Source organism: Drosophila mauritiana, chromosome 3R, assembly GCF_004382145.1.
Source record: "Drosophila mauritiana strain mau12 chromosome 3R, ASM438214v1, whole genome shotgun sequence".
Classification (NCBI taxonomy): Eukaryota; Metazoa; Arthropoda; class Insecta; order Diptera; family Drosophilidae; genus Drosophila; species Drosophila mauritiana.
In genome coordinates this window covers 12777467-13056243 of record NC_046670.1, presented here as the reverse complement: position 1 = coordinate 13056243, position 278777 = coordinate 12777467, and the positions used below count along the sequence as shown (strand labels likewise).

At 42.0% G+C, this 278777-nt stretch overlaps 34 protein-coding genes and 1 non-coding gene across 50 annotated transcripts; 13 read left to right on the top strand and 22 right to left on the bottom strand.

The window, feature by feature from the left end:
• Positions 1 to 8838: 8838 nt before the first annotated feature.
• Positions 8839 to 11561, top strand: LOC117144695 (homeotic protein empty spiracles). Its single transcript, XM_033310020.1, has 2 exons — positions 8839 to 10291; positions 10535 to 11561. Exons 1-2 carry the CDS (start codon positions 9154 to 9156, stop codon positions 10882 to 10884), a joined length of 1488 nt encoding a protein of 495 aa, XP_033165911.1. The 5' UTR covers positions 8839 to 9153; the 3' UTR covers positions 10885 to 11561.
• A 17457-nt stretch (positions 11562 to 29018) lies between these two features.
• On the top strand, positions 29019 to 30252 carry LOC117145401. The gene is made up of 2 exons (XM_033311039.1): positions 29019 to 29216; positions 29995 to 30252. Exons 1-2 carry the CDS (start codon positions 29025 to 29027, stop codon positions 30250 to 30252), a joined length of 450 nt encoding a protein of 149 aa, XP_033166930.1. The 5' UTR covers positions 29019 to 29024.
• An 18658-nt stretch (positions 30253 to 48910) lies between these two features.
• Positions 48911 to 50055, bottom strand: LOC117144334 (probable protein arginine N-methyltransferase 1.2). Its single transcript, XM_033309446.1, has 3 exons — positions 49923 to 50055; positions 49639 to 49868; positions 48911 to 49579 (listed from the first exon to the last, which is right to left on the bottom strand). Exons 1-3 carry the CDS (start codon positions 50037 to 50039, stop codon positions 48985 to 48987), a joined length of 942 nt encoding a protein of 313 aa, XP_033165337.1. The 5' UTR covers positions 50040 to 50055; the 3' UTR covers positions 48911 to 48984.
• A 1173-nt stretch (positions 50056 to 51228) lies between these two features.
• On the bottom strand, positions 51229 to 52442 carry LOC117144177 (protein arginine N-methyltransferase 1). Its single transcript, XM_033309222.1, has 2 exons — positions 51991 to 52442; positions 51229 to 51932 (listed from the first exon to the last, which is right to left on the bottom strand). The coding sequence occupies exons 1-2, from the start codon at positions 52386 to 52388 to the stop codon at positions 51305 to 51307; spliced, it is 1026 nt and encodes a 341-aa protein (XP_033165113.1). The 5' UTR covers positions 52389 to 52442; the 3' UTR covers positions 51229 to 51304.
• Positions 52443 to 55394: 2952 nt separating this feature from the next.
• On the top strand, positions 55395 to 55669 carry LOC117145963. The gene is made up of 2 exons (XM_033311864.1): positions 55395 to 55558; positions 55636 to 55669. Exons 1-2 carry the CDS (start codon positions 55395 to 55397, stop codon positions 55661 to 55663), a joined length of 192 nt encoding a protein of 63 aa, XP_033167755.1. The 3' UTR covers positions 55664 to 55669.
• A 1026-nt stretch (positions 55670 to 56695) lies between these two features.
• Positions 56696 to 57655, bottom strand: LOC117143484 (hepatoma-derived growth factor). The gene has a single exon (XM_033308197.1). It carries the CDS (start codon positions 57563 to 57565, stop codon positions 56879 to 56881), a length of 687 nt encoding a protein of 228 aa, XP_033164088.1. The 5' UTR covers positions 57566 to 57655; the 3' UTR covers positions 56696 to 56878.
• A 7506-nt stretch (positions 57656 to 65161) lies between these two features.
• LOC117144231 (inositol polyphosphate 1-phosphatase) lies at positions 65162 to 66823 on the top strand. Its single transcript, XM_033309299.1, has 2 exons — positions 65162 to 65777; positions 66067 to 66823. The coding sequence occupies exons 1-2, from the start codon at positions 65285 to 65287 to the stop codon at positions 66699 to 66701; spliced, it is 1128 nt and encodes a 375-aa protein (XP_033165190.1). The 5' UTR covers positions 65162 to 65284; the 3' UTR covers positions 66702 to 66823.
• Positions 66824 to 66844: 21 nt separating this feature from the next.
• On the bottom strand, positions 66845 to 70400 carry LOC117144230. Of its 3 annotated transcripts, none has more exons than XM_033309297.1 (6): positions 70319 to 70400; positions 69971 to 70133; positions 68474 to 69905; positions 67685 to 68412; positions 67427 to 67623; positions 66845 to 67359 (listed from the first exon to the last, which is right to left on the bottom strand). In XM_033309297.1, the coding sequence occupies exons 2-6, from the start codon at positions 70111 to 70113 to the stop codon at positions 67208 to 67210; spliced, it is 2652 nt and encodes an 883-aa protein (XP_033165188.1). In that variant the 5' UTR covers positions 70114 to 70133; positions 70319 to 70400; the 3' UTR covers positions 66845 to 67207. The 3 variants fall into 3 exon arrangements, with proteins under 3 accessions (XP_033165188.1, XP_033165189.1, XP_033165187.1); XM_033309298.1 differs by having other exon boundaries at positions 69971 to 70130; XM_033309296.1 differs by having other exon boundaries at positions 69971 to 70400.
• Positions 70401 to 71140: 740 nt separating this feature from the next.
• Positions 71141 to 73283, top strand: LOC117143258 (origin recognition complex subunit 2). Its single transcript, XM_033307829.1, has 3 exons — positions 71141 to 71816; positions 71885 to 72730; positions 72801 to 73283. The coding sequence occupies exons 1-3, from the start codon at positions 71243 to 71245 to the stop codon at positions 73235 to 73237; spliced, it is 1857 nt and encodes a 618-aa protein (XP_033163720.1). The 5' UTR covers positions 71141 to 71242; the 3' UTR covers positions 73238 to 73283.
• A 1532-nt stretch (positions 73284 to 74815) lies between these two features.
• Positions 74816 to 133925, bottom strand: LOC117143257 (protein roadkill). 3 transcript variants are annotated; one of them, XM_033307828.1, is made up of 9 exons: positions 133465 to 133925; positions 128654 to 128720; positions 77042 to 77192; positions 76630 to 76751; positions 76401 to 76562; positions 76038 to 76333; positions 75739 to 75917; positions 75526 to 75668; positions 74816 to 75451 (listed from the first exon to the last, which is right to left on the bottom strand). In XM_033307828.1, exons 3-9 carry the CDS (start codon positions 77117 to 77119, stop codon positions 75307 to 75309), a joined length of 1125 nt encoding a protein of 374 aa, XP_033163719.1. In that variant the 5' UTR covers positions 77120 to 77192; positions 128654 to 128720; positions 133465 to 133925; the 3' UTR covers positions 74816 to 75306. The 3 variants fall into 3 exon arrangements, with proteins under 3 accessions (XP_033163719.1, XP_033163717.1, XP_033163718.1); XM_033307826.1 differs by lacking the exons at positions 128654 to 128720; positions 133465 to 133925 and adding an exon at positions 85402 to 87091; XM_033307827.1 differs by lacking the exons at positions 128654 to 128720; positions 133465 to 133925 and adding an exon at positions 77330 to 77693.
• On the top strand, positions 131107 to 133395 carry LOC117143259 (probable cytochrome P450 6d5). The gene is made up of 5 exons (XM_033307830.1): positions 131107 to 131703; positions 132021 to 132173; positions 132233 to 132663; positions 132775 to 133023; positions 133158 to 133395. The coding sequence occupies exons 1-5, from the start codon at positions 131174 to 131176 to the stop codon at positions 133319 to 133321; spliced, it is 1527 nt and encodes a 508-aa protein (XP_033163721.1). The 5' UTR covers positions 131107 to 131173; the 3' UTR covers positions 133322 to 133395.
• A 528-nt stretch (positions 133926 to 134453) lies between the features above and the next one.
• Positions 134454 to 136981, top strand: LOC117144238 (dnaJ homolog subfamily B member 12). 2 transcript variants are annotated; one of them, XM_033309307.1, is made up of 7 exons: positions 134454 to 134896; positions 135286 to 135460; positions 135517 to 135931; positions 135997 to 136109; positions 136177 to 136340; positions 136395 to 136491; positions 136706 to 136981. In XM_033309307.1, the coding sequence occupies exons 1-7, from the start codon at positions 134764 to 134766 to the stop codon at positions 136746 to 136748; spliced, it is 1140 nt and encodes a 379-aa protein (XP_033165198.1). In that variant the 5' UTR covers positions 134454 to 134763; the 3' UTR covers positions 136749 to 136981. The 2 variants fall into 2 exon arrangements, with proteins under 2 accessions (XP_033165198.1, XP_033165199.1); XM_033309308.1 differs by having other exon boundaries at positions 134764 to 134896; positions 136395 to 136981.
• A 4-nt stretch (positions 136982 to 136985) lies between these two features.
• LOC117144239 (huntingtin-interacting protein K) lies at positions 136986 to 138008 on the bottom strand. The gene is made up of 4 exons (XM_033309309.1): positions 137801 to 138008; positions 137540 to 137601; positions 137368 to 137475; positions 136986 to 137222 (listed from the first exon to the last, which is right to left on the bottom strand). Exons 1-4 carry the CDS (start codon positions 137904 to 137906, stop codon positions 137124 to 137126), a joined length of 375 nt encoding a protein of 124 aa, XP_033165200.1. The 5' UTR covers positions 137907 to 138008; the 3' UTR covers positions 136986 to 137123.
• An 8355-nt stretch (positions 138009 to 146363) lies between these two features.
• Trnas-gcu lies at positions 146364 to 146445 on the bottom strand. Its single transcript has one exon. It is a non-coding gene; the product is annotated as a tRNA-Ser (tRNA).
• Positions 146446 to 158556: 12111 nt separating this feature from the next.
• On the top strand, positions 158557 to 189109 carry LOC117143338 (forkhead box protein O). 2 transcript variants are annotated; one of them, XM_033308001.1, is made up of 11 exons: positions 158557 to 158646; positions 159348 to 159710; positions 168150 to 168478; positions 168553 to 168767; positions 180575 to 180867; positions 181459 to 181683; positions 181928 to 182126; positions 182215 to 182398; positions 182545 to 182642; positions 182708 to 183398; positions 188118 to 189109. In XM_033308001.1, the coding sequence occupies exons 3-10, from the start codon at positions 168259 to 168261 to the stop codon at positions 183107 to 183109; spliced, it is 1836 nt and encodes a 611-aa protein (XP_033163892.1). In that variant the 5' UTR covers positions 158557 to 158646; positions 159348 to 159710; positions 168150 to 168258; the 3' UTR covers positions 183110 to 183398; positions 188118 to 189109. The 2 variants fall into 2 exon arrangements, with proteins under 2 accessions (XP_033163892.1, XP_033163891.1); XM_033308000.1 differs by having other exon boundaries at positions 182518 to 182642.
• Positions 189110 to 190629: 1520 nt separating this feature from the next.
• Positions 190630 to 193643, top strand: LOC117145035 (ecdysteroid-regulated 16 kDa protein). Of its 2 annotated transcripts, none has more exons than XM_033310541.1 (3): positions 190630 to 190720; positions 192405 to 192511; positions 193018 to 193643. In XM_033310541.1, exons 2-3 carry the CDS (start codon positions 192427 to 192429, stop codon positions 193410 to 193412), a joined length of 480 nt encoding a protein of 159 aa, XP_033166432.1. In that variant the 5' UTR covers positions 190630 to 190720; positions 192405 to 192426; the 3' UTR covers positions 193413 to 193643. The 2 variants fall into 2 exon arrangements, with proteins under 2 accessions (XP_033166432.1, XP_033166431.1); XM_033310540.1 differs by lacking the exon at positions 190630 to 190720 and adding an exon at positions 191871 to 191978.
• Positions 193644 to 193833: 190 nt separating this feature from the next.
• Positions 193834 to 198250, bottom strand: LOC117145034 (neuropeptide CCHamide-1). The gene is made up of 4 exons (XM_033310539.1): positions 197998 to 198250; positions 194449 to 194484; positions 194316 to 194362; positions 193834 to 194205 (listed from the first exon to the last, which is right to left on the bottom strand). Exons 1-4 carry the CDS (start codon positions 198059 to 198061, stop codon positions 193834 to 193836), a joined length of 519 nt encoding a protein of 172 aa, XP_033166430.1. The 5' UTR covers positions 198062 to 198250.
• Positions 198251 to 198754: 504 nt separating this feature from the next.
• Positions 198755 to 199513, bottom strand: LOC117143888 (10 kDa heat shock protein, mitochondrial). The gene is made up of 2 exons (XM_033308789.1): positions 199405 to 199513; positions 198755 to 199330 (listed from the first exon to the last, which is right to left on the bottom strand). Exon 2 carries the CDS (start codon positions 199323 to 199325, stop codon positions 199017 to 199019), a length of 309 nt encoding a protein of 102 aa, XP_033164680.1. The 5' UTR covers positions 199326 to 199330; positions 199405 to 199513; the 3' UTR covers positions 198755 to 199016.
• Positions 199514 to 201444: 1931 nt separating this feature from the next.
• Positions 201445 to 204438, bottom strand: LOC117144830 (pyrokinin-1 receptor). Of its 3 annotated transcripts, none has more exons than XR_004459670.1 (4): positions 203421 to 204438; positions 202647 to 202864; positions 202013 to 202446; positions 201445 to 201956 (listed from the first exon to the last, which is right to left on the bottom strand). XR_004459670.1 is itself a non-coding variant. In XM_033310215.1 (4 exons), exons 1-4 carry the CDS (start codon positions 204277 to 204279, stop codon positions 202155 to 202157), a joined length of 1293 nt encoding a protein of 430 aa, XP_033166106.1. In that variant the 5' UTR covers positions 204280 to 204438; the 3' UTR covers positions 201445 to 202154. The 3 variants fall into 3 exon arrangements, 2 of the variants coding, with proteins under 2 accessions (XP_033166106.1, XP_033166105.1); XM_033310215.1 differs by having other exon boundaries at positions 201445 to 202217; positions 202294 to 202446; XM_033310214.1 differs by having other exon boundaries at positions 201445 to 202446.
• Positions 204439 to 206076: 1638 nt separating this feature from the next.
• On the bottom strand, positions 206077 to 209868 carry LOC117144829. The gene is made up of 3 exons (XM_033310213.1): positions 209281 to 209868; positions 207670 to 208961; positions 206077 to 207591 (listed from the first exon to the last, which is right to left on the bottom strand). The coding sequence occupies exons 1-3, from the start codon at positions 209365 to 209367 to the stop codon at positions 207072 to 207074; spliced, it is 1899 nt and encodes a 632-aa protein (XP_033166104.1). The 5' UTR covers positions 209368 to 209868; the 3' UTR covers positions 206077 to 207071.
• Positions 209869 to 210985: 1117 nt separating this feature from the next.
• LOC117144831 (odorant receptor 88a) lies at positions 210986 to 212371 on the top strand. Its single transcript, XM_033310216.1, has 4 exons — positions 210986 to 211797; positions 211860 to 212049; positions 212112 to 212267; positions 212324 to 212371. The coding sequence occupies exons 1-4, from the start codon at positions 210986 to 210988 to the stop codon at positions 212369 to 212371; spliced, it is 1206 nt and encodes a 401-aa protein (XP_033166107.1).
• Positions 212372 to 212621: 250 nt separating this feature from the next.
• LOC117144482 lies at positions 212622 to 213657 on the bottom strand. Its single transcript, XM_033309662.1, has 2 exons — positions 213307 to 213657; positions 212622 to 213250 (listed from the first exon to the last, which is right to left on the bottom strand). Exons 1-2 carry the CDS (start codon positions 213623 to 213625, stop codon positions 212622 to 212624), a joined length of 948 nt encoding a protein of 315 aa, XP_033165553.1. The 5' UTR covers positions 213626 to 213657.
• A 250-nt stretch (positions 213658 to 213907) lies between these two features.
• On the bottom strand, positions 213908 to 220105 carry LOC117145606 (kinesin-like protein KIF19). Of its 2 annotated transcripts, XM_033311320.1 has the most exons (6): positions 219765 to 220105; positions 216549 to 216756; positions 214964 to 216395; positions 214755 to 214903; positions 214350 to 214693; positions 214075 to 214291 (listed from the first exon to the last, which is right to left on the bottom strand). In XM_033311320.1, the coding sequence occupies exons 2-6, from the start codon at positions 216657 to 216659 to the stop codon at positions 214075 to 214077; spliced, it is 2253 nt and encodes a 750-aa protein (XP_033167211.1). In that variant the 5' UTR covers positions 216660 to 216756; positions 219765 to 220105. The 2 variants fall into 2 exon arrangements, with proteins under 2 accessions (XP_033167212.1, XP_033167211.1); XM_033311321.1 differs by lacking the exon at positions 219765 to 220105 and having other exon boundaries at positions 213908 to 214291; positions 216549 to 216659.
• A 1211-nt stretch (positions 220106 to 221316) lies between these two features.
• On the bottom strand, positions 221317 to 223883 carry LOC117144380 (abl interactor 2). Of its 4 annotated transcripts, none has more exons than XM_033309510.1 (7): positions 223740 to 223883; positions 223208 to 223574; positions 222301 to 222923; positions 222149 to 222239; positions 222065 to 222076; positions 221738 to 221925; positions 221317 to 221681 (listed from the first exon to the last, which is right to left on the bottom strand). In XM_033309510.1, the coding sequence occupies exons 2-7, from the start codon at positions 223561 to 223563 to the stop codon at positions 221518 to 221520; spliced, it is 1434 nt and encodes a 477-aa protein (XP_033165401.1). In that variant the 5' UTR covers positions 223564 to 223574; positions 223740 to 223883; the 3' UTR covers positions 221317 to 221517. The 4 variants fall into 4 exon arrangements, with proteins under 4 accessions (XP_033165401.1, XP_033165402.1, XP_033165403.1 ...); XM_033309511.1 differs by having other exon boundaries at positions 222149 to 222236; XM_033309512.1 differs by lacking the exon at positions 222065 to 222076.
• Positions 223884 to 224164: 281 nt separating this feature from the next.
• Positions 224165 to 225916, top strand: LOC117144619 (twinfilin). Its single transcript, XM_033309914.1, has 4 exons — positions 224165 to 224189; positions 224249 to 224326; positions 224428 to 225203; positions 225470 to 225916. The coding sequence occupies exons 1-4, from the start codon at positions 224165 to 224167 to the stop codon at positions 225620 to 225622; spliced, it is 1032 nt and encodes a 343-aa protein (XP_033165805.1). The 3' UTR covers positions 225623 to 225916.
• Positions 225861 to 226972, bottom strand: LOC117144621 (RPII140-upstream gene protein). Its single transcript, XM_033309915.1, has 4 exons — positions 226743 to 226972; positions 226516 to 226681; positions 226366 to 226454; positions 225861 to 226303 (listed from the first exon to the last, which is right to left on the bottom strand). The coding sequence occupies exons 1-4, from the start codon at positions 226913 to 226915 to the stop codon at positions 225946 to 225948; spliced, it is 786 nt and encodes a 261-aa protein (XP_033165806.1). The 5' UTR covers positions 226916 to 226972; the 3' UTR covers positions 225861 to 225945.
• Positions 226973 to 227234: 262 nt separating this feature from the next.
• On the top strand, positions 227235 to 231260 carry LOC117142950 (DNA-directed RNA polymerase II subunit RPB2). The gene is made up of 4 exons (XM_033307274.1): positions 227235 to 227403; positions 227530 to 229698; positions 229772 to 230706; positions 230766 to 231260. The coding sequence occupies exons 1-4, from the start codon at positions 227382 to 227384 to the stop codon at positions 231168 to 231170; spliced, it is 3531 nt and encodes a 1176-aa protein (XP_033163165.1). The 5' UTR covers positions 227235 to 227381; the 3' UTR covers positions 231171 to 231260.
• An 874-nt stretch (positions 231261 to 232134) lies between these two features.
• Positions 232135 to 233588, bottom strand: LOC117142951. Its single transcript, XM_033307275.1, has 2 exons — positions 233371 to 233588; positions 232135 to 232661 (listed from the first exon to the last, which is right to left on the bottom strand). The coding sequence occupies exons 1-2, from the start codon at positions 233377 to 233379 to the stop codon at positions 232215 to 232217; spliced, it is 456 nt and encodes a 151-aa protein (XP_033163166.1). The 5' UTR covers positions 233380 to 233588; the 3' UTR covers positions 232135 to 232214.
• Positions 233589 to 249767: 16179 nt separating this feature from the next.
• On the bottom strand, positions 249768 to 253279 carry LOC117145275. Of its 2 annotated transcripts, XM_033310863.1 has the most exons (4): positions 253198 to 253263; positions 252564 to 253125; positions 252228 to 252477; positions 249768 to 252174 (listed from the first exon to the last, which is right to left on the bottom strand). In XM_033310863.1, exons 2-4 carry the CDS (start codon positions 253067 to 253069, stop codon positions 249862 to 249864), a joined length of 3069 nt encoding a protein of 1022 aa, XP_033166754.1. In that variant the 5' UTR covers positions 253070 to 253125; positions 253198 to 253263; the 3' UTR covers positions 249768 to 249861. The 2 variants fall into 2 exon arrangements, with proteins under 2 accessions (XP_033166754.1, XP_033166753.1); XM_033310862.1 differs by having other exon boundaries at positions 252564 to 253279.
• Positions 253280 to 253497: 218 nt separating this feature from the next.
• On the bottom strand, positions 253498 to 253887 carry LOC117143896 (collagen alpha-2(I) chain). 2 transcript variants are annotated; one of them, XM_033308801.1, is made up of 2 exons: positions 253656 to 253887; positions 253498 to 253619 (listed from the first exon to the last, which is right to left on the bottom strand). In XM_033308801.1, the coding sequence occupies exons 1-2, from the start codon at positions 253885 to 253887 to the stop codon at positions 253594 to 253596; spliced, it is 258 nt and encodes an 85-aa protein (XP_033164692.1). In that variant the 3' UTR covers positions 253498 to 253593. The 2 variants fall into 2 exon arrangements, with proteins under 2 accessions (XP_033164692.1, XP_033164691.1); XM_033308800.1 differs by having other exon boundaries at positions 253498 to 253673; positions 253710 to 253887.
• Positions 253888 to 254177: 290 nt separating this feature from the next.
• On the bottom strand, positions 254178 to 255174 carry LOC117145293 (protein lifeguard 1). The gene has a single exon (XM_033310884.1). It carries the CDS (start codon positions 255089 to 255091, stop codon positions 254297 to 254299), a length of 795 nt encoding a protein of 264 aa, XP_033166775.1. The 5' UTR covers positions 255092 to 255174; the 3' UTR covers positions 254178 to 254296.
• Positions 255175 to 255612: 438 nt separating this feature from the next.
• LOC117145294 lies at positions 255613 to 255871 on the bottom strand. Its single transcript, XM_033310885.1, has one exon. It carries the CDS (start codon positions 255788 to 255790, stop codon positions 255674 to 255676), a length of 117 nt encoding a protein of 38 aa, XP_033166776.1. The 5' UTR covers positions 255791 to 255871; the 3' UTR covers positions 255613 to 255673.
• A 234-nt stretch (positions 255872 to 256105) lies between these two features.
• On the bottom strand, positions 256106 to 258831 carry LOC117145292. Its single transcript, XM_033310883.1, has one exon. The coding sequence runs from the start codon at positions 258669 to 258671 to the stop codon at positions 256137 to 256139; it is 2535 nt and encodes an 844-aa protein (XP_033166774.1). The 5' UTR covers positions 258672 to 258831; the 3' UTR covers positions 256106 to 256136.
• Positions 258832 to 258946: 115 nt separating this feature from the next.
• Positions 258947 to 261652, bottom strand: LOC117145568. The gene has a single exon (XM_033311274.1). It carries the CDS (start codon positions 261558 to 261560, stop codon positions 258975 to 258977), a length of 2586 nt encoding a protein of 861 aa, XP_033167165.1. The 5' UTR covers positions 261561 to 261652; the 3' UTR covers positions 258947 to 258974.
• A 2559-nt stretch (positions 261653 to 264211) lies between these two features.
• LOC117144037 lies at positions 264212 to 265193 on the top strand. Its single transcript, XM_033309004.1, has 2 exons — positions 264212 to 264855; positions 264914 to 265193. Exons 1-2 carry the CDS (start codon positions 264332 to 264334, stop codon positions 265086 to 265088), a joined length of 699 nt encoding a protein of 232 aa, XP_033164895.1. The 5' UTR covers positions 264212 to 264331; the 3' UTR covers positions 265089 to 265193.
• The last annotated feature ends 13584 nt before the right edge of the window (positions 265194 to 278777 follow it).

The following is a 278777-nucleotide window of genomic DNA, read 5'->3' as shown; positions in this document are numbered from 1 at the left end:
TATACTTATAAGATAGTTTCATAGGCTTCTGCTGAGATTCCAACTATGTTCAAACTTATTTGCAGAGTGCATAGAAATACCCAAACGTGCAATGACACCCATTGCATGCAATCGAGTGACATCGAATTGATTCGAATTGCTCCGAACTGAATGCCCCGGAATTGTTTGATTTTATGCGGAGGCATTTTGATTGTTTTCCGAGGCCGAAGACAGCGGCACGGGCCGCGTCTTTTGTCGGCCAATTAGCTTTAATAAAAAGTATTTCAATAAATAATGCTGACAGTGGCGAAGACATCATAATAATCGCAGAGGGCGTTTGCATTGATAAGGCCGGCGCGATCGCTCGGATCTGAGGGGCCGCCGTGGAAAGTAGCACAAATCTAATTACACGGCCAAGTGGCACAACAAAATGTTGAAAAGAAACCAGCATAAAGAAGCCGCTCCCAGAAGAAAGCAAGCCGCCGCCTGCACATGCTGGGCAAATTAGATAATGGCATGCGCAAAACGCCCGTAACGAAGCTACTGTTCACATTCGGAACAAATCGGAGGCCATCGAAAAACAGGAGCACTCCGGATTACGCAGTGCATGGGCTCAAGTGGTTGAGGAGTCCTCGCAGGATCGGATCCCTGAAAAGTCAGCGACTTGCGGGTGTTCCAATTTTCCCACAGCTAAGACCCGGATAATGCCACATGTGAGTGTGTGCGTGTGTGTGCAATGATTTTTCTCAAAACAATTACGGATCAGGAATACTGGACTCACTTGTGTGTGATCCTCGCCCGGTCAATGGGCATTAAATTGGCTTAAATTAAGTCAAGTATGTGAGGCCATCGGGCCGAAACTTCCCTACATAAATGCATTCCATTTGCCTTGGTTGTTCGTCTTTCACTCAACTAATAATGGACGCATATGAGTTGTATTATCCTTATTTTCCCTGCCTGTTTGGGGTTATTCTTTCGACGAAACAATGCCCCAGTTGCTCCGGGTACTTCAGGGGTGCTCAAGTCGTTCACTTCGATTCTTGTCATCTTGTTGACTTTTTGTTTCGTAATCCTAATAAATTTAAATGACGCGCTATGTGCACACGAAGGTCTCCTCACACGAATCCCTTGAAAAGGGTACAAGAACAGGGGCGTCAATTGAACAGGGGTCTGATGGGTACATATATCATTATGAATATGGTGTGTACTCAATGATTTTAATTGGTTTTCAAATAATATTTACTAGTATGAAAGAATTTCACAAGTGACTTTATAGTTTCCTAAATAAACATACATATATTTGAGTTACTTTATATTTTATATGGTGCAAGTTCAAAGATTAGGCTTTAGACATCAAATTCCGCTTGAACCAGAACTCTATACTCCACCCATGAAATAATTCCAAACAACTAATTGAAGAGTTTTTAGGCTCAAATGCAACCCCTTTTCCAAGCGTTCTCGTCAAGCAGGCAGAGCGAAGAGAATAGTGTGAACCCATTAAAATTTAAATACAAAAACAATTATCAGGGAATTTTTATAATTAAATTCATAGAAACATAAGGCAGGCGGGAAACTGGAATCCGCCCAAGATCAACGCATGCAGGCCGACATATTTTAATTATAACTTTAATAAGCCAACTCCACACGCACTCGTGATGAGCAGAAGAGGATTCGGAATCGGAGCCACCCTGGTTTTTGGGAAATCTTGCACCTTTGCAGCACTCCCAGTCCCTGTGCGTACACTTCATTATTTGCCACTTTGTATTTAAATCCGTTTTGATCCTCTTGTATGTTTGTGGCTTAACTTTTGCCTCTTTCCGCTTCTGCAGCGGCGCAAAGAATAGAAAACTGGAAAATCTCTGGAGGAACACCCGCACCCGTAGCGGGGTTCCGGGACTCGGACCTCTTCTGACTTTTGTAACAAGATCAACATGTGAGATCGGCGGCAATCTGGCCAACCAGTGCCTGAAATCAGCTGGCATTGTCTTTTGAGCCCTGGGCTCCTTGGGATTGATTCCTCTGCTGATCCAGTTACCGTTTGTCGGCTTGTTTGGGCCCGAAGTTCATATATGTTCCATTATCGCATTGTTGGATCAGTTAAGATTCGCTGATCTGATAGACGGCTACCGTATGGGACAGGCCACTGAAGTCATGTAGGTAGTTCTGGTTTCCATTTGCACTCCATTATGTTGCAATGTTTGCAGTTGTTTGGGATTAGCTTTGCGCAAGGGATCTGATTAAAGACATTGTGATTTGGCCATTTCTTGGTATTTTGGAAATGTTATAGATATAGGTAAACCAGATATAGGGAGCTCACCCAACTTGATCAAGTATTCTCCATAGCATTTTTCCATTTTAAATATTTAATTACTTTTATCGTATAATTCAGCACATTCCAGCTTTGTTTGCCATCTAGTTTTTTTATTAATTGGCAACCCCTTACCCAAGTCCATTAAAAACTAACCCCGTTTTCAGTAGAATTTCCCACCCTTTTATTCTTTTTTTTCGCGATGCACTTGAATGCTGTGCCTGCACTTAATCAAAACACAAATCCTTTTAATTTAACACGCGCGCGTTTGCATTCGCGCCTGTCATAATCCTTCCAGTCAGTCAGTCGGCCATTTTCGCGTTTTCAGGAGCTACCGCGCGGGGTGTGGGGTGCGGAAAACGGGAGGCTGGGGGTTGAAGCACCACCCCTTAAGTGCTGGCAGACGCTTGCGGGACAAACACAAAGTGGCGGCATTATTTGTCGCAATCAAATGCTGATGATGTGCCTTGATTATGCGCAGCAAATGTCTGTGAAAAATGGCACAGACGACAAACAATGAGGCCCGAATTCGGGGTGGGTTTACCCAGTTGGGCAAGGGGAAGTTCTGGAAGTTCCAAGGGCTAGTGGTGGTGGTGGCAACAAGCTCTCGAAAACGTGCCAGGCGACATTGTCGCAGCATGAAGGCGAATATTATTTAAATGGCACATAATAATGGCAGACTCCGGCTGCAGAACGGAGTTCCGTCTCCGTTGCGTTTGGCAAGCTCCGTAATGTACGTATAATAATCGCAGTTGCCCCTCCGACAGCTGGCAGTCAGTTGAATCCAATCAGGATGCGCCACCCAGCCGCAGCTTATTATGGCAGCCCATCTAGGACGACATCGCAATCAGCCGGCTCTTATGGCAATTCATTTGTTTAACGACCAACGCTCATGGTCCAGACTCTTGGTAACTGGGTTCCCAGTGGGAAAAGGGGCTGGGAAAACGGCGACACAACCTCATCACAATTATGGGACGTTGGGAGGGGAATGGCCTCAAAACAAGCGCACAAACATTACAAAGTTATAAGAACCGCTTTCGTTAGAAAATAGATCAGTTGGAATAAGAGTATGATGTTCCAAATCTCTAACAACCATAGGTAATATAACAAAATCATAAGCATTCATATACCTATCTACTTTATCTATCTACTTAACTCCATTTTCTATACTTCAATAAATTGAAGATATAAGTTCATATTTAAGATACGCATTTTGTTAAGTTGAAGCAAAAATGTAGAACACTCTGATAGCTAGACAACTCTATCCGCTCAGAGTCATGGCCAATTAATTTATTTTAATTTATAGTGCACATCCGCAAAATGAACTTACCCCCTCGGCATCCACTTGGCTAAAGCACAACTCACAAATCAACCCTCGTTATCGCTCCTTTCTTCAGCTAATTTCGCTTTTATTAGGTTTGGCAATTTGTAGCTGGATTTTCGGAGGGCAGGCAGTCGGGGATGCTGAATGAATGGGATGCTTTTTGGAGGAAGGAAATCTGGGATATACATTTCATTTTCCTCCTTACATTTGACATTCGCCCAACTGCCGGAGGAAGAATCGCGAACAAAATGAGGCGCAATTTACAGAGCTCGTTGCGTGTAAATTGAGTCATCTGCCAGGACACCCCGCCAAGTTCTCCATGTAGGTACATCCAACCCCTCCTCAGGCCAACCCCTGCCATTTGCCAATTGCCATCTACCATTTCCCATTTCCCACTCCCCAGATCCATAACCATTTCCTATTTTTTTGGCTTTCGCTTGGCAGCGACATTTTCGAGTAACATGCACAAATTTATTTCATTTGTTGTTCCCAAACCCCTTTCCCTGCACTTCCCTCTCGTTTCCTACTTCGCCAGTCGGTCGACCATGTCCGCATATCCTATCCCTACCGTATATGCCATTGCTCCCTTTCCGCTTTCCACTCCGCTCTTTTGGGAAATTTACATTTTTATGAAATTTTCGTTTTTTGGCTTTCATGCTTTTCTACAAATTTACACATTTGTTGGAATTTTTTATTGGCTGTCATCATTAGTTTCGATGTGGACAGGGGTTGGGGAGTGGGCTATTCAACTGCTGGTGGAGTCGACAAGTGTGGGCGTGTAATTTATAAAGTGTTTGCAAGGGGGAAAATTTCGGGGGAGTATATTTATGTTTTCACTGTGTGTTGGAGGGGGGCAAAGATCTGCGATAAGGACGAGAAGAGTAATTGGTTTGGCCATCATTCTGATGGGTGGGGAGGCATATGTGTGATGTGGATGGCGAGGTGTTGAATGCCAAGAGGGCGGTACTTGCCGAAGGCCGCTCAAATGGTCTCTGGGGGTTACTCAAGCGGTTATAAGATGATCCGGGGGATTTCGAATTCGTTTAGCTGGTGCCACGGAATTCGAGCTCGGAATCTACTTAGCTCGGGAGAAATTAACGATAAAAATGATAATGTGTCTTGGTTGAATTTGATGGATATTTAGACCATAGAAAATGTATATTAATCAGCTTAGATATTTAGTTCTAGTTGTGTATACTATCTTGAGAACATACATGTTGGGATATAGTTTGTTGCATTTTCTCCACTATCTATAACAACTGAATCTCAAGACCTCACTGTACAAAGGTCCTTGTATCGTTTCGATCTAATCGTTCCATGTCGCCTGCTCATAAATCCCGCTCGACCATCCGGATCTGGGCAAAACGATAATGATACACGAACAAAAGTGCCTGTCAGCCAAAATATTACCAAAACGAAAGTGTCAACCAGCCAGGTCAAAGGAGGAGTGCCATCACGAGCAGGGGAGTGCGGGGTACTTGGGCCAGCGCCGGTGAAAAGTCATAAACATTACGTTGATTTTATTTCGGCAACTACCAACTATTTTTTATGCCCGCAAAAGGATTGTCTGGCTGTCCTTCTGCTGGCCATGCTCGAATGCCCGTTACGGAAAGTGTCATAAAAATGCCTCGAATTTGGAATGGTTCTCCACTATTTTCCACTGTTTTGCACACACGTACTAAGCGGAGGCGATACAGTGTGAGAAATAAGAGTAAGTAAAACCACAGTACATATGTAGGAAAAATGAATTCAATTCAATGATACACGATATAAGCCCGTAAATCAAAAAAGTTTATTATTCATTTTAGTAGAAAACATACGGACATATTGTCCGAATCTCTATTGAATTTTTTCCAGTGCATAATTTTGGGGCTGCGGGGTTTTCAAGGAGAAATCAGACATTTTTATGACATTTCCCTGACTACTGTTTATTCGCTTTCTACACACCGCCCGCCCTTTCTTTTTTTTCTCGAGCACTTTTCCGACATTTTAAACATTTCTTTTTCGCCGCTGGCACTTGGCCCTTGTCAGATTTTCCCTGCACTGCATCGTGTCGTTTGTGTAATTTTTATGATTGTCAAGGATTAGATATAAATGTTTTATGATCTTGGCCCGCTACCGCGGCGCTGGACCAGAAATTGTGTTTTAATATGATTTTACGGCTTTGTGGTAACTCGAAATACATCCAGCTTGATTGGCTCCGATGTGTCGTGCCTGAAATTCCAAATGATCCGATCCTTCGGTCTGATGCACCCTTTTCTGGGCTATTCTCTTCAAATGGGATTTGGGCTCCTCTGGAATTCGTTTTCCTGGAAAAAGGCAGGCTCATCACTGTACAGTTGTTTGATGTTCTTAGGGCTGACACGCCCCCCTGCCCCCGAAAACGTCTGTCAGTTGCTACCAAGTCCAATTTTCCCATTCCCTCCAAGAAAACCGCGTGAAAATGTGGCCACAAAAGTCGATGCCGATCCATCATAATTTCTGGGGTCGCGTGGATTTACAAGCGTCCAAATTATCGGCAGATCGTTTTGGGTAAAATATGAAAATAACACAGAGCTGTGAAATCTATCGATGGTATTCTTGGAAAAGCAGTTAGCGATGGCGCTTGTCCCTCAATCGAGTTGCCAGAAATTAATTACATTTAAACGCTTCGCTCCCCCATCGAGTTTTCCCCGAGTTTGTGCCAAAAACACAAAGTATATATATTGGAAAAACCGAGAAAATGGGTCTGAAAACACACTCGATTCAAATGAATCCAAAACGCACACTCTAAACGCCAACTCATCATCATTAAAGTCAATTTTTCTCGTCTTCTGTTGCCTTGTTTTGTTGCTACTCAACAATTTCTGGCCATCGAATCGAACAAAGGAAAATTTGCCACGTTTTCCATTGTTTTCCCAGCGAGATAAACAGAAGAAAAAACAAAATCGACGAAAAGACAAAAAGTGAAACTGCTGTTTTTTTCTCCGTCCAATTTTCAGCTGAACTGGCATCGGGAATTGGACTGGCATACTGTAGATTTATTTTCTGGATGGAGGGAGGTTCGAATAGGTGAAATTGCATCACGCTGTGCCTCGGTTTCTGTGGAATTGTTTGCAGGCTGAAAATTGTTGATTTTGACACCTTTCGGGCTGCTGCATTGTGTTCCTCTTTATTTCCATCTAATAAATGCATTTGTGCCCTTTGTTGGCTGCATTTTTTACGGTTTTCATTCCTTTTTGCGAACTCTGGCGGGGGGTCATCACTGACGAGTCCGCCAGTTGGCCACTTGACTGCCGCTGGTCCAGTGGTCAGAGGATATCTTTATTCGCTCATTAGCAGCACGATTGTGCTGGCTGCAGGTCCTTCGAGTCCTGGAGCTCCTGCGGCGAGGTACTCAGCTCGGTGGGCGTGTGAAATTACCGAAAATACAAGGTAAATTGCGTTTTCTTCCAACTCAATTATGCTTAATTCGTCGAAATAATGGGTGTCTGATTGCAAGGAATCTTCTAACCACAATTGATTAAATAGAAATTAGAGAAGTATTTCTAAATATTTATTTATTTATTTAATTTAATATTTCAAATATTAAATTGCACTTTTATCATTTCGACCAATACTTTTAGTTCTTATACTGAGTAAAATCAAAATGGTTTTGCTTATGAAATTATAGACTTAAAAACTTATTTATTTATTATTATTATTATTACTCGAATGATTTACCTTTCACAGCTATTTACTAAAAGCTTTCACAAAATCAAAATTAAAGATCAGATGCCGAGTTTCAAATCGAATTAGCTACACACACGTTTTGCAGATTAGACCGCAAATGAAACCGACTCAGCTAAAAATCGCTGAACTTTCGACAGCATTTCGCCTTGTAATCAAAATCCATTAGTCAACATAATTACGCTTTAATGGACTCGAAAGTTGTTTATGCCTTGCGTCGATTCGAACCGAAAGCGATGGGTAAATATGCGTGGCTTAATTAGCGGCCATAAAAATTTGATAGATTTTAATCTACCTCACAAGCTGTTGTTGTGCTCTCGCGATTCCTAGCCCATAAATCTCAGAAATCCGGCGACGAATTTGACGGCTCCGGCTGATAACAGAGTGTGAAAATAGCACTACCGAATATTATTCCATTGTTTTTGAAAAACTCTAGGGGTTTGACAGAAAATCATAGTGTTGACTGAGGAAACGAAGTGAGACTTTTGGCACGTCCCGACAATTGATGAACCTGCTCTGATTTTGATTTGGAACTGCGATTCGCGGACACTACATAAATTATGCAAACTTTGTCGTGTGCCAAAAAAAAGTGTAATGTCCGAAAATTAACATTTAAATCGTAGCGAAATATAAACCCGGTAGCACATTTCATAAAACTGTCCCGATCGAAATTCGTAGATGATTTATGGAAACAGCAAGTTTGAAGTGCATCCGTGGTGTGGAATTGCTAATGTGGACTGGATTGTCAGCTGTACGAAGACCGGGACGTTTTAAAATAGGGAAAGTTAATATATAAGATCATAAATTAAATAAGTATTTTAAATTATACATTTTACACCTTGTTGTTGTATGTGCTTCACGAACTTTAAAAACACCAATTACTAAATACTTATATTTCTAACTCTTTACTTTTATGCATAAATATATAAAGATCGTCCAACAAATCCTTGCTAAACTATAAATTTGCACAACCAAAATCCCCCAGTAAATCCCCCTGAGCAAGGGAAATATTTAAAACGCACATCCTCTGTAAGCCTCGAAAACCCTTTTCGAACTTCCTGCAAATTTGGCCAGAGTCCGCAAACAGAGACATTTTGCCCACCTGGCATTAGATTTCCATTTAGCGCTCGTTCCGGCCCAGAAATGCAACCGCAAAAACAAGAACTATGAATGGCAGTTTAAGCCAAATTACACAAAGGCCAAGAGCAACAACAAAGCAGAATAGTGGTGGCTGTTTGAACGGAAGCCATATGCAGAAAATTCGGTAAATGCAGCGCACCGAACTAGACCCGCCCCTCGAAAAGCAGCCATTTCACTCGCTCCTTCGCAGCTAGGCCATATCTGCAGGGTAGATAAAATCCACAAGGCGCGCGCGAAGAAGACGGCCATACTACACCAAGCACAGTGCCTCCCGTTCTGGCTCGATAAACTGGTTTGGCCTGTACTGGCGAAGAGAGAAGACTCGCCGCAGCGCAGCTCTCTTCGAGTAGCGCACACTTGGTGGTGTTGCCGGGCTTACCGGATTTATTCAGACATCGAACGTCGTCGTGAGCACACGTCTATATTCTCCGTCTTCCGACACAAAAAAAATAAGAAAAACGAACGCGTCGATCGCAGTAGCGCACAAGTCTTGACAACCCGAGTGTGTGTGTGATTAATATAGTAACTATACGTATATATGAAAGCGTTTCCAATGCGTCGCTTAGTGTGAGAAAAACAACGAAACATAGAGAGTTACAGTTATAAGGACTTCCCAGAGGATTAGAAAACAGAATACCGTGTTTAAACCCCCGAAAAAAAAGCCGCCAACATAGCCGAACTAACCGCCGTATTTATGACTAAAATGATTCCGCCGGTTCCCACCGCCGCTGCAGCCGTCATGATGCCCACACCAAAGCAGAAGATCGGTTTCAGCATCGAGTCCATTGTGGGCAATGATGTCAGCACCGCCGGCGGCAATTCGACGCCCGAGCTATCCGGTCCCCAGAGTCCGCCGCCCGGCGAGCGCAATGTGCCCGGTTCGCCGCCCCAAACGCCACCAGCCACACTCACCTTGATCCCAGGCTCTCCCCCGCACCATCTGATGGCTCCTCCTGCCCACGGACTGCCCTATCCGCATCCGCATGCTCAGCAGCAGCAACAGCAGCATTTGCAGGCACCACATCCGCATCCGCATCTATCTCCTGCGCAGCAACATGTGCTCCACCAGCACCTACTCATGCAGCAGCAGCAACATCAGGGCACACCCAAGAGCCACCAGGACATTCAGGAGCTGCTGCAGAGACTGCACCACAATGCCGCCATGGCCAGCGGCCTGAGTCCGCTGCAGACACGCCTCTCCCCCGAAACGGAGCAGCCCCAGATGGCCGTCTCCCTCAAGCGGGAACGCTCACCTGCACCACCTGCCATGGAGCAGGCCGAGAATCCCGCCCAGCGCATCCAGCCACCGCACACGCCTCCCAAGTCCGTGAGCCCCCAGTCCTCGCAGCCCTCGTCTTCGCCCACTCTGCTGATCAGCAGTCCACATGCCACACCGCCACAGCATCAGCAGCCGCCCCCGAATTATCCAAAGCCCGCCATGATGCATCCCGGAGGAGCTGGACCCATGATGATGCCGGGCATGCCGCCCGCTGGACTCGTTCGCCCCTTTCCCATGGGACCCGGAGGACCACCGATGCCGCAGGGTCAGCCCGGCTTGCCGGACATCAAGGCGCTGCCGCCGTACATCAACGCTCCGCCAGAGCTGCCGCCCCAGCACAATCCGCATCTCATTGCTGCCGCCCAGTTCCAGATGGCCGCCGCCCTGCAGGCGGGTCATGTCCTTGGTCCAGCGGCCGCCGCCGCTGCTGCCGCCGGCCTGCCGCCCCACGCCCAGTTCATGCCCAATCCAGGCATGGCCAGGGATAGCTATCAGCTGTACCCGTGGCTGCTCAGCCGTCATGGAAGGATCTTCCCACACCGATTCCCTGGAAGTAAGTATCTTTTGGAATGATTCTGTATATGCGAAACAAAAAAAGATTTAGGGAAAAAAGAAAAAACTTAAAACTAAAAACTTTAAATATTCATATAATTAATCAGAAATGACAGATGCTAATATGTTTCAAATTTGAGTCTCATATAATTGCAATATATTGTCACTGCTAATTTATCGCTGTAAATTATAATCTTAAATACCGATGACTAACCGAAACCCTTTCTTCTCTGCTTCTTTCAAGGTTTCCTGGTGCCCCCGTTCCGCAAACCGAAACGCATTCGCACCGCCTTCTCGCCGTCGCAGCTGCTGAAGCTGGAGCACGCCTTCGAGAGCAACCAGTACGTGGTGGGGGCGGAGAGGAAGGCCCTGGCCCAGAACCTCAATCTGTCCGAGACGCAGGTGAAGGTGTGGTTCCAGAACCGACGCACCAAGCACAAGCGGATGCAGCAGGAGGACGAGAAGGGCGGCGAGGGAGGATCGCAGCGGAATATGCACAACGGCAGCGGCGACGAGGACGACGACGAACTGATCGACATGGAGATGGACGAGTGCCCCAGCGATGAGGAGCACGAGCTGGACGCCAGCCACTGAGAGAAGCGGCCAGGAGATAGTCCTGCGGCGGTCCGTGAGTTCCTTATCCTGGCGAATGCAGTCCAGTTCCAGTTATCGAGGGTTCCCAGTCGAATCTCGGCGAGAGTAACATAGTTTGTTTTGTTGTGATATATTCTTAGAGCGATCCCAAGGCGTTAGGCTAAGTGTATATAGGAAAGTATTAAGAGACCCTTCCTCTACATCCACAATTCTCTCTCAAGATCCGTGCCAAATCCTTGCGAAGTTTCGAGGTTGAGTAGAGCTCAAAGAATGCAAGTTGTTTCCTCTCTTTCCCAAATATCAAATGCAAAAAAGAAACCCTTAAAAATTAATCTAGGCTAGACACCACCAACTATAACTGTACAAATATTATGACTTAAGCCTGTAAATATTCATGACATTACTTTTAATTAGTGAATTCTTCAGAACAAATCGTACTCGATGCACTAGCTATTGTATAATTCTTGTATATTGTATGACGATCTAGCATTTATTTATGTTTAGTCTTAAGCACGAACCTCTAGAGTCGCTCAACTGCAGCTGGATATTATTTAAAGCCGTCTAATATAAAGCCCTAGTTGCTAGAAACTACTTCCTAAGCCAACATGATTGTAAGAAACACACACGAATATTATCATATAAAATATAAAATATTCATTATGAAAAGAAATTGAAAGAGAAATGTTTTTTTGATTTACTTTATTAATACTTTAAACAATTTTGTTTTGAGCTATGAATGTGAACTTTAACTTTTCTTCCAGCTTTACTTCCCTTCAACAATATTTTACTTTAGGTTATTTTTTCTTGTTTAAGCCTTGGCATCTCCGCCCCCTTTTAATTGAGTTCGTCCCACTGTGTGACAGAGTGAAAAATTATGCGCCGTCAATTAATTAGCGTGTGACATTTAACATTGTTGTTGCTGTTTCTGTCCACTGGAAATGGTGACAGGTGCGCAGGGAAAGGGGATTGAGGGGGAGCGGCCGCGACTGAAAAGAGCGGGTTAGCTGAAGGAGGTGGCTATAAAATGCATTTAGCGATCGTTATTTCTTATAGATTTCATAAGCATTTTAATTGCACAATTTAAAATGCAAATCGTGTTTTATTGTAGAATTTAATTGAGCGCAGTTCGTGCGAGATCAAAGGGGCGGGGGTGGATGCTGAACGGGGGCTTTTGGGGGTTGGGATGGCTTTGGAAACTGGTTAACAAGCCACTCGAGGTGTGCTAATGATCTAAAAGCCAAATTTATGATTATTGAACCACAAATTTATGCGAAAACCGTGGCGGTATATAAGCGCAGCTTTCATTATCGGCAAATCGGCATCAGCTAACAGAAATCGGCTATCGAATGTGGCCTAATGAATATGCAGTGGCTAATTGCAATGGGCAAACTGCAAACTAGATTGGTCCGGCTGATATGGCTAATTAACGGACATAACGAGTCTAATTACTAGCTGTTAACAGCACTAAATTGTGGCACTCTGTCAAAGGTCCCCCGCCAGTATTGAAATCGGGGGGGTTTTTAGGGGGAACCTATCTATTGCAATCACAAAGCTTACAATTGCAATAGTCGTAAATCAAAGCGGGCAAATTATATGTTTCATCGGTGATCGAAATCGCGGCTTTAGCCATAAACCTTTCAGCTAATGGCGAGTCTTGTTTGCTTAGCAAACACGCACCTTTGATGGAAACTTCGAGATTCCAACTCCAGATTCAAGATACACGGCCCATCGCGAGCGGGAACTGTAATTAATAATGGGGCTGGGGCACGCCCCCTGCATATTGCATTGGGGGCTTATCTGCTGGCCTCCTTTATCCAATATCACTCTTCAAATGTTTCTGTAGAACAAAAACACACACTGGCGCAAAGGGACGGAGAGAAAACGAAAGCCGAAATCGGAATGAAATCCCTTGCTGATAATTCTTGGAAATTAAAACACAATTTGGTAAGTTGTTGGCTGTTGATGATGTTATACATATATCGGGCATACATATGTTTGTACAACTTGTTTTGCCTCGTGGCTTCGCTTTTGTTGTTGTTGATTTTCGAATGCCTCAAAAGGTTTGTTATGCGGCGCGCCCCAAAAAAAGAGATATAGTAATAATAATGCCAACAACAACGCTGCATACACTTTATGGCCAGCACCACGCACCACAACTGGCTGCCCGTTGTTGTTGTTATTGTTACTTATCCCATAAAGTTTATTAAGTAATCCAATTTGGCTAAATTAGCTGTGTCTCGTCTCGAAGTTATTTCGGATTTTAATTGAGTTTCGGCTTGAGTTTGAGTTTCTCTCTGCCTGCCCTCCCATCTCCATCCATTGCTCATTATTGTCCGTTGGATTTCACCGATCGCTGATCGATCGCCGGCATAATGCAAATTGTCAAGCCAAGATCGAGACCCCAACCCCAACCCCAACCCGACCCCGACCCCGACCAGAACCCCTTGGCCCCTTAATGGCCATCCTTTGGAGCGCAGGGCTCGAGATCGGGACGTGCCATATCTCGGTGTTCTGTTTAATGTGTGTTTCCTGGAAGATTAATACGGCGAAATTAAGGAAAATAAATAAATGTCAGCGCTGTACAAGATCGTTATCGCATTTAACAATAATTACCCTGATATGGGATATGCTAACTAATCTGTTAAGCCCGCTCATTCCGGCCAAGGATCGTTCCGAGATGCGTTGCGATGTGCTGGCCAGGCCAACAGGTTTTCGGCCCGAAACGAAACGACTGTTTAGTGCTTTCCGTTGTCGCCCGAAACACCAGACATCATCGAAGGTGTCGCCGGCCGCTTGTTGTGTTAAATTAAGTAATTAATTTTAAAGTCCATGTTCGGTCCGTTTGTCTAACGAAAGACTTAGGCGACGAACTTTTGGGGCCGCCACGCTTGTTAACCCCACTTCCGTCATTCACTTTTGCCTCGGAGTCTTGGGACTCGATCTTGATCTCGATCGGCCGACTTCAATTGCTTGTAATTTACGGAACGATTGTTCTCATTCCTCGGCGGGCACTTCCTGCGGTTCGGCTAGATTGGCATCACTTTTCCAGGCCCTCGACATTTTGTTTGTCGTAATAATTCGTAAGCGTTTTAATTGAATGATCCGACGGTGGGCGTCTCCCGCTCCTTAACCACACAAGATATATAAGATATACACTCCAGATCCGCTGTGTCATTGCCAACTGCTCAACATGTCCCGGGGTAAACAGAATAAACATTTGACTCGAATTTGGGCCCTCAAGTGCTTAATTAAGGGCCGCAACAACGTCTCGTTTTGGCTCTTGTTTATTTAACAATTTTCTGCGGCCAGGGTCCAATATTTTGATGTTTTCTAATTGCCTCAATTATGCTTGGCTCTCCGGGTGTTTTTGGACTGTTAGATCGGCGGCCTCATCACGGATTTCTGGCGCCAGACGCCGTCTCTTTCATATGCAAAGTGCCTTGCCGATCAAATATCGAATGCTTTAATTTGGTATATCAAAGAGAGACATTATGCTGCTGCTGCCAGTCTCAGACTCCCTGCCCCCTCCCCCCGATCGTAAAAGCGTCAAATTTCTCAATTCTCAATTCTCGGTTGCCCATTACCAATTCCCGATTTCGTGGCCAACTCCATGGGGCGTCCTAATTGTTGATATGCATCTCGGTTTCTCTGCCACTCAGTTATTGGGTTCGTCGAGAGTCGCTTAATATTATTTGGTGAGTTTTATGTTTTATTTCGAATTAGCCGCATAAATATGCACTCTTTATGACAACCTGATGTCTGTTGTTACTGTTTTATGCTCGATGAGCTAGAGCGCCCACGCTGCGTATGATTGTTGGCATTTCAATGCCCAGGCACAGTGGTTCGAAGGGTTCAAAAGGGAACTGTGAAATATAGAAAATAAACTCATTTTTGTAATATTTATTGATTGATTATTAATTATTAATTGAATATTTTTCGAGTTCAAGCGTTTTGTATTTGTTATACATTATATTTAGTTTAGTCTCGACCCACTGTTCCGCGATTGACCATCGAAATAAATGCCATTCCACGCTGCCCGCAGTGCAATGCATTATTCAAGCACTGGAGAAAATCCCGCCTTGGACATTTAGCTGGTTAAACAATCAATTAGTGACGACCGCAACTGAATCGCTGATGCCGTTATTGAATTATACTCGAAGCTATCAGGGGGCCACATACAAATGTATGTTCGTAGGACCCATGGCACCGCTCCTCCCCAAAAGGTATAACCCCGCCCTGACAGGCCAACAAATGCTCGGATTGCGTGCCAGCCTCAAGTCGGTCTGGCTAATTATGGGTTTGCCATTTGGGGCCTGCATATGGGTTCTAGTTCTACACCATGTGGCTCAATGTAAGCTGAACATGGCTTTGTAGTATAGTGTAGCTTATCGGAGGGCTCGGTGGTCCGGGCCAATGAGGCGTCATCTAATATATTGCAATTACAAGCGGCAATTAGTCAATTTACCGGACTCGAACACGAAACGCTTTTCGTATAATTAAAAGCCAATTAGAATATTTATTATGAAAATTGCCCAACAAATGTGCATAATTGAAGCGATGTGAATTCGTTTAAATTACAGACCGCTCCAGCGATTTCCATCTAGTTGGCAGCCATGAGAACCTCCCAATGGGGAATCTACTGTCCGATATGCCCCCATCCAGTTAGTGGTTTTCTATAATTGAATCAGGTACTTCCTGCGAAGCAATTACTGCCACGGGAAGCTTATTACAGGTTTAGTTTCGATGATTAAGTGCACTGATCTTATTAGCAGCTTTTTAGGTAAACAAAAATATTAACACGCCCTGTAATTGTTGGTTTCATTATTTTCAGACCTATTTTTATAAGCAACTGTGACATAAGACTTAAGCACATTTATCAATTCAAAACAAAACCTATTGCGTTTCCATTAAACTTGTATTATTATTCTGATATCTGATTATTCTGATAATTAACCTTCTACTTCATAATACACACATTGCCTTCTGCAGTCAATAACACACCTGTGCTAAAGAGACTTTAATGCATAAACAGGTAATTCGTCACTCAGTTGGCTACTGGCAGTGAATCGAAACACCCACACTCGGAGCTTCATCTATTCACACTTTAGGGGTTAGGTCAGGTCTGTCGTATGCCCAAATATTAATGAATTAACATTTGTCACACACACGCAAACAGACGATGAAAATATTGAAAAATTATGCAGCCAAGGCAATCAAACAATTAAATATAAATTTGTGGTATTCACGCCCCGAACCGAGGAAAGAAGCAGAACGAACCCACAAAAAGTATCGAACAAAACAAATGAGTGCGTCCCTGATGTTGATGACGATGTTGATGTCCGTCGTCCAATGTTTGATGGCATTCCAGTCGAGCTGCTGTTGCGGCTGAAAATTCAAATTCGTTGGAAAATAATATTGTCAGCATAATGCCCGTAGATTATTGGATAGTGAGCTGAGAGCACACCCAAAACGATTCCCAATACAATTTTGACAGCGTATTTCGTAATAAAGTGGAAAATTCATTGAAATCGAAGTCAGGCAGCAACGGCAAGTGCATTTCAATTAGATGTACCTCTCGGGGACCAGGTTCTATTACCATTTCTAATTAATCAGACGCAGAGGGTGAGGGAGTGCTGCTTTATTTTGACATTTTCCACAGATATTAGATTAACATCGTTTTAAAATCAAATTAAAACATTAGACAGGGCCCACCCCTGGCAAACAGGATTGTCTAGGGTTCGTTTCGGGTTCCCTCTTTTTCTTGGCCACTTGGCTTCTATTTATCACCGTAACGGCAACTGCTGTTTTTGTTTTGCCTAGCGTAATTTAGATAACAGATATGGCCAGCATAGGGTCCTTATTGACAAGTGGCATTTTCCGGGAAACGCTCTAAACGCCAAATGCAGCGTGGAAGGAAAACCTCATTCGATTGCCCTGGAAATTTCAACAGGGGTCGCACAATACCCAGTCCAACTGGTCAGCCAAGTGTTGGCCGATCCTTTTTGCCTCTCTTTTTTGTGGACTGGCCAGCCTAAAACAGTTGTCAGGAATCCCTTGTCGTGATGTCAATGAAGATAATGCCAGGCGATTTAACCTGCTGTGCGTGGGCGTAAGTATAGATGCATCTCGACTTCTTTTGGTGTTTGCTCTTTTTAATTGGAAATTAAACAAATGCCCGGGGTCGAGACTCATTGTTTGTCCTACGATTTTGCGTGATTTTGGCCCGGACGGGGGGCACTTGAGCCCAGCAATTGTTGTGGTCCTTGGACCGATTGTTCCGTTGATTTCTTTACGAGCAGAAGAACCGTTAGCACAGATAGTTGTTGCCATTGTTGTGGGCTAGTGACTCTATGATCCTTTGGTCCTTTTTATGGTGGGAACATTGAGAATCAGCCAAGAAATCAATCTAATTACCGAGAAATGTAAGGGATAATGATCCAGAAAAGATAGAAATATTTACTGAGTGAAGAACATAATTATTTCTTTGGGGAGGATACAAAAAGTCATAAAATTAACAAGCATATTAACTGTACAACCAAGAGCTTCATAAAGAACGAGGCAAAAAGATTAAATGATTACACATAAATGGATACTGGATTTAATCAAATCAATTTATTAAACAAGATATGTTATGCAGGCAATTTTTAAAGTCTATATGCCATTTAAACTATAATACACCTTTTAAGGTATGTAGCTCTTTTATTTCCAAATTCACCTGAACAAACAGCTGAAAATACCCATCTTTGGCATAATATTCCAAGATAGTACATCTTTTTACACCCCCCGCTGCATAATAGGGCCATAAAGATTTCATATTCGTTTGTTTCACTCTGCAAGCAGCAAGTTCGTTGCCTAAGTCTTTTGTTTTAGTCCCCCTGCATTCCCTTTTCAGAGTCGATTGTTATAAACAGTTGCCTGCCAAAACACGGCATTTATGCCAGCCCGGGGCTTCCGTTGAAATGTTAGTCGGAATCTGAATCGGAATAAGCCCCCCGACCCCGCTGAGAGAAGGGCCCTAAAGGATTGCCGGACTAAACGAAGCTTTGCAGGCATCGCTCAAAATATGGAACAATGCAGAGGGAACCGCAAATGACATACAGCATCGTTGGCTGGAATTTTGGAAGAAAATCTAATCATCTGCTGGCACGCCCACCAACCGACCACCGATCTTCTGCGCCCAAAGGCGAGCTGGAAAACAAGCAAACGTATTAATTAAATGTGCGCAACGCCTCCCAGTTTTCAAGCTAGTTCCTCCCATTCCCGACTCATTGTGTCAGTTGGGATGGGTTCCTTTGCGAAAACGAAACCCTTTACTGGCATCCCGCTGCTCCGGAGATGCAATGGTCCAAGTTCGCTGTAAAATCATGATTATTGCCATTATGGGCTTATTAAATATGAATTGTGAGGCCCCGAAATCCAGTCTTCCCTCTTTCTGACTTGTGACAAAAGGCATAAGTCAATGCGGAGTATGCAGATTTCAGGAGGCGTGTCAGCGAACCGAGCCCAAGGAGTCGAGCCGAGTCGAGTCGAGGATTAAGTTGCACTGACATTCATTCAGGCCAGGACCCAGATGAAAACCGGAGGATCGTTGATCTCTAACAGGATTTGACAAAAGTTAAGCCACAAGTGCCTGCAGCTCGGATCTAATCCAGCCGAAGGGGAAAGGTGAGGGCCGGGAAAAGGGAGCTGGGAAAATCCCAGTGACTCTCTCGGCTCAGGTAAATCGCTGGCAGCAATTTCCAAAATAAATAAACAACATTTTGACCGGAGATAAATGTGAGCCAATTATGCCAGTCTATACTCTACTGACATTTGAAACGCTTGTCAACGGTTAAATTTAAACAAAATATTTATTTTGTTTATGCACCCAAAAAACAGCGATTCATTGGAAACTTCTTTCTTCTTGCTTTCTTCGTAGATGGAAACTGGCCTTATCGGCCGGATGATCGAAGACCCGTGCTCACACAGGCCAGCCTGGCTTTTATGGCCAATTTACCAACTAAATAAAAGTAAAACGTAACAAAATCTCTGGGCCCAAAGATGCGCCATTAATTCCAAATATATTACCGAAAGTAATATGATATTTTCACTCGCGCGCCAACTACACAAAAACTCGAATGTAATAAAATTAATTTAAATTCTTCATCTCCCCACCAGCAATCCAACAAAGCCCACAGCGAATGAGTAAGCGCCTCCATCTTCAGCTCGAGATCCCATAAAGCTGGTCGGCGAGAGCCACAAATATCTGTCGTTTATTTAAATTTAGCTATCAAAAATGTTTACGATCCACATAACTGACTAAATCACCATAAACACCCTGTTCCGTGTTTGGAGTCGCATCGAGATTCGGCCCTCACCTCTCACCTGGAAATATCTGACCCCCAAGCCCCGGTCCCTCTTTGCCTCTCTGCCTCATGTGGCAACATGCGGCGCTTGGATAGACAAACTCTTTGGGGCATCTTTGCAGCCTCGACATCGGCCTCATCATGATCATGATTGTGGCTGGGTTTGCCTTACCCTAGGTGGTAAGTTGTGGCAACAAGTGTCTGCCTGCCACACCAGCCTCCCCCTGGCAGCTTCCCCTTCCCCTGACCCAGACTCCTGCACCATCTTTGCCACTTTAGCGTGTTGAATGCGCTCATTTATGTGAAATATGATACGCGCCATAATATGCAAAAAAAGGAAATCAAAGAGGAGAAAAAGGAAAACATTTTAATCAATTAATTATCCAAAGGAGCCGGTCAGAAGGTGTTCGTGTCCGTGTGGTGCATGTAAATAATTTTAAAAGTTGCTTATGTGAAATGTGGCACTTAAATAACGCAGCGGGTGCGATTTGGCATGGGCATTCCGAGGATGTGGGGAATTTGGCGGGAAAAGTTAAGGAAAAGGAAGAGAAATGGGGATATCATTTTGGAGATGTGAATCAAATATTTCTTCTGCCATTAAACATGTGTACTACTAACTACCTTAAAACGTGATATTATCGAAGACCTACTTTTTTCGATCTTTAGCAGTTGAGGAAATCCCTACTTAGATCTATCGCTCCATCAAAATGTTTTCAGCTGAAAATATTTTACGTGTATGTTTTTATAGCCCCCAACACATTGTCCTTCTAACGTATATACATTTTTTATCTCTCGCTTAGAAATTTTTGATAAATGCTATTCAATTAGGCTCCCTTGTCGAAAGAACGCTAATCGCATTTTATTGATTTTAAAACGCTTGCCAATCTCATTCAGATTTACCTTAAATTCCTGAACCCTTTTTTTATGACTGCCTTTTTCCGCGATCAGCGATCTCTCTGCATAATTCCCTCATCCGCAGACTTTTTTATGTGTGCTCTTCTTAATTTATTAATGAGCCCCTTGAGCTTAAGACTACGAAGTTTTTTGTATTTCGCTTTTGGGAATCTTTTGTCTCGGCTCGGATAGCTAATTAAGTTTTAACAAAATCTTATAATTTTCACCGTGCATAACTTAACCCGTTGAAGGGGGCATTTGATTGCTTTCATAAAATGTATTATTTATTTACTTTTAATTGGCATCATTTGATGATTTTAATGATGCGCAAATATCGGCAGCAACAATTTTTATTCACGCTTATAATATTCATTGTCCGGAGCCAGGTAGAAACCAGTTTTTTTGTTCAAATTGCGGGGAGCTAATGGTATCACACCCAAAATATCAAGGGGGATACACTCGTTGTTCGCATGAGATGGAAAGTGAAACCCATCTCGACTTCTCTCACCTTCACCTGATGCACTGCGTCCCGTGGTCAGAAAAAACACGCAACAGGGGATCCCATCCCAGGCCACTCCCCCTTCTAACCGCCCCCTGCGGCGCGAGATGATGCCTCAATCGCTGGACGGTCTTTACAATCTCATCGGAAATCACTTAGATCCCCATAAATAAACCTCGCATATACATACGTGGCATGACTTGCCTACAGGAAAATTGGAATGAAAAAAATCCTCGCCCCGCCAGACAGCATTAATTACGCCTTACTTAAATTCTAATACCCTGCGACTACAAAAATTAAGTTGTTGCCTCTAACAGTGACGCGAATTATCGTGCTGGGCCGAGGAATCTGGTTAGGAATCAGAATCTCCGACTCAGACTCGGACGCGGACTCAATCCCAACCAGTTGGTCACAGCGGGCTCCCTAGTCGACCGAAAAATGCCAATTCATCTGGGGGACCGGGAGACCGGGACTGCAGACGCCCCCGCACTCCAATCGAAGTATTAACGGGCATTACAATAAGTATGAAATTAATATTAATTTCAATTAATGTCAAATATTAATGTCCACAAAAGCGTCGAACATCATTTGTTGGCTGTCATTTCTTCGAGTTGTTCGTTGTTCGTTGTTGGTTTTGATTTTTTCCATTTGTGTTGGATTTTCTGTGGGTCCCTTCTTTGTGGCTTATATCTGGCGATTTGATTAGCTCGATAGTGTCACAAGAGGCCATATGATTTATGGGCTCGCTGCTCTGAACAAATGTGGTGAATCAGTCGCCGTGCTGAATGAATTTTAAATTTCTTTCCCAATCTTTGAACTTTTTAAACTTTTTGCCTGGATCACATCAGATAAGTGGGCACTCATTAGGGCTTATAACGGACAACCGACTGGTGGAAGACACACACATTTTTCGACTTTCCCACCAGCTCTTTGTCTGTTTGCAAATTAGCAACATTTTCGATCTTGGCCAGTTCGGCAGTTCGCGGGGAGAAGATCGATTGCTTAATTAAGCCACGATTTGACAATGTCAAGTGTCCGGCCACAGCAAGGGGGCGATCTCTCAAGAGCACACTGCGAAAAAATAGGGACCTCATACATAATATTTTGTGCAAAATCAAATGGTAAACTTCTTGCACTTATACTGCAGCATTTCAAACATCCATGGTGGTTTTGTATCTTTATCTCTGATGCTAAATGATTTGTAAATGGTTTTTTGAATATATGTCTTCTTAATGAGTTTCTCTCAGTGCACCCACAAAGACAAGTTCACCCAATACCCAAAACCAATCCCCCAAATCCCCATCTCTAACATGCAAATGAGGCGTTGGCGTTATCGATCGCAACATGTGTAGAAACGTATTTTGTATTTTGTTTTTATTACTGTCGATAAGTCGTTATAAATTGGGTTAGAGGTGCGTTCCGATCACAAACTCTTATCCGACCGTCCATCTCTTTTGCACTGCCCACAGCGCACTCGCTCCGTCCCCCTCTTGCCATACTTAATACGCTTTAAAGGCCTTAAATGATTGTCAAGAGATTTGCATAATTTGGTGGGGTTTGTTTGGCTTGTATATTATATGGCCAAATCAAGATATATACCCGCAGAGTTCAGTTCCTATGTTGGAACATTTTAGAAACATGCGTCAACATAATTTTAACGCCAAGCAACTTAGCATAATCGATCTTATCGTCGTCTGATATATATTACGCCGTGTAATTTATGTTGGCCTGGCCCTGCTTTTGGCCCTAAATCAGCCATTAGAGCAGCTCGTAACACCGAACGCTCCCCCGTTCTCTTCCACAAGGCTTAGAAGGAAGTCATAAACCAATTTGGAGCAGCGCCTGGGCCACTCTTTTGGCCACATCCCCTTGTTCTGGCCCTGAATGGCGCTGCTCTCGTGCCTGCTTAATATGTTGGGCATGTGGCTATATTTAAACAGAATCTCGTGCGTACGTGATGTGCTGTGCTCTTAAATGAAAACGACGTGCTTATCGCCTTACTAAAGTCAGTGGCGTAGGCAAAAGGGGTTCAATCAGCAAAACTTTCAAATAAGTTTGATACTTAACAAAGAACTTAAATTCCTATGAAGGTTAACACTATCTACATTCCTAGGACCTTAAGGCCCCCCTTTTTCCCCGCACCTGGCCAATGGCTAGCATCTTCCAATGAAAGTATTTTTCCCAACAACCTGTAATTGTCTTAATTCACACTTTTCTTTACACGGATTTTCGTTGCTAGTTTTTACAGAGAAATGTCGATTACAATCAATTCCTGGCCTCTCATTTTAGTGGGCAGTGCAGAACGATTCTTAATGAACTTGTTTTTCAGTTGACATTCCCGTTCCCCAGCTCCTAAGCCATTTGGATTCATTCATGGCGAGGTGGATACTTCGAGAGCAACTGCAGCATCCCCTGATTGATATAGATAAGCAGCATCCTGTTTCCTCGGGATCGCTGAGCACTGATCACCGATCATTGTGCCTGGCATATTAATGAGGTCGGAAAAAGAAAGCAATTAGCAGGGCGGAAATACCATCCGAACCCGTAGCCAAGTGACAATTGGTACTCGGATTGAGGCGCCCACATCTTACTCGTCGGTTTTTGCCGGACTCAAGATCTGTCAAGCTGAAAGCGCGAATTAGTGTTGATTAAATTATGTTAATTTCTACCCATCACCTCTTCTTGTGGTGCTTATTGGATTGGGTTTTTGTGCGTTTTGTTATTTTTAACTCGCCAACTGTCAGATTTCATTTGTAAGACACTAAAAACGTTTTGCTCTTGCAGCCTCAAACAGACAAGAGATCACACATGTATATGGGTAGATGTGAGGCGGTACTCTTCTTGTAGTGGGTATGTTAAAGAGGACTTTCACTATAATAAATTATAAATTAAGATAACAAATAACTTTAAGGAATAGAAAAGGTTCTGATTAAAGTTTAAGCTACTTCTATGAATGAAGTAGTTTTGACAGTTGATAGTTTATTTTCAAGACAAGAACTATGTCTGTTTACTTTTACCATAATTTTGTTTTGCAATTTTATAGGATTATTAAGCCCGTAGAGCATCCCACCTTCGTTCTTAGTGCCACCGAGATGGTCTGCATTTTTTATGATCTTTCGCTAGGCCCGCATCGTGTTGCAAACAGCTTGTCCTTGTCCGAACTGTCCACACAAAGCGCGACAACAGCCGCGAGACAAAGAGCAAAAAATGTTGTACGCAAGTCCATTTAAAATGCATTTACATTAACATTATGATGAGGACGGGCCTTGAGAGTGCCGGATCGGATCGGATCGGATGAGTTGGGTTGGGATGGGATGGCGATCGGCTTATATCGCTGGACTACCTCTGTGTGGCCAGAATGAGGTCCAGAGCTGGGCCAAACAATTACAATTGTATCCCTTCGATTCCGATCGATCGCTGCGATAGCTTTGATGTCGTATTTGGTGTGTTTTTAGTGCAAGATTTGGCGCTTTTTTGTTCGTTTTTCGCTGGCCGCTTTTCGCGTTTTTTCTCATTGTTTTATTTGTTCTTTTTTTTTGTTGGCTCAAACCGAGCGGCCAAAGGTACGGGCGATACTTTGTAGAAATTATTGTTAACAACAGAAACGACAGCCACGGCATCAGGCAGAACCAAAGCCAAAGAGTTGTGACCAGAGTGAAAATATTTACGAGCCAATCAGGCATTTAAGTATCACATTACAACGTGTTCAATGTTCGATGAGTTGTCAACTCGTGTTTGTATCTGTATCTGTATCCCTATCCCCACAATCCCCATTCCGCCCTAGGGCGTATGTGATATGTAGTTTTGTAGCTTTTAAATGCATTTTGTTTGTCTGACTGGCCCAATAAAGCACCCAAGGTTCTCTCTTTTATTTAGATCGGTTTACATGGACACGGACATGTCGTTTGGCTGGGGATCCTCCATCCCCATCCCCATCTCCGTCCCCATTGGAATTTAATAAGCGTGTTTCGCTAATTTCCCGCTTGTCGTGTTAGACGACATTGAACTTGAAATGTCAGCAAAAGCGGCATTCCCAGTCTCCGATTTTTTCCTCTTATTATTGTTTGACCATCTAATTTAGCATCGTGTTGGCTGTCAATTTGTGCGCAACATTTTGTGTTAATTTCAGCGAAATCCATTTCAAAGTAAGCCGCCTGGTCAGCAAGTGTCGGCGTCCCAAATCGTCGCTCGTAAATATTGCGCCAAGTGAGCAGCCATAACTCATACGCCGTGTTGGCTGCCCACGATTGCGAATCGCCGAGCTCAACTCAGGGCATCGAGCGCATTTTGATTGTCAGCCAGAATTGAGGTTCTGCTTGGCAGACCAAACAAATGACAAATAAATTTCAACAAAACGCATTCAACTGGGAAGCAAAGATCTGCAGTGGGCATAATGGATACAAGGTAAATAAATATATAAACATATATGTTTGCTTTATATTTGTGGGCTTAAAAGGTTACAATAATCATCATTATATTTGGGATTTTTTTTATATTTTAAATAAGAATCGTAAGTATTTGCCCCACTGTCCACCTAATTTAGGCGAGAAGCTACAAAATCCAAGGCAAACACTTTCACGAAATTGCCCAATTAAATTAACAATAAACTCGGCTTCCCCGCCTCATCCCTGGCCAACACCCACGCTGCAGAGCCCCCATCCTCCATCCACCATCCTTCTGATCCCCATCACATGTGGTTGGTTCCACAATTTATATTTAGCCAGCCCACGTTGGATCAGAACAGGAAGCCTGGCCAAGAAACTGGGAACTGGGAACTGGGAACCATGGAGACGATGAGAGCGCTGCGATAAGAAGCCAACTCGAGGGCGTCGCTAGCGTCGCTTTGCGACTCTGGCTATAAAGCCATCATATTGAGCCAGACGATCCGAGTCCGAGAACCCCTCAGCCTGCCGAGCACGAGATCCGTACTTAGTCAAAACAATAAACGTGGAAGGTGGGACCTATTGCGAACGTAAATTAAGTCATTAAAAAATGCTAAGTTACGGAGGAGGGGGGACTAAGTTACCTCGACTTCGACTGGGTCGTGGCGAAAACGAGGCGGAGACTTTGTCGCGCAAGTGGTGGTATTGGAGCTACAAAGTCTTGGCTTTCCCTTTCCCTTGCCCCCAAAATGGGGGGCTGAGTAAGTCATTAAATTTGTCGCTAGACACGACCATGTTGGCCACAATGGCGACAATCCGCGCCAGCTGATGGCGGAACTGGATAATAAAATTAAGCAGACAAAGAGGCAGCCCAGTAGTAGTAGTAGTAGTCGTAGTGCCAGCTCCTCCATTGAGGAAGGAAGTGACAATTGGCCAGGCCAATGAAGACATTTGAGCCACAGTCTCAGTCTGAGTAGTATCCACTTACCAGTGTGGGTGCTGATATATGGCCCATGGAATCTGTCTATAGTCTGCGATGTTTATGGCCAAAAGGCATAAAATTAAGACCTTCTCGCCAAAGTTGGGCAAAACGCATAAAAGCGCTAATTGAATAAGCAACCCAATGGATCGTGAATCACTATAAGACATTTATGCACGGCTAATGTTCGAGAGCAGGAAGTCGGACGAGAACGTAATCCAATATGGTGCAGTGCCAGTGGAGTAGCTTGCAATAAATCCCACTTATCATGATATATACATATCTCTGAACGAGCTTTCGAGTTCCCACAGATCCCTTTGATAAGCGCTGCTCATTAATCGATCAGCAAATTAATTATGCTAAAACCGAAGCTTAATTGCGAGCATTTTTGGCTTTTTCAGCACCTTATCATCAAAGCAGCATCTGTGGCAAAACTTAACTAATGTTCAATTTAATAAAATTAGTTAAACTCCCTGCAGGTCGTTTGGTCATTTGAATTTCTAAACTGGTGTGCTTTTCTGTATCTCAGTTTCAATATCTGAAAGCCATAATTTTGAGCGCACCAAGAGATTTATCTCTAGAAACTTAGCTAAGCAAAACGCTTGATTATACGAGATGGTTTTTTAAGGGGGGACAAGAAACGCCCGCGCCGAGATATCCGAGTATCGCATTCAGATTGGGTCCGAGATTCGAGTTTTATGTACGACATGACGATTGTTTATGAAACATTTGGCTTAATAAAGTAATCATGGCATGTTTTACGATCGCCTTGCCATCGCAGCAGACCCCTCCCACAAAAAACCGCGGGCCACTTTCTATGCAAAACGAGTTGGCAATATGTTCGGCAAAGTGCGAAGCCCATTAATGCCCCGCTGTTTCTCGAAAATATCTTCTCGGCGATTAATGAGCTTTAATTTGCATTTAGCTCGCAGACTCAGACTCAGACTCAGACTCTGTTTCAGTCTGAACGGCTGAGAACAAAAAGTATCTAGAGACTATAGCCACTCGCAGATTATGGCCAAGCGTGCACAAATTGACATTTATTTATATTTGAATGGCGTTTAGCATTCGAGCGGCTCTATAAGTCGCTACTTTATGGCTCTGCGTGGGCTTTCAGTGTCCCAGCTTTGAGCAGGCAATTCACAAAACTTTAATCATATTTAATATTTAATTATTTCAGTCGATCGAACAATGGACACTTCCGGCTAAAGGTCAAATTATGAATAATATGATGGATAAATTTATGCCAAAAAACTCCGCTGTTTGACATGCAAATGTTGTGTTTTATGGCCAATTTGGCATTAATTACAATAACTCAACAGGCCGCGATCGAAAGTCCAGCAGTCAGATGCAAATCGACTCGACCTTTTAAGCCCTTCAAAAGACCCTTCAAAAAGACCGTTTGGGTAAAGCCGTTAAAAGATTCAATTCATCCTCACTTTCAAATTTAATACTTCGAAAAAGATCGGTTTGCTGATGGTTAAAAAACGATAGTATCGGTTAAGATGATTTAAGTGTATATTAACTAAAATTTTAGCATGAGTTTGAGTCTTTAAACAAGCTATACAACTTTTGCCTTAAGTATTATATCCTTTAAAATGTATCATTAATAAATATAAATATATCATTAATAATTAGGTATTCAAAGAATATAACTTTGCATTACATTAATTCCCCTAATTACATGTATTATTTTACCAATAGTAATGCTCCCTTTTATAAGCCTATCATTTGGTATCGATGGCTTGCCACCTCTGCATTGTATCTGATGCCCAATTTATGCACATCTTCGCACCTTTCCTCCTCCCAGCGGATTATCTGCAAAGTGTTTGTGCCGGGCCAAATAACAAATTCGCCCATCAAATGCCACAAAGACTCTATCAGTGGCACACGGTCCGCAACAAAAAAGGCAGCAGATTGAACCAAATTTCATGGTCCAGTCAGCCACTCAGCCACCGGCTTATTGTCACCTCCAGCCTTAACTCGATTCCAAACTCTACAGCAACTCCGATTGCGATGCCAATTCCGATGCTGCCATTTCCATCTCCATCGCCATTGTCGCCCAATGGATGTGGATGTGGATGCGGACCTGGACCCGTGGGCCGTCTTGGCCCGAAAGGTGCTAAATAAGTTGCTCGAGGAACCACTTTCGTCTCCCTCGTGTCGTCGTGGGCCAATCTAAATATCTTAATCTGGGGGACTGCCTGAAAATTGGCTGCCCGATTCGGTGCGGTTCGGATTGGATCGCTTTGGGTTTGGGTATGGGTATGGGGACTCCAGTTTTTGGGACACGTTTGTTAGTGCGTAAGCTTTTTGATAGAATTGAACGATTAGAAGTCCATAAAGCGACAAAAACATGACAACTTACGCGGCGGCTTTGCAATACAAGGCGTTGCCAATGCAAGGGATTAATGATGCCACAGATTCCCGATACCAATCCCCATCCCCAACTTCGTTGTTGTGCTTGTTGTATATATCTCGATGTCGTTGTCGCTGAATATCAAGTCTGGCAGTCGCTCAGCGGCAGCTCCAAAAACCCAGCTCCCGCCACGAAGCTGGAGAACTCCCCTGATCACCCAACTTCGCACTCGGATACAGCTCCAGCTCCCAGCTCGTTAGTCGCTTTTGGTCAGACGAGATTGCTGCGACAAAAACGGAAAAAGGGTGGAGAGCGCACAGAAAGCAATCTTTGTATAAGTCTCGTATCTGAGGACGCAGCACTTCCCCATGGAGATGACAGTGGTGGGGTGACTAAACAGGTAAATCGTTGAAATGTAGGAAACTAATTTATGTTTAATAATTCCCCCGTTATTGCATAGTTTTAAATACAATAAAAAATTACAATTACATCAAAAAAAAAAAAAATTACAATACTAATAGCACCATACTTGGCTAAATAACCACTAAAATAATCAATAGAATATCTTCGTAATGCTTCCTGCAATTTGATGCACCAAGTAAACTATCTGTTAGATCATTTTCGTGAGTCACGCTGTCATCGCTAGCTGCAAAGCCCACAAGTGGAGGTACAAATAATCGCCATGATCGTCATCTCAGTGGCTGTTGTTGTTGCCGCATTTCTTGGCGGATTAAGGCGGTCGTCTTGCCAGACCCAGCGACGACTCTCGATCGTCCACATGGAGTGTCACCAGATCGCACTCCGCACCCCGCAACCCGCACCACACGCCCGGCGCAGCGCATCCACTATCCATTCCTTTAACTGGATCTCCAAGGTGCATTGTCCCTGCAGCCCGGCGACCATTGTGCGCAAGACGGCCCATTTAAAATGTGCGCAAATAGTTGCGCATGCGCGCAGTTAATCTGAGCCAGATACTCGGGGCCAAGACAGAGCCACGTTGTGTGAGCCTCCGGGGCTGCGTCAGGCTGTCTGGGCCGGCTGAAGTCGAGGCGAGGCTGGGATTCTGGCTAAGACGCAGCTTGTTAGGCCAACGAGTCGGCCTGGCACTTTGGAGTGATAGTGATGGAAAGTGACGCGTTCATGTTTTGTGTCATTTCGCAGCCATTTGATGTATTGTGACAAACATTCTTCGCCCGGCCTCTTGAATTGTCCGTCCGCTGCTAGGAAGTTGATTTCTCATTCGGTACTGGGCACAAATCCGCAGCGGTCAAGTTGTAAAGACTTCTCTGTGGAGGTTTACGAGCGTACTAAGTTGGTAGTTGCAATTTGTTTGTGATTAGCTCTAATACAGTTGGAAAACTGTGCTAGGGAATATACAGAATATAAAGAAAGAAAAATGATTATACTCAGGAAAACATTAAACTATTAAATTCATATAATAGTATTTAATATGTACAACGTTATATATCAATTATTCTGAACAAATCCTCGCATCTCTATCGCACAGTCATCGCACTTTCAAATCAGAAAACAAATTGATTTCCGTTTAATAAATTTACATACATAACACTTGAACTGAGTTTCCAATTAATTTATTTCATGTCAACCTCACATCCGACCCAAACCAATCGCAAAATGTCCAAACTATGAAGGACAATCGAGAAAGGACCGACAAATGGCACCCAAAATATTGGCAAAGCAGCATTGAGGAGCCGATAAAACCCCAAAAACCAATAACAATATCAGTAACAATATACACAACAATAAACGAACGAAAACCAATTTACAATTTTATTATATTTTCGCACACGTATAAAGGCGGAGAAAGGGCAGGAGCCAGGATCCTACTGACAAAATGGCCGAGTGCGAGTGGGAGGGATGCAATCAGAGTGAGAAAGGATGATGAGTGAGCAAGAAAACCAATAAAAATCGAAATTGTCGGATGCGAAACGGCGCGGAATTGAATGGGAATCAATTTGCTTGCGAATCATTGAACAAATTGAAAAGGACATTCCAGCATGCATGTGTACGTCCACAGGATAATGCACACACACACACACACTGGTTCTGCCAGAGATAGAAGATAAGAGAGAGATGGGAAAAATGCTGAAATTGCTTGCCAAACAAATAAACAAACAAGAATGGGGCATGTGAGCGCATCCCGGCTGCCGGAATTGAGGCAAAAGTGTTATTGATCCTTAACCAGGAAGCTGGCGGGGGCTTCCATGCAAAAAAGGCACGTTATGTGGCCGGGATAAAGGTCCTGTCTCTGTTTCCCCCACTGCTCGCCCTCTCTTTCTCCACACAGCTACCCGTCTCTTTCGGTGTCGCCCCACTGCGATTATGTTTGCGCAGCCATCTTGATTGGCAATGTTATAAAATAAATACACTACGAGGGCGGCGAGGGCGGCATTGACGGCATGGGGGCGGGGCACTTTCCGGAAACTCGTGTAACTCGGCGTATTCGGGGTGGTGCGGTGTCCCAATGGATGGCTTAGAGTGGGTGAGAGTGCTCTCGGATTAGTGCGCATTGCCAGGAGCAATTGCTGCGGGATTTAGCCGACCGACCACAGTGGTCGTCTTAAAGTGTAAATGTAAGAAAATAAGAATATAATATTATATCCTTGATAAAAATGTTTAATGTTTATAAAATGTTTAAAATGATCCAAAGTTTGTTATTCTTGTATAGTTAATCTTGTAATAATTAATAATAATTTAATTAGATCAATTTCACTTCCTAATGCGAAGTCTAATGTAAGTCTATATGGCTCTAGCTTTTGTCCCACTGTGCCGGGGCTGGCTGAGGGTTTTCTCTGGCTGCTGGTGGCTTATTGGTTTTCAGTGCCATGCCGGCGGAAGGATAATGTCAACGGCTGACTGTTTGCCAAATTGAGCAGCGCAAAGTGCGAGGTGGAGGCTGGCTAACAGGATTCGGATTCGGAATCGGATTGGGAGTTGGGAGTGGTTAGGCCACGAGGATGTTGACGATGCTGGGGATGCTGAGGAAGGACGAATTTCTGGGGTGAGTGGGTCTGCTGACTGTCGAGCGATGATGACAAAGGCAATAATAATTTCACAAAATCGTTTGTCATTTACGCATGGCAAACGGTTTTGAAAGTAAACAGCCGGGTCGTCATGGGTCTCTGGTATTCCACGAGATGGGGTAGATCCCGGCCCGGGCGGTCTAAGCTTTATGGCGGGAAAATGGCTGTGGCACCCCAAGGATATTTATGGCATATAGATATTGTTCATTTCGCTGTTGGCAGGCAATTTTGTGACTAATGTTTGTTTAGCTGTCGTTGAGCATTTGCGGCACTTTTCGGGGAGTTGGGCGGCGGGATAATTGAAGGGTTGGTACGGTAAACTTTATGGGGGTTAAGTTCGCGAATGGGTGTTGCATCAGGAGCACAGGGAGAAATACTCAATTATTTCTAAAATATTTAGGTATATGAAAGGCAAATTACCGATATAATTTCCACTATATCAACTAAACAAATAAAACTTCAAAAAATGTAAAACTTTGATAGTTAGTGACATTCTAAGGAACGTATTTTTTTCTGACCCAATTTAAAATATTTGAAAATAAAACCCCTTCTCAGTAAGAGCATTTCTTTTACCCCAAACAAATGCTGGTGCCTTGTGCTAATTTTAGCGCGATTTCGACAGCGGAGCCCCACCCATTCCGGTAATATTATACGGTCTACCGAAGCCGTTGAAGCATAATTATGATGATTTATGGAAACCACACCAGTGCCGCGGATCGAAACAATGCCAACCGAATGGCAGCGCCCACGCCCAAAAGCGTTTAGCTAAATGCTATATGAAAATATTATTATATTGATTTATGTGGCTGATCTGCACAATGGAGCGCCTCAAAGGAGAAGCCTTCGGAATTAATTTCCTGCCATTAGGCGGGCATTGTGATCTGGCGAACTGCAGATCGGATTTCCAATGCGACAAAAAAACCCCAAATATTAGAGTCTGAAGAGGTTTACGAAATGCGGACCAAGGCAAATCCGAATCTCACTTCAAACAAAAAAGATCACGGAGCAATAAAATCGAGTTTTATAACAATTTTAGTTAATTTCTGTTTATATGGCCCATCATTAACAAAATTGGTTCCGCCAAGTTGACAGCTTCGAAAACCAACCTACCAAAAAAAAAACTTGTTCAAATGGACATCATTGCTCTACAGCTCTCACCCTGGTGTTTCCATTGTTCTGGCCGGGGTTTTATATTGGAAATGTTTATTGTTTTTCCCCCCTAAAGTTATGTAAATTAGATGACCACGGCACATATCATAAAAGCTGGGCGAATTCCAAGCCAGCGGCAACGAGGCGTATGCTTAATGTGCCATTAAAATCAATGACTTGACATGAGAAAATGCCATTGTCAAGGCCCCGAAATCTGCCACTCTACATACTCGACTATTTTACGAGCTCTGGACCAATTTGGTTTATCACTTCATGGATAACTGGGTGGTCCACGGACCTCAAGTGCCGCACCACACCCATCCCTGGTAAACAAGTAGCTCGAAAACACATGTAACCATCCAGATCCCACCGGATTCTCAGATCCCATTCCAGTGGCAGTCGCTCGGTTCTTATGTAATTATGCATCCTTTGTCATGCCAATCAAACCGAGATGGAAATGGTAATACGACACAAGTGGCACGCAGCCCGTTTGTCCTTCGAGCACTTGAAAGGATATTTAAATTTTATGCCCAATTAAAAATACGATTTCAAGGACCATAAATTCGAACATCGATTGTGTTCCAAATTAGCATTGCTTAGGGTTTTACTTTAACGACGGCTGGTAAGTGAAGAAATAAAAGTATTATTAATAGGTTTCAATAACCGGAGATTTTACTCAAGAATAGGTTGTGATGTTGCATGAAGCAATTTGTTTAATGTGTCTAGGAAAAGCATTCAAAATCGGTGTAATACGTTTTTAATCTATCAGTAGAACTGCTGTAAATATTTGAATTCTTGAAAAGTTTTTAATAATATACCAGTATGACATTATATAGTCATTGAAACTGCTAAGCTTATTTCTAGTATTATAATTAAAAGTGATCAGCTTTAGTTTAAGCAATTAATATTAAGTACAGTTGTGAAAGGTATTTCCCCACATTATACAAAATGAAACGTTTTAAATGTTTTTTGCCTGCTAACAATTCATTAGTTAACCGCACCAGCTAACCGCAAAAATAATTTGTTATTATTACAATATCAGCTGGAAATAGTACATATTTAAAAGCCCTCAATTACCCTGGTATATAAAATCCACTTTATTTGGCTGTGTAGGGTATATAAAGTGTGATAAATGGAACTCATCCGTCTCTTTCCTTCCATTGCGCAGTCTCTGGGCCAAAATTCCGAGAGTAAACCGATTATCTGGGCTTCCAGTGAGTGGGCTTAGATACAAATACGAGTAAGACGGGTAACTTGCAATCCACATGCCCCAGTGGGCGTCGCCCATGTGGTTATCTGAGTATCTCAACATTCGGTGGCACTGGAAGGAAGCTGTTCATCTGATCTATTATATGTATTACGCAAGCGTTTAGATAATTGTGTCGCAGCCGTGAAACAACAAAAAGTGCGAGCTCCTAATTTATGTGAGGCAAGTGCTCGCTTTGGCGCTCATTTAATAATTGCACGAGGCCTGGAGGTCTCATTACCAAGGACGACCCATCAGCCCACTGACCCACCAGCTCCAAATCCAGTTTCCATTAACTGAGTGGGTAATTAACCAAAACCACAGTGTACAAATGTGACAGAGTTGGTGAGAACGCATACAAATTACATAATATTAAATACAAGACTTAAACATTAACTGGAAAAATGTTTGGCATATTACTAAAAACTTTAAAATTGTATTCGATATTTATTTTGTGATAATAAGTGAGTTTTCTTTAGTTATATCAATATTTCATTTGCTAGTACTAGATTTGGCGTATTTTTGATAGATTTGTTTTACCTTTACCGTGTTTAAAAATGATGCTTACGTTAAAAATAGTAATAATATCAAAACCTGGATTTAAAAAGTCGGAAGCGATGCGACAGACTCTCAATGGGACGGCTGAAAAATAATGGAAATATCGAATCGACTTAAGCGCCTGATAAACGACTTCAAAACATACAAAACGTTCGATTTAACTCGCAGAGTTAATAATATTATCGGCTTAAGACATTGTCGCCGATCCGCTTCGTTGTCCGCCAATCGATTTATTAAAATGTCAGAAACTAGTTTCCCTACCCTCGCACCGCCCGAACTGGCCGATCAGCCGGCGTGATATATATTTTGATTTTAATGCGTTATAATTTCGCTATAAATCACGCGACCGGCTTATGACGAGCCACCGAAGCCGCGAACGCAACCTGCTTCTGGGTGTCTGAATTGGTTTTATCGGGTCCGTGTTATTGTATCCGTAGTATTGTATCTAACCCGATAAGTCGGCCCGTTCCTAACACTTTCATTAAGCAGTCCAAATTTATGGGCCCGCCAGCCAGTGCCACTTCAATTCGAATGCAGATTCAACTGGCCAACAGTAGCGTATTGTTCGCTTTCGGGGGAAATGTCTCCCGCGTCCAAATAGTTAAGCTCCGATAATGGCTTTTTAAAGAATTTCCCCCCCAAAAGGTTCGTGGCTTATATCATTCGACGTGTGGGGTGTCTGTACCGAAACTGAAGAGTTGAGGATTGTGAGATCTCCAAGACGAACCACCCAGATGGCAAACGGTTTTTTAAACGCTCGAATTCCAGAAGCAATTTGCATAAGTCACGCGGCGCATTCTTCCCTTTATGAAACCATATCACCGGCTAATAAGGCTTGTATATTTTGGTATTATCAAATGTTATTGATCGGATGATGTTGAGTATTGAGAAAGCGGAGATCCGCTTTTTTGTGACTGCGATTCAAGTGATATTTTCGGGCATTTGTTAGTGTCACGCTCGATTAAGAAGTAGACCCTATATTAAACATTCACTCCAATTGTTCAATATAAAATGCATTAGTAATAAGTATTGCAGGACCCACAATCTCATGCCCAAACCCTTTTTGAAACCATTCCATTACAGTTCTCATACATTTTACACCCTACCCTCGCAAAAGTGCAACCCCTCTTTCACAGCCATTAACTGCCTTTGTGCGTATTGTCAGTAAGTCAGTTAGTTGGCCATTGAGGCCATCAGTGCGTCAGTGGTTCGGACCATCACCATCTCAATAACCATACCATCCGATCCATATCCGTCCAATCCGTCCAGTCCGTCCGATCCGTCAACCCCGTTACGCCGTTTGTCGCCGTTAATTAGAAACTATTCAAAGTCTACTTAAGTGCGCACTTCCTGTGTGCTGCGTTCCGTGGAAACGCTCTACATTTCCCAGTTTCGCAGTGCGTGTGAGTTCAGGCGTAACTGTATACATATATCTATCTATATATATATATATATCTTGCGGGCAATAGTAATTGCGGCGCTGCCTCGAAACTAACGAGACAATTTGAAAATAATTGCCCGATATGGCGGCCATTAAGCGGAGTCTGCTCATTGGTTGGTAATTTCTGCGGCATTCACGAGTGTTTGGGGTTCGCTGAACTTTTATCTGTCAACGATTCTCAAGTGCCATCGAGTACCCACATTCTCCAGATCCTCCTGATGTGTGGGGTCTAAATCTAAAGTCTAGACTCTATAGGGCCAAGGAATGGCTGCGGTTTCTTTTCGCTTGATACTCGAAATGCTCCGCTAATTGCGCACATTGTTTCAAGTGATTTGTTTGTTTTCGACTGCCAGCGGAGTTGTTGATTGGCTTTTTAGATTTAATTAGGGAAATATGTACATGCTAAACAGTGAAAAAATTGTATAAGTACCTAAACTCTGCCCTACTTAAAAAGAAATTAATAAAATTTATATATATTTAAGTTAAATGTTTATCAACTTGGACACAATATTGAGTTACTGATGAAGTAGTTTTCAATTTTATTACATTATATATGACAACTTATTACTGCAGAACATTTAGATAATAATAATTTTTTCTTCGAGTGTAAGCAAAATATATCTTAGCTTTAGCCTTGCCTCTCCGATCAAGTTTCCAACGAGATTTATTTACTCAACTCAATCAAATGCTGCGACTAACTTCGAGCGGCTTAATTAATTAAAGTCAATCTCGATTTGTGGCCAATTAGTCTTGGGTTTCGTTTGGCCGTTTTTTCTCTACTTTTTACCCAATGCCGCCGGCACTTTTGGCTTTATGTGGATCAGGTTAATTAGCCGGCTCAAACTGTAATTAACTCTAAAAATAAACAATCAATTTGATGGGCATTTGATTTTTCCAGCCGGCGATTGAGCGCGGTAATTGCTTAATTTGGTTAAGCGAGTTGGCCGAGTTGGTAACGAAAGTCATGCGATGGGCGAATAAATCATTCGATTAGGGAGCATCGCCTGGGAGTCATCGCCACGATCCACGACGACTCAGATTCCCATCCTCATCCTCAACGTCATTCTTATCCTGGCTGTCCAACTGTCTGAGTACCATGTTCACATTTCACCCCAATTACCTTATCGCCGGCGACCCATTTAATTTATAATGTTTAACATCAACCCCCCGAAACGAGTGTGTTTGTTCTTGCGGTTCCGTCGATGTTTGTGTTTTTGTTTCTGGTTAGGATTCGGATTCGGATTCGGGTTCCCATTCCTGAAATACATGTATATGTATGTACCTCATACCTCATACCTCATGCCCAAAACCACCACCGAGATTAACGGATGAAGTCAGCGCCTCACTTGAAGTCCGACCCGGGCAATTTTTCGGTTGGCATTAAGTGTTCCCCAGGGTGAGATAGATTTCCAGCCAAACAACCCATCGACTTTACATCATTTTCATGGTCGTTTTTCCATTTTGCCGCTGCGGTTGAAGCGGGACGGCACGACTCCGGCAGCGGCGCTCTTCACTCTGTCAAATATTAAATTACGCTTGTTAAATTGTCTTGTTAGAATCAACTGCACAGAATCGACGCAATTTATCATATTTTAATGGGCTCCACTCGAAGAATCGAGCATTGAGCATCGAGCATCGAGAAATTGCCGCTTATCGGGCAGATATACATAGTTAGGAGGTTTTTTCCTCCGAGGAGGGAGGGGTCTTGATAATAGTGTTGTTTCCACTGGGACCCTATTTTTTTCTCTTTTTTTTGAGAACCGATGAGCAATGAGTTGTTGATTTCATTTGTAATGGACTTTTATTTCACTCGCCCAGTGCCGGGTGTATAATTTTCGACTTTTTCCCGTTCGCCTCACCTAATAATTGAGCAATTGAGCTGGAACACGAAAAGCGCCTTAACATTTGAACTTGGCCAGAGTTCCGCAGGATATCAGCGCATGCTTATTATCACATTATGTGCTCATAAATATTCCTAGGCAGGCTCCAGTCCCAGGCCTTCATTATGGCGAAATATATTTATCCATGGACGGCCCAATTCTGATCGGCGGGGGGATTGGGGCATCCAAAGGCCGACTTATTGCACTTTTTATTGCAGCATGGATGGGAATGGGGATGGGGAGTTGGAGCTGGAGTTTAAGCAAATTGTTGGGGTGGCGAGAAGCCAAGATGAATGGCTGGGTGGGTGAGAGAATGGATCAGCATGACCGCAAATTGGCGGGGAGATGGGTTTATTGCTGGGTCAGGAGTACTGTGAATAAATAGAGAGATCAATCGATGGGGATTCGTTTATAATTTGGGAAAGGTGATCCGCAGCAAATAACTATACAATTGGGCAGAATTTATCTTCTGGCTGGATCCAGTTTTCGTGTGCACAACACTTATGTATTCCGAGACCTAAAAAGCATCCACTTAACAGATCAAATCATTGTCCATCAAGATGTCCGCACCCCGAGCACAAAAACTCAAATTAATAAGGTCCCAAAAAGTGTATATACTACGCTATATAGTGTATGGCTGATATCACGCAATGCCTTCAAAAACTTTGCATATTGAAACTTTTTTTTAGCTGTTTATTAACGACAAATTATAATTAATTGCAACGCTCACGTGATGGAGATCGAGCAGCCTGCAGATACATTTCAGCAGGCCCAATTTATTTTTGGGCTGCAGGTGTGAATAGGCCACGCCAAGGACCAAAACCCTGGCCCTCGGGTCAGAAAATAATAAAAAGAAATTTGCACACAAATATCTGGGAATCCAAAGTGCAATATGCCCAGACATGCAAACCGGGATGGGATTGGAGGATCGGCAGAAGCTGTACGGCACTGAAAGAAATGTAAATTAAGATGTCGAATTAATGTAAGAGTAATAAGCCAATAATGTGTATTTTGAAATATTCTTGAGAATACTGTTCATTTGTCTATAGTTTTCTTGATTCGATCACTACTAATCACATATTAGTATCAATTCTTTAGCATAGTTACATATAAGAATTTGAGACAATGTAGCTTAAATTTTTCTGAGTGTAACTACATAGGCAGCTGAATGGATGTGGATGACGTGCCTGGCACAGCAGGACTTTTCTCAATTCGGGGCTCGCAGTTGAAGGCAAATGCTGCACAAAATTATTAACACGATTTAAAACACTTTTATGGCATCGCCCGCTGTGAATGAAGTTGTTATGCATTTTATCGCGAGATTTCGCTGAAATTCGCATTCGATAGTCAGGGGGGGAGGGGGGCTGAATGACGGGGAGTGCGAACCAGTTGGCCTGGCCAAATGAAATTAACGCTTCGGCCGGCGGTTTTAGCCGCACTTACTTAGCCATTCCTTTTTCATTATTTTCTGTTCGCCTGCCAGGGCGTGCAAATCAATTTTTTTGGTAACAATGTTGTTCGCTTCTGCGGTGAAATGCCTTTGTTTTCAAAATGGTTTTCTATTGGCTTGTTATGACCGAGTGCATTTGACGCTTTAAATTCCGTAGAACAAACTCGGGCGGGAAACAAACCCTCATAAAGTGACAATGAAAAGCAATTCAATTTGAAAATTTCGATTTAATTGTCCTTGTGTTTTCGCTGCATTGTATACGATATTTCTGCCCTATTGGGCATTTATTGTCTGCCTGTTGACTTGGCACAAAATGTGCTAAACCGCCAATCCTATAGAGTGTTTTATTTTTTTCAGAGAATCCCTCACAAAGGTGGTGGTTCCTGCTCCTTCAGTCGAAATCGGTCGAAATCAGTTGAATGCGGCGAGAACAGATCCTTCGGTGGCAATTGTAAGACAATAATTGGACAAAGGACTGCCTGCCAAAGCACGCGTGAATATTTGTTATAAATTTGTCAAGCATCGCCCAGCTGCCATCCTGGCGACTCCTTGAAGATCCCAAGCATGGATAGCGCTGCGACACCTCCTCCGAGTCATTGCATTTTCATTAATTAAAGGCAGTCGTCGTCCGGCTGTTTTATTGGCCCTGGGATATCTCAATCTCCACACACCCGTGCCCCTGGTGATCCTTTATCCTTTGTCCTCCTAAGTGGACATCGTTTATTGCACGCTTTGTCCGCCAGCCTTTTCAAAATTAGTTGCGCTATTCAGTTGGCCTCCTTTCGGATCGTCATCGGGCTGTAAATTACCCCAGTATATATAGCATTAAATATATATATTACTGCATATAGCTTCCCTCCACCGATTCCACTGCAGTTGCCGATTGCACCCACACGATCCTTTGTATCTGCATCCGCATTTTGCATTTGGCACATGTCCCCTCGTTCGCCAGCTGTTGCTGTTGCCAATTGCGATCCAGATCCAGATCCCTCGTCCCCTCTCGACTTGGTAGCGAAATTATGCTAAATGACTTAATTTATAATGTTTTGTTGGGCTGCCAAAAGTGGAGGAAGCGTGCAATGCGTTCGCAATAAAAACGGAATTCCATTGCGGAGTGTAAGTATCAAACTAGGGGTTGGGGTGCAACTCGATAAGGAATTAGGGGTGTGAGTACGCATTACTCATAAAGGTCTATATGAGCAGGCTAATTCCGTATGTAAATTCGAAAATGACAGTCTGCAATTTGCCGTGGTCTTATTTGGTGGTGGTGGCATGATAGTGAAAGTTGCAACGAACTATAAATCGCACAATAACTATTTATTTTCAGTTTTACGTATGAAAATTAATTTAATTAATTTTAGTTACAACATCTTAGCAAGAAGTTTAATAAACATAAAATACCTTTATGATAGCTTAACTTACCGTATAAGTTTTGCATTTTATATGGAGTTCCCCTTTGCCTTTCCGATCATCATTAAACCTGAGCCAACTTTCATTTATAACAAAGTTGGTAATTTAATAGTAATCGTGTTGCCGGTGGAAAAGCACCTGCCTGTCCTCAAACCAATGATCAGTGACTGCCCTGTTCCCCCCGGCCGCCCCTGTGATCCCCTTTCCGGGAATCTCCGCCCATGATCCCCCCTTTACAAGCCCCCTCCCTCCTTCAAAGCGATCCACGCAGGCTACAAAGTTGTCAGGCCATTAAGCTGATTGAGTTGAAATTCGGAGCTCATTTCCCATTACAAGTTGATCAGTTTTCTGCGGGCAGGGACGGTTGGAGAGGGTGCAGGGGAGGAGTCTAAGGAATGCCAAGGGGAAGAATCGATCCCTTTTAATTTTACGGCTTGTTTGCTTTCACACTATCAATGGTGGGGCAGAGTGAGCGGGCGGGGAGGATCAGCGAGACTGCTCCACTTTCTGGCCATAGCCACCTGCCTGTTGCCCCTCACCACTACGCCCATGGCGAGTCCTTGGGCTGAACGCATTTCCCGTTCGCAATTTTCACTCGATCCCCGTCTGATTATTATATTGTACGCACATGTTCCGCCATTATGGAGTTATTATGATCAATAAGACAACTTAAATGCTGCAATTAAGTCGGACCAGCGATTTCCTCCCCCCGTTTTTCCCCTCCCCGCCATCATCTTCTTCACCGTCTTCGGGTTGTTCACTTTCTGGTCTCGCGATCGCGGCCCAAATTTGAGACTCCTCAGCGCCAATGGCAACGAATATATATGTACCTATGGTTGTACAGATAGGAGCAAAATAATAGGGCTCTAAAATATTAAAACTTCTAGTGAAAGAAAATTATTCAAATTAATACTATCATGATTTAAAAACGCTGAATCTAAATAAAAAATGTTAAGTGTGTGCAAATCAGCTGTGTATAAAATGGCCTTTCATGATCTGTATTGTTATGTTAAACTAAATAAATCTTTAAACAAAAAGGTTACTTTTTCTATTACGATTACTTTTCTTTTGCTAGGACTATTACTATTATTTTGGCCACAACTGTGCGTAGTTGTCTTCTCTTATTTTCTCGAGCTGCTCGTAATTGGCGCTTAATTCTCCTGCGGGATCATTTAATTTTACGAGCCCGGCCAATTGATTATAATGGACGCCATCAGACTTTTACAACATGCTAAATGCACGCGTAAACATCGCGATCGTCGAGGGGCTTGGGCCTCTCGAGGATCGTATCTTCGATTCGAGGATCGGTCATCGTCAATCAGTGGAGCTGCGATGCAGAGATACACAGATGTCAAGATGCAAAGATGCGGATGGGGAAAGATCGCGGTCCATGCAACGATCGGTGTTTGTGTTGAGTGGCCGTCGCCATTAGGCAAATTCAACGATCGATTGCCGCTCCATTGCTCCACTGCACCACGGCACCACCTCACCCACTGCACCAGCGAACCGCCAAGCCAGCAAACCACCGAGGCAGAGAGCCACTGAACCACCACCGAGACGATCGCGGATGCTCCAGTCCGGCCAATTTGAGCTTTATCGACGGCAGCAATTTGCAGTTACTTGTGAACTACCTGAGAAGCCGTTGCAGATCGCAGATCGCAGCGGATCCCAAAACCCCAGACACGCATCCGTATTAATAACCACAAAAAATAACGATCGATTGCGGTTATTAGAGGCAATTTGGCCAGCAACATTTTCTCTGCACCGCACCACTCTCGTTTTTATATATCCTTTTATGATTTTTTTATATTTTCCTTTTGTTGTTTGATAAATCGCTCCAAATTTATTGGTTGATTAAAAGTTATTGCACTATAGCGCCTAAGTGGTTAATGATACCCATACGAATAACCAATCTGCACACAAACATTTGCTCTAGCCAGAAATGAATTTGATTTTAATTGACAAACGCGTCCAGCAAGTTGCAAACAAATTGGCCAGCTCGATCAGTGCTACAACTTCATCATGGCCGGTTCGATCGATCAGGTTGGCCAGGGAATATGTGACGGGAATATGGGTACGAGTATTATATGGGCGGAGACCTGGCTCCATTAGCCATCCAATGATCTCAAGCTGCGCTCCTAGCCGACAGCTGCTGCACTCCCCGATCGTTTAGGCCATCCTCCTGCTCCCGGGACATGTCTTAATGACACATAAATGATCGTCGTGTGACGGGTTTTTCGGGGTGTAATGGCTGTCCGGGCTGTCCGTTCAGTCCGTGCTGTCCATTCAGTCCGTGGTGTCCGTCCGGTATGTACCGGCTGTCTATACTCTATATTGCCCATACTTTTTGACTCGGCTAGTGATCTTTTCTAGTATTACTATTTTACTTAACACGTAACAAGTATGTTCCAAGCAGTAAATTTACAGATGTTTTAGCCTCTTGGTTCATTTGCAAAAATTGGCCATTTCGCTATGAGTTGTCCATTGTCCTTTCAAGCCAGTTGTGTCCTTGTGTCCGCTTGACCGCTGACTGGGGTGTCAAAAACGAGCAACCTTTTGACATATATATACCCACCGACAATGGCCAGTCGTTTAAAAGGCAAACAATGGATGGAAAACCGGGCCTTAAGTGCCACTCTCTTGACGGCTCTTTGTGCGACAGCTGAGCCAGGATCGCAGGCTCACAGGACAATGGGCAGGGGATAGGGCGATCGCAACGTGCCGCCGGCTATTTACATATGGTTTAGGACCAAGTGTGAAATTCTTTCGGGGCTTCAGTTGTTCTCTTTGAGGTCTCAAGTGTGCCACAATTCATCTAAGATGTTTGTCGAATAATTGACTGAACGTTTTTGTGCCGAGAAGTGGCATCTTGCGGAAAAATGGCTTAGGATTTTAGCTTAGAGTACATGGAATTACAGTTTCACACTTAAAAGGCTGTGATTGATTTGGCATTAGAATACAAAAAATGGTTCAATGGTGAATTAAATAATGAAAATGTAAGAAAATATAAAAAATACATATCACCAAAGCAACTTTGATGTATTAGAGACAGCCTATGAATTCTTTTTTTGTATTTTACCTAAGGTGCTGTTTTTAGCTCTGCTGACTTTCAATTTAGTTTGCTACCAAATGTGCAAAGTTTTGTGTGAGAGCAACAGGAAATACATTGTACCACTAAATATATGGGGGCCTGCAATGATCGCTCGGTCGATCGGGCGGCTGGCCAAGTTATGTATTTGCATACCGGACATTAAGCCCGGCAAATTACCAGCCTCGTGTGCTCACAATTTGCGATCGTGTCGGTAATTGCCGAGTAGCTGGGACACACACTGATACCGAAACTAAAACTGATGCTGGGGCTGGGATCTGAGACCTGAGACCTGAGACCTGAGATCCGAGATCTGAGCTTTCCCTTTATGGGACGGGCCATAAAAACTTATTGACAGGCCAGGGACAATTACCAAATTGTAAACGCTGACCAGGCCCTCGAGCGAGCACGCCGTAGAAGCTGGAATCCAGGGAACAAGGTGCACCGGATTCTCATTAAAGCGCACTTAACGAGCCTCGATTTATGGGCGACAAAGTGGAGCCTCGATAAAAGGGCGGCCAGCGAGGCGAAAACTGGGCTAATGAATGCGTTAATGTAAAAGTGGCCAGCTCGGAATGGATCCTCTTACCAAACGATAATGATGATGCAGAACGATGTGGCCATGGATCTCCTGGTCGCGCTTGCCTGCGCATCGTATTTGCTTTGAGTCACCTGGATGCAAGCCAGGTATTATTCATAGGTTTGTTTGTCCCTGGGTAAATACATGTTCTACACAACAGAATTACAGGGTGAAAAAAGGGTATATAGGAGTAAACTTACAAAGAAATAATCTAAATTTTTCACAGGATAGTGCTACATATTTAAGATTCATTAATGTTATGTTCATAATAATAATAATAACAATTAATTTTAGACACGCATATGTATTTTTTTAATTATGTGTTTATCATCGAGACTTAAAAATTTATTGTTTAACAACGTTTTAAAATGTAAGGGTATTACCGAAATCTCTCGAAGTTGGAAAACAATTAAATTTGCTCCTAAAAATATGCTGCAAAATGTGCTTATCCTGGATATCCTTATTGGATATATCCTCTTTTCAAAATGATTCAATATTGGTTATGAATATCAAGTAAATGTATCTATTATCTGTAGGTTAATTTTTCTCGCTCTGTACCTGTGTATCCGCCTCCGTGTGCCACGTAAGTCATCCTGGAGCAGGGCCAAGATTTCCGCTGGTTGCGTGGCCAGGAATTTGAATTTGAACGCCAGACATTTGGGCGTTGCACGGTTGTAAATTCATTTGTTAAACGATGCGCTCATAAAATTTGCGCCCTTTTTTTTACGGCCCCGAAGAGAAGCGAAGGCTCAGGGCCAAAAGGCTGGCGGAAGAAGTTGGCAACGACGGCAAAGAGGTTCGGGCCAACAGGACCACTGGAGGCGTGGCCGACTTCCATCTCTGGCAGATCTGGCAGCAGTGCCATTCTGGCTCAAACCCCACCAACCCCCTCTCTACCACCCAGCAAAGGCAGATAAAAATTTCAACAGCAGCGCGATTTATTTGGCCGTCTTCTGCGCAGACACGGCGCCAGCTGAGCAACATTTTTTCGGCTGGCCAGGAGTTTAGGCCCGGCTAAATTTCCACTGTAATTATATGTCTCACACACGCACACACACACACACACACACACGAGAATTGCGAGAAGAAATTTCAGCTAATTTGCCAACATTTAAATATACAAAAAAGGGAACCTCAACTCAACTGAACTCAGCTCAACTCGGCTCGACTTGAATCGTCCAGCTGCCCCTTAGAGCGTGTTAATTCGACATGTTTTCCGCCAAACGGACCAGGGACATCGGGACCCATTTAGGCCGAGTATTTGCACTGCCATGTGAAATTCATGTGGATTTCATGGAATAAAAACTCGCGTAAAAAACGTCAAATTGCAACACCTCGCGGGCAGATACAGATGCAGGGGTCCAGATACAGATACACGGCATACACAGGCAGGCACACAAGAATCATGGGGAAACCGAAACGCAGAACTCCAGCCACTCCACAACAGCTTCAGAGAACCGCAGGCTGGACGAAGTCCATAAGTCAGTGGGCCCCCACGTCCTTTGGCCCTCGTAATAATTGCGTATCTGGCAGATGCAATTTATCCGTGAATTTGTTTTTAATTTTCAACACATTCGCTAATTTGATTTTTAACTTCGTTTCGAGCACTGCCTCGGTCTCAATCACAGACAGCCACGGCCAAATTGCTGCACCTAATCGTGAGTGTGGGGATGGGTCATCCCGAAATCGGGATGAGGGCCCCTGGATAGGACGACTCCAACACCCGCTTTCATTTATAATTTGTGCAACTCACTTTGGCCCAGAGCTCTCTGAACTAAGAGGGCCAGACTCAATAGCACTGCAAGTAAATGGTGTGAGTTTTTAAAATAATCATTTATATATATCAAATTTTATTATTATAGAAAGAAAAGCATCAATATCTTATGCATTCAAATATTTAAATAAAAATTCGTGTCATAATCTAAGAACATTTCTTATGATGTATCAAGCTATTCTGTAGTCATTCTTATATTGTTTACGGTTTCAGATACTTTGAATCACTTTCGTTTTGTTGCCTAGTGTAATCCCTTTAATTGCTATCCAAAATTTAGCAGTAAGCGAGTAATGATCAATTTTTTTCGCTGTACAATTCAGTTCCCAAGTTTGAAGTGTTTTTTCATCCGCCTCTCCCTGGGCTTTTTGTATCTTTTTTAGCTGCACGGGGCGCTGCTTGTTAGTCGCGTAATTTATGTTCCACCAGATACTCGTTGGCGTTGCCTGGCCCAATGCGGCTCCTCCTCGAGCTCCTCTTCGCCGGCTTGGCCGGGATCCTCCCGATCCTCCTGATCCACCTCCTTCGTTTCGTGGTGTCTCCGCTTGTCTCTGCTTATTTTCTTATCCGTTGTTATCCACATCGCGAGTTGTTTGCGCAGGCGCAACCCAAGGGCCATGGGCAAAATATGGAACGGAATAAAACTACAAATCGATTTTCAACGCAATGCGTTCGATGGCCTTATCATCCTGGACTCCTTGGCCACAAATTCACGGTGAGCGTGAAGAAGGGATTAGGGTCTATTAGTGGTCAGGACCAAATTGTTCTGGTCATTTGTTTACCAAATGGATTAGAGCACTTATATACATAACATCGAATATATATATATATACATCGAACGAGTTTACAAAAATTAATTATTTTATATACTTGGACGCGAAACTGTTCCATCCGAACATCATTAATCATTGACTTCGGTGAGAAGGAAATGTGATAGCCAACTTTTCGAGAATCATGGGATAATGCTGACCCATTAAACTTTGCCTCCCCCTGGTGACCTCATCGAAATGCCCGCACTCGTATGTATTTACCAACAACCATTTTCCCCTCTTGTTTTTTTTTGTTCCCAAATCGCCATGGCTCGATTGCCAATGACTTGGCCCGGCTACCACTGCCAGCCACTATAATCCACACCTTGGCTTTATGGCCAATAATTTTGCAGGCAACAAGAACATGAACCGGAAACATAACAAATCATAAATTAAACCCTCGTTAAGCGAACTTATTGCCATTGCTGGTCGACGGAGAGGTCTCGCCCATGCGCCATAACTGGCCAACTGAGACTCTTGGCCAGAACCCTTCACATCCCCTCCCCACAATCGTCATCGGGCCCAAGGAGCTCGAATTCTGGACTGCTCTGCTCCGGTCCGGAGTAATTTGCTTCATCTTTATGCCTTTCAGTGCGTGGCTGTGAGTTTTATTTTATGTTACTACTTGTTTAAATTATATTGCGCTATTAAGCGAATTTAATGAAAACGCTGCAAGGCCTCGAGAAAAAGAGGCAGTTATAGGCTTTTCGGTTTTTTTTTCACCCCCTCCCCATTTTTATCTGGACTCCAACCTCGTTAGGTGTAAAAAAGCAAAAAACAAAGCAAATCCCAGCAAATCGAACGTGGTTCGGGCTGATGGTGATGATGGGACTGGTGATGATGGGTCTCTGGCGAGGATTGCCGGGGATCTGGGCCGAGACTGGCCAATTGTTTCGGCCAGGTTGTGCAGCTGAAAAAGAACGCGATAAAGATAAAAATCCCGGGGACAATCAGTGGACATGCCGCACAAATTGCGCTTAATCCATTGGCATTTCATTATTAAGCAATTTTGCCAGCAAACAGCACAAAAACCGAAAATCCGCTCAAGCGCTCGGGGCAATTTAAATTTTTATGCAATTTGTACAAAAATGCTGTTATTCTTGCACAAAAGTAGCATAATTATTTCCAAGAAACGGTCGCAGGCAGAAAAGACAACGAGCCGAAAAAAAAACGCGCGCTTGTCAACCAAAATCATTCCGGACGACACATTATCCTCGCGGCAAAACGATGCTAATCCATCACGAACCCTCAAGATCAAGCCTCGGGCTTTACAGGCAGAGTACACTGAGAAAAAACTAGCTATAAAAGGTAAAAATACATTTAATGTATTGTATAATGTATTAATGATGTTAAATTGATTTGAAAAGGCCAATGTTAAAGTATGTAACCATAAACAACGTTATGTGCATTATAAAAAATATTATTTTATATGTATATAGCGGACTCGCGATCACGCTTCGTCACTAAGCGGGCTGTAGTTCACAGTAGGATATAAGATACGGCTTCTGAAGAAAATATATTTTTAAAGGAAGTTTAGGGACTTAATTCTGACTTGAACTACTCCTTTTTCCGCAGTGCACATTCAGCAGACGAAATGTCACTTAAGCATGTGAATGGCCGGGGAGAATCGGAATCGAGATCCGCGAACGGATTCCTTTCGCTGGGCTAACCAAGTGCGATCTGGGATCAGAGATCGGTTATGAGATCAGAACAAAAGAGCTCTCACTGCAAACGAGGCCGTTGGAACAAACCCAAACCCAGAGCCAAATCACGACGCACAGTCTGGCAAGACGATTGCGGATGGTGGATGGTCGATGTTTCGATGGTCGGTGAATTATGCGCGACATCATTTTAAATCGTTGTAGCAACGTCAAAGCTAAACACCGATCAGGTCAGCCAAAGAAGCCAAAGCAGTCAAAAAGGAGGGCTTACACAAAAAATAAGTCAGTCAGAATCGGTGGCAGAACCAGACCCAGACCCCGACACAGAGCCGATCCCCAGCCAGATCCCTTGTCCAGAACCATTGTCTTTGGGTAGCAGCCGCCCTAATTGATGCAGCACGGCCATAAATTTCGATCGGGCAACGATCCCCAGCCCGCTCCCCTTGCAGCGGCAGAGGGTCCAAAGATTGCCATGAATACATCAACAAGAAGAGCCCCCTTTTATTTCGCTCAAATCCAAGTCATTCGCATAGTACCGAAACATCATCGTGTTTTTCATGGATTTGCGACTGTGGAACTGCCTAAGGAGAAGGAGTACTCCACTTCGCGATGCTCATCCGGCTTGTAGTACATCCCAAGGTCTCCGATTACCAGCTCACGTTTGGTCACCTCGACGGGATTATCCATAAACAATATGGTTTGCCTCACATAGGTGCGAGGTCTCTTGGGACCTGTGGAAAACATGAGTCTAAACTTTCCCTTCGGTCGGCAGAGTCCAATATCTGAATAGAGCACCACGGCTCCAAGTTGACTGTCCCTCAAGCCACGTAGCTTGAAGGGAACCCTGAAGCTCTCATCATTTATATGGGCAGTGCAGAGATCGATGGTTTTCAGAAGGAACTTTTCAGTTATCATCTGCTCCTTGGCAACGTAATCCTCTATCGGGGAAACGGGTTCTCTGACCATAAAACTACGACCAGGATAATACCACTGGGGAAGGATATTCCCTTCGACAGTCTTACGCGGATGATCCGCAATTCCGCAGACAAAAAGTTGAGCCACATTGGGTATGATGAAGCCACTCTTAACCAGCCACTTTTCTCTGGCGAAGATCACCTCCTTGAAAAGCGAGTCCACGAAAACGGAGTGACTGTGAAATAAGTAATTGAAATCTAGTTGGTTGTAATGTGGCAACTTGAAACTACGTACCCTATCCACTCGGACACTATTATATCCACCTTCTTCAGACCGCAGGGCAGAACTATCTCATGGATATCGCCCTCGATAAACTCGAAGATATCCTCCTTCTCAGTGCCGATAAAAGCCTTGCTAACGAATTCAGCACTTTCCCTATTGCCCAGGCCCATGACTTTGACGGCACCAGCTTCCACGCTCATCAAACTAAGCAATCCACTGCGACAACCCACGTCCAAGACTATCTACTGAAAATCGATCATTAAAAGATACATTTCTGAGAGTTAACTTATCTTGACCTTATCCTTGAAAAGTCTTTCATAGCGCTTAAATACCCATTCGTACGCTCTGGTGGAGATTACATCGTTCAACATGCTGTCCGCCATTTCTCTCAGCAGATTCTTCTCCAGATCCATGATTTATGTTATAAGGTATTCAATGTGTCAAACTTTGATAAACTTCAACTGATTACTTAAATTGGTATACTCAATACTCAATAAAATATAACTTATTTTTCATCTTTATATTAAACTTAACTTGTTAAATTAAATTTTTGTAAATTTTAAATTAATTGGACTTGGAAATTGTACCTCGTATTATCCTGGTTTCACATTTCACGCCCCAATCAGCCGCCATAAATTCCGAATAGATTATCGCCCGGCATTTCTCACAGTTCCCATGCCTTATCGCCATCCAAGTGACACCAATTAGTTATGAGCCAATTGTGGGATCGTACCTTCTTATCAGCGGGAGCAGCGTCAGGATACACTGGGCTCCAAATCTGGGCAAGCGGCTAAGCTGTCTAACGAGTCTCTAATTTATAGGCGACTTGGTGCGCAGTGTCCCCGCTCCGTTGACAAATGCCAGCAATTTGATACCCAAACAACAGGAACGAGGAGTAGTAGGATTTGGTCATGGGGTTATACAAATTGAAATGTTTTCTGGGCCTACACTGGCTGACTGGCGAGGATCGGATCGGCTCGGATCGGATCCATCTGGGTGCTGTTTTTGTCTGGGACTTTGTTAATGCGCCCAGCGGGTTGTCCACCGAAATCTCCGACGCGGGATGCGAACAAGTGTTGACCGAAAATCAAAGATCGCTGGCTCATTTGTGGCGCTTTTGTGCGCGCTAGATAACCAATATTTTATAATCATGTCCAATAATGGTGTGCATATTAATTTCATGGGCGCATAAAGCAACTTTATGGCCTTTTAAGAACTGCCATTAACAAAGACCACTCCATGCACAAACACAAAACGAGCTGACAAGAGACTTTTTGGGCAACCTCTCGAGATGCGAGATGCGAGAAGCGAGACAATGCAAATGGCTAAAATAGTAAATAGAGTTATAAACGCATAAAAGGCGTTCATTGTGGGCCCACGGCGTTGGCTTTCACAAATTTATACGACGGCCCATCAATTAATTAGAGCCGGTGAGGGACACATTTTCACATTCTCCCCTCGGCAATGACCTGGCTTCGAAATTAATTTGTTAGGAAAGTCGTTAACATTTCGGCTGTCCACTTTCTAAGCTCCGCCGCGGATTGATTGTCCACTGAATATATAAAAAAAAACCCAACCCTTGGGCAATTGGAGGCCCTAGATTAACGACCCATTTTATGGCAGTTATCAATTCGGTTCAACATTCTTATGTTTTTACATTTCAAATGGACTCCCAGGTTCAACTTGATGAGCAGAAGCTCTTGAAGCTCTCCACTCGCGTTCTTTCGCCACGGAAGCTGAGGTGCAGGTCAAAGTTCATGCCGCGTCCATCTTGTCCAGTGGGCGTCATGGCCAGCTCCCCGCGCACCCGATCCCTGATCCTCACATACAGTGGCTCGTCCAGATGGAGCACCGTCTGCTCCCAGTGTGTCCATGGCGAATGCGGCGAGGTGGACAGGGTTACGGATTTGTTCGACTTTCCCGACGGAAACAAGACATCGAAGTACAGGACCAGCATATTGATAATTCCACTTCGCATCACTTTTAATTGAAAGTTCGATTGAAACTGCACCGGCTGGTTGCGGGCCACAGCCAGGTTGGTGGAGTGTATGAAGCACTCGTCGGTGAGCAGCTGCTGGATGGGCACACACTCCACCAAGGGCTCCTTGGAGAATGGCTTTTTAACACAGCCCATGTCGATGCCCTCCACGTTGCACCAAAAGTTAAGATTAGTCCGCCGATGTGGATCGTAGGCCCCCATTAACCAGAGGTTCCCAGTGCTGGGCAGGATTCGCCCGCCACGCGTGAGCCACTTATCCCGGGCAAACATCACGGAGTTTATCATGGCCTCCATATACAGAGCATTTCTAATAACATAATATGCAAGTCATTTTAATAGTTTATAACTTCAGTAATATAGCTTACCCCATCCACTCGGAGACTATGATGTCCACCTTCTCAATGCCGTCGGGCAGCTCCACCTGCTCCACCAATCCCTTGACCACCTTCACCACATCCTCCTTCTGATTGTCCCTTATTATCTCCTCGGCTAAATCCGCTATATCGGTGCATTCCACGGCTATAACTTTACTAGCTCCCGCCTCGGCGGCAAAGAGGGATAGTATACCCGTGCCGCAGCCCACATCCAGCACGATCTTGTCCTGGAATAGCCCTCGATTCTGGACGATGGCATCGCGAAAAGCCTCCATGCGCACCGAGTCCCTCAGCATGTTCATGTGGGTCTCCAGGCGGGAATAGGATTGAAAATAGTCGCTATCCTTGCCCTCCAGGATGGTCAATTTTTGTTTCGCATTCCAAGACATTTTCAGGATTATACAGCTGCAAAAGAAATGCACAATTCACATAAAACACTCACATATATTTTAGTTTTGACCGTACTGACAGATTGACGTCAATGGGACAATATTTGACAGAAAAATCAAGGCCATATGGCAGCTTTATTTTCCTCAATAAGGATATTCAAATTATTTTAAATATTCTTCGCAGTATGTAGATAAAATAAGAAAGGCAGCTTTCATATTTAAGTTCGTTAAAAAATATCAAAGATATCAGTAGTGAGTAAAATGAAGAAAAGATCCGAATTTGCGCCACATTTGATCACAAACAAAAAATCTATAAAAATTGGGTATAACCACCATAAAGTGATGAACAATACTACGTCATTCTATCGCCATTATTAGCATCTGAATGGCCGAAGCCAGATAAATCAAAATTTTGCATTTAATGGACCCATTAAAATCGACCAAAAAAATCGCCCCACTTAAAAGGCCGTGAAAGAAATGTGCCGCCAACACCTTAACACCAGGCCATAACTCGCTTAATCCGCCCAGCCCCGAATTTATTTTTATGGCCAAAAGTTAATGATCGCCCCTCTTCTCCCCCCTGTTCCACCATTTAGGCACTTTCACTGCGAGCGACCAAAATTGTGCAACTTGTGGACAACGGTAAACGAAAATAGTTGAAATTAAAGGCGAAAAAATGCCCGTCATAATTTCTTTAAGTGTCATAAAAATATCTCCATAAGCAGACGCAGCTATTAAATGGGCTCATTAATCAATTTAGTCACAGAGCAACAATAAAAAGGAGCACACGCACACACACACGCGACACTCGAGCATAATAAACTATCATTTTTAATGTTGCTAAATTTTATGCTAATTTGCCATTTCTGTGGCGTTCCATAATTAGGTTCGCTCCTCCGGCGGGGGGTCGTTTCGAATTTGTTCGATCTGCGATTGCGTTTGGGCCCGGCCAGCAATCGCTGACCATTTGTTTTGGGCGGCTTTAAAAACCTATAAAACTTTTGGCACAAATCAATTAAAAAGCGACGTAAGTTTCCATTAGTGTTCGTCGTTGTTCCCAATGAGAATGCCACCCACTGAGGCGATTAAAATGCGACGATGCTTTGCATACTGAATCGATGTCAATGATGTCTTCTATCTGGCCAACTTGGAGCCCTTCCATCGCGTATTACCAAATGTTCAACATGGGCCAATTATGCGAGGTGTGGGTGGCGTGGTGACCCACCTCGATTTTTGATTTTCACCTGCTGACCCACAAGCCAAAAGCCATAAAATGCTGACTTTTATGATCTTAACTTAAATGGAATTTAATTATATTTTTCCAGATAATAAAATGGAAGTTTATTGATACTTATCCAATATTCAATGATATTGGAGTTTAAAAATTAATATTTTTGAATAAAAATTACAAGATTAAGTTTATGATAGGCATTTTTAGTTTCAATAAATAGTTTATAGATTTTTGCTAATATTTGCGTTTTTAAGGTTCCTGAACTGCAAATATATTAGAAAATTATGTTATTTAATGTACTAAATATTATTTAAATATTTATTCAAAGTGGTTTCCCATCTCCGAGCGCTATTTAATCAAAGTCATCCATTCCCCTCCTGGTTGGTTCATTTGGCCCGAATTCCTGCTTAATTCGGACTGCAAGTCAATTTTTAACCACAGTTGGCGGACAATCAGGGTTGGATGAAAATGATTGGGGAGGATCGATTGTAATCAACCACTTCATCAAAAACAAATAATAACATGTGCTCCCTGAATGCTCAACAGGGGACACCAAAAACCAAAACGATTCAAAAAAACAGGGGTTGATTCGGCCTATCATAATCGTTTTAATAGAGTGCGAACACTAGACGAACAAAAGGCTGGGCATTCCATATGGGTATTCAAAAGATATGAAGTTACTACAACTTGAACCGCTGTTTTGTTGTCGAGTGTAGCCTTCATATGCTCAATCAGTCATCGATTAGCCAACGATTCCAATCCTCCCAGCCCGTCCCAATTTCCGAATCCCAACCACTTTCGGGTGTTAACGATGAGGCAATTTGATTTGAACGGATCTGCCAATAATATCGACTCCCAATCCCTTCCCCCTTCACACCCTTATCCGCCAAACATAAAGCTGCCGAAAAAAAAGAAGAATTAATTGCTGGTTGTGCAAAAGTTTGATTGATGCACTTGGCCTGGCAAGGGAATAAATAAAATTTCTGACACATGGGAATTTTAATTAGAATGCCTTTGTTTCGGACCTCGATCGCCCGACCAGGCCAGACCCAAACCTTTCCAGACCGACTGGCTGATGAAGTCGTTTCGATAAAATGCAAAATTTCGCACCACCCCGCGTCATTTCCTTTGGCAGGCCCTCATGTTTCTGTATTTTGTGGGTTTAATATAATAGAGCTGCCACTAACTGAAACTATATGTTTAGTCTACATTTTAAATTTTAAAAAATATAGCTCTTTAGAAGTTCTTTAGAAATTTGTTTATTCCAACTGCTTGTAAATTATATTTTCCTTACTTCAAAATAAAGCCAACTTTGAGCCACCATTAAAGCCAAGTCGGCAACACCGATATGCGAATGGCTTGCCAATTAGCGCCCCCTGGCACCCAAGTGGACTCACGATTTCCGAGCGGCTGATAAATTAGCGAAATTTTAATTTGATTTCCTTCACAAATTTCCGCCGAATCCGACTGTGGATTGGATGTGGACTGGGGCGAGTGTCTGGCCAAGTGGACACAGAAGCCGAGGCAGCAAATAAACTAAGTGAATTTATGGCCCCAGGGCAGGAGCGGCACACGTGTGCGACATGCCCACACATTGACACCTACCAATAACCAACTATCAAGTACCGGCCATCCAATAACCGACCAAACCACACACTCCATACTCCAATAGGGCTGCAGGTCCCTGGGCGCGTTTGGGATCAGATCGTCTTGGTTCGGTTTTGGTTGGATGTTTTGTTTATGCTGGGCAGGCACAAACGAGCTGACAATGCCCCATGTCGTGGCGACGGTACGTGCGGCCAAACAAATTACAGGGAAATTGCGTCACCTGCAGGAATTTCCACTCGGCATTGTCAAATGCCATCAGAAATCGCTGGACATGTTGTAACATTAATTTGACATTTTACGGCCCAGGACAGGGATCGTCGTCGGGAATGAGGTATGTTCAGGCCGAGGAGTACCCCATCCCATAAAACCATCCATATGCATATCGCACTACTTAACAATCTGGTCCAGACCGCAGAGCAACGCAGGACAACGTTAAACCCACCAGCAGACAGCTGTCGAGATGCTGGAGCCAAGGATGCTGGAGCCACCAAGGGATCTTGCAGCAGCATCTCGGTCACTCGGAAAAGTATGAGGTACACTGAAAACACAGTATATGAAGGAAGCATACAACTGTGTATAAATGAATAAACATATATAAATGAACCCAACTACTGATTTTCCTTAGTGCACCTCCCGCTTCGGATGCAGCTCCTGGCGTTTCGCTCTGCCAGCTGGTGCAATCTGTTGGAGTGGCGCAAATGCATTTCTGGCATTAAAACAAATTGATGCGGTCGGGAAATCTCATTGCCGGCTTAGTGAATCTGATTTGCGGTCATCGGTCGTCCTCTCGTTAACCCAGATTCGGAATCCCGTGCTTGGTTATACAGATGCCAGGCTGCTGCTGCTGCGATTAATTTGCTGCGGTGGCGATAATTTGTTAATCGAAGCATCCTCATCGCAGCTTGCACTCCGTCCAGAAAGTTCTTGTAATCCACCTCCTGCTCTTCTGGCTCCACCTCCTCCTCCTCCAGCTGCAGCATTGTCCAATTAAATCAGCCGAAAGTAGGGTGGGAATCTTCGATGTTGATTCTGCTGCGCGGCTTGTTGGTTTAATGGCCGGCGTTCTTTTACGACGGCATTTAGCTAAACTATCCAGCAAACGCCTCTGGGGAGACTCATCCCGGGGGTGGCTGCCATGATGGCTGATGGGTGACCTGCCCATGCTGATGGTGCAGCATTTAATGCGGAAACGTGCCCCAAGTCGAGCTTCGATTAGCGCCCAGCCTGCCTGGATGATGTGTGGAGGTCAGCAGTGGAGGATCACGCAACAGCCATTATGGCCAGAGGCACGCCCACATCTTCCTAATGGCCCGTCAATTCCCGAAATCCGTTTTGGTTGAGTCAAATCATGCTGTGTCCTAAAAAGGGAGTTCTTAAATTTCCATTACTTTGATTTGACTCGTCTACTTTAAAGAACACAAGTTCATGTTTATAATTATGTTGATTGAGAACAAAATACTGAGTTTAGTTATGTTAAGTTTAAGTACATTGACATTTTATTAAAATTACGATTTTGTTTGTGTGTCAAGGAATGAAATTACAGAATTCAAAAAATTGCTACATAATGCATGAATTTTTGAGTATGTTGTGTGCAAACAAATCATTTCGTCATAGTTTGTAGAATCCAGTTCCTGTTTTTTTTTTATTTTGTCTAGCGTCGGCGGTGACAGGTCAAGTTAATTGGAGTATCCATCAATTTCTTCGATTTCAGAGAAACTATCTGAGCCATCGAGTAATGCTGTTCGGAGACCTGCTCCTTCACCACCTCCGAATTTGATTCTTCCTGCTCCTCCAGCTGATAATTCGAGGCAGACTCCTCTGAATCCTCCTCATGCTCCTGGTTGCTAAAGATCTGACCCACTGAATTTAGCTCCACATTCTGCTCCTGTTCGTTGACATCCTTCTCCGCCACCACCTGTTCCGTGGCAGCCTGCTCGTCCATTAGGTTGCCCAGATCTTCGGTAACCATGTACTCCAGTCCCAGGTCCTCGGCGTTAATGCAATCGCCGTTGTCCAGAGCCAACTGCTGGTAGTAGCCGTAATCTTTATCCGGATTGCCGTATGCCTCGCGTGCCTGCAGCATGGAGCCCCGGAAACTTGGATTGCAGACGTGTCCCTTCTGCTGGACCACTCCAAGTCGATGCAGATTCTTCTCGAAGTCGACGACCTCTTTGCGAGCCACTTTGGCGTAGTTGCAGGTTCCATAGAAGTAAACACTGTATGCCGTGGCACCGATGCGTTTCAGGATGCGGCCTGGCCAGGGGCGATAGCCGCGCACCTTGGCGAACACAAAGTCGCCAATGGTGAAATTAGGCATCTTGGCACGGCGACGTCCCATGTTTTCCACTCAAATTGGCTTATTTTTGGATTAAAATCGGTTTTACCAAGTGATTCTTTTTAAAGTTCTCGAAGAAGAAGAAGATCGTTTTCGTGGAAGTAACACAGTGCTGCCAGATCAGCGCAAAGCTGTGGACGCAAGTTTGTGGTAGTATTGGTTTGTGGTAGTATTGACTAACGTCAGTGTTTTCAAATATTTTATTTATTTTTATGGTTTTTTATCTATTTTAAGATATATGTGTATTTTATATAAGCAAGCTGATGAGTTTTTAGCATCAGATTTTCTTATTTAAAAAGGTAATATAAAATTTGTTGTTCTTAAAAGGAACTGTTGATATATTTTTGGAAATGCATATCAAGATTGTATACAAATTTATTTAAATAGTCCACTTTTATGTCACAAAGCAAGATAATTGTTAGAGCTTAATAATTAAAATAAAAAACGAATAAATATAATAAAAATATATTCTCATAAAAGTGACCCCCACTTTGATCCGTTTGATTACATTCAAACAAACCACCCATTCGGAATGGCAAGTGAATTTGGGTCACTTTGGTGGGCGGGCAATGTTTCTTTAATGAGCAAACAGCATTTGCATTAATGGTCATTTGCGTAGAAATTTGCACAACACGCTACCTGCACTTGGATTTTAAAACTTATTCATTCTGCGCCTTTGCGAGTGAGTGCGTGTGCAGTTCTGTTTTGAATTTTCGCTCACGTTCGCCGTATTATGCGCAAATTGGCTTTTTAAATTGTCGACTTGTTTAAGCTAAACGCAGCTACACTTTATGGCCATGTTCCGTGCTGCATTTTAAGCCATGCGAAATTCCACTAAGCCCTACCACTCGCCTACCTACCACTCCATTCGCTTAACTCAATTATAATAATTTTAATTTAGCACAAGCAGGGTCTATAAAATGGCAAAATTGCATTATTTACCAGGCGTAATTACAACAATATTTATATGCTAATGAGCCCGTCACTTTGCCCCTAACGATGGGAAATTAACCAGGCCAAAGTTCTGGGAAATGGTTGCTTCTCTGCTGAACAACCATTTTTATTCTAGGGTATTACGCGGCTGTTCCGACGACCTCGTCGCACTGACCAGTGCTCAGAGCTCAGAATTCAATTGGAAAATGCAATTTACGATCGGGCCACGAGACCCACAACACTAATACCCCACAGCCCATTGCCCCGCCCCGAGTTTTCCTGCATTTTCCTGCATATTAAGCCAGCTGAAGGCCACAGGGGGGCGAAGGGAGGCTTAAGCTACGCATGTAATTTGTAAGTAATTTTTTCAACTATCATCGCACCAGACAAGCGACAGCCACTGCGTCGATGGCCACGCACTTTTACAGAGAGAAAAAAAAGTTGTTCAAATGAAAAGTATTCAAAAAAGTACTAATTTAAATCTTAAAATGATAAAAACGTTATATAGTTAAGATCCAATTCAAATTGCAATCTTTTTCATTCATTATACATATTTTCTTAAACCAAGTAATTCATTTTTTTACCTGTGCAAGCCCGAAATGCATTACAATTACAGGTGATTGCGGGAATGGAAAAGCCGGGCCAACGGGCACAAGCCAACGCGATAAGTTGGAGAAATTAAGTAACGAAAGCAGCGAATAGGATTGGGAATAGGAATGGGCACGAGAATGGGGAATGGGGAATGGCAATGGCCATGGAAAACGACGGGCAGGCATAAATTATGAATCATTTGGACGCTTCCTTATGACACCAAAAAGGCCAAGAAGAAGCCACCTAGCCAAGTTTTTCCGTTGGCCAGAAAGCATTGGGAGTGAAGAGAGTGATTAACAAAAGACGAGTATGGGCGACTAACAAGTATTTATGCTGCCATCTGCGAATCGGTTTGTTCCATTTTATTGGCTTCATTGACTGGAAATTGGCCAGACTGTTTGCCTTATGTTTAGCCAAATGCTAATTGAAATGTCTGCATTGTGGCGGCGATTTCCCACAGCACTCCACATCGATTCGATGGGTGTGTCGCTCTGTAAATGGCAACTGGGGACATGTAATCAAAACTGGGGAAATCGGGCAATGCCATCAGGTTCGGCTCATCAACTGGTTTTTCAGGAGGAAAGGCATTGGGGCTAATGAATGGCTTCGTTCGCTAATTGTGCGCCACAGGAACGGGTTAAACGGGAACATGGGAGGACAATCAAAATCAGTTAGGCGATAACCAGATGAACTTAACTAGGAAATAAAATCACACCTATATTTTGATAAGTGTGCAGCCAGGAAAATAAACAACTGTTATTTTAGTAGCATGTTGTTGTATCTCAACTAAATGTTTTTAAAATGCTTCTTGGAACTATTAACTTAGCTAGTTTAATCATTTTTTTTAATTTGTAATACATTATGTCCCATATATATTGAAGTTATTTCATTTAGTTTCTAATCAATATGCGCTCTGCGTATTGGAAAAACTCCACCTTTCAATTTCCTTGCCAGGCACCGCTGAACAAAAGACTTAAGACACGAACTCGACCACCCGAGGCACATTTCCTGCAACACTCGCACATCGATTGTTTGCATAATTCGCCAGAGCCCCAGTCAATTAAGTGGCTCTCTAATTAAGTGATTAAAACGCACGCACAAACGCCGTGGAACAGAAGCGCGGAAAATTGTGAAAATATGCAAGTTCATAAAACAAGCCGCACGCCTCAGCAGCTGGCAGTTGAGTCCACACCCGCAATTTGATATAGAAAAGAGTAAGAAGGAAAAAAAACGCAGAGGGGCTTTGCAGTTTTTCCAGGAACAAACACGCTTTTGCATTTTAATGCGCCACAAATGAGGCGGCGAGGCGAACCAGGCCATATGGACAAATGTGAATGTGAATGTGAGTGTGAATATGGGCGATTGGGGTGTGAGTTGGTTGGGCTGGATACACGCACACACGCCGGCTTGTTTCTAGCTAATAAATGTTTTTTTAATGAATAAATCACCCGGCGATAAAGATCTGCTTAATAACGTTCATTTAAAGAAGCGAAAACAAAACACACAACGAACAACGGTGCGAAGAAAGCCAAGCTGAGCGGAAAACAAAACCAAATCCAGCCGAAAGCCAGCACCAATGAGTTGGCGTTGAATTCAGACACTTAACTCTTTTAACCCAATAGAGAAACTTTGAATGATTGCGCCCAGCAACGCAATAGTTTGCTGTAAGCAAGCGAAATCCCGGCAAGAAGAAGAACCCAAAACACATATTAAGCAGCTAAATAATGCACTTGCTGAGGTATCTATAAGGTGTGGAAATGGTAAGAGAACTTTTAGGAATATTTTAAACAATATAGCTCAATATGTCTTATCTCAAATGGATAACTCCATGCTATCCAGCTATATAATGGGTATCTGACAGCAAAAGCACGATTTTTGATTTGATTTACATTTTTGAAGTTGCAATCTTTGGCTATGAACTCTAGTCCTAGTATTTTGTCCGCTGCTGTGCACACCCATGGCCTTGTCTGCTGGCTGTCTGCAAGTGCCACAGAATTTATTTCGTACGTCTTCTTCACGTCCATGTCGAGTCCAAGTTGATGGCGAGCACAGCTGACGTATGCGAATAATACTCAGCTAAGCAGCGATATGAAAATTAATAATTCCCTGGCAGTTTTCGTATGCCGGGCACACTCAGACGGGGAGAGAACGTGTTCCCCGTAGTTGTCCAGTGGGGCAATCATCAATGTCAATTAAATGTTAAAGTCTTGGAGGCCACTTGTGCGGGAGTTCGAGCAGGATGCAGATGATCCGCCAGAGTTCCTGGATTCCAAGCCATCTCCAGTCAATATTCCGATCGCCCACTCGAAGGGGCTAATCCCAAGAGCAAGTCCAACACTACTCCATCTCCATCTCCCACTCCGCCCCGCGGGACATAAATCTACGCCTCCAAATCTACATATTAACGCCAGAGATGGGGCCACTCAATGCCAGCGGACAGCGCCAACGATCACTTACTTTATGATCACTTGAAAACCAATCAAGCACAATAAATAATCGCTCTGCAGCAGGGACAAGCTGCGATATTGAAAATCGACTCGCATCCAGAAAAGATACCCAGTTGGCCAGTCGGGCAGTCAAACTGCAGGACTGCGACTCACTCGTACACATTAAATTATATTCACACTTTGGCCCCCAGAAAATGAAATGGTTTTAAATACGGAGGAAAGCCAAACAAGACGGAGATCGCATTGGAGATCAGCAAACAGCTACAGACAGACCAGAAGACACTCGGAGAAATTAGCAGCCTGTTTATGTATTTTGACTAAGGATTCCATTAACTTGCAGCACAAACTTACAGAAAATACAATATTTTACATTCAATTAATATTTCCCTTATTTATGCAAATTCTTTAAGAATGCTGACTGAATGTTTGCTAAAGCCCCACTTTTATTCTCAGTGCAGAAGGCAGGATGCGTTATGGCCAGACAGTTGGACACTTGGACGCGAAAAGAGGCGGGACTGAGGCTGCAGAGGACTCTCGACCAGAAGACCAGGCTCTGAAGACATCTCTCCCTGGGCCTGGCTACATATTCGTTGCTTTTTTTTGCTTCTTTTTATTTGGTTACTGCCCCATGCCTCCGACTCTGTGGCTCGCTTATCATCATAACAATAATGTTAAAGTGGCAAAATGGCAAACTATGCGCAAAATGCATAAAATTTATAGCCAACTGGCCCGGGCAATGGCAAAACAGATTTGTATTTGTTATTGTATCTGTATCTTTTTTGTGAATTTCACGCTTCCGCTCTTGCACGGATCGCCGGTCAAAAGTGGGACCGAAAAACCGAACACGATCACAATGGTTGCCACATGCGGTGGCAGGAGCCGATTCTCTTGTGCTGGCCAGTGGATCAGCAGATCAGCTTCTGTGGGGGAAACTTGGGTACATGGGTATTCTCAAATGCTGGGTGCATGGTCGTCCTGACACTTTATGGCATTCATAACCTTTTCCTAAATAACTATTTCAATACAATAGGTAAAAATCTTTAAAAAATTCCACAGTATTGATGGACTTGCCAAAAGTGTATATTTTTATTCACATTATCCCATTAGCAAGTGGCTTTCGAAATTAATTATCTCTTGCAATTTTTCGCCGCTCAATTGCTTTCACCATTACTTTTACCGGAGATTAATGCTTTCGCATAGATCCATATTTGGCCGCGGGATACGGTGTATAATTGGTCATCTGGCAGCCACTCCCTTCGCATGCTTGGCCAAATGTAAACAATTAAGTGGCCAATGCAAATATGAATGAGATTTTCCCCCACAAGCCAATTACTCAAGGAAAAAAAACGAGGAAGTGAGCTGCCAATGAGCGTAAAAAGGCAAACACCTTGAAGCGCATAAATTAAACCGCATCGACAGGTCGGAAAAACTCGGATGGAGTTGCAGTGTTAGTATTTCGGATCCAATCCAGTTTGTGGCTGCAGGCTGGCGCACCGAAGATGGCCAAAAGTCGAGGTGGTGGCTAGAATGGCCAGAATCCGCGAAAGAGTGGGCGCTGCCAATTGAGCCAATTGAAAGCCAACAACGCGTATACGCCCCGTTGCACTCGACTGGCCATAACGACGGCTTTATAAATGGATAAGTTGTTTTTTATCTTATATTTCCCCCCTCTATTAAATCGCATAAACCGCTAGACTAACTAATGAAGCGCACACGCATAACTTAATACCAGCCATTCGACATTTGTCGAGCTTGTTGTGGCATTTCGCATTAATAAAACATCCAAAACAATCAGCCGTTCGGCGGACAAAAGAGCCAACTAATTTTTTGGAAGCGTTCAAAACTTGTTTTTAACACCTCAGGGGTGGAGCCTTTCGTCGGTGCGAGGGAGAAGGCGCTTCTGGTGGAAGGGAGAGGCACTGATCTGGTGGGGCCATCACTGAAATCAAGTCACAATAATATGTAAATATTCTCCGTGTTTCGAGAGCGTCGAACATTTCGCTGTGGCGATTAATTAAAGACTCATTAAGAATTTGTTCAACTCGGGCGATTAATTAAAAGGCTGTTAAATGTGAAAGGGGCGAAAACAAAGAGTAACCGGTGATTTAAGCAATTCAACTAATGCCAATCAAAAGACTCAAGACACAAACTTGACACGCAAATTTTAGATCTTTTGATTAAATTTACATTGCTGGTAAATAAATAATATATTTTAAAATTTAGATGCCTATCTATGTAAAATTTATATATTATTGTATATTTTTCTTTGTTTAACTTTTGCTCAAAACTTGCCAACATGATACTGATGTACCGAACTCTAAAAGGAGGGATGACAAATGCCATCGGTGGAGCTGTTGATAAATGCCCCCCAGTTCGAGGGGCTGTTCGAAAAATCGTTTGGCCAGAGATCACGCAACGGCCAAATTGAAACGTCACCAGTCGCAAGTGGCCAAGTTGGTTATTGCTGGCCGACTGGTGGTGCTGTTTCTCCATGAATATTAACACATTAAAATGGTAAACGTGGTTGAGTGAAAAATTAACCCAAAGCAGCCGAAATGCGGCTGCAGCGTAAATTATGCAAAGTCATCAAGTCAGCGTTATCCAAACATCAATGGCCTGCAAGGCCTGGGAACAAATTAGCATAAGCCCAGCGTTTCGACGGACCGAAGAGGAGCTCCTGCAGCCCGAGGGAGGATTCGCACACTCCGGAAAAGGGGGGATGCACATTTTAGAAGTTCCTCTATAGCCAAAGAAATTTAACAATAATAACTTATTTAATAAGATATATATGTATTGCATACTTACAATGATGTCTCTACTGATAATAGATTAATTTCTAGTTGAAAACTAGAAAGATCTAATATAATAGGAATTCAGATTCATATTCACTTATTTGAAAGGAACTACCTAATTTTTCTGAGTGCAGGAAGGCCGAGTTAAGGAACAGGGAATGGCCCAGGCATCGCAGGAATGCCACATTGATGCAGTCACTTTGATAGCGCGACATTAGCAGCAATTTATATGCAAATGCAGCCGCGCAGGGCAGATGAGGAGCGAATGGTATGGGATGCAACGGCGAGCACCACCAACTGATTGATGGTCCCATTTCAAAAGATGCCAAAGTGCGTGAGCCAAGCAGCCAAAGGCTGGAGTCTGGCGAGGATCGGGAGCAGCAGCAGTGGGCCATGTAGGCCAGCATCATTAATGCGAATCATTAGCAGTGCTCGCTGATAAGATCGGGTGCAAATTATGCGGCAGTCGCAGCTGGAACAAAGCGCTCGAAAAGTCTGGCCATGATTATGATTCCCGAGGGGCGGCGAGAGCGTAATTTTTAATTGCCAATTAAAATTGCTTCAATGAAGATGTGAAAGCTGCCCCAAAAGTCCTTCGGACGTAATTTAGGGGGATGCTCCGAATTAAACTTATTACTTAAGCACAACTGTTATAAACATGAAAAATGCTTACAAAACTGTAAAATGCATTAATTTGTTATAAGATAATAAGAGTGCAAATATTTGAACTACGCGCCTTAGTTCAGTATTTCCATTTCCAGTGCTTAGTATTTTCACAAGTGTGGCCAGCTGAACGGCCTTCCAGTGGCTCCAGCGAGGCGTTTTCGTGGGCGCAGAGAAAAACATACCGAACAAAAATTCACAGCTGGCGAAGAAGGAATAAAATTATAAGAAGCCATAAAAGTGCGGAAATGGAAATGGAGCTCAAATAGGCGACAGCAGGCAGCTGGTGGAACAGGATGAGCGGCGAGGAGGAGCAGGCGAGTCTGCTGCGCGTACTGATCAACTGTGCGGAGAAGGCGGCCAACATAGCCAGGACATGTCGCTCCAACGAGCAGCTCCTGGCATTGCTGGTGCAGGAGAAGAGCGGATCCGAGGCCAACGAGCGGTTCGAGCACGACTTCAAGACCCTGGCCGATGTGCTCATCCAGGAGACGATCAAGCACGAGGTGGCTGCACTCTTTCCCGCCATGCAGGATGCCATTCTGGGCGAGGAATCGCCCAATTTCACCAACCAACTGGGCGAGAGTGTCACCATTGCAGTGGGTGCCACTGAGGAGGACACCGCCGCCTGTCTGCAGGCTGTACTCAGCGGGCACGAGGATGCGGCCAGTGCTCTGGCCACCGAAGTCCATCGGGATGTCAGCTTTAGCAGCGAAAAGCTGGGCGAGATTGCCCAACTGCCGGACGAACTGGATTACGGCAATTTGGGCATCTGGATCGATCCCATTGGTTCGTAGCTCCCACAACTATTTAAAAGACCCAAAAGGATTTGTTACTTATGAATTTAAATATGACCCACTAAAGTAGATCTGCCCATTTTGTTTTCTCTTTAAGTTTCTAATTTATTATACTTATACATCGTATGAGTAATTCTTTCTAGTTTTTGTTTATTTATGTGTGATTATGATATCACCATCTCAAGCAATCGCAAACCGACGAGCTAATACACTAAGTTCATTTTTGAATCTCAATTGTTTATACATTTTCCTGACTCACCCGATATCAAAATACTTTGCAGATGCTACGGCCGAGTACATTTCGGGTGACACCATGTTCACCGACTTTCCCGGCATCACGTCCACCGGCCTGGACTGCGTCACCGTGCTAATTGGCGTCTACGAACGGGACACCGGAGTGCCGGTGATGGGAGTGGTGGCTCAGCCGTTCGGGGAGAAGCTGGAGGAGAACGTGTACAGCTCCTCGATGTTCTGGGGCGTCTGCCTGCCGACGGTAAGGGCACACAACTGCCACTTCGAGGCGCGCGATGAGAACCGCCGTTTGGGCATCTTCTCCAGCTCGGAACAGTCCGATATCCTGCAGCGTTTCCTCGATCTGGGCTACGAGTTTGCATTCTCCGCTGGTGCTGGACATAAGGCCTTGAAGGTGATTACCCACGAGGTGGACGTGTATCTGCTTAGCAAAGGCTCCACCTTCAAGTGGGACACGTGTGCTCCGCAAGCCATACTCCGTGCGCTCGGCGGAGATGTGCTGGGCTATGCGGCCAGTGTGGCAGAGCAAAAGGCAGTGCCATTGAAGTACCTGATTGAGGATGCTGAAGCCGATGCCGATTGGAAGCGAAATGCAGGTGGCATAATCTCCGTGCGCAATGTCGATGTTGTGGACGAGCTGCTGGCCAAACTGGCTGAGCAATGAGTGTTGTTGTTATTTGTTGTAATACCATTATTGCTGTTGTAATTGATTTGATGTATTACACTACGAGTCAGTCGAGTTCGTAGGCATAGAAACTAATAAATGAAACCGACGAACGTGTAAAACATTCATTATAAATAAGGGGATTAGCTGGAATTGCTCGTATAATAAAAACTAAAAGAAATAACGAGAATGGATGATACTTGTTCTCTTAAGTGTAGTCTACTTATTGGAGTTTCTTTGTGGTACAAACAATGAATTCTAGTCAATGAAAAAAATTTAAAGAAATTCTGAATGAACGATCAACATCTTAAATCTCTCTTATGTGCTGATATAAATGTAAACGAATGATTATCAAAATCATGTTTGAAAATACACTGTGGTCTGCACTTAATGGTACAACACGATTAACGTTGTCATTATCCTGTAAAATGAATATCAAAATCATGTTTGAACATACACTTTTGGCGTACTTCTAATGCTAGAGGAATACGGGTTCTTAGGTAAAATTATGCAGTTGGTGTGTTTAGAATAGCCTCCATATCCGGAATTGTAATGAGGCGAGTATCGGGTTCAGGGCCAATCTTAACGCCACATGAGAATTTAGCCTTACGTAGGAGAAATTGCTCCAGAGCCGCAAAATTCTTTGATTTGTCGAAGCCTGCAATGAAGCGTTTATTTTTATTAATGTTGCTCTGTTCAGATATTGAATGGGATTATGTGCATACCCTCTATATAGCACTTCGTGGCATTGACGGCACATATCAAATCGTGAGAAATCGGTTTCAGGTGTTCCACGGCCACATATTCCGTGTTTCCGAAATCACAGAATAGAATTTTGACCATATTGTCCTTTACCTTTTGGCAGACTCCGCGATACCAGCTCTTATCTTCGTTGAAGAGCGCCAGGCACAGTTCACCAATGCTGCAATTTGGAATAAAGTGTGTGATAAGAAAAGGACAAGCAAATAATGAAAGGACATTACTTTGGTACGTAACCCGGAATAGCATTGTGGTCACATGCTCCCTGACTGCCTGCCAAGCTAAGCATTTTATTGAATTCTTCGGCTGCCTTTCCGTTCTTGAAGTAGGCTGCGGTGATGTAGCCAGTCTGCGGCAATCCGTCAGCGTTCATAAGGATTAGGTTTACCTTGTCGGCTAAAGGAGCTAGATTCTTGGGCAAATCGTTGAAAAGGAAGCGTTTAATGGGCAGAGAAGGCGACTCCGGCGGAGAGGGCGGCAGTGAAGGCAGATCATTGACTGCATCCAGCTGAAGTAGATTCTGTGGAGACACCTTCTGCTCTTTGCGAGATGCAACAGGCAATGGACTCGGAGTAGGAGCAGCCTTCGGTGCTGCAACTTCCGATTTTTCCTGTATCGGTGTAAATATAAGAGGCAGCAATCGGGCCGTCAAGGAGCGCGAATCGCCGGAGCTGAACAGCAGGTCCGCGGTCGATGTAGTTGCATCTACCATGTTGAGCTTTAGCAGTTCTTCTTGGGCGCAGAGCTTGTGCAGCATTTGAATGGCCGCATTGTTGACTGGCACAGCTGCATCCGGAATATTGCACATATTCTGCAACTGCACACGCATCAGATACACGGGCAAGTTCTCCAGGAAGCGACAGGATTTGCGTATTTCCGCCAACTCCACCTTTTGGGTGGCACCCGTATCAACGTTCTTTACTTCGAACATTCCACTAGCATTACTCAATATCTGTAAAATTCGAAAAGTTTTTAGATTTCACTAAAACACTGCAACATAAAAATCCACAAACCTCGCCCCGGAAGTGTCCCATCTGCTTGGAGACAACGAGCACGATGCTGCCAACGGAAACGTCACTAGATTCGTTAATGGGAGCGCACTTGTACTCCAGGCGCTTGAAAATTTCCGCATACTGCTTGGCATCTGGAGTGCTGATGTATACCTCCTTAAAGCTGACCAAGTGGGAAATGAATACGATGGAATCATGCACGATGGGTTCACGCCAGTACTTGTGGCCTAAATTGGAAATCTGACCCAGGAACGTGCTCAGGCGGGCCATGCATATCTGCTCACCCTTGGAATTCAAGGCGGCATTTGCCGAGCGTAACTTTTCCTTGGGCGGCGGATTATCTAGCTTAAACTTGACCGTGAGTTCTGCACCTTGAGTCTGAAGCTCCTCGGGTACGGAGTCCTCCAGCTGAGCGGCAAACACTCGAATGGGCAGATCAAGTAGTTCGCTGGGAATTCGACTCAGTTCGGTGGTTATGGACACTCTACCCTCGTCCATTTCGTAAACCAAAAAGGTGGGCGTCGGTTTTACGATATGATCCAATAGGAAAGCTCGCCGATAACCATCCTTAGTGCGGGCGGCCGCAAAGAAGGTGCATTTCTCCTCGGGGAAAGGCAGCGTAAATGCCTGTTTCGGCTTCCCGGCCATGCTGTAGTTTAATTCTGCGTTGACAGAGCCCATCACGTTGATCTGGAGGAGGGCCAGCTGCGGCTCGTTATGCTTTGGATTTGCCTTAAAGACCCGGATCACCTTGACTTCTGGATTAAGCTGCAGCATCTCCAAGGGCAAACTTAGTGGTATTATCATCTTGGGCTTTAGGTGGGCGTGATAAACACCGTCGCGGGTTTTGGTTCCCAACAGACGGAGCGTCAAGTTCTTATTGACCTGAACTCCAGTGTTCGTGGGCAATTTAACACGGAAAGCGAACGCCTGGTTTTCGGCCATTTTGGGCACAATGGTGTAGATATCCCGAAACGGTGTAGCTACTGTCAGACCGTAGTCAATCATCCGGACATCGGCCACTTGCTTCTGTTGGCAGACCTTCAAAACCTGACCGCGGTGGACCTTGTCGCCCACACTGATGGACACCAGGGTGTCCTCCTGCACGTTTTCCATACGAATAAGCTTCTTATTCTGCATGCAGCGCTGCATGTTGGCCGTCATGCGCTCAATGGTCTCCACGTTCGCCACGTGCACCACCCAGATGGCTCCATCGTTCTCGATGAAGGTCACGCGGCACTCGAAAAAATCCGTGCCAGACGGCGGCAAATGCTCCTGCCAGTTTTTGGAGAGATCCTGCTTGTTCGGCACAGCAGCAGTGGGCTCCAAACATGAGATTGGCGATGTAGTGTGAGTTTTAGCCACAGCAACATGGTTCTCTTCGCTCTGGATTGGATTCAACGGCGCTTGAAGAGGCCTTATCGCCACCAAGGGTCTGGAAACGCATTTGTCTTGTATAAAAATGCACTGCTGCGCAACGAATTTACTAATTAAACTCACGGCATTACGATGCAGAAGTACTTGTGCCTCTGCCAATCATATCTCTGGCACTCTTCCTTGCAGTACGGTTCTCCACATCGCTGGCACATCAATCTGGCCAGTGTGCCACAGATGACGCACGGCTTTTCCTCGCAATTTTCCATTTCTCAATTCCAAGGAACTACTTAAGAACGTGTGAATGAAAGAATGGCGCGTTAAAGAAACGCAGTAAAATGGCAAAAATAACGGAACTTTGAGCACGCGATGAAGTACAAAGCGAAAATCTATTTACGCTGGACGAGCGGACTTTCTATATTTTCGGTAGGAAAAAGAAGAAATCCTTTTTATTAAAGTACGTGCTTCACTCACAAACTTGCGATAAGATCACTGAAATCGCTTTAAATTCCAAGCTTGCCGGGCACGCGTTTCAGATCAGCGAACGAACGTGGGAAGAAAGAGAACAGGACGATATCGATATCGATCCCTTCTCGATTTACAGCCATGATGGAAGTAAGTACGATGTTTTAAAACTTGAATTAAAACGACACAACATATGCTGCATATTCTACATATTCCAGTTACAATATTGCCAATATTATTTGAAAATGAACCGCAAGTCCATTGACGACCTTAATTCGGAATAAGAACATAGTGTAATTTTCCCATTTTAAAATATTGTATTGCTTCAACTTACCGATTTTAAACGCTTTAATTTTAACTTATTTTGCCCTTGAATTTCTGGTATCTTTGTGGCCATATGATTTTGTAAATAAATATTCGTATGTATCTTACGTAAATTTAAAATGTGAATATTTGGCCACATTCCTTCTGGTCGAGAAGTTTGTGGTTAATTCGTAAAGAATTTGTGAAATTTAAAAAATAACCGCTTTTCACGCACGATTTGCCAACAAAAACTTAAGCTTTTGTCAGTGACCAGATTGTAATTTCAACTTATCGATAGCGAAGGCATCTAACGTTTTTAGCATTGGTGCCATTCTGATTCGAACAATGTATATATTTCTAAAAAAAAATGTGTAACAGAATTTTTTATTGAATTAATACCTATATATATATTTATACATTTTTATATTTGTGTTTTAATTGGCATGCCCCTTTATTTTTTTTTTAGCTAGAAACTTAGCTACTTCTTAGGTCGAGAGCTGGCCACACTCTTAACATGTATTAGTTATCGATAATTCCCGCCACTTCTGGGCATTGAGTATATTTTGCAAACTATTTGTTTACCAATTGAATATTTTGATAATCAGGGCCCCCAGTGAAGTGGCAAGCGAGATGAGTGCCAGCAAAAAAGGCGGTTACAAGACGCCGCGGAAGGAGAACCTCATGTCCATTGAGAACCTGACCAATTCAGAGGAGGAATCCGGGGACTTGAACACGGCAATGGTTGGCAATGCAGTGGAATCTCAGCCCAAGGTCACCAGCCGGCGTTCCACCCGACGTCCAAGTCCCACCAAGAAATACCAGGCGTACCAGAAGGAAACCAATGGAAAAGACCAGGAGGAGCGTATTGTTGTGAATTATGTGGAAATGTCCGATGAACGGAGCAGCGATGCGGAGGATCAGGAACAAGAAGAAAGCATCGAGGAGTCGGAGAATGCTGCCCGTCCCACTGCCAAGGACCTGCATCTCATCCAATCCGAGTACAATGTGGCCGGCACCAGCATGTTTGGCTTCAATACGCCCAAGAAACGCGATGCCATGGCACTAGCCGCCCTAAATGCCACGCCCTGCACGCCCAAGACCCCGAAAACGCCGCGTTTGGGTGTCAAGACGCCGGATACGAAGCGCAAGAAGTCCACGGATCAGCCAAAGACTCCCGCCCATGTGCGCACCCGCGTCAAGAATCGTGGGTAGCCTTTTTCTGTGTCATTTCACGACTTTTTCCATTATGTATAAATTCATTATCACTTTCAGAGATCGCCAAAATAGTAGCCGACTCAGATGAGGATTTTTCTGGAGAGGAAAGCGACTTCCGGCCCAGTGACGAGGAATCCTCCTCCAGCAGCAGTAGCAGCGATGCAGGCAACTCTTCCGACAACGACGCCGCCGATGATGAGCCCAAAACACCCAGTAGAGCCCGCCGTGCCATTGTAGTTCCCGTTCTGCCGAAAACTCCATCGGCAGCCCGACTGCGACAATCGGCGAGGGCCAAAAAATCGAATGAGTTTGTGCCCGAGAGCGATGGTTACTTTCACTCGCATGCCAGCAGCAAGATTCTCACTTCGGATCACACCTTGGATCGCCTAAAGAATCCTCGCCTGGCCGCCGATCGTGTTTTCAGTTTGCTGTCGGAAATCAAGCTATCGGCGGAGCATGAGGGTTCTATTAATGCCATAATGGAGGAGTATCGTTCGTACTTTCCCAAGTGGATGTGCATTCTGAATGAGGGCTTCAATATACTCCTATATGGATTGGGCTCTAAGCGCCAGCTCCTGCAGTCATTCCATCGGGAAGTTTTGCAAAAGCAAACGGTGCTGGTGGTGAATGGCTTCTTTCCCAGTCTGACCATCAAGGATATGCTGGATAGCATCACAAGCGACATATTGGATGCGGGCATTAGCCCGGCTAATCCACACGAGGCCGTGGATATGATCGAGGAGGAGTTCGCACTGATACCAGAAACACATTTGTTCTTAATCGTTCATAATCTGGATGGAGCCATGCTTCGCAATGTGAAGGCACAGGCGATTCTTTCGCGCCTGGCGCGCGTACCGAACATTCATCTACTGGCCTCCATTGATCACATAAATACTCCACTGTGTGAGTGCACCAATGCTTTGAGATCTTTATAGTGCGACAGCAAAACTAATTATTGTTACCGAATTTGCAGTGTGGGACCAGGGAAAGCTGAGCAGCTTCAACTTCTCGTGGTGGGACTGCACAACAATGCTGCCGTATACGAACGAAACTGCGTTCGAGAACTCGCTGCTGGTGCAGAATTCCGGCGAATTGGCCCTCTCCTCGATGCGCAGTGTCTTCTCATCGCTAACGACCAATTCGCGTGGCATTTACATGCTGATTGTCAAGTATCAATTGAAGAACAAGGGCAACGCCACGTACCAGGGCATGCCGTTCAGGGATCTCTATTCGAGTTGTCGCGAAGCCTTTTTGGTCAGCTCAGATCTGGCACTGCGTGCCCAGCTCACCGAGTTCCTCGACCACAAGCTGGTCAAATCGAAACGGAGCGTTGATGGCTCCGAACAGCTAACCATTCCCATTGATGGCGCACTGCTGCAGCAGTTCCTCGAGGAGCAGGAGAAGAAATAGGCCAATCGGCGTAATTTTAGAACATATTAATTTATTATCTAATATTGTTAAATACAATTACAATTTCGCTTTTTAAAAATGTTGTGTTGCTGTCACTTGTATTGCCCATGAGTGCGCAGTGTTTGTTTGTCAATTTCTACACATTTAGATTGGCATGCATAAAAGTTGTCGCTTCGCTAGAAGATTCACATTCTAGATGGCTAGTTTTTTCCTCAGCTCCAGTTGCGAGCATATAGCAACACAAAACTTCACAAACTTCCACGACTGCGGGGATGACCGCATTTTAAGTATTAGAAGAGGCGAACTAAACATAGCTAAGCATGCCAAAATTATAAAGACTGACTACCGTCTGGCCATCCCGTGCTCCTCATCCATTCCAAAGGCTAATATCGGTTACCTATTACTATACAGACACGCACATACACAGATTAAAGCGTTGGACTTGTAACTAGTTAATTGTGCACTCGAAACGAAATGTAATTGCTGCGACTAAGGCTAGTTTATTTACACTTTCTTGATAGCAAATCACATGCGAAGTCAATCGGAAGTACACATACAATGGGAGTCGTTCATGGCTGGCTCCTATTAATATTATTTAGAGTTTATTGCAAAATTCTACCCCTTTTCCTGAATACCTGAATTGTACACACCGAGTCTGCGATCAGCATTTTTGCATATAAAAATGTCCTTATCTCCTGCGCCGCACATTTCTTTTGTTTAATAGTTAGATAATTGTTATCACGTTTACTTTGCTCGTACATAATTAAGCTTCGTTTGTGGGAAAGGTAGAATGGTTCTGAATCAATCAGAAGAGAAACCACCCAAGAGAATCTCCCCTTTACAAAATGAATCGATGCAAGAGTGGTGTTGGTTTTTCACTTTTATCGGCTTACTATACACAAATTGCTACTGCTTGCGTTTATTTCGACAATGCTTTGTTTGTTTGTTTTCATAGTTTTGTACAACAAATTAATTACATTTTGCGCTTAACAAAGAGAAACAGGCGTCTGATTTTGAAATTTAGATACTTAAGAAAAGAAGAGGGGAATCGAAAAACAAAGGTTCAGGCATGAATTCAGCGATGATAAGTAAATTAAGTTTTGAACTCTGGTAAACAATAAATTTTTACATTCTCCTCGGTTTTAAGGGGGAGTTCTTCGATTTTGGTGGGTGGTGGGTGCAATTAAACCTTGAATGCTCTGAAAACTTTTCCGAGTTTACATATACACAATATATAAATCAACTTCATTATCATATCCGTATCATTACTCATTTACTCGTTACTCATTAGTCATACTCATCGAATATACATCACAATCAAAGTGTACGCTTTGTAATTATACGCAGTAATCGGTAATTATAATAGTAATAATAGTAATAATAATAATAATAATAGTTACGCTTTCTCAGTTTATTTATTTCTGCTTGTATTTATGCCTTCGATTTTTACTTTTAGTTTTTACTTTACTTTAAATTTAATTTATTTTACTTTCCGTTTTGTTTTTTATGCTCTTTTTTTGTTTGCATTATTTTTTAGGTATTTTTTTGTTGTTGTTTCCTTTTTAATTGCTGCTTTTGTTTCAAGTTGTGTTTTGACTTAAGATTAAAATTAATTCATAATTATTACTCGTAAACATATTAATCATAAGGTAATATTAAATCAACAAATAAAATACATTTAAAATCAAGTTTATCAAAGTGAATTAAATTACTTGAAATCGAAACAATAAACGGTACGGCTCGCTCTGCTTTTGCTCCTGCATTTGCATTATCTGTCTGCGTTTAACATAATCTATTGCGTTTGTAGTATTGCCGTATGCATTCTTGAGGTTTTCCGCCAATCGATCCATCAGATATCTCACACGACTGGAGTTCTGCTTTCTGTTTCGATTGTTGAATCGATTGTTGGTTGTTGTAGTTTGGGTTACTTGTTGTTCTGGTTGATCTTGCTGTTGATTGTTGATTGTAGTTGGTGTACGAATTGCTGCTGCTGTTGTTATTGTAGTTGCTGTAGTTGTTGTTGTTCTTATTGTTGTTGGTGTGTTGTTTGTGGTTGTTGCATTGTTGTTTCAGCTCATTTTCACGCGTTTCCTTGGTGGTCCAATTGGTGGGATTTGTTGTGTTGCGAGCGCACGAAATGCCTCCGCTATCAAATGTGAATGTGTTGTGATCATATTTTGCCAGCCGGAGGTTTCCATCACATCGGTGGCATGACTGTAAATCGAGTAAAATCATCGGTTAGCCAACTGATTGGATCAGAGGTGGTAGTAGTCCATGTAACAACTTACGTATTTATGAAATCTATCGTTTGTGCTTTCAATTGATCCGCACTGTGGAGATCAGCTAATATTAGTGTTTCGGCTGCTGTTTCTACAGAGAGATTGACGCACAGCGCCTCCTCGCACATCACTTTCAGCTTTTCGAGTGCATACTGCAATATAAACGAGATCTTTGATTAGTAAAACTATCTTGAATAGCGCGCGATTCAGGGGCACACTAACCTTATCAGCAGCCGCTAGGAGATCATCAGCCATTTTTTCTAGATTGGGCGCCTTGCCCGTGTATATGAATCGCAGCATTTCTTTAAGAACCTCATGATCCACATCGGTTATGGCGACACGATTCAGCTTTCGCTCCTCCATCTCATGCTCGAACATGGCCGCAAAGACATCGCTGCGCGCTGCAAGTAAAGAAACGTATAATAATTACTATTTAAGACAAATACTCGTTCGTCAAATAAACATAAGGTGTGGTCTGCTGAGATCTGGTGATCTGGAGATCTTTTGATCCGGTCTCTTACCTGCCAATATGGCCTTGTGCGCCTGGAACTCTCGACCGCCCACGGAGAGCGTGACGTCGCTGAACTTCTCGTTGTCAAAGAGATTGCCGAGATCCTCGGACAGCTTGCACTCGGGCACTTTGAACTGCACGATATTGGATTGTCCGGAGATGTTCACGCTGTCCGCCACGACGCTGACCTCGCAGAAGATGGTCAGCTTGTCCTCCGGCAGCAGGCCGTTGGCCTCGTCCAGCAGGAAGTCGCGGCGGATGAACTTCTTGAAGCCCCAATCTTTGCCCTGCACAAATCGATAAGCTCTGCGGGAGGTGAATATATGTTTTAGTTGATGATCAATCGTTTGTGTTTACGGATTGCAGGACATACCTTTGGGATTCCATTGCTTTGGTTTCCTCACGCTTCGCATTCAGTATGGAAAATTTGAACTTGGCTCTGACTTCTGATTTATTACACGAAACTAACAGTAAATATAAAGAAAGGTAATCCTTGCTCTCCTCGTCGAGACCCTTGGGGTTAACCCGTAAACACCTGTGTGGCACAAAAAAAAGGCATAAGCATCTTGTGGTTCAGTGGAGCTAGTGATTTATCTACTCACCATTTTAGTTTGTCATTAGCACCGGCTGAGAATGTGGACGATTTGAGTACTTCACCCATTTCTTCCCGACAAAAACTAAAGTTATTTATGGTCCACATATAACTAAATTTAACCACTTTGACCTGCGAATGAAACGAAGAGTGGGGTTAATATATAATTTCCCACGTAAATTGTGCCACAAACTTATCCGGTTTCCTACACCTGAGCCACTCAACACACCTGTACCTGTGCACTCGCAACAGAAATGCACTTACAACCATATGGACTCTCGGTTTACAATATTTGTGAAATCCGATCGGTTGGCTGCTGGCTGGCTGGCTGGCTCAGATGTTTGCAAATCCATAGGAATGCCAAAAACCCACAGACAGGGATGTGGAAACCTAATCCGTTCATGGGGTCTGGATGCACTTACCTGCGTGTAGCACCAGTTCTCGGCAACTGGCGTATTAACTTCCGGCAAGGGCGGCGATGGTACACGGCTGACCGCCATCGTGCTACTGGATGCGTGCAGGTTCGAGGTGACTCTAGCTGTTTGGCTTGCCTGACATTCGTTCACCGGCAATCTGCAAGGAATTCGTAAAGGGGAAATGATCGGGATTAGTACGGAATAGCACAGGATGCAGCTAATCAAAGCGCTTAAGTTGATATTAACTATGATGGGATTACTACTACTGAGTATAGAATTCGGAGTGGGGGTCACCTTGGCTCTTGTATGAGATCCATGATGCTGCGCTCGAACTCAACTTTGACGAAATTACTGTCGGAATTCGAGTTCCTGGCCAAAAGATTGAGCAGCTTCAACAGCAGCGAGTTCTCCAGCTTGCCGCCCGTTGAATATCACACAGAGTCACACAATATATATAGTTAATTCGCGCAGAAGTTTTTCCTTCGGAGGATTTAGTGATTTTTCTTTGCTAATTAAAACGATGGACGAGACACAGACGCATGGACAAGACGACGAAACGAAATGCGCCAAAAAGTGGAGCGTTCATAATGGCTGAAGAGCAATGGTTCTCAAGGTCCGTTATTCCGCACAGAAATCGGAGAGCAGATCCAATCCAGATAAAGATAATGACGAAGATAGAGCTTTCGAAGCTTTCCGATTGCATTCAGCGATTGTTAAAAGTTAAGCGCCGCCGCAACAAAATATAAATATTATATAAAAACGTTAACGTTAAAATATCACAAGGAAAACACGCACAACCGTTGCGCAGGAGCAGCAGTGGAAAACTGACTGATGGACCCGGAAAATCTCGGCAGGCAGGAGGATTTAGGAGCGCTGCAGATGACAGCAAACAATGGACCAGGAAAATGTTGGCCAGGAGTGGAAAATTGACAAACAATGGGTCAGTCAGCCAGTCGCTGAGCGGAGGGTGAAGGTGAATGTGAATGTGAACGTGAGCTACTCACTCACCTCATAAAGGTGCAAGATGGTGTGAGGGAGATGGAGATGAAGAGAGGGGGTGGGAGAGGATGGGCAGAAGGATCTGCTGACACACAAAAGCAACAATAACACAGTCCTTACGGGCACATGTGTGTGTGTGTGTGCGCAGATGCAGATGCAAGACGGCAAATGGCAGAGGAAACGGCTTTCTTACACAGAGAGAAAAATAATACAAAACTAATTGAATAATTCAACGATAATAAACTTAAGTTATTATTATAATGATGATTAAAATTATTAAATGATTAACGATTACTGATTAAAATCATTAAGATTTAAAAACATATCATTGATAGGAGTTTAAAACCCATATTATATTAGTAAGTCTGATGCACGGGTGCAGTAATCCCTTTACCTATTTTAAGGACATTCAATTAGGATTCATCGATCTGAGAATTTTCCCTGTGCAGATGCAAGGCGTGGAAAATGTCGGAAAAATCTGTGCAAGGCTGCGGCACACGAGCGATTTACAGCTCAGCTCAGCTCGACAAGGTTGAGATTTTCAAGGTGCTGCCCGTTTTCTGCGGCTGCTGGCGATTTGATGGCCATCATCAAATCCAGCTGAAGGACCTTCAATGGGCCTCGTGTGTGTAACAGTGTGAGTGCGAGTGTTAGTGTGAGCCATCAAAAGGTTGACGCAGCTCGTCAAGGTGAACAAACCGTAGACCGCGTTTTTAGCACTCAGTAAAGCCGCTTTATTCAATTTTTAGTGAGTGTGCCTTAATGTTAATGACATTGATTTGGCATTGGGGCCTCAAGCTCCCTCTCGCTCCCTCTCGCTCTCTCCCTCTCCCTCTCTGTTTCCCACCGTATCCAAAATACACCCATCCCTGTCGCTCTTTTTGGAAACCAAGGGCCTTTGGAGCCAAACATTTTTGTTTTGCTATGACATTGAAATTCATTTGTTTGGCGCCACAAGGCGAATGACAAAATCACAGAAGTTTGGGCCCAAGAAGGTTGAGCTTGGGGTAGAGTAAAGTAGAAGTTGTAGTCAAGAACCTGATAATCGAATAAAGCTGGGCAAAGGTGAAAAGCATGACTCATGGAAGACAAAAAGTACATTTTATATATTGGATTAAAGATGTTGAATAATGAATAACATTCTATTCTCCTTCATTTCCTTCAACATACACTGACCATAGAAAACTATAGTATTAACTCAGTTTGAGTGTAAATAAATGGAAATTGTTTGGCAAACACACACCTGGACACAAATACCACCGATTCCCGTGGCCATGCGCCATTCGATTTGCTTACTTAGCCAGCGAAAACCATTAGTTCTGCTGCAGAACAAACCCACATAGTGTGCGAGTGTGGTCCAAAGGATCCGAAAGATCCCAGGGCCAAAAGGCATCGACAAACAGCCGACAACAGCTGGGATGCGACGAATGCAGTTGGTCATGGATCGGTAGGTAGAACTCATCTCCGCGGGGGATCGCCCATTTGTGTGGTGGGCTCCTCGCTCCTCGATCAACATGGATGTGCATTTATGAAAAATGGAGGGGAAGAGCACGCGTTGAAACATTTAATAAATCGGTTTAGTTCGGGAAAGTGAGGTTTTTTCTTTTTCTTTTGACCAGCTGCTCGCTCATTGGGGGATAAAAATGAAAGAAAGACTGTGGCTTTTCAATGCAAAAAAAAAAAAAAAGAAATGAAGGAAAAGTTATATAATTTGGCAGCGATTCGCTTTGGCGCTTTCCACACTTCCGGCAACTTTTCATTAGCATTTAAATGAAATTTGATAAAGGCAGCAACAACAAAAGGCAATAATAAACGAAACGAACAACAACAAGCAACACCGAAAATGGTGAAAATTTTTCATTTTTTTTTACAACAAATTATCGCGTGGCTTTTCACTTGGCGTTTTCACCAACAACAAAGGCTCCTTTCACTCGCCGCCTAAACTACAACAACGAAAACAACAACAACAAATGAGTTGAGTGAAAAACGCTTTTCAGTTGTCGCCGTTGTTTTCGAGCCAAAAGGAAACGCTTTTCTTTGCTTTTCTTTTGGTTTTTTACATAAACGCGGCGCCGTCGTTGCAAAAACACAGATGCAAAGATACATTTTTTTCTCCTCATTTTCATTTTTCAGTCGCCAACCAGACCGAGGGAAGAAGAAGAAGCAGCAGCGACGGCCACGGCGGCATCAATTTAATTTAAATAATGTGAACTTTCATGCCAATGAAAATGATTTCAAAAGAGAAACTCAACGCAGTCCAACTCCCAAAACAAACTCGACAACTTCACTTCCGCTACAAATGCAACAGAGGCAACAAACGTTCAAAACAACAACACAAACAACATCTTGAACAACGAAAAACAACAATGATGACACCCACCCAACCGAGGAAAAAGGGTTAACTTTGGGCACAGGGAAAAACTAATTGGCGGTTAGGGGTTAAGGGAAAAACTATCAACTAGGATAGATGGCAATTTAATCTCCTAAGTATAGAATATAAATATTAATATGTAATGTGTAAGTTGAAAATAGGAATTATATTCCTAATTAAAAGATTTTTTCACCTATATTCATAAAATGTGTTAGAAAATCCAGGAATCTAGCTATTTAAATAATGAATTGAAGTATCTTTTGTAACTATTTAAAATCCCCTTAAGCTGCTAATACTCCTTTTTTTAGAGTGTGCCCAGCCGCGATTCACACGACAAACCGAAAAACTCTTTCTCCCAATTTCCCCGCGGAGTGTCAACAGTTTGACGCATATTAATTTTAAAAACTCCCACGCTCAACATTTCTTTCGGTTTCTTCGTTTTGGTTTCGAATATCTTTTTTTTTTTTTTCTTTGGTGGGGGGAGTTTCGTTTTGGGTCTTTCACTCAAGACTCCGTCGACGGATTCGATGCGTCGTCCATTTGCCTGCCTTTGGAGTTACTTTGCAGTCGGCATTTCTGCGGAGGGAGAGAAAGCTTGGCGTCTCGCCCTGTCCCGCTCTGGCCGTGCTGCTGTCGCACTCGCACTCACGCTCGAATTTGCAGTTTTGCTTGCAGTTTTTCGTGAAAGTCGATTCGCAGTTGTTGTTGTTATATAAAGCGTACGAAATCATGTAAGTAGAGTGAAATTTGCCTGCTGCTTATTTTTTTTAACCGCCTTGTTTGGCCTATGCGATTGTTTTTCGCACTAATGAAAACAATTGAAAGTTGTGGAAAATTATGCTTCCATAATTATACCCTTAACTGATTCGACTTTTTCACAGCATTGCTTTCATTATTCCAATTAATGGATCAATAAACTTTGAAACAGGAGTGAGAAATTCAAAGTGATGGTTAACCATTCTATGTGTATTATTTTATGAAACTGTAGTTGTTTGTTTGCTCTGATCTCATTTCGAAAATCCATAAAATCGCGTCCCATTTTCAACGCATAACTTTAATGCTGTTAATTTTTACATAACTGCTGCGTTGCTTGCGTTACAGATTTCAAATGCTAATCAACGTGTCACACTTTTTGTGTGGCCGAAAAACAAAAAACTAGGCCGACACAAACCAAAACCATTTTTGCTAAATTTATTTGACACTTTTTTTGTTTGGGCATTGCAGCATATGCAAATGAAAGTTTATGCTCGTGCTAATAACAAATTAAAATGAGCGAAAATATGTTACGCAAAAAGGAAATGAGTTGTAATTATTTGTACTTAGCAGATATTAGATAAGTATTTAGTTCAAAAAAACATTAAATATGGTCATATATGAATAAATACTAGATATCGAATATATGTAGATTATAGAAAAGCATCATTCTCAAAAGAAACCAAAATCGGTGAAAATCGAGATCCAGTCCATCAGTTAATATCGATGATTTGCTCTAAATATCGATTTCCAGTTAAATATGTTGCTTGCTTAGGTGTTGCAATAAAAATCCATATTTTTCTAGGTGCGCAGGCGCGTAGGCGTTTCAGCTTCGACGCCGGCAGCGCAGTCGGCAGCGAGTTTCACCGAAGCAATAACAAGAAGAAAAACAATAAACCCGATGCTACAACAACGAAAAGTGGAAACACGAAGCTCGAAACGAGAGCAAGTTTGCTGACAGCGGAACGCGACTTTATGTAATCGTAAAAACTTGTTTGATGACGTAGCTGCAAGCCGAGCTTGTGATCTCTCTCTCTCTTAGTTTCTCTCTTTGCCGCTCTTTTGCCGAAAGCACGTTGTCGTTTTAGCGCGTGTCTCAAAACATACACACACACACACATGGAGAGCAATATCACCTTTTACCAGCTGCTTTTGTTGGATAATAAATTTTCAGTTGCAAACAAGTTTTGCGGGCAGAGCGGATCAGAAATGAAATCAATAAATTAATAATAAACCAAGCAGCCAACCAACCAACCAACCACATGTTGTGTGCCCAATTTTCATTGAAACGTTTTGGGCCAAACTTTTAGCTTGTTTGCATTTTGCCGCTTTTACCTCTTTCTCTGCACTTTCTAAACAAATTGTGAGCGAGAGAGAAGAAATTGGCTTTCATGCGTTTTCACATTTTGTTTTTGTCGTGCTTTCTTTTTTCTTTTCATTTCATTTCTTTTTTTTTTTGTTTTGTGGCGTTTTGCTTGGGATTTCTACTACTTTTTCTTTAGGCGCAAGCGTCGTGATCTTGTTGGCTTAAAAGATCTTCTTTTTTATTGGCTTAGAAATTCTTGCCTGATTTCTTCGAGAGATCTGTATCTGTTCTAAATAAAATGTGGGTTGAGTGAAAGACCGGGCGAGATTTTCGGTTTACGATCATTGGGTGAAATGTGTTAAACAAAGTGAAAACTCGGCACCGAGTTCAATTATAGTAAAAATATAAAAATGTTTACTCGTTTTTTGCTCAACGGCGGCTATGTTAATGAATTTAATTTCGCTATTTTTGAAAGTTTTACATTTTAAATAATTTATGAAAACTGCAAAATTTACCGAGCAGGCAACAACTAGCAAAAATTGGAAAGTTGCACTGGCAACACAACACGATTTGTTAATAATTGGTTGAACTCGGATTTTTGGGGGAAAGGAATTGATTTATTAGCACAGCAAACGGATGACCGAAAAGTTCATTGCATAATGTTGCAGCAACATGTTGCCAAGCGTTGGAGCAACATGACCAGCAACGCCAGCCCTTTCACAGCGAAAATCAGTGAAGCAAACTTCCCGTCTCTTCCCATTCGAGCAGATAAAACACTAAAACCGCATACCGAGACCAAAGGGAAGACTATAGGCCATATAATACATACACCCTGTATTCGAAACGCAGTAAGGGTTTTTCTTTCGAGCTCGAAACGGAAATGCCCTGTGAAGCGAAATATGAAAGTGGAATTCGACTATTGGTGTCAAGGCTTGGAAATGATATTGTTCATATGCTGAAAACTTAAATTTAAATTGATATGTGGGAGTGTATTATATCACACTTATTTCATAGAATTAACTTTTCCAATTCAATTTAGATCGTAAAGACAAATTCTCAGAATTGATTTCTCCAAAAGCCCGCAGTTATTTTAATAATAATGTTTGTCGGCATTTTTAGGTAAGGCTGCAGACTTGAGTCGAAAGCCAGCTGATAAAGAACAGTCCGCAATCAGCGGCCCATGACTCAGATTCGTCAGACAGCGACGACGTCGGCGTCTGGGACAAAGAACGTTTTTTGTTCGAAATGCTGTGGATTATCGGGCAATTTGCAGCAAAGCAAGGCCAGAGAAAATGAGCAACAAGTGCACGAAATTCAGAACGCAGCGCCCTAGTGAAAAGTGAATAAGTACAGCAAAAACAATAACAATAACATTAACATTAACAATTACTGGCACATGGTCAAAAGCATTAAGAAAGAAACCGACCACGAGCCATGGTCTCGATTCTGCAGCTCTCTTCTTCAATGACGAAGCAGCAGCTGCGGCTTGTATGTAGATGTTGCTGCTGCTGCTGCTGCTGCTGCTGCTGCTGCTGTTGCAGCTGTTTGCTGACCCCAAATGACAAAGGTTGGCACGCAAGCCGCCCACGCCCATTAATTAGCCGAAAATTGAGAGCCACTCAAGCACAAGAAAATAAAAAAAAAGAAGAGAACAGAATAAATAAAATAAAATACCGTAGAGAAGTAGAGAGGGCCGACCATCAGCATTTGTGTTCACCAAATTGTTATATTTTCTGTTCATCTTTTTGAGGTTAGGCGAACGCCTTTTGGGGTCACCGTGTGAAAGCAGCAGCAACGAGAGCGAAAAGGAGAGCATGTCGGAGCGAAGGAGAAAGCCTACGGCCAGTGGAAAGAGAGGCAGCTATTAAGGGTGGCTGATATATAGGGGAGAACTTAATTACTTAAGTTCTGTGTGTTTACTCGCCCCGGGGAAAAGTTACGACATTTCTCCAGTTCTCGATGGGGCGAAATGTAGTACAAAACTCGGGTGTTTCAGGGTGATCAATAGAATTCGTAAGCAAATCATTGGGTTTCATTCACACCGAAGAAACCAATTACTTACGCAAGTAAGGTCATCTCAAAAAACCATCTAGGTTACCCCCGAGGTTGCTAACTAAAACCGAAACGAACGTATACGGAAAAAGTACAAGTCATCAAAATTAAATATATACGTACATATATGCACATATAGCCATCGAAAAAAATGGCTGAGAAACTTTTACAAAACAAACTGTTGTTTGTTCGGCGGTTTTGTTTGTTTGTTGTGGCCGTTACCCAAGGATGTGACAATGGTTACTCGAAATGTGGCCAAGAACGCCAGGGGTTCGGGGTGGAAAAGGTCCTGGAAACTAAACTGGGTCATCAGCACACTCTGGGCCACACACATCTCAAGTGGATTTCGGTTTCCAATTGGAGGGCCAACGATTGTTGACACTGGTTAATGAGCGTCCGTTTGTGTTGCTAATTACTTGTTGCTAAGCTGGCCAATTCGGGCTCAGTTTGGCTTATTAGATGGTTTTTTTTGTTGTGTGAGAATTTGATGTTTTGGATCTTAGGTTCATATGATAAAGAATTCTTGCGCTTAAATGCAATACTGGTTAGTTTTGAAAGGTCTTCTCTGACTTCGCAGATAATTCCGATAATGCCTTAAAGTTCAACTTTTGTCATTAACCGATCGCCACACATTCAAGACCACCTAGTTAGCATATAAATAGTGTGCATTTGCCATAGCCACTGCTTTTTATAGTAGGTGTTAATGGCTCAAGTGCACAAATGCCAATGGCTGGCATTTAAACAGCAATAATATTTATGCAAATGTGTCTAGTAGCCCTACAGAGATGTGTTCTGTTTTCATTTACCTAACTACTTGCCTAAAGAGATCGGAAAAGGGGGCGGAAAGATCGCGCTTAAATGGGCCATTGGGCGTGGCATATTTACCTTTTATCACAGAAATTTGCGGCGGCGTTACAAAATTCCTTAGAATTGGGGCATTTAACTAATAATACTAGGCACAGAGGAGATTGTTGTGGTTGCTGTTGATTGTTGCTGCTGCTGCTGCTGTGGTGTTGATGATGGCTGCTGCTGCTGTGGTGATGGTGGTGGTGCTGCTGCTGCTGTGCAGGATGGGCGCAATTATAATGTTGCTGTTGTACCGACGATTGCTGATAGGAGGAGGAGGAGGATGATGATGTGGATGCAGATGGAGATGCCGTTGCGGAGGACGAGGATGCACTGAGGGGATGGTGATGTTGCTGCTGGTTCAGATGCCGCCTGATGGACTGATTGATGCGATTCGTTATGGAGTTGGTCAGCGCCGAATGATGGCTATGCAGATGGTGTGACGAAGAGGAGGATGAGGCGGCCACCGACGAGGAGGCTGCTGGTGCGGAGGAGGACGAGGAGGAGGAGGAGGCGGCGGCTCCGAACAGGCGGCTGGCAATGATGCTGTTGCTGTGGTGATTGCTGCTGCTACTGCTGCTGCTGCTGCTACTGCCACTGTTGCTGTTGCCACCGTTGTAGTGCGTATTGCCCGCACAGGCGCTGCTGCAGTTGTTGGAGGAAATCGCACTGGACGAGGGCGAGGGGGCGGACCGCGTTAGTATGTGTTGCAAGTTGCTGCTGCCGAATGCCGCCTGCAGTATGTTGCTGGGTGTTGCCAAATGCTGCGCCAGTGTTGCCGAGCCACTTCTACTGGTTGCTACTGCTGCTGCTGCTGCAGCCGCTGCAGTTGCTCCACTTTCGTAATTCAGGTGACCCAAATGCTGTTGCAAAACCGAAGGCGCAGCTTGCTGCTGTTGCTGTTGCTGTTGCGGTGGTGTTGCCGTTGCTGCTGGCGTGTGTGGGTGGTGTTGCTGTTGCTGGTGCTGCTGCTGTTGCAGCGACGATCTGCGCAATAATACTGGTGGCGTCGATATCAATTGCTGCAGGCGACTGCAATTGCCGCTGCTGCTGCTGCTGGCCGCTGCTCCTGTGGCGACTGTTGCTGTTGCTGCTGATGCTGCTGCCGCAGATGTTGCTGCCACAGATGTTGCCGCTACCGTTGCAGTTGCAACTTCAGGCGCATTCTGAGGCTCACCGTTCTCGCAGCAACAATTATCGCTGGTAGCAGGTTGCTGCTGCTGCTGCTGCTGATGATGATGTTGTTGCTGTTGCTCTAAATTCTCATTTTCATAGATTTCATGCACACTTCGCTTTTTCTTGATTTTCACATAGGGCTCAAACATTTTACAACTTTGATAGCAAACACTTCGAAACACTTACACACCTTTATGTATTTTGATTTGATTTGAATTGATTATAAAATATACGGATTCCTCCTGGCTTGCGTAAAAAATTGCTCAACTTTTTTGGTGCTTATAAATTTTTCATTTGCACAAATCTCTTCGTTGCCACATGCCGTTTGCTTGATATTTTAGTTGCCTTACGATTTGTATATAATTTTCGAGTGTGTGCTCGATTTTGTTGTTTCGAGTAGTAGTATTTGATTTGATTTTTTCTTTGCTTTTTTTTTTTTTTTGTATGTTATAGTTATATTTGGTGGGGCGACACACGAAGCGAGAGAGCAGGCGAATGGCGAATCCAATCGAGTCGAGCGCTCACAAAACGAACGAACCGCTCCGCTTGAAAGTGCGCGTTAAAATGAGCTGAAATTTGAAAATACAGAAATTTCCGCCGTTCGCTCGCGACGCCGACTGCGATGCCCACTGCGATTGCGACGCCGGCAGCGCTGCTCGTTTCAGTTCCCACTTCGTTTCGCAGCGTTTCTCTCTCTGCGTTTCACCATGTAACACACACGCACACCTACACTTTCGTTTTGCTTTGTGTGAGGTCGATGAGCACATATGGGGAAAACTATGGGTGCAGGGAGTCGATAATGAGGTACCCTAAATTATACTCAATTGCATTGCCAAGTTAAAAATACATAACTTTATAATACAACATTTCCTTCATCTACACAACATAATATGGTAATTCTGATTGGCAAACATTCAGAGAGATACGCTCAAGTTCAAAACCCATTGACACATATGCCAGGTTTCGCAAAGAATAAAACATTGTGAGGGGCATACCTTTATATTCTACGATTGCTGGGTAACAAAAGGAAGTGAGAAAGAGAGAGAGTGAGTGAGAGAGGCCAAGTGCGCAAGTGCAAAGAGTGAGAGCAAGAGTGAGAGAGCGAACGTTGAGGGCCAGCTGATAAATGGTTGCGCGTGTGTGCCGCACACACTGCGTATACGCGTTTTTCGAGTGTGGGTGCGCGTGTGGTCGCAGGACGGAGGTTACATTTGCCGGCGGTCCTTGGCGTGGCGATAAACGGTAATCACTTGCTCACAGAGGCGGTCCGATCCGGTGTGCACCCCCCACCCCCCCTCTTAACCGATGACCACCTTGCTAGCCTTCTGGCGCGTCCTTCAAGGGCTTCTTCCTATTATTCATGCACACACCCATACGCACGGGGCTACGGAAAAGTCATCAAGGAATATGGGCACCATCTGAAAAGCCTCCAATCTCCATACACGACAACAAAAGTAATTGGCCCATTTTCCAAGGGTACTTGACACAAGGGAACCACCTCAATCAAGCAATTTTCATTCATTTTCTAGCCAGTTTGGATCTTAATATATGATGTATGTATGTTTCTCTGGGAAACATATTTATGTAAATGTCAAATCTTTTTCAATTATTGGTCTTAATAAACAGGAATCATATTATATTAATCACTTTAGAGAGCTTTATTTTTAGAAATATTAAATCTTAAATAACTTTTTCTCAGTGCATCCTGTCTGTTGTTCCCGCAGGAACAGTTGACATTGGAACGTCCTATCGACGCACATCGCCGGGAAACGTAAGCTGTCGTCCTTTGTCAGAAAATTGTTATTTTTTTCTTCTTTTAATTTTGGGTGGCACATTGTACTTGTACTCGACATGTCTCTCTGTTTGTGTGTGTGTGTATCCAAATGGGGCGTTGTCGTTGTCGGCGGCATTAGCCATCCAACTACGAGCATATAGGAACCAGCAACACATGTCGCTGGCAGTCGCCCATCATCACAGAACTCTGGCGGGGCCACCCAGCTGCAGATTTGTTCTTTCAGCCGGCGTTTCCTCTTCTAGCCACGCCCCCACTCCAAATCCACTTCATCCACTTCCCACTTCTTTCCACTCGATCCATGGCGGGCCGCAGCAGTTATCCACTTGCAACAATTGCAACTGCAACAGCAACCACTACTCAAATGCACAGGGAAAGATTGTTTAGATTTATAGAAAGAGTAAAATCTGTTTAAAAATTAATTCTTAAACGATTTTAATGAAATTCTAGTTAAATCCTCGAAACTTTAGAAAGATTTACAATGGATGGATTTTACATTATGGATTTCATTTTTCATAAATTAAATTACAAATAGAATTGACCGATAGCATTTGTTTCTCTCAGTGCACGACGGCAACTGCAACTACACTTCACATGCCACCACTCGGCACATTCGTCTCATTTATGGCGTGCAAATTAGCATAGGGCCAAAAGGGCTTCGTGTGTGTCCTTTTAGGCCACGATGTCCAACGTGGCCACGGTGGTCATGCCACACAGAGAACTGAAACACAAGACCCGCGTCCGGATCGCATCAGTTTCAGCTTCTGTCCGCCTCGCACATCACGTGTGTGTGTGTGTGTGCGGCTCGGTAAGTGAGTGCTTGCCTGCTCATTAGTTAGATGGTCTGGGTTCCTCTGACATTGCCAGAATGTGTGAAAATTGGACAGTAATGCGGCCCTGCTTGTTGTTGTTGTCGTTGCTGGGTGGCGCACACAGGACCACCCTTTGATGTTGCGACGCTGGGAGGTGTTGAAAGTAGCAACTACGGATTGTGAACGGAGTTGGGCACAACTTGTGATATCGGTTGGATAATTGAGATATACAAATTTCCGCTTTGGAAATGTATGCTGACTAAATTCAGCTTAAAAATGTCATTGAAGATTTTGTTTGAACAAATCTAATTCACTAGAAAGTCAAACAGGAATTTCTTCTTCATTTCTTATTTATTTCTTCTTTAATTATTTAATTTCTTATTTAATTCATTCATTTTTAAAACACTACACTTAAAATGTGTGTTGCCAAGCAAGAATTTACCAGCAAAGGTCTCAGAAGGTTCATGGACTATTCATTAAATCAACAAAAATTCCAAGGCAAACTCGCATACGAAAAATACACTGAACGATTTGGTTTCTTTATAATTCGCCATTTAGCGTATATGTAGTTGTTCGATCATCACGATCAATTTCAAAGTTATCACCGCCCACTCGGCTAATTATGCCACAGTGGCCATATAAGGGGGGGATATGCCTGAATGTATATTTGATGGCGATTTGCTCATCTTTGAAATCAAAGGCCGGCGGAGACGGACGTTCAGCGACCTTTGGGCATTTTTGTGATTTTCGATTCGCCGCCAGCCAGCTAACTGGAGGCGTTCGGTTCAACTTCCTTTCGATTTTTGCGGAAACATTAAACACAATCTCAACTGGTTCACCTTTCCACTTAGTCATTGAATCTTCAATGAGTCTCAATTTCATTGGGACTTTCACATTGCCCAGCTGACCCCTGCTGCTCTTTTTTCCCGTCCCATATTCCACTGCTCTCTCCTCTGCCATCCATCGATTTTCAATGGACTTTGGTGTTGTTTTAGAAATAGAAATTTCGCCTAATGCTTTCCAATGTGTTCGAGTGTGTTTGCTTGCCTCCGTGTGTAGTATACATATGGCTACATGGCGATATTGCAAAATGCTCATGCACATGATTTACTTGACACTAATTTCCATAAATAAAACAAAAGTTTAATAACATCGCCCCTGCCGCTTCAATGGGTCGCTGACAATAACCCAATTTTCAATCAAGGCAGGCGTTGTCGTTCCCCCGGCACAGTGGTTACAATACGGAAACGAATTTGGAATAAGATTTACACATTCTCCGTTTAGAATAAAGTGACTATTTTTCATAAAAAACTTAAGTTTAAGACAGTGCACAGCTTTTTAGTGTGGCCATGCAATCATTAATTGGAACACAGCTAACGTGTGTGACCATGCTGTTGAAGAGTTTTTCTATTTTAGGAATTAATTTAGTCAAAATAAAGCCGAAATATCCTAAATAATTCTTGCATTGATTTGAATCAGTTTGTGGACTTTGATAAGCTGTAGCTGTAGCTTTTTATGAAGTCGTAAAAAAATCATAAAAAATATCTAACACAGTGTTTTGATGATCATGGGCGATTACTCATTTATGGCCACAGTTTGAGCACCGTGCAACATTGTAATCACCTCAGATGACAAAATTGAAATCGAAGCAATCAAATCTGGAGGCTGCTCTCTCGGCCGATTGCGTGGGTCGTTTTGGTGCGTTGTCGAAAGTGTTAATTGATTCGATTGCCCTCGAAGTGAAGTTAGGTGGCTTAGGGAAGCCCAGACAGAAATCGTTTGGCTCCAGAGATTCAAGCCAGCGATTAACGTGTTACGAGATGGCTAAGTCGAGTTGCATCCGTTAGATACGTGAAATGGAGTTGTAAAGCTGGCGCGAAGAGATATTGAGATACGGCATCCGAAAAAATAAAAAAAACTGCCGTGGGATATAACTTCCGCACTCGTGCCGCGGGTGAAACTTTTCAGAGAGCGAGAGAAAGCGACTGCAGGGAAAGAGACGGGACGAGAGCGACTTTTCGTAATCACTTTGCAGCAATTGGCGTTTTGGTTCGGTTTCGGTTTTGTCGGTTTGAACACAACGAGAAATTTACATTTCACATTTTCACAATCTTTTTTTACTCTTTACTTTTTTATTTTTATATTTTTCCTTTCCCCCTGCACTGCTCATGTAACAAATGAGTGATTGGAGCAGCTTTCCGCATTTCACACACTCACAGACGAGCATAGAAATCTGCGCTTTGTCGTCATCATTGATCGCCGTCGTCTTGGCCTGGCTTTTTTCGGATTTGCTGGCCTTTTTTCACCGCCTTTGCTGCTTTCTTTGCGACGACGGCGGCTCTGGTAGTTAATTGTTTGGGTAAAATCTGTTAAGGGGCCAATTTGGTAAGTGAGATTAATAGGAAGATGCTTAGCTTGAAGAGTTTTCACATTTTCTGGAAAACGTATAAAGCCTTAACGGAGAGCTATAATGCATACCAATAAATATACAAATGCTTGGGTACTTAATCTTTAACTTATTAAGTTTAATTTTTCTCTCTAATCTTACATTCCAGAAATAAGTGCCAACTACACTCACTACTAGGAATAATCTTTTATTCCAGAAATAGTAATTTACTCAGCAAAAGGGAAATTCCCAAAGCGATTAGAGAATATTAAACCCAACTTTATATGTTTTAAATTAATCATTGCACCACTTATTCCCAATTTCCTTCGGATAAATCCCCACTAATTGGGGCCGTTTTATGTCCAAACGTAAATGCATTCGAAATTGGGCGAAATCTGTGCGATTTGATCGCTTTCGGTTGATTGCTTCGATGTTTGGTAACAGAGATCAGCTTTTTTCCGGCCCAATCCCTGTCACGCGCCTATCGAAATCTAGTCCAGTGATAAATCATAAAATGATTTACAATTCGGGTACGCTCCGTTTCCATTTGTATTTGCGTTTGTTTCTCTTTTTTTTTTCGTAACCCACCAAAAGCCAAACCCATTTCGGCCCGGCTTTTATGGGCGTCTAATGGGAAGGGGTAGGAAAAGTGTTGCCAGGCGGCCAGCGAGATTCACTTGGCCTTGGGTCGAATTTTTATTGCCTTTGTGGTTTCGATTATACAATAATTCCGAGATGCCGAGTAAAAATAGTTCAGGTAGTTTCAACCAAATACTGATTGAATTTCCAGTGGTGCAAACATCATTCTCGGGAAAACAAAGCCGGTGACAAATTGCAAATTGTATGTCACAACGTTGTAAAAAGTGCAAAAAGTCGAAGGCACACCAGACACACACAAACATTTCGTCCAGACTCGGGATCATCGCACAATGTATTCATCAATCGGTAGAGGAGAAAAAAAAAAAGAAAATATGAAAAATAAACAAAGTCGAAGGTAATCCAAACTGGAGACAAAGCGATCTTTCACAGCGCAACGAAGAACACCCAGGATGGGATTTTGTCAGATCTTATCTCGGACCTCAAACGAAAATGTCAAAACATCCCATCCCCGACCATCCGATTACCTCCTTTGGGTAATTGTGTGGAAGGTAAATTATGAAACTGTCGTTTGGGCATCTTCTTGGCCGGGCTAAAAATGGCATTGCCTGACTGACGGATCCAGACGATATAATGCTGCATACATATATCCCGCTGCTAACCGCAAGAATGGCAAAATGGCCAGAAGCCGTACAAGTGGCGAGGATGATGAGCCGGCGGAGGAGGAGGAGGGGTATGAGGCATGGATCTGGATATGTGCATCCCACGGTGTTTGTTTACGCTCATTAAACGTGAAAAGGTGCCACCCGAATAGGCAAACGGCCTGCGGACCTCCGGCCGCGAAGCCTTAGCACCTGTAGACACCAGTCCGCATCAGAAGAATCTTCGCTCTTCGTGTGTGGTCTTCTCGGAGACGGAAAAGGGAGACCACCACCAGCACCGCCACCCTTTGCTCCTCCATTCTTCGCCGCAAACAATTCTCTAACAATTACGCCTCAATGGCATATAATTCAATCTTCCGCTGGCACTGCTCTTTTGTCTGATGGATGTGTGATGGATAGCTCCCAAAGAGCAGAGCAGAATGCAAAGAACACACGCACACATGGTACATTGTCTTAATACCTTTTAGCCAGGTGTGGATTGTGTATCTCTGTATCTGGCCATCTGAATCCGTATCCGTGTATCTGCGGCTAGGCTAATTTGAAGTGCGTGCATCATGGACTTCGTGTGTGGCCTCAGGACTTAGGGATCAGGAAAGAGCAGGGAAGCGGGGACCACAGTGAATACCCATTCGGTGGGAAATCAATTAAGTGAGCAGGAAAATCTTAAAGGATTTCCTTTGTGTGCGGCTAAGAAATGATTCATTGTTCAGTTTTGTGTGGGTTTTCACAAATAGAAATAAATACATAGATTTAAATTGTTTGTACTGTTAAAGTAATCCATCAATTAAAGTGAACAATGTATTTTTATAAACTTAATAGCTTGTATTAGTAATTTAAAATGTATTCCAACTGCAAATCTATCCACCATCCACTGTACCCATCGAGCACTGAAGTCAAACGCCGACTTCTGAGAGCCTTAATAAACAACAAAAAAATAACCTTACCAAGAATTCCCGACTGGCTCTCATAAAATTTTCGTGTTTTTTTCGATCTTTTTATTTTTGTTTAATAATTTAAATAAAAAATGCCACCAAAGTGGTTTCGGGCTATAGCTGGGCAAACACGGCTTATAGTGAAGTGCGAGTATGTGTGTACGTTAAGCGCAGACGCAGAGCCTAAACACACTCGTATAGCAGATACAAGATACAGGGTAGGCAAGCAAAGTAAACATGTGAGGCGGCCTCAGTCTCAGTTTTTGACTCTCGTGGAACGAGAACGGCGACGGCTGACGGTTCTTGCCACACACGATCATCAAGCGGCGTTGGTGGCCTCTCAAACCCTCGAACGAAACCCGGGGCCTGGAACCACAGACGTCTCGCTCGGACGGTTCCACACAGATCCCAGATCCCAGATCCCAGAAAAGCCGAACGCAGAACCCCCTGACCAGATACACTGTTGCGTTGCTGGGCTCAAGATTACAGGAAGCGAACACGACAAGCATTCAAATTAGCTAATTAGCGGGGAAGATTAATATGGGTGCTGGTGCATGCGGAGATATGATTGATTTTATTTGAAGAAATAGATAGCTAGGATTCAAAGTGTTTCCCTTATTCATTGTTACCACTTCAACCAGTTGGCTAAAGAAACAAAAACCGGACCAGTTAGCAACGATAGCCAACCAAAAACAAGCCTTAAAACTAAAAGCAAAACAAATGCAACAAGTCGAATCGTTTTGTTTGTCGCAATGACCTCTGCCTCCTCCTTCCCGTTTTGCCTTTTTATGGTTTTTATGGCCCTTGCTATTCCGCTTTAATTGTTTTTCCTGAGCCCTCTCGGTTCATTATTCCCGTAAGCCAAACAGATCAGGTCCAAGGCCTCCTTCGGTTTCCCTTTTCCATTTTATTGTTGCTGGCATTTAAAGTCTCCCCTCCCAGCAAGAAGAAGCTGACCTTTGACACTAGAATGTTTTGCCCGGGCGTCGGTTAAGGCGGCGGGTAATTAATTTTCCTCTTTTTTTATTATCATTCTTATTATGGGGCATTTAGCTTGTAATTAGTTGGTAGAATTAGCCACAGGTTGTTGACGTTGTTTGTTTGCCGGCTTCTTGGGTGGCTTTGTGTGTCCGGAGGAGCTGGGTAAAGTGAATTCGAGATGGTATCAATTTGGTTGGCGACTTCTTGGTAATAAGGCTTGTACTTTGTTTGCTTTCGCTGGAAAGGAGACCCGCGGACGTTTGTTTATGGGCACTTGGCTAGACTGGAAGTACATAAGATTTTACACTGGAAGTGAAAACAAGGCTCACCCCAAAGAAAATCCCCCATTAATTTGGGCAATGACAACACCTTATCAGCTCAAGGCTGTCTTCGAAATAATCGAAGGTTTGAGTTAATAAACCGAACTGATTAGAAATTTCATTGAAGTAATCAAAAGTCGATTTTGGCAAACTGATAAGCAGTTTAGCAATGACAAATGATAGTCTCAAGGCAACAAATGTTGCGGCACATTGAACTATCAAAATGTATTGATATGGTAAAGAAATGTAGTATTTTCATATATTAATCAAATTTTTCTGATATAACTCCTATAACTCCAACTTTCAAATCAGCTGTTGATCGATCAAATAAGCCCAGAGACGTACTGACAAAAAGCAAACTGTGAAAAAGAAACGCCAAAAGCGATCGCCATCGTCAAGGCCCAGTTAAGAGAGTTAACATTACAATGGACGGTGGTGGTAAGGAAAAAAGAAAAAATTAAATACAATTTTGGGCGTCTGCGTCTGGCGCCCTAAATGAAGACAAATTGTAAATAAACGTAAATTTTCGAAACGAAAGAGTGAAAACTGTGTGCGGACAAACATTTAGCAGCGGGTTACATAAAAAAAGAGGTAAGAAAAGGTTTGAAGAGCCCGCCAGATAGATGGCCATTAAAATAAAGTCTGGCCGAAGAAGAGCAAAAATAAAATAATAATAATAAAAAAAAAAAATGAGGGTTACGCACAATATGCGAAGTTTGGCTTCTGTTGTTGTTGCATGTGTAATTAAGCGAAATTAGGACAGTCTCCTCCGAAAAGAAAAAAAAAATGAAAAGAGATGCACAAGTTAAAATTTTTGAAAAAGAAAGCCGCGGGAAAAAGAGTCATTTTGTAGAGAGTCTTCGGCAGTCTTCGCTCTTGCAAGTCTTCGGATTTCGGAGTCTTCGGCTTCGATCAAACTAAGCCAAGTTTTGGTTTTTTTTTTTCTTTTTTGGTCACCTACCCCCAACCCGCCGTTTTTTGTGGCCGATTCGTGTTTGCCGCTTATTACGTTTGTTGCTGCTGCTTTTTTGCTTTTTGCTTTTGCTGCTGCTGTCGTGCCCCCTTTTTTGGGGCCATATGGCGACGCCGACTGCGACGCCGGCGACGAGGCTTGCACAAAAAACGCGTCGCGCTTGTTATGTAATAGGTAACGAACGGCGTCGCTACGTTTTGTCATTTCGCCGTTTATTTTTTGGATACCCCATACAGTGGGTAGTATTATTTACCGCCCAACTTGCCCATAAATAGAAGGAAATTTAATTAATTTATGCCCAGGAAATCGTTTATATTTGGAAGTCTATTCGAAGAGTGCTCTTAGGTAATAAGAAATATACAAATATTAGGGTTTAGAATAAATAAATAAGGCAAATATATAAGTTGAAACGATGGTAAGAATTTCAAAAGACAAATAGCAAATAAAAAAATTAGTTCTCTGATTATGTTGTATTGGAATAATCAAAAAATTGGAATATTGAAAAACTATATTAAGACAGCATTTGAATACCCTATTTTACACTTCTAAAATCTTTGAGTTAGAGTATTGCCCGCTTCGGTCTATCCAAACACTTCCCTTTACTTCTGGTTTATCATTCGTTGCTGTTGTTTATCGTATATTTTAGTTTCAATTTTTCGAAGTTGCCAAAAAAAATTGAGCAGGCCAAAAAAGCGAATGCAACTGCAGCTGCGGCGGCTAAGTTGCAACTGCAACTTCCAGCGGCAGCTTCAACTAACTGTGGGCGACTCTCGCGCATTGAAAGATAAAATTGTCCAATTTTTTGCTGTTGTTTTCATTTTTATTTTTGGCTGCTCTTTTTTTCTGTGCTGTGCTTATTTTATAATTTGCTGCGCTTTTTACAGCTCAAGCCATGAAAAAGAGGTGAAACTAATTTTTGTTTTTGGTGTGGAAATCCGTCGCATTATGTAATGCGGGTATATTTTCTTTTTTCTTTTTTTTTTTTTTGGTATTATCTGGTGGGCGCTGCTGTGAAATGTCACTCCTAGAATGGGGAAAAGGGAAGAGTGCAGCATGTGTGTGCAACTGAGATAGGGATATATGAGAGGGTTCCACAATTAAATCGATTGCACAACAATCGCAGAAACTAAAAGACAATTGAAATTAGAAAGGCTGCGCCGAGCCGAGCGAATTTAATGTCTGCGGTATTTGAGCGAAGAAATAAAACAAAAAGTCCTACAACAAAGGTTGAGCATCGCTGGCTGTGAAAGGTGAAAGGTGTAGATAATCGGGCAGCAGAGAAAAGAGAGTTTTTCGAAGTTCGTCGTGTGTGTTTGTGTGATGATAGCGGGTGAGATTTGGGTACATTTTGGGTATACAACACTGGAATCGCGGGTGGCTTCGATATGTTTCGTTTCCCCCATGTGTCTTTTTTGGTTTAAAAATGTATAAAATTTACGGTCTTTCTCTTCGAATCTCTGCTTTTGGTTTGGGTGTTATGAATTCCGAGTGAAATCGCAGTACGATGATGCGGGGGAAAAAGTGCATGAATTTGTTTTTAGGCCACCGATAGTTCCGGCATTTCGGCGCCCTGCCCTCCAGGGAAGTGGGGTCAAAACTTTCGGGGCGTCGAGAAATTGATTGGCAAAGCGAATGGAAATTCAATTTGTAATGCAGTAAGGCAGTGAGAGCGGGACAGCGGGTGGCGTTAATGGTTAACGCTTTTTGGCTGTGGCTAAGCTGCGGATACATTTCTGTTGGCCAATTGTTACACATAAGCGGGTGAAAACTGTTAAGAGGGTGTGAATGGAGCGGCATTTGCATAAATTGCATAATAAAAAACCCAGATGCTAAGAGTGTTTTTACACCCTGCACGCGGAAGTGTTATACCATATATAACAGTTGGACAAGGAAGTTCTATTGTGAGCAACGGTAATAAAATGACTCAACTACATACGTATGTAACGTGGAAGTTATTCATTGCAATCTAATACATTCTTTTATACAGATTGTTATACTGTTATACCGATATGTAGATTATCCTTTCTATAAGCACGTCACAACAAACATGTGATTGAAGAAGTGAAAACAGCTGTCAAACCTGTGTGTTATACAACTGTTATACGACTGATGACCTATCAACTGACATTGATCGGCAATGATCCAACGACATATCAAATTCCATTCAAAAGGTGAAAACCCTTTTAAAGGGATTTTTCCGCTCACAAATATGCATCTCAATATAACACTTACTATTACCACAAATCGAATGGTGAACAATAGTTCAGAGACACGAATGTTCGTGTCGAAATGTCATGGACCCTTTTCCGCCCCTCTCCACCACACTGGGCACCCACTTTTGCCTAACCCACGCCCCCTAATAACCCAAACTCTACCCCCTCCCCCCTGCGAAGAAAAATATAGTGTATAATAAACGAACTGCCCGCATTGTTACAAGAGCCCCGGGAACTTTTTCTTCTTAGTTTTTGTCTGGCCAACACATAAATTTCCCTGGCTGAACTTTCAAAACCCAAATGAAACTGTTCAAATGAACAGCGACGATTTGCATTCAACTTTTCTTCGGACTGGCCATTGTTTTTTGCATAATTTCCCAGGGAGGAAAAGCCAGCTCTGCCCAAAAGGAAACCAACAAAAAAAAAAATCAGTTCACCTTTCATGGCCGCTGATCTCCGATCGTTTTCAGAAAGAAAGTCATTAAGTGAACGGAAGAGTAGCGAAGAAGCTGCTGTCGTAGAGCAGCAGTCACAAATTAGCGTTCAAATTAAGTGATTATTATTATTATTAGCCGGAGATACATTTCTGAAAATGTATGTATAAATTGAGATCATTTTGTTGTGTGTGCTTTCTGTTAGCGGCTTATTCAAATGAAAGTTGAGGGGGGCGGGGAGGTGGAGTTTTGAGTAGTAAATCGGCGCCCACATCGATCTCCATGTGATACTTTCTAAATGTGCGACCGCGTTGCACAATTTTTCTTCGCCTTTTCCAGCTCTCGATTTTTCGGCGCGGTAATTGCAACTGCAACTAATGTGAAATTCAATTTGCTGCCCCAGAAACAACGACAGATGCACTGGGAAAATCAAACGTTTTGAACTCGATACTAAGAAAATGATTCAAATACAGATTTCAGAATTCATCATTGCACACCACCAGTGTGACTGTGTGCCCACATTGGTGTCATTTCAATATTTACCCATAAGGTGCTTGTGGTCTTACTAAAAACCCTATATAAGACATATTCCATTACGAAAACCATGCCAATTCGTGACCAATTTTGGTGATATTTCTTTTGGTGTTCGGAAATAAAACTTTCCAAGTTGCAAAATTTTCAAAGCGGACGACAAACGAAATTTGTTTAACTTTCCACAGTCGCAGCAGCAGCGCGCAGCGGCAAAGTTCGGTTATGTCATAGCACAGAGGTGAGGTAAGTCGGCGAAAAGGGGGGCGGCGGAGGGGCGGGAGAGGTGCGATTTCCCTCAAGTGAAACTGTAAGCTGTGGTCATATATACACACACATATATTTCTTTTCCATCAGTTTGTGTTTTTTTTTTTTTGGAAAGCCGCAAAAAGGTAAAGTAAAACTGAAGTCGCACAGCCGCCGCCGCCAAAGTTGAAGAAAAAGAGCGCCGGACTATCCGTAGGCCTCTCTTTTAATGCGTGGGGACAACCAGCAACAATAACAACAAGCAACATTGGGGGCCAAAAAGACAGCAACAACAAAAACAACAACATTACTAGTAGTAGCAAAAACAACAATGAAACGAAAACGAAAGTGTGCGCATCCGCAATTAAAATTGTAAACGCGAGAGTTTACAAAAGTGGTAGAAGAAACAAGCAGCGGGAGGGGGAACGGCATAAAAAATGGTTGGGTTTTCAGAAAAATGCCACCAAAATGCGGTCGCTCGTCTGTCAAATTAGAGGCACAAGTTTTCGAGTGAAAATTTTTGACCCAATTTCGTTGGGTTTTCGGCCCAAATGCGATTACCTAATGCCGCCAGGAGAAGCAACTCAGTCGGTCGCGCCCTTGTGTTTTTTATGTGATTTTACCTAAAGTATATCTCAAGGCTTAAGCCTTTTTTATCACTCAGTCAATATCTGTGAAATTCGCTACAGTATGCATTGAATATTGATGGAAAAATGTAAATATGTCGGCCAAAAACCACTGAGACTTTGATAACATAGATGATGTAATCAAAAATGCATATTTTTATGATCTTTATTCTAATGTATCGATATTATTGGATTGAAATACAAGGTTAAATGAACTATCAAAACAGTTTTGTTGCCCAAAAACATAGCCGTTGTTAATTATGTGATTTTTAAAGTATTTTTAAGAACTTCGCCCTTAAAACCCTTTTCCTCCATCGCAGATCATTATAACTCCAGATATTTGGGACACGCAACTGGTTTGCTTATCGCTCGAATTTCCGGGCATTTTTTTTAGAGTCGTTATAAATGAATAATTGCGCCTGGGTCTCCAAAATGGGTCACCCGAGACGAGATCGGATCGGATCGATTCGAATCGTATCGATCGAGTTGAGTTTCCCTTTTGTCTCGCAATGCAGCGTAATCGATTTAAATAAATTATAATTACTCACGCGGAATGGAGAACGTGTGTTTTTTTATTAAATGTATCCTTGACTCAAAAATGCCGACATGGCTGCTTAAGTTAACACCTTTAAGGAAATCCAATTACATACCTGTAACGATAAGATAAGAAAAATAATCAGTTTAAAATTGTTTAGGGATTACATACAAAGTTAAGGATGCTATAAATTATTATAGCACTCTGTTTAAAAAACAAATTATACCCATTTTAAGTCAGAACATTATGTCAAGCCGAAAAGCAACAAAACTCACTTCATTCGGGTCTCAAAGATTTATGATCTAAGCATTAAAGAACTGTTTTAAGAACGCCATCAAAATTAGCTAAGATAATAAATGTCTTAAGAACCCGAAATGATTCATAACCCAAATCGAATTCCCAGAATCTACGCCCAGAAACATCAAAAGACTTTAAAAACGGAGAATCTCTGAAAGTTTCAACAAAGTAAAGTATCCATCAACAATCGAACCGAACCGAATCAAATTGAAACGAACGAAACGCTTTGGTGGATCAATATATCGTAAAAAAAAGAATATGAAATCACTTTGTGACGATGATGATGACGACGACATGCCAAAGTGAAATTAGCCCAAAGTTGAAATCCATTTAGAAATCTACATGAACTCAAATGCGTGTGTAAAAAGGTAAGGCAAAAGGTAAAAAAAATTAACAGGGCTAAAAAAAGAGAGATACATTCGACTTGTGATATTAATCCCGCCATAAATCAATGGCAACCGACCGACCAACCAGACATCGCACAACACCCGTCAAAGTTGACAGGCTGCCCTCGCTATGGAGGACCAGATATAGATATCGGAATATGGGGAGGGGGGATCAGCTAAGGGAGCTGGGCTGTTTGTCATTTGGACCTAGGCGTTGGCCCATAGCTGTCCATTTGTCGTCTATCTTCGTCTCGGCCCTGTGGCTTTTGTCATGTGCGACTTTTAGGGCATCATGCCCGGTTATGGCTTCCATCTGATCGGCCGATGAGACCGACCCTCTTGCACACACACACACGCACACACACCAGTGTGTTTTGCCCCCACTTTGCTTAGCCCAAAATGCCATCGAAAGTTGAGTTTACTTTGACCATATTGGGGGTCTGGGGATCTCATCTCGGCTTAAACCGCTTCGTGTCACTTGGCCCATTGCTTGTTAGGCCCTCATATTGTTATGCCCTATTAAGAAAAGAAAATAAAACTCCGGCTAGATGAAGTGTTAAGATGAGAAGGTTGTTAACTGACTTCCCAGTTTAATTGCACCATTTACATTTGTAGTACACTTAGCCTACCTAAGTTTAATAAGAAACTTTTGATGATTTAATTATTTACAATATTATTGAAAATTTTAGGATCTTTACTCTTTTATGATTATTAATATATATGAAAAATATTTTTGAATATATGAACATATGAATAAAATGCATATTTAACTTTTAATGAATTTTGCGAGTTTTTCCGCTTACATCTTTACAATCCACGTTAGAGTATCTAACTCGCGTTAATTCCTTGGTTTATTTTTCAGCTTTATCGGCTTGCTGCAAAAGCAGCCAAACAATTCGAGCTGAAACAATAAATAGTCACGCATAATCTCCAAATGGAGGACGGTCTGGGCCCAATTTGAAGGCGAAAAGCCCATGTGCCGCCGATGCTTCTGCTTGGCTAACTGACTTGAGAAAATGACGAATTGAGAAACTGGCTAAATGGCCAACTGGCTAACTGGCTAACTGACTAACTGGCTAACTGGCGGCAGTTTCACGGCCAGAGACCGGACCCAGACCCCGTTCATAGGCATAGTTTGGATCGCACAGTGAAAAGCAGCTGCGATGTTGAGTTATTCACACAAATTTCACGCCAATGGACAACAACAGCACACAACAAGCGGCGTTGCCGGCGATCCGTTGAATGGCCTTTGGAAATGATTTCTGCTTGGCAACAATTGCAAAAGCCATGGCTAAAAACAATTTCAACCGCAGCAGCAAAACATTAGCAGCATCGGCGATTGCCGAGTGAAAACTGTTTCGAAACAAAGTGTGACGAAAAACTTGGGAAAATTGTATTGACGGCCCAAATTGGACACAGATTTGGTAAATGTAGCTCTAATTGGCATTCAAATTTAATCAACTTGGAGAGCATGCGAAATGAGCGCATTGAATAGTTTAGAAATTATAAAGTAGGAATTGCGAATAGTTCCAGTAAGCTTATTCACAATTCAAGAAGGCATTAAAGTAATATACCTTTACTATTTAATAATAATATATAAAATTAATATTTATATAATATTTATTTTTATTCCACCATTCCGATCATTAACAATATCAAATTTCGAATGACAGGATAGCAGCTCACTATTATTAAACTCGGATTTCGGATCTGGCGCGACTTTCACGCGCGACTTTAAACGCTGGCAAAACGCATCGCTGCACAAATTTGCATTCGCTTCAAACACACTCAAACATTCAAACACACTCAAACATTCGAATACATGCGAATAACATGAAGGCAGCCAAAATGGAAAGCAGCGGCGAAAACTGCAGCAACAACAATAACTGACAACTGTCATAAACATAACTCGGGCTCAATTTAGCATTGTTGTTGGTGGTGTTGTTGTTGTTGTTGCTTTTGGCCAGCGTCTTGGTTTGGTGATATCGCCTGAGCATATCACCGCATAACGATTTCCCAACCCCCAATTACACTGCAAACAATCATGATGGCGATTTGAAATACGATAAAGCCAAACCATTCTGTACCAATTGTCTTTCAATTATGCAACAAATCCTGTGAAAGAAAGCTTTGAATGTTCCAGCCAAGGACCAAAATATTCCCATTTTGTCCCAGTGTACTGCACTAAACCATTCACTTGGCTTTTGTCTCCTTTTCCCACCCATTTTCCTATCGGCAACTTTGCATTTGTTGCTTTTGTTCCGCTGCATAGGAAAATGAAAGAAACAAAAACACATAGCGCCTTCTCTATCTGCAACATAGTCTTTAATGATTTCTCCTTCGAACACATTTCTTGTTACCTTACTACACCTGGGCTCTCTTTCTCTCGCTTTTTGCCTGCTTTCAATTTTTTATGTAATAGTTTATGAGCTGAAACAATGCGCCGCTGGCTGCCTATCAGCCTGGCGCTTTCTTCGCACCCAAAAAAAAAAAAAAAACAAAACTTCCCCGAAGAAGCAGAAAAAAGTATCTCATAGATACACCAACGAAGCATCCGCACATGTGTGCACTTGTGGTTGTTGTTGTCATTTCCCGAAGGGGATTTGCAAGGTAATGGCAAGAGCTTTTCCGACACTAAATTGAATGTGCGCAGGGTTCTCGCAAAATGGGGCGTACAATGGGCAAATTTAGAAATTTAAAGGGATAAAAGTTATTAACATAAAAGCAAGAATATTACTGAGTATTTGCAAATATATTCGCCAATTTGTTTTAAAATTAAATACTTTACATATAATTTATATAATTAAATAAACATATCGGTAAGTATTATTTTCATTCAATAGCTTACATTTGAAAATGAACGAATCGAATTAATTTAATTTATTATACGCCAATAAAGACCCCTTTTACCAAAAAAACCATACGATTTTGACCATGGCCAGAAGCTAAAACCATTTTCCTGCAGCAACCAAGTTTTGTTATTGTGTCAGCTTAACGTTCTTTGCTCTCGGACAATTTCGGAAAACTGGCAAAGTCCTTTGGGCTCAGAATCAATATTGATTTGGTTTTCTTCCCCAAGCAGCGCAGCAGCCAAAAATGGCCAAAATCGAAAGAAAAAGGATAGCACATAGCGTTTATGGGAAGATGTTACTCTTAGTTTCGCAACATTTTCCGCCGCTTTTCCCTCGTGTATTTGTGTGTGTCTGAGCTGGGTGAAATTTTGTGGAGCATCCATTTGGCTTATGGGAAAGTTGCATTTGAATTGGCCAAAAGTGGCCGAGCAGCAGAGAATGTGATCGTAATTGATGAGCAAGAGAGAAGCAGGAAAACAGGTCGTTAAATGGCAAGGTGGGCAGAACAAGGAACACGCAAAGTTAGGCATTTTCCCAACACTACAGTGTTTTTCCTAAAAACGAGAATCTCTGACCAAAAGACTCTTAGCAATATCTACTTAAATAATTGGAAGTATACCTACATATCTGCGTATTATGGCACACTCCCCATCATTACAATTCAATTAGAGATCCTATCTAGACTACCAAGCCCACAAAATCAATCAATCATTTATTAAGCAGCTCAATCAATTTTCCCCAGACCATCGGCCAAGTTGCTTGAATTAGGTGGCGTATCGCCTTTGGCCAAATTGAATACCTGGCCCTAATCTCTGGTTTAGACGTACAAAATCGCTTGCAACACTCAACACACACACACAGAGATTAGTTCGGGTTTTTGAGTAGTTTGAGTAGGCAGTTAAAACTTTCATATAAGTGGGCGGCGGTGGGCGTGGCCAATGGGCTTAGTTCAGCGAGTTGAACTACTGTAAAAACGATGGCGCCAAGTCAAAGTCGTAAACTTGAACATGACTGCCAAAAGGTTTTACTCTTCATCGTGAGGTATTTAAACTTCATGGTGAGGTTTTGAATCATTACTAACTGTAGGAAGATTTCTCTGGTTTTATGACTTCTTAGAGCTAATAACAAGAAAGTAACTATCTAATTGACTACTTATATTTTAGAGATATTTTTTTATCTACAGCAATGGCAATACATATCTTTTAGTATTCATTTAACGGAAAAAGTGTATCTCAACTTTGGCATACACACGTGCTCACCAACCAAGTATTTAGTACCTGCGGCATGTGTTAACATAGGTTTTTCATTTAGCCCTTTTTATTTTCTTGCTGACTTTTTTCAAGTTGGTTTGCCTCTGTAGATTTTTTGGCTTTCGGTTGTCTCACGTAGCGCGAAATGTGTGCATTTTAATGATCCAAATTATGGTTACTTTATTGCGTTATTAATAACATTTTGATTGCATCACGTACGCACGCACATTGGAGCTCAGCAGAGTTTACCCTCTAGATAGACCTTTGCAGAGAAACCCAAAAAATGGAAAGATACACAGAGAAAAATGTAGTATAAAAATTTTACTTTAAAGAAATGCATGTTAAAGATTGCAACAAGAATTATATTGAAGAAAATAATTGAGATTTTATTGATGTTATTAAATTTGATATATGATCATTGCTTCTGCCAAGTTGGTTTTTGATTTTTAAATAAATAAATAAATTTTAAATAAATTTCGACTAAATCTGTAGATTGCATGTTAAACTTTTTTTGAAAACTCTGGTAGCTCAAAAAAAATTCGATTATAGAAAGAAGCGAATCTTTTTAGAAAATTATTTTTTCTGAACCGCTGGCGATTTTGGAGTTTTCTTCCGTGCAGGGCAGAGTCCACGACCAAGATCCAGACCAAATCCAATCCGATCCCGGTCGCTTGGACTGGCTGTCAACGCTCTTCTTTGGCGCTCCACTCACGTTTCGGTTTGCCGGCCACGTAAATGGAAATGGCATGGAAATGGGTGCAAGGTGTGTGTGCTGCAGGCGGAAGGGGTACTTGGGGTGACTCCTCCTTGGATTTCGGCTGTGTGTTGCAGTCGAAGGGCAACCCAAAAAGAAAACCAGCCAAGAGCCGCGAAATAAGTTTCGTTTGCAGCTGTGTAGAGTAGAAATCGTGTGCCGAGCTGCACAGCCTTGGTTTCTGCGTTGCTTCTTTTCCCGGTGTCTTATCAATGTTTCATTTTTTAGCTTTCGAGTGCCGTTTTTTAGTTAATTTTCCGTTTCTGTTATTGAATTTTTACAACTGCCCGAAGTGGGTCAAAGATACAGATACAAAACTGAATTGGGATCGGAGTCGCAGACGGCGAGGCTTCACAAAACGACCATAGTCACATAATAAAGAGAGCGGCGGCGGCAGCGGCGGTAATTTAACGTTCATTAATGTCTGGCATAATTTTCGGTACTTCTTCTGCTTCTTCTTCTTTTGCGTGCTGCAAGCCCGGCTGATGAGGAATGTTTAAGCCAAAAGTTGCCCTCGAGAGCATAAACCATGGCGACGGCAGCTGCCAAAAGTGGATCGAGCATCGGAATGACTGGGCCATATCCAAGGATTCATACATAACATACATACATATAATATAGGCGAAAGGGTTGAGGGATTTTTAATTATACTTCTTAGCCAGAAATTTGCAAATTGGGGCCTTGCCAAAACTATTATGATTTTATGGGTTTTGGACAGAGGTCCTTGGTGGAGTCATCAATATCGTAATCACCAGATCGAAAATATCGCACTTCATTTTGAAGTGAATCATGTTTAAGCGGTTTCACTTTTTAACAATCTTTGAGTAAAATTATCTTAATTTTGAAGCACATTTTAACAATTCAAATCTTATCTATGGATCATAAAATACTTCACGTTAAACGTTTTCAATTTAAATATGTAAATTAATTAATAGAAACCAATTAAAATTCAACGGAGATTCTGTGCTATGTATGTGATTATTATTCTAATCTCAGGAAGGGTCTTTTTTTCCAATTTGCATTTACATTGGCAGCCAAGAAAAAGCCGGAACCGGCATTTCTGACGTCATTCGCAAACAACCGGCTAAAAACAAAAGAGAACAAAAAGTAGGCAGGGAATATCCGACTAGAAGCAACTTAACCCACGGATGATGGGGGAACGGGTTGGATTGGATTGGTTTGGTTTGGGTGGGGAGAGAACAAGTTGGGCAAGACAAGTACGGGATATAACTTTGACTACAAGTTGCCCATCTGCGAAGGGAAAGACAGTATATATATATAGGTATAGATGTAGTTATGTATATATACACACTCTATACAAATGGTTAGTATCCCTGGGTTGTGGAATCCGAGGAAGTCACATTGCTCGGCACGGGGCACAAAACCCTAACAAAAACGTGCAAAAAGATATGGTCGGCATAAAGAGTCGCTGGCAACCTTGGAAGTTATTTTCAAGGTGTGCACACGCTTCAAACGGAAGAGGTGGAGGTAACTCGGCGCTGACAACAAAACCAAACTAGAAGTTGTTCAAACACAGAGATATATATGCGTATATATGTGTGTATACATCGAATAAACCAACAAGATGGGACAGATTCAGCCCCTACATCCCATAATTTATGGCCAGACACGAGCTGAATTTTGTGCAGAAATAAGGGAGATACCTTTGCGGATACCTGCGAAAATTCTCCCAAGATACTCAACTTTTTTACACTACATCACAAAGAGCTGCCAGTCATTCGTGGCATTCGATTATCATTATTAGTTGTTCATAAATATTGGCAGCTATCTCTTGGTTTGTCCTTACTAATAATATTCATTCACCCTGAACAAAAGAGTTTTTAGATTTATGGCTTGCTGTGAAAAGTCAATTTGTTCTGCAATATAATTTTATATTCTCACATTTGTTGCTCAGCAAATAGCGATAAAAAGTTATTAGTAACTGTTATCAAGCCGTGCGTTTTTAACGTTTATTTAATTATACCTAAAAGCTAAAAGATACAAATTAATGACGAAATGAAAGTATCTGAATCCTATTTTGTGTGCTTCCACCTTTGTTAATAACGTAGCTAGAGCATTTCTTTGCTCAGATATTCCCATTTTAGTTTCTCCACTATTTTCTCAAATGGTTTTTGTTTTATTTTTGCGAGTACACAAATGTCTATATTTCACATAGCCTTTTCGGCTATGTGCTTTTTTTCGCAGTTTTTTCCCCTTTTTTTTTTTTGATTGTTTTAACGAACTCAGGTTGTTTTGACCATGAACCCATCATAAGTTTCAAATGGCTCACGATTTTATTATTTTTTTCCTTCTGCGAGTTTGGGGCAATGTTTGCGATAGAATGTGTTTCGGGGCTGTGGCTCCTCTTCGTATTAGCGAGCCTCGTTCCTTCACTTTATTTGGCTTGTTTATTTAAATGGGCGGACTATTTGAACTTATTTGACTTCGTTTTCACTCCATCTTCTTTTGTCCGTTGCCCAGTTATACTTCAAAACGTATTCTTGGGCATATAAATTTGTCATAATTTGGTTGCTTGGTTAGACGGCATAATTAACAGACTCTCTGTGGCTATTGACCGAGCGCCAACGTTTCGTGACTGTATCTGTATCTGTATCCGCGAGTATCTCAGTGTATCTGTATCTCTGTGTCGGCGGTGCGTGTATTTGCTTAGTAATTATAGACGTTAGAAGTCGCATATATAGGTGTCTGACTTGTCCGGGGCATTAAACGTGCCATCGAGTCGGTTTTTTCTCAAGGTTTAGGGCGTTAATATTCCAATGGCCCCGAGGCTTAGTAGAGGCGGCTTTTTCTCTCTCTCTCTGATTTTTTTCTGTTTCGCTGCAGGCCAAAATACAATAAAGAAAAAAGATTGCCTCTGATGGCCATTAAATTTGAATAAGTTCGAAATTGCCGCACGAAAAGAAAGGGACCAGAATTTTACTTTTTTTTGCGGGGGATTTTAACTTGTCCAAATTTGCATAATTGAGCCTAAGTGTTGGCTTAAATTCGAATAAGCAAAAGTTAAATTTGAGTTAGCCCATTTGTATCTTTCCTGAGACATAAATAATGACAAGTAGGTGCACTAGATAAGAAAAGTATCAACTTTCTATCATCATAGGCATGTACGTATTTTCTTCCCATGCTTGCCAAACATTTACCCTTTTTTTGTACATAAAACCCCATCAGTCGTAGATCAAATCATCTGCTTAACCCCATTTACTCACACCGACGCGGGCAAAGTCAATTGTCAACATAAATGTCATCGGATGATAAACATACCTGGAACGACAAGAGTTAAAGGTTTACAACCGATTAATAAAAGGTCACAAGGGGGAGGGGGAAATCGCGACATGTAAGGGAATATTAAACAACATAAATAACATATTGTACAATGAGACTCAACAGTTTTGCAGCCTTTGCTTGATAAAGATCGCAGCATTGTGCATTGTATTGTTTTGCTTTTTTTGTTGTTTTGGATACTGTTTTTTTTGTTTGTTTATTTTGTGTACATAAAAGAGAGAAGATCCCTGGATGACATACACCACCATAACCACCGTGAAGTCAATTGAAGTTGCTCGCACACAATGGCAACTGCGAAGGAAGCGAAATTAAATAAAAGCGCAGACATCGGCGACGGCTGCAAAAAGCAGATCAACATAAAAAGAAAATAAATCAAAAAACGTTCAGTTTTTTTTTCTTTTTGCATGAAACCAACGGGAATGGTTGAAAAATAAAACATACAAGAAGTCAGTTGCTTGCTCTGCTGATGCGGAATGAAACTTTTCACCATTTTGCATAACAATTTGTATCTTTCAGTGGAGCGCATTAAAGTCATACGGCAGAAAAAAAAAATGAAAAAAAAAAACACACACATACAATAATGAAAACGGAGTCAAGGGTCCAACTTTTACTCGTTGCTCAACATTAAATTTTTGCGAGAGGACAGACGGAGAAAAACCATGAAAAGGGATTGGGATGGGGCTTCCACATCGATGAGGGGGATGCAACCCTGAGTTTGCAAAAGTCCCCTCTGAACTTCCCTCCTTTTTGGAGTCACCAGCTCGTTTCCATCGGTTGGGGATGTCTGCCAAGCGCTCAGAGACAAGATACTCAGATACAAAGATACGTCCGCTCAGACGGCACGTTGCGCAACTTTAGGAAAGTTGAAAGTTCAAATTGAACCAAAGCGGAACTAGTGATGGGATTTAACTAATTCAATATGTAACGGAATGTCATTAAATAATTGATTGTCGCGGAAATGGGCTTAGCGGAGGTTTAGTTTTTAAATAGATTATAGATAGTTTGTGCATTTTAAATTGGAAGTATTTAGTTTTAGGAGTTTTGTCAGCAGACAAAACTCAAATTCCTAATTCAAATTCCTATACAAAATAATACTTTTTAAATACTTCCTTATACCTATGATCCGCACTGTACATGCTAAGTAATGTGTGGAAAGGGCGTAACGTTCCGAAATTAACTTAAACTGCCGACAGACCTCGCAAAACGAATCATTGGGCAAAGGGGTAAAAGAATGGGGGAAGAGAGAGAGGTGGGTGGATAAAGAGTCGAAAAAATAATGGTTGAAAAGGGGGTTCCCGACAGAAGGAGATTCCCGGTTGCTGCAGCTCGAGTTTCAATTTAAATGCAACTGACATTAAATTTACTACTTTGCCACACTACATGCCACACAGAGACTACTGCTGCAAGGAGATGTGTCTGCCAAAGGAAAGAGACGGCACAACAGCGCCAGAAAGAGAGGGCAGCACAAATAGAGGGAGCTGGAGAACAGGATTTGTGTTTGGCGGTGGTTCTGCTGGTTCCACTTCCCTTCTCATTCACACCAGTACACAGTAAAAAACAAGCTTATGATCTATATAAGCAAAAAGTAAATAAATAACAAATTTATAGAGCTAATCAGTTTTAGCTTACGAGTACTAAGAAATTTAAAATAAATATACACCCATTTTCGTTTGATACATATATATTTTGTAATATTTTTAATGCATATAAAAGGAGCAAATTTTGCACAGTGTATTAAGGCATTCGCTCCGCAAGTTTTGCAACTAAAGTTGAGACTTTGGGTGCGGTAAATTGGGAGGGGGGAGCGGCTGTGAGGGGGTGTGCCTGCACAGACATTGTTGCTGTGTGTCTGTTAAATAAATTTAATGAACTAGCGCAACCATAAAGCTTAACTTATCAAGAATGCCAAGCTGCAGGGGAAAGACTCCAACTGGAGTCGAAAACGAAACGAACCGCAGTTAAAACTCCGTAAAGGGGGGCACAAACTTTAAAATATCGCACAGTGGCAATCGCAAATTTATCGATGGGCTTAAATGGGTAATGTCTTAGCATTTTTTCAAAATCTGGAAAAGATATAACAGCAATAAAAAGAATGAGATATGAACTATTTGAGAAGAACGTTAAGCAAACATATTGATTTCCTTTATTAAAATCAAAAATAGGGGAATTCACATATCCTAGCCATTTAAAGTAACTCAATTTAGTCAAAATAATTTAAATAACTCCTTTTTCTTATTCAAAGCTATAAATTTGGCGAACTTATTTTCCTGATTTTAATATTTATTCAGAGTTTTAGAGTCACTGTTCGGCTGTCGGGGTTACAAGCACACATAAGTCCAAAACAACCAACACTTTATCGTCAAACTCATTCGACTTGTTGTCCAATTGTGCAATAAACTAACAACGACAAATAATTGTGGAAAATGCAAATTTTTTTAGGCAAAAGCGCAACACAAAAAAAATGTTGAATGCAAAGAAGTCTGGAAAAACGAACGCAATATATTGCGTGAGTCAGAAGAAGTTCAGTGAACCAAACTTTGGAATGTATTAAGGAAAATAAGTGCTATAATTGTTTAGAAATCATAAATATATATATCAATATCTCCTTTTTTTTCTTTATCTGTTTTCCCAGTTTGTTGATAAAAGACGTTGTCGGAAAATGTGCCACATCCATTTGTCTGGTCTTTGTCCCTTTTAATTTTCGACCAGAAAATGTCTGGCCAGACCAGACGCCTGCGATCGTTAATCCATTTTCATGGGCGAGTGGGTGTCAGTTTGAACTTTTCAAATGGAATTTTAAACAAATGAAATCAGCAGCACACTGCAACAGCCACAAAAGATAAAGACAAGACTCCCAATCGGAATCCGAGTCTGAGTCTGAGGCAATTGAGATGAGAACTGGTTGACAAGACAGCGGCAACAGCAGAAACAACTGTCATTTGTTATTGTCTTTGTCCGTCACTTTGTTAGTCTGCTGCACACTTCACTCTACTCCACTCCAGATTGCAGTTTTTATTGCTGGCCATGCACTGGGAGAAATAATGGCCAAAGACTTCAAATCCAGAAACGAAGGAAGCTGTTAGTGAAATACTTTGAAAGTCTAAGATTATTAGGTAATCCTTTTAAAGCAAGTTTAATGAAGTTTTATGCATCTAGTTCCTTGTCAGTTTCCCCTAATATATTTCTCCAAGTGCATCCTAGCAGCACCCACATTAGCGGGCTCAATAGTTTTGAAACTGATTTCGTTGCCGTCGGACTTTATGATTTCCATTCATTTAGCGGCAAACAGGAAGAGAAAGTAATGCACTGCAGCGGCTTCAACATCGTTTCAGTCTCTGAATTCGACTGTGACTTGGACTTGGGGACTCTGGGGCGCTCTCACTTCATAAATTTAGCCGGCAAGGTGTCAAGTCAATGCCAAAGCGACCGAGAGCTGAGGACGCAGCTGAATCCGAATCGGAATCGGTATCGGTATCCGAGGCTCAAGCTAAAGCAGAAGTTGGAGTTTCGTTTTGGGATTGGGTTTTGGGTTTTCTGTTTTCCGTTTTCAGTTTTGAGTTGAGGCTTCGCCAGTTGCTGGCCGCCAAGTGAATGACAGTTGCCACCTTGAAAACGGCTGCCGTTGGTTTTTGTTATTTTTATAGCTGCTGCTGTTTTCTGCTGCTGCTGCTGCTGCTGTTGCTGTTGCAGCAGCTGTCGTCGCAACAGCGTCAAGCTTTCATTTAACCAAAGTCAGAGTGAGAAAGAGTGAGTCGGTACACGGAAAAACACATTCACAACTTAGGTTTGTTTCTTATCAAAGTGTAGATAAATACTATTTAGAAAAAGCAAATAGTCAGCCATATCATTCGTATTTAAATTTCTTGGCTCACATGTCGTATGCGTAATATTAGAAATTAAAGCTAGATACAATACATTTGAAACTATATCGTTTGAACTGCGTGTCACGCTGTCAGCCCGAAAAAAAGTGAATCATTCACCAATGGTTTATGTTTTATTTTGTTTTGGCTCCGCTATTTTGCCTTTGCCATGTGTGTGCTGTTTGAAAGCAAATTTCATTTCAGTTTATTTCACTTCTTCATTTGATTTCATTTCGCCGGCTGCCACACCAGGCCATCAACATCGACTCCCCCCGTCGCAGATACTTTCCTTTACTTTCATTTGAGTGAAAGATACTCGAAGACGCGGCTCCCACTCTTTCTTTTTTAGGCTCTCTGCGAATTGGAAGAGTGCTCTTTGCGCCGCTGGACGTTTTCATTTTTAGTGAAAAGGACCAATTTCAATTTCACATCGGCTTGCTTTCAAACATATACATATATATATACTTATATACGAATGCATATGTATATATCCACTGTGAAGCTGTGAAGTTAATTATATGTGCATGGCTATCTGGCAGCTGCATTTGCTTGCCGCTCATTTGTAAAAGTATCTTATAGATAAACAGGAAGTGAGTTCCATTGGCCGTGAATGCTGCTTTTTGTTGTATTTCATTTTAGTTTTCCTCGAGAGAGAAGTGAACTTAACTTTTACTTGCAATACGGTTTCATTTTCTCCGTGCAGATTAGCGCTGTTTTTCCAATTGCATTTTCCAATGGGTTTTTCTTCTTTTTTTGTCTATTCACGGGTGGGCGTTTTGGCCGAAAAACATTGGGAGAAAGGCTCGATTTAATAGCTTCATTGTGAGTTGAGTTGAGTGAATGAATGAGGAAAAGTTGGCAAATTAAATGGCACGTTTGTGTACAAAATGTATTGCGATTTCGGATTTAATAAGCAGACAATTTTAATGTGGCAGCTTATGCTGTATTTAACATCATGGCTTGTTTATATGGTTTTCCCATTACGGTTTAATAATGAGGTATGTATTATGCATGTACTTTAAATCTATCCAAACTATAACAATTTCCCAGTAACTCATTCAGTTTCTCAGATTTTCACCTGAGCTGGCATAATCAGCTCCATCTGCCGCTTACAAGCTAAGTAAATACTTTCTAACAACTATCAAATTTCACAGGCCGGCAAAGTGTTAAATTCTCGACAAGCGATGCAGGTGAAGCGATAGGCGCGGTTAACAAGAATTCTCCATCTCGCTCTACGAGGTGAAAGCGCCAAAGATTAGATGGCATAATTTTCACGCTTTTCCGCTAAAAGAGAAGAGCTTCCCTTTGGACCTGCCAAAGCAGCTAGCAAGTGGAAACTGAAAACTGAGAACTGATTTATTATACAAATTAAAAAAGCGACCACAAAGAGGCAGGAAAAACCTTTAGTAATTAGTGAGAACTTTGCGCCGTGTCATGCAAATGAGGGGAGATGGCAGAAGGGACGATAGAAAATGATGAACACGAGATCAAAGTGGATAGATAAATAGTAGCGAAGCGAGCCCAAGATATAATGGAAGCGATTAGCAACAATAAAAAGCAGTTGATGTGCCGGGCCAAGCCCGGTCTCAGATTGTACATATTAAAAAGCGAGCTGGAAGAGATCTGGAAGCGGCCATATAAGTTGAGACGACATTAAGTAGCTACAAGATACACACTCCAAGCCGCAGCTCTGCTCTTGAGATACTTTTGGACACGAAGCGGAAACACAGTCAAGCCACCGCAAAGAATCGAGGGACGATCAACGAGGATCGGACAGCAAGACAAACGGACAACGCCAGTAATGACAGCTATAAAATCGAAGAGGTTACTTCAGCTATAAAGTTAATAATATAAATATTTTACAGAACAACAAAATATTCAAAACAGCATAAAAATACTCTATTTCAACATCGAAATTAAATAATGCACTTCAAGAAGCCTGAATGCATAGTAAAGTTATCAAAGTTCATCAGCAGCTAGAAAATAGCCATATTGCCAGCTCTGTCATACGGACAAACGGACAGAAACAGAAGGCACGCCTTTGAGCGACTTAACTCTTTGGCTACATCATAAATTTTTAATGTGAAGATGTGCAGAGAGATGCAACCACAAAAAAGACAAGCGACAGAGCTCCAGCAGCAACAGCAACAATAACAAATGGAGACCGGCAGTCGGGATCGCGTATCTTAAAGATACAAATTACAAGCGGTAGACATTGAGATTGAGGCCCCGGCAACACAGCAAGAGCAATAAATAAACAACACCGATATACGGAGGTAGTAGCATGAAAATGATTAAAAGAGCTAAAGACCATGTCTCCGCGCCGTTTCATTTCACATCGTTTCACGGCCACCGGATGAAACGCAGCGACAGTGGAACGAACAATTTATGCAAATGTCGAGGAAGTGGAAACGTGCGAATGGAAACAGTACCGCTTTATGTCCCCCAAAGTTGGGGGAACCGTGAAAGAAAGAAGGGTCTCCGTCTCTGGGGTCTGTCATCATTTTTGTCACGCACATCACTGTTTGAAGGCTTTTCTCTGCGCTGTCGGCTCTGCTGTCTTCTGTCGATGAAGACTCCTCTTCTGCCGTGTCTTCAGCTTCTTCATTTTCTACAGCTGCTTTGCTTCTTTGTTTCCCTTTGTTGCTTCGAATGCCGCCTGCTACTCGAATTCAATTTGTTAAGCGTTTAAGCGTGCCGGAACGAAACGAAATGGAATGGAACACTTAAGTGACGGCACAGTGGAACAAAATGGTGGGTTCAGTACCAAAACTGAGTAATAATTATGCTAATCGGGTTCAAATAAAATTTAATGCTTAAGTGTAGGGATATAAAACTAACTTGTTTTCCCCGGCACCCATTACATTTTAGACCATTTTTATTAGCCCTTGGACCACTGTTCGCCCAGACGGCGTCAGTTTTCACCGAGGTACTCATAAATCGCCTGCTTATGTTGTTACCGCTGACTCTTGTAGGGCTCTCGTAAGTATCTTTCGGATTTATGCATTGTTTATGTTGAAATCCACAGCATGGCTATGTCTGGTGAGCTCTGTCCGTTGTCCATTGATTTCAATTATAACCCAGATTCATTAATGCAGTTTACTTAAACCCCTCCGCCACGTATACGTAAATATGTACGCTGCTCTCTTTTCGGCCTTTTAGCTCACATTTTGAGGTTGGCTTGGCGGTCCGCAATCTCATTGTCAGATAATTATCACTGGGGCGGGTGTGCGTGTGTGTACTTTTGGAAACCCTGACCTGAAACGATATTTTTTTTTTCTGTTTACTTTAGCTTAGTCCACTGTATGGACTCTAATGTGCGTGTGTCTCGCACGTAACTGTCGTCTATTTGCCGTCCAACTTCCCTAATTCGAATCTCTAAAATAATATTCAGAAAACTTTATGCAATATTAAAAAAACTGTACTAGCTCTGCTTTATTTTTAGTTTATGGGGCCCCTCTCTTTTGTTTATGTGATCTACATACTCCCTATTTTGGGATTTACTAAGCCACATTGATTATGGAACACAGGAAATCCACGAACTATTTACAGGGAAAAACGCTTTGCTATCAAAATCGATATTTGAACAAAGGCAATTACAGATAATGGGTGGTGATATGGTGGAGGCTATATCGGTTTGTGGTCGCTCGCATATAATTAGTATGAAATGCACGTGGCGCACTCACATACACCATATGACAACCCTATGGTTTTTGAGATCCTGGTCAAATCCTGCATCTCCTTTTTTTATAATATTTGTAGCGCTGTTGCTGGAATGTAAATATATATGTATATATATATGTTTTCTGTATATTTTCCCCTTTTCGTTCGGAGCGTCGACCATGAAAAGCCCAATGATAAACGAGCCCCAACCAACAGTAACAACAACCAGCTCGACGAAAATTGTAGTTGATGACCTCAGATAGACACTTTCAAGGATACGACAAAACGACGTCAGAGAAGGTTGTTGTTCTTGTTGTTGCTGCTGCTGCCGCTCGCATTAACCAAGCAAAGGTTAAAGGTACCAACAACAACAATAATAACAGCAACAACAACAAAAGCAACCATCAAAATTACTACCACTGCGTCGGGTATTACAAGGTTAGAACGTTGCTCGACTCTCAGTCTCAGTTCAGTTCAGTTGGCCTGGGTTTTACTGTTCCCATCGCCCGGTGGCCAATGAAATGAAATACCTACGGCCAACCCGAGACAGACCAAGGGAATAAGCGAATTAAAAAATGAAACAGATGACAACGACGGCGGATACACGAGTCGAATATACCATACCCTATCAAAATCAGTGTTCAGTGGGAAAAAAAGATCATTTAAAGGTGCGCTTAAAAATCATTATATTGATCGAATATAAAACAATATTCTTTATTAATATAAATACATATTATAGAGGATATAAAAATACTGCAATTTAGTATGTGTTTTTCATTTAAAACCAATAATCTTTATTTATGTGTATTTACTTAAAGCGAATATAAAAAAATACTGAAATTTAGTATTTTTTTAATTTTAGACGTATACTTGATATTCTTTCTAACTTATCTACATATAGTACTGATTTATTTAAATAAAAATAGTTAACCTTGAAATTAAGTTTATTCAAAAAACACAATTGTTTCTCAAAACCATGAAAATATCCAAATACTTTGTACACTCTGAACTTTATAGGACACATGCCCTTCATAAGTTGAGCGCGAAAAGTATTGGACCGCGTAAATTACACTGAGCGAGACAGGGAGGCCAGCAAGAGAGAGGGAAAGAAAGACATTGGCTAGCAACAGGCAGTCGACAACAACAAAAACTGAGCGTAATAATAGTAGTAATGAAATAGAATCGCAACTGTGGGCAGGGCTGTACTTGGCGGGGGGGGCAAAGGGTGTCCCGCCAGAGGAACGATTGTATTAATCAAAGGAGGAGAAGCCTCTACATACCTATATATATAAACCATCTGGTGCGATTCAAGTGAATCAAATAATTGTAGTTTGCGAATGGAAATTATAAAGAAGCCAAACAAGACAAAAGTGGGAGGCGAAAAGGCGGAACGAAGAAGGAAACAACATCATTTGGGCGTTTCAACATCTAAAGATTGATATACTCTAAGAAAAATACGAACAAAAAATCAACAAGGAATTATTATCAATCGTTTCACTGTTTGTAAAACAGAATTTGTGGATTCGTGTGGCCACATAAAAGTGTTTATAAGCGAAACTTCCTTGAGTTGCACACGATTGAAAACCATTTATTCGGTTCATAATCTATTAAATAAACAGCTTTTATGTGGAACTGCAATTAGACCATGTGGCATTGGATCGCATATATCATTAAAATCCATTAAATCTTTACAGAAATATGTAATTTGATTTCTTTGATCAGCACATTTTTCCTCATTGCACTTAAGATGTGAAAATTAGTTTTGAAACTTGATTAAATAACCCCAAATGCACATAAATCCTACAGATCTGTTTTGTTTCAAAACTGCAGTACAATCGCGTATTGTAACATTTCGTTTAATAATATTACATATCGTACTCAACACATTTTGTGGCATTACCCAATTGCCTTGTTTTCATTGCTTATCGAATGATTTCCATAAGCAGCGCAATTCGATTTCCCAAGTGCTTCACTCAGCTCATAGATCGATTTTTGTATATTTTCCCCTGCCAACCAACAACCACCTACAATTGTTTATTGGAAATGCCATAATTAAAATACTCGCAGCTACGCAAGATGAATGTTGTGTACAGAGACGAAAACAACCACTTCTAGCAGGCCCGAAAGTGGAGACAAAAAGGCATCAGAATTCAGTTTTCAGTTTTCAGAATTAGGTCAAGTTTCGGTTTTATTGCCCCAGCCCGTGGTTGTGTGTGTGTGTGTGTGCGGTGGAGGGAACTTAACTTAACTTTACTACGCTGATTCGTCTGATTCGTTCCCCAGGGCACACACCCTGGGATGCTCTGCATGCGTGTATAATTTCCTTTGATTAAATCATAAAATATGCAAAAATACAAAGCCAGAGAAATAAATGTACAACAAAAGTTTTTTTTTTCGGTGCCCAAAAAGGCGGAAACTAGGTCAGAGTTTGGGGCTGGTTGCCCAAAAAAAAAAAAAGAGAACCCAACAACAAAAAGACAGCAGCAGCGATTCCAGTGCGTTGAGAGTTATTTTGTGGTTACCAAGCTGTCTCACACGGCGTATGCGTAATATGAGCAATTTCGGCGTAACGCTGTTGCGTATGACAGATTACAAATGCGCAAGTGAAACCAGCAATTTTTAAAATAAGATTTGCTATTTTTAGACCTTCCAAGAATATATTAACTTAGGTAAAACAAATGTTCAAGCCACCTTTGTTCAAATGAGCTTGGCTAATACGTTCTTAATATTTATTTTTTTTTATTATTATTTTTTATTTTTATTATTATTTTTTTTTATTTTTATTATTTTTTTTTTATTTTTATTATTATTATTTTTTAATTTTTTGTATTATTTTTTTGTATTATTTTTTTTTATTATTATTTTTTTTATTTTATATTCATTAAGTGAAGAATCCGTACATCATAATATTGTATCTTAACATCACAGGTTTGAGAATTATTCTTAAGAATTACTAAACACTAACTTGGCTTGCATATTGATATTAAAGATAATCGATTATTTAAGCAATATAAGCTTGATTATACCCTGTTCTTCACGGACATTCCGTTTGCAGCCACCTTGAGAATCTGAATGTAATGAAGAAGTCAACATCTTTGAACAACTATACCCAACCCAGGCTCTACTCGAAATACAGGACCTATTACTCGACATTTAAAACATGCCCAAAGTGACACATTTTGGCCAACTTGTTCGCACTGCTCCCGCGGCCTAAAAGGTCAGCTAGCCAGCAAAGCTTCAATCAGCGGCAGCTGAGGCAGCGCACAGAGGCAGTGGCAGTGGCAGCTTTCAGCATTGAGAGGAGGCGAAACGACCCCCGGCAGAAGGCGAGTGGCGGGGCAATTAGCGCGCAATTGACCTACATTGGGGCAACATTAATGGTGTCAATAGTAAACGAGACTGCGACGACAACTCGCTGCTCCGCTCGGCGCTGCTCTGCTCAGTTGAGTTGAGTTCAGTTCAGTTTGGGTTTGCTATAGTTCAGCGAGCAAAACACAAAATACAAACAAGCAAAAAAAAAAAAAAAAAGTACAAAAAACTGTTCAATGTTTATGCACGCACACTCAAATTTATAGACACAAGTAAACCAAGGGAGCCGCCGCCGCAGCATAAATTCCAAGTGCAATCAGCGTAGGAAAACACATTACACACTTTTCAAATTATTATGCCTCACCTTCGGAAAAGTCTGAAACATAATCTAGCGCCGAAAGGGAAACCTTGCCCCCCTCCCGCTCTCAAAACTTCGTAGCAATTATTTCTGTCAGTGTCGCCACAGTGTGACGTCAGCGCATTGGGGCACTAGGAAGCGATCACTTGGCGATTCACTTATGTACGTAGCTTCGAAATGGGCAAATAGAATGGGGAAATAGAGACAAAACTAATGGGGCATTTGCAGTAGCAGAATGCCCTTCCAATGTGCACGGGTCTAACTTTTCTGAGATGCCCTTCAAAATGTATATAGGCCAAAATTCTAAAGGGATTTAGCCTTCTTAGAACAAAAAATATAAATACTTATCAAGTTTATTGGTATAAAAATTTAAAACATTTTGTTTAAGGGTAATCAAGTTATTATGGTCCTCTATTTGAAGTCAGAAATATTTAACATTTCTTTAATTTTAATATATATATTTCCCAATTATTTGACAGTTATTTGACCATTTTGAGAAAGGGAATTGCTCAGAAGTCGGCCTCTAAAATAATGAGATTTTTTTTTCCTCAAGTGCGAGAAGATTACAACCAATAAAAGAATCTTGGCCAAGCAATTGAAGGCGTTGCATTTGGTGGCGAAATGCGTGCGATGTTTCTTTGGCGCGCAAGTTTTTGATTTTTTTTTGTTGTTTATGTATATATTTTGGCCGCTGCAGAGACAAGCCCCCCACCTTCGGCAGCGACGTCGGCAGAGGTGGGAGCAGAGCGACAGAGGCGTCGGCAGAGCAGCAGCATGTAAGTTGTACACGATAAATGAGAAATGAGGTTACCTACTTTTTAAGAAGGTCAATACGACCCAAAACAAATGAGCGAGGCAACGCCAGGCAGCGACGTCGACAGAGCCTGGTGCAGCAGAGAAGCAGAGAGAGAGAGAGAGGGAGCAAGAGCGAGAGAGAACCAACAGCAGGAGAGCAAGGGAGAGAGCGAGAGCGTAGCATACCACAAACATTACAGCAAACGTTTTCAATGAAAACAAAAGTAGTACACGCTGCCGGCAGCGACGTCGGCGTCGCTGTCCGCGTCGGCGGCATGTAAGTAGTGTCCAAATCCAAAGTTGGTGACGAATTCGGGGCTAAGATTTCGATTTCTGTGGCCACATGCGAGGGCGACTGCGCAGCCAGCGTTGCGAGGGCGCGGCCAAGGTGCACTGCAGAAAAAAAGGGATGCCCAACTAAAGTACCTAGAGATCTTTTACAGATTACAAGAAAGAATCGAACGGTAATATTTGAATTACGGTAATCTATGGAGACATACATAAAAAGGTTTTTAATATCTACAATAAAGCCGGTTATTTATTATTTTTATTTATTTTTAATTATTCTTATTTATTTTTTGTTATCCCTTCAAAGAAACAATTTTTTCAAAGTTTTGGAACTACATTTTTGTATAATTCTTGAGCATTCCTATTCCATTACATTTTATAGGCCTGATTCAGACATTATTTTGTAACGAAAAGATTGGCACCTCAGCTGACACCTCCAAAGAAACCGCTTGTGCTTGTAACGAGGCTAAATCGTAGCAGAGGCCGGGCAGCGACGTCGACGGCGACTGCAACGCTTTGGTATCGAGCACGCCGCCAACGCTTTTTAGCTTTTATTTTTTTTTTTAGCTGCATTTTTGTCGCTGAGCAGCGCTGCCGTGGCTCTGCTGCAGCTCTGCCGACGCTCTGCTCGGCTGCGTTGTTTTGCTTTTAGCCTCCACCTCCTTTCGACTGTGTGCATTGTTTCGTCGCGTTTTGTTGTAAACATTTCTGTTTGTTGTTTCGCATTCGAATGTTTGAATGCGATTGCGGATTGCGAATTGCGGGCGAGAATGAAGTGCTGTAATTGAGATTGGTTGCGATTGGAGCGCTTAGGCGAATCCAAATTAAAGGCTAAATGAAGGCGACTTATAATTGACCTATTACAAATGGTTTTATACAAATAAAATATCTGTATCATTTTCATTTCATTTCTTTTCATCCGTTGCTTTCGAGCTAGAAAACTAACAAGCTATCAGACACTTAAAATACACATGTTTTCAATAGTCCATTCAACTTTGAAACGTAAGCATCACTATATCTCATTTTGTCAGCCTTCAAATGCCAATAAATATCAGGGTCATTTAAATTTGGTTCTACCAAAGATTCAAACAACAGCCAGCTATAAAATTGTGTATTTCATTGTCGATTTCTGATTAAAGGCAACATAAACCCCAATGCAAAACTAAACTCTAATTGAAATGCCATGATTTGCCATCGGACTGTCAAAGACGTCACTGATAATGTAATGTTGTGATAGCTCTGTTTGAGGTTCTTGACAAAATTGGGTTGAGAGCTGTAAATGTATCTGTATCTGCTACTGCATGAGAATCCATTAATTTCGCCTCGACCCAATATCACATCATAATACCCTTGGTACGGTTAACCAATTAGGCTGCCAGTTGATAGGCCTACAAAGTATGTTCATATGTATATGGCCAACAAATTTTGAATCAATAAGTTAGTTAGGTTCCCTTCCACCCACAAACGCACACAAACACCTCTCCGTTTCGAGTCCGTGTGAGTGTTAGCCAGTTGTGAAGGCATGAGGGTCAATGATTGTAGCTTCGTTGCGGGTGGCTGACAACAACAGCCACAACAACCTTAGATACACGCATACAAACACGCACAGAGGCGACAACACCCACACAGTTACACTTGAATTGTGTCATTGTTATCGGGCGCGGAATCGTGAGTTTTGTGGCATGAACATTGAAATGAAATCATGTCATCGATATAAATATAGAACGCGAATGTTTCGGGCTCTTTTCACCACGCTCTTTACCCTTTATCAATCGGAAACGACAGAGCTTGAGGGTCTCGGCCCGAATGAAAATTATGGATTGGCCTAATAGGGGGAAAACCTTCACTCTCAGTGACCACATTGATTTCCCCCAACCCCAGTCGATCTGATAAAACCATGGGACCTTAAAAGCTCTTCAACAGGTTCGCCATCAACTCACACAGTCTGTCTGTCTGTCAATCTCAGTGTCACAAATGCGACAAACTCAAAGAACCTTGAATGCCGAACGGCATATTGAATGTGTCAGGAAAATATATTGGGCAATATTTGGAAAATGTCATCTTTTGGCCGGTGAAATTCCTGAGCTAAGCCAATTGTTGGGTAACTTGAATTTAAGATATAGAAATTGGTTCGATTATCAGGGATGCTTTTGAAATTCAAAGAGTATATGCGGATTATAATCAGAACTCTTTTTATTTAAAATATATAAACATATCATTAGGAAATCAGAAGCTTATCAATGGCAGAAGAATTAGGAATTTTAATTGCATTATGCATAATAATAAGTTATAATTTGTTCATTGTGCTAGCAAAGAACTTCCACTTGATTATGAATATAGATACATTACTACAGTAACTACAGAGTCAACTTAAATTGCCCTCATATGCCTGGTCCCGCAAAGGTTTTCACATTGAAACATTATCAAATGTAATTACGCAAAATCATAGAGCAAAACGACCTTATCGCACAAATTGAAACAGCAATAGCAATAGCAAAACGCTTTTGTAACCCATGATTACATCAAACAAACGGGCACACATACAAACACACTCGAAGGCAGAGGCATGTAATTGTAATTACAAATGAAAACACCTTCGCACAAAATAGAAAAATAGAAAAAAAAAACCTAAGTACAAAACAACTACAAAGAGCTTGCACACACTTCCTCATAGACAATTAGAAAAAAATAGCTTCAGCTACAACAATTGAAATAACCCGTTACAAAAACAAAACATAAACAAAGTGAGAGAGGGATTACTATAGTGCACATGTGCGCCCTGCTTCTTCTTCCTCTCGCGCTCTCGCTCCCACCCGCAGCAAATTCACCTTCGGTCAAATGAATTAAAATGAATTAGCACGAGGCTTACATGCTCACTCGCTCTCACGCCCATTTTTCCGCTCCCCCTCTCTTTCTCAGAGCAAAAGATCACTCAAATCCATTGCTCACTTTCTCTCTATAAATAGTGAAAATAGGGAATTCAATGCCATAAACATTCGGAAATTCGAATCCGTGAAAGTAAAGCGCACAAGAGCCAATTTTGCCTCTCACTTAATTTATCTCCCTCAACCCTTTAACAGTAATATCTATCTATCTCTCTCTCTGATAAAAGGGTTACACATTACAATTACGCCAGCTTCTACCCAGAAGATAAAGGTATTAAGCCTTTTTAACTTTATTGAACAGTTATATCCCTTTCCAATATTTTTTACTTTCTGTCCGTATGTATGTAAAACTTGTTCATACTCTGAATGCATTTCCATTATTTTCCTCGTATTTCATTACACTTTTGAAAAGCGAGGGGTCAGGCGATATTTATCTGCCATATGGTTTGCACTTGACTATAACGGTAATTACATCTAGGCACGGCATTGCCCCTGAATTTTAATGCAATGCACACACACGAGCGCATCAAATGTTGCACATTTCGTTTGATTGTTTCCTCGATTTCGCGAACTCGCCTTGCATTTTGTTATTGTGGATGTGTTTTTCATAGCTTAACGGTAATCACCATTTGCGACGACATTGAATTTTCATTACTAGCGTGGGCATCACTAATTGGTCCGTAAAGATCATCGAATCCTATGGATGTTTTGACATTTCCTAGGCAATTCTATGACTATGCAACTGGGTTTGTTTATATATGTATCTATAGAATGCCACATATAAATCAAAATGATATCTTCGAGAGTTACGGAGACCTTTATCCATAAAACTGCTGTAAGGTTTTAGAGATTTACGGTTTAAATGATTTTAATGAATACCCCTAACATGATTTCAATAAAATGTAATCTAAATGCAGTTATCGGATGGTAGTTCTTACCTGGCTAGAGCCATTCTAACATGAGATAGCCCTCCGAGAGGCAGCGCCAGGGTATCCACTTTGAAGGTTTTTCTTCTACAACTTCCCACACGGAACTCAAATGGAAAATCAAAACGTTTGCTTTGAGTTTTCCAAGTTGACGATGATTTTGTTATATTGATTTACTAAATTATAGGTAATTCTTGTTTTTGGCACTTTTCAAAGATCTTTCAGTAATTGTTAGCACATCAACGTCATCTTGCTTTTAATCTGGGTAATTTAAAGGTAATTTAGTAAGGTTTAACACAAAGTATAACACTTTGAGTTTGGAGTTTCAATAACAACGACAGCACGCCTTGAAATATGCTCTGTTTTTTATCGAACACCTCTGACAACAAAGAATACCAAGAAATGGCACATCAATTTTATCACATTCAATTGCAAGGCGAACGTGTGCGACCATATAATGACCAAGTTCGGTACAACCCGTCGTATACGTGATATTTGCACGCGAAATTATCAAAAAAGTCAAACAGCTCACAAATATAATCGCGTCCCTCTCACTCTCTCACTCGCACCGACTCACCGAAAGAGAAGGGTGAAAAAACCAGCGTACCATGTTCAATGCCAAATCAAAATAAAAATAAAGCCAGCAACAAAAGATACTGAAACAACATCAAAATAAAAAAAAAACTGATTCAACTTATCAGCAGAATTTCGTGCGATAAGCTAAATTAAACAAAGACTATTGTAAGGAGATAGCTCTGCCTCTTTCACCCACTATGCGTTTGTCTCTTTCGTGGCATTTGCACATGGCTTGCCGGCATTAAAAAACGCTCAGCCTCGGCCAAATAGTAATGAAATCAATAAATACGAAAAAATACAAAACTACGAATGAAGAAGCGAAGAAGAGCAACGCTTCCGCAGCTGGCCGGCAAAATAAATCAGTGCAAAAGCAGCTTTGGAGGTCACCACTGACGCCCCAAGTCGCTGGTAGAAGAAGAGACCCTCGGCAGAAGATTCTTCTTCTGCTGTAAGAAGGGGCGCTCTCAAAAAACTACAGCGAGAAAGACGGCGGTATGAGAGCAAGCATGATGGATGGAGAAACTAAATTAAATAAAACAAAAACCACACACTAAATTCCATTCCATAGTCATGAGCATACAAGGTTCTTCCTATATCGCTCGATTCCACTTTTATACATACAAAAAACCATATAAAAAAAAATAAAGAAAGAAAACCAAAAAGCTCACAACCTGCGCAAGTGAAAAAGCTACCATTTTGTGTTTGCAAAGACACAAAAAAGCTGCGCCGGCGTTTGCTCGCTGACCTCAGCTGCTTATTTACCGCAAGAGCAAGCGAGATGGCTGCTAGAGAAGAGCGAGAAGGAAGGGGAGAGGGCGAACAAAGTTCTCTCATTTATAAACAATAAACAAAAATATTGGACAGGGGGCAGCACATGTTTTTAATTGAACTGCACGAACGGAAAAGCTTATGCACGTTCAAACATGTGTAGTACACCCAAGCTAGCCCTCTCTTTCTCGCTCCTTTGAAAATATCAATGCTATTTCGGTAATATTTTTTTGTTTCGACTTTTCCTACCCATCTGGCAACGCTGTCGTTCGGAAAGCTTTGTTTTTTAAACATATACCTGTTAATAAAAATTTAATCAAATTCGATTTCGGCATTATAAACATGTGATTTGCGTCACAATCAAAAGAAAGAGAGAGTGGGCTACTTAGGGGTGGTGTGAAAGAGAAGGGGGTGTGGTAGAACAAGAACGAGAAAGCAATAGCCCGTGCCGGGTGTTAAAAAGCCGACTCTACTCAAATATATAGAAAAAGTTGAATTGCTTTTCAGCTTCTTTGCTCGCTTTATTCTCGAGTTTCGAGCTTGAGGCTGGGTCTATTTCCATATAGCTGTGTATATACATAGCCTAAAACATTTCGAAGGGCGTTAGATTGAGGAAGTTGTTAAGGCCTGTCGTTGTTGTCTTGTTGAGTTTGCCAAAGCTCGTTTGTCATTCACTTTGTGTGTTTAATTGCGCGTGTTTTTGAACTCCGAAAAATGTTAATACATTTTAAGGTTTACGGCTTTTGGATTAAGGTCACTCGTTTAAGCTGCACGATATTCGAGAAAACTGCCGTTTTTCGTCAACTTAAAAATTCTCGACACTCTCTTGCTTACTCCTGACCATTTACCGTTGCGAATTGTGGGTGTTAAAGCGGAAAATCGGTTAGCAACACAGATGTGAATTATTTTTCCGAGGAAAGCACACACAAACTACTACTCGCTACGCGCAGCAGCTGACGACTGAAGAGCTTTTTTCTTAATATATATTTTTTTGTTTTGCTTCCATTGTGTGTTTGTTTTGCTTTTGCCGAAAAGCTTCGGAGAGCACGAAACGGAGCTTTGGAATCCAGCATTTTTTGAGAGCGAAGAACCACAGTTCGAACTACAAATGAGAAGTTCTCAAAAAGTAGCTACATCTCATAAAGGAATTTGGTAGAAAAAGATAAGATACAAATATAGTAGAAGTTTTATGCAAACCACTCTACCTCAATTACAAATATAAATGTTCCAGGGCTCATTCTCATTTAATTGCTTTTAGTTTTGTTATTTATTATAAATTAACCTATTAGATCTAGTAACAATTATATTGCGCTCTTTTAGGCGTCTAAGAAAAGGATATCTAATAGGATTTCACTTGTTTTGAGATACAAAAAGTCAAAAAGTTGCATACATTTGGGCAGCAAGAAATCAGATTTCAAATTGGATTGCAGTAACACTTAAATCCAATTAGAAAATGTATACTGTTTGTTTTGATTTTCATTAAAGTAAAATTTGTTGTTTATAAACATTTTGAACTAAAATCCTACAAATGCTAGGATTTAGTTAGTAAAAGGCCAAGTCAACAACTCTCTGCAGAACAATGCTGAAAGCTCCATGCGGTGGCTGCCGACTATCAAGGCCCTTATCAAGGCTATTTAAGGGCGAGCAAGTCAGCAGCTTAAAAGATAAGAGCGATAGAGAGAGAGAAAGCTAATCCCCCGGAATTAATGACTTAATAATTGCCGATGGCACTGTTCAATTGAAAACATTGCTAACCACTGACCGCACCAGCAATCCCGATTTAATTGCAGAGATCTTGTAAAGAAACTCACCTTGTTTAAGTTATTACTGCTGTTCCTTCCTGTAATTTACAAGCCAAAGCCAAGCGAGTCAAGATGTCTGGAAAAGGCGAGGAATGCATTAATGTTGACAATTATATACTAATTAATTTAATGATGTTAATAAATTTCGTGCAACAAATAAAACGAGCTTGTTTCAATCTGGTTTTGTTTGGTTGGTAACAACTGAGCGCAAGACAATAGAATCAAATGGTTTTAGAAGAACAACATTTTGATTCACATACATGCATACAATAAAAAAACGTAAACATTCAATTTGTATTAAAATAAACTCAATTATTTTAGACAAAATGACAAAATTAGATCCAAAACAACCATTTATTTTATTAGCGCTGATGTAATTGTATTTTTAAAATTATTTGCATACACCCAACGAATTTCAGAAACAAAAACCCCATATATAAGAATCGAAATACTCGAATCGGTTCAACGTCTTCGACTTCGTATGCCGCATGCTGTTGTTGTTGTCTTTATATCATTGTTGTTTTTATTGTTGTTTCCATTGTGCGGGTACTGCTTACATACTTAACCAAAGTCGTTGCCACTCGCTGCACAAAAACAACAACGGCAACAACGTGGCGGAGAGCAACAACAAATTACTTTGACAGCACAAAGTTCTCAAGTGAACAACCTGAACATCGAAGAGCGCTACCATAAACGTCAAAGTCAACAAAGCGGGTCAAAACAGGCGGTACCAGCCAAGCGGAAAGTTTTGTGGGGCGGAGAGAGTTGGTCTGCTTGTAGGGATACATATGTGCAAGTCACAGGTTCTTCAAAACATTGGGGATAGCCCCTGGGCCTAGGTCAATCCGATTCGGCGCAACCCGCAAACTATATCACTTCGATAAGGTAACCAGTTATCTGCTTCATTTAAATTAAGCACATCTTTCAAGTACTTGAATGTGATTAGACTGGTTTAAGCAACATTTATAAATAGAAACGAATTTTGATATGAATTATTAAACAATCAAAAGACACGATTAACATGAAGTTCCTGAAGAACTGTACCTTGTGCAGTTTGTTACCATATAAGGACCAGTTACCAATCTACCTACTAATATAAATCTTTCAGGATCTGCAATTACCCAGTTCTTGCAATTCTGAACCGAATTTGTACTGGACACTACCAAGTAACCGTTAGCAAGATTATGCTGAAAAAATAAAATTACCATTGTAATCTATCTTTTAGGTAGCCACCTTAATTCCGAGAATTTCTACAATCCCATAAGCTATCAGCCAAAGCACTACCTGAAATATGGCAAAAATAACAATCCAACTGCTAGAAAATGCATCGTTAAGAAACCATCACAAGATACAGATCTAAAATTATCTGAAAGATAAAATACTGCGTATTTTCTGGCTTAGGAAAAGTAAACGTGAAGATAGCAATTGCAAAAGCTTAATCAAATTTAAATTTCATACCGACTTATAAACTACCTGCAATATTAAAACCTAGTTTATATCCACTCTGCCTTTTATGATATAATTTATGATAAGATAATAATATAGTATCTATATATATCTCTTTTAATTAATTAGCAATGGTACAACAAAATCAGTTTGGAAGTCCCAGATAAATTTTAAGATTTTACTATGAAGGTATGTTATAAGTTATTCCATACATACGTTATTAACCTGTTTTCGTGGTTTATAAATAGTTTCCTAATTGTTAGTGTTGTAGATTTGTAATGATTATGTGTATACAACAAACTAGTTATATATAATTACTAACGCGGATATGAATAGAATGTTCCTTTACATATGTGAAAAATCAACAAATTAAAACAAAACCAAATCGGTAAAGGGGTCCCAGATAAAAATAACACCTCTACTATGACTAAGTGTTATAAATTCTTACGTATATACATCATTATCCAGCTTCTCGGGCCTTCAAATAGTTGTATAACCGTTGTTGAGATGTATAAGAGTTATGTGCATACGATCAATCACAGGCGTGTATAAGTGATTGGCACAAGTGCCATTATAAATTCCCAAGATGCGATCAGTGTTGATCAATGCATATAAACGAAGCTCCTCAATTGCGATACGCCCTCAAGAATATATAAAGACAAGTGCTCCATCATTATCTCGGAACGTTTTGCCGTATCACCAGTGCAGGGTTGGCTAGGTGGGTCAAAAAAAAAAAATGCTACCTACCAATATCATAACGATTCGTCGGCACTTTTTTGCCGCCCGCTGAGAATTTCAAAGTTGTCGTGTCACACTGAGAAAGCACTGTACGATATACTCATTGCGAGGGATCCGATCCTCCAGGCAAGAGCAAACAGGCAGACTGACCGACCTACCTCTAAGGGAATCGCTCGCCTCGAGTGGATTTGTTTACGTCCGAACCCAAAGATAAGGTAATAACGCCAGCCATATGGCGAAATTGTTTGCCAGCCTAACCGACTATAAATCGGCAGTAGGCTACGACCAGTCAGTTGCGTTGTAGACCGCTAGAAGTGCGGACATAGTAAACAGGATAGATTCAATATGATTGGTATATATTTGCTAATCGCTGCAGTCACGCTGCTATATGTCTATCTCAAGTGGACATTTAGCTACTGGGATCGCAAGGGATTCCCATCGACGGGAGCGAGCATACCGTTCGGTGCGCTGGAATCCGTGACGGAGGGAAAGCGATCCTTCGGAATGGCCATCTACGACATGTACAAGTCGACAAAGGAACCGGTGATCGGTTTGTATCTCACATTGAGACCGGCTCTTCTGGTCCGAGATGCTCAACTGGCCCACGATGTGTTGGTCAAGGACTTTGCCAGTTTCCACGATCGTGGCGTGTATGTGGATGAGAAGAACGATCCCATGTCCGCGAGTTTGTTCCAAATGGAAGGAGCCAGCTGGAGGGCCTTGCGCACCAAGCTGACGCCCTCTTTCACGTCCGGAAAACTGAAGGCCATGTTCGAGACCTCAGATTCCGTTGGAGACAAGTTGGTGGACAGCATTAGGAAGCAACTGCCTGAGAACGGCGCCAAAGAGCTGGAACTCAAGAAGCTAATAGCTACGTAAGTTGTGGCGATTAGATTAGCAAATGTCAATTGCGTTACAAAGATGTAGCTTATTATTTGACTTTTACAAATACTAAATTACACTTATTATTTGTACAACCTATTCACAGTTTCAGACTGCGATATGATTATAAGTCATCTTATTTCATCCGAATTGAGAACTTGCAATAGTTTTGCTCTCTTATGAAATATGAACATACTAAGTAACATAACGTAACGCATTCGAAATTTATGGCCGTTGCTAAATGTATTTAAACAGATACCCCTTATCTGATAAACAGCTAATGAAGTACACTATTTATTTCCTTTGTTAGATACGCCATCGACATTATTGCCACGACTATTTTTGGACTAGATGTAGATAGCTTTGCGGACCCCAACAACGAATTCCAGGTTATTAGCCGAAAAGTGAACCGTAATAACTTTGAAGATATTGTTCGTGGAGCATCTAGTTTCCTGTATCCCGGGTAAGTTGAAGGTGGAATTCATTATTAAACATAAAACCTATATCTCTCAACCTTTTCAGGCTGGAGAAATTCTTTGTTCAAATCGGTTGGAAACAGGAGGCCACTGAACGGATGCGCGAGTTGTCCAACCGAACCGTCGATCTTCGAGAACAGAACAATATAGTTCGCAAGGATCTGCTGCAACTTCTTCTGCAGCTGCGTAATCAGGGAAAGGTCAATGCCGACGACAATATTTGGTCGGCAGAAAGCACTAAGAATGGAGTTAAGTCCATGTCTAAGGACTTGATTGCCGGCCAGCTATTCCTCTTCTACATTGCCGGCTATGAGACGACAGCCTCCACAGCATCCTTTACCCTGTACGAGCTAACCCAAAATCCCGAAGTGATGGAAAAGGCTAAGGAGGATGTTCGCAGTGCTATCGAAAAGCACGGCGGAAAGCTGACATACGACGCCATCTCGGACATGAAGTATCTGGAGGCCTGCGTACTCGGTAGGTTTTGATGGGAATATGGCCATTTAAGTCTCACAGTTTTATACCATATTTCATATCTGTTTTACATATTTTTATATAAATGGTATAATATTGTATACTTTCTTACAGAGACTGCTCGCAAATATCCCGCTCTGCCACTGCTGAATAGAATCTGCACCAAGGACTATCCTGTGCCCGATAGCAAACTTGTGATCAAGAAGGGTACTCCCATCATAATCTCCCTCATCGGAATGCACCGGGATGAGGAGTACTTCCCCGATCCGCTTGCCTACAAACCGGAACGGTATCTGGAGAATGGCAAGGACTACACCCAGGCGGCCTATTTGCCATTCGGCGAGGGACCCAGGATGTGTATCGGTAAGAAAGGTTCTACTTAAACAGGGTGAAATGGGAGTTTGAATACTGCAGATAGTACTACTCAACTCCACTATATCCCTCTGATCTCTTTTCAATTTCCCATGGAAACTAAGAAATTTCCCTCTATTTTCCAGGCGCCCGCATGGGAAAAGTGAATGTGAAGATAGCGATTGCCAAGGTTTTGTCGAACTTCGATCTGGAGATCCGGAAGGAAAAGTGTGAGATTGAGTTCGGCGTGCACGGAGTACCGCTGATGCCCAAATCAGGTGTTCCCGTTCGTATGTCTCTCAAAAAGTAGTTCCTAAGTATTGCAATTAAACCATGTAAACCTTATAATAAACGTGCAATTTGTAATGAAAATATGAACAAACATTTCAATTGGATGCACTTCTCCCTCACACAGTCACACGCACACACACACAGGCACACGCGCGTACGCACCTTTGTAAATGTACATAAATAGTTTCTCGTTCTCCGCTTTACATAAGTCGCCCTATTTACTCGACATTGGGGGGATTCTGAGTAAACTTTAGCTTAGCGAATACTTTTTCGCATATGATCTGAATCTCCATATGGCCGGGAAATGCACTTTTTCCAGCTATGACAACACAATATGGCCGAAAAAATACTCTTTCACTTTTTCCAGGCCAAGTTGTGTGAACTGCGCCACACACACGCACACACACACTCACGGGCGCGCACGCACTGGGGACACGCACACTGTCGCACTCGCGGCGATGACGTTTTCGGCCGCAATGCACCTAATTAACGGATTTTGCATCCAATTCGATTGCACTCGTTCGGCGGCGACCCTTGGCTATTAGTTTGCAAATTTCCAAGTAAATACGACGAATTTGGCGAATCAGCGAATCACTCGCTTCCCATGCTGCGGCACACACTCACACGCTACCACCCACACGAACGCATACATATGTTTGTCGCCGGCGGTCCGGCAACGCTGCGGTAATGCAACTCTGCCTGGCCACTTGGCTATTTTGGCTGTTTACCAGCTAACTATTTTATAGCTAGTTGCTTAAATGGTTTTTTTGAGCATATTGGGCCCCTTGGCCGGACTAAATATGTAAATTGTGCTCAAGTTTAATAATATAATAATATATATAATAATAATAAAATTATTATTAGAAATTTAAAGTTTTTAACAATTGTTTCGCCAGGCCTGTACTCTTAATGCTCATGTATCATAATCACTCACACTTGTGTAATATTGCAAATTTTTTTATAAATAAAGTGTTCCATATATATATATATTTTAACAATTGTTTCAGATATGTTGAAAATATGTTTTAAAATAAATATTGGAATCCTTACACATTATTATATCTTATTATATAAATGACTGGCTTATAGCAATAAAAACTAGCTATATAATGGCACCACCTGCATAGAAAAGCATCCCTGTTGGTGTTTTTTTCTAGACTGTGTGGCAACTCCCTTGTTTTTCTCGGCTGACGAAAAATTTGACCGAAATAAATCAATTAAATTGAAAGTGTCGTGAAAAGCAAATTCACAGTGAAAAAGGTGCAAGGTGTCAGGCTAAAAAAGCCGTGTTTTACAAGGCTTTTCGAGCCCAGAACCCAGCAGGCGTACGTGTGTGTGTTGGTGCGTAGCCTATAGACGTCACACGCTCACGCACACAAATAAAGAGAGCGGAGCCTCACTATTTACTTTGATCACCACGTAGTTAACTAGCTAATACTAGTGATTACGCACTAAGGCGCCATGGACGGAAACAAGGACGAGGCCCAGCGGTGCATCGACCTCGCGGTCCAAGCGCTCACCGCGGGCAAAATCGAAAAGGCCGAGAAGTTCCTTCTCAAGGCGGAGAGGCTCTTTCCCACGGAGAATGCCAAAAGTAAGGACAACAAAGTAATTAGATTCACTGCGTCCACATTCCCATATCAATCGATCCGATTTTACTTGGCAAGCATGCTTTCCTTGCCTTTTAAGCGCGGTTATCTTACGGGTTTGTTCTTATCAGTAGAAACAACAAAGTTATGTTTGTTATGTCGCACCTGTCGTGGATTAGCCAAGTAGAGTGGTACGATCTTTATCGAATTAGCTATTGACAAAGAGTTTAAACGATATTTTAAAGATGGAAAGCAGTGAAGTAATAGTCATTACACAATACAGGATATACACTACATTCACTATTTTTAAAAGAACATCTTTATTATAAAGATCCACAGCATAAAATGAGTATTGACCTTTAACCTGCTGACGTGTTTCTTCCCCATCTTTTAGGGCTGCTTGCCCAGGTGAAGAGCACTTCGAGCAACGGAAGCAATGGCAAATCCCGTACAGCGGCTGCCAGCGATGAGAAGGACAGCGGGCCGAGGAAACGTGTGAACTCGGATTCCCGCTCCAGTGCCCCAGATTACACCAATGATCAGTTGGAGGCTGTGCGAAAGATCAAAACGTAGGTACCACTCTATATAGCCTTTCACATTACTAATTGCATTTGGTATTCATTAGCTGTAAGGACTACTACGAAGTACTGGGCGTGAGCAAGACGGCCACTGACTCGGAGATCAAAAAGGCCTACAAGAAGCTGGCTCTGCAATTGCATCCCGACAAGAATAAGGCTCCTGGGTCGGTGGAGGCTTTCAAGGCTCTCGGCAATGCTGCTGGCGTACTTACGGATGCCGAAAAGCGCAAGAACTACGACCTGTATGGCATCAATGAGTCGCACAATGGTCACGGCAACAATGGTGGCGGACACCATGGACACGGTCAGTACTACAACAACGAGTATGGATACTCGCGCGGATTCCAGGCTGACATCAGTGCCGAGGAGCTGTTCAATATGTTCTTCAACGGCGGATTCCCACAGCAGAATGTCTACATGCGGCAGCAGCGACGTCGTCAGCAGGCTCGCGAGGATCGAGAAGTAAGTGTTCCGAGTCGAAACCATGTGTGCACCTTAAACGACTGTCTATTTTTCGCCATATCTAGGGTAACAACTCTTCGGCCTTGGTCAACTTTCTGCCCATCTTGCTGCTCATTGGACTTTCCATGATGTCGTCCTTCTTCATCTCGGACCCAATGTACAGCTTGACGCCCTCTCAGTAAGCAAATCCTTTAAGAAGTCCATCCTTGGCTAAGCACTAATCTGGCTTCTTTTTTAACACGCAGTAAATATTCGGTGAAGCGTGAGACAAACTCCCTGAAGGTACCATACTACGTAAAGGACAACTTCTATTCAGAATACCAGGGATCCGTAGCCCGATTAGAGGAATCCGTGGAAGAGGACTTCGTGAATCATCTAAAACACTCCTGCAGTCGAGAGCGGAATTATCGTAAGTTAGGCAGAGCAACTATACTAAACTGATATTAACATAAACGATCTACAGGCGACTCAATGCTGGCCAAGGCGCGTACCTTTGGCGATCGGGACCTGTACAGAAAGGCGCAGAACATCAACACGCCGTCGTGCGAGAATCTGCAAAAGTATTTAATCACATAAATTAGTTAATGCTATCACACGAAAAGCTAATCCTCAAATCCACAATTTTAAACCTTAACTGGGTTGTAGTTACTACATACTTTGCTTTAGTTGTTATAAATGAATTTCATTGTCTATTTTGTTTCATAATTTATATGTCTATTTAAATACCTACCCTCTCTCCCCCACCCAAAACGAACCGGAAACGGAAACGCATAGAGCTGCTATGAGACATCAGAGTTTCCCTAATAACGTTTGGTAGCACGATCCATCGATCGGCATTTTCATTTCCATAGAAAGCAATCGGCAATATGTGAAAGCGAAGCAAACGCAACTGCCAAAAAGTCATATTTACGAGTATAAGTGGGCGGCTGAGACGAAGGACTCTTGTTTTTTCATTTAGCAATCGGATAACTATAAACATAAATTATACACGGATACGCATGGGCAGTGGCGATACTCTGAATAAAATTGCAAGTTATTATAAATCCAAAATGAATTCGTTTAGCCACTCTTTCTCTAACTTGTGGGCTTAAAAATCTTGTTTTGTATTGTTTTCTTCGCTAGAGTTTATAAATGTACAAATAAAGCAGTGTTACGCTACATAAAAGAAGAACAGACGGATAACCCGAGCACCTCAGTTGCTGATGATGGCTTCCAAGGCGGCCACCACGTCGCCGCTCTGCTCGCGGAGCACTTTCTCGGCATGCGCCTTGCTAACCAGCAGCTCGTTCATCTGAAATGGCAGAGGAAATCCATTACCAAGGGAGATCAGAGGGAAGATATCTATGGGAAACTAAAGGAGTAACACATGATACTCGTAAATCTTAGGGATTTGGAGCTTATACAAGGAACTCTCTCTAGTAGTTTCGCATACGTACAATCAGTTCAATGTCCTCCTTCTTGACTTGGACCTTCTGGAGCTCCTTTTCTTTGGCTACTCGCAGTTCGTTCTCCTTGTTACGCTGGTTGCCAAACTGTTCCACGGCCTGTAAATAACCCAAAAAAGGATATTATAAATACGGGTATTATATTGTTTATAAATATACTTACGCTGGATATATTGTCCGCAGAGATCTCCTTTTCCTCGGCGTAATCCGTCACACGTTCCAAATCTAAAAGAAAGTTGGAAGTTTTAGTATAAATACTCCTAATTTATTTAGGGTTTGTGTTACTCATTCCCACTTTTAAGCGCCAAAAATTTGTGTGCACTTCAATACATGATATTTTTTCATAGATGCCACTTTTTTGTGCAATTTTTAGTGGAATGATGGATTGATTGTTGGGGAAGGGGGGCGCATGTGGAATATTTACCTGCCGCGCCGTCGTCATGTCGTTTCACGTCGGATTTCTTTTGCTTTTGATCCTGCTCGTCATCCTCCACTTCTTCTCTGCCGTTGATTTCCGCTGCTTCCGTCATTTTCAATTGTTTTGTATGTTTAATTCAATAAACGTTCCGAAATTTTTTGCGATTTCTTCACCTCGTGCGATTAGAGATGGACTACTAGCGATAACACAATCGACAGAATTTAACTATTAAACTATGAGTGTTTGGTTTTTAATTTTATAAGTTTTTGAAGTTTCTTATGTGATTTCGAATTTAGAAGTTGGCTTTTTTCTATATGTTCTCAGTGCTTTAGTAAATTTATTGCATTTATGCTGAGTGGCAGCGTTGCCACCTGGCTGTTTTTGATCGAACACGACAGCCCTGTTTCAAAAGGCGCGTAGTTTGAAAATTGTACTTCAACAATTGTACACTTCCAACCAGAGAAACAGTAAAATCATCAGAACGCTGAGAAATAGTGTCATATTGTTAAACAATAAGCTAAACGGAGTTGATTTTGACAAAAAGGGGAAAGGGAGAACAGTGAAAAGTTTGCCACACCAGTTTTAAATAAAACATTTGGCAACAGAACATCTTTAAATTTAAAGTCAATGCTAAAGTTTATGTGTCAACCGCAAAACTAATTAAAAATGTCTAGCACATGCAACGTAAGTAACTGCTTTTGGCGCTTTGCTCGTTTCTTTCGCACATTCCAATTTTTGTGCTGCGGTCGAAATGTTAATTATAAGTTTGATGCCCGGCTATAATTAGATTTTGAAGCAGCAGAGACATGAATACTTCGCTGCTCCCATGGACATGTGCGACATCCTTTTTTAGTCCAGCTCCCCCGCCGGCGCTCCTCTAGTCCATGTGTGTGTCACTGTGTCCTGTTGACATAATCGTTTGCCATCATGATTAATTTAATTGTCACTTTGACGTAAGGACACTCACAGTTCCTCCTGCTTGCGTGCTTTGCCCGGTCTGAAAATCAAGATTAATTAGCATCCATGACCATGGGCGGTCAACATCATTTGTTAGGGGGCGTGTGCGCACATGGGGGGGTGCGATGGGGTCGAAAGGATGGTCGCAAAAAGAGAAAAAAAGGGGGTCCACGGGGTGGCGACATATGTGCACTGCATTTAATTCGATTTTATTTCGGCAGCTCCGGGTTTTTCCTCGGAATTTCGCATGCGGCGCGCAAGTGATCGGAAAATAAATAAGAAATGTGAATTGTGGGAACTTTCATATCTAAAGTAACTCAGTCACACAGATACCCTTTAAAAGTGTAAAAATCTTTTTTGAGTTGAGAAAGTTAGCCGAGTCGGCAAATAAACATAACAAATTCTTAAATAAATAAATAATTAGAAATATAAATGGAAATTATAGGACTAATAATAATTGAAAACAATGCAAAAATAATATTACATATATCAACTAATTTACCTTTAATGAAGAATACTCAAAAGGGGAAAATGCATTTTGTTTACCAGCGAAATCTCAGCTTAAACGAAGCATATGTGATTGGCAGCAACAGGCAATGCATTGTTAGCCCAGTTCTCGTTTTCGCCACCCAAGCTTCCGCCATTTTCCATTTTTCCCCGTTTTTCAACACTTGCTTCCCCCATTTTTTCCGTTTGCCAATTGGAAATTAAATTATGGTGCTAATTAGCGCAGCACATAAATTAAGTTGCCAATTTCGGTTGCCATTGTGGTTGGCAATGGCAAATTGAGCGTTGCATATCCACAGGGGCATCCTGCTCCTGTGAGTGTGTGTGTGTGCATGCGTGTGTGTTGGTGCTGGCACCCAAAAATTCACACAGTATCTTTTTTGCCATTTTTTCGGGGTTAAATTCGCTTGCGTGACGTAATTTAACTTGCATTGTCTTCGCGAAGGGCAAACATTTTGTCGAATTTGTTGTTTCCCTTCTGGTGGTTACTTTTTGCGTTTTACACTCGGTTTTATTGCTTTTTTTTTTTTTTTTGGTGCGGTTGTGGTTTCTGTTCTTTTTATGCCAACTTTTTGAGTGTGCGAAATAGATACAAAGATAGCACAGACGACACGCCATAAATGAGTTATCAGGATTGTGTAATAATTTAAGGCGCAAGAAATGCTGATATATGTTTAAAGGAATGTAGATATGTGTAGATACTTTAAGGAGTACAAACTTTAATTTATTTGTATCTTTTCTGTTATATTTAGAACTTTCTGCTCTCTTGTCTTTCCATATTCTAATTACTAACACCCGAATGTAAATTTTGTGATTATCAATTGGGAAACCTGCATGATATTGCTGATGCCCATAGCCAATTTAATTCAAGAATTTGGCAATGAACATGTGTTCAATTTGCCACACCTCCACCAAAAATCAGCATTTCTGCTGGCTGAATGAAAGCACACTTCCTGCTTCATTTTGGGGCATTCCCTTCACGAACTGAATGCAGAATGCAATTGGCTGCACATACAGACGAGTTCACAATACTAGCAATGAGTATTGCCAAAGAATTATAAACTTGTCTGAAAAATAAAACTGTATGATAGATAAGCTGTATTAAAAGAGTAATAAATAATAATAAATGTACATATACAATTTTTGCAAATTCATATTAATTTAAGTTGCAGTTTCCTGTGTTTCAATACATTCTTGAACCCAAAATTGTGACCCCTGCTGTTTAATATGCACTTGTCTGCGTGATTTTCAGGATGCCATGGGCCGTGTCGTCTGTGCCAAATGACATTGGGCTGTGGCATTCGTGGCCAGTCAATAAATAAATTAGCATAGCAAATAAATTAAGAAAATGCAATTTTCAAGAACTGTTGCACAGACGACGCGTCCGACTCCTGCAACCCAGCCACGAGTTTTCCATTCAAATGGGCGATTCAAGGACGGTCTTTAAATTTTGGGTTCAGTTTTTGAAGGCGGCGAACGTTGGCGTTTCTGGCTCATTGCATGCATAATTGGCTAGCAAACTCAATTACGCTAATAACACTCGAAAGCGCGGCTCAAATCCAGTGTGTGTCCTTAAATATTTATGTCTATGGGTGAGCGCTTGACTGACGCCACGAGGAATTATCCTTGTAGCAACCAAGAACAAGACCAAACCCGAAATCAAACCAACTCAACTGGAGAAAAAACGAGGATTGGGGCAAATAATTGAGCCATTGAAGGCGCTCCAATGGTCAGCAAAAGTTCCAACTGTAACAGATAGCGAAGTACGAAAAGTTGCTCCTTGCAAGGATACTTTCAGCTGGCGGGGATTGGAACGGGGATTGAGATGAGAATTCGGATTGGGTTTGGGGCTATCCTTGAGGTAGCTGAGCTTGTGTGGCGAAGGCGACCTATTGACGACCTTTATCGGGGTGTACATAAACCATAATCGCAATTGGCAAGTGGTCGCCACTCGAGGAAGCATCCTTTTGGCCATTGTCATGCTTCACAGGATGGACACACAGCCAGCGATTCAGCGGCATACACGCACAAACGTTACACTTAAAACCATAATGTTTACTTCAGATAAATATGCTAAAAAATCAATGTTTTACTATTTCTTGTTGAAATACTATTAAAAATGTTTGGGATAAAGAAATGAAAGTATTTTTATTGGTAGTGCTTTTATAAGCAGAATTGACTGCGTTGGTAACCCAATTCTTTGTACAAAGTATCTGTATCTTTTGTAAAATCTTTCCCTTTCTTCGAGTGTACTTTCTAGTTCTGGGCATTGGCCAGTTTGGAACGCATCGAACGGAAGCCGCTGCTCATTCATTTAAAACTTGTCTGCAAGTTGCCAAGTTGCTCCATGCCCCTGCGGCTCCGCAGAAAGAAGGTGCAAACCCTCGAGTTTGTCTGTCGTAAAGTCCCATCTTCCGCCCACTTTTCCACCGCCCCCCTCCCCCCTCTGGGCCATAATGTATCCCTGACATTTTGCAACTTTTGCGTTTAACAATTTCGCTTCCTTCCGCTGGCTAAACGGCGCCAGGTTGTCGTGGAAATTTGTTTTAATCGTCATCTTTGCCATCGACGTAAGCGCTTTCCCAGCCCCACCCACAAGCATTTTCCACCTCCCACCGTCTCAAGGGTTCGTTGACAGTAACTCCTTTCGGTTATCGATGGCCTGTTCAATATTTTATTAGTGTCGTTAGGCGAAACGACTCCGAACATCCTTTGCAACATACCTATGAACTGGCTGAGTTTGCCTGCGGGTTTTTTCCTGCTTTTTTTTGGTTTGGTTTTGGGTTCTTGGTGTTGCCTCAATAAATTTGTATTTGGCAGTAGGTTAGTTTGCCGGCATTGTTTCATTTTTAGTGCCTGTTAACATTTACATAAGTTACCTACACGGATTAGCTGAAAGGTACTTAACCTAGAGGTAGACAATTGACCGCCTAGAAGATTAATGGCCCAAGGACTGGCACAAATAGAATCGGAAATGGTAACGAAACTAAAAGGAATTCGTTACTAATAAATTTATTTCGAAAAAGTAAATTATCTCAGGATTTGTGGCTCAGATAATACTGTTGAGATCTTATTTTGCAGGTTAGGAAAATGTGTAATTATAAATATTTCTATATATTATATATATTAGGACACTTTATATTATTATATTATTTTTAAAATGATTTTTAAGTGCAACGTAGCGCAACTTTGAAGTTAAAATATATTGACCATTCTATTAAATAGTGCATTCCCATTCAATACGTTACTTTGTTATTTTATGCACTTTTCCCATCCACATCCTAATCTCACCTTCTGGCAAAAAAGAAAAAGCACCAGAATGCAAGTATGCAAAAAGTCCGTGGAAAAGTTTCGATAAGAGTGAGTAACTTTTGCAGACCGAAAAGTGCATAAACATTCGAGGCTCTCTTCTTATCAATAGGGTTATAACATAACCCTTACTTTCGAGGGGAGTGCGTATTTTCGTTGACTTTATAACCGGCGAACACTAAAACTGTCTGCCATTGTGTCATGCATTTAACCCTAAACGTTATTATTGCCGCCCGACAGTCTCCGCCAATTTGGCATAATGCGTAATATTTCTTTTTTATAACCAAAACTACGCATCCGCATCCGCCTTCAGCCACCGCGCACTTAAGGTGTACCAAGTGGGAGCGAGATGGGGTTAGAGCGGGGCAGAGTGAGAGGGCATACATCCATATATCCTTTGGTTGGGTGGCCAGGATAATAAAGGGTAAATGGCACTGCATACTTTACAGCGGAACAGCATAACTTTAGGTGAAGAAAACGGCTTGCTGCACTATTGATACCTATTGTTTAATCTTATAAGCTATACTATATATGTATATGTCCTTGCTAAGGATTAATAATACTATAGAAACATGAGTATCCTTTATAAGCAAACAGATTATAAAAGTAGTTACATTTTATACTGATATTATCTTAAATATTTTCACTTCGACCTCAGTGAGGCATACTTTGTATACAAATTATTGCGAGATATTTGCACAGTGTGTAAATCAATGAACACATCCGGATATCCGCCTAGTACATAACATTATTTATAATTTCCATACAAATTATTCTTTATTTCTTTCTTTAAAACTTACTAAAGGGTTGTTTCATTATTATGCCACTTCCTTTTTGGGAGAAAAAAGAAGAAACTTGTTCCTTTGCTCCACTCAATCAATTTCATGTGATCACCATCCCAAAAAAAGTTTGCCAAAATCAAAAGCGAAAAAAAGAGGTAGAATTCTTCAAAAGTTAATTTCTCGCCTGAATGTTACTAATTAGAAGAGCGGTAGCCAGACTTTTGCTGAAAATACAAGAGAGGTGTGAGCTGTGAATACACTGAAAAAAAAACATGTATATGTATAGAATTTTGAGTTTACTGTAAAGGTAAAGTATAAAAGTTAATTTAAATTTTTGACGTATTTTCTTCTACAAATTTATAAAAAAATATATTTTTAACTGGGAATTAAGCCCACATATAATACATAAATCAAAAATAGTATATATTTCGCTGAGTGTACGTAGAGAAGCCAAAGGCAAGAAGGCGAACACGAGCAGACGAAAAAAAAACATCAAATGTCTATACATCATTTAAACAATCAATCAACTTGAGCGCAGTTAATCCACACGAATCGTGTTACATGCTAAAAAAGGGGCGGGGCAGGGGCTGCGTGATTTGCCGGGAATTTCGAGGGGGAGTGGGTGGTCGAGTTGACTTGGGCCAAACTGGAAATCTTGTATATTAATCAGTCTATTAGACTCGATTTGTTCCACTGTCCCCCACATGGCGGTGCGATTATTCAATCAGCTCACCATCGACCATCGCAGTGGGTCGTCCATTTGACCCAATCCACCAAGATGACCAAGTGGATGCGATACCTACTCCTTTCTCCCGATTTTTGGATGCCTTTTGTTCGCCCTGTCGTGGGTGAAAGTCGTGTAACTCGTGTCTGGTCTTGGATTTTGCCCCGGGTCTTGTGAATTGGTAGGTTTTTTATGGGTTGCGACCTTGAAAGTGACGCACAGGTGAATTTGTAGGCCTACAAAAGGGATTACATAACTTGTTTTTGGGCTCTCGAAATGTAAGAGATGATAAGTAAAATATGTATATGTACTTAAAATTTAATAACCTCATTTGTGTTACTAGTATATATATTTATTTGTAAATAAGGAACTAATGATTTGAATAAAATTGGAGAGGCTCCTACTAAAAAGTAATATTATGTGCAAAGGATTTTATTATAACCTATTATTTTCTGAAATTATCGATTTGGTCGCAAGTTTAATATATTTGGCACTTGAAATCAGCAAATAATCCTGTGACATCAAACACAAGTCACATGATTTTTTTCCCATTTTTCAACGCCTTAGCTAATGTGTGCTCTTAAGCAAATTCCCATTTGACCATAAACAATCGACACTAAACATAATCCAAAACTCATTATTCTCCACTACGACTCCTTCATGGCAAGGGAAAAAGGATGTCTGCGGGGTTACCCCTTCCAAATGGCCGAATGCCACACTTTGGTGGACACCAGAAGCTGCCCATCTAACCGAACTGATCCATTTATGGCAGCTCCTTCAATGAACATTCTCGCTCATATCGTTAAGTTTGTGTGTGTGTGTGTTGCCTTTTTATGAACCCGCTGCAAAATGGCCAGCGATAGAAAAGGCATCAAAATTGATGGCGTCTATGGGAAAGTTGATGCGAAGATGGAAAATTCGGCGAAAATGTTTCAGACCGGCCAAGAGGGCTTTAAAGGCGAAAAGAGAAAGGGTTAGAGCTGCTCGGGACATAAAAATGAAAGACAAGCTCAATTGAGCAGCATTTGCATATTGAAGTGACTTGAACTGAGTTCGCGCAAGGCGACTCAAATCGCTCGATGTCGAAGATACATTGAAGTCGGGGTAGGGGCAAGAAGATAGTGACTTAACATACCCCACAACCCTTAACCTCAACTAGATACTGTTAGAAATCTGGGTCAATATTGTATAAATATTTAGAAATATATTTGTATAATCTTTAATAAACGCTTAAGGATTACAAAAAAAGAAAAAGGAACCTAATAAAATATCTGAATGAGATTTTTTAAGAAAATACTGTTATGAGAATCTTTTATCCTACGTATGGCATGGATTATTTTGCCCAGTGTAGCACTCGCAATATTCCAATGGTGGAGAATGCAAAATCCTCAAGGATAACGCTCCATGTATGACTTATGGCGCTGGCGGCAGTTACCCGCATCCCTTCGAGTGCAGCCAGGACAATTCAATTTCATCATTACCAGTCTGCCCTGCCAACCCACATCCTATAACCCCAACCTCCCTCGCTGCCCATATCCTTGCAGCACGTCAGCTGTTTGATGGCGCCGCGTTGCGCACTCGCAAAGATTTATTTTTATCGCCTACCATTCCAATTCAATCCAATTCATTTCGCTCGGCTTTCCATCTCGCAGGCGGCTTGCTTTTTTTAAGATTTTGATTTTTGGCCACAAGTGCGGAGGGTTAGCAATTGTGCAAGCATTTGGTTTCCAATCCCCCAGCCGCGCCACTTTCATCAGGACCAAGTGAAGTTGCCTCGGCGTTTCTGGCCGTTGGCTTTATGGCCAATTGGGTTAGGCTATAGATGGGCAAAAGCGCGGGAGGGCGGTATCAGAGGATATATATGCCTAGCCGCACATCAGGCAGCCAAAATATATTGATGTATGACTACAGCCAGGAAAACAAAAGGTACGAAAACTAAAAAATGGCTTAGAGACGAATGCTGCCAAAAATGCAATGGTTGCCTTGTAGGGTCAACAAAATAGGTTAGAACTGAAATATATCTTTCTATAGTACATCAATACCTTATTTATATAACGCATATTCTATCTGTAAATGGTTATATATTTAAAATCAAAATTGTTATAATTATCACAGTGATAAAACGTTTCTTCATCAAGAAACCTAATTAGTTTCCAACCAGTTTAAATAGATATATAAAATGAAAGTTAAATTCGAGTTAAAATATTCCATAAAGTAATTCACACATTGCTTTTCATTAATATTCTAATCGAAAAACAAATTGCTTGATGGAGACAAAAAAAATTCCATTCGACGAGGATGGGATTCGAACCCACGCGTGCAGAGCACATTGGATTAGCAGTCCAACGCCTTAACCTCTCGGCCACCTCGTCACTTTCTTTTCCACGAAATCGAAGACCATTTTGTAGACTCCGTACTACCACTTTCTTCGCTTTACCAACTATCTATGAGAGTATCTAAAGAAGTTAGCGCGAATAAGAGTAACAAGCGGAAATTTTCTTATCTAATTTGGGAACTGCGACTGAGTCGTAGATTTCGCTCAGATGATAACTGGTTTCAGCTCGAAACTTGAGTGAATGCTTCACTCCAGCTGCGTTTGCTTAGGCCTTATTTAATTTATGGTTAGATAATGAATAAAATAGGTGCCAACAAAGGTTGCTGAAGATTCAGCAAGAAAGGCATTTAGCAAATTGTATTCATAATTCTGACAATTTATTATTAATTTTTCAAATTGTTTTAGGAGCCAAGATAACATAACCCATCCTTAAGTTGTGGCTTAAAAAAAACGCAGCTAATAGAATATTATTCTTAATCATTCAAAAATATTTGAACATTCAATCATTAGCTGAATTTGTGGATAACTTACAAGTATTTAAAAGGCCATATATCTCTTTCCAATCACATAAGGCCAAAGCTCTTCCTTTAAAAGGTTTCTTGAACCGCTGCCAAAAGGCAACCACAGCTTCAACTCATCAGTGGAATCAATTTAAATTAATTTTTACGAGCGGTAAACTCGAAAAGTCCGCCATCCCCAGCACCTTTTTCTCCCCAACCAACCAGCAACTTGGTAAAATCGTATTAAGTCATAAAAAATATTGCGTGATGAGCGCGAGGAGCATGCAGATACATGGGACCAGGACCAAGGAAAAGGATAAACCAAATTGACTTTGACGCATTTATGACGGAGGGAGGCGCGTGTATAGTTTTACGATCATTGCCAGGGGGTCGTTCTCGCCCCACTCCCCACTATCGGGTTAACTGAGCATAAAATCTTCGAAAGGCGTCGGCGGCAGCGACTTAAATGGTTTTACGACCCCAAAAAAAAGGACCGAGAAGGGGGCTCTCTGCCATAAAAGTCAGCAGAAGCGCCAAAAAGAGTTTTGATGGATGTCGTGTGAAGCCGTTGTCAGGTTTATGGATTACGTATCTGGATCTGGAAGAACAGGGGGCACTGCCAGTTGCTAATTGAGCATAAATCAGAGATGCTGAAAATGTTCGTTACTCGGAATTTATTGCCTTCAGATACTTTGCGCACTCTGAAATTCTTTCGCGCCACCCGCCCCTTTTGAATTCGCAAAACTTTCCTAATACAAATTGCATCGACACTGAAGCGGAAATTGCACAGAAAAGCAAAAAAAAGAAGGGGTAGTTCAAATAGACTGTATGTACTTGCAGATACCTAGGCTATTAGAACATTTTCCATACTTCCGAATTTCTTAAGAACATGCCCTAATATATACTTATAATCTCTTAATCCGATGGCTTATCTTTTGTATATGGAATAAACAATATTTTATAAGGTAAACCACAGAGTGCAAATAAATTTAATAATCTACAACAAATAAAGGCAACACATAAAACCTACATCCCAAAATTCATATCTGTATGTGTTGCAGATCCTGAGATCTAGACAGGTAAAAGATAGATGAGTTAGCAGCTGCTGTCCAGGAAAACATAATACCCTAAATTGCCATACCCACGGTATTAAAACTAGCCAAAGGCCGACGACAAAGTGGTCAACATGCCACAAACTTTTTTGTTACTTATCCCTTTGCCAATCGCGCGGGTGGCAAAGTTCCATGCTCTGCAGAATTCTTCTCGAACATTTTTAAACAATTTAGCGAAGGAATTAAAAATCGCCAACGCCGCGCAACGTACAAAACTTTTCATCGAAACGCAGCACTGCGAAAAAATCGAAAAAAAATATATAAAAAGAACTCGGCGAAGAGCGAAAACTTTTGTACGCAAAGTTTGTCGGGTTATAAATTATCCTCTCGAGGGAGGAATACGGTGAACTGGGGGGCAAGCTGGGGTTTCTAGGGAAAAGGGGACACCATGGAGCACCTTTGGCATACTGCTGGGCGCTTTTTTTAAGCCGATTTTCATCTTTTGCTCTCGGGTTTTTCCTTTTGCCATTGGCAGCACCGTAGACTTTTGGCGCCAACGGGATTGACTTGTACAAATTGCTGTGTCGAACGGCATATACACATACATACATATATAAGCACACATACACACACACATTTTCACCGACGCACCCGCACGCACAGGATATTGGGGGGATATCCTCGTTCTTCTCGTCGTCCTGGCAATGTCCCCTTTTTTAGGAGTACCCTTTTATCCTTTGGATCCAATTCCCACTCCAAGAACTTCACTAAAATTTTATTATGAGTTATATTTTGATTACAAATTATAAGATGAATTTAAATTCGTTTCATGTATTAATTTTTCATTTTTTTTACATTTTTTTATTAATATTATTCAGCGTATTAGACAATTACTTCAATGTATCCATATTTTAAAAAATGCCTAAAATTTGATAAGTTTTTGAGTTATTCATTTTGCATTTAATTGAAATTAATTTACAAGTAATTTCACTTAGTTGCTCAAAACTTTTATCTCTAAGCTCATTACTCAGAACATGCTGTACAAATATTCTTTTCTTTTTTTTGTAAATCTATGACTATGAGGAAAGGGTATTTAAACGTCGTCAGTCAACGACGATGTCTGTGTTCCTCGGTACGTTTTATACCTTTTGGCCTGGCCTTCGGCACTAATGGATTATCTAACCCTTTTAGTGGCTATTGGTTGCCTTGGCAATTGTCCTAGGGCTTTGGTTCGTTGGAGCCAGCTCCCCAAAAGCGATGAGGGGGTGGAGGTGGGAAAAGGGCTGAGGGGAATATCCATCGACAGCTGTGTTGGCAAAATCTTGGCAAAGGGCAATCGCATTTAAATAGTTGGTATGTCCCATCCTCCCATTCATTCATCTCTTTTACGATGTTTCTGTGGGTCATCGTTTCATATGTAAATGCTTTACATTTTAATCGCTTGATTATACGGGTATAGGTCCGCGATGTGTCCATAAATTATGTTTATGGAATGAATACTTTCAATTTATGGTTCAACTAATCAATATTAATGTCTTCCTGAATATCTTACATCTACGTTTCGCAACTAAGAAGATTACCATCTTACTGGGGTTCTGTGAGCACAAATCTTTGAAACTATGACCTAATCATAGTTATTTATAAAATATGCTAGGCTTACATTTACGTGAGAAAACTTGGGCAGAAAATTAGCCACCCAGCTTATCTATAAATTCACAAAATAAATAATCTTGATAGAAGGAAATTCATAAACCTTGATTAAGAGTTAAAATATTATTGTGGTTAAAATATTATTACTAAGTCATATCTAGAGCAAGTAATGAGAAGTAATCTCGCAGAAATTCCTTTCGTTTGCCTCACTCAAAGTCATTCATATATCGCTTCGGCTGTACTTCAGATACGAAGGGAATTCAAGATTCAAGAATGCCCGCCTGTGGATATCGCAGAATGTTGTTGCAGTGCATTCAACTTCATTCATGACATGATTTATGCACTTTCAATCCAATCAAGAAGTGCCCCAGACTCGTAACTCGCACTTATGCATATGTACTTAGTTAGTACTGGACTTACCTCAGCCAGCGAGTGATCATTCATTCCAACCGTCTGGCTGCGATATCAGTAGAGCGCCAGACACAAACCGGCACATACATATATGTATACGAATGTAACATATATATGGTCATATATATATAGGCGATATGCCCAGAACTCGCATCTATAATTGGAACAAAGGAGCTGAGCTGAGCTGAGCTGAGCCGAGCTGGGTTGAGAACTCGAGAGCTGATCAAACCCAAGAAACAATTCACATTTCCGCATGCCCGTGCACCACCAAGTTGCAATTGCGGTTGCAATTGCAATGCAATTCCATATTGCCCGGCAACAAGCAAATGGGCGGAAAACCTACACAAACACCGCACAGCCTCACATAATCGTGTCCACAAATATAGGTACGCAATCAGCAAGGTCGCATCATCATCACAAACTTCTCACCCACATCTCCATCCGCCACTTTCGTGCTCCACCTTCTATTTTTCCCCTCATATATATGGACTTTTCTATCTGTGGCCAAGTGATGATAATGCAAATGCGAAGTGAAACAAGGAATTTTCCAAAGGCAACCGATTCAAAGAGAGATGGTTCAATGAAGCCATCAAAAGTGCAAACAACTGTTTGTACAGTGGGTACTAATAATTGTAGATCGAAGATGTGGTAATCAAATTTAAGTATTAAAAAAGTAGCTTATATATTAATTACAAGCCAAAAATGCTAAAATTATAATTCTTTGAATAACTTATATTACTCTTTTATGTCAGAAAGTTTTCTCAATTATTAATCTGCCTGCAAGACCTTTAACATTTTGTTCATTATCAATTTAACGACATTACAAATTACTCGAAAGTATTAGCTGTGTTATCACCCAACTTAGGCAGTTTCCACTGTCTGGCCAATAAGTTGATAGCGACGATAAGGTAGCAGGAGCAAATCTTATCATATTGCTCACTTGTACTCGTGTGTATGTGTGTGTGTGTGTGTGTTTGTTTGGCTTGTGCTTTCGGAAATAAAAGCCTGGACTCTCTTGCCACCCTCTTGACTTCTGGGCCATGTCACAGCTTCTGATGACGTCGATTGTCTGCCCCTCATTACTTGAATTTGCTTATCGAGGGGAAGTCCCTTTAACTTCATTGGGGAGTTTCAGTGCAGAACTCTAGATATTAAAGATACTATAATAAACCACTTTTACAGTGTGCAGTTTTTTATTTAGTTTATATAAATATATTTATGCTTTTAAGGCAACGTGATAGATAGCCAAGCACATCGCAACTTTTCGAAATAGTACCCCCATTGGAAGGTCCTTTCTTCATGCCGACAATTCCCTGACATGTCTGCCTCCTTTGTTATACCAATTACACAATGCAAACAGCTGAGGCATGAGCAAATATAATGTCAGCACCCCGTAATTTGCGGAAAGACGCAGACCACAGAACAAAGTGTTTAATTAACAGGTTTTATAATGACCTAAGTGGGTCAACTTTTCGCACAATTATGAGCGTAATTTACTTAATGGAAACGGACACAATGATGATGATGCTAAGGATATGTTTAATAATGTTGTGGTTTCGAGGGGTCCGTCAACTTGTTGACATGGTGATGGTTATCAATGCTGGTTACGTAATACGGGTACATTTGCCCGCTATTCACTGGACTCATGAAGTAATTATGTGTACATATGCTATAATTATCATACGAGTATTATTAAATCAGAACCTACTTAAGACGTTTACATATTTCTCGATGAACTACGATCGAGTCACCCTACTACTTTTACCTGTATGTGCCATCAGTAAATACGTATGCTGTAATTAACGACCATAACCATGCAGTGATGAAAGAACGCCAAAGGAAGTGTCAGATGAGCTCAGGCTTAAATGGTGACCCCGATTACAATGGGCCTACAAATAAGAGGCTATTGTGCGTGGGCTTCTACATACATACAAACTACGTATTCTCATAACTACCTTTTTTATTATGTACACGTGTAATGTATGCGTACAATATGGTAATGGGCCATTACCGTTTGTCACCCACTTACGCCCGCCCACCGCCTCCATTTGGGTATTTCGATATGTACCGCCAAGGACGCGGATCCTAACAACCACCGAACAAAAAGCCCGACGGTAAATAAATCTAGGGAGCAGCCGGAAAAGCCGACGGAGGACGAGGACTACCACGATTGGGGGAAAGGGGGGATGCCAAGGATGGGTTCCCAACTAGGCGACCATCCAACCAGGAGGCTCGTCTCGAGCTCCCCAACCAGTCGGCAATTAAGCGGCCAACTAACCCAAGCGACTGACGACCTATTGGAGCCGAGCACATCCTGCGCAGAATCCGCAAGTGCTGCTATCCAACGGCCACACCCACTTGGATAGTTGGGTGGGCGGGGAGGAGGTCCACATTAACCAGAAGCGTTAACGTTGCAACGAGGAATTCCACATCCTCTCCAGCGGAAAAGTGTGTCAGAGGAAAAGCGCTTTGCCGTTACCTGCCCGAAGCGTGTCCTTCCACCAGTGCTGTCCCTCTCTTTCTCAGTGAGTGCGAGCGGGACAGCAAGTGTTTGAATTGGGGGTTGAGTCAGCAAACCCAAAAGAAAAGTCAAGAAATGCCGAAGTTTGAAAGGTTTGTCGCCTAACGTAAGACGAAGGACTTGTGGCGAGAGAAAGTTTGTTCACGAAGCGAAGAGAGGAAGTGCATTAGTGTGTGTGCGAAGGAGAGCAGGAGAGCGCAATGTGGAACGCAATTTACGCTGTAGTGCAAATTCAACAAGTGGCCAACAAGGATGTGAGTAAGGATATGGGAACATTGGATTGAGTTCTAGGGGTGGTTTCAAATGGCAAACAAGTGGAATGCATGCAAGATCAGAACAAAACGTTGGAGGTCATTTAAGTAGAAATTTATTTATAAATTAACCATAAATATAAAGCATATTTGAAATCAATTAAATAAAGTATTTAAACAGTAATATGTACAACAAAACATGCAATATATTTCAACACTTCTTTTAAATATTATAAACTAATTAACATTTTAATATATTACTACTGAAAAACTTTTTAAAAAGTAAGTTAAGATAAAGATAAAGACTTTTTAACAGAGCGCTTTTAATGTGGAATTTCCCATTGGGGTTTTATTTACTGAGTTATAGATTTTAAACAAAAGCTACTAAACAATTTTCTCTTTCTGCGTTCGCCCCCACTCGTCTCTTTTTTTTAGTCAGGTGAGTCTACTCTTTAGTAGTACTCTTAACTTTTCAAAACTGAAAACAGCTCGAATAGCTGTTTGATTTTCTACTTTCAAACACGCGGTTTCACGTTCTTCTTGCCTTTGAGTTTGTTCTGTGCTCTCTTTTATTTTGTTTCTTTTATAGTTTATTGTAGTAGCTGTTTTTTTCTTGCTTCTTTTATTTTTATTATAAGAATTTGTGAACGACGCAATAGCGCACCACGTTTTTCGCTGATTGTGTGTGTTTTTGTGTGTGTGAATGGGGCGATTTGTGTAGGTGAGAACGTGTGCGAGTGTGTGTGTTTTTGGGGCGGGGGGCATTCCACGTACGTGTGTATTGGTGGCGGCTTATAGCCCACATTAGGTAAGGTTAGGTTTTTAATTCTGTTTTCGTTTTTCTACTTCTGCCACAAAATTTGTTCTGGTTTTGCCTTTTTGCGAATTCTGCCGATTTTCTGTTTGTGCTCCACTGGATCGTTATTCTCGGGGGATTCTCCAACATCCCGTTTTACTCCAGTTTTCGCCTTTGCTTTTCGCTCTTTCCACAACCCACCCATCTCCGCCCCCAAAATCTTCAATCGGTTTTGTTTACATAAACCACGAGCTTTTTTTTATTTCGCTAGCATTTGTTTCCGCTTTTCTATGGGTCTGTTTTCCCGCCTCTTTCTAACTGGTTTTATTTTTTTTTTTTAGTGCCCCTGCCGACGCTTTCGAATATTTTCGCGCACCATGTGGTTTTCCTCAATTCTTCTCATGGCTACACTGGTAAACGTTTTCCCTGGGAAAAGGGTGGGGGATGCAAACAGTTTTTAATTATAGTAATCCCATTTAATTCATACTACAATTTGTTGCTACCTCTCTTATGTATGTACATTCATATGAATTATTCAATTGATCTTATGAGTATTGCATCCAAACCATTGAAAGATAAAGTGTGATCTGTCAATTTCGCCAAGTGTAGAGGCTCTTTTTGCGGTCGTCCCTGGTTTATTTGTGCGCCGTGCTCTCTATTTGTTTCTTTGGCGTTTGGTTTGTGCTTTTTTGCCTAGTTATTATGCTCTATGCCTATTCTATGAGATTCGCTACGTTCCGTTTCGTTCCGTTCTTCTGAACTTGAGGGACCACGTGGTGTGCTGATGTGGACGCCAAGCGAGTGTGGATCGCATTCTCGTATCTTACAGATATTGTATCTTGTATCTGGTATCTGGCTTCAGGAAGTGCTCCATCGCATTTACATGTGCGCCGTTCTCCCTCTCTCCCTCTCCCTCTTCCACTCTCTCTCGCTCTCCAGCATATTTGCAATTTTACACACGCCCCTTTCTCTGCGCCACCGATTCCGCCCCTTGGCATTAACAGATTCTTAAGGCATGATATGATCATCAAGTTGAGTTGCGTTTCTTTGCGAACTATGTAGATACAATAATTTTGAAAATATCTGTCACTATACTTAATGATTTTTTTAACATTTAAAGTTGATATTAGAAAGAAATTTTATAATTTTGCTACAAAAGACGTACCCTTATTAGGATTTAAACTTCAATATTATATTCCATTTCACATCTTTAGTAAGATATAATAGTCGTATTAAAGCAATTTATAGTTTACTAATTTTCTTTGCGTGCACTCGCTTCAGTTTCCGTCAATCTAAGTCGCACTTCAGCTTCCAACAGGAATGCTCTGTGGAAATCACTGAAAAGATCTGAAAAGAGGGCTGTGGGCAGGTACGTTGCGCATTTGTATGGGTATCTGTATCTGTATCTGTGTTGTGTCGGCTTGCCGATCGAAAGTCGTGCGCTTTCGCGGCTGCATCAATTACGTCGTTAAATTAATCAGTATTCCTTAATCTCAATAAATTAGAGATAACGCTTAAGCGATATTTTTGCATTTTAAATGCCACACGCTACCGTGGGGGGAGGGGGTGGAGGTGAGGCTGGAGAAGTCGAACCGGTACAGTTATTGGAAATGGGTCCAGTACTACGACATCCCGAAAGCCTTCACATCGCCGTCTACAGAGTCTTTTGCTTACAGGGGCGGCGAAATGGGGGGTTGAGGCTTAAAGTATTTTTATAAGCAAATTACTAATGATTGAATCAACTATTACTATTACTCTGAAACTAACTTATTTATTTCTAGTATGCTTCCAATAAGCCCCCCTTAAGCCCGCTTTCTGAGTACGCCACTGCTCGCAGAGTTCCATGTGGCCACATTAGGGGGGCTCGCTTTTGACAAACACATGCGCACATAAGCATATAAGCATAATTCCGCCTGCCAGCGAGAGTTGCTGGTGGTGGTGGAGAGTCTTTTAGAGCCTTGATAGCGCCCATCAACATCAGCATGCGACTTCGACAGCGACACCAACGTCACAAAATCTCGTTTTAGCCAAAGTGGCAGTAGCACAGCAAATACCGTTTCGGCCACAGTTGATCAAGCGATTATTGGGAGGTGTTCGGTATTAGGTCACCATTGCGAAATGCTTTAATAGCGACCGATACGATTTGGTGATAAAGAATGTTGTTGGCCAAATGTGAATTTGAGTAAATATTATCTAGTATTCTTGGGCGCATAAACCACTTCCAAATCAATTAGGAATCACAATTTCTACTATCGCTGCCAACGAGTTAGGAAAACAATCGTGTTTCGTACTCCCTCGCTCCATCTCACACTTGCAGGGCTGCCTATAAATGGTTGAGTTAACAAATTGTTAGTAACAGTGTTCAAATTTCCATAAGAAACAGACACACACTGCCTCAGCCTGGGCTGGTAAACAAACGTCGGGCGAGTCAACTGGAGTCCAAGTTTGAGACCGCTATAATATGCCAATATAGCAATATACCACCACCCCTGCCATTAACCCCTTCGATCCATCGACCAGATGCCAACACAGTCGAGACATTAAAACAGAAATTATAATTTTTTGAAGGCCGAGCGTGAGTAGAGCCACTCCGGATCGGCTCCACTTGATTTGTATCGCCTGGCTTTACTTTGGATTGAATTAGCTCGAGCATCTGATGCTAATGCCCTGCTAGAGGGTGGTACACTCATTACTAAGTGCTCTTTAGATCTAATATACAGCATTACTTAATAAATATTAATAACCACGATTGCTTGTTGTACGACTGGGCGTATACGTAATTTACAGATCATTTTTCTGATTATCATTTGTAGCAATAATATTAAATAATTCTTTGATCAATGTTCTTTTTTTAAAGTTATAGTTAAATGGTCTTTAAATAGTCTACATTTTCTAGTTCTAGAGAGTTTGCTAAGCTTTTTGCCAGCTCGAGACCTTTGAAACTTGAGAGTCGAAAGACCAGAATGGTCGTTTTCGGCACTCTGGTGCCCAGAAAAGCTCCTGTCGAGATTTGGCGCGCAGTTTGAAACCTGAGTTAGTGCCTTGCGTGTCCAGTTTGTCAAATTTGGATGTGATTACGAGACGGAGACCGAGACGGCGACGACAGTTAGCCATTCGCCACGCGCCAACGCAAATGAAACGCTCTATACACATTTTTGTATATTTTTTATTTATTTTTTTTTGCCGCTGACAATTATGATCAAGTATTGGCTGGCGATAGCTGAAACGTCTGTGTAATTCCAATGGAATTCGTGGGAAGTGGGCGGCTTATAAATACACTGCTCGACTTTTATCTGATCACTCAAATGCATAAATTAGTCTGGAGAACTTCAATTCATTTGATACTCCAGTTGACACGCTATTTACATGCTCATTTAAATGGGAGTGATTTATAAGCCCACTTCCAGATGGAACTTACCTATACCAACGTGTTACTTATCGTGCTTAAGCCAACTTAATAGCATTCTAAAATATATCTTTTGCAGGGCTTATCTTCTTGTTGTTCTCGCATTCCAAAATCTCTATGTACACACAAACTTTTATTGTCATAACTCGGGACATTGCAGACTTTGAGGCCTATTTAATATAGCTATACTCTATAAAGTAGTAGTTAAAATGATCTGATAAACAAATAAACCCTTTAACAAAAAATGACCCAATGAAGCTAGCAAATTTTATATCTTTAAGATCCTAGGCTTGCCAAGATGCACCTTAATATCCTAAACTTAACTCCTTGGCTCCATCGGATCGGTCTTTAAGTTTGGATGATCCATAAACTGTTCGTTCCCGGCCTCAGCGTCTAGACTTCATTACCCGTGTAATGTTGCGGAATTTATGTGGCAGGCACATTAAAATAACACCGATACACACTCTCATGGACGCGAACGTGTGTACAAGTATAGAGATATCGGGCCTAGGCGAAAAATGAAAAAAAAAAATAAACTGGCACCGGGAGGGGCTTAATTTTGGGTTTGGGGATGCGGGGGACTTTGACCATAAAATACACGCTCCCAAAAAGCTCGCACACTGCAACAGATGCGGGGCACACTTCTGAGTCCCATATTCATATGCACAAATGTGCATTGCTGGCATTATCAGTAGAATGCAATTTCGGGAAATTTTCCATCGCATCACGAGACAATGAACGTAAGAGAGAGATGGAGCCTCAAAGAGAGAGGGAGAGAGAGAGAGCGAGAGTGAACGAGCGAGCGACAATCGCGAGATAACGGCTGCCTTATCAGCAATGCCGACCGCCCCATCACCCCACCCAAAACGCCCAACCACCACCCACCGCCGCCGTCCCCGTCCACCATCAACGAGAATTTCGAGTTCAGAGCAGCGCGACCGAAGTGAAAAGAAACAATTTAAATTCCAAATGTATAAAATAGGTAAACTATGGCTTTTATTTATTAATATTGAAGGGCACAAAGGCGGTCACCTCAATAGGGAATCACATGTTATTTATAATGAATAATTTTCAAAAAGTTATAAATTACAATGACTTCTTAAATGTTTCACTGCAGCTAAACTTAAATCTTTTATGAATATAATTTCTTTAAAACAGTCACCCGTAATTATAAATAGATAAATAAAGTCTTATATGTTTATATTTGTAAGTGTTGAAATATTTTATTTCTTATTCTATACGAATTATCATTTTGTTGGGATTACCAACATTTAAAATGTCTTTTGCATTTCATAGGTTGCTATAACTTTTCTTTTTTCACATATAAAAAACTCAAATAAAACATATTGATTTGGCATACCCACTAATTTTTTGGCCCCAAGTGTGTGAGAGTGTGTGAGACGAAGCGCGCCGCAAACATAAAAAAGCGGTAAAGTGAGCGGTTGTGGAACGTGAGTGGATGCTAAGAGCAAGCTCTCACACACGCGGACATAGCTCGCACATACACACGCACAGACCGCCTTTTTGCGCCGCCGAAACGAACACTTTTACGAAGGCGACGGCGAATCAGTTTCAGTTGTCAGTTCGCATCCAACTAGAAAGCAGTTAACGAGTAGTCTGTGTTTTTTCGCTTGCGGTTAAAAGCCACGAGGTCGTTCATCGTTTTCCTTTTCAGCTTCAAGCAAAGCAAATATAAACCAATACAAGAAACGCAGTGATCTTTTGAGGCCGAAAATCGTTGAGGCCGAACAACGTTGATTCTAAAACGCAAATGTAGAAACAAATCAAGAAAGTGGAAAATAAAAAAGTTGCGCTATCAAAACATGTGAATGTGCCGAACTTAAAACTGAAACGTAGAAGGAACGCGTTCGTTTTTTACATACGACAATCGTATAAAATAAGAGAAAAGCTCCAAAACGTATTAAATAGCGATGCTTGGATGATCTTCGTAGCAGTCACGTTGTACATACAAATACATATGTACCTACTATATGGCACATAAAATACGTTACGCACACTAGTGGCGAATAAAAAGCGAATTGGAGTAAGCTCCGAAACGTGTTTATATTAAAATTTTTTACCCATTTGAACTTTAAACAACTTTTCGACTGCGCCGCTCGGTTTTCATTGAATTCTCATACGAATTCCAATTAAGTGTTGTGTGTGCGTCCAATTGGCATGAATTGATGACGTGACGTGATCGCTCTCTTCGCTCTCTCCCTCTCTTTCTTCGGCACACACACATACACACTGCGCTCTTTAATCGCGCCGCTCTCTTCGCGCTCTTTTTATTTGTTTATTTTGATTGTTGTTATATATATTCTAATTTACCGTTTTTACAATCGTCTTTAGCTTAAGCAAAACCGCCGCCCAGCAACAACAAGAAAACCACTTAATGAGTGTGTGTGTGTGAGCAGAAAATTATGCCAACAGAATTCTAAAAAAAATATATGTATATATTTAAATAACCACTAAAAATCAAGAAATCCGCACAAGTTTCGCTCAAAACAACAACACAATCATATATACTACCCATAAAACAAACAAACCCATAAAAAAGTGCAAAGCAACCAGGAAAATAAAGTAAAACAGTGCCAGTTAACAACAGCGAACGGCGATCAACAAATCCCACCGGCAAAATCAACAATTTTCTAAATCGCAGTCAACAAGGAGCAACAAATTAGCCAGCGATTTCCCGTTGCGAACATTTGGCTGGTAAATATATTAATAACAATTACGAAAAGGTGTACTTGATTGAATGAAAAATGTCATGTTTTTAAGTTCCTAAATTCGATTAGAATCTAATCGGCAATTTATTGAAATATTCTAAAAGTTCAATTTTTTCGTCACGCGATTAAAAAAGTAATTGAAGCGGTGCTTTGCTACACATCAATTAAATTAAATGGTAGTTTATGTTGGTTACAACAAAATTTTTAGTCGCTACAATAAAATATTCATTCTTCCGTAAAATATTTCAAATATAATGTGCTATTGGTATATTTATAAAAAAAAAGCTTTGATAAAAGTTAAGAGGTTTAATAGAAACTAGAGTTAGGATCTTTTATTAATATTGTTGTTTAACATTTTAGATAGAAAAGCTGGACTTTTTGTTGTGTTAAAATAGTTCCATCTATAGAATTTACGACCGAAAAAATTAATAAAACCGATAGGAAATGTGATTTATAACCTAATTCAAGTAATTCCTAGTTTCACTTTCAAGATCAAAACGGCTAGAACCATAAAGTCGGTCACGTTCGGCGCTGCAATGCCGCTCCAATAGATGATCTTTCAGTTCGTGTGGGTTTTGATTAGTCCGTTTTGGTGTGTTACTTGTCATGGGAGGAGTGGGCAGGGGAGATCTTAATTAGAGCACCGCTGATAATGGCTCTAAAAATAGAGAACCCAGCGCCACACTGATAGCAGAGCTTGAAGCGTGTGTCGTTTGCTCGGAGCTCCATTCTTTCTTTCTGTGTTTGCTCCCCCGATTTTCGTATGGGATCCACTAAGGTCGATTTTGTTGCCATATTGCTAGCGATTTCGTATACGCACCGTTTTCAAATGCTTTTGAATATTTCTTTGACATCAGTATTGACATTGAAATGTGATTAGGTTTAATTTTCATAAATGGGTTGATTCGCCACTCGGTTAGCTGTCGAAAGAGGCTTTTTTATTCCCCATTTACAGATAAGGCTTTTATCTATTCGCAATGTGCCAAGGTACAGCAGCAGCTGATGGCCCAAAAAGTGTACACATAAGCCTAAACACACACATCTGTATAGTCCTATGTGTTTGTGATTGTGACTTTTATCATATCTTGAGTGTTTGCTAGCCACATTGGTGGAACGTGCCAGTTGATAACAAGAAAGTGTGCAAAAGTTTGTCGAAAAAGCTGTAATTGAAGCAGGGAAACCGGGAAGGTAATTAATTTTGAGAGTCAACATTAAACGGAAAGACTGTATATAACGAAATCATATAGGTTTTACCAGTAATAACAAGGCTAGTTTAGTAAAAGGCTGGAATTCGTAAAGCTCTTACTAAGTTCGTTTTGATCTTTCAACGATAGGTGGTTTCGATTTAAGTTATATCGATAATATCGATTTTTTCGATAAACCGAAAACGCTAGTAATGGAAATTTAATGGTCATTAAATAAGAGCTAATGGCTAACTAATAGTTGTTTTGTTTAGAAAGATATAGTCTGAATACCAGAAGTTATTTCCTAGTATTATTTTGTGATTTTTTTTTTAATTATATTTAGATGTTTAGAACTTCTTTAGAACGCTTCTTTTCCTAATATATTTGGATTTTCGCGCTGACCCCAAAACGTTAGTAATGCAAATCGATTGCGTTTGCGAAGTCAGATGATCGCATCCAAGATTTCCATGCGTCAGTTGTCCCAGCTGTCAATCGAAGATCGTCGTTTGGGGGCTCTACGTTCCTGGGTGACTTCGCCATCGGTCGAGTGGAATCGAATCGTTCGTTTGCTCTTTAATTATTGTAATGAATTCAATAAACATTGCACGGGCCTTTGCCGTTCATTTGCATTTACATTCGCACTCGCTGCATTCTGAACTATTGCACATTGCCTGGTCGGGCCTCTCCTTCTCTATATAGCGATGTATATATACATATATAAATATATAGAATTCTACATATGTATTCATTTATTTATATGTATTTCCCTATTTCTCTGAGTTGCTCTAGAAGCGCGTGATTCTCTCGCAGATCCACGTGCCGCCAGATAACTGCACTTTCAATAAGCTTTTATTTGAATAAGCTTCCGCGATAATTGACTTAATAAATTATTAAATATTAACAGCGTAGAAAAACCAGAATGCAATGACTGACATGGCATCTCCTTGTGGATTTTCTAATGCCAAGTTAATAGGAAAATCATGCAAAATAGCTGGAAAGTGCATTAGGGCCCGGTTGAGCTCACAAAAATGTCTTAATATATCATTCTCAATCACTGCATGAACAGATTCCTGAGTCTTACTCACTTTATTATTATTCATTATCGGGCTTCCAATGATCAATATATACATATATCAATAATTGTTGTTAATTTCCCAAAACTAACTTTAATAGCAAGCAAAAGTGCAGTGGCACAGAAAAACCAACAAGTACAACCCAGTACAAATAATGTGGAAAAGAGCGCAGATTGAAAGTGCCACAAAAAAGATTTGTTGTCCAAGGTTTATGTTTGGCATTGTGAAGGGGTTATTGTGGCGTTGCTTGGGGTCAGAGGTTTGGAGGGTGCCCACTGCGATAAGCCGGTCGCCACAGAGGGAGAGGGATACAAACAGATAGAGACGAGTGCCGGCGAGTGGGGCTGCTCCACATGGCAACAGTTGCTGGCTGGCGGGGAGTGCATAAATATGATGTGCATTGCTTTCGTTTCTGCTCTTTATCGCTCCTTTATCTTTGGGGTTGCGTGATAAGAACGCACTCGGAAAAAAGCGACAGCACAGAGTGTCGACGGGGAATTATTGGGTATTACAGGGAGTTCACTGCTTGATTGGCAATGCGAATCTGAAAACCTTTAAAGTGAAATTAGACAAGTGAACCAATTATATTTTGTATTTAATAAAAAAGGTACCATAACTTAATCCAAAAACAGGGGGTTTAAAGTTTAATAATAATAGTTTCATATTACTGGACCAATATAATTTTATATGGATTTTTTAATATTATATATTTAATATTTACATACACTTTCGCTTAACCGGAAGTTAGCCCATGTACCGTTTTAACCTGAAGTTATAACGAGTCCCTTAACAAGCCGAACTCGCCGCTCTCGCGTTGTATTGCTTTATCAGCAGGTTAGTCCATGACGAGTTGATATTGCTGGGCATAATTCACTTTCGAAGCAAAGGTCGTTCGGTTTTATGGAGGGTGACACAGCACAGCACAGCACACACATTTTGAGACCCCCGGCACACCGGAGTAGCCGACAAGTGAGTTCGATGTGGCCTCGTCATCGTCACCGCGCCATCGTCATTATTATGATCATGATGGGGTCGCGAGGTACTTGAGATCATGGGCCTGGAACCGAACCTGGGCTTTGGGATTGATACCGTCGCCGTTGTCGTCGTCGTCTTCATCTCGAAGTCGGCTCATTAGGCAGGGTAGACCGGACCAGATTGGTTCAGACCATACCAGTTGCTGTGCTGCTCGAATACCTCCTCACCGACGACCAGCTGTCAGTCTTGCTTTTTATTTTCTCTGTTTTTGGTTTTTTTCTTTTCGTTTTTCGATTTTTTCTTCTTTTTTTTTTTGGCCGAGCAGCGGGCTTTTCTCGCATTGACTTACTTTGCTTTATAATCCTGTTTGACGGGTTGTGCTGCTGGGGTGTAGATCTCTTTTACTTCCACATTGCTGAACCCGGTCATGTGTGATGAAGGGGGGCAGGTACAGCGGTGAGCAGCAGCAGAGGAGGCGAGGAAGGGCCATACCTGAGATTCAGGGGCACCACGAGATGGTCCAGTCTCAAGGCACAAGAAATCACATGGTTCGTTCGCCGAAGTCGAGGGTTCTTGCAATCACGGAGCATCTGGCGGACACCTTTCTGGTTGGCCAAGTGATCTTGGGAGCGGAGCTCCGTCTGATAAACACTGAATTAGCAGGGACGTGGGCAAAAGAAGGACTCTATGAAAAGTTCGGAACTATGAAAAGAAGCAATAGAAGATATAACATGTAATGGAATGGAATAATTCTGTCATAAGAACTGTGAGTTTATATCACTAATTCATCCTCAAAAATCCATTAAAAGCTTTTTTGAATTTAGTTACAACTTAAGTTTGTTTAATTTTCATCCATTTAAGTAGACTTTACCTAAACGTCGCCTTTCTGATTCCCCCTGAACTATGTAAAATCTACGCCCCTGAATCGTCGACTAGCTTGGCTTATCATCTGATTGGCGAGGCCAAGTCAATCCGGAACAGCTGCTCAAAGGCGGCCTAGCTAGTAGTTTTTATTAGGGCGCCAACGAGTGGCACCAACTAGCTGATAGCCGAACTATTTTCTGTACGCCCGCTGAAGTGGGAAATAATACTCATACGCCTATATGTACGAGTAGAATTATACGGCGGAACTCATGAGAAAAGTCGGAGAGCGCACTATTGAAAGGCGTTACGTAAGAAGTGTGGGTTTATTTTTGTTTTGTCCGCTCTGTTGATCTTTCTTTATTTCGTTTTGCTCCTCGTTCTTCCCTTTTCTTCCCACTGATTCTGTTTTAATTTTTATAAAATCTTTTTATTGCCATCTTTGCTTAGTTTGCCCTGCCTTTGTTTTGTTTCTTTTTTTATTATTATTTAAGATCTGTTTTTGCTTGTGCTTTTTGTTTTTTGTTTGCACTTGCTTTCGTTCGGCTTTTGGCTCTATCTTTTAATCTATATGTATAAATATATTTTTGAGGACCACCACGTTTATCGGCGTATATCTAGTTATAGAATTTCTCAACTTGTTGCGCGTCGTCACAACGCTTGAAAAATTGGACCACCTGAAGATTTGTACCGAGCGGAAATTTTGACTTTGCTTGTTCGTGACATTGAAATACATACGTAGTACGTGGAATGCTGTGCTAATTTCTTTTTTGGGTACCATCTTCCAAATTTCCTGAAATCATTGTGTAATTTTTGAAAATACACCGATTATTTTCGTAGCCCATTTCCACATCCCACGCCGACGTGCTCTTTAAAGCTGATTTATGCTTTATCTGCCCAGTTTGAGGAAAGAGCTAAAACCAACGCGATTCTGAATCACGCTATAAATTTCGCTTTTGCGTTGTTTGCATTTGCATTAGAACATTATCTGATATTATCGCCAGTATCCTATTAACATAATCTAGCAGGTTTCAGTCGATCCATTGCTCTCCCCTTTAATATCGAGCGATCAAAGTGAAACACCTACGTCTTATATGCGTCACTGGATAATCTAATGTAAGAAAAATATGTTTGTCGAGAACCTGTCTTAAAAACCTACCAATCAACCGACTTTGAAGTAAGCTGTGACGCAGTAGATCAAAAGTATTTCGCATCGGACTATATATTGAGTTAATCCCATTCCCAATCCAATACTTTTTCATCTGTCTTGTTATTGTTTACATTTTTTCTACCTATGCTTTCCTATTTTTTTGTATTTTTGTTTTGCTTTTTGCCCCTGGTTATTTTCAAATAATGACGTTCTTAATATTATCAAATGTTATTGCATATTATTTAATGTTTAACTCACGACTTTGCGACGCAATTTCTCTTCGTGAAAGTAAAAAAAAAAATAGATTAAATTTAAGTGCGAAATGCAAATAGCAAGTGCTCATTTACTCAAAATAGTTGCCCGTTGGCAATTAGAATTTTACACTATTTTAATGGGCATTGCGGTGTAGACTATACTGATACTCAGTGCCTAAAAATATTATGCTGTTTTCTCTAAAACAATCAAAATTTATATAATGTTTAATCTAATTTGAGGCTTTCTAAAAATGTTGAGTATATTTTAAGGCCTGCAGATCTAATCATACATTTTAAAGATACTTTTTCTAAAAATATATTCAAAAGAATAAATTATGATATGCCAACCACACTTACTATAAGCATTTCTTTTGTATCGCTTCGATGTTCATGGAGCAGAAAACAATATGTATTAAAATCAGTTTAAAATAAAGACGTTGAAACTGAGAAAAGGAGTTGGAGCAAAGAGAAAGCGCTGATATTTTGACCCCAAAAGCAAATCAATGAACTTTCGGTAAATGAGTGCCACGAAAATTCCAGATGCAGATACCTAGGGAATATCTGAGTCGATCATTGGCGAGCTTAGAGTTACTGGTAGTTTTGTGCGAGTGTATTTCTGGGTTTCTTTTTTGACAGCCCCCAGTGTATTTGCTTTGATTTTTTTGTGAATTTTGTTGTTGCTAGTGGCTTAGGTCAGGTTGGAATGTTTCGGTAAGTTTTTGTTTTGCGTCTGGACTGGGTTTTTCTTCTATTTTTTTTTTCTCCTTTGACGGGGGGCACTTGAGTGCGACTCATTGGCATTCGCATTGCGATTATTTGCGGCCGTAAACCTTTCGCCGGGCAGATATTATGCAATGACAAGCGACGACGCGCGACCCTATCTAAATTTTTTCGTTATTTAAATACACAACAAATAAAAACACAGCACCGAAAGTTATGAGCAGTTTTCGAAAAAATTCCGAGAAGGAAATAATGAGGTGACGTTTGGATTGCTCTCAGGTAGGCAAATGATTAGGTAGCCAATGAATGAACTTCCGCGTTCTCAAGGTAATTCTTCGCCGTCGATGCGGGATTCTCTTCATTTCCCCTGCTTTTCCGCTCTCTCGCACTCTGTCTTTTTGGCCAAGATAAATTATTATAAAACGCCGAATAAAAGTGTGCCTCGAACGATCCGCACACAGATACTCGCGGTCGTTTCTGTGTGTGCGTGCGTTTTCTATTTGTTTACAATTTCAAGTTGAAGAGAAGAAAAGCTTTTTGCGCTCTTAAGTGGGCATTATGAGCTGACAAACATTTCGACATTTTTTCACTGGTTTTTGACAAGTTTTAGAAACAAATTTGTTCAAATATATATAATTTTATGAATTTTTAATGAGAACTTTTAGTAATATCTAAGAAAGTCATTTTTTGTAGTCATCGTTTACAAGTGATTAATAGTTTGGAATCACTTATACTCATTGGGTTTCTTGTTTTATGATTCTTAGTTTTTGATTAATGAATCTTTTATAATAATTAATTTTGTCTATTACCTGGATTGCATTTCAATATATTAGCTCGATGATAACATTTTTAGCATTTGTGTACCTTATGAATTCAAATTATAAATTTCATCAGACTTTTGTCATTATCAGGTGGCAATAATTCTATGAAATGTATTCCTTAAATATAATGTGACACTTGACATTCGCAGACCAATTTATACTTGATAATACCTCAGATAAATGAATTTAGTTCCAAGAAGTTCATTGATAAGGTTTCTCATACTTAAAACGCCAATGTTTGGGTTAAAATTGCAGCAGACAATTGCTATCAAAGTGCGATGCTCGTTGAGCTTCAATGACTTATCAGTCCTCTCATTCCAGACAGAGTCAATAGACCTATATATTGGAGTAGATTAACCCACATAGGTACATATATATAGGAACCCACAGAGAGAGACTTGTCAAACTTTTGATTATCAAAACTTGTAGTATCACCAATTATTAAAAAATATATGTATAACTTCGGTCGCCGCCGTGCTAATTGAAATCATTTCAATTATATACTACATCTCGTATTCCAGCTGTGAGCTAAATTTAGTCATAAAGGCATTTATAGATTTTATTCAAACTAATTGATTTTCATTCCTAGGGGAAAAAAAACAATAAAACTGTAGAGCACTGAAAGGCAAAAGAAAATGTGCGAGGCATTTAAACAAGATCATAACCTACATTATCGTACCGCTATTGCGTTTGCCTTAGTTTCATCTCTTATTTGTATTGGGTCTGCTGATAACGCTCTCTTACTTTCATTTAAGAGCAATTTTCTTCAACACTTACTAAAAATAAGAATTTACATTTCTTCGATTTCCATCGAAATAAATAATCAAACTACATTTTCTACGATTATAATTTAAAGTGCTTCCGCTATAAGCGAAGTTTTTCGCATTAAGTACTCCTAATCAATGGTATAGGGGTACTATAAATCAAGCACAATCTAGTTAAAGAAATAGATCATAAAAGATGTATAAGAAATTGTTCACCTTGAGCAAAATATAATTTTCATCAGGAAACGTAATAGTTAAGTGGGTAAGCTCTCTCCAAAAAAAAGGTAAAGATTCATTTAGTCGTCTACTGAAAAATCGATTTGTCAATTTGTTGAACGAACCAAGATCATTCGGAAATCGTTTTCCACATTTCGAAGCACGAAAACAATCAAAATATAATTTTGAGCGAGACGTTTGATAGAGAGACGAGATGACTTGGCACAATTACACAAAAATGCTATAGTAATTTCAATTCAAGGTTCAAATTCGGCGTATATGTATGAGATATACAGTCATGTACATCTTTAAATGATCAAAGTAATTTTAGATTATTCTTTAGTAGCTTGCTGAGATTTGTATTTAAATTACTAATTTAAGATATATTTTATTTGGCTTTCTTTTAGATAAAAGATTTATCGCGAAGCTTCTCCATTCGCTTCGATATCTTTTGGGCTGGCGAGGATTGCTTGAAGAGCCGCAAAGCTGCAACTGCACAACGACCTTTTCTACCCCATGATGGACGGCTACGCGCAGGAATGGCCCCGGCTGACCCACACAGACAACGGCCTGGCCATGGACCAGCTGGGCGGGGATCTGCCCCTGGACGTGGGCTTCGAGCCACAGACCCGGGCCAGATCCAACACATGGCCATGTCCGCGTCCCGAGAACTTTGTGGAGCCCACCGACGAGTTGGACAGTACAAAGGCCAGCAATCAGCAGTTGGCCCCAGGAGGTTGGTACTTACAGAATATTATATAGGGTTATATTAATAACATTAATATGATATTTTAATATCTTATCGAATAGACTCACAGCAGGCTATACAGAATGCGAATGCAGCCAAGAAGAACTCATCGCGTCGCAATGCATGGGGAAATCTATCCTATGCGGATCTCATCACGCATGCCATTGGATCGGCCACCGACAAACGACTGACTCTTAGCCAGATTTACGAGTGGATGGTCCAGAATGTGCCATATTTCAAGGACAAGGGCGATTCGAATAGCAGTGCTGGATGGAAGGTGAGTTATTCATAAGTAGGCTTAAATATTATATGAATCTTCGGGGATTGATGCATTTTAAATGGGTTATTCATATTTCCCAGCTCGATACTTTCACTTTCTATACTTACTAAGCTTAAGCTTAATCTTTATAAACAAAGCCCCAAAATTGCACTACATTTCCTCTTTTTGTTAATGTTTATTTCGACCTTTTTTGCACCGTGCTTCTCGCTGGTCTCGAAAAATAGCCATTTCATTCACAATTCGCAGAGCAAACGGTCAAGTTCATGGCCAAGTCAGTCAAATGGAGTGAGAGTGAAGATAAAGTGGAGCTTGTGTTGTTTGGCTTTCATATTTTGTGGTCGCTTTTCGCTACTATTATGCAATCGTCAGTCAGTGGTATTATTTTTTTTGTTTTATTTTTTTGTTGTCATTTGCAGTGGTTTTTGTTTTCAGCTTATTTGGTGGTGAGTGTGTGAAATGTTTGTCATAGTGCCTGGCATCACATTTCTCCCCCCGACTTTGCTGGATTTCCATATTTCTCTTTTTTCTTTGCGCAGAGTTTTGCAATTAATGCGCTTTTTATCTTCGGATCGTTTTTCGTTTTGTTTACATCGCAGCATACGTAAATAAATAGACGCGTGCACATTCACATGCATGTGCACATGCGTAAATCATGAATCATTTTCATTCACATTCAGATACCGGTTGCCCCTTTTCAACCGATGCTAGCTAACCCACCTTTTAATTACCTTAATTCATCTGACTAGACTTTGAGTGGGCTAACAAAGTTTATGGAACTTATAGATTGGTTTTACTTTTGTTTATTTGCATGTTTTCCCCTTGTTTTCGTTATTTCTGCACTGATAACATATTCACGTATTCGTCTACTTATACTATACGATCTTTTTTGCAAGCTATCAATAATCGCCAGAGTTCATTGACATTAACCTCAAATGCGTATTCACTTTTTGGGGTGGCGAAGGAAATAGGCACTTGTGATTTGGTTTTTAGTCATATTTACTAGAAGTATTTTATGTTGTAAGTCATATGGGATGGAATTTCGCTGATTGCACTTCCTAGAACTTGCTCCTTTCGTGATCGCCTGCGTATGCGTGTTCCGCCCCATAAATCATTCGATCTACTCATATTTCTTGGTCAATGCAGTGCGTCATTCACGTGATTGTTTTCTTTATCATTTTCGCTGATACTTCAGCCCTCTCTGCGTGGACTTTTGTTGGTTTTCTAGCACCTCTGGCTGTGATAAAAGTCCAACGGCTGTTGAAGAATTCGCTGCGCTGGCTACGAAGAAATCGAAGACGACTCTTCCACTTGATACCCGAAACTTTATTATTTCGCAGACAGCGCGCTTCCAGCGAATTTCAGTTTGTTTTTGTTTCGAGTACACATTTCCTAGGGCTGTGAACTAATATTGGTATTATTTATATTAATGGTGTTGTTTATAATTGTTGTTTTTTTCACGGAAGTAGTCGGCTTTTCGCCTTTAATTTTTGCCACTGCTTTGGGTTTTTTTGCGATTACGAGTGGAAATAACAGTCAGTGTGATAAAGAAATTTATTCGCGCGTCGTAGAAAACGTTGTTTCAGTCTAGATAATGTTCCTACAAATTAAGAGAGCGTAAACAAAAGTGCAATCAATGCAGTTTTTAAGGGGATTAAAGGTGACAAAGGGTTTGTTTTTTTTTCTGCCGCAAAACGGTAAACAATATTTATTGCTCTATAGTTTGTCTATGGATAATCGCACTATTTTGCATAGTTTAAACTTATTTAGGAATTTAATACATTATCTATTTTATCACTCAATGTGAATGATGTTTTCATGTTTATAGAATTAATATTTTAAGGAATAAAGGGGCTACTTTCGCTTTTTTTTATCAAAGTGATAAATTCCCACGCAAATGCGGACTTAACATATTTTTAGATTTTTTCCATTGCCGCATTGAAAGCAAGAGTTCCTGTGCCGCAAAATTCCTTTATAAAATTTTATGACATTTGCTAATTTATGCAACACGTTGCCGCGTTCCACCTGACACTTGCTTCCTTTTATCCCAGTCCTCGCGTATTTTGTATCTCATTTTTTTTTTGCGCCATAGCTTCCTCCTCGAATAGTCGTCATAATAATAAAGAACGAAACGAGCGAAACACTCAAATGACATTTGTGGAATTTTAAATTTGCCACTCGACGGCTGCATTGCAAAGGCTTCTTCCTCCGACGGTTGGTGGTGGTGGTGGTTCGGCGGTTCGGTGGTTTGGCGGATCGGTGGTTTGCTGGCTCGGTGGCTCGTGTCTTCATCATCGAGAACTCATCCTCGCAGTCGGGCGATTTGGCCATTGAACCGGTGCCAAGTATTTTCTTCTGTTGCTCTTTTTATCAATTTATTTTCGTGTGCACGAAATGTTATTTTTATTTTCATTTTTTTACTCAGTTGGTTTTCTTTTTTCTTTTTTTTTTTTCGTATGTGTGTTATATTTGCTTCTTTTAATTGGCAGCGAACCGCAGCGTGTTATAAATATTTTTTTGGCCCAACATTTTCGTGGTTTTATTCGCCCTGAACTCGTCGCGCTTTGGCAATTATGTTTGGAAATTTCTGTAATTTATGACGCCTTCTTAGGTGGCATGCCACTATTTACGATCTCTGATTTTATCATGGGGGAAGTTGAGCGGAATTGTTTCTGCTCAGAATAGCACTACACGGGATAAAAGATCAGAGAATTCAATTTAAATTGGGAAATAGATAGATCTTTATCTAGACCTAGCTGAATTAGTTGCGACACTCTAAGATAGAAAGTTCCCGATCTAGCTCGATGGTTTGCAATCGCAGAGATAACACAAGCGCATTGAATAATACTTGAACAATGCCACAAGGCTTAAAGAGTAAAAGAATGCAGTTTGCCTAGCACTCTGCGTGGTAACCTTTGTTAACTTTGGCCTTATCAATATGGGCCTTATCAAGGCAATGGCCTTGCCAGAAGCTAGAGGAACTCAAAAGTCGGTCGGTGAAATGCGCATTACTCAGTGCAGTCAGTCAATTGACCAGTGCAGCTCTTCAAATAGGCTGCACCAATATAAATATGCAATAAACTGGGGGAAATAAAGGCATTCATTAACGATACGACTATAGGCATATAGGCAATGTATCTTGCGTAATCAATTTGACACTTGACAGTGCACTTTTCTCTCAGATCTGAGCCATTTACTATTACTTACTATTCGTATTTCTGCCATATTTTTTTTTTCTCTAGATCTTCACGCTTGTTTAGCTGCGCATTAAGTATACGCACTGTTGGCCGGTTTGCGTTTTATTTGGTTTGTTCGCTGATTTGCGCATTCTATGTGGTGTAAAGTGCATTTTAAAATTCAAGTGTTTTCACATTATGGTCTCGATGATGATTATTTTGAGTTTGATTTGGCAGGGGCGTTGAAATGAAACGTGCAAATACTGGAAATAATCAAATTCAGTCAAAAAAACTTAAGAAATAGAGAAAAAAGAAACGAAATGGCTTTGCCAATCGGGAATGAGAACAAATACGAGAACAAGAACGAGATCAGCACTCTAAGATTGCCGGCCACACACACATAATATTCGTTCGTTTTATAAATAAGCATTAACCTTGCTCGCACCAGACCATGCCGAGCTATTTGGCGTATTTGATTCTATTATTTATATTCTATTATATTTGCATGCAACTCTCAGTCGGTGTGGCCCCACTTACTGTGCACCGGCGTACTACTGCGTAGTATTATTCACTTTTGCCTTGCCGGCCAACACACGCCCCCTTTTTTCAGTGTTTTCCGTTTCGTTGTTTCCCCCCATTTTTGATGTATTTTTTTTTTAGCCCACTGATAGCAGCAGAAACAGAGGCGACACGGAAGCAGCCGCGCCCTCGATTCTCTTCCTTTTTTTTTATTCTTTTTTACTAAATGTTAGTAAACAATTATTTTGTGCAAAGGGGGCTCGAACGCGTAAACCCTTCTAGCTGCGATACCCATTAGTCAGCATTTTGAGTGGGATTCATTCAATTTATCACCCAATATATTAGTCGATTTAATGATTTTTATATAACATCTTAATGGATCAGGGCGATATTGCAAAGCTGAAGTCAAGAATTTGTATACTTGAATAACTGGCTGCCTTACTGCGTAATAATAATACGAAACATTTCATTGCGCCCACTTAATATTTTAGTAACATTCCTTGTTTATAAAGAGCCCATATAAGTTCTATTAATTCGCTATATCATGTGTAACAATTTATCTGGCATATTCCTGATGTTTGTCATGATCTCTGTGGCACCTTTAGTGATTTATCTCAGGGCATACCAAATATTTCCGATGTTGCCAATAAAGTTCCTGAGATATGAGGCCATAAAACACCACGACCTCGTCATAAAAAAAACGCATGGTCGCAAATCATCAGTCAATCACGTGTATGTATGGATGTCTAGCCTGGCTAGATCGTAATTGTGGTGCTATTAATTATGTTGCACTTTGCAATGCACACTCGGTTTTTAGTTGTGTGAGGTTAGTGTGCATTTTTACTGCGCTGTTCTACTAATTAACACCAGCACAGTCGCAGCGAAATTCGCCTCCGGGTTGTAAATTTTGTGAAACTCGCAAAGCCACATGCAAATAGTACATACATATGTACATATATCTCTATGGGCGAATTTTATGCTTTTTGCTTAGAATTTTACGAGTTGAGCACGAACCAGTCGGAATGCAAGTGGCAGTCGGGCATGGCCCTAGACAAAGTATGGCATTGCAAGGTGTCTGGCCCTGGGATCTGTGTGGTGCTCCCCAATCCCAATTCCGATCCCGATCCTCGGGTGCCCATAAAACGCCCCACTTATCTCGTTCCAGAAGCTCAAAATGCATCATCTTCTTTATTTTTTGTAGCCTCTGCCTGCAAATTATGACTTTCGAGAACCAGGCTGTTCATATATAAAAGCCTTATTGATATGTTATGAACGTTCTCGGCATTCTAATCAACTTCTTTGTTTGCCCGCTTTCTAATAAATATATATATATATTTAAAATCAAAACTGCAAATCAAGGCAGCGCAAATCAAACTGGTTTCCTTGCAAAGCCAAGCAAAAAATTAGAAAAAAAAACCAAATTGCAAATTATTTATTGAGAAATTATCTTATATGGGGGCTGGGTGCCATAAAAAAAGCTTGTCTTACTTTGTCAACGCAGAAGCTGAAGTCAAGTCGCTGGACCTCAATAAATATGCAATAATCATAAGAAATAAGCCATAAAGCCAACCAAACTTCTCAACTCTTGCAATGACCAAAAGAGATAAAAGTGAAACAAAAGGCTACAAAAGTAGATCTAAGAATAAGTTCGCTACTGCACTTGATCGAATGAGTAATGCCCTGGAAATTAAATGAAAATAATAGCTAAACAATAAGGAAGCGAACATAATTTGCATGAAAAAATAAGTAGTTTTGCATTACTAAAACTAGTTGTTGTATTTTTAATGAACGAACGAAGGCATTCGAAGATAGTTATAGATTCCGCTTTTTACTGTGTAGAACATTCAAGGAAACTTCATAGATAACCATCAAAATGTCCAAGCTGAACATAATAAAATCATAATCTATTTTCCTACTTTAAAACTTCCTGCCCACGAAGGCGTCAGGCTGGTGGGCGTGGCCACGACCAAGAAACCCACGATGACAACTCCAAATCCCATTGATTGTCGCTCAAAGACCACTTGCTCAAGTTCCGCCCACATTTATCACTCGATTGGGGGGTGGGGCAGGTCATTCATGTCCAGTTAATGGCCAAAATGTGGGCGGGGGCTAACATCGGAAGGAAGGAAACAAACTAATGGGGCGGCCACGCTGGATCGTAAATAAAGTTTGGTGCAAATTGTTTGCCTGCCGCCCCTTGTGGCAAGGAGAAAGAACTCGCTTAAAGCGGTGCGTAGTGGCAATCGTTATTTAATTTGTTGCGCGACTCTTTAAGCCTCGCTGCCTGCCCCAAAATCCGCACACATAATCAATCAGGATGCTGAGTATTATCAACCAGCCACAAGGGCTTTCCATGTCGCACTCCCTTTTTTTTCCCTTCGCCCCGAACCTAATGAGTGCCAGTGAGCTTCATAAAGTTTGCCGCAAAATGGCCAAGCAGCAGACACAAACACATTTATGAACTTGGCTTCAATTTTTGTTGCATGCAATTTTTGGGGCAATGTCCTCGCCCGCACTAAGTAACCAAACTCACTGCCATATTTGTACATATATAGTCGTATAGAAATTGCACATCATTTGGCCCGATTTCGTTGGCGGAGTGCAATTGCCAAAGTTCGAGTTGGGCTTTTGTTGGTTTTCAGCTTCGCTTAGAGCTGAATTGCCACTACTTGAAAGTATTCTGTGCAAGAAGGGGAGTTTCTATTTTATTGCAAAATATATTTAAATATTTAATTTACTGGAATTTTAAAAGTAGTATATTTGACAGCTGAAATGACAGCAGAACCTTACTTGTAACTTATTTTTCAAAAAGAAGAGTATATTTTAGTCAGTTTCTGTTAGCAATTCTTTCCCTGAATTCATTTCGTTGCTATTCTTTGTAGTCGCTCATAAAACGCGACACTTATGGACTGCTTATAAAACGCTCTTCAATGGCAGACAGACAACACTCACTTTGGCTTTGAGTCCTTCGGAGTGAGTCCTTTTCTACGATGGGTCTTCCTGCTTTAAGTTGCCCAGGTAAAATTCCATAGAATCGCGACAGGAAGGCCGTGTGTATATTTTTTGTCATTTGATTTCCGTTTCCGTTTGGCACGCAGGCGCCAACGTGTCCTGCGATTAATCGCCTTTGGCGGCTTTGTTGCAGAATCCTTTTCTATACCAATGCCCCTGCCCACTGGCATTCATAAAAGTTTGCCAAAAAAAAAAAGAAAAGCGAGAAAGTAAACTCCCTAAACCGAAATCGAAACAGACAAAACCGAGCCGTAGAAAGAGAAAACTTTTGCCATTCCATATCATATCATCACATCATCATCATTGCGATGATAATGCCGAGTGTTTTATGTGCTCACATATCTTTACAATATAGTATATGGAGAAGAAGGGAGCGTGCTGGTCTATATCAGTTGCTAGGGCCCAGTGTTTGTCCTATGTCTATTGCTCTTTTATTTAGTTTGCCAGAGTTTGGATTTCGCATTTGTTTGCTTTGTTTGTTGCCTTGCAAATGTGTTTTTGATATAGAAATTGTTCAAATATTGATTTTCGTCTGGCTTTAAAGGAAGCAACTTTTCCAGTTTTCAGTTATTTTCCCTTTTAAATTAGCCCAGCTTACATAGGGCTAAAAGCGTCATTTTGTTTCAGCTTAGAGCTTAACTTGATCGATGGACGAAACAGTGCGCCACTTTCTATATCCATTCGATTGGTCGCGATTCAGAACTTTGTGTGTTCACTTGGTCTAGGTCATTACTGGGTCATTATCTAATCAATTACAGGTGCCATTGGGCATTAGGCTCTATCGATTGTGTTGATTGGCTTCGCATCTGGGCACATTAAATTCGTTGCACACGCGCCAGAAATCACTCGGTATCCAATGGATACGTCGATCGTGATACGATTCGAAATGGATTTCTAAATCGCTTGCCATTTAATGGCAACTGTCAATGATCTTTCGGGGTAAACAATTGCTCGAATATCGTCTGCTGCCATCTTGCTAATGCTGAAATTGTTTTAACAATTAATTAGTCTTGGGTAAACAGATTGCAGATACTCCTGAGAGCCGGGAGACAAGAGCCGCAACCAGATCGCCATCATCATAAATTGTATCTGGCCGATTTGTTTAGTCTTTAGTCTTTGGTTCACTCGGAGATCAAGTGTTTACAAATTGGCCAGTCAAACAAAATGTTTTGTTCAAACAATTGAGGCAGCAAAAAAGTCGGAGACCAAACTTACTGGTCTGTTTTTTTTAGAAGCGGTTATTCGAGAGTTCAAGGGTAAACTTTTGATGCAAATGTGGATTAGCTAAATTATGGTTTAATAATTTTGAATGATTTGTTGCTTTACGGATATAATTTTAAACTTAATCATCCGATTTATTGCATTAAAAGTGATTGTTGCAGATTAACACCTTCGAAAATCAATAAAATCGAAATGGTTTCGAAGTATTTTGAATTTAGAATTTTTATTGGATAATAATCGATTTTTGGATTTCTCGGAACGGATTAATTAATCAAAGAATTTAATAAATTGATTTTTTTCTGAGGGTATCTTTACGTTGACACTCTAAACCATTTATTGTTCCCACTGGTTTTTTATCTTATTTTTTTGGTATTAAATTTTAACTGCTCAACCTGGTCGGCAGCAATTAGCCGAATGAATCGGGGGGTTGGCGAAGTAGTAACCTGTTTGCAGGGCACTGAACATTCAGCTAGAAAGAGTGTCGTTTCAAAAATTTATATCTCAATTTCACATCTAAATGCGAATAATCTTTTTTTTCTATGCCTCTATGTGTGCGTGTGTGTGTGTTTGTTGCCATTGAGTGCTGTGGGTTCATTTGATTTGTGTGTGAGAAACGCTGCAGCTGTTTGGCATTGGGGCGCTGGAAACCCGCCCCAAACCCCAAACCTTCTCCCCGCTTTTCAGGGGTTAACCGTTTACCCTAAACCGATATAGATCTGGCTTTTTTTCGCGTTTTGTTTGATATTTTTGGTCACAGAACATTCGCGCTGCAATGGAACAAAAAAATAAAAACTTGGATTAAATGATGAGTTAAGCACAGAAATAGGGTTTAAACCGTTGAATATATTCCATAAGTACATAAAAACCGTATGTTATAAACTCTTTAAAGTTTAATCAGAAGAATCAAGACTTAGAAGTGACATTTTGATCTTAGGTTAAAGGTCTTTACCTAAAAGGTACTTAAACCTCCTCGAAAGCCACTTGTTCGAAGACATGGATCATTGGAGGCGACCCAGTTAGCGCCACATGTCGCGATTCCGTTTCCCCAATAAGCCGCTCAAATGGCCCAATGAAATATGCATATTTGATACGAGATGACAGCGTATCATGGGCAGCAATGGTGAGGGGTTGCCTTCATGGCGGGGAAGGGGAAGGCAGGAGCAGAGACTGATAAAGTCTCAAGTCACCCCGGAGGAGAAAAAAAAATGGGATTGCTCGACGTATATAGGAAAAACTGAAATGAAACGAGCTGGCAGATTTAATATATTTTAGTGCTACCCCCCGCTGCTGATGCGACCCGCCCTTCCACACCCCAATTACTCATATAAATTATAAAGAAATGAATCAGGGAGCTGGATTCCACGCCCATAAATAAAAGTTTTGCTGTAATAATTGTAATTGGTCAAACGGGAAACTTTAACTACGATTTCCACCCATCGATTTTGGGTCACTAGTGAATTCCTCTGGCAACTCAATTTGGTTTAGTTCCTTGTGATTCACGCTCGATGCACATTAATTGTACACAATAGGGATCCGCATATCCTTGACTACGATATAGCCACTCTCCCCCAGAAATGTATGAAATTTCCATTTCTGGGTTTTTGCTCATTTGGCGCTCCAAGTGAATTCAATGGAAGCCCAGTTTTGCCCCGATTGCTTTTCCTGCGTTTGCCATGGATGCGAATGTTGTGGAGTGGGGCGATGTGGTGACCTACATACATGTGTGTAAATGCACTGACAAAAAAGGGGAGACCAAATAAATATACTTCAAAAGTTATATAAATCTGTTCATCTGGAAAATCTTTAAGCTTTAAACTGCACTTTCTAAGCAAGGTTAGAAGCACTGAACCTTTTGAGACCCCTTTTTTTTTGAGTGTATTTTTTCAGCACATGATGCAGCTCCTTGGTAATCACTGCCACTACTATATAGTCTGTATATCTGGTCGGCATGTGGTCGCTGTCGCCGAGCTGCGTATATATCTCTCTCTCGATTTAATAGGCCCAATTAGTTAGATGTGTTGTGAATGTTCTGAATGCTCTCGCGTTCTTTAGGCTTTTTTCTCTGGCCGAGATTTAAGTTTATGAATATTCAATGAAGTGTGTGCCATAAATTATGAATGCCATTTGTTTGCATTTCGCCTTGATTTAATGGCCTTGAGTTGAAATGCCTAAAGCACAACCCCCTTTGAACTTGTCTTTAAGGTTTGGCATTTCTGTAACAACTAAGTGATTACTTTTGAAAATTCTTCAAGCAATAGTTTAAGAAATATTAAATTTTAGAATCGCATAAGTAAAAGTTTGATTAGATGACCCTGTTCCACCTTCCACTCAAATCCAAATAAATACCTCCACGCTTTCCATACCAGAAATAATTTCTCATTACTCACCACCCACCCACACAAACCGAGGACATCCTGTTCCTGAGCGGAAGTTGGTTGGATAATTCCGCAATCTGGCCATTAGCATAATCAGAACGTTTGCCAAGAAAAAGAAAATGTTTGAACACGCCAACTGGGAGCGAGGGAAATATGAAATGGGAAATGGCAAAGACGCCTCCGCTGGCGGCGCACTTAAACATTTAAATAAAAATGATAACTTTATGCGAAGGGGGTAAAATTAGATGTGGGGTCCAAAGCGAAACCAAAAATGTCATTACAGGACTTACAGGACGACGGACGCAACAGAGAAGCAGCATCCACTGACGCCAAGTAAACGTTTTCGCAAATAAAGGGAAAAAATCTGTGAAAATGGTAAAGCAAATCCCGCAAAGTATTAGAAAGTCCATGGAGTTGGGGGCTGTTGCTCCTGTCTGCGAACAGGTTTCGTCGTCAGGCGGGCGTCTGATAGAAACCCCAATCCCGCACTTACCCATCCGCCCTCTAATTCTCCACCGCCCACTCACATGTCCTGGCAACGGTGATAAATGGCGCCAATGTGCCGCCTGGAGTCGCGACGCGTCGCAATCGCTTTTTCGGTGTCTTTTTGAAGGGATAAGCGGGCTGGATCCACCCAGAAAAATTATTAAAGTTATTCTTCCCTTTAAAAGTGGTTACAGGAAAATGTGGGTACGAGTATTAATTAGTTAGAATTTTTTATTTATGTTTAATATAGTTTGAATATACCACAAAATATGCATTTTGTACGATTTAATTCAAACATTTTCGCTGTGTGTGTCCTGCCAACTTTTGGTTAGGTGGAATCTGCGTCAAGTTGCCTTTACCAGTTAGTTTAGTTTGTAATGCTCCATTTAGCCTGGCTGCCAGTGGTCCCATCCTACTTTTTGTCATCCCGATACCTATGTATGTGTGCTCCCGCACAAAAAAAAAAAAAAGGAAAGTACAGCTGATGACAAATCCACACTAAACGTGTTTGATTCTATTTGTTTCTTCTCCTTTTTTTTAAGCACTGCCATGACATGTAATTGTCCTTTTTTCCACCTAGACGGGATTGGGAGTTACTTGATGGGGTGGATAGGGGGGTATTGGGTTGTGTAGACGATGTCGATTCGCTGTCATTACGCTGCTTACACGCGGTTATTTATGACAATTGTTGGAAAATATGAATTGACAGCGACGACGGCGACAGGCGACGAGGTCTGGTGAAGACATCTTCCAATTAGAGAGTGGAGGATATACGTTCGTTCTGCTACTGCGAGCCATAAAAATGTCGACAGACAATTGAATGGCACACAAGCGCGGCGAAAAGGAAGCGCAGTGCCTTGTCCTTCCACCCAAGAAGCAATTGCTTACAAATCGTTACATCAGCGCAATGAGTCCCAAGGATTTGCAAATTTTGCAATTCTTTTACATTCAATATTTTCTTTTTTTTTTTTTTGGTTTTTGCAAAAAATATATATGTTTCTCTCTCATCTCGTTACAGAACTCCATACGTCACAATCTGTCGCTGCACAACCGCTTTATGAGGGTCCAAAACGAGGGCACCGGCAAGTCCTCCTGGTGGATGCTGAACCCGGAGGCCAAGCCCGGCAAGTCTGTGCGCCGTCGTGCCGCTTCCATGGAGACGTCCCGGTACGAGAAGCGGCGCGGCAGGGCCAAGAAGCGGGTGGAGGCACTGCGTCAGGCGGGTGTGGTGGGCCTCAACGATGCCACGCCCTCGCCCAGCAGCAGCGTCAGCGAGGGGCTGGACCACTTCCCCGAGAGTCCGCTCCACAGGTAACTATCAACTGCGATGAGTAAATAGTAGAGTATATTAAATCATAGAACTAGTTAATTGCTTAGCATTTATTGATTCTTAGTGCATTATTTACACCTAATCTAATTTTTATAGATACTCCTAGCTATTATATCTTTGTAGATATTTCTGAATTATTTTTCATATAACAAAAACTAAATATGAAATCTGGAACTTAGGCATTAACTTATAAAAAAAAGAAAACTTTTTGAAAGTCCTTTAATTAACTTTTGTTATGAGAAACTATAGCATGTTTTTTTTATAGTTTTTAGAGGTGATAGGATCTTCAGATTTTTTAAATTAATTAAATAAATATATTCATCTAGTTTAGTTGCCCAACTAGCGCTTGTAGAGCATGATCTCCAGATTCTTTTTTTTTTTAGATATTATAGCAGAATGTGCTTAAGTTTCACAGTCTTCTTGATCCCACTTCACTTGTGCCGACTCTATAGTCTTGTCTATAAGTTTTTTTCTACGATTATTTAATTTAATTTACGTGCGTTTTTATTACATTTTTATTTATTGGTTTTCCTCTTGTTTTTTCTTTTTTATTTTTACCTGCGATGACAAAGTGGCGGTGGCTTCCAGTTGTCGCCCGATTTCCGGCAACGCGCCTCATCCAATGCCAGTTCCTGCGGACGCCTGAGCCCCATTAGGGCGCTGGATCTCGAGCCCGACTGGGGTTTCCCCGTCGACTACCAGAACACAACGATGACGCAGGCCCACGCCCAGGCGCTCGAGGAGCTGACGGGCACCATGGCGGATGAGCTGACGCTGTGCACCCAGCAGCAGCAAGGGTCAGTTCTCGATGGCTGTTTACCTCAGTTTGTTTAAGTGCCCATATATGTCACACAATATGTCCCGGTCCCACCAAACCTTTTGTTGTTTCATATAATTTATTGCATGCCGTATAGAAAATCAAACTAGCTTGAGCTTTGCACGTTGACTGACCTCAGATATCTTTCGCGTAATATAAAACCGATCTATAAAGTCACCTTCTCTTCTCGTTCTTGCCACCCAACGATCGTACGGTTGGAGCAGGTTCAGTGCCGCCTCGGGACTCCCCTCGCAGCCCCCGCCCCCGCCCTACCAGCCGCCACAGCATCAGCAGGGGCAGCAGCAGCAGCAGTCGCCCTACGCCCTCAACGGCCCCGCCCCCGGCTACAATACGCTGCAGCCGCAGTCGCAGTGCCTGCTGCACCGGTCCCTCAACTGCAGCTGCATGCACAATGCAAGAGATGTGAGTAGTAGCTAGAAAGTCCTGAGTCCTTAGAGGATTGGAAATAGAAGAAGAACTGTTTTAACAAATATTATATTCAATTTCCCAGGGTCTCTCGCCGAACTCAGTAACCACAACAATGTCGCCCGCCTATCCAAACAGCGAGCCCTCCTCGGACTCCCTGAACACGTACAGCAACGTGGTGCTCGATGGTCCGTCGGACACTGCCGCACTGATGGTGCAACAGCAGCAGCAACAGCAGCAGCAGCAACAAATGTCCACCAGCTTGGAAGGTAATTATGAATGCCCCAGCTATATTTTCACACTTCTTATCTGTGCCACTATCCTGCTTATCTTCCCTCTAACCGTCTGCCGTCTATGAAACTCCACCTGTATCGATGCGATATGCTAGATAATAACTGCGCCTCTACTTTGATAGGACAATGCCTGGAGGTGCTCAACAACGAGGCGCAGCCGATAGACGAATTTAATCTGGAGAACTTTCCCGTGGGCAATCTCGAGTGCAATGTCGAGGAGGTAAGTGGTTAGAGAACCCAAATCATCCATTCAAACACTCTAATGTGTATACATCATTCCCATAGCTGCTGCAGCAGGAGATGAGCTACGGCGGCCTGCTGGACATCAATATACCGCTGGCCACGGTCAACACGAACCTGGTCAACAGCAGCAGTGGGCCCCTGAGCATCAGCAACATTAGCAACCTCAGCAACATAAGCAGCAATACCGGCAGCAGTCTCAGTCTGAATCAGCTGCAGGCTCAGCTGCAACAGCAGCAGCAGCAGGCGCAGCAACAGCAACAGCAGCAGGCGCAGCAGCAACAACAGCAGCATCAGCAGCACCAGCAACAGTTGCTGCTGAATAATAACAACAACAGCAGCAGCAGCCTGGAATTGGCAACACAAACGGCTAGCACAAATCTGAATGCCCGGGTGCAGTACTCGCAGCCCAGCGTGGTGACCTCGCCACCATCCTGGGTCCACTAGATGCACCAGGGGATCGATCGTAATCCCAATCCCTGGGACGATCGTTAGCCGGTGGTAGTCGTCGTTGTTGTGTGTGTGCGTGTGTGTTGTTTGTGTCGCCATTGGAACGCTTTAAACGCTAATTCTAAGAACCGTAGTGTAAAGAGTTGTAAGCAGCCGCAGATGGTTGGGAAACTGGAAACGAGGATGCTGATGCGGAGTCGGTGTCTTTATCGGGTATGCAGCAGCTGCAGGATCAGTGAGCAGAAAGCAGGAGCCGCAGCTGGACCGCCACTAAAAAGTTTACAAAGTAAGTTTGCAGCATATAAACAATAAGATATTAAATACAATATAGAATGCATCATATGAGGGATAAAGTATACAAGGATTTCTTAAAACGATAGTGGTTTTAATTATTAGTATAATATCAGTTTAATTTAAAGCTTAGAAACTTAAGTTATCCTGTTCACCGCACCGTTCGGTTTCAATTAACATCATCGTCCTGAAAAGGCATTCAATGTGACAGCATAAATTATGTTAATAATGTCATTTCACGGCGAACATTTTATGAATATGTAAAATGTGAAAAAGTGGCTCAGACCGGAACCACTCCCCCATTTTCAGTTCCTTTTCTTTCTGGCATTTTTTTAGGAGCGATTTCGTGTCCTGTTTATATACAAATCGTCTTCACTTGACTTCACTTCCATCCATGAATCTTTTATGGACACTCACTTCATTCACTTGGTGTATTGCTTTTCCGCTGCCGTGGAATTTGTACTTATTATGTGTCCGCTCGTTTTTTATTTCGCTCGCTACTTGAGGGCAATTACACGCGTTCAATTATCATAATACATTGTGAGGAGAGCAACAAACAAAATGTAAAATCGAGTGAAGAGGAATTGCTTTAAGTCCTTTTCAATTTGGGTGCTTTTAAAGTGAGAGGTTGGCGCGCGCGGAGCTCACTCAAATTATGGCAAATTAAGTCAATTTACCTAAGCCATAAAATATGTAAGAGCCACTTTGCTACCTTGGCAGGCCAGGACGAAGGATACGTGCCTCCAAGTGTCCTTTTCCCGTTTCCGCGCTAATTTGACTGGCCAAGCATGGCGAAGCCAAGGTAAAATAGCCTGAAGGCATCTCAGCACATGCAAACCGCGGCGCAAATTCGTCAAGGCAACTCCCCCGATTTGCTGCGATGTCCTTTTTGGGACCAGGGGCTAGGACTAGCGTCCGAAAGCAAATGCTGAAAAATTAATTACGTCCTTAGGGTGACTTATGCATGCCACTGATATCTGACCCAACTCCCGAGTCCCTCGATTTCTCGACTCAACCCACCTGGGGGCCAAGTGGCCAAGTGGCCAGGTGGGCAGTGTGGGTGCGGCTCAAATCAAGCGTGTTAAACGCTGCTAATATTGAAAAATTACGATGACTTGACAGCTGGTACTTTGAGATGGGTGAAAGGTGGGGTTGTTTAATGACGGGGATTTAAAACTGAGATTCGACAGGGTTCGATGCCAAAACTGTGCTTTTGAAGGTACAAATAATGATTACACGGCTTTTTATGTATGAGTGTTCGCACTCATTTGAATTAATTTTAAATAATGCTAAAGGACAATTGAACAATTGAATTTCTTTCTTTTTTATAATATTAATTGGTAGTATATATTTTCAAACAAAACGTTCTCAGTGTTAGATATTTAGCTTAAATATTTGATGTGATTTGTCTACGCTTTTGAATCCGCACATCCTCAAAGCACTTTATCTGGTATCTCAATTACTCTCATCTCTGATCCAGTAATTTGTGATACTACTTAACATTCTTTTTGCTTCTGTCCTTTTTTTTTTTGTTCCATTCTATTTCAATGTCACGACTGGCGACTGTCACCGCGCATTTTTGCTTTGTGCCGAAGTTTATCGAGCAAAAAAGGAAAGGTCCTCGGAAAAACCTTTGTCCTGTGCGTAGCCACACACAAATTGAATTCCACACTAAGTTGTGCTGTAAGCCAACAATTAGAAAACAGCAAAGCGACCAGAAAAAGAAATGCCAAACGAAAGAAGGACCAACTTGCTAAAGGACCAAGTTGTAACTTTGTCAAGTTTTGGCGCCAATCGCATGACGTGCTAATAAAATAAAATTGCCAACTTGGAGAGGGGTTCGAAGAAAAAAAAAAGGAGGAAGAAATGATTTCGAAATTTATGCCAAGTGCAAACTTTTGTGTTTGCCGGGGGTTTTTTCTTCGCCGCCTCCGCTTCATTTGAGTGAATAATTTGAATTGCATCAGCATCAGCAGTGGATTTCCATTTCTTTCACTTTTCATAATTCACCCAACTGACAGCCGCTAGAAGTTCTTCTCTGATTATGCTAATATCTTAAAGTTGCCTGCTAGCGGTGTGCGTTTGTAGGCTGATTTCATATTTCATTAAATGAATTATATATTCTTCAAATATAATAATAATATAACTTTAAGCGGCGGCTGCTTCTGCGCGCTCCGGTCTTATTAGCCAGCAACGACACATGCCACTCAAGAACTTGCCGCAACATCTGCCCAGGAGTTCGCCTATAAAACGCTGAAATGTTGTAAAATGAGATGGGGAATCTGGAAGACGGGGGGAAATCACATCATCGTCCGCAGATTGACTGACTTGACACATAATAAAGTCACACTCAAATTATGGCTGCAGATGGTTGTGCCACCGTGGGGCATGCCCCCCACCTTCTATTCTTGGTATGCACTCTTACAAATCGCAAAATCAAAAGTAAGAAGAAATTGCTTGGCTTATTAAAGCATATATTAGGTATATTAGTTTTTAAATTCATCCACTTCTTTCATTATTGTTTCTCCTATATTAATTTTTGTTTAATAATACTATATTTTGTATTTATGTTTGAAGAGAAATCTCAATTTAGATTTCTTCCAGTGCATATTTAACGGGGGTGCAGGTTGGTTGCCCTGGTGAAACCGCGCGTGAAACACAAAGGCATTTTCAGGCAATTTATTAGTTGACAAAAAGAAGGAAACACGAAAAAAAACCAAAGGAGCAGAAAAATGGGGAAAAATGTGCGGCTTCGTTGCCGCGGCCTATGTCAAATGCCGTGGCAACAGGATTCGAGAGCCGAAAGCCACAGGACCTTCAAGAGGACCAGAACTTTCGCTTAGGTGTTGAAACTTGTCCGCAACTCGCTGAATTATTCAGAGAGCGAAAACTTTTTTCCGTCTCACATTTGATTAAATTTTAATGCCAGTGCATCATTAATAAATTCCCTGCGGGTGGCCGCGAAGAAGGGAGGTTTGAATAAATTGAATTAGCGACAGGATTTGTCCGGCGGGAGCTAATCCCCGCAGATTGTTTGGCAAACTTTGGACAGGTTTGGCCGGCTCCAGCAGAAGTGTCAGAACTAATTGTCCAAGTGCCGGAAAAAGGCAGAAGTTAAATTTCGCCCTTGCATCGGCATTCAAATGAAAATTTCATTATCCTGGCGGCAGCGGGAAATCAATTTGTCAGCATGGGGAAATGTACGCGCTCTTCGGCACTTCATAATACAAATTGTCAGCAATTTAATAACATTTAAGCTGCCAACAGCGGCCACAATGATAAGCGAGGCCAGACATACTCTCTCGCACACACATACACGCACGCAAGGACCTGTTCGGAAAGGTCCTTGTGGCAACAAACCGCATTTACACTCACTTAACTCAACACGATGCGGAGGTCGCTTTCCATGGCTTTTCACCCCGACCCAGAGAAGGGAAAACAATTGCCAGGAAGCGAGAAAAGGGCTTGTGTACAAGCTGCTTAAGGTCCTTAAGGACCCACACACACACTGGCACGCACGCTCAAACAAATAAAGCTCTGCGAGCGATTTAAACACTTGTTGCATGGACAAAGGATAATGACGTGACAGGAGCTAGCACTCCTTCAGCAGCAACCACAAACTCAGTCACCTTACGGTGCACAGAGAGACATAGTTTGCAACCAAATGTTAGCTCTAATATTAATTGATATTAGTAGTTCGTTCTTCAACAAAAAAAAAGCCCAATTGGCTTTTAATCTTTTCCAACACACAATTAAAATTACATAACTAACAAAGAATGATTTTTTGTAAAATAATTCTATCTCACATTATTCTTTCTGTGTAAGTTATAAAGCAAACAGGCAGCGCGTTTTGTAATAAACTGCAAGACAGCCGGAAGAAATGGTCGGAGTAACCGGAAAAGGGCAGAGGTGACAAGGACACCTGGTGGCTTCCCGTCCGTCCTGCCAATCCGTCCGTGAAAGGCACTGTAAATATGCCGCGGGATGAGGCGCGGTAGCACTTCTAATCACAGGCCTTGGCATACAGTCAGTCAATCACACACTCAGCCACAGTCACACACAAAAAAAAATTTAATGCCTCCAAGGAGTGGCGGCCATAAAGCGCTCATAAGTAGGCTTCACACTCCCTTCGCGAAATTTCTGGTCCTCGGGGTGTCGCATAAAATTCAATTGCAGGCCATAAAAACTGCGCGTGATCTACATACTCAATATAATTTAAAGCTGTAACTAATAAAATTGTCAGCGATAAGCGAGAAGCTTTGATTTTTATGTTTCCTTCGAGCGCCAACAATTTGCCAGCAAAAGAGAGAATTTATTGCGGGGGGCTGAGGAGGCTAAGATCTTATTTTAAATGTTTAGCGCCGTCGTTTTTATGGCATAATTCTGGCCGTTTGTAGTTTGTCCTTTGTGGAAATTTGCATAAAAATTGCCAGATTCGCAGAAGGGGCAAGTGTCGAGTGCTCTATCTCCCCCTCATCAGCCAGCTTATGAATATTTCTGTCAAGTGTCAAAAGCTATTAGACCCCCGAAAAAAAATCCCTGCATAAATTAGCCACTGGGAAGGGGGAAGTCTTGGTCAATTTCGGAACAAGCTGATTGTCCTTTCATGAAGTGTTCATCTGGGGCTGATTTACCCAAGATGAGGATGCTAACTGCCAGATTTCGCATTATAAAGTGACTTACTAAACTTTTGCCATTTCTTGTCTCGTTTCAGGATAAATCTGGTCGCTTCTAATCTAACATACATACAATACATATACATAGATATATAACTACAAATATATAGTTATGCATTACACATAGAAACGAAGCATACAAATAATACCAATTAATCACCAATAATTAGATGCTACAATTTGTGAAGTTCTCTGAGTGGCAGAAAGTTGAGAAAACATCTTTGGCCACCAATGAAGGGAAATTTGAATTGAATTGAAAACACGGTTTAGTTATTAGGTTCAACTTTGTACATATTAATTTTAATAACCTTGACGTAATGAAACCCACAAATAATAATAATACTTCTACTGATAATAAACAACAAGAAACAGCGTAAAACGTAAACTAAATGTTCGATAACTAACTGGAATAATATTTGCTAGCCAGCAGTCATCGAGGAAAATAGAAACAAGAAATCGGCAACAGAAAATATAAATGAAAAACAAAAGAAATTAGCACAATTATGTAATAATTAATGCTTAATTAATGTATTTAATTGAAGGTCTAATTGTAATTGTATATTTTTTTCTATAAAGAGCAAAGAAAACCCTTAAAGAAGAATACAACTTGTGTAAAAATTATGCTTAAGATTCGCAATGATATACGTAATAAATTCTCCGATTAGTTAGCACACATCAGATCAGCTCGGCTTTGAAAATAAAACCCTTTGTTACATAAATTTGCCAACATCCATATGTAGATCGTAGACCTATAACAAAGATTTGAGTGTTATACAATTAATTTCAAATATTAGTAAATGTAAATGTTGATAGGCAAAAGAGAAATACAAAATTATAACAGAATACCCACAAAACTCAAAAACCCAGCAGAACTAAAAGCATAAAGTAATAAGCAAATACATGCGCATCATTGTGTACTATTATGGGCTAAATGTTAATTATTAACTAGATTGTACAATTCAAATGTAGTTCATACTATTTAAAATGCAAAAACGGAGTGAAGATGAATAAACTGATGATTCAATATAAGAATGAAGAACTTAATCTTTGAATCAGGGCTTGAACGGGGTGTTGAAAGAAAAAAAAACTCTTGTCCTTTGTAGGATTCGGCCCACATCCTCTGGCCCGTTAAGCTTTCTAATAAAGCCGCGCTTTAGCCAGTTGATCCACAACAAAGGAAGACCCCCGCGCGTAAAGTTCCTTAGTTAAACCGGATGTGGCGCGTGTGCAGAAGAATGTGGATCGGAAGAACGAAGAATGCGAGAGCGAGATAGCAAGTCGTGCAACTCGCGCACTTACTTTGAGTGTACCAATTGGAAATGATTATAATTCCCAAGTGCATTTTCTCCGGCAGGACCCTTAAATAGGCGCATTTTTGGGGTCCACCCCCGCGTTATTATAAAGAGACTTTTGTTGACCTTGATACAAAGATATACAAATATATAAAAGCCTTATCGTTGTTGCTCGTTAGCAAACATATATAAAAGCTTTATACAAGCCAAATATTACAAGCATTTAATTGAGCGTTTTCTATTAAGCTCTTACTCACTTATTATTTCCCTTCAATATGAAGGTTAAATCAACTCTGCGAACCAAGCTCAAAAGCTTATTCCCAAATAAGCGACTCAAGCGATTTCCTCCTTTACGAGTCGAACTTGTAGAACCCATGGATATGGATGTGGATGATAATGATTATGATCCACCTATTGAGCCCATGGATATTGAAAATGAGTCACAACCGCAAAGTACTCAAATCCAATCGAATCCACAGCATCGTCATCATATCGAAATTGCTGTGTCCGTATCGATTGTGATGCATGATTAATATCGCAGTGATTATCAAAGATGAATTTTCTTTTGCTCCGCACTAAGTTTATTTTTAGAATAACTTAGCATTTAATAACTTATAATTTAAAGACTTTTTACACATATTTGTTTACTTACTCGCTTAAGTTCTTACACAATATTTTTACATGTCAAATTTTGCTGTGGCGACACCTAGCGGCGTATACGTGGTGTGAGACGTATAAAGAATGTAACATGTAAATCAATAATGGCGCCACCTAGTGGTAAATGCCTGCAACATTTTTGAATGCACTGAAAAATAACTCTATATACAAGAAATGAAAGAAAATACGTTTTTTAACATTTGTTTATGAGTTTGTATGTTTCGAACCATTAAAACCAAAAAAATTGTAATTTTTCAATAGGAAATAATCGTTATAGATTTGACTTCCGAGTTTGTCGAACAATGAATCGACACTTCCCCAATATTTGCCACTTCCAGCTCGTTCCGTGTGCAAAGTGTCAACAAAGACGCAAAGCGCAGTTAGTATTTCCTAACTAAAAGTACGAGTTTCCTTCACTTTCCTCTCGATTTCAGCTGAGAGCAGCAACTGATTGAACGTTGACCGCTCGAAACACTACAGCTCCTCTACCTACTCCACAAAAGGCCGGAAACTTTCAATTCTGCAGCATTGTGTAAAGTTTTTCAGGCCAGACAAACCGGCCAGTTCAGTGGGATTTTTATCTATTTGGGCGCAGCTTTCGGTTTCGATATCTGTCAGTTGCATTTCAAGCTCCAAACGTTGCAGTTGCGCGTTAACACACCTATTCAAAATCAAACAAAAAAAGTTTTAAAGTAAGAAAGGCTTAAAATATAATCTGTAATTCGTGCGTGGCATTTATAATTTTCATACACAGATATACCAAAAATCTCAAAAAGACGCGACTTTTTGCATATCAAATCTGTTTTTATTGTAAAAGAGCACCTTTATATCATTTGCATTCAGCAAAGGGCAACTATTAACATTTATTTGCTTGTGTGTTCTAAACTCTCAATACTTATTTATATGTGTGTAGTCTCATTTCCGTAAAGTACTGGATTTCGATTTCGATTTCAATTCGTTTTGTTGTGTTCTCGGTTTCGTTGGAAGCTCGACTTTCTAAATGCTAATTGGAATGAACTTAAAAGTGGGCGCGTCACGCTCAACAAGTCATCAACTTCCTGGATAGCATGAACAAAGGGTATTGCGTTGATAATTCTTAAACAGTTTAACTAAACTGAAGCGTTTACTCAGAAGACGTAAGTGAGCTGCCTTGCATATCAAATGAGACAACATTTTCGATTTAGCGATCTATTGACAGGGCTTAAATGACTACGATAACATATCACAAGTCTATCTCAGACAGTATACGTATGTTATATGGCATCTGGTCGTCTATTTGTGTGTTCATTTGAATGCAATTTGCATTTTAAGCACTCTTGTTTGTTTGGGCCACACAAAAATGATTTGCAAAACTTTTTATGGGCTCCAGACTTCGCGGTTACTTGATCATTTGGCCTAAAGCAGGCAGAGTCAATTCGCACCTTTGTTGGCCTCTGGCTAAAAAGGGTCAAATCTAAGGTCGAAACTTGTCAGAAATTACACTGCTGAGATTAAGTGTCTAGTATTTTTCTCAGAAAATATTGTAATGATCAAATGATTTGGTTAGATTCATAAAAATCAAGTTTTCCTTTCAATTCAGGTTCTTTTAATAGACCTCTCATTACAGAGAGTATATAGCAGGTTTTACTTTTCTTCTAAGGTTTAGAGGTAAACAAAAACATTGACTTGTAAACAGTAAATGGATATGGCCTATAAACGTTAATAGTCTTCATTTCTTAATGTAATTAAGCGCTTAGCACGCCGGACAGGCGAAGAAAATGGGCAGTACTCAATTAGGCCCGTGATTCAGCAGTCGGCGTTGATTTTATATATATAAAATGAGCATGCGATGAGATCGGTGGCTCAGTTGCTGATCGTCGTTCGTAGCTTAAAGTACTAGCTCCCGAGAGCTCCGCGTTGAAAGCCTGGTAGCTAACCACTTGAAATTGACAGCAATTGCCAGGAAAAGTGGTAAATTGGCGTACATCTAGGGGTTTTCCACTATGATTGACTCTAATAGGGGAGCAAACAGAACTTCTCGCAGTCAAAACCGAATTAAGTGCATCTATGAATGTTAAATCTATTATAAGTGCAAGCTAGTTGACATCCAACTGTAAGATTTGTATCTCTTACAAAAGTCGCCTTGTGCTGTCCAAGTTGTAATTGCCGACTTAACGTTGTTTTGTGATTTTCGTGAGATGATTTGCAGTCAAGGTCGATCTTTCGTATTTTATTTTTTGCTCCAACTGGCCCAACTGCAACCGGTTTTTGGCCATTACCACTCGAGTGTGTTATCAAACAGGCCAAAGCTCTCGAACTCGGCCGGCCCGGGTCCAATTTAGTTGACCAGCAATTAGCGACCTCTCGTTAAATTCGTCTTACTTTTCTTACAATTAGCCACAACAACATCAGCATCAGAATGAAGCTGAGCTCAGGATTATTTCTGATCTTTGCCGCTTTGATCGGCTTCACGTCGTCCACGGATGTCAGTCAGTGCCCGAAATGTAAGTAAAAACTAGATAAATTTAAAATTAAAAACCAACAGCACAATTAAAAAGTCGATGAACTATAATAAAATAGGCCACACTCTTGCCTTACTTAACTTGAAGCTTTGAAAGTGAATACTGGTTTAATTAAGGGAATAATCTATTTAAAGATAAGCGCTGTCGTAAACGAATAATAGTAACATTTTAACGTGCTGGGTTATAAATGGATTTGGTTTATTACTTCAATTTTTATTATATTTTTGGGAATCCAATTAACACTTAACTAGGTATCATTTATAACTTTATGTTAATTTGATTTAAGATGTTTTTAACTAGTTAGACTTAGAAGCTTTATAAAACTCAAAGTATACATATTAACAAAACAACAGTACAAGTTCCACTGTTAAGATGTAATGGGATAATTTTAAAGATAACTCATACGCAGTGTTGTGTTGTTGTTTTGGTTAAAAGCAACTTGAGATTTTTCTTTTATTAATTGTTGATTTCCATCTTCTTCTGCCCAGCCAAATCCAAGGCCCTAGCTGCCGGTGACGTCTCCATTTCCAATTGCCCCAAGAGCAAGTGCATCCTGAAGCGCAACACGGAGGCCAGCATTCAGATGAAGATCCGGCCGGAACGCGACTTCCAGGAGCTGACCTCCGACATCCAGGGCATTATCCTGGACGTGCCGCTGCCGTTCCCAGGATACTACGGCACCAGCGCCTGTCCGCACATCTACGACGAGGCTGGCGAGAAGAAGGTGGGCTGCCCCCTGAAGGCCGGCCAGGTGTATACCTACAAGAACAGCTTCAAGATCCTGCCCGTCTACCCAACCGTCAGCTTGGAGATCCACTGGGGACTGGGCGATAAGCATGGGGATGCGGCCTGCTTTCAGATACCCGCCAAAATCAAGGCTTAAAATACAAATACAGACGAGTGCACTCAATGTTAGCTTTTATTAGTGGTAATTCTTAAGATCGTATCTGCGTATCTGCATATGCTTAGTTAGGGATTAAGTACGGTTAAGTGAACGAAAACGAAGCAGGCCATTATTGCGGCATCCAGCCAGTGACGCAATATGGCCAAAGGATTCCACTGATCGGCTCAGTAAGTCTAATAATAAAAAACCACAACGAATTCTACGTGTTAAGTGCGCCTGCTCCGATCTCTTCTTCCGACTGCGTTAATTGATTTAAATTGATTTCTTTGTTAATTGATGCCCGGCATGCAATGATCTCGCGTGTGATAAATATCTTTTCATTTCGCTTTTCCCTCTGTTCTTCTGGCTTAGCTAGCGTGTTATCTGCATAATTTCAATTTGGCAACTGGCCTCGGAATGTTCACTTCGTGAGCTCGTAGCCCGAGTTGTTCTCATTGTCGGCATCGATTTGGGCCTGCAGAGCCTGCTGCAGTTTCCTCCAACTCTCGTACTGCCCGCCCCTGCCACGCCCCTGCTGCTGCTGATCCTGCAACTGGCGCAATTGGTAGCGGTGCTGCCGCATCAGCTGCGCCCACTTTAGGCCACCGATTCGCCGATCCTCCGACTCCCGACGACTTATAATGGCTGGAGCTGCCAGGGGTATGTTGTTGGCACTATTCGCATTCGCGTTGCTGTTGCTGTCGTCATCGTTGTTGTCCTCGTCCTGGTTGTTCTGGTTGTTGTACAGTTGCTCCACCACGCTATCCAAGCCATATGAATTTGGCAAGGGATGCTGTTAAAAGGTGAAACAAAGTTTATATTAAAATGAAGGCCGGAGTAAATTCTCAACTAATTAATTATTTCTATACTCAAAGGTCGTTCTCATGCCCTTTCCCCTCTTACCTGTTTGCCATCTATGACCGCCTTCCCGCCGGACCGCTTGCCATGAGCTGTGGAATACATAAACATGAGTCACGACTCCTGGGGCAGTTGTGATGAACTGCTCGCGTCAGAGCTTAGCCGGCAAACCACTTACCTCCCCAACAGGAATGTCCGTATTCCAGGCAGGAACCTGAAAGTATGCAACATTTTTTCCAATTTAGTATAAATCATCATCAGTTGGCGCAGCTCTAAGACTTTGTGCGCGAGTAAATTTGCTAGAAACGCAGCCAGGTGTCAGAAAACCTACACAGCACAGCAGCGTAGCTTCGACCACACAGCGAGCCTAAGCCTGGGCTTTATAACTTTCACTTCTTTTTACGGTTCTATAGTAAAAGCTACTTTCACCAGCAGCCCATTGATGCTGCTGCTACTTCGGCTGCTACTTGCCGTGTAAAAAGCACAAGTTTATTGTGTGTGCTTGGCTGCTAATGTCGCGACCCATGATAAATGCGACCATTATGGAACTCATATGCCAAGTCGGAGTGGGTTGAGTAATGCACTCGGCTTGGGCACTTCAAGGTGTAGCAGTCCTGCATCCTAGCGGTTTAAAAATTCAAACACACTGTGGGGAAATACAGAGGTGGTCAAAAGTATTTACACAACGAGCTTTTTTTTCAATTGTCAACTAATTGAAAAAAAAGCTCGTTGTGTAAATACTTTTGACCACCTCTGTATACCACTGCAGACAACAATATAATTCCTATTGAAAACCCAAATATCATACGTTGTATCATAATAATAGATAAGCATTTGATTACCTTTTAAGAACTTTCTCAAACATTTTTTATTTAAAGTAGCCCTCATAACATTTTATTATTGCATAACTGTTGCCAAAAATATTACAAACGCTGCCTAATCTTCTGCCCCCAAGTTCAGATTTCCCAGCAACCCGGTTGACCTGCTCATCCTCGTGCAGGTCCAACCTGTGGCTGTTCATAACGTCCTGGCTTACACAATGTCCTTGATGCCACTCGTGCATTGTGTGCCAAAAAAAGAACGTGGCAGAGGTGGCGGCACAGAACTAATCATACAAATGGACGGCAACGCATCAGCATGAAATAAGGAGGAGGACTCAGCTGGGGACAGAGGACACTTGGTGAGGCATGTGAATACGCTTTGCGCAACTGTCAGTCGCCTGGAAGGCGGATCTGCAACAAAGAGCAGGAGTTACGCCAAATAGCAACAAGTTCCATGACGCAGATGTCCCAAAAAGGTCAGGAGGAGGGGCGGCGGAATTGGCGTTTGCATAAGCCGAGATAAATATACGTATAGTATACACGCCCGCCTGGCCAGACGATTTCCATCATGCCTGGTGCGGCTGTTGCTACCCTGGCCATATATCAAACCCGTAATCATTTGTCAATTACTTAAACCGTGGATTAATTGTTGCCGGGCAGCCCCTGCGTAGCCGTGCATATGGAACCCACACTTGTTGACAGCCATGGCGGCCATCAGAGATAGCGATTGCCGACATCGAAGCCTTTTTGGGGTCGCCGCATCGAAGGGCTGTCATTAAACGAGTTCCCAGCCCCCATTTTAATGGCCCTCTTCAGCGGAATCCCACAGCCATGCCACAGCCCTTCCCAGTCAGCAGCAGAGATACCTAATTAACTTGACCAGCGCATTTTAATAGCCATATCCTTGATCTTGGCCAGCGTTGGCGTCTCCACTTCTGAATAATGTCTATTTTTATGACCTGAAAGTGCGACGCAATTTAACAGAAAACCCCATTTAATGGGGAATTTTAGCAGCAGTGGGTTAATAACGCACTGCGGCTATCTAAGTGTCGTCTAATTTTTTTCGGGGAATCCCCGAGCAGAATAAAGTCATTGCGACCACATTAGAGGTGTGATTTGATTTCTTTAATTGCTTAATAGTGAGCTGTTAATTATAATTTTGTCATGACATTCTGAGATATCAACAAAATTTATGCTAGAGGGAAAAGGCATTTATTGATATAAATTAAATATATCCACGATTCCTATACGAACGCATTAATTATTTGCCTTATCAGCATTTCGTTCACTGATTGAAGGGCAGATCAGATGTTATGAATTGAAACCATGAAAACCCAAATAGTCATTTGTCAAGATAAACTTGTCGTCTACACTCACAAAATAATTTGGCAAATTCGCCCATTGCCATTCGACCTGAACCTAACCCAATTCGCATTTTTCCGCGGCAGGAAGGCTGTTCTTTCGGCCATGGCCAATCTGCATGGGAATCGCGGAGTGAGGGGCAGTATATATGTATCTATCTAACCGGAGGCGAAACCCACAATTGCAACGCCTGCAGGCGGCACAGCTTGACGGGTTCACACGTTCGGGATGGGCTTGGGCTTTTATTTTTCCATTTTTGCTGACGCTCTTTACGCAACTCCGTGGGTTTCCAAACTACGTGAATTTCCATTACCAACGTGTCACGGATGCACAGAGAAAAATATGTGATGGAATCATTGGTTTCTATTTCAGCTAAAAACATTATTTATATATTTTTACCTTGAGTTTTCTTTTTTGTATTTCAAACTAAATTTATTAACGTATTTAAATATCAGATCATACAAATATGAACTATTTTCTTTATTTTTTAAAACTTTTAGTTAAAGTATTATATTTTTAACCATTAAGATCTTGCTAAATATTTTTTATCCGTGTGATGGTGTTTGGCACGCAGTTCGGATTAATTTACGATGGCAATCGAAAGCGTTAAAAGCGTGTTGGCTGGGGAGTGTGTCGGTTTCAATAGTAAAATCGAGCCCCTGATCTCTCCAACCCGCGGTGGAAAGCCCTATTTCCCCGATCCCCGGACTTCCGCCTGCTAGTCTGCATTCGCAGTGAGTAAGTAAAGTACGTAGAAAACCCCAAAAAAGGAAGCCGCCGGGCAGGCGAGCAAACAAAGGCGTATCAACAGGAAAATGTGCATAAAACTCCAACTGATAAAGCGGATTAGAGGCGCAAATGGAAGAGGGGAGGGTGAGATCGGAAAATGGGAGCTGGAGTTTACCCGGATGACCATGATATTCATAACACGTATTACCAGTTAGTTAATCAGCTAGTAGTTTGGTATTTTTATGGTCTAGATAGTCACCCGAATTCTTCGAACTAGGTGACTAAGCAAAACATTTAATTTCATCAGCACCTCCGCCCAAAAGTATGCAACTCGGTGGGGTACTTTGGGATACAAACATTTTGTTTAAATATATGTTTTAGATTTCAACAAAATTATGTTAAAATTATTGTGATAATTATATCTCACCATTTTTCAATTTTTTTAAAAACATTAAAAATTATAGACAATGGGAACTCAAATTTTACCAGTTATTCTGTATAATCCTATATATCCTGATTATCATATTATGTCAAGAATTGGCATGTTTTTACAAGAAAACCACAAAAAATGATTGATTAAAACAACAATTTTCTGTTTTAATTGAGAAAATCATTTTTTAAATAAGTAAGAATATATTATGTGAATCTCAAAGCATAAAAATATATGATTGTACATATGTATATCAGACATTAAAATAACGCTCTACCTCAACACGGTCTAAATATAATGATGAATTACTTTCGATTATATCTTAAGTGTAAAAACAGGTTTCAGATAACAAAGCATTTAAACATTTTTAAAAGTATTATTTTACCTGTCACGAGAGCAAAGAGCGCCACCAACACCACCAATGTCCAACTGCACTTGCTATACCACATTTTTCAATAAATATTATTTTGCAAGCTGCACGCAAATTGTCCGACGTCAGTTATAATTTTCTTTCGAAATTTTGTTTTGGTAACTTTTAGTGAACTTTTCAGAAACCGAACACTTCACCGCGTACTAGGACTTTCTGCTTTCCACTTGCCACTTGTTGATCAGAGTCAGGTGCCAACGCTCTTCGAATTGCCAACAAAGTGCGGTCGGCCAACGGCTTTTATAGCTTAGAAGAACGGTACGCACCGCACATTCACCGTTAGTCCGCCGCAGAGATAACGGGTCAGCCAATACGAACGGTACTGCCGACTGCAGAGCCTCCAGCACGAAGAAATCCGAACGGAACCGAAGCCATCCATCTGCCAATGAGCTGTTAGACGGAGGAGCCCACGCAACAGGCTGCCGAGTGGGTGGTGTTTGGTGGTTCAGAGTGGACTAGGGCACAGTAGGTGGGCAGTATGGCATAGTGTGGGAGTAACAGTTGCATAGTAAGGGGAATCCCATAGAATAGCTCCATCTTAAAAGTGTATACCATAGCACACTTTTTGGGGCAATATTGAAAAGTGCCTTCATCGTAAAATATCTCCTTTACTACGCCTCTGATTCAGAGCAAATGTCAAGGTACAAAACATGGCCTCCCTTGGGTGCCCATCATTTATTGTCTTATTCCATAGCAGGCAGAAAAACAATTTTAATATTTTGATAAAACAGTGGTTTATTTGGCCTGTCCTTACACGATTTGGCAGTGTGAGTGGTAGCTATAAGAGCAGGCGCGACATGTTTCAAAGTCGGATGAAGTGTGTGGAGTGTGTAGTTTGGCCATCTACCAAATATAACATTTCATTATAATCATTTAGTTTCGAACGCAATTAGGAGGATGAGTAGTGGTTTCAGCATTATTTGTATATCGTGTTGGCTTAATGTTTCGGTTTTGGTGTTTGAGAAGTTGTTGCAGATCTATTCCAGCTTAGCAAGGATGTCGCTCTCGCGGAACAGGACATACTCGCGCTTGTCGTCCATATCGACCTTGGTGCCACCGTATTTGGGCAGCAGCACGCGATCGCCCTCCTTGACGCCAACGGACAAGTGTCCAGCTCCAGCAGGATTGCGGGCTCCGGGTCCGACGGCAACCACAACGCCCTGCATCTCCTTGGGCACCGACTCCTCGGGCAGCAGGATGCCGCCCGCGGTGGTGGTCTTCACCTCGAAACGCTGGATTAGAATGCGGTCCAGCATGGGAATCACCTTCTTAATAACGTTGGACATCGTTCCTTAAGGAAGCAGAGAAAATGTAACATTCAAACAGTATTGAGACTATTCACTTTGTGCTTTCACTTTTTGTTACCTTATTTCTGAGTGTTTTACTATGTTTTTCACTTTTTATAATTATTATATATATTTTTTTTTTATTTTGGAAGAACGATGTTGTTCCTATACTTCCTAGCTGTAGACTGACGAATATCAGGCCGAGTCAAACCTAATACGACGAAAAGCAAAAGTCAAGGCTATAGTGATACGACCTAGAATTTGTTTATTCTACAGCCAACTAAGATCTCACTTGTGGGTCATAAAAATGTTTCATTAAACATCATCGTAATCTCTAAATATATTGTGGAATTTATATTGATAATTTAAAAATAATTCAAGTAATGTAAGCTATTATTTTAATATACAAAAATCTCAATAATCCATTTATTTACATAATAGAAAACTTGTACATTTATGAGCAATAATTAAATGTTATAAATAAATGCAAAACAGCAGTCTTTCGTGAATATAACAAATGTTTGCCAAGCAAACGTATACATCTTCGCAGGTTGACGACAGCACTGCGTATGCTTATTTTTCTCGTCTAGCCGGCTTAAATGAACCTCAGCACGTGAATCACGAGTCGTGACCGTCAATTGAAATTCCGCTAATTAAGAACAAAACGAAAACCGCACAATCAAAGTCACTGCAGCATCAGAGTTTAAAAAAGTTCGAAAGGGTGCGAAAAACATGGTCCACTCTATTCTCGTTTTGCTTTGCTTATTTCGTGCTGCTCTGATTCCTTTCCCACACTGCAGTCAACGCCACCTGTTGGCAGCTTGACTCACTAAAAAGTGTGGGAGGGGGCTTCCGTCTCCCATTTTGTCGCTTTCTCTCTCTCTCATTCGTTCCCTCTGTATGTGTGGCTTCCTTCCTTGTGCGTACGTGCTTGTCTATTGGTGTGCGTGAGTGGGTGTTTGTCTAAACTTTTGGCACATTAAACGCTGTTTTGTGTGGCTTTACCTATCCAGTGTATTGTTTTAATATACCCTGTAAAATAAGCAGGCTGAAGCACCTGAACTCCTGATATAGATGACTATAAATTAAAAATGTTTTTTAAGAGCATTAAATGTTTATAAAATAATGAATATTTTAAAAACATCTGAAATGAAACAAATGATTGGGAAAAGTTTAAAGATTGTGTGTCAAAATGTCGCTTATTTAAATTATTCAAAATTTTTTACTTATTTTTAAGTGATCAGATAAAAACTTGAAATTAAAATATATTAAAATAACATAAATATAATGAGGTAAAATTGTTCTAAATCATTTCTACGAGTGTGTAGTACTTTATAAGAAATATGTATAGTTATATTTTCTTTTTCTTGAATTAAGTGATCTAAAACTTACTTCATTACAAGGTATCCCAAGTGTGGATAGTAATTTAGCTCACCCATTTGCCATTTTTTCCGCTTCACCTTCCTGCTGCTTTTTCTCGCCCGATTTGCTCGTAAATCACAAACTTCATAATTTCTACGTCACTTTGCGGGCATGTGTGCGTATGGGTGTGTACGTGGCTTTTGCTCCTCTTGCCGGTTGTATTGAGCCAATTCTTTTTTGGCCTTACGTGACGTTGGCAGAACAAATCGTTTTTGTTTTAGCCATCTGACTTGTTTGCTCCTTTATGGCCCGCTGCGCTTTGGACTTTGACGCATTTGCGTCGCTTTAATGCGGGTCTGGCTCCTCATTACGGCCAATCCTTACTAGTACTTGCACTTTCTGTGAATTTGGCTGGGGTTTCCATTTGGCTGATTGCATTTTCATAACAATTTGGAGGATTACTAATGCGCCACGTCGTCCCTGCATTTGCATGACCTTGAACCAGTCGCCACCTCATTAGAATTTCATTTGTAGTCAGCAAGGCGCAGACGACAGGGCCACAATCGATAAAAACCCAAATGTATTTTATGGCCAAATTACATTTTTACCAGAGTGAATCCATAGAAAGATGCGGAAAATAAGCGGGCGCGGAATATGCTAAGCTTTATTTGCAGCCATGGGAATAATCTTAATACAGCAAATTCATCCTTTAAGGTATCTCTAGGATATATACTAAGTTTCTGTTTAGTAAGCGAACTTTGTCCGTCATTTCCATTGAGTTGAATGCTAAATTTTTGAAATCTTATTTTAAAGGCGATTCAATACAATATACAGAATCTACTATGTTTAAGATCGCAACATTTTTTTTTTTACATTTTCTTAACTAAACACTTTAAAAGCACATCTGTGTTACACTTTGGTATGCATGTGAAACATTTGGTTAACTAAAACATATATCTACGCAATTTAAAGAACAAGCTATTTATTACATTTCAAGGGGCTAGCTTTTCGTTTTTAAATTACATTCCTATATTTAAGTGGTGGGCGTTCACTAGTGATTGATTTATGCTTATCATTATCGATAATGTTATTAAGTTATATCCGCCTCAGGCTTGTTTAAGAGTAAGTCCCCCGAGCTCTGACCAAAGTTTAATTTTAAGAGCGCCAGTATGCTGAATAGTATGAGTCAAAAGATCGAATATTCTTAGACTGAATAATTCTGAATACTTGAAAGACTAGTTTAGGAGTTTTTCCAGCCGATGTCCGCAGCTGAATGAATGAAAAACTTAATGCTTAAGGGAGAGAGTGCGCTCGACTGTGATTACCTTTTAATTGCCAAATGCAAATCAATGCAAAAGCAGTTTAAACAAAACGCTTTGGTAGCAGCAGCAATAGCAAATAACTGGCTTAAACAGAATTCAAATAAATTAGCATCGCCGCACGAGAGAGTGAGTTCGAGTTTATCAGTTAGTTGACTTGGACACCGATCATGGCGTACTGAGCGGCGACTGGCGGTTTGTTCGTCGGATTCTGGATGTGGATTACACATAGAGAGAGAGAGAGCCAGTTATTATCGGACTATCCACTGATTATAGGGGGCACTTGCCTGCATTATCGACGGTTTCGGCTGCTCCGCCGACTCAATGGAGAAGCGCTGCGTTTGACTGGAATTGGTGAGTGCCCTCCGCAGGCGGCGCGATTCGATGTTGTTTCGCGAGTTCAGCGAACCCTTCGATACCTTCTTGCCAAACAGCACGGCCTGAAAGAGCGGGAAATCCGTAAGGTAATTAGTTAAATAGAAAAATTAAGAAATTCAAATTATTAAATAATATATCTTAATCTTCAATGAGTATTTTATAGTCGACTTAAGCGCGGTGTCTGGAAACATTTATATTTATAATACAAATAAATTTAAGATATAGTATTGTGTATAACAACCCCCACTTCCGTTTTACTCACCTTGAAGGCCTCCCGGAACTTGTGGCTCATGATGTTATATAACAGCGGGTTGATGCAGGTGGACAAGTAGTAGAGGACTCCGGAGACGTAGGTCATCACCGTGTAGACAAACTCGTGCTGATCCCGCAGTTTGGCTCCCCGTGCAGGGGCGTAGATGGCAATCAGTCGCTGGGCGTGGAAGGGGGCCCAGCAGAGGAAGAAGCACACCACCACGGCCACTAAGGGGGGAGGGGCGGGAAAAGTCAGTGACGTGGGGATGAAAATGGAATGGCAATGGGGAAGACACAGCGAGAGGCACAGATAAAGAGTCAACGATTATATTTTTTGGTAATCGCAATTGTCATCATAAATGGAGAGTCCCAAAATGACAAACGCAGTAAATTGGCTGCAGACGGGTTGATTAGCCCAGCTTAGGGCATATGGTCAAACAGTTGGCATACACTGAGCAAAAATCAAAGTACAGCTTCTAAAATTGTTCTTCATTACGAGTATAATACATAAAGAAAAATATGTAACATATTATGAAATCATTTATCAGAATTTTTAATTTGCAAGACTTTACTTTTGTAAGAAGACTAAGCCCTATTAAATACGGAGCCTACTACTTTTGTTTTTGTCAAAATTTCTTACTAATTTAATCACCTGATTACTATTAAGTCATGTTTATATACTGGTTAGCGGTTAAAAATCTGTCATTTAATTTGTGACTTCCGCATTATTGATGGTGTTTTTCCGCAGTGTACTCTATCTACTTGTGTATCGTGCTATAATTACCTAGCATCCTGAGTACTCGCCGGGTGCCATAGTGATTGAGCCGACCTCTCACCGAGCTGAGTTGAGCCCCCGAGCCGCCCATCAATCCCGCTGTCCCTGCTCCACTTCCTCCTCCGTTGAAACTCATAGCGGTACCGGATCCACCATAGCGGTAAAGGATCGTATCACTGGGCACATTCTTCAGCTGCTGCCGTCTGGCCACCGAGGCAGGACCCTCCACCAAAGTGGATCTATACAGGTGCACACCGATGAGCATGTACAACACTAGAATAATGGACATCGGAGCCAGGAAGAATATGAACGTGGACAGCTGGAATGAGTGCTTCACTATGACCCGCACTATGCCGCATTGCTCCACTCCCGAGTAGTGCTCGATTCCAAATTGGGCAGCCTGCGGAATGGCCGTAACTATGGCCATAATCCACACCAGGACGATGATGCGAATGGCGCGGCTGAGTTTACTCATGGCCTGGCCCAGAAACGGATGGCAAATGGCAATATACCGCTCCACCGTGAAGGCCGTAATCGTTAGCACCGTGGCATTCGCCGATGTCTCCGCCAACAGACCACGTCCGATGCAGATGTACTCCCCAAACACGTACGGGTACTTGGACCAGATGTAGGACACCTCCTGCGGAACGCCCGACAGCAGGAGCAGGAAGTCCGAGATGGCCAGCGAGAAGAGGTAGTAATTCGTGGCCGTGTGCATCGAACGGTTCTTCTTAATCACAATGCAGGTACTTATGTTGCCAACCACACCGGTGATGAAAATCAGGGAGTAGACCACCGTTACGGGTATCACGATGGCCAGCGGATCGCGAGCCGGTCCAAGATCATGGCTCATATTGCCAGCGGACATGGCGCCGGCGGCCTGGAATTTTTCCCCTTTTGTTTTCACAAAATTTCCACTAACAGCGCTAAATTCCACTGCCGTTTAACTGCTGCGGCTCCGGCTGCGACTCGATGTCCCCTCAACTATGCTAATTATAATAATTTATTGAAGGCGACCGGGCGGAGGAGGGACAGGTCTGGACTCGCGCTTCGCAATGCTAGATACTCGATTCTAAGATTCAGATACTCGACTGGCACGCAAACGCACCAAATTACCGACGAGGTCGAGATCCGTATACCGTATTAAGTATTCCGTATTCCCGGCCGTTGTTCTAGGAGGCCCGACTTCTCTTCACTAACTTATCGAGTTAATTCGATTCCGATTCGAATTCTGATTCCCGAGAGCAGCTGCAACCGCACTCCAGCGCGCTCCAAACTTATCTGATAAGCCGCGGCGACATTTCATTCAGATTTGTATCTGTATCTGAAAGCCAGCGACGAAGCGTCGCTGTTTTTCCCGCACATGAACGCGGAAGGTGAGCGACATGGCTGTAATGACCGAGCGTCCAGCGAACGTGCCGGCTCAATTAAATCTTGAAAAGCGGCGAAATCTTGATGGGACTAGCCTATGTTAGAGACTAAACACAATGGCTCCGAATACAACGCAATTTTTGGGTAATTAAAAAGGCTAATTAACAAAAACTTATAATAATGTTTGTTTTGGCCCATTTATAAAACACTTAGTTGGGAATTTTGACTTTGTGATGCACATAATCCTAAATAAACCTCGATAATGTAAACAACACATCTTGGAATTAAATGGCAAAATAAAATGCAATAATATTAGATGATGCAATAGTACCAGCTGACCGAAGGCAACCGTGCGTATGAGTAATCTTCAGCAAGCTTACTTGTTAGCTTTTAAGTAAGAATAATGTTTTTTGTTTATTGCGAAAGTAAATTCTATCTTAAACAAAGAATAATATATATATTTTTAATTAAGTTTATATTAGTTATAATATATTTTGTGTAAGCATGTGGTGTGGTGTCTACTTAGCCCAACTTAGTGGCACCAACATCTGGAATTTCGCGCACCTTCCAGTCTTATTTACGGGTCCGTCTCGGGCCGCATTCGTGTGTGTATTTTGGCAACAATATTTCATAGTGTCTATGGAGCAGCAAAGTTGGCTCGGGACATTAGCCACTGTGCGCCAACAACAACACAACAGGCCATGGTAGAACCACTAACTTGGCCGAATGCGCCTCGCGATTCTCAAGACAGTTCGGGCTTTTTAGCTGCTTCACGCCGTCGACGAGTGACATTTTCTATGGCCACATAATATTTTCATTCATTTGTTTCGTTTCATCTCGTTTAGCACCGGCAAACGCTAAGTGTGCCGACCCCCCCACCTGGATATGGCCAGATATAGCCGCCCCCCTGCCCAGTTATCGGCCAAAACCCGGCACACGCCTCTTGATGGGTGTCAAAGTGCGTGCAATGCCTCTGGAATTTGGCACGAGTCGAATGGTTTTCCCCGCTCGGAAAGCTTTTCGTGTGCAGCGGGGAGCTGCAAAGCTTTCCACCCACTGTTTGCCGAACTGGGGGAAATGAAAAGCGGGTGAACAGCAAGGAAAAGCCCATCAATCAACGTCTGAGGGTGATTTCGTGTGAAGGATGAAAGCTTATGTGCTGCACCGCCACGGAAGTTGTGAACTGCAAAGTTAGGTAGGGCACCACCGGCACTATATTTAATAAAAAAAAAAAAATCTACAGAAAAACAATTGAAAATGTTTTCCATTTATTTAGTATTTATTATTTTTCTTCAAAAGAAGCTGAATATCTTTTATACGCAGCACACATCTTATGTTAAGTCATCTACCTTCGTTTCGATTAGCTTATAACACACGCAAACATTTATTAAATGTTTTAAGTTGATTAAGTAAAGTAAAATTCTTCAAAAGAATATATATTCCAAAAGTTCCGTTCTTTCTTATCGGGAGAGTCTTGCTTCCCTTATACCTAAATCCAACGATTTCTTTAAAAACTTTTCTGAAAACTTCTTACATCTATGAATTAAAATATATCATATATGGGTTGGTTAGATTTGAACATCCACTTATTCTAACAGCCTCTTTTCGCAACTCGTTCCTTGAAAATGTTTATCAACCGTATAGTTATGCTACGTAAGATATAAAAATTGTAGACACACTCTGATTAATATATTGACTTGAACAACACTCAAAGTATTATTTGTAGATGTATTGTTTCGTTGATTAACCCGATTAATAGGTGTATAGAAATGCAAGCTCCTTGGGCTTTCAATATGGCCTTAGATTACGTATAAGTAAAGTTTATGATAAAGTCTTTACTTGGTTGGTATTGCTCGATTCTTTGAAATTAAAAACTCTGCTGATAAATCGTTATATCGCTATTGATGGAAATTTCATGGAGTTTCAAGATTGTTTAAAAATAAATCTGAAATGTTTAAGTTGGTTTTTGGGTGGGATGAATACTTGTACTTTCTTATTTGGCTTCTGTTGTGGCTGATCTTAAAATAGTAATCGAATGGGGCTTTTAAAAATCTAAGTATCACCTCTAAAGTTTTTTCCCAAAGTGTTTAGGGTCTAGAATAATTTCCTTACGGATAAATCAATGTACGTTTGACGCTCAGTTGCCTCTTAATCTAATCGTCTTACGAGCGACTAAACTACGATCTCGATTATCTCGGTCTCATCGTCGTCGAACTCATCATCCTCGTGGTTCCCCCAATCGTTGTGTTGGGGAGTGTTTCGGCTCCGTCAGTGGATGTACCTCTCCTGCTATAGAAGCACCTGCTTCATTTGTGGTCGCTGCGCCTCCAGAATGCGCTGGGCCTGCTCATGATCCATGCCGTCTATGGAGCAGGCGATCAGCTCGACTAGATTGTGTCCATGGGCCAGGATGTGGTGGATCGATTGCAGGGTCAACTTGACGCAGTTGCTCAGGTTGAGAATTCGCAAACGCTTTAGATTGCTTACAATATTCAGTACAGTCTCATCATCCACCGCCATGCAACTGGACACACAAAGTGCCTCCAGGGATGGACAGTTTTGGGTCAATGCCTCAAATCCCTCTGAAGTGAGACGGTTGCAGTAGCCCAGGGATAGGGCTCGCAGCTCTGGTAACTTCAGTCCAACCTTTAGAGAACTATCCGTGACATTGCGACAGCCCCTAAGGTTAAGTTCCTTCAATCCGCGTAGTCGACTTATAGGATAGGGTGTGTCTCCATATCCCATCAGGCCTTGATCCGTAATCTTCATACAGTAATCGATGTTAAGATTTCGCAGTCTTGTCTGGTATCTGTAAATGATAATAAATGAGTGTAAATAGTATTTGTCTCCCTCAGAACAAGATTATTTTAAAACTTAGAATACTCACTGGCAAATGGTGGCCATTGTGCGATCCGTCACCGCTTGGCGGCAGTTATCCAAACTGAGGCGTCGAAGATTGGGCAGTCGCTCCAGCAGCTGGCACATGGAGCTCTCGTCCAAAAATATGGTTTCCTCCAGATGCAGCTCCTGCAGGCTGTAGTTAATATCGCCGGCCAGCCCTTGAAGCAAACCCATTCCAGTCAGCTCTCTGCAATAAGCCATGGTCAGTGCCTCCAACCGACCACTCAGCTGGCGCAGTGCATCAATGCAATTGGCGTTGAGTTGGACACAAAACATTAGGTCCAGCACCTTCAGAGTGCTCTGCCACTTGCCAGCTATATAGAGCAGTAATTCGTTGGTGAGCGATAACATTCCGGTCAAGTCCAGTTGACGGATTGGTGCTGACTCCGGAACGGCTCTTAGGACAGCTTCCAACAGGACCAGATGACAATTTCCCGAAAGCTTGAGAGTGCGGAGATTGTGCATGTTTTCGAACGCGTGGCACCATTCACCTGTATCGATGCCCGGCGAGCAGCTGAAGAATAAGTCCACGCACACCAAGGTATCCGCATGATCCTGTAGGACCTCCAGTAGAGCGTTTTCGTTGTTCCGCCGGAACTCGAATTGCAGGTGTCGCAGTTGCACCTTGTTCTCCGTTCGTCGCAGCTGCAACAACCAGCGCATTTTAAGCACCGAATCCAAACTCACGCCATCGCATTCGAATCCCACAAGGTGGGAAAACTGCTTCATGTCCAGGTCATCCATCTCCTTCAGATGCTGGTCATCCATGGAACTGGTCGTGGCAATGGTCAGAACCTTAAGGTTTGGTAAGTTGCCATCCAGATTCGGAAAAACTGGAGCATGGCGCACTTGCAGATGCTTCACTTCGTGGCCCACAAGACGCAGAAAGTTCTCCAACTGGCGGCACTGGCGTAGATTCCTCAGTTCAATCCGCTCGAAGCTCAAATAGCAGTTTCCGCCCTTCGCATGCTTGTGGATCGCCTCCAGGTTGTGTTGCGTCACTATCACCTTGCCCTTCTCCATGAATCGGCGACGATGAACCAGATCACGGCACCGCCAGGACACCATGCGCAATTGCTGCAGGTCGTTGTACGAAAGGTAGGACATGATCTCCAGCCACATCTCGTTGGGCAGCAGTTCGATGGCAGCTTTGGAGGAACACTCCTTATCCTTATCCGAGTCCAACTTTTCCGGGGTTGGGGGCGGTGTCGGTGGCGCCGCAATGGAACGGGCGATCGCCAGCAGGGGATTCAAGTTCAACTCCATTCTGTTGGGGGCCTATAAAGGAAAATGGGATTTCGTCAAATAATATTTAAATTATATTAAACGGAGTTAGAAGGAATATGAATAAATATTTTTATTTGGCAAAACTCCTAGATCTGCCTTTAAATCGAAAAAGAATTAGAATTTTCACTTAACCATGGTAATAACGGATAGGTTTTCTCAAGCGATCCTCCCTCGTGAAGGTTCGATGCACCTGACCACCTGTTCTGGGACCGGCTGAGTTTGGTTGCCAAGGTTAAGTGCGTTTTTCCACCTTCATCTCTCAGCCACCCCCCTGTCAGAATTTTCCGAAATGTGTACACAAACAACTCACCTGAGCGTAGCTGCAGCTCAGCCTCTCGAAAAGTCTCTTTTCACGGCGCTGACTCGGTTTTCCACTCGTTATCAGACTATTCCCCATGCAGCAACTCAATTCAATATCAACCTTCTATTCGATGAAGTCACTGAATTTTGTTGAGTATTTTCTTTCAGAGTTTTGGTTACAACCTTGCCATGGATTGTCAAAAATGTTATTAATTGCTTACATATGTATTGGGAACTTGTTTCAACATCATTTGTGCTGTCTATGCGTGATTGCGCTATTATTCTGGCTCGAATTACATATTTTGTAATTATTTCAAACTTTAAGCAGTTTCGTTTTTATTGTCTGTAAACACATTTCATCACTGTTTGCTACAATTTATCCCGTTGTTTTCCTATTCCTATTAAATGTTGTATGCGTTGCAGAACTGCGTTTTATTGCCTTGGTTTGAGTATTTGTGCGATTGCACGATTGAATTTCCTTTGGCTTCAGCTGCCCACTAACACTCTCGGTAATTGTGAATAATATAAACAAATTTTTAATTAATTTCAGCGATTTTCTTTTCCAATTCGACAGCAACCTGCTGCCGCCGCTGGTCGGGTTACAAAATCCAAATGCGAACGGAAAACAAACTTCTCACAGCTGTGTATCTGTATTTAATGACGAAAACCGCTCGTCCAGGGCCGCAGATAAATTTCCAGATACTTCTGCGTATTTAACACGCATGCTCTCTCTCTCGATTTTATTTCTCTCGGGAGAGCCCTTTCTCTCTCGATTTGTTTATGTTTGCCGCCGTTTGTGTGACCCACATAAAGAAGCAAAAAAAAAACGGTAGATAAGGGGCGGCCTTGATTTTGGTGTGTGTGTAAAGAGGAGAGGGTGCTTGCATTCGGACAATAAGATAGCTAGAGAGCGGAGAGCGTTAAGTGTTAGCGTAAACTTACCCCCGTTTTGAGCAGTGCATGCCTCGGACAATATTACGAAATGCACCAGGGGCACCCACTACGCACCACTAATTGCACAATTTCATGTACAGTCAAGCCTCGCCAACGTGAACTAAAACCGTACCAACATATATATTATTTATGCTATATTCATCTTATGCTTCACCTTTTAACTAAAATATTAGGTTTTTTAATACATTTAATTATATATTTTAGAGTTTTAAAGAAACATTTTTTCTTTTCATTATCTAATTTATGCTGAAATGAGTTCAACTGAACTTGTCGAGTGTTAAAAATCTGCAATTAAATCAACACTAGCTGAGCAATTAACCTAAGTAGCAATTAGTATTAGCAACAGCAAACCTATAATTCCGACAAGATGGTGAGAAAATGAAGCAATTATAAAATAATAATAGATCGCGACAGTGAAATTTAAATAAGTATTTAAGTGTTGTCAGTCCTAATAAACTGCAAGGTACATATTTTTATAAAATAAATTTTAAGCAAACATATTTGAAAAAAATGAAATGCATTATGCAAAAAAGGGTTCTTAAATAACATTTTTTTTAAAGACATAATCTCCAACTTTCATTTCTTCTAACTAGATAATTGCCTGTAGCTAATTTACTGCGATCATGAAACGTGCAATTTAGAATCCAATCTTGCAGGACCTTAACAATTAGACTCGTAATTATTAAGGATTATTGGCCATATATAAGAATGTGTACAGATACTAGAAACCATACAGAAAAGTTAAGTGAGTACAGCATACGATGAAGCCAACGGAAATCAAAAAACCCTATCGAATGGAGGAGTTTCTGCGTCCGCAGATGTTCCAGGAGGTGGCTCAGATGGTGCATTTCCAGTGGCGGAGGAATCCGGTGGACAATAGCATGGTGAACGCATCCATGGTGCCCTTCTGCTTGTCGGCGTTACTCAATGTCCTGTTTTTCGGCTGCAATGGTTGGGACATCATAGGACATCTTTGCCTGGGACGTCCTGCCAACCAGAATCCGCCCGTGCTTAGCATCACCACTTACTTCTCGATCAGGGGATTGATGCTATTCCTGAAACGAAAGGAAATCGTTGAGTTTGTTAACGACTTGGATCGGGAGTGCCCGCGTGACTTGGTCAGCCAGTTGGACATGCAAATGGATGAGACGTACCGAAACTTTTGGCAGCGCTATCGTTTTATCCGTATCTACTCCCATGTGGGTGGTCCGATGTTCTGCGTAGTGCCATTAGCCCTATTCCTCCTGACCCACGAGGGTAAAGATACTCCTGTCGCTCAGCACGAGCAGCTCCTTGGAGGATGGCTGCCATTCGGTGTGCGAAAGGACCCAAATTTCTACCTTTTAGTCTGGTTCATCGACCTGATGTGCACCACTTGCGGCGTCTCCTTTTTCATCACCTTCGACAACCTGTTCAATGTGATGCAGGGACATTTGGTCATGCATTTGGGCCATCTTGCTCGCCAGTTTTCGTCCATCGATCCTCGCCAGAGTTTGACCGATGAGAAGCGATTCTTTGCGGATCTTAGGTTATTAGTTCAGAGGCAGCAGCTTCTTAATGGATTGTGCAGAAAGTAAATAATGAAAATTATTCATTGAATTTATTGTAATTATATTATATTTACCAATATCGAAGATACAACGACATATTTAAAGTGGCCTTCCTGGTGAGCAACTTTGTAGGCGCCGGTTCCCTCTGCTTCTACCTCTTTATGCTCTCGGAGACATCAGATGTCCTTATCATTGCCCAGTACATATTACCCACTTTGGTGCTGGTGGGCTTTACATTTGAGATTTGTCTACGGGGAACCCAACTGGAGGCGGCGGTGAGTTCTTTTGGATAAGTCCACAGTAAAGCCACAAATTATGCAACATTACAAATTCACAGTCGGAGGGGCTGGAATCGGCGTTGCGAAGCCAGGAATGGTATTTGGGAAGTAGGCGGTACAGGAAGTTCTATTTGCTCTGGACACAATATTGCCAGCGAACACAGAAACTGGGCGCCTTTGGGCTAATCCAAGTCAATATGGTGCACTTCACCGAAGTAAGTCAAATTAGAACGGAATAAATATATCTAATGTTATAAGTTTTGACTTTCAGATAATGCAGCTGGCCTATAGACTCTTCACTTTCCTTAAATCTCACTAAAAGAATTGACCTTTTCTTTTTTTTGCCTTTTCTGCTTGCCTTTATTTGTAAACAGTATGTGGTATGACTTACATACTTTAGGCTTAAAAAAATATAGTTTATATGTAACTTGTTTTAAATGTTGTTGATTTTCGATTCCGTAAAGTAGAAAATAAAGTAAACTACGAACTTAAATACGCCGTAGCTTAAAAAATGCTCATGATATCAAAAAAAAAGTAATTAATTTTAAATAGAGAAAAACTGGTGTTCCTTAGTTGCTGCAATGTTTTGAAGAAACGCATTGGTAATGATGCTTTCTGAGGACAAGCAGAAAGAAACAAGTGGCAGAGTGTCCATTAACACTTGATGATTTTGTGGACTTGTAGGGGCATCCCGGGCACTTGTAAGGCTTCGCTTCCTGCTGACAGATGGCCGTGTGAGCCTTGTACTCCATCTGGTTGGCCTTGCTGTTTAGGCAGTAAGGGCACTTATATTTCCTAATTTTTGGTATGAATGCAACGTTTTTCGGATGATTTATCTCATTTTGAAAAGATTTGATACAACTGGGACACATTTGTAATAAATTTGGGTACTGCACAGGAATGGCACACTCCTTAGATGATCCCATATCCTGTTGCGAAGATTTGTAGATCGATTTTAAAACTGTGTTCAACGCGAGCTGTTTTGGTGGGTTGCCGGTGGGTTCTCCGGATTCCACAGAACGTTTCAGTGTTTTGTTTGGTGAAACTGTACATCCCTTTGATGAAACATCACGTGATTCGTTGCACTTCTTTGGCAAGTCTGCGAATTTCGTAATTTCCTTAGGGCATAAAACTGAGCTACTTGAAGCACTCAGGTCCAATGGTGATTCCTGGTCAGGCGCATTCAATTCCTTGGATTCTAAATTCAGCACAAGTGGTAAATCATTTCTTACATTGGTATTGTATAAAACTTACCCACGTGTTCCTTCAGTTCATTTTCTTTGCTCAACTTGCAGGTGGTCATGCAGTTGATCACGGTTCCGTAGTTGATCAAATCGATGATATGAAGGAGTTGCGCGTTGCAGTGGCATTTGTGGAGCACCAAAGTTCCGTGGTTGATAAAGGTTTTTAGCTTTAGGGTTAGCGGATTGGCTTTTCCCTTGCATTTGCCTGTCTTCATCACTCCGTAATTGGTCACTATATCCGTATTCAGCAGTTGTAAGTCGTTTCCCGTTTCGCTGCAGTTGCATTTCCGATCGAGTGTAATACCGTGGTTTAAAATTATGCTCGACATAGCGAGTTCCTTTTAATTCCTCCGAATTGTACAGTTCCGTCAAGAATAGCAAAAAGTTTCGATATCGATTATTACCAGAGCTGCCATTCGTTTCGCACAAGTTCGATTCGCACATCGCGTTCGATTTCAAAAATTTGAGGTTAACCCAGTGTTGGCCAATCTCGAAATTCGAAACCATTAAATAACAATACTCTCATTCTTCAGAACAAAAATGTTTTAGTTTTTCAGCTAATTCCAAGCTGAATCAATATTTATATTTTAAAAATTTGTTAAATCCTTAAAGCTTACATTTTTATTGGATACATGCATAACATATTTAAGTGCCTGGGATGGAAAGATATAATACAATGAGTAAATTTGAGCAGACATTCGAATCCCCTTCCTAAGAATCCTAGGCCTTAGTTACAACTATTCCTGAGCACCTTCCTTTCCACTAGTGACCGTTAATCCTACGGATGTGGATGTGGATTCCTGGCCACCCTTAACGAAGGGCGCCGTGGTCCTCCGGCTAGAATATTCGCACTTGTGGCTGCGGAAAGCCGGGGCAGACGCGGATTGACAGGTGGGCCCATGACTCGGTCGACAGGATCCATCTGGTTGTCGATTTGAGGCAGGGGCGAGGCCGGCGACCACTCTGAACTGGAACTGGAGCCGGGTGAGTCAGATCTTTGGGCAAATGTGACCATTTAATAACTTCTTTTCGAATCAGTATATGAATCCTTACCCCGCAGTATAGATGGGCGGTAGTTTCCGTTCGTAATTGCTGGTGCTGGGTGTGACCACGCCAGCATGTATCTCCTGCTGGTACAGCCCATAAAGCTCCCGCAACTCATCCGGCAGATCCACGTTGCCCTCTTCGATGAGCCTCCTCTGGGAGCTTATGATGTCCTCGCAGAGGCGTCGCTGTCTTTCTGCCCTAAGCAGTTGAAGGTCACGCCTGCGCAGCTCCGCCTGGCGAGCCAGCCGCTCCGCCTGCAGGGATACCTTGTCCGCCTCCAACTCGTGGACGCGGCAGAGCAGGGCTAGCAGTTCGCGTTCCTCATCACTGCTAATGCGCTCCGGAAGTTCCTGTTCGGAAAGGAAGATAATATTGCCCACAAATGGATAAATGCACCCCACTAAGACTCACATCCTCCAGTTTGACTCCCTTCTGGCGGCATTGCTCCAGCTCGTGCTCCGTCTTCTCGCGGATTTCCTTGTAGCGGCGAGTTTCCTTCTCTATGGCCGCCAGTTCTCCCCATGCATTTTTCAAAGCCACCGATCCCTCTGATTCAATGTCTGCGGAAAAACAAACCAAATATGAGTATTTCGTGATCAGTAATATGTGGGAGCACCCACCGTCATCGCCCATTGCGTCATATAGTTTCCCAATGCGTCCTTGCCAGTGGGAGATAATCATATGCTGCCGCTCAGCGTCCAGTTCCAAGCCCAGTAGATGGCTCTCGGCCTCGAGGAGTTTCCTGCGCAGTTTCATCTGCTGCTTAAAGGTGAGAACGATCTGTTCGCGCAGGTAACGGAGTTCCGTCTTGCGCTGTTCGTCCTGTTCTTGTACAGCTTCCGATCCAGCTCCAGATCCGGTGGCTCCAGCAGAGCCAGAAGCTGCTGCGGCTGCCGCTGCTGCAGCTGCTCCACTCCGAGGCCTTTCGGTTAGCATCTTGGTGCGCAGACGTGATACTTCATCGCGCAGCTCCGAAACGAGACTTTGGTAGTGTTTGGTGGGAAAGTCCTTGAACTCATCGATGTACACGGAGTTCTGGAGCTTGGTGGTGATGCTATTAGCTCGATCGGCGTAAACCAGAGTGTTCTTGGTCTCATCGCGGTGCTTACTTTCCGGTGCAACATGGGCAATCATTACGGTCTTGCAGCGACCACTCAGCGCCTCCTTGAGCAGCCTGGTTAGCTTGGAGTCGCGGTAGTTGACATACCTAGCTCCGCCGGATAGTCCATTGATAACGTTGCCCAGCGCCAGCAAGCTTCGGTTTATGTGGGCACCTTCCTGCAGTCGTTTACCCCTATTCTTTGTTTTCTTAGCCCGCTCCGATCCAGCCAGATCGGTGAGAAAGAGTCGACCTTGCTTGGTGCCCAGCGGCGTCCTTGCCTGAACCATAATACTCAGAAGGGCGTGACTGCGTGAGGAGGTTTGATTTGCGGCCGTCGGCTCCATGGTCCTGGCCTTGTTTCCCTTGAGCAACAGACTCACAACCTCCTTTCTGCTGGAAGTGGTAATCTCCGAGAGACCTGCTACGGTGATGCGCTGGCCACGATGATCCTCTCTCAGCTCCAAGGGTCCGCCAGGATTAAGGAGATCCCTTATAAGCTCGTTGTATATCTCCAGGTAGGATATGGAAACGCGACACGAATCCGCCTCCGCTGACTCGATGTGACTGAATATATCTTCTATGGCGCGCACCATTAGCCCGATGTCCTGGCTGCTTACGTCTGTGGAATCACAGGATGCGGTGGGTGGGGCGCGATCGCTGGTCTGCGGTTTCTTGCGCGGCACAGGTCCCAGCATGGTGTGCGTCTTTCCGGATCCCGTGGCTCCATAGGCGAAAACGGCCGCATTCAGACCGTTCAGGACATCCCTGACCAAGGGAGCCGTAGTCGTTTTGTAAACCTGCTCCTGGCTATCGTTCTCGCGGAAAACATGATCGTACGAATACTGCCGTGGACGACTCTTTCCACCATCATCGTACAGAAGTGATCCGCCGGAGACGACTTCGATGCAGCGTTCCGTGGCCTCCATACTGGGTCGAACCCGAACTGCCACCTGGAGAAGATTGGGAAGCTTTTATCACGTACTAAAACAACTGATTGGACGGAAAGAACTTCTTATCACATTATCTCTTCAATTGTAATATCAAATTTTAAATTTATGTAATTGTTTTCAAAATAGTATCTTCTCCATAGAGTATATACTCACCACTAATCTCTCCTCCTGCGCAGGTTGAGCTGTAGCAATGGATCGTCCTTGGGAGGAGTTGCTGCCCCCACTGCTGCCCGACCAGCTGCTCGCTCCAGCACTGGCCGCCATCGCTGCGATCCTTCAGATAAATGGCAAATAGCAATGGATATGTGGGTGGGTAGTCCTTGTGCAGCCACGTGCCGCCTTGCCTGGTTGATGACCTGACCTGGACAGGACCATTACAAATCGTGTCAATTTGTTGTAAACAATCGTAAAACTGCCATCAGCGCGGGAAACACCCAACGAACTCCTAATGGACTTGTGAATTTGCGCGCCAAGGTCTCGCCTCCTTACAGGGAATTTCTCTGTGGAGGAGGGTCCTTGGAGTCCCATGGCTCTTGTTTACCTGTGGCCCAAAGAACTCAAGGAGCTAAAGGAGCTGGCGTGCGCCATAAATCAAGCCGTGAACTTGAACACCCAAAAAGTGCCTGCGTGTCTCCGCATGCAAATCAAATGGAACAGTTCGATGGTCATCGAGAGGGTACTGTACCTCAACTGGGAACCCCGAAGTCCTCAAGAGTCTATTAACCTTCAAAGGTTCAGATTATGGAGCAAACTTCCAATAAAAAGTTGATGGATATCGAAAAAAATAATGTTGCCAACAATACTAACATTTTATCTATATTCTATGCTTCCAATATTTCTAATCATATATTTCAAATCATATATGGATTGTTTAAAGTTCCTGGACATTTTTCCTTTCTCGTATAATATTTACCATTAAATAGTTCACAAGTCCATTAGGAGTGCATCAAATTCAAATTAAATGAAAGTGTTGCCGGAAATAGAAGTGTCAATCCATTCACGCTAATCCATAATCCGTGTCCGTGTGCCTAACATGTTGTGACCTCTGACCCCAAACACCCAACACCTGTCACTCGTATAAAGGAAAACTTCGATAGCCCCGCAGCCAACTGTCGCTTCCCCAAAGCCATAATTAATTTCATTTGCCTAAGAGCTGCTCAATTATAAAACGTGGGACTTATTGAGTGCCAACGGGTTGGATTATTCATTTTAATGCCATGTTCCCATTCAGGTGCCATGAATTTGTGATGGAACAGCCCATAACAAAAAGACCAAGCTTCCGCGGCACTTGCTCCTCAAATATGTACACAAATTACAGGCCTTGAATGTCAACAAAGATGGGCGTTCGAATTGAGTGATGGGGTGTCATTCGATACACTGGGAAAAATTATAATAGCGATCGCTTGAAAAATATAGATATGTTGTAGGATGTTAAAGGAACTTATTGCGAAAACGTGCACGTACATATATTATATTATTTTGGCTTTGGTGCCTTCGACATCATCATATTACTAACATCAATTTCTATTTTCTATATAAACTGATTAAAGTCTTAATGTATTATAGATAAACTTGATTCCGAATGCAATATATAATTTATTAGTTATGATAATTCGTTGCCTATTTTGAAGGCAGTTAATTTGATAATGCCGAAAATCGATTTGAGCACTTTAATGAGCGCCCATTAATGCACCACCCACTTGAGTCCGATTTAAACCACCACCCACGAGGAGACCTCAACACTTTTGCCAGTTCTTGTTTAGAATTCCACTACGACGGGCTTGGGTCGTTTATTGAATTTGTGTAAATTGCCGGCAGACACGACACGAAGGCAAGTGGACAGGACTTCTGAATCAACTGGATGTGGGGCGGCATGTGGGTGGTATTCCCAATGGTTAGGGGTGGGTCATTCGACTGGATGGTTGGGTGGTGCAGTGGCTCGGTGGCTCAGTGACTTTGTCTTCGGTTGTTGTCGCACGTCGACTGTTAATGTTTTTAATGCTTTGGTGTTCCATGTTTTGATTTGCCGGCTAGTGAACCCCATGGGGGAGTTGGGGCCACGCGGAGGTGTGGCATTGTGTGGCCAACGCATGGTGGTCTGCTTAGAGCTCATTAGTGGTGCTCAGGGGGAGAATTGGGGCGTTCGGGTCGGGATTAATGGAGTGGCGCATATGAATTGGAGCTTTGAAAGGCGTTTTTCGAGGGAAAGTGTCCCGTTTCGGTGGGAAAGGGTAGCTGGAAAAGCCCTATAACTCCAAGCACGGCTAAGTAATAACACGTGAGACAGACTCTTTATGGCTAATGAGTTTGCTTTTCGATCCAGGACAGTCTAGTGAGTGATAAAGGACACATACCTTTTAAGTCACTCATGACAATGGCCATCGACCAAAAGGAATCCAAATAAACATACCCATCGATGGGGATCTGAATAAAACAAAAGACCCGTAAGCTTGGACAAATGGTTATAGTTATTTTGTATACGTTCGATATGCAAACGAGGTCACAAAATAATACCACTGCTTATTAAAGTTGTTATTCAAGTGCTTGATGTATTATAATTCAATATGGCTATGGTATTTATAATGTTTAAAATTGGAAAATTCCATTGCAGAGCAATACAATTTGGTATTAACCATATTTTTTGAAGTCTCAGTAGAATATCGTAGTATAACAGGTTTAAGTTTATATTAAAAGGAATTCTGTATTCTAAAACAAATAAGAGTCATATTGGATAAGCAAAAATTATGAGTATTTCCCTATTAAATCCTGCCAAGCTAACAAAGCCCTAGAAAGGCAAACACCATAATGCCAGACTGTAATTACCCACCAGGAGCATTGCGTATACGCAGTGGTGGTGATTGATGGCTCTTGTGACCTGGAGACGACTTAATTACCCACAGCCATTTCCCTTGGCACTCACTTGCCGGGTTTATTTTTAGTGGGCCATCGAGCTGAGTGACCAGCCCCCAACATGCATCCAAGGTGACGTCATTTTTGAAGTGGGCTTTGAATGCAAGTGCAAAACTTTTAACCTTCACGGGGTTTTCCAAATTAGCGCGTTTCGAGTTTCGAGAAAGTTGTGCGTGTCACGAAACTTTGAGAATTTCGACATTAAGTGGGCCAACTTGTCCGCATTGACGAGGCAGGCGAATTCTTTTCGCCATAAACAAAGTGGCCAGTGGCCCCAATCCTGACATGGAATAATGTAATATTTTACACTTGGCCAGCAAGTAAATCCGGCACCAAGTAGGTCAATTAAATGCGGTGCCCGCAGAGAGGAGCCACCCCAATCTCGGCTTACATTTCGATTATGTAAAACACACAATTGATAAAAACTTTTCAAGCACCTCTGCAGCGCGGTTCACTTACAAATAGTTTTGTATTGCACTTTATCCGCTCGGAAAACTATTCCGGACACGCCACTCGCCGAAAAAAAAGGCTTAAAGTCAAAAACACACCGGAAACACTGGGTCGCCAAGAACGTCGTGGAGTATCCGAAATGAAAGCGGCTTGTGGAACCATTCGCGTCGACGTACCAAACTCAACTGAAGCGTCCGACTCGGCCTGGTCAGAAAATAACGAAATTATAGGCATGTCCAGGGGGTGGAATGGGTTCCAGGTTGGGTGCCTGATGGGTGGGCGTTGTTCCGACTCCTGGCACGGCACAATCAACCAACTTTTGTTGTTGCCACGTTTTTACTACGGCATTGTTCAAATGCTAATGCGCCATTTTGCATACATTCCTGGCGAGTTCCACCTGCCGCTGGCCAGTTGTGGGTTAAATAGTCGGCCAAAGAGTCCGTCTCCAAGCTGTTAAGGTCCACTCCAATAATTGTTCACAAATAAAGGTATTTCCATATTTTTGTATGTATAGTTGAGGACCCAAAAAAGTGGGCAGCGATTTAGCACATTTTATGCAAATCATGCCAGTACTCCAGCACTTTTTTTTGGCATTTCCGCCACGTCAACTCCTTGAAGTCTGATAATAAATGTAGAAAATGGGTAAAAACCTTCCACATATCACCACGAAAGCATTAATTTACCCGGAGCCGAGTTATGGAAAAGTTTTCCGGGACGAGACATTGAATTGAAATCGGTTTGTGGAGCAAAGTGTCGATTATAATGGATTGATTGACTGACTGAATGACCCCAATGAGTGTTGGCATTTGCAAATATTTCAAGCCTTCCATCACACGACTGGAAATTTGCATTTGAGATTTCGAATTTGAATTTGGCAGGCCACAGAGCCTTGCCCCAATTACGGATTTTTACTGACATCCGGCGCTCGGACTCACGAGAAGGTCAGCACAAATTACACGGTCATAGAACAAGGGCTTGCGGTTTAGTAATTGAAATTTTTATTAGCTATTATTTTTACCATATAGAGCGTATGTGTACTTGTATTGTTTAATTTAATTTGATTCCTTTGCTGGCAATTCCATTTTAACTAAACGTTCGCAAAAAAAGACATCGTTGCGGTTTGTAAAAGTTTAAACAAAAGTTCCAACTGGCCAATACTTACGTATTAAATGCTAACTGAAATTTATATAACCTACAGTATTGCTGGGGGCTTAGGTTCGGGTAGTATTGGTGTATAATAGCCGGGCATATCAAAGCGCAAGGCAAACAGAAATCGCTTGATAAAACTGTGAGCAAATATTTAAAGTATTTGGATTGGCGGCAGGAGCAGGACTGAATTCGTCTACGGTTGTGGAACAGTTTTGGAATATCGCATAAGTTATTCACGGGTATCCGGTTTCACTTTTCCCTTCTTGCATCGTTTTCGGCTACTAAATTGTAAATAGTTTTAGTTGGGCAGCAAGCGGTATCCCCAGCCCCTGGATCCTGTGTGTGTGTGCTCGTTTATATTAGGCTAAATGCGTTTGGCTGATGCTAATGGAATTCGCTTTCTCTGGCCTGCTGTGCTTGTGTATGTGTGTAATTGTATAATTGTCCTTATCAATATGCTCAAAATCTTATCGTCATTGTCAGCTGAGTCTGTTGCGGTCCTCAGTTGTCCCCAGAAATCTTGGGAGCTCTTGAGAAGCAGCAGAGGACTGGAACAGACCAGATAATGCAGATTATTGTAATGGTTGGCATGTTTAGAATATCGATGCGAGGCTTAGACACAAGGCTCTACGTAGTTGCCCGGAAACAGACCGGTAACTCCATCCATGACGCCCTCCCACCAGCCGTCGTCGTTTTTCTTGAGCACGTACAGCACTGAGCTTTCTTGGAAGCTCAGCTCGTCGTCCTTGTCGGCATAGTAGTCGTAAATGGCTACCACTGGAATGTTTGTAAGAATTAGTAAGGTATATTGTTAGTGGCTCGAGTTGGCCTACCCTTCTCAATGAAGTTCTTGGGCACCCAACCGGGTAGGTTCTGATCCTCGGGCACTATGGGCGCCAGCTGCGGTCCCGTCGATGTGCGTGGTCGTCCGAAGTCCTGATGCTCATCCTCCGGCGGTGGCGGAGGTGGCAAGGGGGGCGACTGTGAGCCGGGTCGAGCGAAGTTCAAACTGAAGTGATTCCTTTGGCAAAAAATATTCGGTTAATATACAAGATAACATGTGTATTTCATGGGGTTATACGCAGTACAATCTCAAAAACTTAGTATAACTTAGTTTAGCTGAGTATAACCCTCAATTAACAGAGAAACATGCAATTTACCTATTTGGATTCCTGGATTTGCACAGAGAACAATAAATAGGTTATATTTACACAAAGAAGGGAATGCATTTTCCAGAAACTTACCTGTTGATATTGCGTCCCAAGGTGTGCATGCCAATGTGACTCTGCTCGGTCATCTCGTGCTGCGACACTGTTAGTGGCGAAGGAGGAGCTGCTACGAATTGCAAACCGCATTATTAGTATTGAGCTATTGCAGAATAATCAATTTAACTCACGTGGCATACTGCTCCGATCGTCGTACGTAGTGGGCGGCGGCGGTGGCAGCGATTGCATCATGCCCGCGGAGGGCAGGTTTACATGGGTGGCTATCTGCTGGCTGGGTGGCATCGGGAGTGCACTGTAGCCAGCCGCTCGCTCATTGCCCGCCGCTCCGCCGCCTGTGGTGGTGGTAGTCATCGTTGAAGAAGCCGTCGACATTCGCTTTGGATGCCCAATAGGATAGTTTGGAGCGTAATGCGATGGCACCTGTGGTGGATTGACCACAGGCGGAGTGCGGTACTCCCGCGAGCTCTTGCCCAGTGTCCCGGTATTGCTGACCGACTTGCCCAAGGTGCCAGTGTTCCCAGCCCGCGACATCTGCGGCGGAGTTGGGGGCTTTGTGGTTGGCGGCGGTCCCACCGACGGTGGCAATAGGGATTGCACGGACCCATGGCTGGAGCCTCGATGTTTCTGTCGCACCTGCGAGTGCTGGGCCGAGTTAATGCCGTGGCCAATCTCGTCCAACATCGAGTAGTCGATGGGCTTGCGCACATATTTGATGGGCTTCTCCGGATTGATGGGCGCCACGATCTTAAACTGGCGCGAGCTCACCTTGTTAGCCGTAAGCACGCCAATCTCTCTGAGCGATGAAAATTAAAACAATCAAAAATAATTAATACAAATAAAGTGAATCGAAAGAACAAAATAGTTATATACGATAAGAATGAAGAAAGAGACGTTCAGTTTTATCAGCACGTCTGATGCATGTATGTATGTATGTTCTTTATGAAGCTTTTATCACCGATGAGTCGTACTTACAGACATAAATTTTCATTCTGTATTGTTTGTCGTTTTAAAATATGCATATCTCCTTTTCCTATTCTAGTTTACTGCTGTTTCACTTAAGCAATTGGTTGTTCTTACCTCCTGGCCACCTTCTCCTTGTGGATGTGCACCGTCTGGGCGATGTGGTTCATCTGGGACTCCATCTCGCCGAGCTGCTGGGCCTGGAGCTCGAGGAGCTGCATGTAGCTGTAGGCGAGCGTGTTGATCTGGTAGGCCACGCTGGCCAGCGACTGGGTGGTGTAGTTCTTGGTGGCCTCCAGGGCCGCCTTCTTGTTGTCCGCGCGGTAGTAGGTGTCCTCGCAGTAGTCGGCCACCCGCTCCAGGTTCGTGTAGCTGTCCCGCAGACTCTGGCGGCCATCGGGGATCTCGGTGCGTATCAGAGAGGCTAGTTCGTCCATGATGTTCTCGCTGGCCATGGGGGTTTCGGTCAACATGGGTGTGGATGCTGCAGGCGAACGGGAAACGAAAAGCCAATTAAATTCCCCGCTTTTCCGCACTTTTCACGCCCGTAAACATTTGGGGCGTGGGCTGGCCTCTGCCGACGTCTACGCCCAGCTGCTCCAGTTGATCGCTGGAGCGGTTTAATCGGACGAATCTCGCGTGCACTCACTTTATTGACTATGCGATTGCACAACAGATGCTTTTCCGGGCTGGTTGCTACGTTTTAAATGCAGTTAAATGCAGTTTTTCATTACATTTTCCGTGAAAAAAGAAAGAACGCTGGTCGGTGCTGCAAAGTACTGGCGCTTGAATGATTTTTCAACACTGTATCAGTGCAGACACATTTGGTATTATTTTCGAAATTTATGTTCTGTAAAACAGAGTGTTCAAATTTTCCAAAATTTAATTATTAGAAATAGCATTACTTTATTTCAGTTTCATTTTAATTAATAATTAATTTATAGCAGCTTTTAAGTGTTTGCCAATCAGAATCGATACATATGATTGTTCAGTATTTCCCTATTCGCGCATTGCGGTCACACTGGTTGTGAGTAATATATTTTTTCGGCAATATTAATTTTAGCTGTTGTCCAAATGTCTCACCAAACGGGTATCCGAGGTTTGTTATCTTTGGGAAGCACCTAATCCGCATAACTAGAACACCCTTTGTCTTTTCAGCCAACGAGCAGCTGGCCAAGGTGTTTGGCAAAGCGAAGAATGGAAAATTTCGCGTGATAAAAGTTTCGATCGAGAATGGTGAGTGGATTTGCTCCAGAAACGTATATACACACGATATATACTAGGCATACGATTTGATAACGAACCCGCATCCGCTTTCACCCCTCCCCAAATTACAGAGCAGCTCAGTTGCGGAGCCACGGCGGAGACGAAAAAGGACTGGGAGCGCGACTACGACAAGCTGATAGGTCCCCTGCTGGAGAAGGATGTGCCCTGCTATATTCTCTACCGCCTGGACACCAAGATCCCGCTGGGCTACAGTTGGCTGCTGATCAGCTGGACGCCGGACACGGCCAGCATCCGACAGAAGATGGTATATGCCTCAACGAAGGCCACGTTGAAGACGGAGTTCGGATCAGCATATATCACAGAGGAGCTGCATGCCACCACTCTGGATGAGTGCACGCTGGAGGGCTATCGCCGGCACAAGCAGGATTTCGCAGCCCCAGCTCCATTGACCAGCAGGGAGGAGGAGCTGAAGGAGCTGCGAAAGACAGAGGTTCACACCGAGATCAATACGAACACGCGGCACCAAACTCTGGGTGGTATCAATTGCCCGCTGAGCGAGGCGACCGTGGCTGCCGTTCAGGAAATGGTGCGCGGCAAGCACGACTACCTTCAGTTCCGCATCGATCTGGAGGAGGAACAGATCCACGTTTCGCGTGCGGCCAAAGTGGAGCTCGCCGATTTGCCGAAGCAAGTGCCCGAGGATCATGCACGATACCATCTCTTTCTGTTTCGGCACACGCACGAGGGCGACTACTTCGAGTCGTACGTGTTCGTCTACTCCATGCCTGGATATTCCTGCTCCGTGCGCGAGCGCATGATGTACTCAAGCTGTAAGGCTCCTTTCCTCGACGAGCTGGCGGCCCTTGGCGTGGAGGTCGTTAAGAAGGTGCGTTGATATGAATGCGAGTGGGTGTGGCTGCACTAAAAGCACTAAAGATTAGGCCTATAAAAAGCAAAAACCGTGCTTATATTGTATGTGATTTATTTATTGCTTTCAAATCTCCAAATTCATTATACTTTTGATTCACGATCTCTAGAAATATTTTGAATCATATTTAGGTCATGTCTCACTTTTTATAAATCATAAATGATAAGTAATTTTAAATCATACTAAATCTGATTCATGTTTGCTAACAACGTTTTACATTTCAGCTTGAAATCGACAGCGGCAGCGAGCTGACCGAAGCCTTCCTGCAGGACGAGCTGCACCCAAAGAAGATTCTACACCGACCGGCTTTTGCCAAGCCCAAGGGGCCACCAAACCGAGGCGCCAAGCGCCTCACGCGTCCCACCGCCGAGGACTAAGTCTGAATCCCGATCCCACCGAGTCAATTCTATTTATCCCCCTTCTACGTACTGTTTCCTAGCAGAGCATTTAATTTATTGTATCCAAACGTTCATTTCTTTTGTGTTGTGTCTATCTGTCGTCCCGTGTCTATATTTGTCCGTACGCCAGTCGATATCTTTAGAGGCACTAGGCATCAACTGAAACATCGCATAGCAGCCGCCAAAGTGGGCTTCCTTAAATGTATTCTTGTCTATGTAACTTTAGATGGACATATATGCAATTTATTTAAATTAAAAAAACAACTAAGTTTACACTGGCGTCTTCTTTAAGCCTTCGCGACTCACTTGATCGTGTCCAGCGATACCTGTTCGGATGTTTTCTCGTCGTGGGCCTTGAAAAGCTCTGGGTTTTGGTCCTCTGTCAGTTTTTTGAACGCCTGTTGAATGTTTTCGTCGCGATCGAGTCGCCATTTGTACTGCCAGTAGCGAACCTCCTCCATCGAGGTCCCGGATGCCTTCATCAGCAGCAACGACGTCACACCAGCCACGCCGCCCAAGAAACCTCCAATGATTCCACCTGCCGCCATGCCCCGCAGACCCAGATTCACTTTGTACAGCGAGCCGGTGACAGAACCAGCGGCCAAATATTCGTAGATTGAGGATTTTCCACGGTACACCGACATGCAGGTGATGATGCCGCTGTAAGGAACACATTTTAGTATCACACAGATACAGATTTGACTTCGTATTGCTGAACTTACAAGTAGGATGTGGTAAAAAGTCCCACTCGCCAGCCCCATTTGAAGCCGCCTTTGGCGAAGTTGACTGTGAATTGATCTTGCAACTTTTTCTGTAATTATGATTAGGAACATGATTATAACATATTTAAATGGTAATAAGTAGATACCTACCTTGGCATCAAAGTGCGATTTAAAGGCTGTGGCCTGGTTGTTCTCCATGAAATTCATGTAGGCCACGCGCGATTGTGTAACTCCGCCGTAAATTGCTCCAATGAGGAATCCCAGGAAGCCGGCCTGATAAACAGAGTTAAGCTCGGAGGATATGCTGCCAAACTCGCTATTTAAATGTTTTGGTTCATCAGTAGATCTTAGTATAAATGCAATTATTAGTTTCTTACTCGATTGAAAACATTTGTTTGAGGCGCTCCAGTCCCGTTTCTTCTGGTAGTTTACTGTCCAGAAAAGCCTTGTAGGTTTTATTTTCCTTATCGACTATTTCATCTGCGGCGCCTTGGAAAGTTGGCAGGATACCTGCGATCAGAAACCGGCGTCCTTTCCACATAAAATTCATTTTTTAAGCGTGTTAAATAATCAAGTTAAACGAGAACAACAAACTCAGCTGTTTGCCGGTCTGTTAGTGTTGGAAAGTGTGCATGTCATTGGTGTTGCCTAACTCTCGTTTTAGTTGTTTCCAATTGGAGTGTGTTTGTTGATAATAAAATTATATTCTTATTATAACTTAAGTTACATACACATTTAGGTTTTCATACAATTTTTTTATCCTTCACACTTTTAAATTTATTTTGTCGCCAAAAACAATTTTATTGTATTTACAAGTATTAGCCATAAATTTATGTACTGCACCTTACGTTTTGCTTTTGACGTTTACCAACACAGCACAACGCCGCCAAACGCGTTGTCGGCAAACATTTGTTGTGAAATTTTCTACGTTTTTACAATTTAATTCATAGCAAATCCAATTTATTGTTATTAACTTGAACGCATAAAGTGCTTCTGCACTTTGGAAAACTGAAATCATGATGTACGACAACGAGGAAGGTGAGTAAAATGAATTGCGAAATGTGTGCATGCACGTTGGCGTGTACCGAAATTAACATGGCGGCTGGAGCGCTAGGGCTCCGCATTATTAGCAATGAAATTCAATGGTCAAATAACATCTTGCAGAGCTGTACGAGGAGGAGAATGCCGAGGAGATCTCCCACGAGCTGTGGCAGGAGGCCTGCTGGATCGTGATAAACGCCTACTTCGACGAGAAGGGTTTGGTGCGGCAGCAGCTGGACAGTTTCGATGAGTTCATTCAGATGTCGGTGCAGCGCATTGTGGAGGATTCCCCCGCCATCGAGCTGCAGGCGGAGGCGCAGCACACATCCGGAGAGGTGGAAACCCCGCCCAGATTCTCTCTGAAATTCGAGCAAATCTATCTTTCCAAGCCAACACATTGGGAAAAGGATGGTTCGCCCAGTCCTATGATGCCGAACGAGGCCCGCCTGCGAAATCTTACTTACTCCGCTCCTCTCTACGTGGACATTACGAAAACCAAGAATGTCGAGGGCCTGGATCCCGTGGAAACACAGCATCAAAAGACTTTCATAGGCAAGATTCCCATTATGTTGAGATCAACGTACTGTTTGCTATCACAGCTTACTGATCGTGATCTTACGGAGCTGAACGAGTGCCCGTTGGATCCCGGCGGCTACTTCATCATCAACGGCTCTGAGAAGGTGCTAATTGCCCAAGAGAAAATGGCCACCAACACAGTGTACGTGTTCAGCATGAAGGATGGCAAGTATGCCTTTAAGACTGAGATTCGGTCGTGTTTGGAGCACAGTTCCCGACCCACGTCTACTCTGTGGGTAAACATGATGGCAAGGGGATCACAAAACATCAAAAAGTCAGCCATTGGTCAGAGGATTATTGCCATCTTACCGTACATCAAACAGGAGATACCCATTATGATTGTATTTCGAGCTTTGGGTTTCGTGGCCGATCGCGATATTCTGGAGCATATTATCTACGACTTTGACGATCCCGAGATGATGGAAATGGTGAAACCTTCTCTGGACGAGGCTTTCGTGGTCCAAGAGCAAAACGTTGCCTTGAACTTCATTGGAGCTAGAGGAGCACGTCCCGGAGTCACAAAAGACAAGCGTATAAAGTACGCTAAGGAAATTCTGCAAAAGGAAATGCTGCCCCACGTTGGAGTATCCGATTTCTGCGAGACCAAGAAGGCATACTTTTTGGGCTACATGGTTCACCGCCTGCTCTTAGCCTCTTTGGGCAGGAGAGAACTCGATGATCGAGATCACTATGGAAACAAGCGACTTGATCTCGCTGGACCCCTCCTAGCCTTCCTCTTCCGTGGGCTGTTCAAAAACCTGATGAAAGAGGTGCGCATGTACACACAGAAGTTCATCGATCGCGGAAAGGACTTCAACCTTGAACTGGCCATCAAGACTAACATCATTACTGATGGCCTAAGGTATTCCTTGGCCACTGGCAATTGGGGCGACCAGAAGAAGGCGCATCAGGCGAGAGCCGGTGTCTCCCAGGTGTTGAACCGCTTGACCTTCGCCTCTACTTTATCCCATTTGCGGCGTGTCAATTCGCCAATTGGCAGAGATGGTAAACTGGCCAAACCTCGTCAGTTGCACAATACTCTTTGGGGTATGCTGTGTCCCGCTGAAACTCCTGAGGGAGCAGCTGTCGGTCTGGTGAAGAATCTGGCGCTCATGGCTTACATTTCTGTGGGATCACAACCTTCTCCCATTCTGGAGTTCTTGGAGGAGTGGTCTATGGAAAACCTGGAGGAAATTGCTCCCTCTGCCATCGCTGATGCCACAAAGATCTTTGTGAACGGCTGCTGGGTGGGCATACATCGTGATCCTGAGCAGCTCATGGCAACGCTTCGTAAGCTGCGTCGCCAGATGGACATCATCGTGTCGGAGGTGTCCATGATTCGAGACATTCGAGATCGTGAGATCCGAATCTATACAGATGCTGGTCGCATTTGTCGACCACTTCTGATCGTGGAAAACGGATCGCTGCTGCTTAAAAAGACTCATGTGGAGATGTTAAAGGAGCGAGACTACAACAACTACAGTTGGCAAGTCCTGGTGGCCTCTGGAGTGGTGGAGTACATTGATACCCTTGAGGAGGAAACGGTCATGATCGCTATGTCTCCCTACGATCTGAAGCAGGACAAGGATTATGCTTATTGTACCACATACACACATTGCGAGATCCATCCAGCCATGATCCTGGGCGTGTGCGCGTCCATTATTCCTTTCCCCGATCACAATCAGAGTCCGCGTAACACCTATCAAAGCGCTATGGGTAAGTTTATGAGTATTCATTACTGTTTTACTTGAAATGAATGTATTTATAACTTTCTTGTCATCTTTTATAGGTAAGCAAGCTATGGGCGTGTATATTACCAACTTCCATGTGCGTATGGACACACTAGCCCACGTACTTTACTATCCTATGAAGCCACTTGTGACCACACGTTCCATGGAGTACCTGCGTTTCCGAGAACTACCAGCTGGCATCAATTCAATCGTGGCTATCCTCTGCTACACTGGCTACAACCAGGAGGATTCTGTCATTCTGAATGCTTCCGCTGTGGAGCGTGGATTCTTCCGCTCTGTGTTCTACCGATCATACAAGGATTCGGAGAACAAACGTGTCGGGGATCAGGAAGAGAACTTTGAGAAGCCTCATCGCGGCACCTGCCAGGGAATGAGAAATGCTCACTACGACAAGTTAGACGATGATGGAATTATTGCCCCAGGAATTCGTGTATCTGGCGACGATGTAGTTATTGGCAAGACAATTACTCTTCCTGAAAACGACGACGAACTGGACAGCAACACGAAGCGTTTCTCCAAACGAGATGCCTCCACTTTCCTGCGAAACTCTGAGACGGGTATTGTGGACCAGGTGATGCTTACGCTCAACAGCGAAGGCTACAAGTTCTGCAAGATTCGAGTGCGCTCCGTGCGTATTCCCCAGATCGGCGACAAGTTCGCTTCTCGTCACGGACAAAAGGGAACGTGCGGAATTCAGTACCGTCAAGAGGATATGGCCTTCACCTGCGAGGGCTTGGCACCCGATATCATCATCAACCCCCACGCTATCCCATCTCGTATGACAATTGGTCACTTGATCGAGTGCCTGCAGGGCAAACTGGGATCCAACAAGGGAGAGATCGGTGATGCTACACCCTTCAACGATGCCGTCAACGTGCAAAAGATCTCCACCTTCCTTCAGGAGTACGGCTATCATCTTCGAGGCAATGAGGTTATGTACAATGGCCACACCGGACGAAAGATAAATGCTCAGGTAAAGTGCTTCACTTTTAACTTGCAATAATCTTAAACTAATCAGTCCCTGAACGATAGGTTTTCCTGGGGCCCACCTACTATCAGCGTCTTAAGCACATGGTGGACGACAAGATTCACTCTCGAGCTCGAGGCCCCGTCCAGATCCTGGTGCGTCAGCCTATGGAGGGTCGTGCTCGTGATGGTGGCTTGCGTTTCGGTGAGATGGAGCGTGATTGCCAGATCTCCCACGGCGCCGCTCAGTTCCTGCGAGAACGTCTATTCGAGGTCTCCGATCCGTACCGCGTGCACATCTGCAACTTCTGTGGCCTCATTGCCATCGCCAATCTGCGCAATAATACTTTCGAGTGCAAGGGCTGCAAGAACAAGACGCAGATTTCCCAGGTGCGACTCCCATATGCGGCCAAGCTTCTCTTCCAGGAGCTGATGTCAATGAACATTGCGCCGCGCCTGATGGTCACCTAATCAGACCGTAATCCGTGTCCAGACCACATAATAGCCCTAAGCTAAATGCTAGCAGTTAATTATTAAATTACCATAATTGTGACAACTCAATTAGGTGCTTTGTGTGGCATTTTCTATTATTCCCGGAACTGGAGCGAATACCTGCCGAGCATTTTTAAAGACGCGAACGTGCCACAAGCGGATTTGGGCGAAAGTCTGCACGGGTTCAAGAGCTGTTAGTGGAATGTGATTTATTTGCTTATTTGTAATAAGTTATTTTGCTCACAAACATTTCTTGAGAGGGTATATAGGACATTGAAAGGTTTTGGTATTATTTGTGATTAAATTTGTGTGTAATGGGTATTTACCTAGTTGGCAATCCCTATTCGTTTTAGGAAATCAAATAATCTGCGTTCTGGGTACTGACTCTTTCTTTGCTCCAATTTTTCTTTGGTAATCCCCTAACAAAGTCCATTATCCAGCAAAATACCTTTGCCCTAAGCGTATCCTAAATTCGGCTTTTACATAGAAAGCCTTTCCATTCGCATTTATATTTTTGCCGAGCTTTTGTTGCCTTCTTTGATTTTGACGTAATGCTTTGGCCCGCGGTCTGTGACGCCCAGTGACAAAAGGGATTAGTTCTTTGTTGTCGGATGTGGATTGTGTGCGGTGGAGAAGGTGGTGGAGCTGGTGGTGGAGCTGTAGCCACAGCCGCCAATCGACTGACAGTTATTAATTGCCACTTGACGTGGCTCCGACGGAACGAGCAGCATCGGCCCAACCGAACTCGTGTCGCTGCCAATGCTGATACCAATGTTGGGGCTGATGGCCAAGACCATGCTGACACCCATCAGTCAGCCCGCCTGAGCCCGGCTTATGAGTAATTGAAATTGCGTGTAAATCCGCGAACGCGAAGTGGCGCCGCGATAAGAGAGTTCAGTTCAGAGCAACAAAAAAAGCGGAATGAAACACTCCACTTTGGGCACTCCTGAGGTATTTATTTATAGCATCTTAAAAATAACTTATTTTACTCCTTTTTTATCGCCAACAAACCGGTGTCTCTGCTCATTTATCACCGTTGCTAAAAACACTGATGGCGTAGAACTCGGGCACCCGGTAAACCTTCAGTCGCTCATGGCTAAATCGTCCATTGGTGAGCGCCTTCACATAGAATATGTCCTTTAGGCCGAGATTCTTGCGCTGCGAGGACTTCGTCTCCTCCATGACGAGACGTTGCTGCTTGGGCCGATAGCCATGCGATTTATCCTGCAGCAGCTTCACGAAGATGATGTCCTGGTCGTCATTTCGTCCTGCTAAAGTTCGCGCCTGGTAGAGATTCTCACGTGGCTTGGGGTAAATCAACACGGGTTGTATGGGCAGCACCTGGCTGGGCGACGTGGGATAGGCCTCCAGTTCATCGGGCTCCGGTTCACTGAAGTGCAGGGCAGGAGCTGCCCAGGACATGCAAGGAAGGTATGCTGCCAGCAGTAGGAAGCCGATTGTGTGGTTTATCTGAATAGGAGTAAATTTGGTTATTTTTAAATAAGTTATTAATTAAAAAATATTTTTAAATTGAATCGGTTCTTTTTAAATGTATGGCAACGAGGCTTAGACCAATTTTACATATATTGGCCTTTATTAAATAATAAAAACGTTCTTGGCAATTAGCTCAAATTTATGGGGCTTTGCGGTGCTTTTCCTACGATGGATTTATGGCTTTATTTTTGAGCATTTTAAGGAAAACTCAATTAATATCTCAAATAAATCATAGCTCGACCAGCTGCAAGGTGAAGCAATTTAATAATTAAGTAGCCATATATCTTGCTTATATTTTAAATATATGTATATACTGGCAAACAGTTTAAGATTCCCCGCATTTTATGCTTCTGATTTATCACATTGATTTTGATTTGATTAATTAAAAGACCAATCCAAGATATGATAAATGGGAAAATCACAAAATTAATCTGATAATCTGAAAATCTTGTTCACCATTTATTTTAACACAACCACTTTTCGCTACGACTGTAAATGATTTATTGCATTGACAGATTTGTTTTATCACGGCTATTTGCATACTTAATCGGTCTAAAAAACTCGGCAAATTAATTGAGCATTGTGACCAACAAGAATTGGTTTCAGTCAAAACACCATTTGATATTTGGCCAAAAGCTGCCAGAGTGACTTTATACTTTTGAGTCGGTTCTTGTGTTTGAATTACCGTTTTCATTGCGTTTGCCAAAATCCCAGCTCAAGTTCGCTCCACGAAAATCGAAGAAATATATAGCTATATATATTTATTTTTGAACCTAAGCCGCTTTGCTTCGCTTGTCGGCACTTTGGCCCTTTTTGGCCAACAGCAACGGAGTATCACAGACGTTAAAAGCGGCGATCGAGCGCGGCGCGCGAATGTCAGAAGCAGACTGGCGTGCGACAAGGCCAAGTTAACTTCATTTACCGCCCGACGGAGCCGCCGGCAGAAGCTGAAGCGCAGTAAAAAAATATAAAAAATATACAAAATAAAAAAAATAAAAAAAAGAAGGCCCGAGCTGGATGAAGAAAAAGCAGCAGAAGCCGCGCAGCTTCCAGCTGTCAACAAATTGCAAACGGTGGGCAAATAAAAACAGATGTCTGGCTTAACACTCATTAACTGCAGCAAGAACATCTCCTGAATCAAGAAGCATTAAAAGATTAAAATCACATTTATTATGTCATTTTAATGGGATCTAAAAGGAAGGAAGGAATATAATATTAGTAGTATTATTCATAAAGGAGTAGGTACTAAAAAGGTACTATTTGGATTCTTCAAAAAAGAAAATAGTTTTTAATATTCTTATAATATTTAATACATTATAATTAGACCTAAGATTATAGCATTACCTTCATATTTATATATTTAAAATAATATTTATTGTTTGTAGAAACTATTATCAGTTCCAACCCTTCATGGTACATAGTCTCTTTAGATGATCACATAGCCATTTTAGTTTCCCGCCCATAGATCATCAATGGGTTAATAGATGAAGAAGGTCCGTGGGCGGATCATTAAATATTTGTGCTATTAATTGATCACTAGGTCGGAGTATCGAGAGGGTCAATGTTATCAGCATGCGAGCGCGGATCAATCACCTGTGCTTGATGATGAGCTCAAGACTAATTTCCAGCTGCTTACATTTGTGTTTATCTGGTGGTAATTTTATGCTTGCCGCCAGTAGTGATGTCAAATTTATTATTATAGCAGCCGCTGGAATGGGAAGGTAAATGGAAAAAATCACCCAAACGGCAGAAATAAATTTAGACACGTAGAAATGCTTAATTAGCGAATAAATATTTGCGCTGCCTTGAGTTTAGTAAAGAGTTTTGCACACTTGCGGGATGATTTGCCGAGTGTTTATCTTCTGTCTATTTGCAGTTGAGGCGAACAATAATAATAGAAATTTCTAGTTAAATACATGTTTGTCGAGGGTTCTTCAGCATTGATTGCTGGCATATCAATCATACGCACCGTGGACCCGCGGTTGAAAATCAATTACAGTCCGATGCAGAAATAGAGTTAAATAAATAAGCAGACGTAATTGAGTCGAGGGCTAGCGCAGCGCAAGGCCAAAAGCGAAATTTAATCGCTTTAAATGTGAAATTATGGCCAAAAAAAAAGAGGTAACGGAAAGAAAACAAATAAGCGCCAAGTGAAGCGCAAATAATTACATGCTTTATAGCATATGTATTGTTTGGTAAATCAAAACAGTTGTCGTCCGATTTCGCTGGAACTCCAATCGAGAAACGCGACTGATTAATTGCATCGCATCTCTAGCCCCCTTTTCCGCACTTTGCATATTCGATTTTGGGGGGCTTTCGTTTCGGACTTGTTTTCGCTTTCGGCCCGATTCTCGTTGGCCAAGAAGCGTCTGCCGTCTGCCTTTAATGAGCCCATTCGCATGCTCAGCTGGAGTCGTGTGAAAGGTGAAACATATACTTATGTACGTACTTATGTTGGGCAGCTCAATCTATTGGGTGTTTTTTTTTTTTTATCATCGCGCTACTGTTTGCGCAAACTGGTGAATAAAAAAAGGGAAAGCTTTTCGATTTCGTAGGTGTCGGCATCGATGTTTTTTGTGGCGCCAGCATTAGCCACAAATTGTGGTTTATGGGTCTGGCCAAAAGCCATGGGCGTTGTGGGAGTAACAGGTATCATATGGCTGCTCCCTAGTTAGTATTTACAAAGGTTAATCTGTAACTACAAACAATGAAAGCAATTTAATTCGCCACACTGCATACAAATGGGAATAAAGCGAATGAATAGACCATTGAAAATGTTCTTCGTTTTATTTAAAAGTTGGCAAAAAGTTGATTGAATAAAATCCACACAATACGGCTGAATCTCCTGTTTTTGCTAATATTTTAATACGATTTTGTTCTATGATTGTTTACTGTTACTTGTACATTTGGTCTTTTTATTATTTTTATTTAATTGCATATTTTTGCAACGTATTATATAATTCAAAGCTGCGAATAGGGAAGCAGCAAAGGTTATGGAATTATTCAATATTTTTGCTATATTTCCCATCTCCCCTCATTTGTTTTTTTTTCGCCAATTTATTATGCAAGATAATGTTGTTAGTGTTGGCGATTATATCACATTGGCGATGAAAATAAAATTTAACAAAAGAAGTTACAAAAATGTGGAGCAAGCTGTATGGTTTTAAATACATAAATCCAATTTATTGCCGCATTTCAACGCACTATTTAAAACAATTTAAGGCTTTTTGATCTAACTGTGATTTTTTTTTACTCATAACGAGAGTACAATTTTGTTCTGCGGCTTGTCCTCATTAAATCTCAATAAACTGCATCCTGAATATTAATCGCCTCAACATTATTCACTGCCATTAAACCCCGTGTTACGTTAAATATATGAAAATAAATAATCCATATGGTTTTTTTCATATAGCGTCTGTTTTTTTCCTTGTGAATTATTTTGATTTGCGTTAAAGCGCTCCGTGGTAGTCCCAGTGGCCAGATTTAAGCGGATATTTCACATTCAACACCTTTTGCCATTGGATTGTTCGTTTTTTCGCACAATTTCCCGCCCCATTCGGGCCTCATTAGCATTGTTAATTGATAAGAGTCGGAGGGGGGCTTTCGGTTTTGGAAGGGCGAAATACAGTTTATAACGAAATAATCATAATTCGGTGGGGGAATCAAGGATGCCTGCTAGTGTGTTGGCATTATTATTCATGTAAATGAGCCAGTTCTGTCTTTGGCTTTGTGCAAATACCAAAAGCCAAAAGGTGCTTTACTATGAAATACGATGACAAGACAAACGGCGTTTGCAGCGCGTTTTTAATTACCATAATTACATAACTACAGCCACACTGCGAGCGGCTCACACGCACGCACCTACGCACACATCCAAATATGGCCCGCGCCTGAAAGTATGCCGCACATTCACCTAGGACATTAGGGCGTAACGAGCGGCAATCTAGTGCTGACTAGAAAGAGCTAAGATTTAATACAGCTGCTATTATTAAAAGAATTCAATAAACAATATAAAATAACGCTTAAAACTAAGAAAGTAAATTTCAATATAGGAATCCTATTATGCGTTTATATCTTTATTCAATTTTGTTTATAAACAAGTAGCTAAGGTTTCCTATCCAAACAGACAGCACTGAATCGTGCAGAACTGCTGGATGGAATGGGGCCTGTCCCTTTATTGTTGTTATCGCATAAACTTAAATAGTTTTTGCCAGCCACTTTGCGGCTTTTAAGTTATTTTGCGTGCGCCACTTGAGCGGAGCACTTTTATTCGAACAAGGGTTGCCAGAGGTCCTCGTGGGTCGCATTCGGTGTGTGCCGGGGCCAAGGACCTTGAACGTGGGTGGGTGAGGAGACAGTGAGAGGTGGGCTTAGTGTCAGTGTTTGAATGTTTAACTGGCTCCGTTAATTAAATTGCCAGTCTCCGGTATTTTGCCACTCCCCCCTCCCCCCATTGCCTGTGGATACTTTTCCACCTGTTTCCCGGCCGCAAATTAAGTTAAAGTTTTTCATTCGCATTTACAGAGTTCCCCTTTCCCTGCCCCCGTGCCCCATGCCCCCTTTTCCAATGCTGTCTCCTGTCTGTTGCATAATTTGCACCCCATGCTTCTTTGGGCCGGGACTTCCCCTTTGGCGGTCGCGTGGCGGCATACCAAAAAAAAAAAAACTTGGCTAAATGGTTTGCCATTAATTTTTCGTGGCATGCCGGTTATTAACCTACCTGCCTGTTACCTGTTACCTGCTATATACTTTTCCCTTTTCACCCATGTTGCATTCATATTTTTGCGGCCAGGGCGTGGCATCCTCCTTGGGGGCGTGGCTGACACAGTTTGCGAATCAAAGCTAAAAATCACAACTGGATTTGGGCGGGCTGGAACTAATTGAAAAATTGCTGAACCCTTAAGGCTTCGTAAATTTGCGGGAAATTCGGTTGAGGAACCACATGTATTTAAAATGGCAGAAAAATAGTTTGCAAGTACGAGAATCTTTGGATATTCTCAAAGTATACAGGAGAATCTAATTCCAATTTAAAATCCTTCGAATATTCTGTTCTTCACCGTTTCTAAAGCTCCATTAAACATCAAACTAAAATATTTTTTTATTATTCTATGTCGGTACATGTATCTAATGCCATTACATTCTGAAAACTACATTTTCACCTTAATGCTCAAATAACACAGATATACTAGTGCTCAAATGAATACTGTTGCTATCCAAATATTTAACAAACATTAGTAGTGAACGGAGAGCATTTTTGCTCCGAAATAAAGCAATGTCTGGCATTAAAAGTGGCTGTCTCTTATTTTCCCCGCACTGCCTAGTAATTTTCTCGACAGTTTGGCAATTTGTTTGACTTAATTCCATTGTTGTTGACTCAGGTCGAGGCCTGGAATTCACGTGACTGCTCCAGCAAATGGCTTATTTGAGAATTTCAATTGAATTTCGGTCACATCTTGTCCATGTCCGACAATCGAAATGCACTTTGGCTTTCATAAATAAATAGGTTTGTTAAATTGTCCATGCTTCACCAACTCCAGCACAGCCAGAGACCAGTCTGCATGACTGCCTCGAAAATCCCGCTCCACGGAGATTCTCGGCCAGTTTGTCACTGGATTTGAATATGCTTTCGATGCTCATCACGTGGCCGTCCAAAAATTGCCTACAGTTGAGCCACAAAGCCAGTGCGAATTGGAATGGGGACCCCGATGGGTTGGGGTCAGGGTTTCGAGATTTGGGCTCCCAGTCGTCTGTTCCCATTGGATCAAAGGCGCATTTAAGCAGCTTACCGCCAAATGGAGGGGGATTGAAATTTTCATGAATTTCCATACATTGGAGTAATGAAAAGTATCGCACAATAAATGCGATTTTCTTCCCTTTACAAAACTTTTAGCCAACAATTAGCTGAACTGAGGAACAGTTTGTTGTCGTGTGCTTTTCAGCTGGACATTAATTGATTTTCGCCGTCAGTTTGATTTTCAATTTTCCGACGCGTTTCCCCTAAGCCCAAGTTAAATGTGGCTAAAAACCAGCAGCAGCAGCAGCAGCCAAACAACGGTCAACATGGAAAAAAATAAAAAATAAAAAATCGAAGCAAAATCTCTCAACTTTGATTGCAAATTTCTTTTTCCTTCGCCGAAACATTTTTCAGCTCTATTCCCCCACAAAATCCACAAACAGCTGGAGCCTCGAATTTCGACTTTTTTCTAATTTTCCGCTGCAGTTTCGCTTGTTTATTCTTTTTTTTCGATAGCATACTTTTCCATTTTTCCTAGCTTCTCTGCTTTGCATGTTCAGTGGGGGATTTGGTGGAAATTTGGGAGTTTTGAATGAAAATACAAGCTGCAAAACAATTCTTTATTAAATTTTAATGAACATACAATTATAGTTTCAATAAATCCTATAATTTTCTAACTCATAAGGTATTTACATTTTTTTTGAATAAATATTTTTGTATGTAGTTGTATATTGCTAGAAGTTTTTTGTTTAATAAGGATCCAAATCATAATCCTTTTAATAAACCTAATCCGTCCCTGATTTCCATCATCACATACGATTTGCATTCCCCCATATTTTCTCATTTTTCCAGATTTAGAGGGTAGAACTCTTTCTTTTTGGTAGCCGGAACTGGCAAAAGTGTTGCTTGCAAATGTTTACAGTTTAGTTGTGCGGATGTGATAAAAACAATTTGATTGCAAAATAAACTGCACACAGCAGCCAACTAGAAAAGCGGACAGAAATGGCCAAAAAAGAAAAAGGCTTGGTGATTGGCGAATGGAAAATGGCATTGGCATTGGCATTTTTGGCAGGGCCCAGGACACACAGGCGAAATGCTCAAGGAAGAGAGTGCAGAGCACCGAACCGGAATGCGAATGGGAAATGTTTGATTGAGTCCCCGTTTGAATTGATTTCGGACATCAGCAGCCGGCAGTAAAAGGAAATTCTGTCAAATTTCAAAGAGAAGGGAGGTGGAGCAGGGAACTGAATTTCATCTTATGCCAGGATTATTTCACTTTTCAAAGTTGTACTCCTAATTCGGTTAAGCTTGTTATGGGTGCACACACTACGGATGAGTGATATTTGCATCCAAATGGTTTAACTGGCTGGCAGATAGTTGCATTTCATTTGATTTGTGCATCTAATTGGTAGTGCTTCTGCCCAAAGTTAGGTAATTTAATCACTAACATGACCATAACAATAGCCAACTGAACTTTACTTAACTCGTGTAAAATTATAATCCTAAATGTCCCTCTTCAGCTTTAATTGGAATTAAACATACCAGTTAGACGATCAACTGTATATTGTTAATCCTTTCCATGTTAATCTCTGTCAAGTTGGACGTAGCCTGTTTTGCTGTCATTTTGTCCAACTGTCCGTTGGTCCTGCGGTCGTTTTGTCCTTCTGACCGCCTGTCTGTCCGATGGTAAGTTATGTGATTAATGGCAACGAAATGGGGGTGCCTTTTCTATGGGCGTCTAATTACATTCCGACCGTCTGACAAACGAAACGAGAACAAAAAACTCATTAACGCACTTGCAACATTTCCTAAATTTAATACTCATAATAGTTTCTCCATTTCCCCTCACGTCTCTTGGGCTTAGCATATGCGGAAAAGTTGGCGAGAGCTTTAAAAAATAAGGCAGGGTGATACTACCAATAAGTTGAGTACCCTTAAATAAGTATTAAATTAAATAATATCACATTTATTTAAATAGGTAAAGTCAGAGCTGGGTTCAAACTATGTATTTTTGTTGACTATGATTTCAAACATGAAATGTACCAGTATGGGACATTTTTTTTATAGTGGCTGTTTCGAACATTTTGACGATACCATATACCCTGTCCTTTTACGAGGTATAAAAAGTGAAACAAAAGTGGAAATAAAACCCTGTGTATGTTGCTCATGAGCGTTAACTTTTCGGCGAGTGTTGCCTTTATGCAAGTTGCCCCAGTGAATGGGGCACGTTGGTGGGTGGGGCGGAAAATCCTCAGGACTCCCCATTTTGGCATTACACATGAGCGACTGTATTTGCGGGAGCCACATGTTTTACATGAATCACAGTTAGTTTTTGGGATGCTTTTCCACTTTTCATGCCGGCGAGCGGGAAATGTGTCTGTGTTTGTGTATGTATGTACATAAACCACAGACGTGACGACAAAGCTGCGGGTGCCCTTCTGCTCCTCGATGAATGTGTGCGAGTGTCCTGTGCGAAGTGACAAAAGCATTGACAGGAAACAAAACTGTCCACACAACAGCAACACAAGCACAAATACAGCTGCAACACGAAAAACAAATGCAAAGCCATGCGAATAAAACGCTGCCAAAGTAAACTTTTCTCTTTTCTCTAGCCAAGGATCATGGTCACGGTCGCCCGAACTTAAGATAAGATAAGGACCCTTCGATTCGATTCGGCTTCGCATTCGCATTCGGATAGGGCTTCTCATGTGGATGTGAATGCCAACTTTTATTGATGGCCGACCGCAAAGTTTGGGGGTCAAATCTCTTGGAGCGTACCATGACCTTTCCAGAGTTGTCCCTTTGTCGAACTAGTTGCTCAAGTGGTTCTCGAGCCAGAAAAGTGGACTACAGTTTAAACAAGCTAATAAATTCGAAAATGTTTGTATATTCTACTTAGAAAATGGTCAATAAAGGGGTAATATTAGTTTAAATGTTATCGCAAGCTAATTTAAATCTGAATGCCCCTTGCTTTAATTTAAATCGCTTGGTGTAACTATCTAATAACAATTCTCTGTAATTCTATTATTTTAGTATCATTTGTTTGCCGCTTTAATAGGGCTACTTTACACATACACTTAACCGATTGAATCTCAGCTCCAATTAAGCATTCCCTTTCGGTCAATCGAGTCTTCGGTCGTTCCGAATGAGTCAGCTTGAATGCAGGAAACGCACAGCACTAATGTTATCCTTATCAGGATCTGAGTCCTGCAGCCGTGTCTGCGGTGAGAATTGTGTTCCTCCTGCTGGTTTTGTGTGCCCGGCCAACTGTCAAGCGACTGTCAATTGTTAATTAAATGTGTACCACTGACAAACGGCAGCTGTTCCGAATTCACTTGATTTGTTTGACCCACCCGCATATATATATTAAATATATATACATATATCGTCTGACTTTTGGGACCGGAACTTCTGTCAGTTGTGCACACACTTCTGCAGATACATTTATTGCAAAAGTTTGCCACGACAGCATCTAATTTGTGTGAGCTTTATGTTAATGTTGTTACGGCCCTGACAGTTTTATTGCTCCAACTAATAACTTAATTGACAATTCGCAGTCGATGGAGGTTGTGGGTGGTGTGGGTGTGTGCTCGGCACCTGTTGTGCCGCAATGTTCGTAATTTATGAACTAAAACATAAATAATCGGCTCAATCGATGCTGCACAATTTGATTTATCCATTCTCGAAGTTGAATCAGTGAAGTGAATAATCCCATGAATGCTGCAAAGTACGTGTATCTGTGGGTCTTCATGCAACTAATCTTATCTCCCAAATACTAATGCAATTGGCTAAAACGCTAGCATGAGTGCTTAAGAAAATGCCAATATATATATATATATATATACGAACTAAACTTCAAACAACTATAACCACTGACTGCGGACTTTAAGCCACTTGCCGTTGGGTGGGTCAACAGTTTATGGCTTGATCTTGCTCTTGGTCTGTGGATTAGGCGGCAACAACTACAACAACAGGTGGTGCCCCATCGCCCCCAAATGTTGCCCCTCTCGCTCTCTCTTACTCCTCACCCATCCCTCTCTCGCTTCTGCGCCCTGAATGCGATGAGAATTCAGCAAAATTGGAGAGCCTTTCGTGGGTTGGGTTTTTTCCTGCCCCCCATCCCAGATTGGATGAAAGCGAAAAGTTGCGCTCAGTACTTTCGGCTCCTTTGTGAGCTGGAGTGGCCGAAATGAAAACCGAGTGGGGACTGCACTTGGCATTTTCTGATTACCTGGCCCCGCCATTTTGACGTAGTTCGTAGTGCTCTGTGGCAACTGAAGCCGGGTTTTTTTTCTCGGCTATCGTACCCAACTCGATTCGAAATGATGAACATAAAAAGCCTTTTATACAGCCAACTTGCCGGTTTCGGTGAATATTTAAGGGGGACAAAATTAGGCAAATCCTTGACAGAAATTAACTTGACATTCGGCCAGCAAAGTGGGGCTAGATGAGAGTACACCTGTGCACACGTATGTGGGCTCTGTCAATTGGCCCCAAACTTGGAGCAGTTGTGTGGCACACATCAATCAAAATGCCATTTAGTCCTGTTTAGTCCTGGCCATGCCAACAGATCCTGTGGGCCAGTCTATGCGACTTGGATTTCGCCGTGGGCACGACACGTGTTGCGTTTTAAAGTTGAGCACCGCTCTTCCTCCTTTTTTTGAAGCCCTAAGCTTGTGTCGAGCAACTATCAACAAGTTTGCTTGTTTTGTTTGTTTCTTTTTTATATTTTCAGTTCTTTGCAGGTGGCTGGGGAAGTTAAGCCCAAAAGCTGAAGTGCGTCACGTGTCGCCAGATTTTCCCTTGAAATAGCCTGGCTAATGAAAACAGCCACTGCCGAAATAGCAACCAGAACAAAGGGCAAAAATGGGCGGTAGCCACTTGCAAGACTGGGCGTGGCTGGCAGACATCTATCAACACTTTTAAAACTTTAAATGAGTTTTCGAGCGACACAAACTTTTCCTGGTAGGGCACGAAAAACCACACAGAAAAAAAATATAGAAAAGCTAACTAAAGAAGGCAATTTACAGGAAAAAAAGGCGTGACAACTTTTTTTGTCTACTGTTTCTCTTGGGAAAATATGAATTCTATTGTTATGGTTTTTTCATGGAATTTTCATGCTTTAAAGTATAATCACTCTTTAGTTATTTAGTTCAAAAATATGTAACATTTATTTAGAAAGCTATTTGGGTATCCTACATTTGCCAATAACACACTGATTTTCTTCTGCGTGGCCACAGAATGAACAAAAAGCGTATTTGAACCGCAAAATCGATGATAAAAGACCAAGAGCTAAACGATAAACGAAAGTACGGGAATAGCCCAGAAAAAGAAGCAAAATGAAATGGACCACGAGCCAGTGATTCTGGCTCAACAAATGCCAAACAACCCATGAAAAACCAACAACGAGCTGCGAAAAAGCACTGACCAGCAACAAAATATTATGCCATATATACGGAATTTACTTATTTAGAGGAGGGACATTGCAGTTTAATCTATGCAAATCCACAAGAAATCTCATTTTGCGGATTTAAAGTTGATAAAAGTGTGCTGCAGCCAGTCCGTTTGATGATGAGGTTGGAACGGCTGACAAAAAACCCTCAACGAAAACAGAACAAGAAGTGCTCCCACTGAGTCTCTGCATGTGTGTGTGAGTGTGTCCTGACACACAGATTCACACCAACACCAGGACATCTATTTTTATATGGTACAATACCCAACGCTTCGTGTGAATTTTCGTGCCCAGAGAACTCAATTCTTCTCGAGCAGAGCCCCATTTCCTTTATTTTATGCATTATTACGGAATATTTTATTTTTATGCCATTTTTATTTTCTCCTTGTTTGTCATTGTTGAGTTATTTTTGTGCTTGGCTGCGAGGTAGCCACCTCCACCTCCACCCACTGTGCCTCCTTAACCCACTCAACCCTTTAACGGGGTCATTAAAATTTACAATTCGCCAAGGGCAAGAAACTTCACTGCACCGGAGAATTCGTTGGCCTTATTTCAGATGCAGTCAGCTGGCGTTATTCTTGGGGCTACAATTAATTTATATTTTGGAAAACATTCGTGGTTGAATTGCTGTTGGGTTCGTTAAGTGCTGGAAGTTACTCGAAAGTTGTTCTTAAAAGTCTGGGCGGGTTTTCAATCAGCAGCTTGACTTTGGAAACTTCATTATCTTGGAAACAATTAAGTATGTTCAATATAGCAGAAAAGGATTAATGGCCTTCTAAACTTGGTTTTTATAAAACCTATTCCATTTATTACATTTTAACAAGACTGCTTTCTTACTGAAGAATTTGTTTGTAATATTTCTGTTTTAAGCTTCAACCAGCTTGCTGTTGGTTTTCAAGAACTGTACTTTGCTATTTGCAAACTCCATTTTGGAGCCAGTGAATCCTTTGTACATTTTAAGCAGCCCGACACCTTTCAACCAAGCTGATACAGGATATTTTTGTGTGGCTGCCACCCATTTGCATATTGCATTCTCATGGCTCCTCGGTCGTCGGGACTTGTGTGATGCAAATGGGCAGCTTAATGCCCTCTTCGGTTCAATGACTCCATCCAGAATCAACTGGCAAAGTGTGTGTGTGGCTGTTTGGATGTGTGCGTGTGGTTAAAGTGCTTAATATGCTGCACATTCTGCTCGCCGGCGGCTGCTTGCAGTTCACAATTTTCAGCTAGACTGCTGCTCCGAACTGGAGCGCAAATATTTTTCCAGCTAGCAAAAATATTTGCCAATAAACACAAGCACACAGAGGAGGGGGGTCCAAAAGCCGGGACGTAGGTGAAAGTGGCGAAGTTCAACCGCAAAATGTCCATAAAGTTCATGGCCAATGGCTCATCAGCAATATCCCGACTCCCGGAGACGAAGGACAATCAGTCAGTGACAGGACGAACAGCTGCTCCTTGTCTGCTCGCTTGTCCTTATGCAGTTTGGGCCAAGTTTGCCACACTCTCTTAGCCTCACATAAGTGCAAGGAATTTGGGGAATTTATGTGTGAGCCAAACTATCGTTTAATTGAATTTTAACTTTCTTTGGCTATTTTTTTTTTTGGCCAGGGCATGTTTCCGTTTAATTGAAATTCATTTTGCAGCTGCCTCCTGGCGTTCTCCTATACTTTTAATTGCTCTGTGGCATAACGATTACAGCTATAAATGCCCACAAAAATCCTACCAAATGGCATTGCGTTGCTCGATGGTTTTGCTTTTTGTGTTTTTTGGCTCTTTTGTTTTTCGTGGTTCATTTTACTATTCACTTAATCCTTTATTGCTACAAACTGATGACAAATGCTGATCCCTTGGGGCCGTATAAAGGAAACGGAAATAGATGGGGCAAATTGTAAATCAATCAACAACACATTGCACACTCCACTTCACACTGATGCGAAATTATTTGTTGTTTATTGTTTTGTGCGAAAAAAGCTTTCAGGGATTATTTAGTTTATTACTTTAAATAAATTGGTTTTCATTCTTCTAAAGGGGATTATATGGCAGGCAGAGAAAAAAACCATTAGATTACTAAACGCTTAAGTGTTTAACTTTACTAACTTTCCAAATATATTGAATATATTTGTACCATAAATTATTATTTTAGTTGGCGTGAATACTTTGTAGTGAATTTTATGTTATTTGCCCACACCTTCTTAGGGAATTCTTTCAAACTTGCGCAAAATTCCGAATACAGCAGTGCAAAGCAATTGCTTTTGGGATTTATTTTTATTTTTATTTTATTTGTGTTTTTGAGCTGCACAAAAACAAGTGAAATTTCCGCGCATAGGTTCACATGCATGCATGAATAAATATTTTATTGCACTTGGGGGTCGTTGGATCCCCTTACTTTTTGGATTGCGTCGGGGAAAGCTCATAAGAAGAAAGTTTTGTTTTTAGGATTATTATCGGGACACACAAGCTGTTGACAAACTGGATTGTAGTATACTCTAAACCAAAGTAACCGTTGATATTCAAACCGAAATGTAGACAGCGATGAAGAATTTCATTGAACAAAGAATACTTTTCCTGCTTTAATAAAATTCCTCTCTTTTTGCTCATGAATTTGCCGTTTGTTGCACGAAGTTTTGTGGCAAACTAAGCCACACAAAAATCGCAAATGCGGGAGTGCTGGCCAAAATATCCCAGAACTTTTGAAGTTGATGCCCTTTTCTGGCTGACATTTCCTTTTAGCCTTTAATGGAATCGTAAAGCTGCTGGTAACAAAATGTTTGTTTCAGTTTTTTTTTGTTTTGGCAGTCTGGCTGCAAGTTCACCCAATGTAGGCCACACTGCAGAAAATCATTGCTATTTAAGTGCGAGTGTTACTCAGAAATTACATAATTAAACAAGGAAATGATTTGAGCAATTACAGCTATATAAATTAATATTTTAAAAACATAGTGGTTATTATTAATGAAATATTTCAGTTTTAATGAATATATAGAGCGAAAGTTTTGTGGCAAAAAGCGATCTAAAGTGTTTGGTAGAATTAAATAAAGTGCTTAGATTAAACGAAATTTCCATTTCAAAACTTGAATTAATTTTTCTTGCCGTGGTGCAGCCGGATGAACACCCAGCCCACACCAAGCAACACCCACACTGGAAACGCACGGAGTACTCCGATTACGCCGTCAAGTCGCCGTTTGGCTGTTTGTTGCTCATACGCAGCGTTGTCGCAGGGCGGATTTCTGCATTAATTAGAGCAACGGTTGCGCGGCAGCGGAACGAACAGCGAGTGGCAAATGTGGAATCGCGTGCCTGGTTGCATGCAAGCGTGTCGAGTCGCGCGACTTGACTTCTCCATGTGGCAATTAAATGGCTGCAATCGAATATTCATTAAAACCCAATTTGCAGTGGAGGCGCACATCTGGTATTTTGGCATTATGGCAGCTTATGACAGGTCAACTGAAGGAGCAGCCGGTGGGCCACCATGACCGTCCTCCCCCCTGTACCAACTTCCTTTGACAGCAGCCTTTTGCTGGAAACGAATCTAAAATTCGCACAGATGGTCGAAAAATGGCAAAAAGCGCCAGGAGCAAAGTGGAAGTTTCGCAAAATGCGAGAAACTTAAGCGGCGAAAATGTTACGAGTATTCACAAAAAGACGCTGCTTAATTTGAACAGCTGAAAAGTTTTTGGGGGCATCACAAATCTGCTGGCATAATTATTATGAATTATGCAGCAAATAACTTGGCTCTGCTAATGGACTTGCCCGGCGGCCAGACATCCGCAGACTTCCTTTTCCCCTGACAAAGGTAGTGCAACTAATTGACAAATGATGATAAAGTGTCTCGGACAGCCCCTCCAAAAAAAAAGAGGTCCTCGGTCTTCAACTTGGCAGTACTTTGGTCCCATTTATGGCACAATATTTTCTTAACGTGGCCGGCCGAGTCCAAGGGAATTCCTTGGACGCAGTTTTCCACGTCTGATAAAAGCTTTATTTGTGCTGACGGAAACGGATGTAAACTGCCACACTGAATGGCCACCGACATGACGTTACAACGAGAGTGGGTGGTCCTGGATGTCCTGGAATCCGCCGAAGAGTGGCAGTATTACAACAATCTGGCCAGCAACGGCCTGAATAAATATTTGTGCGCATTTTGGCCCGCAGCCAGGGTATCAACTGTTCGCCAGCCGAGCCGCACTTGAATTTTTTGATTTATGGAGTGCCAAAATGCGTTTACCTTTGCGCTCCATCGCCATGTTGACTTTAAAGCGTCGAATTAAAAATCCCATTATATGAAATATTCAACAAGGGTTTTGCCCCGAAAATATCGACCCTTCTGGTCCACTGAATTATGCAGGACTCTCTGCCCCTCTCAAAACATAATTGCGAATATTATAATCATCTACCCATCCTCCCATCGCCCACATATTTCGCTGCCGAAGTGTCACAATTTCGGAATATTTTCCTGCCTATCTGCAGTGGCAAAAATAAATGCGGTCCCGCCACCTGCTAAGTGGCCTATGAAATATTTCCATGGCTAAAAACCGGGACAAATCAGAATTTTTTGGCGTGATTTATTAGGCTTTTTATGTGGTTCTATGTTTACCAAGAAACATTGTTGCAAATTAAACTGGCTATTTTAAATTGGTTGAATTTTAGAACTTTAGCTGAAAATTATAAAGCGCTTCCTTCGCTCAAGAGATTTTTGACTGAGCAAGAGTTTTTTTGTTTTAGTTTAAACCAGGTTTTATTGTGCATTAATACACAAGTATTCCCCAGTTGAGGCTAATGCAATTAAAACCCTTTCTTACACTTTCTCTTACAATTATTTGTTCCCTTTTGCCAAGGTAAGATATCTTTTTCTTTGCCTAATTTACGTGCTAAAATATTTCAGGCTGAAAATGAACTTTTTCGCATTTTTGCTTTCCCCACTTAATTGGCCTAATTTGTATGTATAATTATAAATTTTCGTGTACTCCTTGTGTAAATTTGAAACCTTTGCGAAAGGCCTAATAAATTGGCTCAATTTGAATCCCTCGGGTTGGCGGGTGAATATTTCAGCCAAGAGATTCGGTATCCCAGAGGGAAAATATAGTAATGGTGTCAGTAATAGCACTGAAAGAAATAAGAGTAAAATGTGGAATAATTTCTAAATTCCATTGGGCATTTAAGATAGGTTGACATGGCTACTTATTGGCTCAAAATATAAGCTTGTCTGCTCCATCCGATGTATGGATATGCTGAGTTTCCTGCTAATCAGCTTACGTATTTAGCATATATTAGCATTTCCCATTAATTTACTATTATTCCGTGTGCGTGTGTGTGTGTGGTGGGCTTTGGCTCAAATCTGGAATCGCAATGGAGTAGTATCGCCCTCCCCAAAAATTTGCCCATAACCCCCCTGTGCGTGCCTGCCATTTAATTAACTGCACAGACAACATTTTCAATCTCTGCTCCACTCGACTCCACAAACGCAACCCGATTGCGATGTCATTTCGAGTGGGAATGGCAGTCCGAAATGCTGTTATAATAACGCAAACAAGCTGTTGGGCTTACAAAATCTAATCCCCAGTCTGTGTCTGTATGTCGGCGGCACTAAAAACTAATTGAAATTGCCATATTTCATGTATAATATACGAGAGCACGGCTTTATGGCATCTTATGCCATAACATAAAATTTGATAATGCCATTCGGATTTTCACAGCATTAGCAGGCGAGTGTCGTCGTCTCCTGCATTTCGATATTAAATGGCACATTATTTACGGAAAAAATCATGCAGACAAAGATGATCTTAGCAACGTTCTGGAAAAACACTCGGAAAACATGCAATATATGTATATAAAATGAAATGAATGGCTTAAAATTGAAGTGCCATTACCCCACTGGCAGCGCAAAAGAAAAACGTTCAAATAAAAACTTGTTAGTCGTACTATAAAAAATATGCGAGACATATCACATTTAAATTTTTAGCGCTATTGGAATGAATGCAGACAATGAAGACCATTCAGTAGATTATATCCATGCGATAGGGATCACAGGGATTGGGTGCTTTTCCTCGCCGGGGCATCTCAGTGATTGGTATCGGTGGTGCGGCCAGGAGCATTTTGCGCTTCCTTTCGCTATCCTTTAGGCCATCGTCTCCGACAAAGCCACCTTTGGGTGGTCTAGGTCTTTTGTCCTTGCCCTCCTGCGGATTCCAGGGACGGACCAGTGTGCCCTTCTTCTGCAGATACTTGATCATATTAATGCCCTTCTTCTTCGCATCCACAGCGTCCTTCTCCGCCTGCTTGGCGGCCTTGGCTGCCTCCTCGGCTGGCTTGAGGAATCTCTTCGGATAGCGTACTGGTATAGGCTCGGATTTTTCTCCTTTTCCTTTGCCTTGGCCTTGGGCTTTTCCGACGGCTGCGCTAGGAAAGCCCTTCCAGGCACCACCGCCAGGTCCGCCGGGGCCTCCAAGGCCACCCGGGCCGCCGCCAGCTCCACCGCCTCTTGCTGACCTTCCGCCACCTAAGATTCCTCGTGCACCCCCGCCTCCTCCGATTCCTCCACCATCCCCTCCTGCGCCAACGCCCCAAGCTCCTGGCACCCGAGGTCTGCCGCAGGGCATTGGATTGGGGCCATGTGGTCCGCCACCCATCATCCCAAAGACGCCATCCTCGAAGACCATTTCTCCCGGCCATCCGAATGCCGTACCCATGTAGCGATCGCCCACGGCGCAGTCGAAACCTCTGTAATAAGGTGGAATTCGGATGGGATACTTTGGAGGTAGTGGCATCTGGTCTTTCTTGGATGTCTGGGTGCCATGGTTAACGGTATCCGGCAAAGGCGGCTGGCATGGTTGCTCCGTTCCTGATGGCGGAGTGACATCAAAGTCAAACTCCATGTCGCTTTCGCTGGTATCCGTGAGCACCAGATGGTCGCCAGCTGGTGGAATGCAATGGCGTCGGCACTCCCTGTTCAAAGCCCTCTGCAGGTGAACCTTTTCGGTGGGATCCCTGCAACGGCACATCATCAATGTTTGGTGACAGGTGCACTTGCGGAATCCCTTGTCCTTCAATTTTCTCTTGATCTCACGCAGGGCTACTGCCATTTCGCTCTTCACAATCCGGAAAGTAATGGGTTTCTGCCGCATACCCAAGGGAGCAAGAGGACGCAGGGTGATGAAGATCTCGCCGTTCTTCTTGCAGATATTCAACACCGGTGAGGCAAGCTCCTTTTCCCGCTCCAAAGTCTCCGTATCCTTGCATTTGGCGAACGCATTCTCTCTGGCAGGTTGCTCCAGGAAGAACTTCATCAGCTTCTTGATGGGCTTACGGATGGCACCCGGACGCCAGCCCAGCTTTTTGGCCTCCCAGCTGTTGCTCCAGGCCCAACCATGTCGTCGCGACACAAATCCCGATTGAAGGACACATCGCTTGTGTCTGCCGGAAATATGACCCTTGTTGTTAGGTGGAATATAAGGTGGTTTCTTGGGCGCTTGGCTCTCCTTTTTGGATTCTTGTTTCTCGGGCTTTTCCGTTTTGGGTACCGCTCGATCGCAGTTCTCGTCCAGTTCGGATAACTTCTTGGTGTCCTTGATATCGTAGAGATCGCGCAACTCGGAGAAAACTTTGGCCAAATAGGGTCGACAGTCCTCGGAGCTCTTGTTTACCACACAGTAGTCCTCCGATTCCTTCGGCTCCACTTTTGGACACTTGGGAGCCACCTGATCGCTCTTAAATATATCGGCGCACATCTTTCGAATGCGACAGTGGGCACACATTTTGCCGAACTTGCAGCTGCAGCGGCATGGTGGACACTCATCATCGTCCGCTCTATCTTTTTTGGCCTTTTCACAAGGATCCGTGCAGTAGTCATCCACGGTGGATGGTCCTTTGCCCAAGTACTCGAGCAGGATCTGGTCGGCCGACACCTTCTTCTCCTTGTGCCTATCCTCCACCACGGGCATGGGTTTGATTCCACACTTCGGGCACGCTGCAAACTTAGGCAGCCACGACATATTGGTCAGGCAGACCGGACAAAAGCGGATGGGCTTGATGTCCGGCTTCTGTCCATCGCAGTCGGCAATGGGAACCGGCATTAGGTTCTTCTCGCAGAAGTCCGGCTCGTGATCTTGGGTGGCGGGCAGGTAAACGAAGCATGGCTTGTCCGGTTTCTCGGGCAGCTCAAGAAATTGAGGAAGTTCAGGTTGGCACCAACAGGGGTTCATGCCAAAGTTGTTTGCCTCGTCGGGACTACGACACGGAGGCTTGGGAGGCGGCATGCCGGTCTGTTTGGTAATGGAATCGATCATCCGCTCGTACTCGATTGCCATTTTCTGTAAACAAATCATTCGAATTGAATGAAAAAAAAAAATATATTTTTAGTTACCTTAAGTTCGCAACACGCTGGTATCCCAGATGCATTGTCCGTCATCATATTGTATGGCTTTATACCACCACCCTGGCTGCGATATCGATCCAGGTCCAGTCTGAGCCGCTCGTCGCCTTCCTCCGGCTCCAAATCATTTTGACAGGGTTCACAGGCACTAGGACACACCTGCGATTCGCCCATTACGAACATAATATCCTGTGCATTGATGCTCCTGTCCAAATTACGGGCGCACTCGAGCTCAGGCTCACTGAAAGGGTAAGCAAATATAAAATTAAGTGGAATACTTAGCAAAAAACCATTTATGCAAGTGAATATATATTTCGAATTACTTACTCAGCAATGCACATGACGACCAACCGGCAAGAGAACTCCAGTTTGCCGGTCACCTCGCCGCCGGCAGCCAAGTCAATGACGTCCGAGTGAAGGATATCGGTCATGTCCTTTTCGATGGAGTCCACTACGCTGGGGGGGAACGATGCCTGTCCAGAGCCAATCACTTTCTTGCTGTACACCACGCTGAAGGATATCCCACAATCGTTAACCATCTTACGAATTTCCTTTGGGTCCTTTTGAAGGGAGAGACCGGCGTTAGCCTTGAAATCGCTAACATTTATCTGACTATTGGTGAGGATAAGTGGAGTTTTGAAGAAGTTTGCTGTGACTTCTAGCTTCGATGGATTGGTGAACTCGGTATTTGCGGCCTCCAAATGGTTGACTATAACATCGAATACGAAGACGGGGAGGGGCTCTTTCTTTGGCTTCTCCTTCTTTTCAGGTGCTTGATCTTCTGGTTTAGGGTCTGCAATAGCTACAGCTACGGACTTCTTTTTGGGTCCCATTTCGATATCTTAAATTTCTACTGTCTGTCTGGACTTTCTTTTATGGAGGAACTAGTCTGAGTCATTAAAGTTCCAATTATAATGAATTTTTTTACTTTAGATTTTTGAAATAGTATCTTACGACTTACTACACTAAACTTTACAATAAAACTGAGGTGGACAGGCGACACAGTGTTCTGAATATAAAAACAAGCCCAACTCTGACCAGTTTCAAATGCAAAATGACTACCAAACACTTATGACAGAGATCAAGGCATGTTTCGTTTACTTTTGGAATTCATAATGAGTACTTCCAGTTATTCGAATCCATTTGCTTATTTGCTTTCTGAACAACCCAAAGTCTGCGGCGAGCCCTCTAAATGCTGGACTTGTTCTCTGTTGTTTCCCCAAATCTTAAAATCACAATAGGTTTTCGATAAATCGAATATTTTATTAGGATATGCTGCACTGAAGGTGTTGAACAAACACTTCGTTTCTTTCCATCAAGGTCTGCATTGAGCTCCTTGAAGGATTCAGATAAGTTTTTAGCCAGAATGACCATGAACACCATGTCCTACAACTGGACCATGTCCTACAACTGGACCATGTCCTACAACTGGACCATGTCCTACAACTGGACCATGTCCTACAACTGGACCATGTCCTACAGGTCCACCGTGTCCAACAGGTCCAGCGTGTCCAACAGGTCCACGGTGTCCTACAGGTCCAGCGTGTCCCACAGGTCCGTGTCCTACAGGAGCATGGCCAAGATCACCGGGAGTTGCCTGGACAGTAGCCAGGGCAATGAGGAGGAAGGCACACAGAGCAAAGAACTTCATCGTTTCAAAATTTGATACACTTTGAGGTGCTGGAAGATCTTATATACCTAATATCGTAACCGTTTACAGTTACCTTTTTTTTTATAATTTTTCGTTATTTTTTGGGCCACGAAACACTAAATTATACGAAATGTATTTCAAGATATAGGTTGCCCGTTAATTAGCGATTATGAACAGGTGCGATTATTGAAAACCGGTCACTCTTGTTATTTCAGCATTTGTTTGTGCAAACAAGTTCAATCATATTATTTATGGCAACTGTTCTTTATTTAAAAAATATCCAAATTTTAAAGTCTATATTTAGGCTTTTAAGTAAATGTAAAATAGGTTTGCTGCAATTTGTTTTATTAATGCTCGTCGTCGAATTGGTGGTGTAAAATAATCTGTGTATTTGTGGGATTTCATGCAACTAATCGGATCCTCCGATTAATTGCAAAATGTCCAGGAATATGTTCATCACATCCATGTAAATATTTAGGGCGGCGAATATGTACTCCTCGGGACTAATGGAGTACCTATGCTTGCCTCCCATCATCAATTGTGTATCGTAAACCAAATAAACGGAGAAGAGCAGAGCACTCAATGAGGCATATATGGTGGTGACCATATGTCCGCCCACGAAGATGGTCACGATTCCAAAAAAGATCAGTATTATCAGGCAGCTAACCAGGAGGCCACCCATGACGGTAAAATCGTAACGCGTCTGCAGGGCAAACAGGGTGAGTCCAAGGCAAACTGACGCCGTGATTAGCACGGCCATGAAAATCTCCATTGGGGCATATCGGCAGGCTGCCACGCCCAATAAAAAGGACTCGGCTATCGTGAAGGCAGATAGAAAGATGAAGTTAGCTGGGGTCTGACGACGCAGATCCTCATTGCAGCCCAGAGCCACCAGTGAGAAGACCACTATTAGGATGGCCACCAAAAATATCCAAGTGCTGTCTGCCACCATCAGACGCACCCGGTTATCAGCAGTAAGTGAAACTATAACCACCAGGGAAGTGATCAGTTGCGCCAACAGGATTAGGTACACCTTCCGAATGAATCCCCGCCGGATGCTGGCGCTGCAGAATCCCAGGCCCTTGTCCGGATCATCCCGTTCGATTTCCGATCCGTAAGCTGGATATCTTCCCAGGGGAATACACTCTGCCTGGTGGCTCCGATTTCCATACTGTTGTACTGGTTCTTGCACAATATCCAGCATACTGTATTGTCCTTGGAACAGAACTTTCAAGTAACTGCTAATGCCTGAATTAATAACTTTAATCGTAAATTTTTGGAACAGTATGACAGAAGAGTCAACGTTAATCTACTTCTTTAAACGATAAATTATCCTATCATAACCATAACTTTAATTTCATTTCTTTAGAAATAGAATATTTTCCATCTTAGGATGAAAAAATTAGAAAATGGATAAATGGAAAATGGAATATATATTATATAAAATATATAATAATATATATAATTAAAAAATAGAGATCTTTTTGTGCCTAAAGACAATAATGTTTCGCCGGCTGCCATGAAAGCTATATTATATAGACCGGTCTTAATGAAATTAAATCCGAAATTATATTTGGTCAGAAAACTGGTGTACAACGATTAATGATCAAAAGTAATCTAGTAATTTATAACTTTATATAAATTTATAACTGCAAACCTATGCCTGAAATCATTATACACTTTGCAATGGCATTCAAATAAATACAACAAATTGTGCTGCTAAATAGAATATTTATTCAACATCGATTGTATTCCAGTATTTAAGTAGCTTTCATCAAATTATAAATTATCCTGCAGTCTTCTTAAGGTTCTCGTCAGTGATTGCACTGGTCTCCGGAGAACTGTTGGCCTGGATGGCAGCCAGGATGGAGAGCAAAAAGAAGAACAGTGCGCAGATCTTCATTTTGGTAACTTTAATAAATGCAGTCTAACAGTTGGCATAGTGCTTTTATACTACCGTCTGCAGTTGATTGGAACCAGTTTATAATTTCTATTTTAATTGAGCTATATAATTAGCATATTTAATCAAATTCATACGCTCGTGTTAATAGACTTCAGCAATATTTTGAAAACAAGTTGGATCGCGTCACATTAACACTCACAAAAATTTTCTACCTTGTTATTACAAAATACATAAAATTGAACATAATAGTTATATACTAATTCTTAAAATTAGAAACGACTGCCATTGTCTCTTAAGAGAAATAAAACACGCTTATACCATTTTGACTTTTAATAAAATAATACAATTATTTCCTTGATTTTGCTCTCATTTTTTGTATAATCTTTCGCGGCAGTTCTTTCCAAACAGTTTTCGTGTACCGGTAAGGATCCATGGCGTTCCTAGCGGTTCCAATAGGGAGTGGTGCCTGGGCCTTCTTGCCCCACACCTTTGGGTGTCTCCAGACGACGGGCTTTCCATGCTGGCCACCGCCCCGGTATCCAAAGACTCCATCCTCGAAAACGGTCTCTATATTGTCGCCGAAAGCTGTGCCCATATACCGATCCCCTGCTGCGCAATCGTAGGCCCTATAGAAAGGATTGTGGGCTACTGGATATAGAGGCGGTATAACGGGTGGCTCCTTTCTTCCAGTCTGGGTGCTATGATTCACCACGTTCCTTAGGGCCTTTCGCTTCGGTCTACGAGTTCCCGCCGGCGGAGTCACATCCAGATCGAACTCCAAGTCGCTCACACTCGTGTCGGTAAGCACTAAGTGGTCGGGACACGGCTCTATAAAACGCTTCTGGCACTCTTTCTTGAGGGCCTTGTTCAGGTGAAACTTATCCAAGACATCGCGACAGGTGCACATCATCAGGGACTGGTGGCACGTGCACTTCTCGAAGCCCTGATCCTTTAGAGCGCGCTTGATCTGGCGCAGTGCCACCGCCATATCGCTCTTCACGATCCGGAATGTTATGGGTTTCTGTTTCATACCCAAAGTGAGCAGTGGACGAAGGGTCACGAATATTTCACCATTTCGCTTGGAAATGTTGAGCACTGGATGACCAAATCGCTTCTGTTCCTCGTAGTCAGCTGTTACCTTGCCGCACATATTCGGATCTCTACTTCGCATCAGGAAGTGACGCATCACATGTCCGGAGGATCGTAGGATGGCTCCTGGCCGCCAGCCATTCTTCCGTGCCTCGCAGCTTTTTGTCCAGTTCCAACCATGGCGACGCGACACAATGCTTGAGGATGATAGGCAGTTTTTGTGGCCAGCCTTTGGATGATGGCTTTTCCCGTCAGGAATTTTGTCTCCTGGGTATAGCGATTCCGTCAGCTCCTTGATGGATCGCCTGCTGCGGATAGTGAATAAGGACTGAGATGCGCAGCGTTCCTTAATAGCCGAAAGCTTCTTGGTATCGTGGATATGGTACAGATTCTTTAGCTCGGAAAATACCTTCGCCAGGTAGGGAAGATCATCTTCCCCCTCAGATTCCATGACCACACAGAAATCCTCGCTTGAACGGGGCTTTGGAGTTCGACGAGGAGGTTTTGGTGGACTCTGAGCGGTAAAAATGTCATCGCACATCTTGCGGATTCGGCAGTGGGCGCATGTTCTACCCTTAGAGCATGTACAACGGCATGGTGGGCACTCGTCATCGTTCCATATCTTCCGGCGCACCTTCTCGCAGGGTGGCTCACAAAAGTCCTCGACTCCGGGCGGTGCTTTTGGTTTTACCAGTTGTTCTGCCACAATTTCTTCGGCCGTAATATTCTTGACCGGATGTCCTTGGAGTATGGGAACTGCTTTAGTATTGCATTGAGGGCATGGTGCATATTTTGGCAACCAGGACATCGAGCACAAGCAGACAGGACAGAACCGTATAGGTTTCACGCCATGTATTAAGTCGGATCTAAGAGGAACAGGGATGCCAGATTTCACGGGAGCAAGACTGAGAGACCTCGGTGTGTAAAAAGGAGTTATGACATTCGCATCGGAAGGTGGTTCTGTAGGAACCAACGAGCTCGAGGGCGGTTCCATTTCTTTGACCTTCTTGGCCACAGAGTCAATGATATTAGAGTACTCCTCGGTGAGCTTTTTAAGCTGAATAAATGAGGGTTTCTGCTTGGGACAGCGGTCATCATCTGGGAAGATTGCTCGACGATTTTCCAAGCTTTTGTAGCGCTGCAAGTCCAGATTCAGGCGCTCATCTCCTATTTCGGATAGAAGTTCAGAACACGGCTCCGAGGGAATTTTGAGTAAAGGATCAGGATCGCCAATGAGAAACATCACATCCTGAGGATTGAAAGTCGGGCCCTGGCTAGCACAGCTGACTCGTCCGCTTTTCTCCTTCTTCGGTAGTATCACCGATAATTTGCTGGTGCGGGAAAGACTTTGCCTTAAAGGCTTCTGCTCTGGGTGCTCCTCGCACTTTACGGTCAAGCGTATTAGAACGCTCACCCTTCCAACTACGTCAACTCGACGAACCAAATCGAGTGTATCTTCGTGCACCAGATCGTTCATCATGGGGCTGATCTTGTCAAGAAAATCCACAGGGAAGTTCGCAGTGGCCTTGCCAACAGTTGATCCCTGGTAAATACCCGCCAAAGTCAAGCCTTTCTCCTCCAGACTTTGACGCAATGTCGATGCTTCCATAGGGAGCTCCATCTCTCTGCCGGACACAAACTGGTCGACATTGATTCGGCTGGACGTTACCTTCACTGATTTTCCGGCAACCTTGGTTTCCACCAGCAATTTGGCGGGTTCGTCAATCGTCACGCCAAAGAGATTCAGATTGGTGATGACCAAGTCGAATAGAAAGTTAGCCGATTCCGTCATTTCGTGGTTGCTTATTTGGTGTATTTTAGAATTTGTATGCCCTAGGTCAGTCCTTCTGCGGTATCATCTATTAAAATCGGTGATTAAAAAAGAAATATGAACTGGAAACGCAAGTTGTGTGTGTGTTAGGTTTACAGGAGTTGGAATAAAATGTACTGAATGTTTAACAATAAACTCAATGCTATATTCAAAGCAGAAAAGTTGTTCTGGGATCGCATAAGATTGGTCCTTGGGAAATTGTCAAATGAAGATTACAAAAGATATTTAGGACACACACTAACATTTATTATGAACAGTAGAGTCCTACAATTGGCGATTTGTGTGCATTTGGCGAATAATATTTTTTGGAAGTGTCTTCCAAACTGTCCTGGTGAACCTGTATGGATCGATGGCATCTTGACCGGTGCCAATTGGCATTGGTGCACCTGTACGCTTTCCCCAAATCCTTGGATCTCGCGGACAGGGAGCCTTTCCATGCTGACCTCCTCCTCTATACCCAAATATGCCATCCTCGAACACCGTCTCCACATTGTCCCCGAAGGCGGTGCCCATATAGCGATCTCCCGCTGCGCAATCGAAGGCCCTCCAATAGGGACTGTCGGAAACTGGGTACTTGGGCTCTATAGATGGTATCCCTTTCCTCTGAGTCTGTGTGCCATGGTTCACCATGTTCTGGAGGGCTTTAGCCTTCGGCCAACGTGTTCCCGCTGGCGGTGTGACATCCAGGTTAAACTCAAGGTCACTGATGCTTGTATCGGTGAGCACCAAGTGCTCGGGACAGGGTTCCATGATTCGTCGCTGGCATTCCTCTTTGAGGGCTTTGTTGAGCTCGAACTTCTCCAAGGCATCGCGACATGTGCACAGCATAAGGGATTTGTGGCAAGTGCACTTCCTAAAACCCTGATCCTTCAAAGCACGCTTGATTTGACGCAGTGCCACCGCCAGTTCGCTCTTCACAATCCGGAAGGTTATGGGTCTCTGTTTCATATCCAAAGTGGGCAGGGCGCGAAGGGTAACAAATATCACTCCGTCCTTTTTGCAAATATTAAGTATTGGCAGGCTTCTCCGTTCTCGCTCATCTTGTTCGTCGGATATCTTTTTGCAGATGCTTCGATCCTTTTTGCCCATTAGGAAGAAGCGCATTACTTGACTAGCTGCTCGTAGGATGGCCCCTGGCCTCCAGCCGTATTTTTTGGCCAGCCATGATCTTGGCCAGTTCCAACCGTGGTGACGAGGAACAAGGTGTTGGTCCGGCAAGCAGGTTTTGTGACCCGCCGTCTGCCGTTTAAAAGTACCGGGAACGTGAGGATCGAAGGCATTGGGGGGACGCATAAGCGTTATGGAAGATCTACTTCCAATTGGCAGTAGAGTTTGGGATTCGCATCGCTTCTGCATTTCTAACAGCTTCTTGGTATCGTGCTTGTGATACAGATACTTAAGCTCGTTTAAAACTCTGGAGAGGTAAGTGCGATCGTTACTGGGGTGTGTTATCACACAGAAATCCTCTCCTTCGCGGGGGCTTGGAACCTTTATATGCTCCTGCTCTTGGGGTTTTCCTTTCTCGCTGCTAAAGACGTCCTCGCACATCCTGCGAATGCGGCAATGGGCGCAAGTCCTATCGGCGGAACAAGTACAGCGACATGGAGGACACTCCTCATCAGACTCAGTTTCGGAAGAAATCTGAAGTGGTTCACCCAAACCAGATTTCTTCTTTTTCTTTAATGGCTTGGTACGTTTAATAGGGCCTTGGCATGGATCCTCTTTGGGTTCTTCATATTTTGGTTTTACCAGCTGCTCTTCTACAATTTCATCCGCTGTTATTTGACGACTGTGGTGTTCTTCGAGCTCAGGAAGAGCTATAGCATTGCATCTGGGACATTTGGCATACTTCGGTAGCCAGGACATGGAATACAAGCAAAAAGGGCAAAACCGAATGGGATTTATATCGTTGTCAGTATCATCTTTTATAGGAACTGGTATTATGCGATCTTCCATTGGTTCCTGGGGTGTGCTTGAAATAGGTGCAATCTTTTCTGATAGGGGATCCGCCGAGCTGGAAGGCAAATGCATTTGCTTAATTTTATCTGATACTATTCCAATGATCCTTGAGTAATGATGTGTCAGTTGCCTTAGTTGACTAATTGAGGGTTTCTCCTTGAGACAGGGATCGTCATCTGGTAAAACTAAGCGACGATTTTCCAAGCTCCTATAGCGCTGTAAGTCCAGATCCAATCGCACATCCCCATCCTCAAACAGAAGTTCCGAGCACGTCTCTGATGGAATCTTTAGCAGAGGATCGGGATCACCGATGACAAACATCACGTCCTGGGGGTTTATTGTCGGTCCCAGTCCTTGGCAACTTTCTTTATTCAGCCCTTTTTTGGGAAGTATATTCTCTGCAATGGATTTTCGGGACATTCGAGAGGAACTGGATCTTCGTGGTTCCTTAATGATGTCAGTAGCTATGCACTTAATGATCAATACTAAACGAATGGTAATAGTGCCAATGCAGTCAGCTCGGCGCATTAGATTTATTGTGGCCTCGAAGAAAAGGTCATTCATTTTGGAGCTTATTTTATCGATAAAGGTGTCCGGAAAGAGCAGCACATTACTGCCCAAGGATAAGCCTGCGTAACGGGCCGATATCTGCATTCCTTGATCTTCCAGGGACTGTCGCAATGCAGATGGACTAGTGGTGAACTGGGTCACTCTGTTGTTTACGAAATCCTGGACATTTATTCGACTGTTTGTGATTTTAATATTGACACCACCGAATTTAACTTGCGCTTCCAATAGTTCGGTTTCCTTGACTGGCTTTTCCAAGTCCAAGCTAGTGACCACAATATCGAACAGGAAATCAGTTTCGTCATCCTGTTGGCCACTATCCATTTTAAGCTCGCAATATTCTTTAACGTGGCTTACAGTCGTATAAAATCTAACAAAATGTGTGTAAAATTGAAAAGTGTGTGTGAATTGTTTGAGTGATAAGTGCACATTGAACGTACATATAAGCGATAGACCTTAAAGTCAAAGCAGTACTCTGAAAAATATGACTTTTAGAATATTTTTTTACATTAAAATATATTACCAAGTAAAGCTTTAAATAATGTCTTGATTTCATTAAATGCCTCAATTATAAATACAACTTTGCCTGGAAATGAAATAAAATCAACCAAGTCATTAGTTTCGAAAAACTCTTGGGAGCAGCTGTCCACAAGTGTTTTCCGACTGTGAACTCTAGTGACCTCCTGTCTGACCACAGGTTCCTGCGGGATTTCGAACCTGACTGGGCCAGTGAAAAGGAGCCAAATGGATTTCTAATTACCCCGGCCACTCCCCAGTCACAAATTCGCCTGTTGCTGCACGTGGGGCCAATGGTCGGGGAAAATCCCTGCCCCTCGTGGAAAATCCCGCTCCCATTTATCGCTACACCTTCCGTAAGCCGCTTAACACGCGATTCCTGGGAAATCTCACACGCCCCCCGAGGCGGGCTGCTCCATTTATCAAATCAGCTCACATGCTTATCTAAATTAAGTTCAATTTTAATTAAATTTTGCGCATTACGTTGACGCGAAAATCGGTTATCCTTGCTGTTTCAGGCGCTCCAGTCGCCATCCACACCCAAAAACTAGTTTTTAAGCGCATTTGCGACGAACATTGGGGAATTTGTCGAAAAATGCTGAGCCGCAAAATGGAAACGTTTTATCGAGAAGACCGCCTGACTAACCCAGCCGATTTAATTGGATACAAATTGGTGCAGCCAAATGTTCACTGTGTTTTCGTGGGTGGGAAGGTGGGACAAACCCTAGGGTCGGGTTGCCATCCACGCCAATAGCCAAACAATAACAAATTGGGTCCCCGGGTGCGACTAAATTCGGTGCTATTTTCTGACCTTCCTGGACGCGATGCTGCTGGCCAAGTGGAAGCCACTCGTGCATAAATTATACAACACCCGTGTACATTCCGTTTTACTCTAGGAAAAAGTCCATAGGCGAGGAATTTTCTTTTAAACTAACCTAGTGCATCCCTCATATGTAAAAGAGTACTTAAAACATAAATTCTAGATAAATTAAAACAGTTTCAATTTAAAGCTAATACAATAGCGTTTCAATTCCATTTTATATAAATTTGGCAAGAGAAAAAACACACGCACACAGTATGCAAGCAGCTTTCTTGGGAAATAGTTTAATAATAAATGCAGCAAATATATGAAATCTGAAATACATTTCATCTTTCTAGGAACTTGTTGAAGAACATATTTCCTATTCGTTATGCTTACAAACCCATCCAGGCAACTTAATGGAAATTGACGTCTCCCAACCCACTTTTATAAGAGTATTTAGTTTATGTCTAATAACTTTTCAATTGATGGCTCCGCAATTTGGGCCGAGTTTGCACAAATATTTTCGGCCACAGAACGTGTGAAAATCGAGGAGTGAATGCTGGACAACAATTTCGTGTGGCCAAATTGGCTTCTCTGGCCGAAACCTGGCATTAATGACTTGTTAATTAGTTGGCCATTTTGTCGAGTAAAGCAATTGGAAAACAATTTCACCAGCAATTGTCATTGGTTGAGTTGTGTCGAAATGCACGAATTCCTTCGATTGCATAATTTATGTGCTGGTTTTGATGGACGACTCAAATAGCTAAAGCCGAACCATTTTGGCCACATTTATTTGCATATTTGTTCTCTTGCATTTTAATTGCTTGCCAAATTAATGTCTCTCCTTTAAATGCAAAGCACTCTGCCTTAGCTAGAAAAAGCCACCAATTAGAATGTCCGAATGTGAATATGCTTGACCATAGCCCTGAACGTCTGACTGACTGGGTGAAATGGCACATACGTAGAGTATAATAAATCCTTTTGGATAAACCATAAAACAAAAGATATTCCTCGCCAGCAGCTGGCAAAACTAATTCCGATGCTCTGCTGGCATCCATCCACATACTCCCACAAGTAATTGGTTGAAGCGAGTGTTTTTGGTTTTTGCCTCTTGTTTTGCTCGAGCGAACACTCTTGGTTTTGGCACGTTACGTATACGCCACAAGTACCTAATGCCAGGCACCTAATACCCAGCTCGTTGGCGGTTGCGGCTGCTGCATCCAACCCACTTTCACACTGCCACACTGACACTTGGCTGGAGCATTGCTGATGCGGCTTGGAGCACTGTTCCTGCTGGCAGACAAATGAGCGCCACCATTAAACGCTTCTGAAATATGCTGGCGAATCATTCACAAACGGAGCAGGAGCAGGAGCATCCAAGGAATAGGAAGTGGCAGTGTGGAGCTCTTCATGCCAATAAATCTGCGAATTCTGCACCCGGAACGCAGCTTGTTCTCCGGGGTCCAAAGTGTTAAATCGTATTTAATTCGAAGTTCTTTGGGTTATTTAATGCATTGAATAAATGTACAGTAGGAATTTATTTATTGAAGAAGCTCTTCGGCCAGTTAAAATTTGAGGAGAAAACCCTTTACCTTAATTGGAGAGACCTTTGAGAGCTTGTTTGTTCTGAAATGATAGCATCCTAGTAGGAGTGGATTTGAGTTTCCCAATTTATATGCTAAAAATTATGTAGCCGGAATAATGTTTGACTAGAACCAGCAACCAAAGCCCGTTTCCAGAGTACCGCAGTCCCATTGGACCTCGTCCATCCTGAAAAATGCCGAAGAAAGGAAAAGACAAGGGGAAGAATGGGAAGAAAAGTGTTTTCAGAGCCAAGTCTACCATAGTGCCCACAGCACCGCCTGAACCAGTGTTCGATAGAAATTTGCCCGTCTTCTCCTTCGATCTTGTTATCACCCGACTGGAGGTAAAGGGTGTGGTCCTGGCCGACGCCAGAAAACTGCGGGTGAAGGTCAAATTTGGGGGCAACAATCTCAGTCTGACGGCTAGTAGGACCAATGTGAGCGAGTTCAAGCCGAATGCCAGTCACACCTTTCAGGCGGAGCCACCGAATCTTGCCCAGAATGTCGAAGAAAATGGCATAGTCTTTGAGGTGGTGTACGATGAGCAAGTTGTTGGCTTGGGTAATCTGAGCCTGCCCAAAAGATTAAGCTCAAGGATAAAGCTGGACATGAAGGCATTCTCCTACACGAGCACTTGTCCCCTGGAAATAGATGGGAAACCAGTTGGCGCATTAGAGTTCCTTTGCAAGCTATTTATCAGATGTGGCGATTATGCCAGGTGAGCTGGGATTACCGCACAGAGTGCTTAGTAATTAAGACCACTTGATTTTTTTCAGGGAGGGCGAAACTTGCCCCAATTTGGACAGGAACCTTAGCCCAAAGGACATAGTATTTGTGGTCGGCAAATCGCAGGCCAATACCAGCTGCTGCGATCCCTGTCGAGATGCTCTGGAAATCGAGGCGAGAAAACAGAAGGACTACAGTATTCAATCGAGTTCTAGTCGAAAATAGATTAATTTAAGGTTCATAACCATCCATCTAGTACAAGTTTCATTTAATACCACACTTACCAGATAATACCCTTTCATCTCTTACAAAGAAGGTTTCGTTTATATACAAAATTTAAAGCCTAATTGGTTCTGCCAATGAGAATATGTAAATTTTATATATGACCTATCTCAAATTTCCCTAAATCACAATGTTTTATTTTAGATTCACCTCTCAATTAACTTCAATCAATCCGTATTTGCTGGCCAAACAGCTTTAAAGTATCCTTTTTGCTCCAGAACTTGCCATATAGAATTCGTTTATTTTGGCTGTCATAAATCTGCTTGATTAGAAGTGACTTCAATTTAGGGTATTTTTCTGGCTTTTACAAATAAGCAAATATTTGGGAACGGGATCAGGTTGGATTTTTATTACACATTTTGCTCATTTTAATGTCCTGGCTGCCTTGAGTTGTTTGTCAGGACCTTCTCCTTCGTTCCGCAATTCGGGGCACACATGTGTGCGCATAAGGGAAAGTGAGTTCATCTATTTTTTATTTGCCTTCAGCCAGATGCTTCAATATCATTTTTATATATATATATATACGTTCATGTAAATGGCTGTAACCCGCATTATGCTCAAGGAAAATTTCAATATTGACTTCCTCGCGTGTTTGTGTCCCTTTCCATTGTAAAGAAGTCCAAAGCTCAAAGAAACTCCCAGTCAAGTAAATAATTGAATATTTATTCGATTTCTGAACTTCATTTTGCTGCTTAGCTTCGCTATTCAGAAAAATCCATTGTTGGGAGACACCTTTTTACTTTTTTGTAAATTTCATCCACTGTCTGCCATAATATTGCACATTACACCAACATTGTGCGATAATAACATCAGAAAGCCGCGAATCCGAGGAGAGCAATTCTTGGCGTTGGCTTCGGACTTTCAGCTGGCAACCTCAAACCGGAAATTAAAACTTCACTCAAGAAAGGAGCAAGTGTGTGAGTCTTGGATGTTTTTTAGGTGGACCTCTTTGAAAATGCAAAACCATATGTTTATTTAAAAATGGTATCTATCAAGTAAAACCTATCCGTTGGTTTTGCTTCAATTTAATATTTTGTTTAATAAAGAAATTTATAGCTTTACCAAATATTACTCATACGACTAGTGTGTCTGTAAAATTTTAATGAGAGCAAATATGTTTTTGTTTGCACCAAATGTCCATAAAAAGTTTACCATTCAAATATCTTTTGAAGGTTAGCTATTGTTGTATTATGTTATTTAGTAGACATAGAAGCCCTCGCTACCGAAAAGGCCACCCTAATTTCCTGTATAGATATGATTCCTCTATTCTATTTTCCATTTAGTGCATTTCAGGCCAGCGAACAAAACACCAGACAAACACTCGTTTGCGGTGCTCATTGAATTGAATTCCTGCACAATTTTTAATGAACTCGAAATTCCAGGCACATGCGAAGCCAGCAAGGCCACTGCCATTTTCTCACAATACACCACCCAAAACCACCCACTCACAGCCTCAAAAAAGTGAAACAATCGGCAGTGACGTGCCGATATATATTTGTGGAAAAATACATTTCACAAAAAAAAACTAACACTTACCTTTTCGTAGCAACTGGCACTGCAATAATTGAATCAAATTCAACGTAATACGTTTCTGTAGTCTGTCAATGATAAAAGCCTTTTTTGCTATCGAAAGCAATCTGGGCTGAATCCTGCTGGAAATGCAATTAACTGAAAGCCAAAAACACAAGCTTCTGCTTATCAATATGCTTCAGTATTTATTTAAGTATTTCTCACTTTGCTTTAGTAGTTTTCTTTTTGAGTAAACTTAGTTGAGAGATTTTCAATTTATACAGAATAGGGAAACTATGCTGGGAGAACAGGGAAAGTAGGATATGAACTTAAGGTCAGAGGTGATGTGGGATTTTTGATCTAAGCATATACAGAGACATATACAGATATACACAAAAATACAATTACAGCTAAACCTTTAATAGGGCGACTCTCGGCTACATATGCAATGACAAACGCACACACATTTAACTAGTACTGATATTGTGTTAATGCATAGTTTCATAGTTTATTTATCCATTCTCTAGGCGTAATAGACAGCAACAATGAACTATATTTTTCCACTACGGATTTGCTTGACTTATGTATGCTGTTTGAGATTCAATAATTTACACGTTAATTTGCCTCTATGCGGATTATGTTGCTCATGTTTAGACTATTAAATGCTTTCAGCATAATTGTTGAATTGTGGCTAATGATCCATTGACCACTTCGTTTCGCTATCCATGCATTGCGCCTGTACTTTATTTTTATTTTTAGCTTTATTATATTTAATTAAATTTAATTTACTTAGAGCTAGACAAACGTTTAAGTTTCACTTAGCGCTTTCAAGGGTTCCTTAGTAAATTCGAAAGTGGGAGAGCAAGAGGTACAAAAGAGCCTTACATAGAGTGTGACGTCGATACATGACTTTGCCATTTGGCTTACGTCTAAAAACTTGGTAGTTTCTGTTTCCGTTTCCGCTTAAACTTCATGTCGCTTAGGTGGTAGCACAGTATAGATATATTTGCTGTTTATTTACATAATTTCAATTCGAGATTACTCGTCCTTAGTCACTAACTTTTCCTTTTCTAGGGTACAGTTTACACAACGCAATCACCTTAAGGTACAAAAGAGTAAAGTAAAGGTACAGAATTCCCATGGCTGAGTATGTGTGTGTGTGTGTTTTTTGTGTGTGTGTTCGTGATATGTAGTTGATGTTCGGGGCAAATAGCCCTCGACATTTAGTAATTAATAATTCAGAACTTTTCTGATATGTTCGAGAGAGACGCTAAACTGTGGTTGAAACCACCACAGAACGCGGGTGGTTCAACTGCGGGTAGTTGGCCTATCCTCCCACGAATTCCACACGGCACAACTTGTCATAAAACTGCAGTTTTGCCCGACATTTGATGCGAAAATGCAGCTCAGCCGACGTTCCCTGAGGGACGGGATATAGCCACTAATGCCCCGTTATTTCCAACCGACCTACCCTAACCGACCAACCAAACAACCACCCAACTCGACGCAGCTCAGGGCGGCTCAGTGCATCTCAGTTGAGAGAATGTGTCAACTTCTGTGCCAATTGTGGGGCCATTAAACTATGACGCAGCATCAGCACTGCCACTCTTCTGGGCACTAAAAAAATAGCAATCGCTATAACTCTGCGATGATAAACACAGTTTTAATTAAGAAAACTCTTGCCCAATTAGTTAGTTTTTAGGTGAGTCCCCTATGAAAACCCTTTATTATCATGGGATAAAAGTGGGTCGTGTTTGGGATAATATGATATTTAGCACAACAGAATACAAATGTATATAAATTAGAACCATTAATTTACAATTAAAATATATTTAGACTAATGTATTGCTTCTACCGGTGTATTACGTAGCCTTTAAATTGAAGTTGCCCATTTTCTCCAGTGCTCAGATTTAATATTTGAACATGTCGAGGCATTTTTAGACATTGGCAGTGTTATCTCTGTCGTGCCAGGGGCAAAGTTATATTCCCACCGAAAATAGAGATGTTGTAAGCCGTCAATGCTGGATTCCTCGGAAGTGGCAAATTTCCCAAGACTCAGTAGTTTCAGCACTTAATGCTGCAAAGACAGCTGTCAGTTGCAATGGAATCGGAGGACCAAGTGACTGCAATTCACTTTGCTGACCAGGATAAAAAGGACAAAGTGGGAGGTGAAGGGTTCAACGTGTGGCAAAAAAGGTCGATTAGATAATTTGTTGATGCCACTCCTGGCCGGGACACTTATCCTTATTGCAATTTTCGATTGCCTCGCCGAACTACAGTGAAGTGAGCACTCGAAACATTTGATTTAAATTCACAAAAGCTGTTGCGAAACAACTTTCGATGGCGTCCATCTGCGGTGGCTTAAATACCAAATACATTCGTTTTCTTCTTTGATTTTCGCAGTTTATTCATGCGAATTTTTTACCACTTTTCCAGAATTTATTTAAGCATGCAAACAAAAGTGTTGAAAATGCCTGCAACTACACACGGATGGATGGATGGTTGGATGGCCTGATGGATGGGCGGGTTGGCAACTGGTGGGCGTGTCGGCCGGGGAAAATCGCAGCATGTTTCACGGCAATCACTCTGGAGCATTGTTTGCACTGCTCCGCTTTTATTTTCGCTGCAACAACAGAATCAGGAGGAAAACACAAAAAAAGTGCCAGCAAAACAGGGCGGCGCAAATATTAAGCAAACAAAAGACGAGCGCTAAAGAGGGCGGGAAGAAAAGGCTTTCAGCTTTTCACTTTTCATTGCGTGCCATCGTAAAATGAAAAGTAGTGCGAAATATTTGAACGGAATCTATGTCAGCAGTTCGCCGCTGACGCAGCTCGTAAAAAGCACAGGGCCCCGTAATTTTTATGCCCGGGAAAACTGCTCAAATTACAGTCGAGTGCTGAATTTCCACGAAAAACTCCAGAGAACTTCGTTGGCAGTTTCGGCCACTTCACAGTTGCATCGAAGTGATCTAATTAGGCTACAGAATTGAAAAGGACACGGTTCGATGAAAGCTGGCAAAGGAAACTTTTCGATAATGATTATTGATTCGGGGACAGACATTGTGGGGTCGAGTTCATAAAGTTTCATTTTAGTTTTTGCTCGGCGGTAAATAATTTAATAATACTTTCGATATCATGAAAAGAAGAGTTTATCTGCTGGTCAAAGGATCCGAGAAATGAATTCATTTAAAATGTATTATTTATGTATTTAATTGAAAAATAAAGGTCTTATTTTTGTTACAGTTCATGTAAAAAGTTGCATCACCTGACTTACAAGTTCGCCACAGAAAATACCTTCACCAGTTTCCTATGTATCTTCTTGCCAGAAACCTTCTACCTTGGCTAGAGAAAAACAAATTGTTTTGTCCGCATCATCACGAAAAAGAAATGAACTCCGATATATTTGAGCTGCAACAAGCTGCCATCAAATGAACATTACCCATTGACCGAGGTCGTCCTGATTAATGAGCGATGCTTTCGGTGGCAAACAGCCACAAGAAAAGTCAAGGAAACGGCTTGATTTATTGGAGAATTGTTGGATGTAGCGGTGGACTGATGGCCGCTCTGTTGACCAGCAGCAGGAGGCCTTCGTCCGCGGCACAAAAGTCAAACGGACTTTGCTCCTAAGCCCGAGCTAATGAAAACGAAAACGAGAGTCAACGTTAAACGCTTTAAAAATCTTGGCAGCTTAATGGCCAATTAGCGAAACAAAAGGGACATTTGCCGGCAGCTGGAGACAGATGGGGACAGTAGACAGGATAGGAGCGGGAGCCCAGAGGCCTAGATTTCAATAAAGTGGATTCCCCGACACTGAGTCCTCCTTCGACTAATGGAGAAGAATGAGAGCTGCTGCTCGAGTGGCGCATAAATTACAATTAAGTGTAATTAATCATTGCTGAGTGGCCCGCCGGCATCGACATCATCGTGCAAGGATCTGGGCCAATTGAGGAGGAGGCCAGCAGCCAGATGCGGACCTGCCGCCATTTGTTTGGCCGTTGTCTTATCCTCACTCACTTCCCCAAAGGAACCAGGAGCAAAGAGTTCCGGGAACAGGACACTCGAGTGATTGGTTAGCCGCATGGCCACTTAGCAACAATGGGAAAAGGAGCAGCTGAAACACCCGCATCGAACAGCAAAGGAAGCAGCAAGGACAACAGCAACAGGAATTATTGTCCAGATCAGGTGACTTACTTTTAACACCTTGGTATTCTTACAGAAGAACTCTTTGAAAATGGCACCAATATTAAAATACGAAATTCGTGGGAACGGAATTGTCATTACTGAAATCGAGAATTACGTTTAGCCGAAAATTTTCGTCTTCTTAGAATATCGAAATATATTAAAATAACTTGAAATAATAAACAATCACAAAGGGAAATCTACTTATATTAAAAGACCAAATTCATTCGAAAATAATTGTTTCTATGAAATGAAGAATTTATTGGGATTAATTTACTATGGAATTTATTTGCAATTTCTAATTGAAATTCTAAGTAAAATATTAATTATTAATATAATACTTTTTGTGAATGCTCATTTTTGGGGCAGCATTGCTCAACTTCCTGTAGATTGCGATTTCATAGATGTTGTGCATATTTTCAAACAAATATTTGAATGTCCATAAATGTTTATGTAAATGCATTTATATGTTTTAAATAATATATACATGTTTGAATAGGTAACATGCACAGTTTACCATTTAACGAACCGTTTGCAAACAATTTTACATCGTTTGTGCAAACGCTTTTGTATGCAATCGAAAATACTGAAATTTTAACGGATGCAGAGTTCATTTTTATTTGCATAGAACTATTGCATAAAGCCAACTAATTAAAACAGAGCATCGAGGATTGGTGAACTAATTTGTTTGGCAAATATCGGATTAAAGGTAAAATAAAGCGAAACTAAACGGCTTTTTGCGATTGGATTTTATTTATCGAGCTTAACAAGCTCAAAAGTATTGAAACTATTGCCGTTCTTTAAAGCAAACTCACACACATAGTTTATATTATAGGCTGTTGTCTTCAAATTAATAAAGCTGACCAGGCTAAAAGTTAATTTTCCCACAAACCCATATTGTCAGCCTATTATTTACGGACACTGGACTGCCGGAGGGTTAAGGGAAATGTGAGAGGAAATTAAAAATTGAGATTTAGGCAAATTGGGAGGAACACACAGTTTAATAAATAATATTAAGTGTTTACGGACGGAGGGCCAACCAGGCACAGAATGGAGTTCACCGCAAACTATTTTTATACCGGGCTCATTTGTGGACGCTCGGCCGCTGGAGTGTTAAGGGGATTGAGCCAAGAGGAAATGGCCCATGTCTGCTCCTCTCTCTGGGCCACGTCGCATGTCCGTGTCCTGCACTAGTTGGCCATGGCAAAAGGCAAATCAATGAATGGAATGGCATGGAAAGAGGATGAAAAGCGGGAGGAGGAGCCGGGTGGAAAAGCGGTCGCAGAGAGCGAGTGTGCTCCATCAACGGTTCGTTCAGTTGGAAAAGTTATTGCGCCAGAAGTAATTCTATAAAGAAAGCTGTCAGCCTCTCTCTTTCGCTCTCCATTGCCCATCTCTTTTGCTCCTTGTCTCCTTGCTGGCCGCCCTGACCTGGGAATTTGCCTATTCAATATGAGTATTTCAGTTTTCAGCTGCTAAACGGAACTTGCGCTATTTCAGGTCCTCGAAAAATCCATTCGCATGTGGAGAGGTCTCTCTATATATAACACGCCATATATCGAGAATCGATTTTCGGGCATCCAATGGCTATTTGCGGTCTCGACCAGCGAGTTGAAGAGCCGTTAGCGATATTGATGAGTGGGGCATATTCGATTACCAGCATCGAAAAGGGTTCCCCCGGGATGAAGAATTGTTTTTTGGGCGAGTTGATTTTTTTTTTTTTTTAAATTAAGCCTAATTTGATTAGTTGGGTTCAGTCGGTCACAGGATGCCAAAAAGAAGAATAAGAGAATGAAGAGAGAGGACTTGGCCCAGAAACAAAGGACACTTCTCAGTGGGCATTGTCAGGAGCAGAGAGAAGTTCCGAAATTGATTTTACGTTCAACAGTTTTATTTGCCAACATAATTTAATAATAAACTTTGGCACTTTTAGCCCTGACCAAAGAGGGGTGGAATTCTGAACTGAAGGGCTCTGGGTGGCTCACTGGAGCTTGAAATTTATGTTCACGCCTGCATTGTTGCCTCGCAGCTCCACCAGGACACTTTCCCTGATCCTGGCCCCTAGGGCGGCAGCTGTCAGGAGCACAGAACACGGTTAACCGATGGACAGAGCTTGGGTTCGTTTCGGTAAGGCATGGTCTCGTTTGCTTTTGGTCTGGTTTGCTTTTGGCTTGGTTTGATTTTGGCCCGATTTTTTAGTTTTAGCCCATTCCGAATTGGTGCTTTAATTGGAAAATCAAGCTGCCGTGGTGGGAGAAGAAATAATATTTTATCAAATAAATTTCGTTTGAAGTGCTCGTTGTGTTATTGTTCAATTTGCGGCCAGCCTTGGTCCAGCCAGTTGCTGCCTTTGTCCAAATATTTGTCAATTAATTAAATGCCAAAAAAACGATGGTTGGGTGCTGTGGGTAAGGTTTCAAAAGCCCAATGAATTATTTGTGAAATTCAGCGTCACTTGAACACCTCGTTTTGACGTAATTAAATTGAATTCACATTTATATTAAATTTTTCCACTCAAAACATTTTATTAGATTTTCTCACTTGTGGTCGGCTGTATTTCTATGGCTGAATAAAATGAATTATCCGGAATGCTAGCCTAATTGCTCTTTGCGGAATAAAATGCACGAATTAAAAAGTTATGCCTCTTGAACTTTTCTCGGTTGAATGCAGTTTGGGAATGATATAAATGTTCATATGATAAATCAAAACCATAAATAACTTAAATGCCAATGTACATGATTTTGTTTATTTGACACATTAAATAATTAAATAAAATTGATGGCACAACCATTAATTTATGACAATTATATTATCTTTTAATAATATAAACTGATATTAATTTATTTATATTTAAAGTTTTTTTAGAGCTAACAAATACTTTTCAGGCTATAACTATTTAATGAGTATTTGTTTCTATTTCAATGGTTAGTTGTTTTCTCTGTTAAAAAGTAAATTTAAAGAAGGCAGGATTTCTAGGAATTTGTCCAAGTACCACTACTATTTTCTTTGACCACCTAGCACAATTTAGACGAGGCTGAAATGCCTTGAGTTCCCCAGACCAATTAACACCGTCGGCTCGACATTCCTGCCTTCTATTTTACCTGTTCCTTGCCGGCTGAAAAGGCGACATTCTTAAAGCCTCATCAAATATGCGGGTTGTCAGGCAGTCCTTTCCCCCGGGGAAAATCAAGGAGACGGCCCACCCAACAGACCGCCAACGATGCCGGCTATGGAGAAGTAATTCAATTTGGGTTTAAAATTGCAAGCTGCAGAAGGAGCTGCGAGGCTGAGGAGGCTGAGGAGGCTGAGAAAGCGGCTGAAGGACATCGAGGCGTGGCATGTCAAGGCGACAGGACCTTGATAAAAAGGTGTAGGCTGGAGGATGTAACGGTCCGCCTCCGGAGGACTCTGGGGCTTCCTTCTTAATTAAAATGCATCGCATGTGAGGGCCGGGTTATAAAATCGATTGAGTGCAGCTTAAATCGCTTGATACTCGTCGGCAGGAATCAGGCAAAAAGGGATAAGGATAAGCAGCGGCAGCCACGTCCCGGAGAGGATTAAATAACTGTCATTGTAAGTGGCGATTGGAAAATGGTCCCAGTTCACTCGATACTCCCTGACAGCCATCATTTCATTTATTCAGAAACTTTTGCTTTAAATTGAATTCGCCTTCCGATTAAATTACCAACCGGCATTAAGCCTGGATCCTAGTGCATTACGAAATGATTTCGAGGCTGTGGCAGAAAACTCTTTTGCATTTGGGGCACATAATTTTAATTGCATGCCGTGAGAGGCAGGTGCAGTCGCGAAGGGTTGGAAATCTATCTAAACTTTGCCTGCATTTGTTATTGTTGCAGTGCTTGGCAAACTTTTCCCGTGCCCCAAAGTTTACCGCCCACCCGTTTTTTTCCACCCACAACGACAAAAAGACGCTCGAAGGGGGAAAAACTTTCTACGGGCTGCGGCAAGAAGCTGAAAATCAAATGAAAGTTGCTGGCCAACGACTTAGTGGCAGCTTAAAGCACTTTAAGTTGCCAAATGTCAAAGATTGCGTATACGCAGCGTTGTCAGCTGTACAATATACGTTAAATGTCAAGTTCAGCCACAAATGAAGGGAAAATGTTATTAATCGTATTATATGGCTTAACAACAATTTTGATATCTGCAATAGTTAGATTCTATATTTATATGTTTATATTTAAATGTGAATTAAACAACATTCCCTGATATATTCTGAATGCTAATAATAACACTGAAACTTTTATGCACCCACTTCCTTGCATTTATCGAAATGCCTTTGCTAATTTGCCTAGACGAAAATCCCAGGGAGTAAGCGCCAAGAAAAAATTATGATTAAAATTGTGTTTTTATGATCCATTGGGGCGTGACTGGGGCCGCTGGTGGTATCAAATGAGGGCCCATCCGGTTCTAACGTATAAATTAGCACGCCAGGCTATGTTGGCCATAAAACGTTTTCGCGGGCATACGTTGCGTATACACAATGCGGCGTAGGAATGCGAGCTCAGCCAGAAAGTAGGCTACAAAATGACACGCGCCAGGAGAAGATTTAGATTGGAATGGTTGGGAGGGCAGAAGGAAAAGGAAAGAAATACAGAAGGAAGACAGAAGGAAGACAGTGTGTAAGCTGAGACTGCGGGAATTTGTGGAAAGTCGTAAAGCAAAATAAACACTGGCAGGCGTAAAAGTTATAAAAATGCCAAAATATAGCCAAAGTTAAGCCGAGCGAGAAGGACAAGGTAGCTGCGAAAACTTTTGGCGGCCAACTGTTGATAGTTGGCAGTGCTTAGAGGGCGTGGCAATGTAAAACCCACACACACAAAAAAGATGAGAAGCGATGCCAGCGAAGCGGCAAAATTCGTTTTAGCCGTCTATCCAGCTATTCAGCCATCCATCCATCCATCCATCAATCAATCAATCAGGGAGTGAGCGGGCCTAAACCAGTCAACATCAATGGCAAGAGACCATTTCGGGCTCCCGTTGGCAATCGACATGCAATTTATGCGAAATGTTGACATTCATCGTTTGACTTTTTCGGCTTCAGAATCGAGTTAAACACTCGGGGAATCCCAAACAGATTTACAAACAGATTTTAAAGCGGGGCTTAAAGGATTGCCAATTGAATATATATGACATACATTATGTATACATTGGATTAGCCCGAAGGATTGCAGCCAGCAATGATTTTCCAAGGGCAGACAGTCGACTTAAAATATTGAAGAGGGTTGGGAATCTTGCAGGAGGGGGGAAAACAAAGTAAACTGACATTTGTGGCCATTTAATTTGGTAATCTAGCTTAAAGTCAAAGAATTTTCACCATTATAATTGCAATGCTTTACTTAAACATTCGATTGTGGCCATATATTTCCATTATGCATATTGTATTATTTTTAAATTCAACGCCATCGTTACAGTAAGTTTTTCATTGCGATTGTTTGCGTAAAAAATTTAATTGTTTGTTGCTGTTATTGACAGAAATTTGTATTTTCTCGGTACGTGCGGTTTTTCCCGTTTTTGTTGAATTGCGAAAGCAATTACGAGAAATCTATTTGTTTAAGCAGCAAATGGGCAACAAGCGCAGTCGAGACTTTCAAGCAAATAGGATTTTCTGCAACTAGTGCAGAGTTTTTTTTATAGCGATTATGCTAATGAAGGGACATGTTCAGCTTGGCTGGCAGGGATCTTCTTTTCCAAGAATCACGACGCAGATAATACCACTTCTCCATGCTGGTCACGTAGGCTCCTAACATGAATCTGGCTAATACAATTAGAAGCAGACAGCCAGAGGCTGGAAAAACGGAGGAAAAACTAGGGGGAAAGCCGAGCTTCAGGAAGTCAAATGTTTCAATTAATGCTCGCGAAAACCGAGACCTTAAAAAAGTCATGGCCTTTGAAACAGGATTTCAATGACAGGGGACAAAAGGATTCAAGCGCAGCAGTAGTCACAATCACTAAATTGCTTCCAGCGAATCAAAGATGAGAGAAAGAGTGAAAGAATGCGAAGGAAAGTGGAATAAAGTAAGTGAAGCAACAAAGTGGCACAAGCAGGAAGTTCTACAACGAGAAGCAAAGCTTCCCGGCATTATCTTAATTATGCTTAATTATGCAGACCAAGTGCAATATCCCTTTCATCGAATCCCTTTAAGACTTTTCTTTCTTCTGCTCAGGCATTGAAAATGTATTCAATCAATATGGAATATAGGCAAATTTGGAACGTAATGGGTTAAGGCTTTTGGCCGCGCCACGCACATTTATCATGCCATTTTTTTGGAGGGTTTTAGGCCACGACAAATTCCAAAGTCAAAGTCAATGGTTGCGCCCCAAATAAACCCAAATGGAATGTGGGAAGTGGGTCAGGCCCCCCTTTCGGTAAGCTGTGTGGGTGATGATGAAGGGGCTTCGGGGCATGGAGCCATTTCGTGTGTACCATAAAGCACTCAGAGCCCGAATTTCAAGCCTTTACTCAACTGCGAGCCTGCGACACGTGCGAAATCGTTGATGGAGTTGAAGTTGAATTGATTGCGTGCCAGTTGTGGCAATGACGACTTTTCGAGCCAGTGGGCGGTCCAAGAGGGGCGTGGCTTTCGATAACAAATGCCGCTTCGCTTTTGTTCGGTGTATTGTAATTAAAATGACGAAAGCAGCACCAAAGTTTTAATAAACTGCCAAAATAAACACGAAAAGGAAAGCGCGCGAAAGGGAATCGAATAAACAAAGACTGGAAAAGTTGTAAGCGGATTGCCTTGAATCCGAGGGGGAAAGCCGGTGGGGCAGGCAGCATAAGTACTTTGTATTAATAACAAAAGCGGAAGGGAATGGCACTGGCAAGAGTTGCGGCATCCGCAAATAACCGGAATTGAAACTCGAGTGGCAAAGGGGTACGAGTAACTAAGAAACAGAATTACACCGAAAGAAACCTAAATTTCGTACTGGAAACACGTTTGAAAATATGAATAAATTACTTTTGAATTTTAATTAGAACACTAAAGTTTTAAATTTCTTAAGCCTCTCTTCTATTTTGTCTATCTATTCTGTTAAAAAATAGTATTAATATTTTAACAATACTAAGTTGAATAAATAGAGGTCAAGCATTTTAAGAAATTAATTACCAAAATCCATATTAAAATTTCTTTAAAATACTTTTTAATTACCCTTCGCTAATAAAAAAGTAAGTTCCTTTCCTGGTAATTAATTGATTTATTTCCTTGGCCAAACGTAATAAATCGGATAATTTTTTCCCTGTGCTGGCATAATTTTTCATCGTGGCGTGAAGAGCAAACTGTTTACATTTGTTTTCCCCAATCTGGGCCAGAAGACAAGATACTTGCCGGCTGGGAACCCGAAATTGGGCCAGGGGCAACATGTTCATTATTCCGCCGACTGATAGCTGTGTTTTCGCAGGTGCCGCTCATTAAATCATCCGGTAATCGGAGGATCAGGTTGCGGTAGCCAAAAAGGCTTCTCGGGTTAACGTCTCGAATGTTTTTGTTTGCCGGTGTCAATCACAGTTGGCTTAATTAATATTGTGGAACAGATTTCAACGCATAAATTCAAATCAGTCTGCAAAGTTTGGTCGTAAAAACGCGCGCTATCATCGTGGCACTCGAACTAAACATAACATTTATAGTACATTGGATCGAAGGGCTTGGGATTTTACAGCTTTTGCTCTCTGCCCGTAATAATAATAACAACAATAATCATTTTGCATGATTTACGAGTGCAGCTGGCAGCCCTGTTCGTTCAATGGCCATAAATTCTCATCAATAAATCAAATGTAGAGCTGTTCGAATATGAGGGCGCCGCGATGTATGCAGCGTTTTCTTTCTTTTTTCCCATGTATCTGAGTGGTTTGTTGTTGTGTGCGTGAATGTTTGCTTGTTTGTTTGGATGGGTGAGTGAGTGAGAAATGTGGCAAGTGACATGTGTC

Coding starts and splice junctions, on each gene's coding strand:
- LOC117143259 (XM_033307830.1), top strand. CDS start 131,174: ATGATTGGTATATATTTGCTAATCGCTGCAGTCACGCTGCTATATGTC. Junction 132,174..132,232: donor TCTAGTTTCCTGTATCCCGG/GTAAGTTGAAGG, acceptor CAACCTTTTCAG/GCTGGAGAAATTCTTTGTTC. Junction 132,664..132,774: donor TCTGGAGGCCTGCGTACTCG/GTAGGTTTTGAT, acceptor ACTTTCTTACAG/AGACTGCTCGCAAATATCCC.
- LOC117144239 (XM_033309309.1), bottom strand. CDS start 137,906: ATGACGGAAGCAGCGGAAATCAACGGCAGAGAAGAAGTGGAGGATGAC. Junction 137,602..137,800: donor ACATGACGACGGCGCGGCAG/GTAAATATTCCA, acceptor ACTTTCTTTTAG/ATTTGGAACGTGTGACGGAT. Junction 137,223..137,367: donor AGGAGGACATTGAACTGATT/GTACGTATGCGA, acceptor CTGCCATTTCAG/ATGAACGAGCTGCTGGTTAG.
- LOC117145034 (XM_033310539.1), bottom strand. CDS start 198,061: ATGTGGTATAGCAAGTGCAGTTGGACATTGGTGGTGTTGGTGGCGCTC. Junction 194,485..197,997: donor GCTCTTTGCTCTCGTGACAG/GTAAAATAATAC, acceptor GCATACTTTCAG/GTTCCTGCCTGGAATACGGA. Junction 194,363..194,448: donor CGGACATTCCTGTTGGGGAG/GTAAGTGGTTTG, acceptor TGTATTCCACAG/CTCATGGCAAGCGGTCCGGC.
- LOC117145963 (XM_033311864.1), top strand. CDS start 55,395: ATGTCGTGGCGACGGTACGTGCGGCCAAACAAATTACAGGGAAATTGC. Junction 55,559..55,635: donor GGATCGTCGTCGGGAATGAG/GTATGTTCAGGC, acceptor AATCTGGTCCAG/ACCGCAGAGCAACGCAGGAC.
- LOC117143896 (XM_033308801.1), bottom strand. CDS start 253,887: ATGAAGTTCTTTGCTCTGTGTGCCTTCCTCCTCATTGCCCTGGCTACT. Junction 253,620..253,655: donor ACATGGTCCAGTTGTAGGAC/ATGGTCCAGTTG, acceptor CAGTTGTAGGAC/ATGGTGTTCATGGTCATTCT.
- LOC117145606 (XM_033311320.1), bottom strand. CDS start 216,659: ATGGCGGCCAGTGCTGGAGCGAGCAGCTGGTCGGGCAGCAGTGGGGGC. Junction 216,396..216,548: donor CGCAGGAGGAGAGATTAGTG/GTGAGTATATAC, acceptor AATCTTCTCCAG/GTGGCAGTTCGGGTTCGACC. Junction 214,292..214,349: donor CCGCCCATCTATACTGCGGG/GTAAGGATTCAT, acceptor ATTTGCCCAAAG/ATCTGACTCACCCGGCTCCA.
- LOC117145293 (XM_033310884.1), bottom strand. CDS start 255,091: ATGCTGGATATTGTGCAAGAACCAGTACAACAGTATGGAAATCGGAGC.
- LOC117144829 (XM_033310213.1), bottom strand. CDS start 209,367: ATGGGGAATAGTCTGATAACGAGTGGAAAACCGAGTCAGCGCCGTGAA. Junction 208,962..209,280: donor TGAGCTGCAGCTACGCTCAG/GTGAGTTGTTTG, acceptor TTTCCTTTATAG/GCCCCCAACAGAATGGAGTT. Junction 207,592..207,669: donor ACAATGGCCACCATTTGCCA/GTGAGTATTCTA, acceptor TATCATTTACAG/ATACCAGACAAGACTGCGAA.
- LOC117144831 (XM_033310216.1), top strand. CDS start 210,986: ATGAAGCCAACGGAAATCAAAAAACCCTATCGAATGGAGGAGTTTCTG. Junction 211,798..211,859: donor CTTAATGGATTGTGCAGAAA/GTAAATAATGAA, acceptor CCAATATCGAAG/ATACAACGACATATTTAAAG. Junction 212,268..212,323: donor ATATGGTGCACTTCACCGAA/GTAAGTCAAATT, acceptor TTTGACTTTCAG/ATAATGCAGCTGGCCTATAG.
- LOC117143888 (XM_033308789.1), bottom strand. CDS start 199,325: ATGTCCAACGTTATTAAGAAGGTGATTCCCATGCTGGACCGCATTCTA.
- LOC117144695 (XM_033310020.1), top strand. CDS start 9,154: ATGACTAAAATGATTCCGCCGGTTCCCACCGCCGCTGCAGCCGTCATG. Junction 10,292..10,534: donor CCCACACCGATTCCCTGGAA/GTAAGTATCTTT, acceptor GCTTCTTTCAAG/GTTTCCTGGTGCCCCCGTTC.
- LOC117145292 (XM_033310883.1), bottom strand. CDS start 258,671: ATGACGGAATCGGCTAACTTTCTATTCGACTTGGTCATCACCAATCTG.
- LOC117145401 (XM_033311039.1), top strand. CDS start 29,025: ATGATCGTCATCTCAGTGGCTGTTGTTGTTGCCGCATTTCTTGGCGGA. Junction 29,217..29,994: donor CCTTTAACTGGATCTCCAAG/GTGCATTGTCCC, acceptor CAAACTATGAAG/GACAATCGAGAAAGGACCGA.
- LOC117143338 (XM_033308000.1), top strand. CDS start 168,259: ATGATGGACGGCTACGCGCAGGAATGGCCCCGGCTGACCCACACAGAC. Junction 168,479..168,552: donor TCAGCAGTTGGCCCCAGGAG/GTTGGTACTTAC, acceptor CTTATCGAATAG/ACTCACAGCAGGCTATACAG. Junction 180,868..181,458: donor CCCGAGAGTCCGCTCCACAG/GTAACTATCAAC, acceptor GCGATGACAAAG/TGGCGGTGGCTTCCAGTTGT.
- LOC117145568 (XM_033311274.1), bottom strand. CDS start 261,560: ATGGATAGTGGCCAACAGGATGACGAAACTGATTTCCTGTTCGATATT.
- LOC117145035 (XM_033310541.1), top strand. CDS start 192,427: ATGAAGCTGAGCTCAGGATTATTTCTGATCTTTGCCGCTTTGATCGGC. Junction 192,512..193,017: donor TGTCAGTCAGTGCCCGAAAT/GTAAGTAAAAAC, acceptor TCTTCTGCCCAG/CCAAATCCAAGGCCCTAGCT.
- LOC117145275 (XM_033310862.1), bottom strand. CDS start 253,069: ATGGGACCCAAAAAGAAGTCCGTAGCTGTAGCTATTGCAGACCCTAAA. Junction 252,478..252,563: donor GTCGTCATGTGCATTGCTGA/GTAAGTAATTCG, acceptor TTACCCTTTCAG/TGAGCCTGAGCTCGAGTGCG. Junction 252,175..252,227: donor CAGCGTGTTGCGAACTTAAG/GTAACTAAAAAT, acceptor ATTTGTTTACAG/AAAATGGCAATCGAGTACGA.
- LOC117144037 (XM_033309004.1), top strand. CDS start 264,332: ATGCCGAAGAAAGGAAAAGACAAGGGGAAGAATGGGAAGAAAAGTGTT. Junction 264,856..264,913: donor AGATGTGGCGATTATGCCAG/GTGAGCTGGGAT, acceptor GATTTTTTTCAG/GGAGGGCGAAACTTGCCCCA.
- LOC117144238 (XM_033309307.1), top strand. CDS start 134,764: ATGGACGGAAACAAGGACGAGGCCCAGCGGTGCATCGACCTCGCGGTC. Junction 135,932..135,996: donor AGGCTCGCGAGGATCGAGAA/GTAAGTGTTCCG, acceptor CGCCATATCTAG/GGTAACAACTCTTCGGCCTT. Junction 136,341..136,394: donor CAGTCGAGAGCGGAATTATC/GTAAGTTAGGCA, acceptor AACGATCTACAG/GCGACTCAATGCTGGCCAAG.
- LOC117144380 (XM_033309510.1), bottom strand. CDS start 223,563: ATGTTGACCGAAACCCCCATGGCCAGCGAGAACATCATGGACGAACTA. Junction 222,240..222,300: donor CGATCGGAGCAGTATGCCAC/GTGAGTTAAATT, acceptor TGCAATTCGTAG/CAGCTCCTCCTTCGCCACTA. Junction 221,682..221,737: donor CAAGAACTTCATTGAGAAGG/GTAGGCCAACTC, acceptor CAAACATTCCAG/TGGTAGCCATTTACGACTAC.
- LOC117144621 (XM_033309915.1), bottom strand. CDS start 226,915: ATGAATTTTATGTGGAAAGGACGCCGGTTTCTGATCGCAGGTATCCTG. Junction 226,682..226,742: donor AAACAAATGTTTTCAATCGA/GTAAGAAACTAA, acceptor ACATTTAAATAG/CGAGTTTGGCAGCATATCCT. Junction 226,304..226,365: donor CTTTTTACCACATCCTACTT/GTAAGTTCAGCA, acceptor TGTTCCTTACAG/CGGCATCATCACCTGCATGT.
- LOC117144231 (XM_033309299.1), top strand. CDS start 65,285: ATGAGCGGCGAGGAGGAGCAGGCGAGTCTGCTGCGCGTACTGATCAAC. Junction 65,778..66,066: donor CATCTGGATCGATCCCATTG/GTTCGTAGCTCC, acceptor AATACTTTGCAG/ATGCTACGGCCGAGTACATT.
- LOC117144619 (XM_033309914.1), top strand. CDS start 224,165: ATGTCTCACCAAACGGGTATCCGAG. Junction 224,190..224,248: donor TCACCAAACGGGTATCCGAG/GTTTGTTATCTT, acceptor TTGTCTTTTCAG/CCAACGAGCAGCTGGCCAAG. Junction 224,327..224,427: donor AAAAGTTTCGATCGAGAATG/GTGAGTGGATTT, acceptor CCCAAATTACAG/AGCAGCTCAGTTGCGGAGCC.
- LOC117144830 (XM_033310215.1), bottom strand. CDS start 204,279: ATGTCCGCTGGCAATATGAGCCATGATCTTGGACCGGCTCGCGATCCG. Junction 202,865..203,420: donor GCGAGTACTCAGGATGCTAG/GTAATTATAGCA, acceptor CTCCCCCCTTAG/TGGCCGTGGTGGTGTGCTTC. Junction 202,218..202,293: donor CGAAACCGTCGATAATGCAG/GCAAGTGCCCCC, acceptor ATCCACATCCAG/AATCCGACGAACAAACCGCC.
- LOC117144482 (XM_033309662.1), bottom strand. CDS start 213,625: ATGTCGAGCATAATTTTAAACCACGGTATTACACTCGATCGGAAATGC. Junction 213,251..213,306: donor TGAACTGAAGGAACACGTGG/GTAAGTTTTATA, acceptor TGCTGAATTTAG/AATCCAAGGAATTGAATGCG.
- LOC117145294 (XM_033310885.1), bottom strand. CDS start 255,790: ATGAAGATCTGCGCACTGTTCTTCTTTTTGCTCTCCATCCTGGCTGCC.
- LOC117144334 (XM_033309446.1), bottom strand. CDS start 50,039: ATGGATCTGGAGAAGAATCTGCTGAGAGAAATGGCGGACAGCATGTTG. Junction 49,869..49,922: donor AAAGACTTTTCAAGGATAAG/GTCAAGATAAGT, acceptor GATTTTCAGTAG/ATAGTCTTGGACGTGGGTTG. Junction 49,580..49,638: donor ATAGTGTCCGAGTGGATAGG/GTACGTAGTTTC, acceptor CTTATTTCACAG/TCACTCCGTTTTCGTGGACT.
- LOC117144177 (XM_033309222.1), bottom strand. CDS start 52,388: ATGTCTTGGAATGCGAAACAAAAATTGACCATCCTGGAGGGCAAGGAT. Junction 51,933..51,990: donor ATAGTCTCCGAGTGGATGGG/GTAAGCTATATT, acceptor TTATGTTATTAG/AAATGCTCTGTATATGGAGG.
- LOC117144230 (XM_033309296.1), bottom strand. CDS start 70,113: ATGGAAAATTGCGAGGAAAAGCCGTGCGTCATCTGTGGCACACTGGCC. Junction 67,624..67,684: donor ATTCCGGGTTACGTACCAAA/GTAATGTCCTTT, acceptor TCCAAATTGCAG/CATTGGTGAACTGTGCCTGG. Junction 67,360..67,426: donor CACGAAGTGCTATATAGAGG/GTATGCACATAA, acceptor GCTTCATTGCAG/GCTTCGACAAATCAAAGAAT.
- LOC117142950 (XM_033307274.1), top strand. CDS start 227,382: ATGATGTACGACAACGAGGAAG. Junction 227,404..227,529: donor GATGTACGACAACGAGGAAG/GTGAGTAAAATG, acceptor AACATCTTGCAG/AGCTGTACGAGGAGGAGAAT. Junction 229,699..229,771: donor CACCTATCAAAGCGCTATGG/GTAAGTTTATGA, acceptor CATCTTTTATAG/GTAAGCAAGCTATGGGCGTG.
- LOC117143257 (XM_033307826.1), bottom strand. CDS start 86,687: ATGTTTGAGCCCTATGTGAAAATCAAGAAAAAGCGAAGTGTGCATGAA. Junction 76,752..77,041: donor AGAACTGGTGCTACACGCAG/GTAAGTGCATCC, acceptor TTTCATTCGCAG/GTCAAAGTGGTTAAATTTAG. Junction 75,669..75,738: donor TCCTAGCGGCTGCTGATAAG/GTTAGTGTGCCC, acceptor TTTATATTGCAG/TATGCACTCGAAAAGCTGAA.
- LOC117143484 (XM_033308197.1), bottom strand. CDS start 57,565: ATGGGACGTCGCCGTGCCAAGATGCCTAATTTCACCATTGGCGACTTT.
- LOC117143258 (XM_033307829.1), top strand. CDS start 71,243: ATGAGTGCCAGCAAAAAAGGCGGTTACAAGACGCCGCGGAAGGAGAAC. Junction 71,817..71,884: donor GCGCACCCGCGTCAAGAATC/GTGGGTAGCCTT, acceptor TATCACTTTCAG/AGATCGCCAAAATAGTAGCC. Junction 72,731..72,800: donor TCACATAAATACTCCACTGT/GTGAGTGCACCA, acceptor CCGAATTTGCAG/TGTGGGACCAGGGAAAGCTG.